General features: G+C 45.4%; 4 protein-coding genes across 4 annotated transcripts; 1 reads left to right on the top strand and 3 right to left on the bottom strand.

Annotated features, from left to right (window-relative positions):
* Nucleotides 1–4404: 4404 nt before the first annotated feature.
* Nucleotides 4405–5447, bottom strand: CALHM2 (calcium homeostasis modulator family member 2). Its single transcript, XM_009954636.2, has 2 exons — nucleotides 4905–5447; nucleotides 4405–4821 (listed from the first exon to the last, which is right to left on the bottom strand). Exons 1-2 carry the CDS (start codon nucleotides 5445–5447, stop codon nucleotides 4405–4407), a joined length of 960 nt encoding a protein of 319 aa, XP_009952938.2.
* A 5679-nt stretch (nucleotides 5448–11126) lies between these two features.
* CALHM1 (calcium homeostasis modulator 1) lies at nucleotides 11127–13583 on the bottom strand. Its single transcript, XM_009954966.2, has 2 exons — nucleotides 13035–13583; nucleotides 11127–11594 (listed from the first exon to the last, which is right to left on the bottom strand). The coding sequence occupies exons 1-2, from the start codon at nucleotides 13581–13583 to the stop codon at nucleotides 11127–11129; spliced, it is 1017 nt and encodes a 338-aa protein (XP_009953268.2).
* Nucleotides 13584–19370: 5787 nt separating this feature from the next.
* CALHM3 (calcium homeostasis modulator 3) lies at nucleotides 19371–22229 on the bottom strand. The gene is made up of 3 exons (XM_009954859.1): nucleotides 21943–22229; nucleotides 20777–21032; nucleotides 19371–19826 (listed from the first exon to the last, which is right to left on the bottom strand). The coding sequence occupies exons 1-3, from the start codon at nucleotides 22227–22229 to the stop codon at nucleotides 19371–19373; spliced, it is 999 nt and encodes a 332-aa protein (XP_009953161.1).
* A 20356-nt stretch (nucleotides 22230–42585) lies between these two features.
* On the top strand, nucleotides 42586–203295 carry NEURL1 (neuralized E3 ubiquitin protein ligase 1). The gene is made up of 6 exons (XM_086466980.1): nucleotides 42586–42670; nucleotides 138086–138327; nucleotides 143315–143636; nucleotides 185905–186585; nucleotides 201562–201708; nucleotides 203054–203295. The coding sequence occupies exons 1-6, from the start codon at nucleotides 42586–42588 to the stop codon at nucleotides 203293–203295; spliced, it is 1719 nt and encodes a 572-aa protein (XP_086323106.1).
* The last annotated feature ends 6537 nt before the right edge of the window (nucleotides 203296–209832 follow it).

The raw sequence follows: 209832 nt of genomic DNA, 5'->3' as shown, positions 1-209832 counted from the left end.
TTAACACTTTGAAAGATTTATCTCAAGTGCCTTTGCGCTCCTAGAAATTGGCAGAGCAACACAGAATTGTGGCATAGTTGAGGTTGGAAGGGACCTCTGGAGATCATCTCATTCAAACCCCTGCTCAAAGCAGGGGTCAGCTAGACTAGGTTGCTCAGGACCACGTCTGGTTTGGTTTTGATTTCTCCAAGGATGGAGACACCACAGCCTCTCTGGATAACCTGTTCCAGTGTTTGATCACGTTCACAGTTAAAATGTTTTCTTGCATTTAAATGGAATTTCTTGTATTTCAATTTGTGCCCGTTTCCTCTTGCCCTGTCACTGAGCACCTCTAGGAAGAGTCTGGTTCCCCTTTTTTTGCAGGTATTTATACATGTGAATAAGATCCACCTTGAGCTTTCTCCTCAGGCTGAGCAGCCACAGTGCTCTCAGCTGCTGCTTGTATAATGGATACTCCAGTCCCATAATCATTTTCCTGTCCCTTTGCTGGACTCGCTCCAGTAAGCCCCTGTATCTCCTGTACTGGGGAGCTCAGTACTTGGCACATCACCCCGGATGTCTGACTGCTGCAGAGCAGAGGGGAAGGGTGACCTCCCTCAACCTGCTGGTAGTGCTCTTCCTATTGCAGCCTAGAATGCTCTTGTCCTCTTCAGCTGAAAGGGCACACGCCTTTAAAGCCCACAGCGTCCATTTGCGATGGATCCCCTGGTCGCAACCATCTGTCGTAACAAGTTGCCAGGGATTGATGACAGAAAAGGTTGTGATTTTTCGGTAGTTGTCTTTTAAGAGAAAACAGTGAAGTTAAAGAAAAAGGTGTTTTTTCTGTGCTGAAAAGTCATCCCAGTCTAATCTGCTTGGAAGAAGCCAGATATCTTGGGTACTTGCCTGGGCTCTGTCCCCGGTGTTGGTGCCTTGTGATCCATATTCTTGTAACTCTCCAGTAAGATGTGGATGTGATCATCGACATGTTTTACGGATGGAGAACTGAAGGCAAGGGGAAAAGCAGGGTATGCAAACAGGGGTGATTATCCAATGTAGACACTAGCAAGTGCCTGCCCAGTTTGAAATGCCAAACTCGAAGAGTCTTACTCATTGTAGGTACTCTGAACACAAAACCGGAGCTCCGCAGGACCCACCTCTTCTGCCCTTGGGAATGCCCAGTGTTGGCAAGGCTGAATGATTCAGTATTTAATTCATTCCCAAATCCGCTGGGATCCAGAAACAAGTCATTTCACTCCTTGCCCCCAGGGAGAGCAGGGTACTGTACTCAGATTTTGCTTGATGGTCTAGAGGAAGAGGCTGCTTGCAACATCCAGTAGCAGCTGCAGCTTTTTTTAAGAACACAACTGCAATCATGGTGGCTTTTTCTTTTGGATTAATTAGTTACATAATAGAATATATAAATAAGCATTGCAATAGAAACCAAGATCCCTCTGAGGTATTGTTTCTTCTTGACTGCTGTGGCTGTTAGTCTCTACAGTAGTCAGCAGGGAGAATGAAGGACCTGTGTGTAATTCTTCCTACTGGAGGAGCCTGGTTTGAACTCATCTTGCTGCTGGGAGGTGTGCCCTAACTGGCAACCTGTAGGCTGTTCTGTGATGATGTTGTTCTTGGCCTCTGGCAGAAAAGCAGAGAAAGCATGAGCTTTCAGCCTACATGATCTGGCATGCCAGGAAGACCGGCAGCTTGATTTCCCTCTTGCCGTTTTGGTGAGAAGCCTAGCCTGGCTGCTTGTGCTGGTGTGTAAAGCCACATGGGTTTACATCCTTCACCTCAGCATCCTCACGGGGAGGATGAGCGACAGGGACAGCAGAGGATATTTATGAGGGTGCTCATGGGCTATGAGGGCCAGAAGCAGGGGCCAGGCTCAGGGCAGCAGAGAGGAGGGGAAGAAAAAAATCCCTACAGTTGTAAACAAGTATTTCTGAGTGGCTTGCTCCACTCCTGTCAGCTGTGCACTCAAACGTGCCTTTCCAACAAGACGGAGGGAAAACGGACAAGGTGGACAAGCTCCTAGCCCATCTCAGCACATGGAAAGTGGCTGGAGTTAATGAAGGAGAGAAGTAAACAGAGCAAAAGCTGGTTTGTGCTCATCATTTATTCCTAGGGTAAACAAATCCATTCCCAAGCATTACGTGTCTTGCCCCTTTCCTTCAAAGGAGGGAAGGGGAGGAGAAGGAACTGGAGTGGAGGTGGTTGAAAGGAACAACTAGGACTATCAAGGGGGAAGGCAAGTGAAGTAAAGGAAGTAAGAGGAACACTGCTTTGTTTCAGCTAGTTACCTTGCATCTGCGTGTTCTCACTCGAGGGCCAATGACAAGAAATGCAAATGAACTCTCTTTCATCTCAGGTTAATGCAGTTTCATTTAACTTGCATCTGATTGTTCCTGCAGATTAGTTGATGGTAAGGCTGGGAGCCAAGCCTTCCCACAAACGCAAGGCAAATCTGTAGAGAAACTGAACAGGGATCCTGGGATGCCTCACCCAATAAGCAGTGTTCCAGCCTCTTTATGTGAAGGAATACCCTCCAGCTCTTCCTTGCAAGGGGACACGTTTGTAAAAAGGTTTCTAAATAAGTTTCCTGTCCTTTGCTGCAATTGTGTATCTTGATGTGCAAGATTTGTGCTACTCATTGCAAGCATAACTGAAAAGCAGTGTTACTAACTTGTGATATGTGGTAATACTTTAAAACTTCACATTCTGGTGCCATCTGGATAGGAGAGGATCTGAGTGTTTAATAGAAAGAAAAAATAAGTTCACAGTCACTGAGTTCAAAGAGAATGTTAAATTATGTCTTTTGAGCCCTCTGGAAAAAAAAAAAAAAACGCAGAAGGCAATGAAAAATAACTCTCATTTAATAATTAATTTCAACTCTCCTTGTGTGTATCCCCTCTTGAGGTCTGTGGATTTGAGTCTTTTCTTGAACAACTTAAGGCTTTTTGGTAAACAGCACAGTGTAGAAGGAACTTACACCTATAAAGAAAGAGTACAAATAGGAAAAACAAATTTCATTGTTCTGCCTGCTCTTGAAACAGTGTTGTGTATGTAGGGCTGACCCTCAGGAGAAACAGGACTGCAAAGTACCAGAAGAACAGCCTTGAAGCCATAGCCAGCACAGCGGCATGGTGAGGGCAGTAATTTTACACCTTTCTGTCTTCGCTTTCTCAGAGTATGGCTAAGTACATTAAGAGACCTTCTGCTGCAGGGACTATTTAAGGCAGTGGAAAGAGTAAGACAATTCAGTGGTAGAAGGGTAGGGAGAGGGCTGCTCCTCCCATCCTGTTCCTACTGTCCCTTGTCACTCCAGGGCTGCCGTCCCAGTGCAGCAGATGCGTGCATGTAATGTCTTTTGGCTGGCAACTTTCTCATCCCCTTTCCCTCCAAGAAAGATGCTCCATTAATACAGCTAACTAACTAAAATTACATAGTAGATACACTATATTTATATAAATATATTTGTATATATGCGTATATGTAAAACTAATTCTGGTTGAGGTCTCGCTGCAACTCGTAACCCAAACGAGCAGGACTCTCATCTGATGGTTGGATGAGAAATGAAATGAGCTGCAGACAGTGGTGTGGCTCACTGTGGGTACTGCTTCCTCTCAGCCTCCACCTTGCCACCTCGCCTGAAAGCTGTTCTGCTGATGGTGCTGTCTTCTGGGTTTATAAACTCATGGTTGTGGCCGTTTGGGCCCATTAGAGGTTGTCAGGCACTTCAGTAAGAACAAAGGGAGTTTGGTGTCCTACCCAAATTCCAACTTGGTGTAATTACAGAGTGTCTTTCTGAATACCAGGAATATTGGTGATTCCTCCTGCCTTAGTCTCTCAGTTGTTCGGTGTGCTGCTGTATTACTGACCCATTTCTTCCCAGTGCTATTGCATCCCCCTCGCCACAGGAATTTACCCATTGTTTCCCTCTTTTCCCTGCCCTGTAAAGTGCTCTGGGACCTGCCTGCTTAACAGGCACCGCACAACTGCGTAAGAAAATACCAATAAAACAAGTAGGTGTGCGGGATGGCTGGGGCTAGCCCTGCCGTGGGGGAAACAAGTGGGACTGCAGGTGTCACCATTAGGAATGTTGTGCCCACTTCTTGCTCCCCAAGGCTTCTGCTGGTGCATTAGATGGCAGGGTGCACTAGCAGCCCAGAGGTAAGGTCTGCATCTGCTCTTTGCTCCCCTTGTGTCTTTGGGAGCAGCAATGAGATAGTTTTTTCTGAGGGAGTGGTTCCCCAGCTCAGTGTATTGCTTATCAGTCTCTACTTTGAGGCTGTTGATTTCTATTTACCCACTGAGAGAAGTATTCCTGCTGGGAGGAATATTCCGAGTGAATCCCTCAGCTGTGTGCTGATACTGATAGGCCTGCCAGGTGGTCTGGGGAAACGCTGCCAGTGCCCATCTGTCTTAGGAAGCCAAAAAGAGCATTTCGTGGCCTTCTGGGCTTGGCCCATTCCCTTCCACCCCTTTGGCCCATTTGTGGAGCCGGCTGTAGAGGGGGAAGCCCTTGTTCTCCCGGTAGATGTAGACGCCCGTGATGGCATTCCACTGGGGGCTTGGCTGTACGCCTTCCACCGGGAACTCCTGCACCAGCTCCTTCTCCTCCTTGTCGAGTGCCACAAAGCCAAAGAAGTGCTTCACATTCTTGGCTGCCAGGATCCTGGAGTGGACCTCGGCCGTGCGTCGGAAGAGCTTGTCCTCGTTGGAGCGGTATTGGGCCCAGTAAGCCTCCTGCCGGTAGCTCAGTGGCGAGCAGCAGTGCTTCAGGCACTTGGTGAGGAAAACCAGGACTGCAACAATGCCGATGAGCAGCCAGCCGAAGAGCTGAGAGAGAAGAGAGAGGCTGCGTTAGGACACGGCAAGGTGGTCTTACCCACTCCGTGTGGCTTTCTCCCTGGTGTGCCTACCTGGGACTCGTATCTCAGCCTCCGCGTCACCTCGTCCCTGAACTTGGTGAGGTTCGCCGGCACGTCTTTACAAGGGAACCTGGCCAGCACCTCGGCCCCATACTCGGCTGGGAACTTGTCCAGGGAGGACGGCCTGACAAACTCGCTGAGGGCGCAGATGTAAGCCTCCCCACGCAGCAGTGAGATGACCGACCAGGTGACGGGCGCCACGGCTGCCCGGCCCATGATGGAGCCAAAGAGGAGGAAGGTGGCGGCGGCAGAGAAGTTCTTGGTGCCACGCTTGTGGCACTCGGCCACGAGGTTCCAGGTGTGGTTGTTCCAGATGACGCCAATGAGGAAGAGGGCCAGGGCCGGGACGCCGATGGCGGCCAGCCCATAGATGTAGTTGCGGGCAGGGGAGCAGGGGCAGTTGAAGGCAACGACTGAGAAGAGCTCCTCGCTCCCCACAGTGCCCAGGGCCACCAGACCATTGAAGATCATCACATCTTTGCTCTTGAAGAACAAGGAGAGGAAGCGGAAGTTCTCTGCGATGAGGGCAGCCATCTCGTCCTGGGGGTGAAAGGAGGCGTGTAGTGCAGTGGGGTGCTGTGCTGGCCCTCCTCCCGGCACCAAGAGACACACCAATGGGAGGTGAAATGGCCTTGGGCTGGGTAATGTGCAAAGGGCTGCTCCAGGAGCACAGTGCCTTCACTGCTGTCCCTTCTTCCCGCCCAGTGTCCCAGCCTCTGGAGCTGGTTGCTGATACCAGGGATACTTCAAAAGGGACCAAAGAGGGATTCAGCCTAAGCAATGTGTGAAACCTTGGGTCATTTTAGTTTTCTGCTAAGCTCTCCAGAAGCATCTCTACGGTGAAGATTACCAACGGGACGGCTGTTTCTGCCCCTGTCGTTTGCACGTTTGTTGTTTTTCCTTCTCTTTGGTTTTAGTCACCTCCTGCAGAGGCTGTTGCTGTCAGCATCGGTGCCAGACGCTTGATGATCTCCCAAGCCTACAACGAAGGAGGACGCTGTGTTACTGGGAAAACTGGACCAGAGCACTGGCACTAGGATGTGGTCCCAGCCTTGCCACTGACTCACGCTAGCCCAGGCACACACAGCACGTGCATGCTGGTGCCATGCGACCTTGAAGGTGCTGTGTGTGGCTTTTACCTCCCTCTTTAGACCTGGTGAGTTAGTATTTAGTAATAGGCAAAGGTATGTCAGGGAGGCAGCAGGAGGTGCTGTGAGATGGGCCAGCAGGTTTTTGGGGCGGAGAGATGCAGCATAGAAGGACCAGGCAGGAGCAGCCTCTGCCAACAGGGGCGAGGGGATGCTCGGGGGCTGTTGCTACCAGCAAGAGAAGTTATTTTCTGGGAAAGCAGATCTTATTTTGATGACCCAAGATACAAATGCCAAATGCTGATAGAGCTGGGTCAGCAATTACGTAGGCGTTTTTGCTAGGATTAGGTGTGGCAGGATGATCTCTCCCACAATCGGTTGACATAACCGTACTCCCTGTCCTGGCCTGCAGTCCTGGCTTGGCCTCTAACTGTTGGCCTGAAATCGAGCCACTCGACCTGCACACCTTAGTGGCAGAGATGCATTTCACTGCCCTTTGCCTGTGAGGCTTCCCCCAGCCCTTCCTCCCAGTACAACACTGGTTACCCTGGGATGCCCACCCCACTGACAAGGCTGGGCTGTGTGGTCTGCAGGCACTTGGGACCAAGCAGGGGAAAGCACGTGCCCTGATTTTTTTGAAGAACAGGGAAATGACTGGGGAGCATATCCATGCCCTCTGCAATAATGCCTATTCCCTATTAAATGGAGGCAAGCTGCATTTAATTAATTTCTTAGTTGACTTTCCAACTGTGCTGCACCCTCACAGGGTTTCATCTCAGGAAGCCTCGAGCACCTTGCTAGCTCTGGTTACCCTCACCCATGTGAAAAAACCCACTGGTGTCAGGGGAACTGCTGTCACTGGGGCTTGCTGGAAACAGGAAGGACCCAGGCACCCAACTAACCATCTCTGGCAGCTTGCACAGCACTAGCAGCATCGGGGCACACCTGGGGCTGCCAGGGAGCCCTGACCCACAGCGGGGCTGCCCTGAAATCTGCTCTGATGCCAGTATCTCCTAGCCATTGTGCACGGAGCAAGGCTTCCCTGGGCCAGCCCCAGCTGCGGGGACATTTGTGCGGAGGAGATAAAGGCACCTTAATCGTTATGGTCTCTTGTACAAGGCTTGCTCATGCACTGTGCTTTAAATCACTACTGTGCTTCAGTTCATCTGCCGCCCCAGCAAATCCTGCTTTACCCTCTTCCTCTGTGGGGCTGCAGAGGGGAAAAGGGGCAGAAATTTGGCCTCAGTTCCCTGCTGCATGTAACCCACGGGAATCCTTTTAAAGTCACGCTGTGGTATCACTGAGTTCAAACACAGGCAGCCCTTACTGTCTTCCTGCTTCTTCCCAGTTTTCCATATGAAAAACTCCCTCTGCAAAGGAGACAGACCGGCCAAAACCCGCAGCCACGTGATGGGGAGCCAGGCCTCCACCTCCGGCCGCTGCGCTTTGTGGTACACCATGTTTGTAGCCAGATGCTAGACCTGCAAACTCGTTCTAGTGCAAGGGGTTCAAAACCCTGTTATTAGAGTTACCAGCAAATAGCCCTGATGAACAAGGCCCTGTGACCTTCCTGCCAGTGCCTGGCAACTGGCAAAGCAAAAATAAAAGGAGCTTGCAAAGGGGAGGATGTCATTTTTGGTGGGGGGTTCCCCTTCCTCTGCTTGGTGGTTATGGTGCCTGTCTGGGAGAGAGAGGGGTGGGTAGGAGCGGAAAAGTTGTTTGCAGCAGCTCATTTTCAGTAGCTCATGTTAAAGTCTTTCCCCAAAACATGCATGAAAACAAGAAAAAAAATGAAGTCACTTACTTGAAAAGTTGTTGAAACCAGGTCTGGATCTTTCTCAGCTGGTCATCTGGTTTTTGCTCAGGCTCTGGCTGCAGGGGGTTCCCGGCAGCGTGCGGGGCTTGCAGAAGTGGGGATGTGGCTGAGGCCGGCCTGATGGACAAAGCGAAAGCTATTGAAAACAGCCGTAAGAGTTTGGCAGCTTCCTTTTTCACTCTGTAACGTGCCCTCGGCTGTCGGCTTTTGGGAGGAGGGAGGAGGTTCTTCTCGGGGCCTGTGCTTGGGTGGGGCAAAGAGCAGGCGCTTGGCTTCTGCTGGGTGCAAGGCTGGGGTTGTGCCTTTAAAAAGAAAAAAAAAAAAAAAAGGAAAGGCTGAGAATGAGTCACTGGAAAAAGCACATCGTCCTTTTTCAGACCAGAGGTGCAGCTGTGCGAAGGCTGGCTGGGATGGCCCGGGGTTTGCCTGGAGAATGGGAGCGATGGGATGCCTTGCTGGGGTGCAAAGGGGAAATGCTGGAGCCCACAGCCTGGAGGGTGGATGCAGCCCCCATATTTCCCAGGGGGTGCAGTCATGCTGGTGGGACCCAGCTCAGCCGAGTGTGGTACTTGAACTGCGTGGGAGCCTGGACCCGCCCTAAGCAAGCGGGGGCAATGTGGGAGAAGCCCTTGGCCCCAGTGAAGGGGCAGAAGCTGCTGCTTTTGTGCATGGGAGCCAGCTGAGGCAGCAGGGAAGATGCCAGCCTGGCTGAGTTTTTGGGAGAAGCGGGAACCCACCATCACGAGCTCTGTGGGGCAACCAGGTTTCTTTTCCCACTGCCTGGGATGGAGTAGCGGGGCTGCTGTGAGAGGTGGTGGGGGCTGAGCGGAGCTCGGGGAGCCATGCATGTGGGGCGGGGTGCAGCCCATGGTTTGGTGAGCGCGGTGCATTCCTGCTCGGCTTGGCTTTTCCGCTTGCTGCTTCCTCTGCGGAGCAATGCCTGCGAGGCAGCCGAGGACGCCTTACTTTCCCCTTGCGTCACTCCCTCCTCTCTGCCATCTGTCCCTCGGCTCCAGCTCCCGCCTGTTGCAGAGGCCGGAGGCCCCCATCCTTCTTCCGCAGCCTCCTTGTCACCATGTCCCCGGGGTTAAACTCAGCCCTCCCCAGAGGATGTCTTCAGCACAGGCAAATCTTCAGCAACATGGACATTCCCCTCTGCCCAGAGCAAAGCTAGGCTCAGCCCAGCGTTGGCAGTTCAGCCAGGATTTTTGGACCGAGTCCTCCTTCTTTACGCCCAGATCTGGGGTCTCTGGGCAGGTTTTTACAGTTCCCAGGTTTTGGGTGCAGTGCACTCCTTGGCACTCCCACACCTCTGTCTGAGGCTGGCTCCCCTCCTGCGCAGAGCCTGCCAGCTTGGCTGGGGGTCCTGGGGCTTGCTCTGTGCGCGGGGCACTGCTGCTAACCGGGCTCAGCACCGGGACCGCAGCCCAGCTGAAATCCCAGGGGCCATGTCAGGTTCCCCAGAGAAGGGTCTTCTCCCCATGGTGATTCCCCAAAATCCAGCACAGAGAGTTCAACCTGGCTGCTCTGTGGGGACTCTGCAACTGCTGAAATTGTCACATGGGGACAGAGCTCTGATCCTAAAAATCTAAATTAAAAGTCCAAAAGCTTTTCTTTGCAAATGCATGCTATTTTTTTTTTTTTGGTATCTTAATAGCTGTGCTGTGGAGCCCACCAGCCCTGCAAGCTGCTTGCCATTGTGTGGACCCTGAGCGCGCCTTTCTTGGTGAGCCATTAACAGTGCTGAACTGCAAATAATAGGAGTGGAAACCGCCTTTATCTTTTAATCTCCTTTGCTTTGTAAATCAGGTTTTGTGCCTATTAATTTCTGGGCAGATGCCTTAATTAAAGTTTGGGGTGTGAAGATTAATGATAAATCTGTGTCACACTCCTTTCTCCTGGGAGTCAGCCAGATTCAGCCAGCCCTTGACTATGGGCTTGCTAAGGCACTCTCACAGCAGCTCGGAGAATTTCCTTGTAATTTTGGTCCTTTGTTCTCCTCTCCCCACAGCCTCTGTGGAGTTGCACATGGATAATTAAGGTTTATGCAAATGACAGTCACCTCAGTTACCAGTGAGCCATAATAAGTTGTTTTGAATATGAACATGGCAGCAGAAATTTCAAGGGGATGAGCATTTCGAAAGTGATGCGGCAGGGTTAAAACTCATCTCTCAAAAAGGGGTTTTTTTCTGCGTATTGGTAATAAAATCAGGGCCACTGGGAACGCTCTTTTCCATAGCCACCTCGAGGGCCTGCATCCCATCATCCTCAGTTTCTATGGAAATGGGCAGCCACCTGGTATTGCGTAGGGTCAGCGGTGCCTCCCCAGCTTCTCCTCCGAGGGCCAGGGCTGGCTCACTGTTGGCCGCTGCGCACTGGCAAAACTCCCCGACTCACGTGGCCTCAGCACCCCAGGCTTGGCCCAAGGGGCCCCTATCGGTCCTTTTCATTGCATTCAAATAAAGAAACACCAACAGCTTTTGTAAATAGCTTTTATAAATCCTTGTGCCTGAGCACAGATCTTGAACAGTCAGCCTGAATTATTTATTTGGCTCCTTAAACAAACAGCCAGGTGGGTTTTTAACATCAGTCGTTGTGTCAGGGAGGAATCCAGGTACAATTGCAAGAACAAAATGTCCTGCAGCAAATTCGTGTCAGGTGGTTGACCTGGCCCCCCGCCCTCCATGCTGCTGAATGATGGCTGCTCTCCTTGTCTAGACACTCCCTTCAAGGAGCATCTCTGTGGGCTCCTTGTTGAATAGTAGCTGTGACACCAACCACACCATTCCTGTCACATGTAATGCAATATGGGATGTCCCTTCACTAGCTCGTTGCTTGGGTCGAATTTATTTTAAAGCTTTTCTTGGCCTGGGAGCTGTGTGTGTCTGTGGGGATGTGGGGAGGGGTAATGGGGAGACTTCAGGTTTCACAGCCTGGTGTGAGAAAGGCGCACCCCCAGCTTGTTTCCCCACCAGGAGATTTTTAATCTGGTGCTTGGTGCTGGATGCAGCATGTCTGTGCAGCTGCCACATCGTGCTCTTCAGCATCTCCAGGTCTCATCCATCACAACCTTGAGCAGCTGTCCTGCTTGGCAAAAAACTCATTGCCTGAATTACTGATGCTATGGGACTGGATGTGAGAGCAGGTGGGATTGCACCAGCATCACCAAATCCTTTGGGTATCTGTCCCCTTGCAGCCCCCTGTGACACTGGCCCTTGCCTCTGCCTGGCTTGGACACCCACCTGTCCACCCTCTCTGCAGCCCCTCTCTCAAAAGCACAGCGGTGCTTCTGCGTAGTCCTGCATCCCCTCACACCCGGCTGTAGTAGGCAGCCATCTCCCTCCGGGGCACAGGGGGGTGCTTGGGGGGCTGCTCTTCGCCTGCCCAGCCGTTGCCAGTGGGGAGGGCAGGTGGGTGGAGGTGCAGAGGGGGCTTGCATCTGTGCCAGCTCTTTAGGGCCGTGTTCATGGTGCCTTGGTCAGTGATGCCCAGGAGCTTCTCAGCAGCTTCCCCCACATCTGCAGGGGCTTTCCTGGGCAGCTGGCATCGAGCGGCCGCCAGGTCCGTGCTCATGCCCTCAAAGAACTGCTGGATGCAGACCTTGGCAAAGCTCCTGGCGTGCTCTGCACACGTCTCATCAAACAGCTTGCGCTCGATGTCGATGTAGTGGGACCAGTACCTGCTCTTCAGGAAGGCAGCTTGAGTGAAGCAGGGCCGGAGAGATCTGACCAAGAAAGCCAGCATGGTCATCAGCAGCACAAAGCACCAGCCCAGAGCCTGCAGGGACAAGGGGGGAAGCGGACCCGTCACAGGCAGGCAGAGCACACACCTGGCACTTCCCATCAGCCAGCAGGAGCCTCCCAGGGCTGTGAAAGAGCCTGGCTCCACTTTGGCCTGTTTGACATTTGGCTGCGTTTACGTTGCAAAGCTGGATGAGGAGACCCTACATAACATGTCAGCGCATCTGTACTGAAATTTTGTTTGATGCATCCGCACAGGCTGCGCCTCTCCACTTCTCACCTTGTATACCATCAGCAGGCAGTGACCATAAATAACACCAGACTGAATCCTGCACCCAGCCCTCAGTCCTGCCTCTGATACAACTGCGCCTCACCTGAGTCTAGGAGAGCCTCTGTCCTCTGACTCACAGCTAACGTCGTTCCAGATGCTCCCTGGGTTTACGCAGCTGTTTAACCTTTTTCCCCAAGCTGTGGGACTGAGTAACATCTATCAGGTGAGCAGCAGTGACAGGCTCCCCCGTTAATGGAGTCTGACAGGAAGGGTGAGGTGAGGGTAGAGCCAGGACCGGTCTGTCTTGTTCCCCGTGTCTTAGCTGAGGCTGCCGCCAGGCTGTGCAGGCAGAGCTCGCGAGGGTGAACCCCACTGTAAGTGCAGCCCCTCAAAAGAGCACCTGGGAGGGCGGTATCTAGGTAGCACCTCTTGTTTTGCAGTTCCCAGTGCTTCCCAGCAGCTGGTAATTGGAGTCTACCCAGGGAAATCTGCTTTGGGTCTTTGGAGAAGTCCCTGAGCCTCCATTTCTCTTAAACTGGGGATAATAATTCCTGTCTGCCCTAAGGAGGTCAGGGAGAGGAGCTGCTTTTAAACAGGAGTAGATGGGTGACCAGAGTGGGTCAGACCATCCTGTCTCCAATGCTGCCACAAGCCGAGGGCTTGAGAGGAATTAAGCGCAGGACAAGTGGTTAATGGCACTTCTTCATTTGTGGTTCACTGGGATGGTTAATAAACACACACTGAGTGTTTCCGTGCAAGCAGCAGAGGCGAGTGGCATAGACAGTTATCAGCCCCTTGCTTGCATATGTTACAATAAGCAGCAAGAGCAACCGTGGGCAACCCAGCGGGTTATGGGAGGGGGTGAGAGCCCACCAGCCACCAAGTAACATCCACATCAGCCCCTTCTGTACTTGCTCTAAATAAATCTCTGCCTACAGCTTGGCTATGTATTGCTGCCCTGCAGCCCCATGCTGCCCAGGCAGGAGAGGGGACCAAATTACCAGGATGACCTACAGCTTCAGTCTCTGCACAACACTGGAGGCGTAACTCCCCAGAGCTGAGTCTGAACACCTTGTACCCCTGCGAAATCACCAGTCTCTCCTTCTGCATCTTGATTTCATCAAGGAGATTCCCACGTGGGAAGAGCTAAGGCCAGCAGTGCCCAACCTAAACCACCAGTGAGGGCACGGCCATGACGCCTCTTACCTGGGAGATGCAGCGCAGGTACCTGATGGCCACTTCATTGGCAATGAGCTCCTGTCCGTCATAGATCTCCTTGCAGGGGATGCGGGCGAGGACCCGCTTCATCTCCCCTTGGGAGAGGCCAGGGTGGCTGGCATTGCCCAGGGTCCCCACAGGCACCGAGGTGCAGAAGGCACAGGTGAAGCACTTGCCATCCAGCAGTGTCACCGAGACCCAGACCACCGGGGCGATCATGGCCCGCTGTGCCATGGAGCAGAACATGTAGCGCAGGACGGCCGGGTCCTTCCCTCGCTGGCCCCGGGGCCGCCTCCACTCCTCTGCCAGCATGGAGACATTGTTGTTCAGTATGAAGCCCAGCAGGAACAAGATGAAGGGGGGCACCAGGAGGATGCCCAGCCCATAGGCCAGGTTGTAGTGTGGCAGGCAGGGGCAGTTGAAATCAAAGGCAGAGTACATCTGGGCACTGGCGAGGGCCATGATCCCACAGATGCCGTTCATGAAGGACTCCTGGTTGGACTGGAGGAACTGGAAGATCATCCGAAACTTGTCCATCTTCCCTTGATACGATTCCTCCCCTCACTGTGGTCCTAGCTGTGGCCTCAGTTTATTCCATTCTTTCAGCCCCTGTCTTCAAAAATGGGCATCAACAAGTCTCTGTGCATTTCACTGATTGATTCACGCACTCTTACAGCCCCAATATTTAAAGCAGAAAATTAAAACATTTTTTTTTCTGCTCATTTTGCTACTTGCAATAGTTCAGTTTGCTTCCTCCTGCTCATCTTTGGGTCTGTGGGATGTGGATTGTTTCTGGTTTGCTAAACCTGGCTTCGTTCTTCTGCACGTCCTCATTTCTGCAGTCTCCCAGCCACTGGTCCCCTTGGCTGGAGGGTGCAGGTGTTACCATGGCAGTCCCCTCCACAGAGCAATCTGTGCCCTATGCAGAAAGCGCAGAAAGCGGAGTTGGCTGGTCGCTTCTGTGAACCTATTTGCAAATGCAGGAGGTGGGTGCTCCTCCCTAGACATGGGATGCCCCACCTCTGCAGTGCCAGCACAAGCAGAAAAGGAGGATGCTAGAGCTTCTCCCTCCCTCCATGTCTGCATTGCCCCAGCAGCACCTAAGGCAAGCACCTTGCAGGCCTGCCAGCCCCCTCCTCTGTACCTGCTTCACTGGGAAATGCCTTTTCTGTTTTATTCTGCAGAGGGAAGGGAAGAGAAAAGGAAAGGAACAGGAGGAGGGGATAAAGCTCTTGGTGCTCTAGGATGTTGTATCTGTATTGCCAAGGTCTGTTAGTGGCTCCACTCCATCCTGGAAATGTCCACATTTCAGCCAGACTTACAAGATGACACTTGTAGCTCCTTGGTTTTCACAGCCCTGTGCCCTCAGGGCTTGCTAAAATATCCTTCAGTCCCTGGCTTACCTAGTCTGGCAACATCCAGAGGCACATAATGCTTTTCCTGGCTTTGGGGATGGAGAAAAGCAGGCATAGAAAGGTGAGAGGGCTGCAGGGACAGAGGTGCAGAGGATGCACAGTGCTCTGTAGGTGGATCTTGCTGAAAGCACCTGAGCTCTGGGTACCTCTGCTTTCTCAGGAGATGCTCCCTGCCCAGCAGAGCTCTGAGATTCAGGTTTTTCCCTGAGATATCTTCTTTTCACCCACTTTTAATGAGCATTTCTGAAGGGCTTGAGTGCTCTTTGCTCTGAATGGCAGTGATGGAGGCTGAATGATTTTCTTGCAGCCACCTGTTGTGGATGTAATCCCAGCCCCTTGATAAATTTGGGATGTGCAGGAATTAGGAATACAAGGAGGATGTGTAAATCCTGCCAGTGACCTCCTTGGCCCAAGGGCAGCCACTATCCACCAAGAGACTGTGTTTCCCAGCAGTACTAGGTCACCTACAGGCATGGACTGTGCAGAACCCTTCCTGCCCACCATGCCAGCGGGTACAAGCAGCCCCAGGGGTTGAGGGTGCAGTGGAGCTGAAGATCACTTGAATCCTGCCAGGAAGGGCAGAGCCAGGACTACCTGAGCCAAGCATCCATGTAGCAGGAGGGGCTGGGGCTGGAATTTGGCCATATGCTTTGTCCTGGGGCTAAGGTGTCTAAGGGCACATTTCCCATGCAACCAGTGGGTGGTGCAGGGAGGACTGAGTTAGCCGGGTGCTGGGCTGGCTAGTCCATACAGCGCAGAATTGCTGACAGTTTAGCTGTGTCACTTTGTCTGGACTTACTAATTCAGTAGCAACACCAGGCAATCTGGACCCAAGTGAACCTGAATACCTGCATTGCCCTCCCTACACTTTGCGCACCAGGAGCAGCCCAGGCAGAGCCAGCTCAGGTCTGTGGTGGACGTGTCCCATGTGTTGATACTGGGGTGCAAAACTTCCCCATTGCTTCCATCACTTTCCCCTTTCACAAAGGCAGGGCTTAGTTCAGCCCATCGCTGTCAGCTCTTCAGACCCGGGGGCTTTCGAGTGCAGAGGTCCTGTGCACATTTGCCAGCACAGACCTGACCAGACAGACTTCCCCCAGCTTGCCAGAACTGAGACAAACACTAATGAAAAGTGATAGCTACGGTTGGGCCAGGCTTAGCTCCTACAGCACAAACCTGAAAGAAGTGGATTGTGTTGCTGTTGTTTTCCTGCATCTCTGTTCCCAGTTCACAAAGCAGCTCTGATGCACTAGGTTGCTCCCTCAAGCTGGCCAAAAGACAGCGGAATATGGGGACTAAAAGTGGTCATGAAACAGATGGTTGCAGTATTGACTAGGTACCTGCAACGTGTTTAGTCCCTCTGGTCCAGGCACTACCTGTGCTGTTGACATGAGTATCAAGATACATCTGCCCGTGTGGGCACCAGCATGGCTGCATTGGTGGCTATAAGACGTGTCACCAAGGCAAGCTGTACGTAGGTGGGTGGCACGTGGGAGAAACTTTTCCCCAAGGTTTTGCAGTGCGTTGGTACAGAGGTAGGAAGCCAAACCAGGTGTTTTGATCATTAGTCAGAGCTTCAGTTTCTGACGTCTCCCCCCACACCAACCGTGGGGCTCAGTTGATAATGCCAAGTTCACCCTGAGATGCTGCCACAGAGGTCAGCACAAAGCATACGGGTAATTTTTGGGCAGTCTTAGCTCTGCCTGCTGTGGAGAGGTTAATTGCATGAGATTTGGCTTCATGAATATAGATGAGGCTTATTGTATTGCTAGCTAATAGCTCAGGCTGGCTTCCCTGTTCACCTGGTGAGTGGCTTTTTGAAGGGCAGTTCACATCAAAGCCTGCATGAATCAACCTTGAAAAAAGCAAAGAGCTTTTTGATCTCCAGGAAAACTCTGCCTTTCATTAAACAGGAATGAGGGGTCTGAGCCTGTTTGGTGTACAGCACTGGCAGTTCCCACTGAAGCCAACGACAAGTCAGTGGGATTCAAAACAGAGCCCATAGAAGCCAACGCCTGTGTCTTTCTTTCCATGCTGCCTTGTTAGGGAGGACCTTGTTTTCATAAGCCTGCCAACAGAAAGTTCACTCCAATCGATTTGCAAGAGAAGTTAGAGCTGGTACTTCTTCCCACAACCCCAACCTGTTTGTGCTTTGGAAACCAGGTCTGGGGCTAGATGGTACATGCCCAAGTCTCTCCCAGCGTGGGGTCCTGCACCTGGAAGCCAAGATAGACATCAAGCCAAGGAATTGGGGAGGGCTTTTTGTGTCTCAGTCAATGTAGGATACAGAGAGGAGGAACATGAAAATTGTCACAATTCCCATCAGGAGAGTTTGAGAAGAGATTGAGGAAGTTGCCTTTGCAGTCAGCCCTGCTGTTTCATGGGCTCTTGGCAGGTGCAGGTCCCTGAGCATGACAAACACATCTGTAGGTCAGGCATCAGACCAGCCCTGAGAGATTGGGAGCTGCTGAAGTTTGTGAACAACTCTCTCTGCTCCCACTTCCACAGGAGGGTACACACTCCTAGCAGAGCTGTTGGGAAGGGACCTCTGGAGACTATCTAGTCCTGCTCAAAGCACACTCAGGGACACATCTAATAGGGTTGTGAATATCTCCGTGGATGGAGGTGTCACAACCTCTCTGGGCAACCTGTTCCATCACCCTCGAAGTAAGTAAATGTTTTCTTCTGTTTAAATGGAATTTCCTGCATTTTGGGTTTGTGCTTGTTGCCTCTCGCCCTGTCATGGGGTGCTGGATACCAGTTTCCACAATCGAGAGTTCTCTGGCTTTAAAGGGGAATATAGCATGGGACTTGGGGAGGCTGAGAGGGATGAACACCTGCAGCCCTGTCCAACCACAGCTACTCTGTGAGTAGACTAACCTTCTCAGCAGTATGTGAGCCTTTGTAGACCTGCAAAAGTCTATGGCAGAAATCCTCTGGGTTTCTCCCTCCTGGTACAGATAACAAAGCTGTTCCTTTTCCCCTTTTTTGCATTTTGTATTTTGTGGCCACTCTGGGATGACTTAAAACCTGAGAACATGGAAAGCAGTATGCAAAGGGGAGCCGTGGAGCTCTGCTCTGAGCTGGTTAGGAAAATAGCCTATTTGGCTAGCGTGGATCGGTGAGTCTGAACTGATTTTCACCCAGAGATGAAATTCAAAGGGCAATGCTGATTTCAAAAGATTGCTCAGAAGCGCCTTGGACCTAAAGAGCTCCTGGAGGGAAGACCACTGTTTTATTCCTAACCACCACGGGCCACAACTGGCTTTGTGCCCTCTCTGAGCACGTCCAGGGGACCTCAGGGATTCAACCAGAGCTGATTGTGCTATGCAAATAAGAAAAGCCCTGCAGCCCATCCCTCTGCACCCTGCAGCCCATCCCTCTGCACCCTGCAGCTCCTGGCTGGGCCTCAGCTGGCAGAGGGGTGCAGCTGCCCACGAGTGGGCCATGGAGTTATTTGGCTTCACTGTGTTTTGCCAAGCATCTCTTCCCTCCCTGACCCTGTGCACACAAACCTGCTGGGGAGGAGGTGGCCCACCTCCCTGCAGCTCGATAAGTTAATTTGGGGTATTAATATGTGTTTTCAATCCAACCCCTTGTTTTGGATTTAGTCACAAGGTGGTGGCAGGTTTCTTTGCCTCTTTCCCACTCTCTTCTCTCCTGCTGGAGGCACTGCTTGCCCCATCTATCCATGTGTGGCCAAGAAGATGTTTCTTCTTCACCCCTCCATCCTCACAGCCCCTCCACCTTGCACTGCTCACTCCCAGGGACAAAGCGGGTACCGGTGTGAGCCTCAGCCTGGAGGAATATATGTGTCTGTACTGGGTTAGTTTGCAGTAAAGAGTTTAATGGATCCAAGCAGCAATGCTGGACAGAAATATCAGTCAAACCATCACCATGGTTGGCACCATCTACAACGGGGGCTGGAAAAAGGCAGGTGAGAAAGTAATTAGCTTTAGAGGCTCAGAGACAGGGTTATATTCAAACAGTTCCAAAACTGTTGTTTGAAATGCCCAACTAGGTGATGCGAAGATGAGCCTCTGGATAGATCGGTTTGTACTAAAATCTGTGTTTAGACTTCTCAGGCAGAGTCAGTGTGTCCTTCCCATGGCCCAATGCCAGTGCTTGGAGCAGCCACCTCAAACCCAGCACAGTCTCGTGGCTCTGGATATGTTAAACAAAGTCTCCATCTCCTTTTACTTCTGCAAATCCAACCCAATCCAGGGACACTTATCCAGAGGTTATCTTCAATTAAATTCACACTGCTCCATGAATTTCAATGTATTGCCATATTTTGTTTTGAGAATGCATGGAAGTATTGATGGGTTGTTAGAGAGAGGCTGAACAGTTTGGCAGCTGGGCTGGGGGTAGCCAGAGCTCTCAGCAGATGGGAAGATGTAGGAGGTGGTTTTGCCTTTTTGAGTAAACATGTTGGTGTGGTACTAAAAGAGTCGCCAATTAAATCATTTCAGTGTCAGCACTGCTAATTCTCTGAACCAGTTCTCACTGAAATGGGCAGGAGCTCCTCACACCTCTGTGAAGCTGCTGCTTCAGCCAGTTTGCATGCACAGCCAGATGTTGCTGTCTTGGTTAAAACCTTCCTTGAGCCAGAAGGGTTTTATCACAGCTGTAAGGAGCTGCAAGGAGCTGTAAACTCTTTAATATGACAAAAGTGCTGTGCAGAGCCCTTGGTTGAGAAATGTCATTAACAGTGACTGAGTCTGAGACCTTTGGACGTTCAGAGCTAGTTTATTTTGGAGGTTTTGCTAGGCGTGCCCTGGGGCAGAGCTTTGAGGTTGGGGTTTTGGAGGAAGATGAGAGCACCACTGGCATCTACCCACAGGTCCTTGTTTTGCAGAGGTGTGGCAATGTCCCACCAGTGTCTGCAGGACAAAGCCCCCTTTTCAAGTCACATGTGCTGGGGGAATTTGGACTGGGTACCAGTGCTGTCTGCCCAGGGTAGAAGGGATCTCTCTTGCCCCAGGGGATGCCTCTGGGTCACCTGGTTGACATCCAGGGGAGGTTTCTCATAATACCACATTTTCAGAAGTTTGTTCACCTGGTCCTGACCTGTGATGCCCCAGAGAAGATCTTCATCTCCTCCAGCCCCTTCTCCCTCCCTAGGCAAACTGAAGCTGTGCAGTCTGATCTCTTGCCGCATGCTTTCGAAGAAGTGGAGGATGCATTTGTGAGCCAAGAGCCGGCTGTGCTCACAGCAGGTTTCCTCAAAAATCCTTTGCTCGATGTCAATGTAGTTGCTCCAGTGACGTGCCTGCAGCAGGGTGGCCTGGTTGAAGCAAGGTCTGAGCCAGCGGGCGAGGAAAGCTGCTATGACAAGGATCAACAAAACACTCCAGCCAAGCGCCTGGGTGATAAGAAATAAGCAGTGGAACAGGCAAAAGACAGGCACAAGGACAGGCACGAGCTGTTTGCCTGTATCACTGAGACAGGGAATTGGTGTGGCTGGAGGGGAGATGTGGCATAGCTGGACTCCCATCCTTGATCTGTCCCTGAAGTCCAGCACCCTCAAACTGCACTCAGAGAGTCAGTGTAATCTCCTCCCAGTGAACATAGAACATTTATTAATAGTTCAGTAGGATAACTGTTTGCAAAGTTAGCCTGGAGAAGCCAGGCATTTGCTTTGAGCACTGGACCACCCCAGGGGAAGGGGACTTCAGTGCTCTCCTTTGGCTCACTTATCTCCAGTGAGATCTTTACCTGCCACCTACACTGGCTCCAGGGCCCAGGAGTCCCCGCAGCAGGGTGAAGACAACCCAGACTACATGCAGCTCCCTTTGGTATGAAGGAAGGGCTTGTTTTCAATGCCCTCCCACTGGTCCTCATCCCTGACCTGGCATTCCTGTGACAAGAGCAGGGGCTGGCCAAGGCTCCACTCCCGTCATGTCCTGTTCTCCTATCATTCCTGAGCAAGCTGCTTTTGTCTGTCTCAGTTTGCATTATCCTTAAAACAGCAGGTCCTATCTGCGCAATTAGCAGTTAGAAAGGTCTTCTGACACTGGACAGGGCCTTAGGAGGCACCTATTTTCCTTGCAACCTGCTTTTTATTATCTGGGCTTAGAAGTTGCTGGTTCTTCTAGAAACAAAGTTCTTTTAATTAAACCATCCTTTTCCCTGCCTGAGTGACTCTGGAGATTATTTCTGAGGGTGACAACATTTGAGGGCATAAAGAAGCAGAGAGCAGTCTTGCTCCCAGCCTGACCATGGTGAAGCTATGACAAAAAGGAAAAGCAGGAGCAGATGACGCGTGCCCTGGGCACCTCACCTACACGGGTTGCTCTGCTTCCCGTGACCTACCTGGGACCAGCAGCGCAGGTACCTGGACACTGCCTTGCGGGATGTGTTGTTCCTCATGAGCTCGTCGTCCTTGCAGGGCACCTTGGCCAGCAGCTGCTGCACCTGCACTGGGCTGGTGTTGGCAAAGCCTGTAAACTTCTCGGGATCCACGGAACCGCTGAAAGCACAGATCAGGCATTTGCCATCCAGGAGGGTGACTATGATCCAGACGACAGGGGCAACCATGGCTCGCTGCATGATGGAGGAACACATGTACCTGGGGCAAGAGAGAGAGAAGTGAGTGGGTAGGTGCTGGGAGCTTTGATGGATGCAGGGTGCCCTATGCCAAGCAGCCCTCCCTGAGCCAGGGAGCTGACTCCCAGGACTGTGCCCAGCAGTGCTCCAGCTAATTATAAATGTCTCTTCTGCTCTGGGATCTCTTTGTTGGTGCTGCCTCCCAGTGAAATCTGTGCCAGTGCGCAGCGGTGCTCTGTGTGCTGCCTTTGTTCAATGCAGTGCATGGTCCTCTCATTACGTGCCTGCCTTGACTGTATACTTATATCTCCCATGCACAAACCCTTGACAGCTTTCCCTTGTCTTCTACATTCACTCTTTCTTTTCTCATCAGCTCAGTTTCTACCCAGAAAATTACTTTTCTCTGCAGCCTTTCTTGCCCCACTCTGTGCCAGCTTGTGCACTGGGTAGAACTTTTAAGTAACAAACTGAATTTGATTCTCCTCTCCCTTCCACCACTGTAAGTCAGTAAAAACTCAACTGAGGGGAGGGAAACCACAAGGCTACAAATAAAGAATGACTGTGATGGAAATGCCACACTTTTTGCACATTTAAGTGGAAATGCCTCATCTTCTTGCATGCGTAAGCCCCAGGAGAAACCCTGTGTGTGCATGACAGGGCAGACAGCAATACGGTTTCCCAGGGTGGCAGCATAAATCCAGCCATTAGTGTTGAAGCGCTTCTGCCCTCCTTTGCTGGGATGGGAGGAGGTTTTGCCTTCATTTCTGCTTTGTAAGTGCATTTACCATGCCCCTGCCCCTCCAGGCTCATGGTGAAAGGTCTCAGGAGCTGAGCTTAGAAGAAAATTAGTTACTAGGAGGATCAAAGCTATGGAGGCAAGACAGCTAAGTGGGACATGAAGGGAGGGACGCCGCTCCTGGTGCAAACCCCACCTGATGACAGCTAGGTCCTTCTTTCTGTGCCCCTGTGGTCGCCTCCACTCCTCCAGCATCACCAGGGACTGTCTGTTGAGGATGAGGCCGCAGAGGAAGAGGGCAATAGGGGGTACAAACATGATCCCCAAGCCATATGCCATGTTGTAGTGGGGCAGGCAGGGGCAGCTGAAGTCAAAGCAGGTATACATCTTTACGCTAGCCAGGGTTAACAGCCCACAGATCCCATTCATTATAGACTCCGAGTTGGACTGGAAGTACTGGAAGATCATCCGGAAACGGTCCATCGTGGTTTTTTAGCCAGGGGTGCTCCTCCTGGGAAGTGCCTGGGCTGCCTGGCACAGCCTGTGTCACTTCGCACCCCCTTCTGCTGCTGTGGGGTGAGGGATGCAGCTCAGCCCGCAGTCAGTCGGGGTGGGAGGATGGGGATGGAAGACAGCCACAGTGGCAGGGGGAAAACCCTGTGCTGGGGCTTCTCCGCTGGCACACGGCTTTCACAGCTCTGTCTCTCACCCAGTACTTATCTTCCAGGGCAGTTGGTAGCTTTTCTAGGTGAGCAGATGGATACAGCCTCCGGCAGCTGTTTTTTCTGCCCCGTTTTTGATTTTCAAGGCTGTCCCATGTGCCAACAAATGACAGTCACCGGTAGTTCTGGATCCCTCCTTCCCTGAGACGCTAACTCGCAACGGAGAGCTGTCGGTGGATGCCTATGAGCTGCCTTCTCTGCTGATTGAGGGCTGTTGAGTGATTCATCGGCAAGGAGAAACCAGGCAAGTCAAATGAGCTCATCTGTGTTACTGCTGCCACCCTGTTTCTTTCTGGTGAAGCAGGGCAGGGGGGTGGCAGGGAGCACACACCTGGCTCCGAGCACGCCCCTTCACCGTAAGCTCAGGTTTCCTTATGAAAATGGGCTGAAAGGACCAACCCTTTAGTCAGGAGGCTGTGAGAATCGATAGCTTTCAAAGCCTGGGACGGCACTTGGGAGCAAAGTTTGCGCTTGGCTACACATCATACACGTGCTGTGACATTTGTACCATACCTACATCCATGTCCAAGGCCCTTGCACTGGGGCTCCTTCTTGCTCCCTGTCAGAGGGCATGCTGCAATCAGAGCAGCTGGCTTATTTGTCCCATGGGACTGGATTATCATCTTCTGTCCGTTTTAAATATCGCAGAGGCAATTTATCTTTTCCTTTCAAAAAATTGTTTTACAGATAAATACAGCTCGTTGCCACACAAGGAAGCTCAGTTTTTTTCTGACGTATTTAACATCATTTTCCTTTTCCTCAGCTTTCATCTGAAAATATTTTCAGATTTCTTCTCAGCTCAGTTTTCCACACACATTCAGGAAAGGCAAAAAAAAGGATGTTACGTTTACCTAGTTTGTTAAAAAAGAGAGGAACCATCTCCACTGAAGTATATTTGCAGCCAGCACTGAGGTTTCTGCCCATTCTGGCTCCCATTGCAGGGCTGGTTGCCTTGATGGGATTGTGCTGGAAAGAAGCAGCAGGGCGGGGTACCTGTGTTTGCTTACAGGCACATACAGCGAGTGTGCAACACAAACAGACTCACAGGGACACAATGTCATCTCCTCTGATCTAAATAGCAACTGGCACAATTACTTTAATGAAATACAGTTGCACCAACCATAATATTTGTGTTCTCCTTTACCTGTGAGTGGAAATGACCGTTAGTGTTCATCCATCAGCAATAAAACCCCACAGCTAATCAGCTAATGTTTCCATTTTGACCTTATAGGACATCAGGACCCCTCCATTTTGCTGTTATAAGGCATCAGGACCCGTGGATGAACTCTACATGTCATTTTTAGCCAGGATGCAGCCTGTCTCGCTTCCCAACTACTTTAATGCTTGTTGGGTTTCTCATTTAATGGCTTTCATTTTTGTGCTAGCTTGGGTTCAGAAAGTGTTGTGCACTCTCTGTAGAACAATTACTTCAGAGAAATCATTCTGCCTTTCCAGGTCTCCTGGGCAAAAACATAGTAAAGGCTAAATAGTTCCTCACAGCTCAGGAAAATAAGATGTAAAAAGAATAGGAAGCATCCTCTGGACAGCACAAGCTACAAGGGAATTTTACTTGTCCCAAATGCAATTGCCTGGCCTCGATGTTAGGGGTCTGTAAAGGATGCCTCAGGGTAATTACTGCGGTCTATTGTGATCTGGGATCTCACCAGTAACTCAGAGCTGAGACATGGAGTTGTTGAATCATAGAAGAAAGGGAATATTCCTTGATTGGTTGCAAAAGACATCAGCAGCTTCTTGGGGAGAGAGAGAGAAAGGACCCTTCAGCCAAGTACATTACTAGATGGGGGCAAATGTTCAAAATGATTCTCAAAACTAAGCACATTTGATTACTCAGTTCTTAAGGTGAAACAAAGAAGAAACAAGGACTGAAATAATCTATCTCCTCTCCTCCAACAAGGGGACCTGCCCCATGTCCTCAGCAGTGTAGTCACCATTCTGAGCCTGCTGTGAGGCTGCCTGTGTCTCTCCAGGGCTCTTGGACAGGGGCACCATCCTCAGAGGACGGCAGTTGCTCCTTGGCAGCAAATCTCCATAGTGGCACTGTTGTTCCTCAGAGCATCTCTTGGATGTCCATGTTGGACAAGCCTTTGCTTTTGCCTCAGCACTGCAGAACATGGGGAGAGGGGGAGGATACTTTTCCCTGCTCCTTTAAGGGAGTAAAATACCAGCTGTAGGCCTTTTGCCTTGGGTGATGGAGATGGTGATGGGTACAGGTGTGGGAAACCCTCATCCTATAGGTGAGAGCCCTTTTGGTGCAGCAGAGCCATCAGTCTCTCTGGCTTTGGGGAAAAGGATGATTGCATCACCAAAATTCCAGTTGGTCATTTAAAATAGAACAAATTCAGCAGAACAGTATGGTCAGTTTTGTACATGAGTCTGCGATGCTGGAGCAACACTGATGCTGTGCACGCAGCATGCATGCCTTTGGGCTGTGTGCATATCCAGAGCAAGCCCTTATACATGTATTTAGGTGGGGAGCAGAGAGCCAGTAGTGCAGGTCCAGTGTGTCTGGGGCTGTGCCCTTGGTCTGTGTCACCAGCTCCACGCTCACTGTTGGGTCGGTCTCCGAAGGACAGAGGCAGGAGCACTGTGGCTGTGCCAGTAACCCTGCTTCCTCCCTGGCCTCCTCCAAACCCCAGCAATGAGTGAGCTGCTGGGGATATGAGTTGCTTTGTCACACTTTGGTCTTCCTTTTCTGTGCTGGGACCGGACCCTCTTTCCCCCAGGAAAGCCGGTGTCCAGGAGCAGACATTTCACCCATCCCGAAGCTTGTTCTGCTGGAAACAGGCCATTGCCATGAGCACTTGTCCTGGCAATGGGGAAGGGCCCCCAGGGCCCTGGCAGGAATGCTCCTGGCTGGTGATGTGGGAGATGACGGGTTACCTCATTAGGAGCTGTTTGCAGTTGTTTATAACTTTGACAAATTATTTAATTACCTCGACTGAATTTTTGTACGTCCTTAATGTCTGCCTCAGGCAAAATATTTTTAGAAAACTGTTACATGGGTTGGTCAGCTGCTCCTGAGATGATGTAAGGGCTTCTTTTCAGACTTGTTAAATAAAAGGGGTTGTGCAATTGATCTGCAAAGGCATGGCAACTCTGACACCCGCCTGGAGGGCACAGTGGTGACTGTCCCACTCCGAGCAGGTGTGGGTCTCCCCACCAGCACTGCAGGAGGCTGAGTTATCACCCTGCTCCTTTTTGTGACTCTGTTGCCAGCTGTGGAGTTACCCAGGGACAAACCAGGATGCAGAACTGTCCCAGCGCATTCCTGGACTGCAGGAGATGCCTATGAAATTAATTTAGCTCTGAATGTCTCTTCCTTGCTAATTTCCTGGCTCATTAATTGTCATGCGGGGATGCCATTTCCACGTGGTGTTTGGTTAAAATGAGCGCTGTATGCCCACAAGGAACATACAGAGGATTTTACCCCTGACTGCCTGGAAATCTTTCAGCATCTTCAATGTATCACAGAAGTCAACTTCCATTTCAGCTGCCCACGAAGAAGGACATAGGCAGTATTTCCTCCCTCCAAACACTACACAAACTCCTGATGGCCACTGGCAGCACAGACAAAGCACTGTTGGCTCCATGGGGCAGGAACCACCTGAATTTGAGTATTTTTGCACAGCCAAGTACACTGCCTGGGCTAAGCAAATAATGATTAATGAGATTGCTAGCAAAAATAATGGCAGCATTGTGAAATGTAGTTTGTCTTCACTAATAATGTTCTCTGGAGATTAGATACTCCTGTGTTCTACCTTGTAACTTCATTAAAGCACCAACATGCAGCTGACTGCCAGTGAGGAAATATATAGCTCAGTTACATGTTCTTCTTATGAGCTCATTATATATTGCTCTCCTGGCCATTAGCACTTAGCTTTTTGGCTTACATGGAAGCCCTGTTTCCTGATGTCTGCATTATCCCAACCTTGACCTAATTCACACTATTTCTGATGGAGAGAGCTTTTTGCAAGGCCATTTATCTACTTGGCTTGGAGCTGATGCTGCAGTGACATCATTTGAGATGGAGTCTCTTCTCATCTCGAGAGTGAATTAGGGAATAAGGTAGAGAATTAGGGAATCAGGCTGATCTCTTAATATCCTGGCTCAGTGGTTTTCAGACTTCTTCTGATTTGCTAATGCTCGCTTATCTTCCAACAGAGGTGCCAGCCCCAGATAGCAGATTTAAGGCTGCTGACATTTAACTAGCTTTTCTTGTTATTTTTCACAGACTCTTAAAATTAAGCTCTGGCCCTGGGGAGTCCACAGTTTTACAGGCTGAAAACCACTGATAACAAACTTTTCTTGAGAGATCAGTTTTTCTTCAGTTTGCAGAGATGTCATAGAAACTATTTAGGTATTTAAAAGGAAATGGAGGTTGGTTGAGGAAACATCCAGTTCTGTGACCCTGGGCCCCTGCAGCTGTTGGAGTTCAAGGCTGACACAGTTCTTGTCCACTGCAGCTACTCCAAGAAGCAGATCAAGTCCTTCAATAGCTGGATTCATGGATTTTAAGCCCAAATTTCTGTGTGTGCTGTGTCGTTAATTCACCAAATACCCTCAGGTAAGTCACAGATAAAAGCTGATTCTGCCACCTGTTTTTTGCCACGGTCCAGAGATGCTCTTGGTTATCAGGTGTAAGAGTGCTTGACTTGCAGATGGTGGCTGCCAGTGCTCAAATCCCATGCACAGGTTGGTTTACTGTCACTCTTCTCTTGGCTGTTATGTCAAAATGACCATAAGGCAATAAAATCTTGTTTGCTATAACCATAGGGAATATGGCTTTATAAAATAACCTCCTGGTTATGTTTCCATATCTCATTACAAGTTGTTCCACGCTGACGGTCAAGAACACGTCATACACAAAGTCAGCTTTTTGTTGACTCTTATCAGCAATTCAGACACTAACTCTTTGGGGTACTAGATAAGGACTCCTGAATTTTCAAGATGTAATCCATAGCACAGATTTCTTAACACTTTTGTGGCTACAGATATGTTGTTATAACATGAATCTACCTGCACTGACTGTGATCATGGTTGAATTTAGTACTTCTGGGATGCACAAACAATGGTGTATGAGTTCCCTAGAGACAAACTGATTAATGTCATAGATCTTTTATAAGGAGTGATCCTATATTTCCCTAATTTACGTGGCAGGAATGGAAGAAGTTTGTAAGGATACAAAGAGAAATTTATTAGGAAATGTCATAATTTTTTCCTCAAGAATTTTGCTGGGTTTTTTTGTTTTGGTTTGGTTTTGGTTTTGGTTTTTTTTACTTGAGGCCTTAAGAAAACTGACTGTGCTTTCGAATCAGGCATAGAGTTATGAAGAAGCATCCCAGTGTCACTGCTGTACACTGGTGCAGTAGAGCAGGGGCTTTAAAAATGGGGAGCGAGGGCTGTCTACTCCCAGAGGGACTAGAGCCGGGGGGAGGGAAGGGAGCAGAGCGGTGTGGAAACACCTTTTCTTGGTGCAACACTACGTGATGCACCGGTCTTAAACAGCGCGTTTCAAAAGAGCAAGCTTGCCTCCTTGCGCTTACCTTGCAGAGGGACCCGCCGCCGCGGAGCGGTGCTGTGGCTCCCGCCCGCGGGCAGCCGCGCCCCGCACCGCCGCGCCCCGCACCGCCGCCCGCTGCCGCGCCTCGGTCCCAGCGTGCTCGGGGCGGGAGGGAGACATTTCGGGAGTGCTGAGCACCCCTGGAAGGGGGGCCGGGCAGACCAGCGCTGCCGGCCCTGCTGTGGTGGACCTCAGCGGTCCGGTTGTCCGAACTTCTGCAGCACCGATGGAGCGCCGGGGGTTGAAGCCCAAGCGCGGCTGTCGTTCAGGACGCTTGGGCTCATGTCGTGTGTGTATCTCAACTACAAATCTTTATGAAGTTTTAAGAGACATCTGGGCTAAAAGTGTGTTAGAGTAACGTTAACTCTTTCTTATGCACTGCAAATAAACTGCAGGGGCTGTACTGGTAACAGAGCAAAGCAATCCCACTGGCAGGGCTGGCTGGTGGTAAGGGTCCACTCCTCTGTGCTGTAAACCATGAAGCAGAGTTTCCCAAGAAAAGTGAGGTATGTGTCAAAACATCATAACCAAAACACTACAGATGTTTTCTTTTTACAAGAAAACCTAGTCTCTCTCTACAGGGGTTAAAATTCACCTTGTTTCCATGTTCCTTGGTGCTGCGAGATGGGAGATTTAGTCTTCCAGTGCCTTGCGTAGTTATTTACTCTCATATATAGTGATGGTTAAAAACCTCTCCCTCTGTCGGTGGAGGTTGTGCATGTAGCGAGGCACAATGTGTGCTTTGCAAAGGTGAAAACCGTCACATACAGCAGTATTTAATCCAGATGGGGTCTGGGTTTGGGTTCTCCCCATGTCTCATTTACCCTTTAGGCACCAGTGCTGACTCCAAACCTGCCTCAGAGTGAGCCACAGACAGAAATTTCAGCTTATTACAACATTTCTCTGCAGAGATTTAAAAAAAAAAAAAAAAAAAAGCGGCTCTTTCTCATCAGAAGCCTTTAGTCACATCCTTTGACAGCCCCCTTTGCCAACCACCCTGGCCCTCGGCGGCTCAGTCACAGGGATGAAGCCTCAGCTGCTCCTCATCGGAGCAGACATGGCCCAGCACAGGCAGCAGCTGCAGCCACGGCAGCCGCTGTCACCCGGGATGGAGCCGGCGTGGGAAGGGCTGAGCAGCTCTGACATCTCCCTACCCCTAGCTGCTGCTGCTTTTCTAAAAGCCTTTTCTTCCAGACAAAAATCTATCTTGTTTTACGGACTCTTCTGGTTCAGAGTAGCTCAGCTGGAGAATGGCTATCCTTTCAGGCAGTTTGTTCAGGAGTAGCAATGATATGATTGTTTAGAAACTGTGAAGAAGACATCTTAATCATCCAGGCAAATATAAAAAGTTTCTCTCCTAGCTCTTCTCCTTATCTGCTGCAAAGAAGGAGATTTTTGAGGTATCTGGGGATCAGGTAACAGCTTAAATATTACGAAAGTTGTGAGAGCTCGCTACCCAGCGTGTGTGTATACACACACACACTGCTGTCTGGTCTTCTTCTGCAGAGTAATAAGTGACTTCTGATCCTAACTAAAATCCATGTTCTGATATAAAAATACTGTTTCATTCACTTACTGATGTTAGGGCCACCTGAACTAAAATACACATCCCTGAAGCATTTAAAACTAGTGCTTCACGGTAGCTGCAATTCATCTTCCAGCAAAATTAGATACCTGTTTCACAAGGTTGTCTTGTCATCTAGCTCTTGTCTTTATCTATGTCTATGACCCACCTTCTCCCATTCTTAATCTTCTTCTTCGTGTATATTTATGATATTTACATGGCGTTGGGTGTCTCCAGAATGCAGTGAACACAAATGCAGTTATCTGATTACGACAATTCTGCCTTTCTCCCAGGAAAAGGACCAGCCTGCCTTATCCTTCTCAGGGGAGCCTCTTCCTTCCACCAGCCTCAGATATTCTCTGTGATGACAAGTGACTTGTGAATGATGTCTGTGGCAGATTTCATCTCTGCTTGGCCATGATAAATGGGAAGCCAACAAATCCTAGAAATCTCAGGATGTTCAGACTTGTAGATACAGTTTTCCTTTCTCTGCCCAACTGTTATTTCTTCTCTCTCCCATGTTCTGACCTTTGGAGCTTGTCTCTGAGCTTAAGAGCTTCAGAGCTTGAGCTCTAACACCTTTTCAGAGGGAGGATGTGAAGAAGAGGTGGCTGCAGCTTGCTGTGGCTTTACTGCTGTGTTGCTGGTCTCTGGCATGTTCCTGCTTGCTGTCCCCAGGTACGTAATCATGAGGAGTAATTAATGCATGTTTTTAAAGAAGGCAATCCAAAGAAAGCAATAAGCTTCATCCAAAGCAACAGGTGATCTTATAGAAACTGTATGGTAAAACTAACCAACCATCCCAGCCTCCCACAAGCTCTTGTAGAAAATTAAGGGCAAAACCATGCCATCATCAGACACAGGTGGCTCTTCACAAAACAGTCCCGGTCCTCACTGCAGAGCACAAAATACCTTTGGAAGACAAGATTATGGACTGCAATTTATAACTTTACTTAATGCTAACAATCATGGACTCAGCAGAAATGGTCTTTTAAGACACGTTGCAATTTTCCAGATTGTCTGTTCCAAGCTAAATCCTTGTGGTCCCACAGGCAGTAATTACCTGCTGTGTCTTGTGTCCTCCAGAGAATAATCATCTCACTCTGCCTTTGGTAACATCCCGTCTCTGTCTAACTGCTCCCGCCTTTCAAAAGCAAATAGCTAGGATCACATTGTGTGGGACGATAGGATCCTGTGGCATTTTAATAGCCACTCCTCCTTTAGGTTTTATCTGCAGTAACAGGCCTTTGGGTATGGGCCTTTTCCAAGAGCTCTGAATGCCCCTGAACTGTTCTGTGTTAAACCTCCTGGGGAACTCAGTGTCTTGACTTTGGTACCACATGCAGCACTAAATATGCTGTTGTGAATTAATCTCTGTCCCTACATCAAAACCTTTCACGGGCAGACCCCCTTGTCCCCCCTGCCGCCTCTTCCCCTCCCTTCTCTATAATGGGAGCATGTCCTTTGAGCCATTTCTTGTCTTTAAACCTTATTAAATTTTCCCTTTTCTTTAGCTGGTGGCAGTCCATCTCTGCAAAATAACTTGCTGTAGTGACTCTGAGGGGCACTACAGAAATTATTTGAGATCCACATCAGAAACAATGATGGAATGACAGCATAGGTGAGCAAGGAGGATCAGGAGAACTGATCCCTCCACAGCTTGGTCTCAGCCAGAGTCCTCAGCAGTTAATGTCTGAGCAGGTTTCTTGCAGCCAGTTTCCCAGCCATGAAGCAGCACCTTAAGCTCAGCTTGGTGCCTCTGCACCGTTTCTGGTATTCACCTCTTCTTTTCACCTGGCCTCTCCAGATTCATTGCCAAGAACCACCCTTGCTCATTAGGAGTAAAGCACCTCTGTGTGATTGAAGCTGATTTTTTGGGGGGAACCAAGCCAGCAAACATGGCCACAAAACAACCACAAACCAGCTTCATTGCTTCTGGTTACAAGCAGTGCCTGGAGCTGACTTCACTCAGACGTTTGCTGGCTTTCAGCCACAGCTTTCCAACCTGAGCAGTGGAGTAGAACGATTAAGCCATATAAGTGCAAGGCAGGGATTGTATTTTGGGTTATTTCAGATTATCAAATTCTCAATCTCTGCATCTGGCATAATTGTTTTATTGGCTATGTCCTCTTTTACCAAGAAGTGCACTCTGGAAGCATTGCAAACCCAGCTCTTGCTATTGAACTCCTTCCAAAATGAGGCTAGATTCCATCCTAAAGGATTTTGACTACCACAAAGATGGAGAGGGTGAAGATAAAAACTGTAAGAAGTATATAAAAGCAAAAACCCTACCTTGGCAAGAGGTCCTAACTACTAGTAAAGCTGTTACTAGGGCCTTGCGTTCAGTTTGTGGAGAAGAAGGTTGAATGATGGAACCACAATTAATAAGTATCTACTTTGCCTGTTGGATCAAACAGAAAAAGATCTAACAAGCTCCACTGGCATGGAACTTGCAACTCAGCGAATTCAGACTGGAAAGGAATTGCAAGTTTTTAACAGACAGTCATTTAAACACTGCAAAAACTAGCCTAATAGTGTGGTAGCTTCTCCTTTACTTGCCATTTTAATATTAAAGGGAAATTTGTTTTCTAAATGTCTCAGAGACACTGAAAACCTCATCATTAATTCACAGGCAGAGAAGCAAAATTTCCTTTTGAATCCAGTAGGCATAACTCACGCAGAAGCTTTTAGAAGAGATAATAATGTCAGGAATATGTTAGTAAATGAGAGCTGAAAATCTGTATCTGTTCGTGAAGTGAGTAATGATGGGTGATGCTCAGTTACTAGGCTCTAATGCTGCCTGCAGGATTTTAGTGACAGCATGAACAATATGAGCGGTGCAGTTCGAATTGGAGTATTTATTCATATGGGAAGGGAGTGTTTAGTCCTTATGTTCACATTTATCAGAGCCCATGACAGTATCTAATTTCATATTGTGAGCTGTTGTGCAGACTGGAAATTCTGAGAAAAGAACAGATCTGTCAGCAAGATTATTCAAATGAGCCCTGTCGGGGACTTGTGCTCTCCTCTGTTCCTCCCTGGTTTAGTTGTGTATTTCAAGATTACAGTTTTGAAGTGCATGCTAGCTGTTCCTGGCTGTCAAGCCAAAATTAAGGCTGGTATTTGCCTGTGGGGTTAGTCCTCACTGCTGGGACTGGAGTGTACCCTTGGAAAAAGAAATAGTTGCACCTGCTTTGTTGAATTCAGTGGTCCCTGATATTCCCCTGGTGAGACTCAGTGCTTCCCACCATGAATGCATTACAAATTGTCTTTGAGAATGAATAGGGCTTTATGATACTAAACTTGACATTTCTGAGTTCCTGGCTGGCTCCCACCATTTGAGTCACAGAGCAAAGAAGAGACATGGTGACTTCAGATGCTACCAGCAGGCTGCGTATCCAGTGCCACCAGCAGGGCTCTGTAGACTGGGAAGAGAAGTTTATTGCTGCTGCTTCCAGGTCATCTTATTGAGATTCAGCCAACTTCAGTGCAATCTCCTTGGGAGTCCTCATGGGGGCCAGGAAGGAATTAATGAGCAGCCTGGTCAGCCCGTCTGGGGACCTCTGAAGGTGGTGCTCAGCTTCAGAAACTATACAGGGGCTGGCCAGCTTGGATGGGAGCTTGCCATGAGGACAAGTACTGGACACATCCTGTTTCTATGAGCAGTCTAAAGTTGAGTCTTACATGGGAGGACTGTCTTGGTTGGCTGGGTGTTTGGTACTGCTTTAGCCGTTCTGCATGGTGGTGTCAGGGGGCAGTTTGCTGTCTGGGGGCTCCGCAAACTGTGGAAGACTGTGAAATCAAAACCTAGACTTCTCTTGTTGCTTTAAATTTATTTGGAGTTTGTAAACATTGGCAGCTGTGAAACTGCACCACTGTCCTGGAACCAAATGGGGAAGGGCTGAGGGGGCTGGATAGGAATACGAGCAGGTCAGTCCTTCACCATGCTAGCAGTGAGGCCAGGGGCTGTCAGTAGCCCTTTCGATGAGGAATGTGTTGAGGGGGAAAAGGAGCCGGACCAAAAAGGTGTTAAAACATCACCGGTCCTCATGTGCAATGTGGTTGGGAAACACTACCTTAAAATAACTGCACCTGTAGGTAAAACAACATGTAGGGTAAAGATATTCTTAATACCTTGACAGTTGACTACTGACTAGTATACCAAAGCTGTTGGGTGCCTTCCCTTTGACAGTCTAAACCACCATTTCAGGTATTGAGGATGTCAAGCACGTTTAGAGGTATAGACTAGCAGCCCTTAACACACTCCTCCTTCCTCTAACTGACCATATTTAGTAAAAGTTTTTTTTTTCCCCAATATTCCTTGAGGATGCTGAATTCTCAGCATGATGTAAAGTTGGCTTGCGATGACCCAGTTAGAAATGGGCACCTCCACTGTTAATTTGGGCAGTAAATTTAATTAAAAAGCAAATATTTGGATGCAGAAATAGGATATGAGGTTGGCACTGGCATCTGTCATCAAAGTCTTTATTTGTCCCTGCTTTAACAGAAACCCATTTAGATCTGCAAAGAATTTAGGATCTTCTTTAGAAGGCAAATATCCCTCAGACTCAATGTTCTGCCACAGCAGTCTGCCTGCCACCTCAGTAGAAATATCCACCATCTTGACAGAGATGTGAAAGTGCGTCCTGGTTTGGCTGGGACAGAATCCCAACCCAGCCCTGCTGGGCAGGCCATTAGCAGTTCCAAGTCAGCCAGGGCAGCTGACCTGGGTTAGTTCCAGGGGTAGCCCATCCCATAATGTCATGGTCATTATAAAGGGGGAAGGTTTGCTGAGGAGAGGGAGCTCCTGTGTGGTTCCTGTTGGGATTCTTCCTGCTCTTTCTCTGGCTTCTGTCGAGGACTGCTCTCTGGTCAGTTGTGATGAATGGATATTCATTTGGCTGAGTGTAGCTCTGTATATCTCTGTTGGTATTGGTGGTGTTTCATTAAATCTGTTTCACTTATATGGGTTTGCTCTCCTCTTTCCTCGATTCCCCTCCCCCTGAGCAACTGTTACAGTTTAGTCCTGGGTACAGGCTAAATATAGACAAAGTGATACTGAAAGGAAGGTCTATTGTCCAAGAAAATGTTTCAAGGGAGAAGTTATCCAAAGTAAAGTGAATGGGAGCAAAAAACCCTGCAACACCCGTCAACCTACGGAGCTGGTAAATTCACTGTAATGTGCTAGGGAGGAATCTTTGGCTCATATTGCTGGAAGCAGGGGTTCAGGCCGACTGACAGACAGTGAAACTCCAAAGGGAAGATCAAAGGCTTGACTATTAGCTGTGCTAAATTCCTGTTAGATTTCTCTTGTAGATCAAAGGACCCTTTAAATAGGGAGGAGCTGATTCCCCTGGAAATATCCTCTTCTCAGTACTGGCCTTTCACGTAAGCCCCAGCTTAGCGGTGAGCCATAATATCCTGTGGGATATGGCACAAATGTGCCCCTTGAAGCTTTCTGCTGTGGAAGAAAGCAGCCTTAGGGTTGCTCTAACATACACTTGGGGCTCAGCAGAACCCACTAAGTTCCCCAGTGTGGGGAGCACAATAGGCTTGAATTAAAAGCGACTTAAACTCTCCTCACCTAAGTATTGCAAGAGTATAACTGACATTTGCGTGCCAGAGCTCAACAAATGTGATTAGTATGTGAAGGAGAAATTCATATTTTCTAACTGCCCTATTTATTAGCCCCTGTTAATAATTGTCTTCATATTATTGACTTTGAGCATGGTTTGTAACGAATACGTAAGTAGCACTTTGCAAAATGGCTGCTAAAAAAATGTAAAAGCTCTCCAGCTCCTGCTTGTCAGTACAGGGGTCAGGCCCTCACTGTGACCCCTGTTGCATAAACAGACCAACTTTGTTCATTGAAATGGCGCTTCCCAAAGGAATCAAATATCCAAGGGAAGCAATTCTCTTACTCTTGCTCTTTTTCTTGCTCTTTCACATAGTGCAGTTATTGGATTTGTATGTATTTCATACAAGCAGCTTTAGTAGGAACCAAGTGAAAGAAGTGGAAAGTCAAAAGGTGCTAACATAGTCATGTCTACAGCTGGATCTAGTTCTGGAAAACCTATGAGATGACAAGACTTCTTCATCTGTCAGGTGAAGACACTACATGATGCAAGGCTTGGACGTTTGGGTTAGCAAACAGTGGGACAGTATGCACACATTTTTAACTGTGAGGTCAATTATTGTTCCATTAAGCTCTCTTCAGTATGAGATCTCTGCTATTGCACAGTGTTTTCAATCTGGGGTGCACCTCTTCCTGAAAATGCTGCTGTGGATGAGCCCCAAATTGTTCCTGCAGCGGCAGGAATCATGAGGTGGAATTTTGTGCCCCCTGTTGCACCAGAGTGAGGTGCTGTTGTGATGTTGGACATCGTGGTCAGCGGTGGTCTCCGCACAGCCACGCTGACTGCTGGGGAAGACTTGCAGGGCACTGTGGCAGAGGAGTTTGTTAATTTTTAAGGCAGATAAATGAAACGGCTTTGCTTGCTTTTATGGGAAGTGTCTTCTAAACAGGAAGGGCAGCAGGGAGGAGCTGCTCTCCATGAAGCTGCTTGATGGAAAATTTAATATGTGGTTGATACAGGGTGAGAGTCCTCAACCTAAGAGCTGCAGAGCATGAGAGGGAGGAATGTAGGAGGACTGGAGGAATAAGAAAACCTAAGAAAAGTCCATGCAGTCTCTCCGTGCCTTTCTCCCTCTTCTGAAAGTTTTCCCTTTCTGCCAAATGTGAAATAAAATGTTGACTTTTTTTCAAAGTTGAGATGAGAGACAAGCAAGCCTAGGACAGACTTTGCCAGAGCTTGTGGGGCAAGGAAAAGTACGAATTGCATAGGGTGGGGTGCAGGGCTGGAAGTAGGCCAGAGGTTCAGGGTATATGAGTGGGCTGGAGTGTGTACATGAGCACGGGCTAATTTCTACAGAAAAGGAGAAGGGGGCCCAATGACAAGCTGACAGATGCTGGCAGTCAGGGTTAACTAAAGACAGGAGTCAACCCTGTTGTCCCGCAAGATGGAGCTGGGGCTCTGAAAAGCTTAGAAAAGTAAGTCTAGTAGCTTGATATCATCAGGAAGAGGAACCTGCTGGGTTGCACAAGCATCAGTCCAGGAGAATGATTTTTCCAGCAGCCTCCAGGATGGATGTCTGTGTATATATGAGGCACCAAAGTGTCATGTAAGTGCTACTGTGGTTCTGCCTTGAAGGTCAGGCAGCAGCTTCTGCTTTCGTGCAGATCTTGTGCTAATGAATGGGAGAATGGCTAATGTAAAGGTCAGAAAACAAACAGAATTCATCTGAAGCATTGAGCTGCCTGTACAAAACATGTTTGCCCAGTTTGTACGCTGTAGAGCCAGTGTGTCGTGAAAGGTGGACTTCTTTCCCATCCCACTCATAGAGAACAAGTATTTATGTTTCTTACAAAAGAGGTGATCTAGGATTTAGCTTTCTCAGAGAAGGAACACCAAATTTGATGATCATGACGACTTTGTTGACTGCTGTCTGAGACTAAGCATTTTATGAATGTTGATGAGGCTTTACACCTACAGATGCCCCATCCCTGGAAGTGTTCAAGGCCAGGTTGGATGGCGCTTTGAGCAACCTGGTCTAGTGGAAGGTGTCCCTGCCCATGGTAGGGGGGTTGGAACTAGGTGGTCTTTAGGGTCCCTTCCAACCCAAACCATTCTGTGATTCTGTGATCTGTTCCACCTCTTCACTTTAAGCTGATATTTCTGGAAGTATCTTTGCAGACTGTGCTGGCTGCTGCTGTGAAATCTGTTGTCCTGTTAGACACAGAAACCCACAGGCAAGAAGTTGTTCATCTGTGACTGACAGCAGACTCTTGTCACCCTGTCCTATTTTAATTCATAATGCTGAATTTGCTTCTGTCCCATTTGAGTCTTACATTCAGCTCTGCCCAGCAGTGGGGACAAACCTTCCTGATGTAACAGCTGCAGGGCATTTCATTTTGGGGTGATGCATGCCACACTGAGAATGCCATTGGCCAACTGTCATTCAGGCAATTAAAAATACATAAATTAGATTAGCCCAACAATTAGGTGCAGTGAATATCTCAAAAATGATCTTTCCTCCATGCAGCATCCATGTCTGTTGAAGTTCTGATGCCAGGCATTTAATTACAGCAACAGCTGATTTCTTTTGATCCTTCTTCAATACATAAGGCAAAGAATTAGATTAACAGGTGTGTGAAATCAGCAGGACCTGATGGATCAAACCTTGCTCTGGAAGGGATGTACGGCATATCCCTATCCTCAGCCCCTTTGCTGGTTTAAGTGCCACAGATGGCAAATCAGCTTCTTGCCTCAGTTTCTCCATCTGGAGATGGAGGAAAACAGGAGGAATGAGGAAAGCATTCATTCCTTTGGATTATTGTTGAGATGAATGTTTCCATTGTGTGTAAAAGGAGGTCAAGCCATCGTATGTCAAATTTCTTATCACCCTCCACTCACATACATGCTGGGAGTGGTCCAGCTGGGCAGCACCACTCGCTTCTCTGTGTTTTATTCTGTGACACTCATTCCCTGGGTCATGCCTCTGACTCTGAGCATCCTCTCAGGGTGTAAATTCTGACATGTTTGCCCAAGTCTCTGGCAATGGTGGCTCAGGCTTTGTGTGTACTCCTGTTCTTGTGATTCTTCATAATTATACCTTGTTTGTGATTGCCTGGTTTCTTGTGCAACCCCTTGAAGGATGATGTGCCTAGAAGGCGCAAATGCAGGCTTTGCAAAGGGAATTTTTAACTACATTTGCTTCGTTGCTGCATAGCACTTCAGAGTTAGAGATCTTTGCAAAATACCCAGAGACATTAGATGCAAATTCACTCATCTGATCTTGCCCCCTTCACAGTCTGAAAGCATCCCTGTGTACCAAATGTAGCAGTTTGTCCGGCCATCCTTCTCCAGTGAGCTCTTTTTGCATGTAGATGCTACCCTCCAGCTGTCTTGAAAATCCTCCTCCACATCCTGTCTCTTCCTCTTTTGCATATGCCTCAGCTGAACAGCTGGAGCTCATCCTTGCACCCGGCTTTTGGGTGGAGAATTCACAGGTCGTGTCGTGACTTAAGGCAGTAGACGTTGTTCCATGAGCAGCTGTGACTGTGCAGTGCCTTTCTCCTTGTGTTTGTTCATAATGATAATTGTGATGTTAGCACCTTTCCTGGAGCTGATGCTCATTTCAGATGAAGTTCATGGACTGACTGCATTGTCTCCATTGTTTTCTAAGCAGAAATTACAAATTGGTGGTCAGCCACCCACACACAAACACAGGAGGTGGAGAGGAATTAGGATTCAGCGCAAACTCATCTTGCTCTATCACACAGCATGCTCTCTCCATCAGACCTCCACTGCCTGTCAGATACCAAGAAATTTCAGGTACCTAATTAGCCAGTTCAATTGATATCACCAATACTAAGAAGCAAGGGATGTCCTGACTTACTGGCATGAAAGCCCTGCAGTTTTGGCAAGCTGTTCCAGTGCTCCCTGTTGCTACAGCACAGGAAAAAGGCAGAAACCCAGAGTCAGTGTGATCCTGTTTTGTCTGTCAAGGGCCCCTGTGATCACAGAGCATATTTCTCACCCTGCTCAACATTTTCTGTGGGAAGAGCTGACATAAGTTGGCAAGGACAGCAAGCAGCCCCTCCTTCTCACTCCTTCTCCAACCAGTGTCAGGAGCAAATTCAAAGACTCTTTGATAAAGTGAACCAAGATACAATCAGAGCAAAACCCTGATGCTGTTTTGCATTCCTCCCCATGGTGTTAACTGCAGGCTGCGGCGTCAGACAAAGTGAAGCCCATCCTTCACAGAAGCTGAGCATGTTGCTAAGGCAGATCTATACAGCTTCCTCCTTTCATTGATGTAGCTATGCTTTACCTCAGTTCTCCGAGGTGAAAAGGGAGCTGGTTGAGCACATAATCTATCAGCCATGTGGGGTATAGCTTAATATTCACACTACAGTACCAACATTAAATTGGTGCCTGGTGTCTAAAACTCAGAGTGGATTTGATAGAAGCAGAAAGCACTTAGTCCTTCTGGGAGCAGGTCTACCATGCGGTGAGCTATCACACAAGGCATAGTTAGCAACGTGCATATTGCATGCGTGAGTGCCTGTAATTTAATGGATGACTGCACAGAAATGTTCCCTGTGCTATTATATGTTTGTCCCCTATGCCTCCAGTCCAAAACTCTCGTACCTTTCCTTTTTCAAGATCTCTTTTATACAACCGAAACATGTCTCTTTCCATCATAATTTGCCTTATGCTGACACCTCTTGCTGCCACATAAAACATGAAGCTTCCCAGAAAAGTGACAGTCCTTGCTCAAAACCTCTTACAATTCAAAGGCCGGCACAGAGAGACATTAGAGAAAAGGAATTGAGAAAGCATAGGGATTCTTTGCAGACAATTAGACTCAGCAGGACGGAAGGTATTGTATGATGAGCTGGAGTTGTCTGTCTAAGGGCCATTCCAGTCCTGTGTTTCTTTGCAGGCTCACTGTAATGACCTGGCTGGGAATACGATGTTCACAAATGATATAAAGAAAGATGTGACTCATTCTCAATCTCTGTCCCACGTCTGCTCATGAGCTTCCTGCCTGAGGAGGCAGCTGGTGGACTTAACCTGGGGCTAAAGCAGGACTTGATATACTGACAGCACCGGACATTGCGAGGCTTGTGTTTGAGCAAGGGTTCAAGCCCTGCGCTGCCATGGCAGCACTCTGGCACGGTCATCCCTTTCTGCTTCTGAGAGCATGAGAAAGGATGCAAAACCACAGTGCATGTCTCACCCATATTGCAACCCAAGGGTGGGCAGGATGGTGATGATTCATCAGCTTGGCCTCATGCATCACACGGACCAAGAGAAATCCTCATCCTGATTTCAGCATCCGATTTTGGTCAAGATTTTCAATGTTTCTTGTCAAGTCTTATTATTTAACCTCAGAAGGCTTCCCCTTCTCCTCTGAAAGTTATGTATGTGAGTCATTTCAGAGAACAGCAGGTCTTTTGGCTCTCTGGGTGGGGAAATCATGGCAGTAATGTTTTCAAGGTGAAAACATTCATGTGTGGTCCCTGACCAGGAAGGGCTTTTCTTACATTTACTAGGAGGAGGGAGAGGAGACTGTGGAGCTGGATGATGGACAAAACCACCTTTTGGAAGAAAGCTGAACATTAAATTTTTGTTCAACAGGTGGAAGGAAAAAGACATTTTACAGCCCTGACATAGCTGAACTGAAGCTGCCCTCAGTCTTCAGCATTCACTGAAACTCCAGATGAAGCCTGCAAATGTGTGTGTCTCCAGAACCCACAGTCATCATTAAAGAAAAACGTAACGTCAATATGCAATAGATCAGTGTCAGCGTGGTACCATCTGAACTCTTCCAGGCCCTGGGTTGTGCTTATCGCAGCAGAAATCCCTGTGTGGCTGAGGTGCTGCTGTGGGAAGGACAAGGGGAACCTCAGCACCCTGTATAGTCCTGGTTGCTTTTGTGGAGAAACTCACTGGCCTGGGTGGCTCCAGAGCAGGCAAGGTGCAGAGCAGTTCCACGTCTGGTGGCAGACAGGTGTGGTATTAACACAGGACACTGCAAGAGAGAGCCATGTCGGCATGGCTTGTGCAGGTATGAGTGAGTTTGTGTCTGCAGCATGGATGGTCATGAACATGCGGCTGTGCAGAGGCTCATCTCTGCACAGAGGGCTCCAACCGTGCAGGGCAGTCCCAGTTCATGTGGGATGTGTTTGTACTGCAGCAGCTTTCAGAAGACCCATGTGCAGGCAGTTGCTGCATGCTAGCTCTTCACCAGTTCAAACTCCTCACCCTTCACAGGAGACCTCAGTAAAGCGTTTCCCTTCACCCCATTTATACCCTATGCCACTTCCCTGAGCTTGGCTGGAGCTCCTTGCTGCTTTGAGCCACCAGGGCGAGTAAAGCGGTGGGCCGAGGCACACACCCACCTTGCTGGGTAGGTTGGGGACCAGTCAGGGGCCTACTCGCCCCTCAGACTGTCTGTCTTCTTGTCCACCTGCCCCAGGACTACAAAAGGAGCTCCTTGCCCATCTGCTTTGCCTTCCCCTGAGTTCTGCTCTGACATATTTGCACCCGTGAGGAACCTAAATGCTTTAGGACGGCTGCATCCTAGCACAGCACGTCTGCTTGGGTGGATGTTCATACATGATGTGGCTTCTTTGAGGGGCCTGGATTCTGGAGTCAGCTGCAAATTTCCTTGCTCGGAGGGCACTGGGCTGGCCCTGGGGAAGCCGGTTTGGGGCCAGAAGGTGTGAAGGAGGTCCAGCCTAGCATCCTCCCGGGGAGCTGGAGGTGCACTGCTCCACGAGGTGCTTTTTCTCGTGGGCTGGGAAGGGCAATAACGGCCCTGGCCCTGCGGCTGCCCCTCGGGGTGTGTCGTCCTGAGCACCCCTGTGGTTTAAGGCGAAGCCTGAGCTGTGGGGTGCTCGGGGGGCGGGGGAAGGCTGGCTGTGTTCACCGCCGCTACCCCGGGAAGCAGGGCCGGGGCCGCGGCTGCCCTCCCCGCGGGGCCCCGGTCCGTGTGCCCGGCACCGAGCTGGGGAGGGGGGTGCGTGTGTGTCGGGAGAGGGCCTCGGGTGTCCCTACCTGTCGCGCCAGCGGTGGCACATCTGGGCGGCGAGCGGTGGCGCTCCCCCCGGGGGCGGAACAACTGTCTCCATGGCGACGGGGCGCGGCGGGGGGGGCCGCGGTGCCGCTGCCCCGCCCCGCCGTACGGAGCCGAGCGGAGCCGGCGCGGCCCCGCGGAGGGCGACGGCAGCGCGGGGCATGGGCCGGGGCGGGCGGCGGGCAGGAGCGGGGCTCTCGGCGTCGGCGTGAGCGCGGGAGACGCCGGCAGAGAGCTGCCCGCCCCCCGCCCCGCCGCCGCCACCGCCACAGCCCCCGGGGAGAGACCTTGCGCGGTGCCGCCCGGCCCGGCTCGGATGCCGCCATGGGGAGCCGCTTCTCCAGCATCCCCGCGCTGCCCCGCGGCGGCCAGGGCCGCCTGCACCGCGCCCGCCACCACCACCTCAAAGGTACGGCTCGGCCGGCACCCCTATCAGGACGGGCACCCTGAGCATCCCCGGCAGGACGAGCAGCCGCGGTACCCTGGGACACCCGGAGCGCCTATGCAGCCAGGAGCGGGGTGGGTGCTCCAGGCACCCCGAGGTGGGATGGGCACCCAGGCGGGACGCAAGCCCTGGGCACTCCAGGGACCCCAAAGCGGGATGAGATCCCTAGGACTCATGGCACCTTGGGACATGGTGGGCTCCCTGGGCCCTCCGGGCGGGTTGGACTCCCTGAGCACCCCAGGCACCTCGAGACAGTTTGGGTTCCCCGGGGCACCCCGGGGTGGGATGGCTCCATGTCTGTCACCCCTGTGGCGGTGTGGGCCCCCCTGCCCTGCTCCCAGCCCTGCCGCTTCTTCCCTGGCAGTGCCCCGTGGGTGGCTGGTGGGTGCACAGGTCTCCCCGGGCAGTGGAACCCTGGCAAAGCAAGGGACAACATGTCGGTGTTGGACCACCAACGAGTCCCCAGGTGTTTCTTGGTGAATGGAAGCTTTGCTTTGGCGTCTTTTCTGGGTGCTCCAGGAACGTGTCTGTGTGCGTGGGACTGTCAGTCCTGTTTGGAAGGCAGGGGGTATTTGGGGTCCTTGTCCAGCTTACGTGGTTATTCTGTTCCTCATAAGGATGAAGTCAATTTTCTGAAATCCTGGGGCACTGTCATGACCAAATTGGATGGGGATGACTTCTGTAAGGCGAGTGGGAGTGACTGCCCCAGGTCTTCTCCGTCCCTGCCCTTTTTTTGCCCCCTTTTGCTGTAAGCTGAGAGGGTGGTAGCAGAAAATAACCTGTCATTCTTGGAAGGCTTTTCCTTGGGCAGCAGTACAGACCGTATGTGTTCAATGCTACCTGGCTACCTCTTCACTAAGCACATTTTCACAGCCAAAGGCTGAATGATGCGGGCAGAGGATGTCAGACATCTCTCTGTAAGCAGGGAATGAGGGAAGGTGCTGCTCCCACAGCCATTTCAGATGATCAAAACTTGTTGCAGCTTCACTAGTGTGTTGCAGAATTTGCAGCCACCAGTGTGGAAAATAGGGATGTTGCTGTTCACGCTCATTTTTGCTGAGCTTTGGGATACTTTTGGGCATGGTCTAGGGGAGTGGAAATGGTTAATGAGCTGGGCAACTGAAGGATTTTCTGATACTTGCATTATCCTTCTGTTAAACCTCTCTGCTCCCTTCCTCTGTACTTGGATGATTTGGAACAGTTGTGTGAACCAAAGATGATTATATCGTGGCTTTTTTAATGGCCATGCAAGGAGATGTTCCGAATGCTCTGTCATGGATAAAGTCAGTCAGAAACTCAGCCCAGATAATGGCTGTGCTTAAAATTAGACTTGCAAGGAACAGGATGCTGAACCCTAAACAGTGAACCATCATCCTCTATCAGTGCAAGCATGAAGGCAGATGCGATGCTGTAGTAGTTGGTATGCAATTGTAAACTGCCAGGGAGCATTTGTCTCTTAAGAATCATGCTGTCAGCTGGAAATCTTTCTGGAGCAACCCTTAAGCAGATAAGAATTTATAAACTGGAGCCAGAAGGGACACTGCCACTTAATCCATTATCAGTGGCTTAAGTGAGGTTTTGAAGATGCTCTGTATGAATCATCTGATTTTGGGGGTGTGTGGGGTGTGTGCTAATAGCACTTTGTTTCTTTCTTTCTTCCTTTAATTTCCATTTTAATTGAATTTCTACCTGTGCTGAGGCAGCAAGCAGAAATGTTCTCAAGACTGTAATGTAGCAGAGCACTGAAATAATTTTGATTTGGAGTACAGAGTTAACAAGGCATTGCCTTTGTTGTAAAAACCAAGCAACTGCCAGGGACAATATGTGCCTTTTCTGTCTTTTTTTGAAACCAGACTGCCTCAGGTCCTACATTTAAATGCAGATAAACAAGTCTGATTGCATCTGACAGGTTCCTGTAAAATGGTCTGGAGGCACAGCAGTGAAAGTATGAATGTCACAGAGTTTTGTTACATATCTGCCATTTAACGTTTTGTAAAGTGTGTTTTAATTGAAGGTCCTCAGTTGTTCTTCCCACAGTGTCTGGCTCAGCATTAGGGATACTGAACTTTGATAGTTTGGACACCATCTAGTACTTTTCTTCTCCGATGACCTCTTCCTAACCTGGTGCCAGGGATGATTTAGGCTTGTTCCTGCTAAAGAAGAAGCTATGATTGCATTAAGGTTCCCAAGGTGGTGTGGGAGCTCTGAAGTCAGTCCCTGAACCTCACAAGTTCATCTCTGCTATATAAGAAACAAGACCTCCGTAACAGTAGAGCTGTTGCCCACATGTACTGAAAATTTTTATACCCGTTAGTCCTGTTAAAAATGGTCACCTTTAGTTAAGGAAATCTACTGAAGACCATGTGATACTTTTGGTGGTGTGGAAGGCAAAATACAGAGATATATCATTGAAGACTGGCGGCAGAATACTTGCTTTGCTTTTGATGGTTGTGCATAAGAAGGAAGGCACCCAACTTGATTCTCAGACTTCAGCTGCATTTTTAAAACCAGGTAGCTGAAGTGGGCAGGTCTTTACTGAAGGTGCCTGCAACAGTAGACCTGGAACCCTGGGCTGATGATTTTAGAGTTGCTTTCAGAGTAGGATGGTACTTTAAAATCTGGTATGTCCAGCCCTTTATAGAAGGACTTCACATTTCTATTCACTAGAAACTGCTAGATGTGAGCACCTTCAAATTACCTATTCCAAAAGCAGTATGTCATGGCTGGATTACTAGTTCAGATTTTGGTATCACAGCTGTACCTGCAGGCTTTGGCTGGTTTGGAGACAGTGAAAACTAAGGTCAGTGGAAAAAGACGTCCTCCAGGACTGCAGCTGATCAGATGCCACAGTCCTGATGTGGCTGTTAAAGTCATGGGCCATGGCTGGAAAGAGGTTGTCACTTGGTAATGTCATGATGGGAAGGCTGAGGTGAGATTATTTTCAGCATTCCTGTGAGTATTTCTCTTCCCCAGACATGGCTATTTCTCTGGGGTGATGGAAGGTGATCCATTGTGTACTTTCTTAATGCTGAGCAAAAGACTATGATTATCTGGTAACAATCTCCTTAACGATGCAGCCAGATAAACTCCTGGAAATTTTTGCTGTCCACCCTCTCTGAAATGTGGTTTATGATAACTGTCAAACAAGGTGTGTATGGCTGTTTGGAGTGGAATTGAGTGAGAAAACTCCAGCCATATCTAATCTCCTGGATTCTGTGATGAAAAAGATCAACCTTTGCATCAGTGGCTCTGTGTACTGTTTATTTACTAGTGCCAGGGCTGTCTGGCTTGAACTGTTCCCACCAAGCAGATTTCTATTATTTCTCAAGAAACACATACCCAGTTCAACCCACCTCCCTGCTCCACGGTTATTCCAAGATAGTCTATCAATCTCCTCTCTTAATTCTTCTTTTTAATCCTGGTGTAACTTGTTAAGGTACCCTCCTTGCCTAGTGTTGCATCTTCCAAATCTCTGTGGCTGTTGCATTCCTTCCTTAGTTACTGCTCGGCCTTGCTGGCTGTGTTTAGCTCTGCCTACTGTGATGTGTGGGCTGTGTACCCTGTTAGGGCTGTTGTGTAGTTCCCAGATTCACTTGTCCAGAGTACTAGTAATGCAGTTTTTGCTAGCCCATGGGCCAGAGGTGAGGCACAGGACCTGAATGCCACCTCCCGTGCTCTGTGGGCAAGCAGCTCACTTGTCTCCATGTCCTCGGCTTCAAGAAGGCTTAGCCATTTCTGTGGACAGCAGATCAATATTGCATTATAAAAGCTAAGAAGTATTACTGTCTCCTCTCTCAAATCCTTTCCTCCAGCCTCCTACTCGAGTTTGCTGCTCTTTCCTGAGCCTCCTCTTGCCTTGAAAGGTAGATTTCCACAGTGAGTGACAGCGAGCAGGATTTCTTCCTGTCAATTTTCTCATGGGTTAATGCACCTGTGATATTTATGCAAAAGAATGCGTGTGCTGTAATACAGAGACAGCCCAAGCTAGTCAGAAATCCTCTTTTCAGCAGTGGCTGATTACTCATGGGTTATTCTTTATTATTTATATTACAGTGGCATCTGGAGGCTCCCGTCAAGATCTGAGTCATGTTGTGCTGGGTGCTTCCATGGTCCCCTGTGCTTACTGCTCATTCATACACATAGCTCTTGCTCATGTGTCTGGGTGATCTTTGTGGGATGATTTGGGGTTTATATCTCCAGAGTATCACATGGAGCAGGCTGGCACCTTGGCAGAACAGTTCATCTTAGTCCCTCCTTTTGCTAGGAAACCTGAAGCAGGGTCAGCAATGGTTTGCTGATGGGCGAGGCTCTGGCTACAAGCCCCCAGACACATAGCCTGCTGTCCAGCACTTTACCAAGGACGCAGGGGCTTTGCTGCTTTTCCTGGCCCATGGGGGATACCAGTCATGATTACACAATCTTTGCCTGCACTTCTGCAGTTGCCATTCCAAACTTTATATCCCACTGACACATAAATATGTCAGACTTTTTTTCTCCTTTCATTGGTATTTTATGAGCTTCTGAAATACATGCAGAAGATAGTAATCTGGCTGGTGTAGGCATTTCAATAATTGTATGTTGTTGATAGGAAAGACTATCCTGCTGCCAGCTCCATCTTGTGCACTGGCTAGGTAAAACTAAGTGGGGAGTAAAACGACATCAGCAGCGGATGATCATGGGGATTAGAAGTTGGGGTGCAAGCAGTGCACCAGGGGGATGCCAATAGTGAGATGATGTCAGCTGCCATTGCTGTCATTGGTTCTTCTTTGAAGTACTATTTAATTTTCTTCCAGCCTTAGAGAGTCAGAAGTTTCATCATTCAAGGCTTTGAAGGATGCCTTCTGCTTCCTGCCCTTCTGCTTTCATTCTGTCCTGGGTTGTGCTTGTTTCCTTCTGACCTGTCAGTGTGTCTGCATTGTAGGTATGAAGATTTTCCTGCCTGAGATTCTCAGGTTTATATGACCTTCTCCCAAGCACTGGATTTTTTCCCAACCAACTGAACTTTGATTCATTGCATTTAAACTGCCTAAATTGCCCAGTGCTCCAAACACAGCAATTTATCCATCTTACTTTTCCTTTCCCATCATCCTTTTCATAAGGTGCTGAAGCCTCTTTGTGGAGCAGGTAATGCTGCAGCTTGTCAGAAATTTCCCAGGAAATCGTGTGGTGCTTTGCCAACAGGTGATGCTCTATTTCTCAAAGGCAAGAAAAGCTACTTCTGAAAACTAGTAGGAATCAAAACATCAGTGGGATGACTGAGCTGAAAATATTAGTCCAAGGCTCAGTAGCAGTTAAAAAAGCAAATTAAATACTAGAAATTGTAAGAGAAGCCAAACAGAAGAAAATAGAGGCTGTATTAGATTGTTGTATAAATCTGAATATTGTGTGTAGTTCTGGTTATTTCCCTTCTACCATCTTATAAAAGGTACAGGAAAACTGGAAAAGGTTCAGAGGAGGGCAACAGGGACAGTCCAAAGTCTGGATTCAATTCATGTCAGTAATGATCAAATAATCCAGGACTCCTACCTCTGGAAAAAGGGACAACAGGGATGGGAAATGATGGACATGTAGAGAAGGGGCAGAGCTCCACTCTTCACTGTGTCTTCCAGTACAAGAATTAGGAAGGCATCAGATGAAATTGATAGATTTCAGCTTCTTTTGAACAAAGGGAGGTTGTAGCCATCTGCAGTGGCTAGTAGCTCTGTAAAACTCCTTAGTAGTGGATGTTACATATGCTAAAATGGGTGCAGTTTTATGGGAGATTGGAGGAGGTCATGAAAGAGGAATTCTTTGAAGTTATATACTGTGCTACGTACAAAGCCCACCCACTCACCCTGCTTGTATGGACTTCTCGAGGGCACCTTCCTAAGGCTACACATGTTCAACAGGTAAGGATAATGCTGAAATGAGAACTTAAAACTTCTCCACACCAGTGACAGGTGGAGCTGGGTTGTTCAGACATTGCAGTGATGGATGGAGGGATAGAGCCTGCTCTGATGTTGGCTGGTCTCTAGCTAGATCCACCCTCTTTTTCATGAACATCCCTGCCTGGGTGTTTACAGAGTGGGTCATTGCCATGGCAGCATCGCAGTCATGCACAGGACATCTAGGCTTTGTCTGGGAGACAGTAGGGATTGTGACGAGGTCCCTGTGCAAGCTCCCATCACGTCTTTCTCGAATGTGGTTGTGTCTCCTGCACCCGGAGGTTTTGATAAATAAAAGTGCTTTTGCATTTGTGGGCTCTTCTGGAGTAAGGGAAAGCCGGTTCTCTTTGCTTACAATTGACCTCCTGAGTGACAGGGGCCTAAGTAGCCCCCACTTCATTTTGTTTCCTAGACTATTGAAATAGCAGCTTTTGTGGATATCCCTGTATCTGGGAAGTTTTCTAATACAGAGGCTTGGAAGATTTCGGATTTGGCAGCTGTTCTTACCTACTGCTGCTAGGATAATTGCAGGAACCAGCTACTTCTGCATCGCTGAAATTGTTGCCCGTGGCAAGTACATAAGTACATGTTGTTTTACTTACGGTGCATACCTTCATGGTGGCTACTTATTTCAAGCTGGGGATCTACGTGTGCTCTGACTTGGTCTGTCTTGAAATTCTGAACTGTCCTGAGGAGTGGGTCTGTGACGCCTGTGTCTCTGTGTTGTCTACCCAGCAATGGTTGATCTAAGATTAACCTTAATCACAGCACTGTGCAGGTGCTCAGTGCTGTGCTGCGAACTGCCAAATCCCAAAGCGGTTTCTTACTTTAATCACAGCACTGTGCAGGTGCTTTGTTCTGTGGCATGAACTGACAAATCCCAAAGTAGTTTTGGGGACAAGAGCTGAATTTTAACTGAAAGTTAGGGTTTGGCAATGGTTAAAGTTTCTGCTGTGACTGTGACATGTATTACATTAACCTGAGCTACCTTTTAACCCAGCTAACTAGGGTATTGCTAACTGTGTAGCTGGGGAGAAAGGCAGATACTTGGATGCTTATCCATACTAATGTCTGGGTAGGTGCAACTTTGTGGTTAGAATTGAGGTGGCATAGGTTTTCATCTCCATTCATTCTTGGGGATCTCTAGCTGATAAAAACATGTTGTATATAAGATTCTACTTCGTGTTTATATTACTGGTTATTTCGCCTTCCAGTTTCAGGATTAAAATAGGATTGTGTTTTAAAATTATAGGGCGCAGGATGCCATGGTGGTATTATGTTTATACAATTCTCCATTAGTCCACCTCGGTTCAATTCTTTGCTGATGCATAGGGAGGGATTCTCAGCTCTCAGAAAACTGTCAGGTTAAACCTCAGGGCTATTTTATGTAAAACTCTGAAAAGTAAATATTAATAATTCTCAGCCAGCCTCACAGATAAAATACCATGCAGTTTTTTTAGTTTTAAAAAACCCACTTAATGTAAACATTTTTTTGAAAAACAGTAATAAAATTTTAGACAAAATAAATCGTGAAGTACTGGCATTGCTTGCAGAGTCTCCTTCTTCTCTTTGTTTCTTTGTATTCAGTATTTGGGTTTCACACTGGTAACACTGACACTTCCAGATGTTCCTGCATGTGTGGGCTTTCACACATGTGCACGGGTATATGCAGGGATTCCATATTGACTGTTGATCTCATAATTTTTATGATATGGCTGGAACACATCCTATGTCTAGCATCAGGACTTGAGAAGATCGATTCAGCAAAGCAATGGCTCAGCATCTCTGTAACTAGCCAGTGCCAGTAAGTAGTCAGTGGGGTAGCAAAGAAGGAGCCTGGCTTCAAGGGACCATGGGACACTGAGCAGAGCTGGAAATCTGGGATCCTTTGTCCCAGTGGAATTAATCAGGGGCACTTTTGGGGTAATGGTTTCTTACTTGGGGAGCTGAATGGGAGTGTGAAAGTCTTTGTGAGCAGCCCCTGTCTGGACATCCCTCTGGCTTCACCCTACTTGAAAACTGTAGCTCGTCCTGACCCAGTGAGAAGAAAAGTAATCATGCTATGCTTGATTCATTCTAATTTACATTGACTTCCCATATGTCAACATACGATTTAAAAACCCCACTGATCATCTTTTATCCTCTGTTAGGCATAAGCTCTGCTTGATTTCCCTTTAACTGCTACTTGGATGGAGACGTGACTGTGTTTTGTGCTCTGCTGCGCTCATCAACACCATCTAATGTAAAGCTTAATGTCAGAGTCTTAACTTGCTACTGGACAGGCTTTTGCCAGATAAGCCAAACAGCTGTAGATCCAGAGCTTATTTACTGTACAGATTCCAAGTCTTCATCAAAAGGTTAGTTCAAATCCCCTCCTTAAGGAATACCTGTTTAATATAGCATTTAATTGTATTGGTATTACTCAGGATTTCTTTGATTTGAGAAACTGGTGCCATTGCATTTTTAAATATTATCTATCTATCTGTCTTGCAGGATCCATTTTGTCCATGATGAATACCTTTTTTTTTATATTTAGTAATTGTTTACTAGGTAGGAAGGAAAGAGATGGTTTCCTGTAGAAATATTGATTCACTGTAGAAGGCAGAATACAAATAACTGTAAATGTTGCAAACAGAATCTGTGTATTACATGAGTCACTTGAATAGACGTGGTAGAAAATGGTAAAGAGAAAATGTGCCTCACTAATGGATTATGTTGCAGCATTTCAGCAAATACAGGAAGAGGAGAAGTAGTTGAAATAATTTACTTCCTTTATTAAAAAATGTAGTGAACACATGAGGGACCTGGGTAACCTCTAATGTTAGTACTAGATTTCTGCATTCCCACTCCCATCTCTGTATGTCATTTAATGTACCTGTTTTAACAGTACAGCCCTTCAACAATGACAGGCATAAAATAAAATAAAGGTGCAAAAAGTTCTTGCTATTTAAATCCACAAACACCTTTTGTTTTTAAAGGTTTAGAGTTGAGATGCCAAGTGATAAGTACTGACAGCTGAGAGCTTTGCTCCTCCACTTGAAATTTGCCTTGCATTAGTTGTGGCAGAAAGTTCTTGCCATCTGCTGGATGCCTCACAGCCTATGGAGATCATCTGGTGTTCAGTGCATTTCGTTTGGATAGTTTTTCTCAGACCCTATTGGCATGTACTGGAGGACTTAGCAGAGAGATTAAAAAGCAGCTTGAGGTTCCAACCAGAGAAGTCCTGCAGGTGGGACCTGTAGCAGTGAATGGAATGCGCTCTGGTTGCTCTTGCCCACCCTCTGTGTGTTTGGTGGCTGAGCACATACTGTGAGTCTCTGGTTGTCAATCCAACATGAAACCCAGGAGGAAAAATTATCAACTGATGGGTGGGAATGGAGACTGAGGGTAAACTCCCAATTCGGAAATGTTAATGCTACATCAATTATTAAGAACCCCACTGTGAAAGCAGAAATGCTTTGCTGCAAACAAAGCTGTGACACTGGGAAGGGGCAGGCAAAATTAAAATTTCATACTTGCTGTGGCCTTACAGTAAAGGTTTGTGATACACACCCAGCAGTGCCGCTATAAATAGTCTCGTTATCTAATCTTCCAACTCGGAATATGACAGAAGATTACAAGTAGGAAAACTGTTCAGTGTAGCTTTTAGCTATTTTCCCACTGCTTCCCTTGCTTCTGCTGGAGCATTATTGCTGTGCCCCTTGTAATTCATATGGAGACAACATTATTCAGAAGTACAGAATGTCGCTAAGAGGGGGAGAGTTCAGATAAAACCCAGAAGATTTATGACATAGTTTAGATAAGGCCATGTAGGAACTGAGATGAGGGAAGTAATGATAATTCGCAGTCCAGCGGCCTTTCTTAGGGTGTGGTGAGAACTTCTTCGTGCCAACTCCGTTGGGTCAGATATGGAGCAGGGCATGTTTTAATAAGGTGCTCTACATGCTTGATTGCAGATGGAACCCTTTTGCTAATAAATTATCCAGACACATCATACAGTATGGGCTCTGTCCACACAGGTCTAGGACCTGATCCAAAACCAACAGAAAGTCCTTAGGAAATTTCACAGAGGCATAGCTAGTACAGAGAAAATCTCTTTTTCCTTTTGATCTTATTTACTGTGGGAGAAGGAGGAGTTGGCTGGTGGCAAGGATGATACGTCCTCTCCTCTCTCTCTGCCTTGCTGGTTTCTGACCCTTCCTTGGAGTCCTCCCCAGCCCGTTTCACGTGGTACACCTGAAGTCAGCGAGGAAGGCTGAGTCCTGGGAAAGCTCCCCTTGAGCAGGGGCAATTAAAAATGACCTTTTGCAGCCTTTGGGCATGGACATGAATAACCCTTTCCCACAGTGGACTGCAGATCACTTTCTAAACTTTATAAAGTTTTCTTGTGGCGGCCATGGGAGGAAGTGTGAGGGAGTATAGCAGATCTGAAGCCCCACGAGTCTTGAACCATTCTCTTTTTGCTATATGAGGGGAGTTAGGAAGACTTTGAGTGTTTGTTCAAACCCTAGCACTGCTCGCCTGCTGCAGGGTGGCTTCCCCACCATGTGGCTTGGAGGAGCCTCCACAAGCACCATGCCAGCACACGTCCAGGCAGTGCAGTGGAGTGTGGTGGTGGGCACACATGTGTTCGCCAGCCATGGTCAACTACAGAAATTGTCTTCTATGCCTCTATCATACCTTATCGTGCAGAAGGTAAAGCAATGACAAAACTTGAGGAATTGAGCCTCACCGCAGCTGTTGCAGGGAAGCAGGAAAGAGCTTGTGCCATCCCTTTGTCCTAAAATAGGCTGATGTCTAGGGAGGTAAAATGTTTTATTTATATTTTGCAGAACAGTTCAGCAGGAAGAAGACTCAATTTATCTATTGAACACAGTCGTCCTACATCCATCAGTTCCTGCAGAGTTCATGTAATCTGGACTTGGGATCCAGTTTTGACTTCTAGGTAGATGCTGGGACTCAAGGGCTTCCCTTTGTATTCCCAGTCCAGCAATGCAACTGAGCAGGCGTTCACCTCCATCTGCCCACATTCCCCACTCCCTGATCAGCAAAGCATCAGCAGCATCCTTCTGAGAGGAGGCAATGGCGTTCAGCTACCACTGACACACTCATTTGGGCACTTCTGTCTCTTGCAGCCATCTGAAAAGCATCCTTAAATATTGTTAAAATCACAAGAGCCAAAGGACATACCTGCCTGGCTGAACTGGGGCCTGATACTGCTAGCAAATTCTTTATCAGCCCAGATTCTGGTATTTCAGCTTAAATTCCCAGGCATAAGCAATTACAAGCACTGGTAGGTGAAATGCTTTCTTGACGTGGGCTTTCTTGTGCTGTGGCCTGTTCAGCAGGAAGGAGAGTTACCTTGTTGTGATTAGATTCTACAGGCAGATCAAATTTGCTGTTGGAACACAGGTTTTATATATAGTAAAATGCTCCCAGGTGTGCTTTTTAGTAGCCCTTCTGAGCTAAAGCAGGTATTTATTAGTAAGAAGCACGCAAACCATATTATTCACTGAAGCGGAGCTGGAATAGGGTGCTTTTGCTCTGATTCAGGGAGCTGATTGAATTTAGTGACAGATGCCAAGTATTTATGTCCTTGCCTGAGTTTATCTGTTAAATTTGAAAGTGTTAAAAGCAGGAGTTATTTTTAGAATAAACATATTAAATAACGATGGAGAGTTCCAGCTAGGTATTGGCAGGATGGTATTTTATTATTATGTGTGGTTGTCCAAAGTGTACTGCTCAGACTGTCAGAATAGAAAGCTGTGGGGATAATACATTGCTCTAGATTTGCACCAGAATACTTGAGTTCGAGCCCAGTGTCTTTGCTTGTGACATTGCTTGGTATCATGAAGAATACAATTAAATTATATTTATTGTATATGTACAACTGCATATAATATGTTGTTATGCAATTGTAATATTTGCTGTAAAGTTCCTGACAGTTGTCCGTATTTCTACATTAACACAGGGGGAGGGGGGTTTATTTTAATTTTAAGTATGTTTTTTACGATATTGACAGATGTCCAAACTCTAGAGAAGCTGTTACTTGCCTTGGAAACCATTGCAAACAAGCCCTCTAGGTTCTTTTTGCTCACTCTCCCTCCTACCAGTAGTCTTTTGTGCTTTTTTGTTTAATTTATTCTGTATCTTCATCTAAAATAGCCCCGGCCTTTATTTTTGTTTATAGTTTATTTTTAGTTCTTAATAGTTTTAAAACCTTTCAGTTTTATTAACACCTCCTTAATGTGTATTTTACCATATTAGTCATTATTTAGCTTTTTAATCTTTCCATGGGCCATCTTGAAGCCCTTGAATGGTGACTCTTTATAGCTGAACCAAGACTCAGGATGAGGATGAACAGCTGACCCATAAACTACAGGCAAGTTGTCGCATTTCCAGTGCCTCTGAGCCATCTTGTGCCTCAAAAATTAATGCTACTTACAAATTGCCTTCTGCTGTGCTCCACCAAATGCTAAGATTCTGTAATTATTTATGACAGTTAAAATCTCCTGATGTATTCAAATAAAAGCCAAACATATAGGAAAAACATCCTGTGGAGGAAGGTTATAGTATGAAAGGAAAGATGTCTTGCTTTGTCTGCAGGTCACATTGACAGGCGGGCTAGAAATACACGTAAGAGATGGAGACCTAGATGTGCTAGATTTAAGGGGGAACTCCGTAGCTGCTGCCATTGGACTATTTTCAGGTGTTTCGATGAGTGAATGACCCAAATATAGTTTAAGCCTGTGACTATTTCATTTGAATAGCAATGCGAATACAGTAGGTGAAGGCTAAGAGCGCTGCATCTAATTTAGTAGTGTTGCTTTAGCAACATCATGCAGGATGCAAATAGTCTCCTTGGTAACACTTCCTAAGTGTCATTAAATAAGCGATGGTTATAAACACAGAAGCAGATCAGAATGAGAGACATGCTCTTGTGCTGTGCCTTTTTATAGCCCCAGACATCATGATTAGCAGGATGGCAAAAGGAGAGAGGAAAGCTGTTTTTGGGGTCATAGCATGATGCATTATGCTTTGGAAAACCACACCACTTGTGATGGGGTTTTCTGACTTAGTTTAAAAGGGTTTTAAATAAAGGGAGAGTGTGTCTCCCTGCCCACGGAGGGTACTTGTCAGAGACATACACTAAGTGTCCTTCTGCCTCTCAGGGCACTGCAGATTGCAGATGTTAACCCTTCCACCCTCTATCCTAACAGCATACTCATGTCTTGGTGAGTTTTGAATCTACAGGTTAGGAAGGGGAGAGGAAAGGAGATCTCAGAGCTCAGCATGAGTGTGACCTTCCCATCTTTACCATGGAGAGGATGTGGAGGTTGAGGCGTGTCTACATTTAGCCTGTACCCATGGCTAAACTATAACAGTTGCTCTGTCACCCAGTGACCCCTCACCAGTCAGGGAGGGGAATCAGGAAAAGGAGATCTGTGGGTTGAAGTGAAAACAGATCTAATGAAACAGCACTAATACCAACCAAATCTACAAAGTTATACTTGGTCAAATGAATATGCAGCAATCACAATCAACAGGAGAGCCGTCCTCTGGAGCAGGAAGGAACAGGAGGAACCCCAGCAGTATCCCCACAGGAGCTTCCCTCTCCTCACCAAACCTTCCCCCTTTATAATGACCATGACATTACGGTGGGGGCTGCACCTGCAGCTAACCCAGGGCAGCTGCCCTGGCTGACTCAAAACTGATAATGGCCTGCCTGTTATGGATGGCCTATGATTCTATCCCAGCCAAATCAGGATAGGGTGGTGGTGGATCTGCTTCTGGGCTGGGATCAAGTGCAGGATCTGCTCCCCTTTTACTGAGCTTCCTCTGCCCCAGTATTGCTGCCAGTAGATTATCTCTCTGGAAGCAGATTTGAATTTCTCTGTTGAATTCTGAAGACTCTTTCCTAGGGATCAGCAACACAGTAGGCATGAAGGTGAGAAATGAGGTTGCTTAGTGCTCAGAAACAGGGGAGTTGTTTCTGCTGTTGGCATTGTCATGTAGAGAAGAGTCATGAACTGAGGCAGCTTTTCTAATTCTCTTGATAACTCGTTTTCTTCCTAAAGCCTTAGCTGCTGGACTGAAGGGATTACATGAGAATCCTAGCTTTTGTTTAAACCCCCCTCAATTTTATATACTTCTCTGTTACAGAAAAAAGCTGCAAGGTATAAAAGGAATGTGACCTAATGGCTCAAAAATCAGCAAGCATACAAGAGAATGACCAATGCTTTTGTTTTCAACTAATCTTTATTTTAATCCCACTGGTCAATGCCTGAGGATCTCATCCATGGAATCTGAATGCCTGATTATGTCAACTGGAGCACATGAAAGACAGTGGAAGGAGCCAAGTCCACAAGAGCATCAAAATACATTTATTCTGATTTGGGATGAAAGTCTGAAAGAGCAGGTGGTTTTATTTTATGATGAGCTTGGCCCTGCTTCAGTAGAGGCAGATAAGTGGTGGACTCTTGCATTTTTTTGGAAATCCTCTGAATCGAAGCTAAGCCAGACCCTTTCAGCAAAACATCTCCTGATCTGTGACCTTCAGGTCCACACACAAGTCCAGTGACTGGAGACTGGTCCAAGGGTCCCTTTTTCATTTCAGCAGTGTGCAGCATCTTGCAATTTAGACACACAGCAGAAGACTGACTGCAATTTTTCCTGTTCTAATGCAAAAGGGAATTCAAATGTTAATAGTCTCCCTTTACAGGGAAAACTCAGAATAAAAAGAAAAAAACCCAACCATCCCCCACAGCCCTTTTTTGCTCCCAAATCCTGTTGGAACCCATCCATCTTCCTATTGCTCATATCTCGTGGCCTCTGTTGTAAATGTCACTGCTAATTAATGAGACCTTGGCCCTCCGTGTAGTTGAGTAACAATCCAATGTTTGTTTGTGAGATGGGTGCCCTTACATCTCCCCTTCCCAGGGGAAGGCACTGGGGCTGTTAGCCTTGTGTGTGACGAGCTGCAACAGGCAAAGTCCAAAACACTCCTCTACCTCTGTAGTGTCAAAAGCATGCAGGTGAAGCTCTCCTGAGCTGGGTGAGAGAAGTGTTTCCTAAACCTTTTAGAAATTAAAATGGAAAGTCTGGGGTCTCCTTACTGAATTGGTCCCATCCCATCCCTGTGCTGGGCTCCTGGGAGACCACTGGTGAGTTTTCTGCTTTGTGAAGGAGACACGGGGGTTGCTGGACAATGGGATGCTATTCCAGCCCTAAGGCAAAATGTTGCTGCTTTCCCTGTGCAGTGTAACAGCCTTCATGCAGTGGGTCTTGGGACTGATTTGAAGGCAAAGTTTGTCTCTGCATGCATACTTGTTCTGCAGTAGAGGGACTGAGCAGCTGTTCCTCACCACTGTGGCCCATGGCTTAGTAGGACATGGGAATTTGGACAAATGACTCTGCTAAATGGGAGCTCAGTCCTCAACCTGCCCTTCCTTCTGCTGTATGTGGAATAGAGCGTTTCTCTCCAGGACAGCCAAGTTGCTGTGTTTCTGCCACGTGTCATTTGGACACCAATTTCTTAAACATTTGTAGGCATCATTTTTTAAAACAGCTTGGGATAGGAAAATGATCTTTCTCCCAGATATTCCTGGCATGGTTTTGCTGCAGAGAGATGGGATGAAGCTCATGCTTCCTGTGGAGAATCAAAGGGCAGGAGGGGTAAGTGAGGTTTTTCTACATGCCCTCGTATGGCATGTTATGGGGTCTCCAAGTAAAAATGTAAAGGCGGCAAGAACCTCTCCTAAATCCTCTCCTTGTCATTGCTTAACACACGTGTCTCTGTGGCTCTTCACTGAGCTCTGATTTTGCAAAACCAAATGTGAAACTATCCAGGATGATTTAGATGTGATTCTAACCTGGTCTAGCTGAAGAGCTGGCTGACATTTTGTTCCCACAAACACAATAAAATGCAAAGCACCGTCATATGTGACATTAGCAGGCTTTCTTGTTGGTCACAGTCCAGGGTGGAGTTGGTCACAGCCCTGAGACTCAGTTTCCATGACAGGTGGGACCATGCCAGCTCATTTGAATGAGGGCAGTCCTTTTTTCACCTGTGGGGATCTCAGAGGGGTACGTTGGCCCTGCCCGCTCCCTTGATGCAGCCTTGACCTGAGCCAGCTCAGGCATTTCTGCACTTGCACCGCAGTCTCATCCCAAATAGCACTTTTGCATGATGCTAGTTCATTGCCCGTTCAGCAGAAAGAGCAATGCATTTGCTTTCCCAGTCCTGCTTCCTGCAGCACCTGGGTTTTCCTTGGAGAGTTCCCGTTCACACATGGAGCCCACTTCTCGGGGCTGACAGGAGCACAGGGCTGCACGGTGAGGCTATGAGCCAGGAATCCCCCAGCCTCACCTCGCACACCTGAGACCAGAGGGCTCTTGCCGTTGTGCAGTTGTAAACTCCCTTTAAATCAGTGTTTCAATACAAGCAAGGCAGCTCTGGCTTTTCTGAGACCTTGTGTTATTTTTTTTGTCCATAGGGGGAATCAAGAGTTTCACACTCCATTGTGGCTTCCTAACCCAAAAGGAAATCCCTTCTTTTCTCTCTTGATCAGTTGATGCTGCAGTTTTGCAGTGCAGCCTCAGTTAGAGGTGGGAGAGCAGCGCAGGATCGCACTGCAGCTCTGACAAGGGGTGCTCCGTCCTGTCTGGGGCAGTGACAGACATTGCTCCCCAGCTCCTGACCTGCCCCACTCCCATCCCCTGTGCACTGGCTGCTCCATATCTGCCACCCAGGGCCAGATGCTGCCCTTCACCCACCTCCCAGCAATCGGGGTGGTCTGTGGATGGGGGCTGAAGGGTGTCCCCCCAGTAGGATGGCATCCCAGTGCTCAATCCAGCAAATGAGACTCCTCTCTCTAACCCCCCCTGTCCTGACCTCCGGTTCTCCCTTTGCTGCCTGTTTCTGTGAATACACTCCTTTTTGCATTTCTTTGCAGAAAAAATAGAAAAGATCACAGCCAAAAATCCTTCCCAAGCAGCTGGGGCAGCTGCAGGGTGACCCTCCCTTTAACACACGAGTCCCTCATTCAGTCTTCATCTCTGACAACAGATGACTTTTGGCCACTCTCTTCTTGCTCAGATACAGGTGTTAGATCTATCACTCTTGGGCGCTTTCTCTGCAGCTGGGAGCCACTTTCACATCGTGCAGTCATCCGCCGTGTCTTGGACTGGCACCCCCCTCTGTTATTTTTATATTTTTGGTGGCCTTCGTTGTGCAATAACATCTTCTTAGCAGAATATTAATGTGTATAATTAAGATAGTATTTTGCTCTTGAATCATACTGTTCATCCCAAAATTTGCTTAATTACACAGCTGCTCCTCTAGAATGAGGCTGTGTTTGTTTAAAAGCTTAAATATGAAGATGGGGCAAAATTTCTTCCTGCAAGGAGAAAACCTCCATTTCAGATTTCTAGCTGTGTTTCAAACAGTGGCTTCTCTGTTTTAAGGAGGAGAAGTCGTCAAGGGAATGGTACTGCTGATTTTTGTTTTAATCCTTTACATAGGGAGTGAGCCATGACCCCCTTTGATTTATTTTGAGGTTTTTTCCCTGCATTATTGAAGGTTAAAAGCTTGAGGATCTTGCATTCCTTGAGTTGGTTCATATGCAATTCCTCTGGTTTTCCTCTCTTTCTGACATCTTGAAACTCAGGCGTCCCTAAAAGCCAGACGAAATCTGTCAGATAAGGCACCTGCTTTTCACCAACTTCCAGTTTGCAAATCACAAACCTAGCTTTAACAGCAGCCTTAACCTCTCGGTGTTACAACAACATGGAAGAAAAATGCCTCCAGACAAGTCTGTGGGATTACTTCAGCTTTCTGTGAGGCAGCTGAGAAGTTATGTTCAATTTTGCTGTGATTTCTTCCGCTTTAAACATTGCTGCTGTAAACTATTGGCCCCTCTTGCGAGTATGTTCGTGTTTGTGACTATGCAGTAAATCAGATTATAGCTGCCCTTTATTAACTCTGATGCACAAGATTTCAGCAGTAGAGGTTTGATTCAGAGAAAATGAATGAGGATAGTTAAAGTCAAATATAAATAGAGCTCATTAAAAAACAAACAAACCAGCCTGTGTTTCATTATGTGACTCTTAACTGCACCATGAGAATCGAAGTAGCTCTCATTAAAGTCCCCTGGCAGCCTTGTTCTCTTCATCTTCTTCTGCAAACTCACTCACAAGCTCCTAGGATCTCTTGGGGACATGAAACCAATCTGCACCTCGGAATGGGAGGGAAAGGGAGAAAGCAAACAGAAGAAGCCTGCATGCATGTGCACGCCATAAAATGAGTGTAGCCCTGCCAGCACATCCGCAACCCACCCGAGCTCCTAATTGCATCTGTGCAGAGTACCACCGCTTCCCTGCACCTGAGACCCCACTCCTATGCTCTCAGCAGTGTAGGAGTCCCTGTCCTCACCTGGCCAGGCTAAGCCAGAGGAACCCCCCGATTTCTCCTCCTCTGCCCAGTGCCTCGGTTGGGGTTTGTGCTGTGGGTGCTGGTGTTGCTGTGGAGCCAACTCTGCTTTTCCCCCCCAATGTATTGCTGCAGCCAGATGGTACCTGGGGATGGGCTGTGTGCTGGGGTCAGGATCACTCCTTGGTTGGGGCAGGGGGAGAGCATCCTCTCTGTGCCCCCCCCACCAGCATTGCCTGTAAAATGAGAATAAGCTCCTTATTCCCGAGCACAGTCTGTGGGGAGCCTCTGCCTTTTCATCACCACAGCCACAAGAAGAGCTCAGAGTCTGATTTACACACCGTCCCCGTGTAGGTGGGTTTGTTCATTTCTGGTAGGTTTTTAAGTACATATGTTTTGGGGGAAGGGAGAAAGTAAAAAAGCCGTGATGTAGTCAGAGCATGGAAAAAATCCAGATATGGTAAGAAAATATAGTGTATAGCAGGCTGTGCTGAAGAAGGAATGGTTGCAGAATGGTACCCAAAGCTTCTAATTCACTAATGTGCAATTGACCATTAACTTTAATGAGGCTTCAGCTATTGCCTTAATGAATAGGACATGCTTACCTTCATAAGGTCGTGATGTGCGGGTACAGTCAATGGGAAAAGAGTCCTGGAAAGGATATTGGACGGTGTTTGAAAGGAAAGTCTGTGGTTCTGGAAAAGGAAGCTACTTTTAAAGCAAAGTTAAACCATATTTTCTTTTAAAAAGGGTCTGTTAAAGAAGAGACTGTGTGAGTCTCATTACTGCTAATGCAATAGCACAAGTGGGAGATTAATATTCTGCTTAGGGGAATAAAACTGCAATATCTCTTGAGCAAATCTATTCCCACATGAACAGGAGAGCTCAAAAGCAAATAGCAGTGTTATGCTATATATGATTGCACTCCTGGAATACATGTGGAGCCTGCAAGGGACCTGGCTGTATCAGTTGCACTTTTCTCATGGTTTCCCCCGTTACAAGCACCAGTTCAATCCCACTGTTATCACCAGTTCAATCCCAGCATTAGTAGCACTGGGAGGTCATGGAGTCCTTGGTATTTTAAGCAATGCATCATCTACTGCTGCTCCCTGCAAGCTTTACTGGCGTGATGCCTGAGTGCCCGCCACAAGGGCTCCCACTGTTCCAACTTTATGTGGAAAACCATTCCAAAGTTTTAATTAATTTTAATTCATGATCACAGAGCAATTTGGTGTGCGCAGATGGAAATCAGTAGAGAAGCGTTAGTTCATTGTGCTTTAGTATTTTTTATGTACACATATGTTTTACAAAAGGAGTTGCAGCTTACTCAGAACCTGGACTGGACTGTACCCGACTGTTTAATTACTGTTCACACAGAAGTAATTTGCAAAGTGTTAATTTCTGAAATCAATGCACTCCAGTCCAATAAATATTTAATGCTTCCATCTGCCATTTTTAGGTTAGTTACCAACCCTGCTAGATGAAGTCTATGAAACAGTTGTCTGCTGTTGACATAAAGAAGGGTTTTAAGATCCAGCTTGCATGGAAACCTAGAAAAAAGCAGATTTCCTGAGACCAGTCATATTCTCTTTTCTAGATTAAATATGGATAGGGAGAACATTGCATATGGAGACAGATTTACAGCAGGCAGGCCCATGTAAAATTACATCTTAATTTTATGAGGGGAAATACATCAAGTTTTCCCTAGTGAGACTACAACTGCAGATCCTAAGTCTGAATTTTGGGAGGAATGTAGCTGAAGCATGCAGCATTTTTTCCAGTGGGAAAAGCCTAATAAAGCAAAGGGCACACTGTGTTTCAAAGGGTAAAGAGGAGGTGAGGAAGCCCCCGGCCTGTGAAGGCAGGAGGGAGCGTGTGGGGCCACGCAGGCAGCCGGGGCTCCCGCAGATCGTGGCGGGACGTCAACCTCACTTTCTGCAAAACTGGGGGCAGCAAAACTTGCCTCCCTCTGGCTGCAAGTCAGACTATTTAATTACTGATATTCATGGAGGATTTGGAGCTCTCCGGGTGGGAATGCCCTGTGCCAATGCAAATGTCACTGCTCGTGGTACAACACGGGGGCCTCGATGATTAGTTCTGTTTTACTGTTTTTCTAGCATAATTATGTTTAATTCATGTGTTGTTTCATCAAAGTGTCTGTCACTCAGGGCTTGGCCTCATATTCTTAAATAGCTGGATGTAAAATTACAATGTGTTCCTCCAGTGAGACCGTATTTCCAGAACATCATGACAGCTTTATTATGACACAGGGCTTTCTGTTTAGCTGAACAGATACACTGAATTATCCTTCTAAAAAAACAAAATCTCTTGCAGTTGGATCATTAGACTTGTGCCATATTCCATACAGGGTTACCCTAAATCAGCATAATAAGGATCTTGTGTGGTGGCCTTTAAGCTTTCTTGTTGGGTCAGGGTGGGCCTGTAGTTACATGGGAGGCAAATTACAAAGCACTAAGCAAAGCAGGGCTGGTTTTCCAACAGAAGATGTACTCTTTTTGAGCCCTTCCCCAGCCTAGTGGGAGCTTCCTGGGATTATTCAGAAAGTATGAACTAGTGGGAATGACCCTCGTGTCCCCGCGCTGCCTAAAGATATTGTAGGAACCTGGAGGAGTGTTGCAGCCAGTACCACCACACTTTAAATATCAGACCCCAAACTGCTGGTGTGGGCTGCTGCGAGACTGGTGGAAGCCCGTGCCTGTAAATATGAATTTGTAGTTTAGATAATGGTTTTAGCAATGCATTCAAATTATTGCCCAGAGCTATTCCCCACTATGCTCTTGCATGTAAAAAGACAAACCTGTCTAAGCCTAATGGGACCCTAATGAAATTGTTTCCTGTAGGTTTATGCTGTCCAGCTGGATGTAATAACTCCAGCTAATGGACTAGGGACATGCAACAGCAAAGTTCTCAATCACTGGGTGAAGTTTCTGCTGCAGTGGAGGGAGGGTTTTTGGGATGAGTAGATGTGTCAATCAATCTATAATAAGACTGCTGGATTAAAAAATTTGCTGGATTATGGAAAAAGCTTTTGAATTGCTACCGTGGTGGACTACCCTTGTGTAACCAGGTACTACAGTCTCTTTTCGGCTTTCATGTGGGTCGTGATGTGCCAGAAAGGGAGAAAGAAAGAGAAGCATGGGAAATTGTGTTGGAAGCATAATTTGCAGTATTGCTTTGATACAAGTCTCTATTTTTTGTTTTAAGATGGCTTTTAAACTTTGTGAGGCAGGTGCTGAATGGCTGCTCTACGGCTTGATTGACCAGCATCTAACCTCAGGAAATCCCCAGTGGCTGGAACCAACATTAAATTAAGCAGTCCTTTTGGGTAATGGCTGTGCCTCTACTACCAGTAAGGTGGTGTCCTGGGCAGTTTTCCTGCTGCTTTTATCTGATTTCCTGAGGGAGCCAGGACCACTGTGGTCAGGTGAAGTGCGGGGGGGCAGGAACTGTCTCACTGTTTCTTACTCTTGATTTGGACATGTGCGTGGGGCAGTCTTAAAGAGCATGAGGCGCTTTCTGTCCCCATTGTCTCCTTTGCAGCAATCTCTGCAGGAGAACAGAATCTGAACACTGCAGAAATCTGTTTGTTAATGTAAGACAGCATGGTCTGCTAGTCACAGCAGGGCTTAGTGGAGATAAATACCTCTACTTGATGTTCCCAGCTCTCCCACGCAGATACTAAGGCATTTCACCTCTCTGCGCCTCACAGTGCCTAGGCATAGGGATAAAGGAAGGAGAGACTTAGAGCTGCATTACTGTTATTATGGTCTAATTCTAACCAGAACTGAGCGGCCAGAAAAAGCCAGCAGGTCTCGATTCCTGCTGCCGTCATTTGGACCCAAATTAGTGACTCAGTGTGAGTTCAAAAGAGGTTTGAGCTGATCAGCATTGGGTCTGCTGCAGGCCCCTGTTTCCTCCCCTGCAACTGGTGGCCACATGAGAGAATACATCTCTTCTGGCCAAAAAGCAATTCCTTTTCCCCCCACCTCTTATGTCGAAAGGTTAGGTTTTGGCTGAGTGCCTGAATGAGCTTGCTGTGCCATGCAATGTGTCCTGAGGCAAGGGATGGGGATGGTCTGGCCAGGGAGAGAAGCCAAGTCATCCCTGTAGAAGGATCATCTCATGGGGCTTTGCTGAAAATTAAACTTCATTGGAGGGATTGTACTGAAGACTGAAAGCGTGTTTGAAGATTTGAATGGGAAAAGGGATAAAATCAGGCTCACTAGAGCTAAGCCTGAGTCAGCATGGGTTTATAAAAGGCAGGTCTTGCTTGACTAACCTGACCCATGACAAGGTGACCCGCTTAGTGGATGAGGGAAAGGCTGTGGATGTTGTCTACCTAGACTTTAGTAAAGCCTTTGACATTGATGCCCACAGCATTCTCCTGGAGAAACTGGCTGCTCATGGCTTGGACTGGCGTACTCTTCAATGGGTAAAAAACTGGCTGGATGGCTGGGCCCAAAGAGCTGTGGTGAATGGAGTTAAATCCAGCTGGTGGCTCATCACAAGTGGTGTTCCCCAGGGCTTGGGCTCAGTATTGGGGCCAGTTCTGTTTAATACCTTTGTCAATGATCTGGATGAGGGGATCAAGTGCATCCTCAGTGAGTTTGTGGATGACACCAAGCTGGGCGGGAATGTTGATCTGCTTGAGGGTAGAAAGGCTCTGCAGAGGAATCTGGACAGGCTGGCTTGATGGGCCAAGACCGATTGTATGAGTTTCAACAAGGCCAAGTGCCAGGTCCTGCACTTAGGTCACAACGACGCCATGCAGTGCTACAGGCACTAGCTTCTTTGGGAAGAGTGGCTGGAAAGCTGCCTGATGGAAAAGGACCTCAGGGTGTTGGTCAATAGCCAGCTGAATATGAGCCAGCAGTGTGCCAAGAAGACTAATGACATCCTGGCTTGTATCAGTGTGGCCAGCAGGACTATGGAAATGATTGCCCCATGGTACTCAGCACTGGTGAGGCCGCATCACGAATACTTCAGTGTTCAGTTTTGGGCCCCTCACTACAAGAAAGACACTGAGGTGCTGGAGCGTGTCCAGAGAAGGGCAGTGAAGATGATGAAGGGTCTAGAGCACAAGTCCTATGAGGAGCGGCTGAGGGAACTGGGGTTGTTTAGCCTGGAGAAAAGGAGGCTGAGGGGAGACCTTATCGCTTTCTACAACTGCCTGAAAGGAGGCGGTAGTGAGGTGGGTGTTGGTCTCCCAAGTAACAAGTGATAGGACAAGAGGAAACCGCCTGAAGTTGCACCAGGAGAAGTTTAGGTTGGATATTAGGAGAAATGTCTTCACCGAAAGGGTTGTCAGGAATTGGAACAGGCTGCCCAGGGAAGTGATGGAGTCACCATCCCTGGAAGTATTTAAAAGATGTGTGGCTGTGGTGCTTAGTGACATGGTTTAGTGGTGGACTTGGCAGTGCTAGGTTAATGGTTGGACTTGAAAATCTTAAAGGTCTTTTCCAGCCTGAATGATTCTATGATTCTATGATTCTATGTTTGAACTCAGGTGTGGGTTGTCATTTGACCAGCTTGTTGCCTTGATTTGATAAGCATTTATGCAATTTAGGGGAGACTCTCCTCCTGCTGACATGTCTTCTACTTTCTGTGACAGCCCTGTGCAAGCAGGACCTTCCTGGAGATGACTGTATGGACACTGATTTGCAAGGCTGTCCCTTGCAACCTCCTGAAGGCCAGTTTCCCAGGGCTCTTGATTTTCACGTTTTTGTGAACTAAGAGTCCAGCTGTGTATCACGAATTCAGCAGAGGCAGCCTTGTTGTGCTGCTTCTGTCCATGTATCTCCATCACAGGAACTGATCCCCTGTCTTGCACAAACGCTGGGCAAGACCACTCTGTTTGTGGAAGAGTGGGCCTCTTGCAAAACATAGTACTTTGTTCTCTTCATCATCTCACTACAGAGGCCTGATTGTACTGCCTCTATAAGCTTCAGTCAAGGAACTTTGAACCATATTAGTATTCTGCAAAGAAAATGTGAGTGCTTTCTTCATTGAGTCAGCTCAAAGGACTAGCGTCTGTCAGCTATTGTAGGAAATAAAATGGTTGCTGGAAAAAAATAAGCATTTTTTAAAAACATGTTCTGCATTGAATTATTTAGGTTCAAAGTTGTAAAGGGATGGGGTGGTTGAGGTGTAAAGGGATGGGGGCTGGTTGAGGAGAGCAGTGCTGTGAGACCAGCAGTCCCCCAAGCCTGCAGGGTGAGACCCCTGGGTACAACTTGTCTTCCGTAGTCTCCTGTAGGGCAGCCAGCACAGAAAGAGCCTTATAAAAGAGATAAGCAAAAGCAAGCTGAGGAATAACAGTACTTCCATAATATTGCATTTTCTGGGTATTAGAGTAATTCTATGATACAGGAATTTAATAGTACAAATCTGGCTGATAACCATTTTGGTAAATAATAATAAAAGAGCTGTGACAGTTCAGCTGTAGCTTGACTAATGTAGTGATAGTATCTATCTTGAAGAGAAAAATGCAATAGCACAGAAAGTTCCTTTCTGCCATTTGTCAGGTGTGCAGATGTTATTGCGTGACATTCAGGCCCACGCAAGGGACCAGCACACATTTAGATACCTTTGGGTCTGTTTTAAGCCTTCTTAAAATACCCTATTTCTATGTCCTGAACCTTTGTGCTTGATGCATTTCACTCACTGTATGTAAAACAGCAGTCTCCTTCCCACGTTTAATGTGTGGATTGCTTTTCTCTAACAGGTGAGAAAGAGTGAGATAGCAACCCAGGCAATCTGTTTCTCCTTTACTACGTTAATAGCATTTGCTAGTGTTAAGAAGCCTCTGCAGCCCTGGGAAGCATTATGGGTTGTGTGCTTTTCTTATTTAATGGCCAAGAGGAGCCAGAGATAGGTGGTAAACTTGGCTAAACATCAAGTCCTGAATGAAAGGGCTTGCATCTGACCAGGTGAGAAATGGCAGGTTCATTGCTGTACCTCCCTGTACTTCCCCAGGCATACCTTAGAGCATTAAAACCTTGGAATTATTTTGCTTTGGGTGGAGTTAATTGGAAATAATTGGAATGGGCTGCTGAGTCATCTCCTCCAATCTGCATATTAATGTTACCTCATACACTCCTTCCCTTTCCCTCCAGTCTGAAAGCAGAGGGATGAGAAGGCTGCTTGACAGTGTCTGTTTGGCAGAGGAGGATGTTGAAGCTCTGGTTCCTCTCAGCTATGTGGTAACTATTGGGAAATGCTGCCTTCCACTAACATGTTTCCTTTGCATTTGCCTCTTCTGATTGTAACCAAGGTACCCTACAGCTTTTTTTCCCAGATAGACACTGATGTTTTTGTGTGGCTAGCTCAAGAGAGGTCTGCTCTTGTTGTCCCCAAAATCAGTGTTCTTCTACCTGGTGTGCAAAGAGCTGACCAACACAGAGCATTGAGATATTTTCTGCCAGGCAGAAAAGAACCTAGGGGTGCTGGTTGACAGCTGGCTGAACATCAGCTGGCAGTGTGCCCAGTGGTCAAGGCGGTGAACAGCATCCTGGCCTGTATAAGAAATAGCATGGCCAGCAGGAGTAGGGAAGTGACCATGCCTCTGTACTCTGCACTGGTGAGGCCGCATCTCAAACACTGTGTGCAGTTTTGGGCCCCTCAGTACAAGAAAGACGTTGAGGTGCTGGAGCGTGTCAGGGAAGGGCAACGAAGCTGGTGAAGGATCTGGAGAACAGGTCTTATGAGGAGCGGCTGAGGGAACTGGGGTTGTTCAGCCTGGAGAAAAGGAGGCTGAGGGGAGACCTTATTGCTCTCTACAACTGCCTGAAAGGAGGTTGTGGTGAGGTGGGTGTCGGTCTCTTCTCCCAAGTAACAAGTGACAGGACAAGAGGAAACAGCCTCAAGTTGCACCAGAGGAGGTTTAGGTTGGATATTAGGAAAATACTCTCTACTGAAAGGGTTGTCAGACATTAGAACAGGCTGCCCAGGGAAGTCGTGGAGTCACCATCCCTGGAGGTGTTAAAAAAATGTGTAGATGTGGCACTTCAGGACATGGTCTAGCGGGCATGGCAGTGTTGGGTTGATGGTTGGACTTGATGATCTTAGAGGTGTTTTCCAACCTAATGATTCTATGATTCTATATTCATTTAATTCCAATTATGTGCAGAAAAGGGTGCTAGGTGGTAACTCCACAAAGCTAGCACCCTTTTTGAGAGACAAGACAGGTCTTTTATACAAAATTACAACCACAGAAGAAACTGCAGCAAAGCAAACGATGTCATTCCCAATATTATGTATGAAAATAGACTTTTAACATTTTCTTATCTTGATACTCCTATTGCGTTTGAGATTAGTCTCGTGCTACCAGGATCGGATGCCCCCACCCTTCCATTCAAGCCCATCTAGTTGTGAAACCTGGAATGGTTGTGTCTGTTAACACTTCTCCGGACAACACTTTGAGCAACAAGGAGATGTTGGGAGCTCTGCATTTAACTGCAAGTGTGCAGTTCCTGATCGATAGCCCAGACAAATTGTCAGCCGTATTTTCATTTCAATAATGCTTCTTAGGACAAACGTGAAGGCTAACTGTGCTTTCAAAGTGGTAATAACCAGTGCTGTTTGAGTTTATTTTACAGTAAGCCAGAAGCCCTGTCTAGGGTTATGGTCCATGTGCTCTGGTGCAGTAAGGAACATGCAGGCTCTGCCTCGTGAATGTGCACCCTTCTTAAAATGGTCTCCTGTAGATCTGTATGACTTGCCAGTCAAGCTTTAGTTAGCTCTGTGTCAAAAGAAAAAGCTTTAAGTGCTTGGAAGCTCAGCTTCATTCTTTGTTCTTTTTGGTTGTTGTTTTTAAAGCAAAATTAAATTAATTAAAATGGTCACTTAGGTAAGATAATGCTATTTCCAGCTTTCTAAGAAAGTGTTGGAAATGGAAAGTGCAAACCTTTGCTAGATTTGGCAGCTTCCTTGGAAACTCTATCACTGTGCGAGAATGCATTAAAAAGAATGCTCTCTGGCAGCTCTTTTGGAGCCTGGAAGCTAAAAGGTAGCAACCAGCTCTGTATCATGGGCTTCTTACATCTTGATTAAATCAGAAATCATTAATATCTCAGACTTACTACTCAAACTCATGGAGAGGAAAGCAGCTGGTCACAGTTAATTTTAGTGACATTTCAGTATTACATTGTTCTACCTCTTTCCCCAAGCCCTGTGATGAGGTTTGTGCTTTCATACAGTAATGCAGGATGAACATCACTAAGTCTCTCTGATGGCCCGTTCCCGTGTGTGAGTTTGTTTGGAGCTTCTCTGCTGGTGCCTGCTGCTATATTGTCTTTTCGGCTGGGACTTCATCCAAGTTTGTAAGCAGAGACGAGGCTCAGACTATGAGTTTGGACGAAGCTCTTGAGTTTTCCTGGAGGGCCAACTGGCCAAATGTTGGGTACCAACTCTGCTAATAAATCACACTGTCACAGGTGATATAAATCAGTTTCTAAATCTAGGATATCAAAGGAAGTGGTAGCTCTATTCAGTGGGGAAATAGATTATTTTCCCTCCACCCCTCTGAGTTGTTACTTATCAGAGATGTATGTTGCTGGAAATAGCATATTTTTGGTTTTTTAATGTCTCTCTGCTTTATTGCATAAAGACTTATCCATTCAACACAGTGCAAGAGTATTAGTAAACATAAGCTTGTTGATATTTGGCATTCTGATGCTTGACTGGAGGGAAGATCTATAACTTAAAAGGGGGTTGGAATAATAAAACCCGAAGTGTAACTGATGCTTGGGAAATAACAATGGTTGACGTTAGCCCTGAGGCTGTTAGGTTTTTCACTTAGCAGTAAAATGAGATCCTTGAATGAGAACTGTGCAATTGTGCTGGAGCTTTGTGTCTGGGGTTGTGGCTCCTGCTGTCTTCGGTGTGATGTGTGACCTCAAGAATTGCTTTGCTAAGGACACTGAGAGGTGGTGATTTTACAGCTGTCTTTAGCTACAAGGTGTCTCTGTGATTCCCTGAAATATAAAAGCTGTTTCTTTACCTCTCTGCTGCAGGTAGGGTAGTTTTTATTTTTATATATTTTTTTAACTCTTTGTTATCTTAACTAACAATGATAAATGTTCAACAGAAGCATCCGTTGAGGGCATGCAGTACCTCAAAAATAGATCCTTTTCTCACTGTGCACAAATGTTTTACATTAAGGAGAGCTGGATGTGTGACTCCACAGAGGAGGATGAAGGCACAAAGGATGGCTTGACAAGGTCATGCATGCAAGGATTTAGTGACATGGACCCTGCTTTCTCATGTACATTATCCAGCAACTGTTTCAGCTCTCTGGCACATGGCTCGGGTCCTCAGCACATCCTTTATTTCTAGCACAATGATTTTATGCTCTTTTGCAATTGACTGCATTTAGTTTCTTGCATTAATTCTAGGCACCTTGTTACTGGAAAGAATAACAAGAAATTCAGGAAAAAATAAGTATATGGTTATCAATTGGACTGAAAAGATTGATTTTTAAGAGCAAGGATCAAAAGAGTTGAATACGAGTAGTTTTGCCGAGTAAAGACTAAATAAGTAGGTATGTGTTTACTGTACTTCATGGGTGCAAACATGAGGAATACTCATTTAAAGTGCTCACTAGATACAGCAAGGATGAAACAAGAGGGAAGACTTGATGTGATTAGCAGGTAAACTTTGAGACATCACTGTGCTATGGAAGCCACAGGCCTTGTAACATCAGACTTACTGATTCAGCTGTTGGGTAATAAATTCAGTCTAGGAACAATCCTTCTCTAGTAGAGAAAATTAATAGATTTGGTGCTGTAGGAGTGCTTCTGATCCTGATCAGATTCTGATCTGGTCCCTGCTACAGTAAGTCTTCTCCACCCTGAGTGATGGTGTGCAGCCAGGGAACCAATGCTAGCCTTGCAGGGAGTTGGGTTTTCCTGGGTGATGGGGAAAAAAAGCTCTGAGCTCTGTGGCAGAAAAACAGTGTGTGGTTATCCAAGGAGGTTGGTGTGTGCTGCCCTGCCTTTAGCACGTTTCCCGTTACTCTGTTACAAACTGCTTTCTTGGCTGTTGTTGATGTGGAATGTGGTGTGGCACCTCCTCTCATGCTCTTGTGTGTTCCCAGCCTCAACAGTTCTTCAGGCCAGGTCTTCAGATGTTGATCCTCTTGGCCTTTTCACAAGAGTTTAATGTTGCTTTCCTTTTCCCCCGAGCTCTTGCCCAGGCATCTTGCTTTGTTTTCGGTGCTTTTAGCTTTAACCCCTTTCTCTGCCCGTTGTGTCTGTGGGGCAATGAAAGTGCTTTGTGCAGCAGAAAGTATCCTAACCTCCTGAGAAATGGCACCATCACCTTTTCCCCACCTTCTCCAGTCTGGCTCCTGTGAATCTGTAACTCGCTGCAGAGCCTCTCAAAATGAAAAAAAAGAACCCAAACACAAAACTAACCTGCAAAATAATCTTTCTTTTCCACCATTTTCTAATTTTATTTGTAGGGCTCTGGCTTTGCTTGCAGGTGGGTTGGGAAGCCCAGGGCCACCCTGCATAGAGCAAAGCTGTCATGTTGCTTTTCCTTCAGCAGCCTCTAGTGGGGAGACTAATACTGTTAAAGCCAGGGCAGGATTCCTCCTGTGCTGTAACTGCTGACTTTGTAGGCCAGCCAGAGTTAGTGTCTGGAGTCTGAGGTGAACTCTCTTTCATGTTGTAAGCAAAGGCTGATGAGTAGAAGAAAAGGTTGTTGTTTTTTTATTTTTTTCAAGAGCCCAATGTGGTTGGGTTTTTTTTAAATTTCAAATGTGGGGGAAATAACATTATCTGGAGGTGAATGAGTCACTTTCATGAGTCACCAATAGTGGGAAGAGGGGATTTAATATTTGTGAATCAGAAGTAAAAAGTACAGTCTGTTCCCTGCTTGGTGTGAGAGAGGAAGTAATGGACAATTTCAAAAACCTGTTTTCTTCCCAGAAGAACAACAAGAATCAGATTTTAGACTCTTCAGCATCTCAGGGTGACTGCCTGCTTCCCCTCCTGGCACTGCGGTCCTGCTGGTCCCTGGGCTGACTGCACCCAAAGGTGCTTGTTGCCTTGTGGATTCTTCCAAACCTTGAGACTTCTGTCCCACATTGCTGGTGGCTTTCTTGGTGTGACCTTGGGCAGGCCTCCTCACCACTTGTCACTCACATTCTCCTCTATAGTATGAGGCCATTGCCAGTAACTTAAAATTTATGACGAGCCAGAATTTGTGCCTTCAGCAGCTCATTTTCTTCCCCACAGAAAGAAGAGGTATAACTGCAGGTGAGTGCTGCAGGCAGTGGGAGAGGGTGGCAAGCAAACTGCGAGGCAGTAAGTCATGCCCTGGCTATGCTAATAACTCTTTCAATTATGTGCTTGGTGCTGCATAAAAGTAACCACCCAAAATCTCATCAGAGGAAGGGTGGACAGCTCTGGTGATAGGAGCACTGGGGCGAGAGGGCTGCCTGTACCAGCTGGGAGGGCTCAGTCCTGGGTGCTTTCTGCTCAAAGAGCACAGGACCCTGTGGATGCAGTGTATGTTCTGTGGCTTCTCTCTCCAAGGCTTGAAGGTTTTGCTTCAGACTAAGCACAGAAGGAAAGGGAGAATGTGTGGGCTTTCCCCCCATCTCCGCCAGCTGTCACTGTTGCTGCACACACCCGGGCCGGCCGGTGCATTTTGTCTGGCTGTGATTTACAGCTGAGCCTTTCAACACCGACACCGCTCTAGGCTGGACAGGAACCCCTCGGGATGGACAGCACGAAATGCGTAAGGTGATGTTTGCTGTCCCAAAAGTCTGAGGATGTTTGGCTCATCCACAGTGTAAGTGAGAGTATTTAGCCTTATCTTAACCTGTTCCTGAAGCCGCAACTTTACTGCTTATTAAAAGTCTCTATAAGAGCTCCATAGATAATTCTAGTGCATACATTTCCCCCCTTTTGGGTGTAACCCTTCTAGAGATTTTTTTTTTTTGAGGGGTTGTTACAGAACTAAAACTCCCTCGAACTGCTTCTCTGATTAAACAGTGGTTTGTAAAACTAAGGGGAAAAAAGTAATAGTAAATTAGGAGTAGTAGTCACAGCAGGATCTTGCAGGCTTTGGCAGCATGCATACACACGCATGAATTTCCACATACCCATCTCTGTGTGCATAGGTACTCAACTTCTTCCACCTTGTATTCTGTGTGAATTTCCGTGGTTTGGTTGAATTAATGAGAACTGCTTGTGCTTGTAAAGTGAAGGAGATGGAGTTTTGCCTCCCCAATGGGAAGCAACTCGGGGATGGAGGTGTTCCTGTGTGTGCTTGCTGAGGGCTGCTCCAAAACTACCTGTAGAAGCAGTTAGCATCTCTTCAAGGTATTGCACTTTTACTGTCTCAGCTGACAAACACAAAATTCAATTGGTACTCATCAACCTAAGACAAGAGTCACCTGAAATTCACCCTACGGTTTCAGAGACAACATACCTATACTGTAATCAAGTTTTGCTCGCGTTCATATATCCCAGAACTTGAGAGGACTGGGTCAGCATGGTGTTACATGAATTAACTATTGCTGTACTTTGTGGAGATTATGCAGCAGCAAAAAACCCACCACATCATGTTTCACATGCAGCCTTGTTTTGGATTTGAAGTCCTGATACTTATTGGACCAGTTTCTGCTGTGAGAGATACAGATGTAAACTGGAAGTCATGCTATCCGATCTCAGCGGTGCTGCTCTAGACTTGCAGCAAAAAGCAGCATCTGACCTTTAAAATTTAATTCTAGTAAAAGCAAGCACCAATCTACACAAAATTATCCATTTAGATTAGATCCTGCCTCATACAAACATAATTTAGAGGGGAAAGTGAGCTCCTGACAGAGACAGATGGATAATCCCAGCCCGTGCCTTGTGCTCATACACTTGCTGTTGTCTCCTTTCAAACCTGTGTTTTCTTGTGGTTCTCTCTCTTGAAGCTAAGCGTCAAAACCAGCAAATTGGTGTTTTTCAATAGTTTTCCCAATTCCTGACTGGATTAGAAGCTCTGACTACAAAGGAGAAGAATTTGTGAAACATGTGGCCGTGCACAGCCAGAGCTGCCTGGGGAGTCTCCAGGGAAGAGCTCAGCTGAGTTTAAAATGGGTTTATTCTTTTGCCTCCATGCTACCGTGTCAGTCGGACCACTTCTGAGCTAGGTGGCTGTGCAGCTAGCGGGGAAAAGGGATCTTTCCCATTTGCATTTCTGCTTTTAATTTGGCAGCGCAGAGGCCTGGTTTGCAGCCAGGTGAGTAGCTGTGCTCGCAGACGTGCCTGCGCCATCCACGTCGCTGTGTGTCTGTACCATGGCTTGGGAATGCAGAAGAGGCAAGTTATAATCAAAAAGGCCGTTTGTTTCTCTAATAAGGTATTTACGTGTGCAGTTCAAATAAACACAACCAGAAATGAGGCATCCTGGTGTGTGCTTTGAGAACATAGCTCCACTTGGGGATGTGGAGGAAGCTGATAAGGAGTTTGGTCCTTTCCGAGCTCTCTTGCTGCCTCTCCTGCCTGCAGCCAGATGCTGCTGCTCAGCGCTCCTCCTGACTATTGCTTTCTACTGATGTGGTGACTTCTGTCTGGATCTCCAGGGAGCTGGCAGTAACACAGGCTAGGCCTTGTGCTTCCTGCACAGCAGAAACAGCGGAGTCCGTCCTTGGCTGGGATGGCTCCTTGCTTTTTTGGCTACAACAGTCCTCTGCCTGCTGCAGCCCCAGTGTTTCCCATGCGGGGTGGGGAGCTGGCAGCCCACCGCACTAGGTTTTGGGAAGAGCAAGGCTTCTCATCTTAATTATGGGTCAATAACATATCCATAGGATTGATGTGACTTAGTCTTGATTTATGCAAGAGAAGCTGGGGACAGATTTCCTCTAAGTGTTGGTGGATGATAGGGTTTGTGCCCTTGTTGGCCCATAGGACCTTCCCTTGTATCTTTTCTGTCTCCCTCCCTCTTGGTGCAACCACAAGAGAAAATCTCTCTCCTCTCTCCTCTTTCTCTCCCTAACCTAAAATCTCTCTTCTCTCTCTCCTTCTTTAACCACAAGCACTGTATTGAAATTCTGTTGCTGAATAAATGTCACATCCTGGGCAGTATTTGTCTTTGTTTCCCATATTTCTTTGCCATGTCAGGGCTTATCTTGCTTGAGTAAACAGCCTGTGGCTGTACAGAAATAGGGAAAAGCAAAGGAAGGGTTAACCAGGTGATACCCAGATACTGCCAGCTGGGATGTGAGCATATGTCCATATGTCAGGCAGAGGTGAATTCTGTTTGCCTAGGCTGAACCTGAGTAAATAAGCTCTGCTGGGAGGTGGTAATATTAGGTTGAGCTCAGCACTGCACAAAGTGGTCATACAGCTTCCACGTGGCCTAGGGGACAACAGATAGAGTAAGGCTGCATCTGTTCGAGGAATGCAGCCTAAAAATACCTAATTCAAGCCTTGCTGCACTAAATAGCAGTCCAGATAGTTAGAGAACCGAAACAGTTTAAATACCAAGAGGGAAATGAAGTGACCTGCTCTTATTTATGTTATGTGGCGTAAGTTTGCTGCAAAGCAGTGAAATTTCCCCTGATCTGACATTTAATAGATAAGCTTAAAAAAAAAAATCTGACTTCCGCACTGGCAAAAATAATGGGGAAATAAGATAGGAAAACTGCCTTGGGGGTACATGTTAAACCTGGTCCACATCAGGAGAAACTGGAGGGAGATGGTGTGGTTGCACCAAAGTGTGACTGGGAGCTTGCACGTGTTTACTCCTCATTGCATTTGTCCCAAAGACTCTTAAGAAAAAGGAGATAACCCAGTGTTGGGTTCACTGTGGTGTGGTTTCCAAAAGAGGCTGCTGGCTGCTGGACTCTCCTTCATCTGCACTCTGGAAACAAACAACCAATTTTTCATTTTTAGTGGTTAATTCTGAAAATATGAAGGTCTGTTTAGTCTTGTCTCCCTAACATAAACCAGCCAGAACAAGGCAGCTTGAGGGGAGTTTGCAACAAGTTCCCTTATTTGGAATAACAGTCGCTGTTGTAACGTGGCAGCTGTGGGACTTTCCCACCCTGGTGGGGCACAGGGGGTCAGGCTGGTCTTGCGATGCATTGCAGGGCTGTGTTGGGGGAACTGTGGCAGTGATGGACATGCCTGAAAAGCATGACAGGCTGGGTTCTGTCCTGACCTCTGCCTGTTGGTTGCACCCAGTTTGTAGGAGCAGGTTGTGGTGTGAACGGGGCCTGGAAAGATGAAATGCAACAGAAAGTAAAATTTGTGTGGAGCCAGACTTTTTCATGTAACTTCCATGGCTGTGATTTTCTGCTTTCCTTCTATAGGGCATAATGCCATTCGACAAGCTTTTCCAGGAAGAGCTGCTGTTCCTTGCTGAGCAGGTGCCACCTTTGCAGGATCCTTGTGTCATGGCTGTGAACAGGCTGCCGCAGTGCCTGGATGGCTGTGGACCTCCCCAGCACCTCCCTGTTGCTGCTCTCCTTCCTCCTCTTCTCCATAGCCGTCCTCATGCTGCTGCTCACAGTAATTTTAATCCTGCATAAAGGAGCATAGAGTGGCTCTTTTGCACATTATATTGCCCTTAATGTACTCTCTTTTCCTCTGCAAGTGTCAGATTTTCAGTAACTTGATAGTGGTGCGAACTTGTAAGCCTTTCAAATATAAGACTTTCTGTGACGACCCTTCATCCTCGGCAAAATGGGGAGTGAGTTCTCTGAGGTCTTGCTGAAGGTGTGCTGGGAATTAGGGTTTGGTGAGCTGGACTCTGCTCAAACGGTGGCATGTTCTCTGTGTTTGAGGTCTGGTTACTATTTACCTCCGACAAAAGCAGAAACAAAATTAAATGTGCATTTTATTTCTTTATATGACTTTTAAGTTAAATTATTGTCCCTTAGGCTGAACTATTTCTTTACACTCTCCTTTAATGCTATCTTTCTCCCTTCACCGATGGTATAAGAGCTGACTTTTTCTCAGCTGCTGCTGGTGGGAGTGCTCTTTCCGTCTTCCTTATCTTCCGCTGTTAAAGTACCTTTATTTGTTCTCTCTTTTGGAACGGCATTGCCTTTTGATATTGTATGGCAGATGCTAAGCACACTTAGAATTTGATGATACTTGGATATGCATTCATCTCTGAAAGAGATTATTTGTTCAGTAAAGCACTAAATGAGTTCGGTTCCCAAACAAATTTTGTGTCCTCCCAAGAGTTTTTTTGCAGTTATTAACAAACTTCTTTTTAATGCAGCTGTCTTTGTTAAATTTGTTCGTATATTTGGAAGGTAAATTTGCTTCTATAGGTAGATATTTATCATTTCATAGTCTTCTAACCAAATTTCCATAAATGGAGTTTTAAGCACTGTCTAAATTATTTCCATGCCATCTCAAATGTTTCACAGACCGTTTTCATGTTCTAATGATGATTCTAAGACAATGGAAATCTGCATTGCCATGAAGAAATATTTCCTTTAACACAGCTTTGTTTTTGAGTCACTATAATAACTCGTATTCCTGTTCAAGGTGCTTCATAAATTCTGGATCTAGTTCAGTAATCCACCCCTATTTAACAAAGCATTTAAGTGCATATTTGAATTATACGTGCTACAAGAGAGTAAGTTCAAGTTCACATGTCAGAAACAGGAGAAAACCAAGAAGAACCTACTCCCTGCCCCTTGAACTAAGTAGAGGCTCTCGAGACATTACTGTGAGTGCTGCAGCTGCCTGTCCAGGGTTTCAGCCACATTGCCACTCCAAGATTTCTTCTTAAGATGGGATGGGGGAGCCAGACACTGTCTGTTCAGCACTTGTCTCAGAATTGCTGCGATTAGCTTGTGTTCTGTGCTTGAGGATGGAGCAATGTAGGAGGTGTCCTGGCTCTGGGGATGAGGGCAGTGGGGTGTTTCTAGGAGGTCCTGTTCAGACTGCATGGTCCCACACGATTTTGGAGCAGCCAGGCTCTTCCCTTTTGTCTGCTTGCTCAGATGGGTGGGATAAGCTTTTGTAAATTTGTTCCTTTTTTAATCTTTCCATTACTAACTCTTGCTCTTAATTGACAGTCAGAACCACAAGAGTTTATTCCCCTTTTCCACCCACCTTTCCCTTTAAAACTCCCACTTCCAAAGTGAGCAATAATTACAGATGCCTTCAAATTTCTTTGCTCTCTCTGTAAACACAGAGCCTGACATCTGGCGTATTTTGAAGTTACTTTATTGAATCTTGATCGTTCCTGTAAATAGGCTGCGCATGTGTCATACCTCAGTGGCAGTAAATAGATATATCTCTTTCGGCATAGACTGAATGGGAGATACTTTTCTAGGCAACCTTATGGTGGCCATAGGCTGAAGAATTTATGTCCCCAGGGCTGAACCTGTGAAACAGGGACTGTTTCTACAGGAGTAGGAGGGCATACACACACTCTTGACTACATTGGTGTTAGGATGCTGGTAGGAATGGATCGTAAGATAGATAAACAATATAGATGGAAGAGACAAGAAACGGTTAGAATTTAGGGTTAAATCAGTTTTGGGGAAAGCCTTATTTTGATAGACTTAGATGTGGAAGGGCATGACATTCAAAGTGTCTTTTCCAGATTTAAAAGCTTTTCTTTCTTTTTTTTTCTTCTGTTCCTTGCTAGTGTAGTATGAAACTCTATAGTTTCCAGTATAAGCCAGGTGTTAAAGCAGGTTTTATTTTCACAAATTGGGAGATACTCTGCAGAGCTCCCCACATTGCTGTGTAGTTGAAAAAACCAAAAGCTTCTAGCATGATGGTGTGGTAATCTGGTATATATAGCATGGAATTCAAAGGCAGTCAATGGCATAGGAATCAGGAAAATGAACCTAGTTTTTAACGCAAAGGTGAAGTCCACTTCTTACTCCACATAGCAATGTGCCTAATTGGTGCTGTTTGGTTTAAGATGGCATTTCCTGCCTCCCTATAGCTAAATGTGGCCCTAGAAACTATTAAGAGAGGCTCTTTTCGCAGCTTTCTGCTGAGGTGAAAGTGTTGTTCCTAATTTACAGGTAGGAGAAGATGCAGAGGGAGGTGAAATGATGTGCCAGGGATCATAGAGGAAGGTTAGTAGGGTCAGGAATTGATCTCAGGTATCCTAAGATCACTTTTTGCCTGTGTTGGGGGAAGCAAATTTTCTGCACTTACTACAGGAACTAAGAGGAAAAAATGTTTTTTTTTAACTAACATTTGGTATAAACACAATTCCTTTTCAATACTTTGTACTTGTGCATGTCTTGTGACAAAGAAAGACTGAAATTTGTTATGAACGGCTATAATTCTTGCACATCGGAGGAGGAGGGATGAAATATTTCACTTAATCTCTATAGCATATTCCATATTTTCCTTGCTTTGGTTACATTTTTGTGAGGCGAACTATGAATTCCCTCGCCTATTATTAATTTATTGTTACTGGAACATAATAGCGCAGAACGCAGTTCGTCCAGGAAAAAGCTTCAACAGGGAGTGAGTCATTGATGGTAATAAACTTCCGTCCCTCTCAGTAGACCATAGGACCGTTTAGAAAAATGTTTTTGCCATGATTCCTGAATTGCTTGTGCTTTGTACAGCAGCTGGTAGAGATAAAACTGAACGGAGCTGGGCAGACTCCCTGTCTCCCCTCTATTACTATAGCATGTTTCTGAATCATACACAAAAAATGTTTTTGGTATGTAAAAAGTGACTTCAGAAAAGCAACTCTGGCTAGAAAACAGCCAGTGCTGCAGTGAGGATACATTCTCGGAGCATGATATTTAGTGTGATATCTACCATATATATATAGTGCTCAGGGAGTTAGCAATGCATCAACGTGCAGAGCTGAGCTCTGTAGCATTACCCTTCCGTGAGACGTGTTATCTCCTAGGAGCCCTGGGGCCTTGCGGAGGTGAATCTGAACTGAATCAGATAGTGTTTTGCAGCTGTTCGGGTTAGGATGCAGATTTGCACATTACTGTCTGGAACCTCCATCTTGTTTGGTGTGCAAGACTTAGTTGCAAAATGCTGGACTCGTGTTTGACGGAGCTGTGTTGCATGTCCCCTTCTCTGCTGGATCCAGGTAGCCAGGAGCAAGTGCCCCTTTCGGGTCCAGGAGAGTAAAATGTATTTCTGGCCATGATCTTTTGCTCTCCCCATGAAGAGGCAGTGTGGTTAGTGACTGGATAGATAATAAAAACCTTCTAAGGATGTTGGATTTATCAAAAATGGCATTGCTGGGGTGCAAAGAGTGTAAGCACTCCCTAGTTTCTGTGGCATGGGTCTTCAATATGTGGTGGGAAGGGTTAAATGCTTTTAGCATAATTTCCAGCCTTCTGCCATCAGAGTCCTTTCAAGGATCCTGGTCCTCCAAGGTACTATGCATCTGCAGGGGAGGGTGCGTTGTGGCGTTGCTTTCCAGAATATTCAGGGAGTTGTGTTGTTATCAAGAACTGAGCATATAACCTTGAGGGCCAGATTCTGTACAGCTCATTAGATGGTGTATTATGTATCTGCGCAGCACGCTGCCCCCATCATGCTAGTGGGCCAAGTCATGTAAACATCATGACCAAAGGTTTTGCAACCCAGTCCTAAGTGAATGGGAAGGAGTCGGTATAGCTGTCGTGTGAACTGTAGAGCTGTGGCTAAACAGCCACTTCTAAAGCGCAGTGCAAATGGGAAGCTACATTGCATAAACAGTAAGTGAATCCAGCTTTGCCTGAAAAATGCTTTTATTTCTAGTTCATCATATGACGGCTTTAGCTGACAGATTTTATGATTCTAGCAAGCGCAATTGCTGTTATACTTCAGGGCATGTTTTCACTGTAAAGTCTGCAATTTGGTGACTTTTCTTGAGTGCTGTAGTTTTATCTGTAACACTGCCTATTGGAGTGCTAATGCAAGCTTTTTGCCTTTTTTTTTCAGTACAGTAACAAGCCATGTTTTTTTGCAGGCAATAATAAGGTATTATGAACTATTTCATCATTTTTATCAGTGTTTAACAGATTTCCATATCTTCATTCATTACAAGGCTCGGTAGATTTCATGTATTTGTGAAATATTTCACTTCGTATCCCTCCCAAGTGTAGAACAGCTTCTGGAGTGGTGCACAGCAGCAGCACCATGGGTGGGGGCATGCAGCATCCCCCAGCACACAGACAGAGGCAGGCTGTGCATGTTCCTGGGCTGTCATCATCGCTCCTACAGGAAAGCTAAAAGACTTATCCTGCTCAAGTATCTTTGGGTTTATATTGTCTCTGCCAAAAGAAAGATGATTTTTTTGAAACACTATGACACTACCATGAGACTGGTGAAGCCTCATGAGAAGAACCACTTCCTTCCCACCTTCAACAAACAAAGGCTTTTCAGTATTATATATATATAAAGCTCCTGGTCTACTGCTAGGACTTTGAACATCCTGCAGATACCCATGTACCTTGCTTCCTGTTATTTACTAGAAGACACAATCTGTATATCAGCATCTCATGCAGGTCAAGGTTGCAGGCAGACCTCTTGCCCCTCAGTCCAGAAGGTACCCTCCTAAATATTTGATGCTGCCCACTTGCTAGGGTTTCAGACTCCCTCATGCCAACTATGTTCTCCATCCTTGTTCTCTCTGTTAGTATATACAGGAAAGCAAATTGCACACACATAAAAATAGGTATTTGTATTCACAAAATGGATGTTTGTATGCATCACTGCTTGTCCTTTCAAGTGCTTCCTCAGTTGTAGAAACGCTTGATATATCTCCACAAAGATGTGCTTGGATGTATCACTATCTGTTGATGAGGTCCTCATAGAAATGCAAATCCCACCTCCAGTGTAGATTTGGGCATCCCAGCATTTTCTTCATGCAAACTCCAACATCTAAAGGCTTGGAGGTGACAAGTTTTGTGCTGTGCTACTGTAAGTGATCTTGTAAACTCATTGGAGCAGATGGGGCTCATGAGGAGGTTGCCGAGGTCAGAGCAGAGCTGGAGCAGATTGGCCCCGAAGCACCCGGCATCAGCCCAGTGCAGTGCTGCCTGCTGCGGGGGCAGGGGGGTGTGTGTGATGCTTCTTCCACTGCTGCTCACTGAAATAGGTATCAACTGGGAGCTGCTCTGCACCTTGCTTGCATATGGCCCATCACACTGCCTGCTTTTCCCTCTTGCTGTGACCTGGAGCATCACTTGCATGATGCTGCCTTGTCGAAGCCAAGCAGTGGGGCAGTGGGATCCTCCTGGGCTGTCTCCATTTCTTGAAACTTCCTTGCTCGGTGGGTGCCTGCCTCTGACGCCTGCCTAAAATGCCATTGACTTCTGTGGACTAATCCTGATTTGGTTTTGCATAAACAAGATTGAAACTGGGCTGCAACACACAGATTTCAAGATTGCAAGTGAAATACGTTGTTCACTCTGTCCAGAAATCTTTAATGTTGTAGGTACTTAAGTTGCACAGCCGAGGGGGTGACTGGAGACTCAGCTGTCAGAGGCTCTGAGCTCTTGGTCCTCTGCTGAAAGAGAATGGGACCTGCACAGTCACAGCACATTTAACAATCAGGGACATGTGTTCTAGGTGCACAAATACTGTGATTTTGACCAGCACCCAGAAGGTCTTTATTCCCTGATAGAACTGGCTTTATTTCATCGTTAATTGTTCAATCTCTGTGCTGGGACAGACCAGCACAGAAGAATAATCTGAGTCACTGCAATTGTATTTAAACTGGTTGGAGTTCATAAAGCAGAAGAAAAATTATTATGTGTACTCCTGTTTTATGTTTACCTAACGAGGTCATTGAGTGCAGGAGAGGAGCACCCAGCGAGATGCAAGATGCACTGTGTGTGCTCTGCAGTGGTGCTGATATACAGTTGTGTGGTTGTTAAGGTATTCTTCAATGCTCACACTTAACAATGAGACCACCAGGCTGAAGGCAAGGGAAGGACAAAAAGTAAAAGAAGACAGAACATACTTTTTTGGGGCATCTGGATAACTGCTGCATTGATGTGCAGAAAATATTGTTCTGTGGGTACAGGGCAAGCAGTGTATAAATGTGAAATGCAAGTGCAGGGATACCCTCTTTCCCCTGGGTACATGCTGCATCCACAGGCAGTCTCGATGCAGGGCATCATCGTGGACATCTGGGCTATAAGCTCTACTGGGCACCTTTCCCAACCAAAAATTAGTGGGGAAGAGCCTTTCTCCGAAATTTAATGTATTGCTAGTTTAAGCCCAGTGTGTTTGCTTCCCTAGAGAAATGGGATGCCTTTGTGATACAGGAGGAGCCCTTCTGATACAGTAATTGCTTCTAGTGATTCCTATCTAATATAGATATTTTGCAGCAGTTTTCTCTCTTCAGTGACTGGTATGGCTTTGCTATAAGCTTCTTTTTCCTCTTTTGTTTCCTACTTCCATGATTATCTGATAGCTACAGCAGGCAGTGGTCTATCTGCAGTTGGTTCCCATTCTTGTATGTATTTTTATCCTTTTGAGCTAACACACAGCAATTGCTCTCATTTTCACTGAAAATGAAGCATACGAGCAGCTATCGTCACTTGTTCTCATTTGCTGACTATTCTTCAGAATAATGGCAGATGCTGAGATATAGTCAGTGCTTAACACTGAACTCCATCGAGACCAAGTGGAGAATGCTCAGTCTGTGAAAGGAGTTGTGTGTTCCCAACAGCTTCCTAGTGCATCTGTCTCTAGAGTTTATCTAGGTGATGTCGAGTTATGTTGTAGGTTCAGGATAGCAGGTGTTCATTAAAAAAGGCAGAGAAGTGATCTTTTATATTTAATCATAGAGCTTTTCTCTTTTCATCAAGGGTTGGTCATAAAGGATAGGTGAATAGTGGGAAGTTTGTATAGATATTGTGGAGAACAGTTTCTTAGTTTGTTCTTTCTTTGCTGTATCTCAGTTTATCTGCATTCAAGGTAAAGGTGTTTTAAGCAGATCTGTGAATAGTAGGTGCTGCTCAGTTAACGTGGCACATTTGGTTGGCACTGTGTTCGTTACATTAAACCTTAAAGAGGAGATAAAGCAAAGTTACTGCCTACTAGCAAAAGCTGGGTTTCTCCCTGTGGCAGGCACCTCTCCAATAGGGCTCTGAATTTTGTCTTTTAATGTGTAATACACTTTAAAATCATTGCTTGCTTGTAAATATTTTACCATTTGAATACACTTTAAAATGCTGTTAATATTTAAATCTCCACCCTGAAATGTTTTCTGCATGGCAATTAGAATGCAGTCAGAGAACTGTGCTTCAGCTTAATGGCTTGTGGATGCAAATTGTAGCAATGCTGTTTTCTAACAAGTGACTCTCTAATTTTCAAGAGCAAAGACCAGTGAAAAAGCAAAATATTCACCATGTTGTAAAATATCCGTCTTTAATTCTGGGACTGTGGAATCTGAAATACGATGCGTCACAAACAGGACTTTATCTCGGGTGGGAGATTGTTATGTGGATGATATAGATTTGGCCTCCCTCAATTGACTTCAGAAATAATTCTCCTTATTAAATATCCTTACAGATCTTCCGCTTGTAAGAAAGGGCTGGAAATTGCTGTATTGAGCATATAGTATTTCAGGTGTAATCATCATATGTCATACCTGTAGAGACTGTAATCACCCAAATCATCATATAATCATCCCAGTCCTCTGCCATGACTCAGTTTTTCATGCTGGCCTCTTTCACACCTGAATCAAATTTACTTTTCATCAGTGCTCATTAATATTCTTCAAATGGGCAGATTCCCTTCCCCATGGAATTTATTTATTAGGGGTATTTTCTTCGGGACCTACCAAGTTTGTATCCTTGGAGTCCGCTCTTCCTCTGCTGTCTTCTGTTAGCCTTCCCAGCGCCTCTTGCTTATTTATTAGTTCTTCCTAGTGATTACATTTCCTAATTAGTGTGTTCTCTCATTTCACTCAATGCGCTGTGGCCCTCTTCAGGTGAGGTGACTGTATATGCATCTGCCCATCAAGTGATCGTATGGATACCCCAGCCAACTTCCTCCCAAACACAGAGGCATCTGTTCTGTAGAGTGTAATTACTGGAAAACATTGTGAATATCCTCGTGGCTGCCGGTTTCTTCCTGTCAGCTCAGCTACTTACATCCATTAATGGACTTGATTGATGGAATATGCACTATTCTTGATCAGCTTTTAAAACAATTCCTGACTATTAAATTATTTACTAATTCTATCAAATTCCTTTCACCAATTTTTCATATAATTTGTGATTTTTAGCTGGCTTATTTTATGAAACAAGTATCTCTTTTTTTTCTGAGCAGACTTTTTTTTTTTTCTATAATTGTCACTTTTCTGACATCTGGTAAAATATCTCCATCATCAGTCATATTTTTCCATTAATTCTCTTTCCCAGCTAATTTTGCTTGTAATTGCTTTCATTTTTGTGAGTTGGGTCTTTTTATCGTATGCATTATTCTGTAATTACTGTTTTGAACTTACTATATTTCACATGCCAAATGCAATCTAGTTGAGGAACTGGAGCACCTGGCTGCTACTATTTTTATTCTTCAACTCCTCTTTCTGTGTGAGGATGAGATCTGATGTGGCATCTCTACCCTTACTGGAGATCTCAGAAGGCGAATGTTCAAACTACAGCTTAGCTTCAGTTAAACGCTTGGGTCTTACGAGACGTGGGTAGGAGCTCATTGCTGATGGCATTGCTGGGTCAGGCACTTGCTGCTATGGTTCTGCGTTCTCAAAGCAGCTGCCAGCTAGGCACCCATCCCCAGTGGGACCCTCCCCGTTGTCCTTACTTGACTTCTCCTGCAAAAGTATTTGCTCTGTCTTCTCCCCAGATGACTTCCCAAGCTGGCAGCATCCGAGATCCTCACTGCGAATTTGAGGAGCCAAGCACTCAGCTTGTGCTGTCCTCACCGCTGCACCAGGAGTGCAAAACATGCAGTGCTGCACCTGACAGCATCAGGGTAGCTCTGAAGTAGCTGGTAAGAAGAAATAGCCAGTGAGCTCCTTTATGTTTTGCCTCTTCTCCTGGAGAGTCTTAAAATATTCCAGTTATTTGGTGAAGTAGCCTGCTTGTCACGATCTCTCTGTATTGATTATCCTTTGTGTGATAATGAAGATGCCACTTAGGGCAGGCCCTTGATGTGGTGATGCTTCTGAAATGAATATTGCTAACAAACCGTCCCTCAGGAATAGATTCACCTCCATGATGAGAAAAGCTATAGCATTTTACTGCACGTTTCAGCAGGCTGAGAGCTTGGATACCACCAATTAGTGTGGCTCACTTGCTGGGGGGTAATTAGTTAAGTAACTGGTTATGTGCCCATGTCTTCAATCCTTTAACTGGATCAATGGCTTAACCTAGCACAGAATTCCTAATTCCTTTAAGAAACTTTGCTGAGCTCCTTGACTAACTCCAGTCCAAGAAGCTGCTGCTTTTTCCTTTGTGGTTATCTAGGAAAGCAGCTAATAGCAGCCATTAGAATTGGTGTCAAGAGTGACGTTAAAGGAATATTTGTTCTTACTTGAGGTACAATAAATCATTTTAAAAGCAATGAATTGGCCCAAGAAAAATCTCTCAATCAATCAAGTGCCTGCAGCACCCCTCTGCCTACAGATCTCGCCCTGAACAGCTAAGCTCTGAAACAAAGATAGGAGGTATGACTGCTGGAGATTTCAATGAGATGATTTTATGGGAAACTGATGTTTTTTAAGTGACCTTAAAAACTAATAATTAATTGATTAGTATCAATAGCTATATTTGGAAAGAAGATTATCTGGAAAATGCCTGCCTGTATGTATTTTTTTTTTAGTGGCTTAGTGGCTGAGGCAGGCTTAAGTTCATACAGTTGTTTCAAGGGAGTCATTTCATTTGAGTGAAATCTGCAGAAAGGTAAGTGCAGTGTCTCATACCAGCACACCAGACCTGGATGTGCATTACTCACTAGAAACTCAAAACAATCTTGATGATGAAGTTCGAGAAGTAATTTGAAATTGGCAGGTGTGACTTTGATAGAGACAACAGCACAATGCTGCTCGTGGGTGCAGATAAATATTAATGCAACAAGGATCTAGGAGACAAACTCAGTGAGAAGTGGTGTAATTCTGCTGCAAAAGAATGAAATTTTATTCTCAGGGGAATTGGCAGAAACCCCAGAGCTGGGCTGGGACAGTTGTTCCCCTCAGTGATGGGGGCTGAGCTGGGATAACATGTCCAGTTTTGGCCAGCATGCTTCGAGAAAGATGTGGAAACACTTAATAGAGCCCAGAGGAGATGAACAAGAACAATGAGGCAGAGGGAGCTGTTTCCAATGAGAAGACTGTAGAAGGAAGTGGATTAATTTCCTTTGAGAGGTGATGGGAGGTGAAATCTTCCTTGGAGGAGGCTGTAGAAAGAGCAGAGCAATTCCCTGTCCTTCAGCAGCAGAGAAGGGGCAACCAACCTCAGTGGAATGTTTTAGTCAAATATTTGGGAAAAAACTTCTAGAGGTAAGGGTAGATAAGCACTAGGACTGGTTTACTGCGGGAGAAACCTGTTTCACAGGAGGTTTTAATAACAAGTCAAACAACATCCACCAGATCCAGCTCCTCACCATGCCTTGTGCCCTATGCATGCTGCAGCTCGCTCTGTCCCCACTTCCTCGCATCCATCCCCACATGCACTGTACATCCAGGCTGGTCCTACTGATGATCACAGGCTGAGTCCTGGCAGAGACAGCCCATCGCTAATCCATGCAACAGGTATACTGCAGTGGCACCAGCAGGACAAGCAAGAGTATGTGGTTTACTACTGACCTGGTGGGACCACCTCAGGGGTGAAAGGGTGCTCAATCCTGTGGAAGAGTATTATATTATAGGATTAGGATTGATTTGCTTAGGGGTCAAATGGGAAATCCTGGATTTCTTTTACAAAGCCGTAGCTGAAATCTAAATTGCAACTCTAGTTATAAAATCTGAAAAGTGAAAAAGCAAGCCCTTAGTAGTAAAATCCATAAAAGCCATTTATAGACACCTTGGTGATCTTACCAACGGAAGGGAGGAAAAATCAAGGTGGCTGGCCTGCATGTATCTTAGTGTTCAAAAAGCTAAGAAAAGCAGGCAGGTTTTAGGTCTTGCCTTAGTGAATCTGCTTTCCTTTCCTCTTCCTTTTAGATGTACCAGTTTGGTACCATTTTATACCACTATGTGTCTGACAAATGAGGATTTTTCTGTCTGTGATATAGGAAATATATTGGGAATATCACTTGAAGGCCGAGCTTTAAGGTTTAACTTATTTAAACTGCTAAATAATTGGTCAAAATTTCACAAATTTTGAGCACGACGCAGTCTTCTTAAATCCTCTCTAAAGCCTTAGGAGTGTGACTGCTCAGTGTTATCCAGCCTCTGAAAATCAGGCCTATTTGTTTATTTGCTCTGAGTGGCGTTGCTTAAAGTATTGTGTGATGGATGAAGCTAATTTCCATGCGCTCCCAGTCTGGTGCTCACCCTCCACCTGTATCACCTGTATCCAACCCCCTTTCTTTGTGAGCATCTGTGTTATGTGGCAGGATCCTGTAATATGAGAAGAAGTCAGGACTGAGCAGAAATGAGCTTTGTGAAAGCAGATAAGAGCGACTTGCGCTGGAGCAGCAGATGTGACTGTTGTTTTCTCCAAGCAGATGATTCCCTAATCCTCTTAAGGACAGCCTGGGTAAAATCCCCTTTGTGACATCAGGCCCAGCTCTGGGCCAGGTGGCCTCAGCTTCTGTCACTGGCTTCGTGAGCTGCTTTGCTCTGAGGAAACTCTCCGTGCTGCTGTTGAAAAGCCACTGTAAAAACAGCCAGGCTGCCAGGTGTGTGGAATAGCCCTGGGTAACAGCAAGTCATTTTGCTGAACACAGCTAAGTGGTCCTGTGTGTTTTTAGGTCCTCGGAGTCTGTGGGTGTTACAGAAATACTGAGTGCCCTTCCTAGTGGTAATAAAATACTGGAGAGAAATAAAAAGGAATGGCAGTGTGAGATGAGGGATGAGCGAGATAGTATGGGAAAAGCTTAATGGTGTGAGCTGCACTGGCACAAGGAACACCTTGCAGCTCCCTCTGCCTTTCTCCAGGGAAACCCGCTTCTTTCGCTAATGTGTCTGGCCTGTGCAGTTGCAGAGGAAGATTCTTCCACGTGGCTGGATTGTGAATAGCATGGTGAAGGAGAGTGGTCAGGAGGTGGGATGATGCTCTGACACCTGCCATCTTGTCCCTGCTATGTCCTAGACTTTCTATGTGACCTTGGACAAAGTATTTCATCCTGGAATATGGAAGGGACCCAAACTCTGTGAACAGTCTGAAACAAGGACTTGGAAACTGGGACATTTCTCCCACTTGCCTTAGTTGATATTCCTTGTATAAGCCAGTAGTGACTCTTTAGAAAGTGTTATAGTCCATTATTTCAAGCTTAATGAAACATAACCTCATCTGAAGTCAAAACTCAAGCGCCATCCCATTGCTTTCCTTCTTCAGTGCCCTTCAGTACCCTCTTCCCTCCCCCATTTCCTAGCACCATACTCAGCCACCAAAATCTGCATCTTGAACATTCTTTCCTCTTACCCAGTGCTACAATGAGTAATGAAGACCCAGTATGAATGCCATATGCTACCTTCATACTTGTAGCATAACACTGAAATTGCTGTAAAGACAAATGGCTTTGAGATTGTTGTTTTCCTTTCAGTTTGGTAGACACCACTATTTTTGTCTTTGCTTTAACTAGCCAAAGAATTTTGGTAAGCCAAAATTCATCTTTGGAATGACATAAAATGCACTGTGGGAGCACATCAAGGCTGTTAAGTGCTCTGGATTTTGGTGAAGATAATTTTGGAGGGTGCAATTCTGAGGTTTTTGTTCGGGCAAGTCTCCCAATGACTCATCCAAGACTACCATGTTAAAGTCATCAAGAGGAGATTATGAAAGGGTCTGAGACTGTATGCGGTATGTTTCTGTAATACATTTTTTTGTGTGGCCAAAGCGACTGGTATTAGCTTTATTTCCATGTTTTTTGGTTTATTTTAAATTCCTTCACCACTTTTGCTCCTCTGTTGTAGAAAGACCCTTCCTGACATGAGAAAGGAGGCAAAAATTTCTGCCCTTGCTTGCTTTGTAAGAGATGGTGATGGCAGGGTCTAGGGTTGCTGGTAGAACAACTTCAAGGGGGAGAAGATAACATTTTAGTCCAACTAAACACAGAAGCTTTTCTGTGATGACATGCACCACCCTCGCTTAATCCTTGTGACTTAAGATTCAGTTGATAAAGCAGCTGGGACACTGGAAGCATTTCTAGACCAGAAGATGTTCAATATCATGGTGTCAGTCAACTGCTGACTCTCTTCTACAGGTTGTATATGAGTAACATGTAAAATGTAAGACGTGTCAGTTCACAAAACAACTTTCAGATACCGATTGTGATTTGCTTGCTCTTTTGTGAGTTCAGAGAAACTTACACATTTCAAAAGAGTTGCCTTCTTAATTGTGCCCTAGCAGTCTGCTGGAAGTTCAGTGTCTTCCATGGAAGTCCAGTTCCATGGTTCAATCATTCAAGCAGGAACAAACTGCCCTCTGAAGGTGTTTTTCTCTTTCAGTATCTTTCCTCGATGAAATACTGTTTATAAAAAGAGACTACATGAAGGAAAGGAGTCTGGGTCTGAGCTTTCAGATGTTGAAACAAGCAGTTGACTTGAAGTCTGGTCATCCCAGGACCTATTCCTGGCTCAGTCTCCGCCTTTGAGTAACTTCAGTCTTCCTGAGCTAGGGTGCATTTCATGAATAGGTAAAAAGATGACTAAGAAAAAAATTAAGTCAGTGTTTGCATCAAATTAGCTTTTTACAAGCTGTAAGGCACAGGACTGTTGCAGCATTACATACGTTTTTGTCTTCAGGGGAGCTACTCTGCATTTCCACTGATGTAGAGAAGATCTGAATCTGTCCTCTTGGCTGCTCCACTTCAGCAATTGATTCTAAATCAGCCTTGCTATCCAAACATGTAGAGTTAAAGATTTGTTACTAATTATGTAGCTGCAATTCCTGACTATTTTTCTTCCTAGTTTAGTCAAAATCTTTGTGACATTTAGCAGATTGACATTCTCATAGCATCTCCACAACAATCTGTCCAGTTTGTTTAAGAAGGCAACATTTTTGGAAGAAACTGCAGTGTCTCTGCTGGAAACTCAAGTACCTGGCAAGAGACACTTGAGATACTTGTTGAGCTGGCCAAGTTCTGCTGCTATGCTTAGTGATTGCAATGGGCAGTTGCGTGACCTCATGTGTCTTTGACTGTCTAGGGCTCACCTTTTGTTTTCTGCTAGAAGGCTTGGGAAAAAGCCATGTGGAGGTACAGACCACAGCAAGAGCCCTGTTGCCCTGGATGGTTCATTCTCTGCAGTGCTGACTGCTATCTCTGGTGAGAGGTGATGGATGCCAGCATGACACATGGTCATATTTCTAGTGTGCTTGCACATTTCCTCATTCCTGTGGTGGGGATAATGACTGCTTGCTGGTCAGATGTTGTCATCAACACTCAGTGAATATTTGACTCACCTCAGGAAAGGTATAAAGTGCTAGATGAAGGTTCCTGTTCCTAGAGTTCTGGAGAAGACTGGGGTGAGAGAAAGGTTTCCATATTAAAGTTGCCACTTTGACTCTATTTTAAGGGTCTACCTAGTTTAGAAGTAAACCTAGTCTAGGCTAAGGACACAGGACCTGTGTCCTCTGAAACCAAATAACTACTGAAATGCAGTCATTGCTCTGAAAATAAACATGATGGTCGAACAATTTACCCTCCACCTGGGGGCTCCCACCTGGGGACTGCATTTCTCCAACCACTCAGGCTGCTCTCTCCACTGATGTCTAACAGTGCTCCAAGAGCCTCCTTGCACTTTTCCTTGTGATACCTGAATAGCTTCGCTTTGCTCTTGATTTTTGTTTCCACCAGTTAGTGGTGAAGTGGTGTGTCAAAGAGCCCTAGCAACTGTAAAAACACTTTGAAGTGTATAAAAACACTTTAAAGAGGCATTCTGTATTGTTTTCTGTTGTGGGCAGCACTCTTCCAGTGTTTACACCTGGTGCATTTCACATTTCAAAGTGATCATGCATACCTCTGCTGATGCCTGTACAGATCAAGATGGAAATGAATATACGATGTGTGCTCAGAGTGAGGTTCAGCTTTTTCTTTTTTTGTTTGTTTGTCCTTTGTTGCAGTAGTTTGGTGGCTGCAGGCATTGTTCCATCTTGTCAGGCAAATTGGTTATCTTGCAGGATCAGCCGTGCTCATCGTAGGCAAAGTGGATTGCATGTCTGTTTTTTACATAATTTACTGCACAGCAACAGTCGTTTTCTGTTGTACATGATGACAGGTATTGAATTCCAGGGTAGCCATGTTGAAGTATGCACTATTTCTGCTACGGTCCTTTTTGGCCATTAGTGAAACAAAGTGATGACTTTGGGTGTTACCAACTCACTCAACAAGGTTACTCAGAGTTCAGCCTTTTAGCAGATACTTAACTTATCTGTACTTGTCTTAGTTGGAAGATCGCTGTTTATTCTCATTTTGAGCTCCATGATTTGGATAGCTTTTTACACATTGCTCGTTATAAATTACACTTAGTGTGTTTCCATTTGGCCTAGATTCCTTTCTCTTTAAAAGTTTATTCCAGGATTTGTTCACTATCTCTGTTTCATATTCATGTAGCCCTTCTATAACCTTGGTGAGAATTTACATCTAATTTAAAGCCTTGTGTCCAGTTTCAGTTTATACACCCCTTTCATTTATGGCACAAGCACAGACTTCATTCTGCTATAGATACAACAGTTAAATCAGTGTTGTTGAAAAGTGGTAAAGACTTGGTTGCAGAGACAACTTACTGGCACGCTGGTCACTGTGTTAATTTCAAAATGACAGCGGAGAAAATACAAGGGCTGTGCTGAGCCAGAGAATCAGTGATAATGCAGTAGCAATCAGTATCTCTCAACAAAATATTTACTGACGGATCCCCACTTGTCAAAACTTTGGGGTAAAAAAGGCTGGAGTAGATAAAGAAGGCCTTTCCCTCTTGCCCAGAGCTCTTTGACTTCATCTAAAAGATAAGTTCTCCTTTCTTCTTGGTTGAAGAGGGCATATGACTTAGGCATTGCTTACTCTGCCTGCTGCTTTGCTGTCTAAGAGGCCATCTATTAAGTAGTATGCTGGCACAAACTTATGCTCTTTTATATAGCACTTGTCATTTGGAGATCTCCAAATCTGTCCAAAGTGGAGGAAATTTGTCATCTCGGTTTTGTAAATTTAGAAACTAGAAACAGACACTCAAGGTCAGAAAACCATTGCCAGTACTGGAAATAGAACCCAGCTCATTTGAGTCATGGTTTCTGATCTTGCTAAAAACTAGATTGCAAGTGGGGAAAGGAAAACAGTTCTTAAAACCACAATTATTGATTTACTTCTGAACCTGTCTTCTGTTGCAGTTAAGTTGCTAGGCTGCTATGGTCTCTTATTTACCCATGCAAGAGAACAATATAAAGTTGTTTGCATAGCGTAACCCAAAGCATTGCTTTACATGCGGTGGCAGTAAGCCATTGCACAGCTTGGGAGTGCCCGTGCATGCTCTGGGAAGGGTCAGGTCCTGTGGGCCAGCGTTGTCCTGTAATGCAGCTTCAGCTATAGAGCTGGATCCAAAGGAATGGGGATTGTCTACCCGTAACTGTGTTCAGAGCCTGGCAAAATGATGCCTTCATCCTGCTTTGATCCAAGATGTTGCTGAAATTAAATAGTATAACAATAATATATTTTTAGATGCCAGGGCAGTGAACTTGTAAGAATCAAATGGAAAACCCTCACGTGTTGCAGCATCCAGTGAACCTGCTATGTTTTCTTGCTTCCTCTCATCATTCACACATAGCTGTTTCATCCACTGTTAGGAAGTAGGGAAGCACTTGTAAACCTAATTTGAAACGAAGTACAAGAGAAAATCAATTATTTGTGCAGAAGAGCTGCTGCAGAGACTTTGTCTTCTGTATCTAAGTGGCTTGGAGAACATCATTGCTGCTTTCGAAAATACCAGATGCTTGCCCTGTGAGGCAGCTTCTCCCTGGGAAAGACACTTTCCTAAATTCTACCAGTCCACTATTGGAAAAAAATGAATTAATTTGTCATCCTTGTCTCTCTGATGGAGTCGTCTCCCTTCTGTGATTCACAGCTCATCTCTGCTGGAGGTGGTTGGAGCCACGACATAATGAAAACATTTCAGTTGTAACTATGTTCTTAAATTGGTCCCCATCACCGCGTTCAAACATCTGCTCCCTGGGGAAGACCATTTGCTTCAGTATTTTGATTTGGAAATTGTACTGATGTAAATAGACAGCAACATCAGATTCAGCATCTTGAATGCACTTTCCAGTCTCTGCATATCTTCAGGCTATCTACTAGGGAAAAAGAATTGAAAGTACTTCCAGTAAATTCACTTAGATTCTAAGTCATTTACATTCTCGGCCTTTTTAGCCATTGTTGTTACCAGACATTTGTATAATGGCACAAAGAAGTAGCGTTCACTGCCTCCCCCTCCATGTTTACCCCAGCATGTAGTCTGGTGGGCTTGGGGACAGCAACTTAATGGGATCCCTTTGTTAAAATGGGCAAGTCATCTCTGAAATGGAGGGTGCCTTGACCTGATTGGACATGGTGGGTTTTGTTTTTATGGAATAATACAACAAAATGCTTCTGTGTTACATTGACATAATAGGCAACTTAAAAATCCTTGGCTTGAAGATACATCAGGGGACTGGTGCATCCAGCTACTCTAAGAGCGGCTGGGAGTCTGAGAGAGTGCCTACCTCTTGCTTTTTTTCTGTGACACCACTGGGAATATATTTTTCTAATTCTGAAATGGGAACTAATTGAATGCTGAAGACCGTTTGCACAAGCTGCTGCTGAAATGAGGTGATAAAAATTCCTGAAAGGTCTGTTATTCTAAAGTGAGTTGAAGGTGTCTGCTGTGCTTTGCTGCAAGATGTCCCAGCAGACTTGTTGTGTTAAAGATAGCTTGCGGAAGGGCTGGCCATCCTATTGTGTTGTCTTTTCTGTTTTATGGTATGTAAGCTAAAAGTCTTTCTTTCAGGTTCTGTTAGTTTGTGGTTTTTTTAAGTTTTGAAGTTTGGGTTGTTTCCTCTCCCTTTCTTTCAGTTTTGCCTGCTCAGTAAAGGTACTGGTACAGGACACAGTAAGAGTAAAAATGAAATCTCAGTGATCTGATGGGATAATGGATTTTTAAGTAGAATGCTTTGAAACTTTCTTTGATTAATACTCACTTAAGTCCAGAATCCAATGGGCAGTTTAGATCCCTGACCTAGAGGTTAAACACTTCTTGAATTCCCTTTGATTATCCTCATTATGAACAGGCCTGGTGATTGTTGAGGTTGTTCCAGCAGCACAACCAGCAATGGCCAGATTTCATACTCCTATCTTAAAGCTCAAAATCAAGCGGAATGTGATTTTTCTTACGTTACATCAGTCCTTCAAAGCCGCCAAGATGCCTGCACATCTATCAGGTGAGCTGAGACCCTGAGTAGGACATAAGCAATGAACTTCTTCAAAGAGATTCTACTGATAAGTTGTAAAATGCTCACTAAAGGTGCGACCATGAACAGCATCCGTTCTTGATCATCCTAAAGGTTTTCAGTAGTCTGGATGACACAGAATGACTTACTTTGGTTTCCAGCTTGATTTTGAGCTTTAAGATAGGAGTATGAAATCTGGTCATTGCTGGTCTCTTGTATATTTGTCTAGTTTTTCTTCTGCAGCCCTGCTTGTCTCAAGGGAGATGCTGCAAGCAATAGTGAACAAATTTAGGATGAAGCTAAACTGAAGCTGTACATTTGGTGCTATAACTGTAGATTTTTTTCTTAATTATTCCAACTGCAGAAGCACATAAGTATTTGTAAGGCACTGAGTACCTTGGTCTCTTAAGCTGTAAAATATTTAGCATCTGTGGGATTTAACAAAACACATGACTGTTTTTCTCTCTGGCACATGTTCTTCTCAGTTGTATGAAAGTGTGAAAAATAGTTGATGGTTCAGAGGATGGCCTAGGTCTATTCTAGTTGTAGAAATAGGGCAGGTGTTTTCCATCAGTGTTGTATCCCTCTGTTCTGCCCCTCTAACTTCCCACTACTCGTGTCCCAAATGAAGCTCCTGGACTAGAGGCTCTGTGGCTATCTATGATAGAGGTACCCGCTGCAGAGCCGTAGGGAGTAATATCCTTGAGATCAGCTGCTAAACTCTCTCACCTTAAAAGCAAAGTAAAAAAGCTCTTTGTGCTATTGGTTTTTCTTCCCCCCTCCCCCTGCAATTTGCTTTTAAATGTCTCACCTAAATGCAATGCTTAGTAGGAGTTGGCACCCGCAGAATTCAATGGTCAAAAAAGCTTGTCTCCTGGGCACACCAGGGCATCACCCTAGAGCCTCTCCTCAACCCCAAGTTTACCCATGCTGTTTTCTGTAGTCACTTAGTTTTCCCCCATATAATCGTTGCTGGCAGCATGAACACCTATACAGGCAACAGAAGGAAGGAAAGGCTGTGCCCAGCTTATGTGTTTCATCACTGCTGGGCAGATCTGTTTATGAATAATATCACTAAACTCCCTGCCCTATTTGCAGGGAGAAAGGACCCAAATTGGGGTGTGTGTCTGGAAGCAGGCTCAGTGTGGTGTGTTGCTGTCTTACAGCATCATTCAGGGGCTGTTCAAAATAAGAATTACTCATTTAGTTTTATGCTAGTGTATATTTAGGAAACCTGAACTAGACCATGTGAGAGGTGTTCAAGCTGGATAGAATATTGCTGGGCTGGGCAGTGCTGAGGGTAGGAGACATCATAGTGCTGGACTTCCTGCATCCTCCACTTAGGCAACTGGATATTTCCTGCAGTCTCTGCTTGCAAGTGCTCCCTTCTGCTTGCTAGTCTGCATGGTGAAATCTTGCTATCTCTCTCAGGCTCCTTCCAAACATCCAAGGTGTCAGATTGCAGCAATGCTAACAGTGAAAGGAACGGTGTTAATCATGCTAATACCTACTTGATCTTTATGTTTACATGCCAGAAAGTTGCATATTTTGCCTCTGTAGACCAAGTGCATTGCATATGCAGCAGTTATTTATGGCCCTATATTCTTCGCACAAAGATTCCACCCTTTCATCCTGTATTTGGGAAGCATCCTGCATCCCTGGCTTAACACAAGGATTATGGGGACTTCTGAACAACATTTCCCTTCCTCTCCTTGCTCAGCATATCCTGTGTGCCATTTCCCACAAGTCAATGGTTTGTGTGGCCCCTTTTCTCTCTCTGTGGGAGAAGTCATGTAACCTGTGATTTTCCTATAAACTTTCTATGGATGGGGGACTGAAATGAGATGAAGAGTTGTCTTGGCCACCACTACATTTCATTTCATCTACATGTAATTACAGAAGCAGCAACCGTAGTGCCTGCAAGTTGGACGCAAACAGGTCTGTGTTCCCTTTTTTTTTTCTTTCTGATTTTTTTTCTTTTCCCTAATGATCCCCACTGAAATTGATAGCTTTCTTCCTTGTGGCACCTGGAAGTCTTCCTTGCATTTTGCAAGGGATCCAGCGGGGTGTTGCAAAGTTGTTGTGCTCAAAGAGAGCAAACCGATTGCTTGTGGTCTGAGAAGAATAACTTGCTCTTCTCACCATTTTGAGCCAGAAAAACTTTTATCTATGTGTTGTCCTTCCAAGCATCTCTGACATGCATGGGCCCTTGGGAGATGCTCTGGTGCAATTTACAGCAGTCTCCCTCTATTGATGGGCAGCTGAGTGAGGGATCTGTTTTGCTATTACTTATTTATTGAGCCGTAGCAGAGTGCTGCCTATGAGCACAGAGCAGACTGTGGCATTGAGCAATGCAACTTACACCCACCCTGGGTAATACAACAATTTAGAGGTGTGTTTAGTTTCCTTGTCTCTCTTTTTTGTTTTTTGTGTGTTTTTTTTTTTTTTAATATGACTTAGCAGACAGTGCCCTGCTCCACAAATGGGAAAAGGCAGTCGACTGGGAGCGAAGAAAGAACGTGTAAGGAACAGCAAGTGCTGTGGCAGACAGTGGTTCTGCCCCACTGCCAAGCATCCTCATGTTTGGAGGAGAAAGCCCTTCTCTCCATGGCTTTTCCTTGGCTTCCATTTGAATGGAGCAGTGGTAGGGATGACCTTGTGCATCCCTGTCCGACCCTCAGAGCCACAGAGGGGTGAGCAAGAGCTGGTTTGGGGACAGGAGGAGGGTGGGCATGTGAGGGAACTGTATTCCAGATGGAGAGAGGGGCGAAGAATGGCTGGTGTGATCCTGGTCTCCATCCACAGCCTTGGGCTGACTCTTGCGGTCACCAGAGCAGGCTCTGTCCCACAAGAGACTGTTCTTAAGCCTCAAAGCAAGAAAGTTCATTAGTCATGTTTTGCCAACAGCTGATGGTGTAAATGCAGTGAAATGAGTGAGCTGCAGTTTAAGAGGGTGCTGTGGACATGTTATCCTCTGTGGACTGTGCGTGGAGGAAACCCTGTAACTTTTACCAAGGGTTACAGCTGTGGGTTTTTTTTTACAATTTCATTGCTGTTGACAGTCAGTCATCCTCCAGAGTCCCTCTGAAGATAGCATGTGCTGACTAAAGTTGCTGTGTGGGTGACCCCTGTAAAAAGAGGTTTTACTTTTGATCCAGTTCCATTTTCACATCACAGGCAAGAAAAATCACCCTTGAAATTGCCGCTTTGCTGAGAACATGAGCAGAGAAGTCCAGGACGGCAGTGGCTGCACAGAAGGTTACCCATAGAAGGTGGCCTGGGAACTACGGGAGGGGGCCCTGTGGGCTGCAGCAGCAGCTCAGACTGGGTGCACTGTGTGCAGTGAACAGTTTGAGTTGTGCCATTCCTTGTTCTTTAATTGCCTTTGGTAAATCTGGGATGTTTGCATGTGTTATCTGAAGTTTGTCTGCTCCTAGTTGAACAATTAGTTGCCTTTGACTTGTTAATAATGAGTTTTCATTCACTGCTCACCTTCCTGGCATGTGATAGATCGTGATGGTGCCTCTACTTGCTAGTTGGGTGATTGTAGCTGTCTGGTTTGGGATGGGAAATATACTTTCTCCAGACATTCCTATTAACACAGTTTTGCTTGTCTGCGCATTTATTGGTGGTGAATGCATTTTTTTTCCACATATGGTGGGTTTATATTTGCTATTAGTGTTTCAGAGCATTGCAAATGTCTAAGGTCTGGTTGAGGGAGAACTCTGATATCGTGGCCATGTTGTAAAGCTTAGGCAACAGGGAGAGATATTCATGCTGTTCGATTTTTTGATTTTTTGCATCTTTTAACTTTAAAGTAGGTTTAAAACATTTTTTTTTTTTTTTAAATTTAATGCTATAAATGCGATTTAAATATGAAGAAATAGCAAAAGAACTTGCTCGAGCAGGGAAGCTTCCTGTACACAAACAGTCATCAGAAAAGATGCTGAACTTAAACCACATGAGAGTTGCAATGGTTGCCATTTCTCTGGGGCTGGTAATGAGGAACATGCCAAATGTCACAGCTGGTCCATCACCAGCAATGGTCCATTAAAATGTTGTTTGCTGCTTGGCTTGTGTCCCTGTGGGAAGAGGGGCAGAGGAGCAGGCAGGTCTCAAGCACTCTGGTCCTGGTTCTGTGCATCTTATGCTGGTTGCCTCTTCCATCTCATCTGGGGTCTGACCCACTGCTGGTCAGGGCTGGCAATCTGAGGTCCTCAAAGAACTTGGGATCTGAACCATCTGTGACATCGCTGTCTCTTGCTGGACATGTTTAGATGTCAGCATTCAGCCAGTATTACTCTTCCTCCTCTACACTTTGCCTGGTGTCAGAGATCTCTGTCTCCATGCTGCCTCTTCATATTACTCTTTGCTTATTTAAAAAGGGCGAAGAAAGCCAGGTGGTGTCAGGCTCCATTGTGCATGCTGCCAATTCCCCCTCTTACAACCCTACTCTTAATTTTTCATATGTGACTAAAGGAGAAGCATTCCACTTACTGCTCCGAATTTTTTTTCGGAAATTTCTAAAAAGGTTTTGCAGGAGTATACAGAATGACTGAAGAACCCCCACATTTTCTTCTTTTGAAGGTGAAACTTCCACATTTTATTCTTTTGACTAAAAACCATGAACACCCGACTTACTAGGTTAAAAACAGATGGCAGAAGCTTGAGGGGTAGTGCGCAGACGCAAAACATCTGCTATGCAGGTAGTATTTAGAAAATTATGATATCGGAGCCTGTTGCATTCCAAGGGCTGTAAATTGTGGAAATGTCTCTAATAAACACAGTTCCCAGAATGGGGCCTAACCCCAGATTTGACTGCCCTGAAACGCTACACCTGGATCTAGTTGTGATGGCTTGATAATGCTCTACTACTTACCCAAAGGTTGATTGTTTGGGGTCAGTGGGAGATGATCTGGCTGAAGAACCTGCAGCCTTGAAAATCTTGTCCGATCTGTATGTTAGGGGCACCTGCAAGGGCAGTGTGTGAGTAGCAGTAGGGATCTGTCAAACAGGACTTTTAATTGTTCAATTGTGGACAAATTAGCAGTGTAATTATGTAATTAATTTTTCATGGTCCATTCAATCTTGATGACTCTGTAGGGACTCTGTTGTGATGGAGCTGTGATGGTGTAACCACCGTGTGCATAAAGGCCCTCCAGTGGCATTTTACTAGCAGCATCTGAACAAATGATTTTTGGGGGAAAGCTGACACATCTTTCCTACTATTCTGATCTGTCAATATTTGTCTTTACTATGAGAATCTTGGAAAATATTTTCTTTGTTTTGAAGCTTGTCTTCCTCCTCCTGGCTAGGGGATCAGTTGTCCCTGCAATCAGGAGAGAGCGATTGGCAGCTGCCTCCCTCCTGAAAATGCCCAGGAGAGGAGCTGCAGGGAAGACCCCATGCTCCTGCCTGAGACTGGAGTTTCATTTACCCATGCTCATTATTGATATGCTGAGTTTGTGCTGGGCACAGGATGATTTCTTCACATTTCAGCAGTGTGGCCTTTTGCCATGAGGTTACCACTGCATGGTAATGTTTGGGTCAGCCTCCATGCTAAGTGCAAGTTGTGCCTCTCTGACCGCTAGTTTCAGCTAAATCCCCTGGTAAGTTAAATATGAGCAAAGATATAGCAGGTAATTTTTAAGGCTGTCAACCAGCCTTGCAGTTCTCAGTTTTGAAATGCTTCTAGATCACACTATGAATATGGAAAAAATAGGTATGTTTAATAACTAACACGCTGCTGAGTATTGTCTTGGCTCTGTCTCTGGGGTGACATTTAGGTGTCACCTAAATGCCTGGTGGTGACAGAGATGAGGATTTCTACAGGTGCTTTCCTTCCACAGTCATTAGGTGTTTCCAATGCATCTCCAAAACTGCAGCCCTTGCAGTGACGCATCTGACACTTTCTGTGTCCTGGAGCTTGGTCTGTGCATGTGCCAGACAGACTGCCATTGCTGCCAGCCACGAGATGTGAAAGGCTGGAAAAACCCACATGCGGTACAGACTAGCTCACACTCAGGTTGTTTAAAAATGTACAAAGCTTTGCTCAGTAGCAATCTGTGTGTCTAAAATACATTGAGGAAAATCTTTGCTTTTTAAAGTGGTGGGAGTGGGACATGGAGGACCACATTTCCAGGCATCTGCCATGCTGTCAAAGGTTTAATATTTGCAAGTCTGTGTGGGAAAAAGATTGGTGCCCCTCTTGCTGAGCTCTTTATAAAATGTGACCTCCTTATTTGCCAACTTGATGGGAGCTGAGGGCTTTCTGAAATGTGTTGTCCCTCCCACCCCCTTTATTTCTTCTTTTATTTCTTGTTCTTCTTCTTGCTTTTGGGCTGCTGTGTTGTTTCCTCTCCAGTTCCTCACACTATTCTTCTGCTGTCTCCCAGTGCAGGTCTGCTGCCTGCACAACTAATCCACTGAGTATCCCTGGGTTTTGATGTGATAGTCCACGTCCTGTTTCTCTGTTCTTCCTTGTTATCTCCATTATATGTTCTATGCCAGAGAGATATTAATTTCTGAATAGCGTGCTTTCCATAGTGACTGCTCAGTGGCCATCTCATTATGATCTTAAAGATACAAGGCCTTATGCTTTCATTTATTACTGGATAAGGTGTTGGCTTCTGAGGCTTATATGATCAGTTCCCAAACATTAATAATTTACAGAGATATTTTTACATTCCAAGAACTTAAGTTTATGAGGGCTACTTCAATGATAAATTATTTACAACAAATTTTATCCAAATTCTTTTCTACGTATCTTAATCTCTATGTTGTATTTTTATCTTTTTACCTCTCATATGTTCTTTTGTTTGGTGTCTTTATAGATTTAGCATGACTATCCAAATGGAGAATCCCTTTCTAAATATGACTCAGCATAAGCAGCCTTTACAAGCTTCAAAACTCTCCAGATCATGACACCCTCATACTATGAAATGGAAGTTTAAAATCATCCGCTGCCTGTGGTGTGTTTTTTATTCATCTCATAGGCTATTAACTACAGGAATTTGAATGAGTCTACATCGCACGTGTCAGATGTTGTTTCCATTTCTGCTCTTGTTTTGCTTCACTGGCAAAATTGTTATTGATTTCAGTGGTGGCAGATTAAGCCCTGCATATGTTTCATTTTCATGAGCCAGCAAAAGTGTCTTTCCTCTTTATTGTGCCCATCTCCTTTAAATATTTCTGGGCATTTTTACACAACTCTCCCACTCAAATTTCAATGTCTTCCAAGTCTCCTTCCTCAGCCTAAGTTATCTAAATCCCAAAGAGTATTGGCTGAGACTGTGGTTTTAGCCAGGTAAGTGTCTCTCCCAGCTATGTGATTGAGACACTGCTTCTGTTTGCAAGAAGGTGAAATAAAGCATTGAATAAAGATGGTTTTCTGTGTCACCTGAGTTTTGCAGTCAGACGGTTAGGTGTTTCACAGACTTGCGAAGCAGAAGGTAGCTAAATGGTATCAGCAATATACAGTAGGTTGTGGGGAAAGAAGTACAACCTACTGATCTTTAGGTTTGCCTGAACAATATCCAGAAGGAATGACCAGCAAGTAAACTGGTCTCTGAGCATCCAGGGACAGATGGCTCCCTGCCCTCCTCAATAAGAGCTGCTGATTTGTAGGAGAGTTGCTAGGGTCACTGTAGTACGGGTTGCCCACATGTTGTACATATTCTCTTAAATATACCTCTGCCTTGACAGGTGGTACTGGGGCTTGTCTTGAAGCAAAAACTTATGTCTGGGAAGATCACAAACTCCTAAGATCTGGATCTTGAACAGACTTCTAACTATTAAAAGTACCATCGTTTGAAATAACATCACATCCATGTAATGTACAGACCTGTTCTGCTAACACTGACCACGCAGAGAGATTAATCTTTTCGTGCCTGTGTCTAATGTTCCTATCTTAATCTAGATGGACAGAAAAAAGATTTATACTCCTAAGCTACTCTATATTAATGAAAAACATTCTTCTCTCCTGTCCTCTAAACACTCTGCAGCTGCAGGGGAAATTGTCTGAAGTGGGAGTGGGACCATGGTCAGAACTTGAATGAGGGCTTGGAAATATCAGTGGACTGAGTACACTGTATGTGAATTGGAAGTGAGTCACAGTGCAACTTGATGAAGATCTGGTTGAAATTGGGGAGCACTGAAAGTCAACTGTCTGTGTTTTCCTCTTGGAGGTGAAGGCTGGATGAGAGTCAAAGTGGGGATTCCCCTGCGAAGAGCAAGTCTCCTATGGACAAGGACATGCTGCTGACACCAAAGCTTTGGTATTGGCTGCTGAAGTTACAAGGCAGGAGGAGATGGGTGAAAATGTCCACTTCTGTCCTGACAGGTCAGAAACATTGACAAAGAGTGTGGTGGCTGATCCACCTCCAGAGAGAAATGTGAAAATTTGCTTTCAACAGAGAATTCTAGCTGGATACTTGTTATAGGCCTGGTTAAAGACCTTACTTGCACTATGAAGTGTCTGTTGCTACAGCTGTGTTAAGCTGTTGAAGATGGGCCTTTTGTCTGCGTGGCTACAAAAAGCTGAAGTGACAAACGTCATTGTAGTTGACACGTAGCTGTACAGGTAAAAATGCTTTTGTGCAGATAAAACATCTCAAGGACATGAGAACAGCTGAGTTAAGATGACCTGATAGGGAGGGAGAGACACTCTGGGCTGTGTTGTAAATTATGTCATTGCTGCTTTTTACCAGCCTGGGGTATGGCTCACAGGTCATCTTAAGAAAGCAAATAGCTGTACAGAATAGCTTAGAGTTTTTGAGTCATCCTGTGGAACATACACTTTGGTCCTAATAAACCATGTTTATACTTCATTGATACTCAACTTCTTTCGTTCTAATTCTGTGTAGGAATCACAAACATTATTTTTAGATCCTCATGCTGAACAGAGTTCAATTGTATTTTATTTGCTCAGTGACCAGTTGAGCTGGGGTCAGATTCTATCTATTAGTAGGCATATGTGAATTTAATGTGGGAAGAAGCAGACATCTAAGTAAAACGTATGTTGAATGGGAAAAATATCAGTCACCCTGGGTTCTGGGCCTGTGATTATTTCCACATGCCTGGACTGTATCGCTGTGCTGTGTGCCATTAATGTCATTAGAAGCTTTATGCTGGAGTGGATTTTTTGCACATGCTGATGAGATTGCAGGATTGGCACCTTGATGGGTAAATGCTGCCAGTGCCGTGTTGGCACCATGGCGACGTGTGCTGCACGTGGAGGTCTGCACCCTTCCAAACCCCTTCTTGGGCTGCCTGTGTGGGTGCGTGCCCTGCCAGCCCAGCAGTCCCTGAAGTGCCGATGACCGCCTGGCTGGCTAACCAGCCTCCTGGCAGCAGAGTTTGTCCTCAGCCCTTTTTAAGGAAAGCAAACAAGAAAACTGACTAATCAAACCCCATCTTGTAAAAATGGATATTTTTAACTAGCACTTGGTGCTGGAAGAAGGCACGGTTAAAAATAAGCTTAATGTTGCTGTTCAAAGGTGTCTGTGTGTCGGGGAGAAATGCCAGCCTTTCCTCCTCATTTTTGTCAGGGCTGATTTGTGAGAATCTGAGACCTTGGGAGCCATCGCCATTCTGTTTGGTTCCTGGTGAAAGGAAAAGAGATTTGATTGCTCCCTCCAGATCAAAATACAGAGGAGTCTTCTAGGCCAGAAAACAACTTCTTTTCTCTTTTTCTTTCCTTTTTTTTTTTTGTTATTATTTGAGCCTGCCAGATTGGTCTGCTCTCCAAGTGTGTGGGCGGCACAGAAGAGGATGCTGAGACAAAGAATGGGGGAGGGAGGAAAGAGAAGTGAAAAAGACCTTTGGATTGGAGACATAGCGTATGGGAGGAAGAGAAGGTAATGGCAGAGACAGCGTTGTTTTGGTTTGTGAAAGTTTGCAGCAGATCAGAAGTAACTGTGGTAGGTCAGAGACACTCAGTCTGGATGCTGTAGTGATGACTATATTAGCATGGTTTAGATCTTGGGCATACAGACATTTCTCTGTGTTTTGTAGTTTTATGAAGCTCATGTCCTGCTGATCTCTGATCCCTCCTGCTGGAAATGGGGATGTCGGATGGAGGGATGGCTGGAACGGAACTCTACTCAGTACAGTGTTTGCATTATATGTTCATGTGTTTTGTACTTTAGGTCCAAAAGATGTGGCATTTGTGAAGGTAAAGATCTGATTTTTGGATGGATTAAATGCTGTTTTCCTGAGCTGAAGAACCAAAATGAGTTTCTCATTCCAATAATAGCTGTCCCCAGTCTACTGCATCTGGCTCATGATCTTTCATGATACTTTTGTGAGACTCAGTTAATGCAAAATGTTTTTTGAGTAATAGGAGAAAGGGCTTGAAAGGTATGACAAGGGAGGAAGGGTAAATTTCAGATAAAACTTCAAAAGCCACAAAGAGTCTAGTATGGTACAAGACAGCAGTATCGGGTAAGGGAGAGCAGGAGACCAGCGAAGGGTGATTAACAGATGAACAGAGGGAGTGGAAAGGGCAACGCACGTAACAGGCATTACATGATTTGTTTTGTATTTACACCTGCAAGATTAAACTTGCCTGGGCTGGAAAATTCACCCTTGCAGTGCATTTTGCCCTTGGAGTACTTGACCTCCAGCTCCTTTGGTTCCTTGAAATCTAACTTAAAAGAGCTTGTGAAAGCAGCCCTGGAAGGGCAAGTTTGGTAAATAAATCCCATTTCCTACAGGATGGCCCTGTAGCAGGAGGCAGAGAAGTTTTGGGGTAAGAAGGGGTGCACTGGGAGCCAGTCGTGGTAAAGGATCAGGGACTTTCCTGTGCAGGAAACTAACCCCAGGAGCCTTTCTCAGCACAGGCTGAAGCTTTGTGCAGGCACACGTGGTGGGGAACATTGTCCTGTGGACATGTGGCATGGTCCTGCCCGCCCATCTTGCCAGCCCAGAAGGTTTCTTTTGGACCCCACTGCCCTTCGCCACCCTCTCTGAAGGACTTTCAACAGGATAATAAAAAGGTGTTTCTCTGCTGGGCTAATATTTACATCACAAACATATGGTGCCTTTGCTTGGTTACAAACAACAGCGCGTGTAAGTGAGAGGCTTTTCTCAGAAAGGGTGGGACGGGAAATGCAGATATTATTCTCTCCTGTCACTGTATTTGCTAAGAAAAATCTTTAGAAATTACAGCTCTACACCGAGGGAACATTTACAAAGTCAAGCTCTCAAAAGCTTGCACGTGCTGGAGTGGAAGTTGTCTTTCTGACCTTCATTTGTACCCCGGTGATCCCTGGTTACCTTATTTACCTCTTTGGTTTTGTATAGCTCCTGCCTGTGCTCTTTCCAGGAGACATTGAATTAAGATTGTTAGAGCGAATTAACTTGTGGCTCGAAAAAGCCTCATTTAAATTTTTGCAAAAAACTCAAAATAAGCTTCTCTAGCTCGGGCAGAGAGGCATCACCTCTTCCTAGAGGAATATTATGAAAACAAATGTGGTGTTTCCTCAACAGTCACATTTTAAAGGGAAAATGCCATAAAAATACAGGTGATTCCAGACAGTAATTTCATTTTTCAGTGCACAGTTTGGATGTTGCCTATGATAAAGTGTGAATGAGCTACTTATATTATATTAAAAGTATACCTGTTGTACCAGTATTCCCTGTAGCTCTGTGTGGAAAAATACTGTGCTTTTATCACTAAAGGCTGTTGTAGTGCCTTATCACATGGGATGATACTGTTCGATGTTTCCAGACATTTAATAGCCACAGAACTGTACTTGAAATAACAGATTTCTTGGTCTTGCCATGCTGTCATTGTGCTGTGCCCCCAGTCAGAGTAAAAATAGAAGATATTCACATGAGACTAAAGAAAATCTTCACTTGAAGATAGAAACTTTATTTTTCTTTCTGGTTCTTATGCTTGTTCTGAAAGCAAAAGTCAGCTTGATTAGGTGAAGCTAATATATATCTGATATGCTGTTATAAGTCAGCATTTCTTTGGTTTTTTTTAAATTACAATGTTTCTTCTAGTGAGATGCTTTTATCTTCATTTTCCATTACATTTGGATAGGCCTAAGATTCTTTTGCATCTTCTTGTACTTGAAGAGTCAGTCTGAAATAGCAGTGAGAGGCTAAGCTATTAATGTTAATGTAGCATATAAATGAAGGTGAGGACTGGAGGCGTTGGAAGGCACAGTCAGTGTCATGCACAGTATGATACTTTCCCTCAGGAATGGGCTTTTGGCAGATTCCAGGGGATATTGCCCCAAAGCAGGCACAGGTTTTTTGTATCATCTGAAAGCTACTTTTCAAAAACACTGCTTAGCCAAATGCAATGCTTTATTGCAAGGCACATCTTACGTTGAATTCTGTCATTTCCAGTCTCTCCTACTTTGTATGTCCCACAGGGTTTTCTCAGTATATTATGCCAAAAGTATTCAAGGAGGAGGGGGCATTCTTGGCTTTTGGGGCATTAATTTCTTTCCTGGCACCTTCATGCACTGAGTCACTGTCTTTGAAGATAAACCCAGCATCCAGTGGGGGCTTGTGAACGTTTGCATGCTGAGGGGAAAACGTTGTGCAACTTAACCTGAGGTCAGTTCAGCTCCTTGCCTTGGAAATCCTTCTTATTGCTCAGCCTCATGCCCCTCTCCAGCATTGCTGTTCCACTCCTGCAGATGGTTGTGCAGGGAGGTTATGATAAAACGCCGAGCACTGGCAGGGTCAGAGTTAAGCCTGGGATGTCTGTGGCAGCTTTGGATTTGCGTGAGCAGGGGTCACAGGCCCTGAGTCGTGACATGAGACCTTGGGCTCTCCTATCACTGCCCAACAATCAACCTACATCCTGGACATCCATTACAACACCTTGCTGATTGCCCTACTGAGAGGCGGCCTTTACCACTGCGCCACTGTGGCTCCTGTGACCAAAGCAAATGCAACTGATGTCTCATTTACGCTGAGTGCAAATGCGAGATGGATATTCAGCCTAAAGATTTTCCCCGTTCTTAAATTCCCCTTCCTGCTGTGTCTGCAGAGAACTGTACCGGGATAATTGAGTGCCTGGGCTAGTGATCATGGTGCCGTAGTTTGTAGGTTTGAGTGGTGATTTTGGTTTTAAGAATTTCAGCCAGAATTTTGAATTTCCTTTGACTTACACATTGAGATTTGGCTTTTATCCAGAGCTGCAGCTTTATAATAATGCTTAATAATGACATAATTCATTATATTCTCAAACGGCTGCATAAATGTCAACTAATCAGCATACCTTTTGCTAGGGCAGTATCTGTATCTTTGCATTACAGATAGAGAATTGAAAGCAGAGACATGTCTTTCGTCTAAGCCCCCTCCATTAGAGGCAATAAATTAATGTTAAAAGGATGCATAGAATGCAAGATTTCCTAGCTCTAGTCCCTGTTTCTTGTGCACTAGCACATGGTGGCAAGACATTTTCTCTTGGATGCTTTCCTGTTGAGAACATTGTTTTTCCTCTGGAGTTATAGTGGCAAAGGTTCCTGGAGGAAATCTGTTTTCTGTACAGGTGAAATTTCCCCACTAATAGCAGTCAGAGACTTGTGCTGAAAAAGACCTGAGAAAGTGTTCCCCTAAATTCTCCCATCTTCCTAGATGATCTCCAGCTGTTCGCTGAGAGCTACTATATTGAGGGAAAAAGGACAGTTTCTAGTCAATCTGTTTGTTACCATAAGGTCAAGTGCAAGTGGTAATAGATAAATTGATGGCACCATTTTAAACATAAAAATTATTAAGGGAAAATTCCCTATCCCTGGCAAATATCAGACATTTCCACAGTTCCCTCCTTTGCCCCATACTGATACTCAAGGAAACTTTTTAGACCATTTCTTGACAGGATGTCTCTACTTGCAGCACCATTAAAGTGGGTGAAACCCCCATCAAGAGAGGTTTTATTGCTTGTTTTGTCTTACTTATGAAGGGTAAATTCCAGTTCTCCATAGAGCCAAATCCAGTCCCAGAAGAGTTTTAGCTGCATGAGACTTGCGTGAACTGGAATTTCTATTTCCTGGCCTGGCCTATGCATCTGTATAATCATATCCTTGAGCTCCATGAGATGGATTTTTCATCCTCTCCTTCTCTGTCTCTTTGTAGCATTTTCCATGTCTGCTCCTGTGCAAGGCAGATCCCTGCAGAGCTGGCTTTCTCCGCTGTGGTTCTCTGCAAGTATCTCTGCTGCTTTCCATCAGTTGGGGTGCAATGGGCTGTTTGGCTATGTTGGGATGTCTTTTTCCAGACCATGGTGGGTCTTGTACATCCTCCTTGCTGACTGCTAGCCTTCTGACCAGGACACTAGGGAAGCAATGCAGATGCTCATGACCCCTCATCTCCCTACCAAAACCTGCTGCCCAATGCCCAGGGCTGGGGGTTTTATTCCAGAAGGGGTGGGAGACATGCCCTGTTGTCTGCTCAAGGCTGCTCAGAAAGATCTAAGTCTTCAGTCTAATACACAACCTGATGACCGTGAATCTACCTACAGAAGTTCACTGCAGCCTCAGCATCCTACTCCTCTGATTAATAAGCGTATTTAATAGCAAGATCAGACAGTGCCTCAAAATACTCCTGCAGCAGATTCCTCCAGGCTTGGACAGCAGCGCTGCTGCTTGGCCTGGGTTTGCTGGACACTGTTCATGAATGGGAATTAATTTAGGGGCTGAGTTTCTGTTGGGTCCAGCCCTAATACCTTCGTCAGTGATTTAGAAGGAAGCACAAATGGTGGTGGTATTGATTTTTATACTTGATGCCAAAATGGGAGGCCTTGTCCATATTGGCAAGGGCAAAGAAATAACCAAGTAGACCTAGAGGATATTGGCAGAGGGAATTGTAAAATAGGAACAGCGTTGTAGATAGGTTTTCTTTATGTCTAGAGAAAAATCAGAAACATGAAAGACTGAAGAAGAATTGCAAAAAGAGCAAGGTCTGAAATGGACTTGGAGGTGGTAAGAACAAATCAGGAGTGAGTTCCAGTGCAACATGGCTGTGAAGGAAAGATTTGCCGTATGGCCAATAATCCTTGAGGAGCTATCATGGAACAGGGCAGACAAGTTGTTTGACTACCATGGGTGGCTCTGTGGGGCTGCCTCCCCAGGAGCTGCTCCACAGCAGTGGGGGAAGTTCAGGGGTGCGTGCACTGGATTTTTTTTTTTAAATGCAATTTTTAAATCAATCTAAATTGTTTATAATTTTCTGTCAAATGGGATGAGTCATTCTGGCAGTCTGCCCTCTCTACCCTCCCCCTCAAACAAACAAACAAAGCCAATAAATTGCAAAAAATAAAATAATCAGAAAAGATAATTCAAAATTTTCCTTTTAGTATATTCAAAACAAAGGACTTAATGGGTTTTTTTTTTGAGACATCATTTCAGAGCTGGATTCAATGACCATAACTTTAAAAAAGGAGGTAAAAATAACTCTGAAAATAAAATGCTTCATTTTGAGTTAAAGAAACATTTTGTTCAGCAAGACGCACAAAGCATTCGTGTTTGGGCCAACATGAAATGATTTTTTTTTCTAGCAATCTCTTGGTTGAGGCAGTGAACCAAGAAGTCAATTACTCAGAGAACTGTAGGAGGATTAAGGTAAGGATAGAAAGCAGAGCTGAAATGAGAAATCGAGGGAGAAAATTTGGGGTTGAATGTCCAAGTCATCTTCATTCCTCTAAGTGAAACATGGTAGTTGATGGTGTAAGCGCTTGGACCCTTTGCTGTCAGCCCGAGTGGGTGGGCTGCCCACCAGGAGATGAAACTAGCAATGTCCTTGTGGCATCTATGGGTCGCCAGCAGCATGGGAGCAGAGCAGAGTGCTGTGATGGGTTGGTGTGACCCAAGAGATGTCCTGTATCCATCAGGGTGTGGGGACAACACCGTGGTGCTCCTGGGGATGTGTCCTGACCCTGCACCACTGCTGCTGTAAATGCAGCATCGTCTGGGAGGGGAGGGGAAAAAAAAAATAGAAGGAAAAGAAAAAAAAAAAAAGGAAGAACCTTCTGCCAAGAAGCTGCCGTAAGCTCTGCAGAGTGTGACTTTGGGCAGGGAGGAGCGGAGCGCTGCCTGCGCGCTGCTCAGCTGGGGAAGAGCTCCTGCTTGGCTCTGGTGTCTGGGCGCGAGTCTCCTTGGCTGGGCAGGCGGGAGCCAGTGGGTGAGCTGGCGGTGGTGCCTGGCTGCTGCTGGGGGGCTTGGGAGTGGTTCCTCTCTCAGGTTGGAAATGCTGGGCACAGCTTTCCTCATGCACACAGCGTTAGTGCAAACACCCTGACTGTGCTTTTTGGCTTGGGCTTTTTTTGCACTGGTGGGGTTTTTTTTTGTTTTTGTTTTTGTTTTTTTTCCAGAAGTGCTGGGACCTTAGCACCCAGCTGTCCTAAGCGATAATCCTTACAGCACAGGCAAGAGAAAATCTTATTTCCCATTTTTCCGGTGGCAGAGTCGAGGCAGTGGGATGGCAGGATTTGCCCAGCACTATGGTAAGAGTTGGGAAGCAGAGCTGTACTCGTGGCTGCATAAGTTTGACTCCCGCTCCTTTGCAGAGTGAAGAGTGACTGCAGCATAGCGTACAGATGCATGAGCTAGTTTTAAACGAGCCAACTGATATACCATGGCCGGCTGTGGCAGCTCGGTGTCTGCTGTGTTAATTTACCCTTAGAGCAGTGGACAGGAGAGATGCAGGGAGACGTGCATGTGGGAAGGGGCATGCGGTGCTGGAGATGGAGAGGAGGGAACGAGCGTGCTCCTGCCCGAAGTGTGGGGTGCAGAGAGCAACCGAGGCACCAACCCTGGCTGTGGTACCCTGCACACCTCCCTGCACCACCTTCGGCATCCCCATGCTTTTAGTAACGCTGGCCATTATCCATCAGCAGAGGTAATGAGCTGGAGAGCAGGAAGCATTGTATCTGGGCTGAGCATGCGAGCCTCGCACAAAAGAGTTTACAGGGGGTAATGTTTTTATTATTGCAGTCCGTGGTGAACCATTCTACATTTCAAGCACTTCTTCTTTGCTATTAAATAATTAATAATTAACCAGCAGAGGCCATTTGAAGACTCTGGTGCAGTGATGTCTGGTAATAATTTTTTTTAACTTTTTTTTTTTCTTTTTTTTTCCCCCTATTCTAATTTATATTCCAGGGCTTTGCGCTAGGGTACCAAACCGCTGGGTAGCCAAAGTTTCAAATGGCCAAAGTCGTCTGATTTTGAGTTCTTAATTTTTATTTTTTTTTTTTTCTGGTGGAGTTGGCAGCGCCTGCTGCTTTGTTCTGAGCGTTGCCAGGAGGCCGGGTACCGCCGGGTTTTCAGGCAGCCCCCGGCGGCGGGAAGCATCGTGCGTGGATGCCTTTGCCCGCCGCGTTCTGCGCCGGGAGCGCCGTGCGTGAGGAGCGGGGGACGGGGCGGGGGGGACCCGCCGCCGCGGTGAAGCGCCGGCGGCTATTTCGGGAAGCCGCGGAGTCTCCTCCTCCTTATGTAAATAAACATGACAGCTCCCGGGGCCGGGGCCGCGGGAGGAGGCGCGGGAGTGGGTGGAGGCTGCCGGCGCGGGGCAGCCGGCTCCCGCCTGGGCCGGGGGCTGCGGGCGCGGAGCGGGGGCCGGCCGTGCCCCCGCCGGGCTGCGCCGCCATGGGGGGGCAGGTGACGAGGAGCCTGCTGTACGGTAAGGACCGACCGGCCCACCGCCGCCCCTGCGCTGCGGGGGGTGCGGGAGCGGGTGCGGGAGGCGGCGGGGGGATGCGGGCTCTGGGTCCTGCCGGAGCATCCCGCTGCTGAGGGGGGGCTGGGGCCGGGGATGTGCTTGTCCGGCTGCCCTGCCGTGGGTAAGGGACTCAGACCTGCCTGTGCAGCGCTGGCGGGCGTGCCGAGAGGTGTCGGGGGCGGAAAGAAGGTGCCGGTGCCTGCGTGCGCTGTCCGACGGCTCCCGCCGGGGAAGAACCAGCTAAGCGCAGGTGAAGGTGCTGCAAGGCGGCTTAGGAGGCTCTCCAAACTGTCACCTTATTTTTCCTTTCCGCCAGCAGTTTCTTCTTAACATAAATTCTGGTTTATTTCCTTTGGAATTGATACGGTTTGGAATGAACGCTGGTTTGAACGGGCTGATTTTAGCCGGAGCTAAAGCCGTTCAGTGCAGCGCGCTGCCTGCGTTTGCTGGGTAACGTACAGCAGGGGAGGGGGGGGGAGCTGGAAAGGGAATGGAATATCCTGCACAGGCCAACATTAAACAAGAATTTGAATCTATAGATGACGTGCGATACTGGCCATGTCTGTGCAAATCTCACGCCACAAATACTTCTGTGAGAATATTGCACTCCTTAATGTTAAACTTGTGTATTGCTCTGAAATGTTCTGTTTAACTTTGGACGTAGTAAATGTGCTACGTGTGCAGTGTGGTATGAATACATTTTCAGAGATGCTTCCTTGTTACAATAGTAAATATGGGTATGAAAGATGCAGGTGAAGCATCGCGTGGGCTTGGAGTATCTCGTTTCCTTTCCTTGAAAAGAGATACATGAGGTATACACGCTTAGGCTGTGAATATTGATGTTGCAGTCATGATTCTTCTCATGTTTTCCACCAAGTCAAACCCTGTAGTTTAAGGAGCAAATGGACAGAGTTAGGAATTAGATGACTTTCTCCACAAAGATATTTAGCAAGCATGTCTCAATAAAGATTTTTATTCGTTCATCGTATGTGTTCTGAAGTGTCCATGGCCTGACCTTATTTCTTCTCTAATCTTGTGATATACATGCAATATGCAGAATAACAGAATACTGCTGGGTCAACATAAAAAAAAAGAGCTCTGTCTGTTGTCTTGTGGTTGTAAGTGTCTTTTCCCCTTTGAAGCATTATTTGAATGAATTAGAAAAAAACTGGCTGGGAGAGAATAATAGCTATGTATGTTTCCTGTGTGTGCCAGGGACTTGGCATTCCTGCTGGGGCTTTCTCCTGCCTGCAGCCGGCAGCGCACTGTACAGTAATCCTGCAACTTCTGCCTTTCAGCGATTCTACTCTAGCGAGTGTGCTTCTCTAATTTTTATTTTGTTGGGAGAGGGAGACTAATGAGGAGATGTGGGTAATTAGCTCAAATTTCCCTCTTCATACAGAAGGTCTACAGGCTGTGTTATATTCAGAGGTGATGCTCTGCTGCGTTTAGCACACCAATGCTTTAAAAAAATGGACGTGCATTATATTTAAAAAAATAAATAAAAAGTCACGCAACAAAGCGCATTTAACAAAAATAGATTGCATCTGCACTTGTGGTTAGTCTGTGGCTACCGTTCCTCCAGTTCCATCTTTCTGTTGAATATTTCTGTTTCACATGTGTCTCAAAATAACTGGGGAAAGAGAACTGAAACTTTATCCATTTCTCTGAAGGATAATTGAAAATGAATGTAACGATACTGGTAATATTTTTTTTTTAACTCCTGTATTGACAGCCCTGGGGGCTGACATCTTTTGTTTTTACAAAGCACAGGTAAAGCATAGATTCATGTCCTCCAGACATTTCTGGTGACCTATCTATGTTGCAAGGATGGGCTGGGATTTTCAGAAGCACCTAAGTAATTTAACCTCACTGAAAATTAGCTCAGATGGGGAGGTACTGCATGGGCTGGCTGCTTGCGGCTCTGCCAAGCTGGACCTGGGGAGGCAGCCGGTTTCCCCAAGACGTGTGCCCAGAGTGGTGCTTCAGGTCCCTGCCTCCTATGGGACCCACCCTGACCTTGGCAGGGTCAGAAAAGTAAATTGAGATTAAAGTTCCTGAAGTGGATCATGAGGGAGGCACCCTTTAAAAAAACCCATAAAATCAGGGTGGTGATGTTTAAAAGTTGTGGGTACCCTGACGTAAGGACAGAGGTTTATAGTAGTCAAGCGCAACCATACACAGGCTGATATGATGAGGAACACCTGGCATCATTTTACCCTCTTTCACCCACAAATCTGCTTTTAAGCAGCCAATTGAAGCCACACAGCATTCCTGCTGGGCTGCGGAATCTCAGCATCCTTTGGCACGAGGAAAGCCATGGGTGGGCAATGCGTCATGCTCGCGGATATGTGGTCGGTGGTGGTGACGCTGGATGTCCCTGGATCTGCACTGGTCTATCATGTGAAGCCCTGCAAGCCAGTGCTCTGCCGATCCTGTTTGAGCCATATGGTGAGGTACATGCACGCTTATATGGGCAAGCATCTCCTTGAATGAAAACGCTGCTTTCCCATTGGTATGGTGACAGTGCAGGAGAGCCAAGCTAGTTTGTCCTAATGGTGGAGTTGGTGGGTGCTGAATGGGTCCTGAGTCACCTGAAGGAAAGTTTCCTACTAGATGGGACTGGGGGGAAAAAATAAGCTTTGAACTAGGTCACTGAAACATCAGTCCTGAGCTTCCCAGGAGAGACCCACCTCTAACTTCATTCCTCACTAGCAAAAAAATCCCAATGGGCTTGTGCTGTTAAAGGCAGCACCTTTGTTTTTGAAAGGAGATATCTGATGGCTTCACATGTTGGGACATGGGAGCTGGTCACTCTTCCTCTCTGAGAAATGATATGCAGTGCTGGAGTGCACTCATGCAGTCTCCATCTGTGTCCCTGTGCTTGGCACTGTAGCAGTCTGCTCCTCTTCCCTGTTCCCTCTCTCTTTGCCACCACCATCCACAGAAGCCCTTGGGGTGCTTTCCAGAGCTCTCTATGCAAAGAGAAGAAAAGTCGAAATAGGAAGTTCAAAGGTAACACAGCCTTGATGGACAGGATGTTTACTTGCTATTTAAAAAGTACTATCTATACATGTGGTGTTTACTTTAACAATATTTTAAACGGGAAATGTTAATATGGTTGCTTATGGCTTATCTGAGGCTGATTTCTTCAAGAATGACTGTATACTATCTTATTTGTATAACATAGGCAGAGCTTACTAAATATTTATATTAAACTACTTGCTACCTAATCATTCTTGAAACATCTTTAATAGATGCATATGTCATAATACGTATATTTTTGTTATGCGTTTGATTCAACTGTCATCTGCTGCAGAGGTTTTTAATTCCTCCTTAAGGCTATGAGTGAGGTGCTATTTGTGGAAGATCCTATTCTTAATTTTAGGGGGTGAAATCCAGAAGTTTCTGTCTGAGAAAAAAACCACCCAAGTATTTTTTATTTCTCTCTCACTCAGAACCAAACTAACACAAAGTGATGGTTTAGCCAAGGAAACTGCTGCCCTGTGCTGGGAGAGGGAGTCAGTGTATGTAGATGTGCAGAGGTTAGTGATTTAACATGCACACATCTCTTTGGAGGGGTTTTGGCTAGCTAGAGTGTACACTGTGGATTAATTCATGTGATGGGGATATATGAATCTGTGCGTACCTGCACATTTCCTCAATAACCTTCCCTCCTACAAGTCGTAATTACTGATAAGTCCCTCATTGCAGGGCTTTGTTTTATTTTTTCTTTAATTACTCACATACAGACATTTATCAGTGTTCTGTGGTGTAACAGCTTTTGCAAGGAGCAGGAAAAAAGGTATCTTGTGCCACATTTTCCAAACTGTAATTGTATGGCAGTGATGTAATTGCGAAGAAGTCCCTAGTGCGAGCACATCGGCTTTTTAGCCTGGGAAGTGGTACTGATTGACAGATGTGATTTTCAGTTTGAACGGCTGAGTTTTTAAGCTGCTTGCAGATGATGCTCTGTAAGTTGTGGATACAATACAAATAATGGCTTGTGTGTCTTTGTGTGCTGTATATAGAGGCCCACGTAAGTATTATGCATGGCCAGTTTTTCCCCTTGCCAGAGGTGTACAGGCCTGGTGAGCAATGCAGCTGCAGTTGTGTGGTTGTGCTGCAAAAAGAGAGAAGGAAGCAGGAGGAGTTATGGTGTAGCGGGACTCTGTCCACACTGCATGGCAATAGGCTGTTGGGTGGCTGGCTGGATTCATTTTGCATTTCATCCGGACTTATTTTCCATAGACTTTCCTGCACCTGGCTGGTCATTTATTCCTGTGCAAAAGAGATGTGAAGCACTGGCATTGTCCTTCCTCTGCGTTTTGTTCTCTTGGAGAACAATTTCTGGGTCTCGCTCACATATATGGGTGGGAGGTACAGGATATTCAGGTGCTGTGTGGAAGCCCTCAGCCCTAGCAAGAGCTGCTGAGCTGCTGCTGTAGGGCTTTGGGGAACAGCAGAGGGTGGAGGCCATTTCCCTAGTGAAAAATAGCTACTGTATACAACTTCGTTTACTCTTACTTTGCACAATGGAGCTCTATTTTTAGCTTTCTCTTAATTCCTTGTCGTGTAGTGAATGCTATATCTATATGCAAGTGCTGAAATAAGCCCCACACTTTGTTTCTCACTCTGTATATTCATTGCTTATACTGCAGTTACCATTCCAAATACCACATTTCACCCTTGCAGATAATATCACTAAACAGCATTGTACTCCAGTGCACACTGTTGTACATACCTTCGATTTTAATGATTTCCATCTTCTTATACATAATTAAAACTGCAAATATCCCAGAAGAAATAAGAAACAACAACAATGAAAAAATGAAGACCTGACAACACCAACCATTAGTGAGATTTATTTGCAAACTAGTATTACTTTGTATTCTTACAGTCTCTAAATTATTGTCTAGATTTTGGGGTAACTTCTCATTTGATGGAATGACTGGTGGGATCAGCCTCGTTAGGGGATTAACATCTCCCATATTCTGCAGACAATTGCATATTGAGAACTAATGTGGGACTGGAGAGAAAAGGCTCTTTCTAAACTCACTCTGCTTTCAGCACGATTGGTATATAGCCCTGAAAGTGAATGAGTGTGTGTCTGTGTGCATATGAGAAATTAATCCTTCTCAGGGTTGGATTAACTGGTGCAGAAGACCCTGGGCAGGGAGCCAAAGCAGTGTTGGCATTTGCTAAAAGTGGGGCTCCCAGAGATTATTTTGGTTCTTCTGACCTGTGGGTCAGCTGCCAATGCCCAAAGGTGGCTGATAGTAAAGCATCTTGACTGCTGACAACACTTCTGAAAAGGAAGTGTATAGTACCTCCATATATAGAGATTTTATGGGTAGCCACATTTATACTTGCAAACTGTTCTATTTATTGTGAAAGCCAAATTGGTTGTGGCAATATTTGACTGTAGGAGTCTTGCTACAAGTAGTGAGAGCAAAGAGCATCCCCATTCTCCTTTTGTCCTTTGCTTTCATGGCATTTTCCAAACTTTTGTGTGTTGACTTGATGTTATGTTCTGGTGGGACCTAGGGACTGGACGTTGTTTGTCAGATTTTGTTGTCTTACTTGTCTCCTCTTTGACTGACCCTCTCCCTCCTCAACATGGAAGCATTCTTACCTCTGATCCTTCTTCCCCTCTTCCTTACTTAACTCTTGTTTTCTTAAGAACTGTGAGTGATAGGTCTAGCTATCATTCAGTTAATTTGGAGGTAGCAGGTGTCTCTTCAGGAAAGTTTGTAGGGTCTCCTGACATGTCCTAGGGAATTATTTGCATGCTTAATCAAAACAAGTACTCTCGCAGCCAGAAAATTCATATTGTTAATAGTATAAAATAAATTTGCTAAACAAATACAGTTACCATTGCTGACATCTAGCAGGAGTTGAGAGGAGGCAGCCTTTGGGCATATAATCTCAAAATTGATAGGGCTGCTTTCTTTTTATTAAAGAATTTTAGATTAGTGGTACCCATAAATGCAGAGGGTTGCATTGAGATCAATCTGAAAAAGGATTAATCCTGAAGGAAAGGGAATTTCCTGGAAAGTGAAGGCAAAGCAAAGAATTGATCCTGATTGATTGCCCTCGGGAATCAGCAGGGATTACTGATGGCACAGTAGGGTACCAAGCTGGAGCTCAGGAAAGATCTTGCCTCCCAGAGGCTAAATCCCTGCCAGCCACAGGCCTAGCGGTACGAGTGCCCACAGTTGGAGCATATGCTGTAGCCCTGCGTATCGCTGCTCTTTGCTGTAGGGTTGATCCCTATTAGGGTTGTTGTCTGGTCATTTTTCTCCCCATCTATCCCCCTCTAAATCAGTGCTTTGTTTTGGAAATGTATTTATCTGAGTGAAGCTGGTCTAAAAGGAGTCAGAGACGCCTTCTCTGTAGCTCTTGTTGGGTTAGTCTCAGTGGTATTTCTGTTCCTTAGCTCTGTACTTGATTGTCTCTTGAATGGACACTGTACTTTGTTGGCATTAAAAAGTAACATTCAAAAGTAACTGGCTGCAGTTGATGAGGGGCTGGGGAGAGGAGTCCTTTGGTTTACCTGAGATTTACTGTGAGTCTGACAGCAAAGGCAGTGGGCTCAGAGAGAGCCGTGATAGTTGATCAGATGCATGAATGTTTTCTTTCCTGTTAGAAACATTGATAGCACTTTTATTTTAAAGAAAAAGGGAAAATTGTAAAAAGGGGATCTAATAAAACCCATATACATTAATGAACATGATACAGAATGTAAACAGTATCCTCCTGGTTGCCTCCCCTCCACCTTCAACAGCAAGCGTCAACAGAAATCGGGAGTTCTTGCCACCTCCATCGAGTTAAAATCACTTTTCTATGAGAAACCTTTGCAATAAACCCAGGCCTTTTGCTATGAAAATCAGCTCCTTTTTGTGATTCATCCTTTTCTGCATATACTAGTAAATGCATTCTTAATACAGAGGGGAAGCATGGGGGAATCAAGTACCATGAAGTACCTGTGGTCTGAACTTGCCCCGCCACCTTGTAGCTAATGCGGCAGTTCTGCACAGGGGCTGCGTGAGACTGGACCACACAAAATGACCTACCCAGGCATGCTTGTTTAGCCCCCAGGACTCAAGAAGTTGCTCACAGCAGGCTTTGTCCATGAAGTCTGGAGAACAGAAAAGGCAGATTGCAGTGGCTGTTCCCATCTTTACCTTTGGAGAGAAATCCTTACAGATCGAAGCACGCAGAGTCCTAACAAGAAAATGCCCACAGCTGACTTGCAGATGGTTCAGTGTGGCTCTGAAAACACTCTTTTAGTTTTGCTTCAGGTGAAGTCTTTGGGTAGCTTGCTGTGATTTCATGAATCTTTCTCTGGCTGACACTGACGTATTTTCTGGGTGACAGACCTTGCTGTACAGCCACGTGGCACTGTGTGGATACAATATTGGAAGTTTTTGGCCAATAGACTTGTCAACGAAAGCAGGACCTGCTGTGAGATACCAGGGCAGGACTGAAAAAGTGTTTTTCAAGGAACTGTGAAGCTTGTGGCCTGGCTTAAGCGCAGCTCAGGCATCAAGGCTGCAACCTCAAAAGCAGTGCCTGTTGAACCAGGAGGCATTTTGAAGGCAGCGTGTGCCTGTGTTTGAGTTGCACCTTGGCAAGTCTGGAGGTTGTTTTTTTTTTGACTTGGGTTCCTGCAAGAGCCTGTTCTTCTTCTGTTCCCTGCCATGCTTCCTAGCAACTGAGCCCTTTGCTTGCTTTACGAAGTTCAAGGGATCCTTAGGCTGCTGCAAGTCCCAGACCTGTGTTACCAGCCAGAGGAAAGCTGCATAGCCTCAAGAAGGGTTTGAGCCTGGGAGAGCTCTCCCACCTGCAGAGAGGAGTTTTCCACCTGCAAAGCAAGGATGAGGAAGGTGCTTCGCAGAGCCCCAGTGTGATGTTACCCTCTGCTTGCAAGTGTAGAGGGATGATTGAGCCATAAACCACGCCATGACACACAAAGAAGCCATTTTAATTTCAGTCTCTGCTGGAAGCACCACGTGGAAAAGAAAATGTGATCAGTATAAAAAGAAATGTTTATGTTTCTAGGAGCAGAGTCCTCCCAAATAATTAACATCACTTGACAAACTGCTGTTTAAAATGCAAGTGGTTTAAGTGCTGCAGCTCAACAGGCATTCGTCACAGCTCTGGCGTAAATGCGATACGCGCTGTGGGTTGGTTGCTGCTTTAAAGTAAAGAAGATTTCTGGTAAATATCTTTTGCTTAAGGGAAATGTCTCCATGATTTTACTTTTTCTTGCTTGGAGAAGCTAAATGTTAGAAAACTGGACAAATGGCAACTAGGTGGCGAGGGTGTTGGAGAATGAAATAAATCCTGGATTTTAGTTTCTGTTGCACAGAGCAGGCTTTCGGTCACAAGAAAGACAGACAGAAAAGTTTCATTGGCTTTAGGTTTTGGGAGGAGGAGAGAGGGGGGAAAGAGCTTTTGGGGGGAGAGTTTTGGAAGCTACAACTTCAGCTCTGATCTGTCTATCTCTGATATTCATTGACTCAACTAAAAGTACTTTAAATAAAATCTTACTTTCCTCCAGGGCTATTGGGAGACTGACTGGAGACATAAGGATTGTTAGGAATTGGTATTTTTCAAAGGTTAAAAAATAGCAGCTTACAAAGAGACTGAGATTAAAAAAAAAAGTTGAAAGAAATAAATCTCTCTGAAAGATAGAAATATATGGGTGCCTATAATGTGCTGAAGCATCTGAGATCAAAATTACTTCTGTCTTTGCACACCAAATAGAATCAAATTATCAAATATAAAATAGAGCCTTAAGAATCTAATTCCTTTTAAAAAGGCATTATTGATGCTGTGAATTTCATGCAACTTGCAAAAGGCAAATTGCTCAATTTATTTTCTGGTTATCCTAGACTAGTTCAATGCCACCCTCTGATTTTTCATCTCCAAAGGGAAAGAGACTGTCACTTGTGCTGCCTTCTTGTTTTCCAATTCTGAGTGAAGTTATGTATTTAGAAGGAATGAAAATTCAGGAGTCCTGATGGGTGCTGTTCCATCTCACATGGAGCTGGAGCTGCAGTGTGGTAGTGTAGGGGTTGCTGTCCTCCTACTCTAAATCCCTCTGTCCATCAGTGGCTTTGCAAAATTGGCTGAAGAGACCTTGATCAAGCAGCATGGCTGTGACAAGGTTCCTGGACAACCTATCTCCTTTCTGTCCAGCCCAAGACACTATTGCTTGAGCAAGGGTGGGTGATTCAATATCCAGATATCATGTTTGTATCTCATTGTTTGGATTTTGGATGCTTACTGACTGTAAAATGATCTTACTCTCCTTGGCCTATGCTATTCTATTCTATGCTATTCTGGCTTCTAGCAGTCGGGCTTAGGTGGGAAAGTGGGCAAGGCTCTCTTTGGGATGCAGTAGAAGATCTTGCATCATGTTAGAAATTAATTCCTGAAATGGAGATGCAGTGATTACAGCTCCCTGTATCCTTCCTAGGCAGATGTGCAATGGCATTTACCATACAAAGGATAAAACATTCAGGCTATCTGTTCCCATGGTAGAACAATAAAATGCAGAGAAATATCCTTCAAATGTTCTACAAATAGATTTGAAAGACCGCTAAAGTCATTCAGCATGTTTGCAAGAGGTCACTGTAGTTCTTACAATGCTCTTCACCAGAGATCTGGTAATCTCAGCCATTTTGCCAGAAGATGTTTCTATCCCATTATCTGTAAAGCGTCACTTTACAGATACTACCTGAGCTCTCTTTACCCACTCATGAGTTACTGCACAGAGACCTTTCTGCTTGGAACCGTCACACAGCAAAGCTGCTCACTGGGGACTCCGGGTCATGCCTCATCCCAAGCTGATTGCAAAGACTGACCAGTGTATAGGCAATCTCTTGAAGGAGATTGGGAAGTTCTTTAGTATATTGATAGCTGGAATCTTTTGAGATTCATTGGCTATATGTACATGACAATACACACTTTCCACCGTCTCTTAATTCTGTGCTTTGGGAAATCTATGCTTGAACCCTCACGGTGGACAGACTTCATCCATTTTGTCTTTTGTGTGGCAGAAGCAGTAGTTTTATGACACATACATGCCTGGTACTGCTGGCTCAGTTGATGCAGGAGGAGGTGTGTAGTATTGTGTGGGCAGCTGTAATACAGTGTAAATGTGGGCAAGTTACCTTAAATAACTTCAGTACTCCAGAGAAGTGATTTTGCAGTGCACCTTCTGGGAAAGAATAAAGATTGATAGCAGTTTTGGATTTGTGCAACTGCAGTTTGATGATGAATATTTTGTACTTTTCCTCTATGTGCTGTATTTACAGCAGTAGGTTCAGATTATGCGTTGAGATCTGCTTTTGGGTGCAGAAAACTAATCAGGGAAATGCTTCATGGCCCAGAGGTCTGGATTTGCAGACTCCAGTTCAACAGCTGCATCTCTCTGTGCTGGCAGGAAGGAGCATCTGTCATGGATGCAATGTGGTCCTTATTAAATTATCATTTAGAGCTGTGGTTTAGAGAAACAGGTGTAATTATACTAAAAAAACCACCGATCCAGCACTCTCTGTTATCAGAAGAAATGGCCCTTAGCAGGACAAAGACTAAAGGATTTTCTACAATTTTTCAGGCTACAAAGAGCAAGGAAAATGGATGAATGAATTAGCCTCCACACTTATTTGCTCCTTGCTCTTCTGAAATAGCATAGGTGTCTTTCCACCAGGAGAATAAAGACCCCCTGAGCCCTTTAGGCTTGTTTCATGAGCTTCAAGGCAGTCATGCCATGAATGTGGCTACATCAGGAACAATGCTCTGAATCGCATGATACCGAATTTCTTTCTCTTTCCGCTCTTATCAATATCCCAATATGCAAAAATGCCCTTTTGCATGAGTTTTAAAACAGTGTGTTGTTCCTATTCCAAGCTGGCTTGCTTTTCTAGCACATCTCTTCCTTCAGCTATTTCGAAATGCAGTCATCTTTTTAACTTCATGGTGTTCCTCCCGAGTCACCTGCTATACGTCACCTGACTTCAGTAAGTGGTAACTGGACAGAGTCAGGAAAGGTCATGTGAATAAATCTGCAGCAGTATTAAATTGCTGAATACTGAATCATTGGGAAGTTTTCTTCTGCACAGCTTGCACACATTGATGTTAACACAATTTCCAAGCTGGGGGTGGCGAAGCTTCCTTGACACCCTCTCACAAGAAACATTGGGGTAGCCTCCTCTACAAAATTACTTGAGGGGTTGACTCTGTTACCCAAGTCATAAGAAAATGATCATGAAAGTTTATGGGAGTTCTGTGGGGGTTTGTGATGAAAGGGCCTTGAGCTTCTAGTTTGAAGTGTATTTTTGCCTATGCAAATGCCAGAGAACTGCAGCTCTTTCATGTGCTGTTGTGGTGACAGAAGAGGTGTGGAGTCACCTCCCGCTGTCCTCTGGTGCAAGGAATCGCGTTGGCCGTGGGTGTTGAACAGCACATGTCCTGACAGATTTATTCAAAATCAGCTGAAATTCAGATAAAACACACTATTACTTATAAAGTTATCTTCCTCTTACTCCCTTTTATTTGCTGTTTCTTTTCTTATATGCAGACTGTAAACAGTTTGGGGCAAGACCCACTTCTTCTTTCTATCTTTGTGAGATTCAGCGTGAGGGGGTGGCTAGCAGGTAGGATCACTCCTAAAGAAATAAAATATCTCTATGTGCTCTTGTCCTTAGGCAATAATGATTCAACAGCCTTGGTCTTTTACTGGCTGACCTGTTGCAGCAGATGCTAAGGAGCACAAGTTCCTGTATGGACTACTCCAGCAGCTGTTTATAGCGAAACGTTAAGTAATAACTTCATGGGTCTGGCATGGGAATTGCTAGGAAGGAAGGTGGAATAGTATTCATGCTTTTTCTTTGGAATTAGCGCCAGGGATGCTGTTTATCTTTGTTAAAATAAACTGTAACTTTATGTCCTGACTGGCTGTTGAAGTTTCATGTTTTAATTCAGTGGTCCAGCTCCAGATGCTGGTCTGCTAAAGAAACAGGGTTAATTACTGGTAGAAGGTGTTTAAACTGGTGCAAGTGATGTGCTGCAGAGCCAGATGAGAGCGGGAAAATCAGTAATTTAGTTTCCACTTGTGACTGTGGTACAGAAAGTGCAGATTAATGAAGGAATGCACGGATAGATGGCCAAATTCTTGCGTAAAGGGAGAAATGTTGGTCTGGAAATTCTTGGTGTCTCCATTGAGGGGTGAAAGATCTCCATCACAGGAGCATCTGTAGCTGGACATTGCCCTTTGGCCATGCTGTCACCTGGAGGTGTCCCCTGGCTGCTCCACAGGAAGGGGAGTGCTGGCTCTTGGGTTTGGAGGCAAGCTGTTTTGCACGCACTTGCGGGCAGACGTCAGCGGAGGAAGTGCACTTAAACCACTGACACGAGGGAATGGGAGCCTTTGGGCAAAACACCACTTGGGCTCCAGAAAAACAATCGCTGCATCTCAGAAGTGCTTGTTGAGTTTCAAATACAGATGGGGTAAGAAGCTGCTTCTGGCAGGCATGCTCTCAAGATACCCTGCAAGGAACAATCACGGGGGACTTCGGGAGGAAGTATGTGAAACAAGTATGACTTGAGCACTGCATATTTTAACAAGACCGCACACAAAATGACCCAACTTTATAGTACCTCAGAGGGACTCTAAAGGGATGGTTCATATTAGGAAAAAAGGTGCGCTCTAAGTGTAAATGTCATGTACGATAGAAGAAAAACTGCTTCCTGAGATTCTTTAGAAATGGTATTATGGCATAAAACTTCATGGTATGTGGTATTGAACGATAAACAGAATCTACGCTGTCCGGCTGGGTAAAGGGAGAAGTAGAACAGGATCTGAGATATATATCCTGACCCATCCAGATGCTAAATTAAAGTGAGGGCACACACATGTGACATTCACAATAAATTCAAGCAGCAAAATGCAGAAGAGGCAATGAAGCCACTGTAGATTTCACAACAGCAGTCCAAAGTTGTCAACAACGTTTCTGAACTGAAAGAAATATTGTACCTTGCTAACATGCTCTGCTATAAGGCAGAAGCACATCAGGGCTGTTCTGGGTGTACCTGTGCTGTGCACAGAGGTAGGTATTTGGGAAGGCACAAAGCATGTGTAGATTCTGAATCCCCAACGTGGCTGGGCCCATGAGCTCTTGAGGAATGTGCTCTTTGCTGTTTGCTGTGATCTAAGCTCACCTAGCATGTTGGTCTCCAAACCTTTTGTGGCTTTGAGGAACTGATGGTATTTGAGGGTTAAATCACTATAATCTCAGGGATATTTCAGTTAGTGCAACTCTAGAGTTTCCTGTGAGATCAATTGTCCTGTTCCTGTCTTGGAGTGTTTTGCAGGCTTGTTCTAGAGGTGTCCCTCCAGCAGTCTTTGTTGTCTGCCCTAGAGCTACAAATATGAGCCCAGCACCTATACCAACTTCTTGCAAATGCTGTCTCTGCAGAGATGTTCCTGCTTTCTGTTCTGTGTTGAGGAGCCTATGTTATTCCAAGGTCTTACTGTTCACTTGCCTTATTCCAGAGACACTTGACAGAGCCAAAATTTTTGGAGAGAGCAAGGTAGGATGGTGTTTCCAGCCTTGGACTTTTGTCTTGCTCAATGAGAGTGGTCTGTAGTTAGAGAGCTGTTCTAAACAAGACGCTTAGGATGTGGGAGGTTGGAAACAACAGGAAATTTTTTGGCCACCATGTTCTGCAGCCCTAATATATAGTCTCATGCACTGGGATGAATGGTAGAGCAGTGAGAAAGCATCCTCCAGTTGATGATCCAGACAAGAAGCATAATTCAGGGATGCTCTTCATTACCCTCTTAAGACCTTATCTCTTGCCACTGGTGATAGATGGAGTATAAAGAACAGCATCCTAATTCAGCTCATTATATTGTAAATATGCAGCATGAGTAGCCTGCTGTGGGCCCAGTTCAGCATCTTGAGTCTAGAGACACATCTTTGATTTTGCACAGGTATAACTTGAAGTTGACTCAAGGGCTTGAGTTCAGAACCACAGCTTCTCTAACTTGCATTGTCTTTGCATGGCTTTGTCAGTAGGCTACACCATTTTCTGCCATCTCTTCAATGTCAGTTCTACAAGTCCATTTGCTTGTCTCTACCACTCTTACATTTGCTTTTTTCCTGCTCTCCGTTGCTCTCACCTTACTTCTCATTCTGACAAATATCTAAAGTTTAACATTGACAGGTTACTTCTGTTTCTGAACTCTCAATATTCAAACTTCCAAGCTATTACACTGTACATGGAAAATATGCCCAGGATAGACTTTCCATTAAATTATATTTAAATTGGAAGAGAATGCTGGCACCTCTGCAAGTATTCCAGAATTAGATCCGAAAATACTGAGGCTAGTTAATCTTTTGGAAGAACAAAAACTCTTACTGATTTATATTTAGCAGAGGGAATGCATTTTAAAAACAAAGTCTATATGAGGCCCCTTGAAGAAAACATCTTTTACATTGATTTGTAGTGCATGGAAATACTACGTGGCCATAAAATATTTTCAGTCAGGCTCTGGTTTTATGTAGCTACTTTTTTGCAGTGTGAACTGTTATGAACCCTCTGAGAGCTGTTGCTCTGCTGACTGCGGGCTGTGCAGTGGGACATGGCTACCTCTGGGGCAGCAGTTTAGCTGGTCATCACAGCTGTGCCCGGTATTGCAGGAGGGGATGGGAAGAAGCAGCGTGCAGTTAGAACTATGGTGGAAACACTAGACTTGTGAGGATAAGGTTTTGGTTCAAAGCTGATGCAAGGTTTGTACTTGTACTGTAGCCTGGGACCTGTCTAGCCCAGGTGCCTGCCTCTGGCAGGGGCAAGGGGCTGTGCTATTTGGGGAGAGTGCCTGCAGAGCCACCGTTTGACTTCCTAGCAGACGTGCAGGAGGACATGGGTGAGAGCAGAAGCTGGGCTTGCCCTCTCTGTGTGCTTGTATGAGGTTAGAGAGAGGGGCGGAGGTGCTGTTGCCCCTGATCTCAGCAGCACTGCTCTTAGTTAAATGTCTACGATAACTAGTTAAGCTTAGTTTACGTGATGATAAATCAAAACAGAGAGGAGCTCTGTGATGTTAGCAGAGGTGTAAAATGTTCTGTGCATAGTTCTAATCTATACTAACAAAATGAGTAACTGGAATTACAGTAGGTGGGAGAGTTCCTGGCTTGTCCCAAGTGGACAGTTTCTGGAAAAGGAGCTATGGCAGGGAACTGGTTCATTAATGCAGTGGGTCAGAGAAGCAAACATAACTTATTTTATGAAGTATACATAATCTTATGGTCAACAGTGTATCTGCTTATCATCGAGAAGATAAGGATTATCAAGAGCAGGTAGCATGGAAAGTTTGGGGGTTTTTTTCTTCCTTCTGTCCCACCATCTGCAGCACAGACAGATCAGCCATCACCCTGAGCAAGTTTTCTGTTCCTCATCCTCCTGAAGCATCAGATATTAGCAAAGGAGAAGATTCCCAAACTGCACATTTGTAAGAGAAGGATAAACATAATTTTTGAAACATCCCTAAATCTTAAACTAGACTGGACTTAATCTTGCTTTCTTTTGTTAGAAGACATAGATATGTTTTTACATTTCTTGTTAGACAGCTGAAAGACCTGACCTGATCACAGCAGAGCAAAACCACTCTAAATCAAGAAAGAGATTTTGGATGCTTCCAGACCATCATTTTTCACTTTGATCTTCTCATCTAACTTACTTACATGCCTTAGTAATAATAATAAAGATGTAAAATCACCAGGATGCAAAGAGAATAAGGTCAGAAGCGCCTTGCTGCTCTCAAAAATAAATTATTATGTGGCACATGCATGTCGCTCCTGCCTGTTGATCAGAGGCGCTGCTAGAAGATAGTGTGGGCAGAAGCGGCTGCTGCTGGTGAAGAGATCTCAGTCTCCTTTCCATGGGCCTGGCTGGACCCTGAGGAATGTGGCTCCTAAGGCAATTCATCCTGCCACTGCCCAGCATCTTCCTGGGGGGCTGCTCACCCCCTCTCTCCTTCCTTGGCAGACAGGAGCATATGGCTGCTTACTTATGCTCTGGTTCTTATGTGCTTAGCAGACTTATGGTCTGCAGGGGCTTGGGGGGATTTGCTCAGGGAGAAGGTGAGGAGGGACCCTGCAAAGGGTGGGCTGCATCCGTGGGAAGTGCAGCAGTGCCGGAGGTCTCATGGCCGTCCTCCATGTCGGTGACTGAATTGCTGCAAATGACTGTGAGAGGTGAAGAGTAAACAGTGCCTAATTAGGGACCAGGAGATTATTGATGATTGCACAGCATCATTACTGAAGATTTGTAGTTTGAAAATTAAATTATAAGGGGAAGGGGTTTCTTCTCAACAGCCTTATGTGCATATAGAAATACTTATATATTCACACACCTCTCTTCTGATACCATCTTTTCTTCACAAAAAAAGGGCATGATCAGCTGCCTTCGTGGTGCTTGGTATTTTTAAGTGCTTGCAGTGCTGTCAGCTGGATTGTTCCTCCTGGAGATGGCGTGTGCTCAGTCCCACTCTGCTGTCCTCTCCTGACTGTCCTGCATTGCAAGGGTCTTCCTCACCTTCCTTCCCACATCTGGCAGAGCCTCCTCTAGGCTCTGTCCAGGAGCGTCTTCTCTTCTCTCTCTGGGTAATTTCAACCACAAACATTAGTTCAGCCATATGCTTACAGTCAATTAACAGCTTCACCTCTCCTCTGTAGGCCAAATCTCCTTTGGCCAACCTAAATTTTTGCTCTGTGGTTTTTTTTTTTGTTTTTTTTTTTCCTTTTAAATAAAATATTACAAACAACTCAGGCTTAATATAATGGAAGCAGTGCTCTTACTCTTGTGTCACTCCTCAGCTCTTTTACCTTCTTTTTTTCAATTTTTATCAAAACTGCCACCCTCCCAACTCTTACTGATACTCATAGCTTCAGCATTGTCTTCAAGCAAGCCTTTGTAAAGCCTCACATCCAAGTTGTAACTAAGAATTTTTAAGTCAATGGATTCAGCTAATGTTTCTAAAAAAGCCCCATGTCCAGGTAATTGCCTGGCACTGCTGCAGAGGTTCTTGTCTCTGCATGAGGAGTGACTGTTGAACAGGACATGTCTCTGCACCTCAACTACTGCACTGCATGTGATGGAGGACAAATGCACAGCCCAGCTGAGCAGAAAGGCAGAGGAAATTACAGTCTCTCTTTCAGCCCATCCTCCCAAATCCACTCAAACACATCAGTGTCCTGAGTCTTGCAGATTCTGCCTGCATCTGTCCCATCTTCAGGACACAGCCTTTCCCCTTTCCTTTCATTTCTGCAAGCCTCGAAGTCTTCTCTCTTCTGCCATTGACAAACAAAGTCTTGCCACACTTATATTTATGCCAAATTTCTGCTGTTGTACGTATTTGCCTGCCCTCTGTCTTTTCTGTCACTTTTTGCGTCTCTTTTACTAATTTTGTTTTTCTCTATGAACTTAAAAATCAGCTTCTTCACTCTGAAGACTCCTCACGAACTAACCACTCTCTACCACACATGAGTCAGGTCTGAAAGATGGATCCATTGTGGATCATCCTGCAGTCAACTCCAGATTCCATTGCTCACTTTTTATACCAGGGGGCTGGTTCTCGTAGGCGTCTGTAAAGCCACCCTTGTTGTCTTTCAGATCTGTTACTTTAAACACAGCTTTGCTTTTGGGTCCAAAAAAAAAAAAAAAAAAGACACAAAAAGCACAACTCCAAGCCCTACCCTGACTGGCATTATCTCCTTTCATGTGCATGTGGTCTGTCTGCACCTGCCTCTTGTCTCATAGTTTGCAATTTAAATGGAAAATCTTACACTATGTGCCAACCTCCTCTCTTGATACATCTTGTCACTGCTAAAATAGCACAGATGAAAATAAGTTACATTTTGGCTTTGACTTGTTTTGGAGTCTTGGATGGGAGTGCTGGATCTGACCTGCTGGCTGAGATCCACCTTGTAGATATGTCCCTAATCACTGAAGTTTAACCCAAGATGCTCCATAATTTCAGGTGTTCTAGATTTAATGGTTCAGAATTAAGCCTTTGCATTTCTATCACTGAATGCCCCAACACCTGCAAAGCTATAGCCTGTCTTTGTGGAAGAGCAAAGCTTTGCATTTTCTTCCTGGTCATCTTGCAATGCCGAGATGAGTAGTTGACTGTAGTGACAGCAGTGTGATTGGGTCATTATCGTCGTAACAGACACAGGGAGTGTTGGATATAGACTGGAGATATATGGTTACTTATTCCTTCAAGAACAGCAAACAAGTTTTTAAAGGCAGTGAAGAAACCCTTGTTTTTAATTTGCATTAATTTATGGTTCTCTTTCTTCTGTGCACATGCTCTGGATCAGGCTGCATGTGAGAAAGCAAGGTTTGCAACCCCTTTTCAGTTTCCACTGGTATTAAGTTAATATTTATTTTTAGTAAACTGTATCTCAAAGTGTGCTTTTAAGAACCCATTTGCAAAAGCCTAGAACAACGAGTTCATTATAGTTTTCTCCTTTTGAACTTTGTTAACAAATGTAAAGGATCAGTGTAACTAGTTACACTGTGTTTCGCTGATAACTCTTAAAAGTATGGACCTACCTCAAAAAGCAGTAAGGCTTACAAGCATTCATCTCATAGCTGATTTTTTTTTTCTCCCTGTGCTGCTAGTAACAAGATTTGGAAAGGCTGTGCAGGTACTCTTTCAGGGCTTGGGCTTTTCTGCTGCACCATGAGTGCATCCCTGGGCAGGGCTTCCCTTGGGTTCCCGCACCTGCACACGGTTTCCTTTTCTTCCTTCTCAACAATCCTTCCTTTTAAATGCTTATACAGTAAGGCCACCTGCCAGATAAAGCACTGTCAGCCTCTTTTGATAATGTAGTAATTTTGAAACTCTTTTCTCCTTTCATAGTGTGGTGTTTTGCCCTGTCCACTCATTTCACTGTCACTAGCCTGCAGGACAGGTACCTCTGTCACTACCCATGGACCTCTTCTGTCCTCCTCCCTAGGTGGGCAGGGGTTTATCATTCCCACTTGCTACTCCATATCAGTCCCTGGACTCTTTTTTGAAGTCGTCTTTTCTGTTTCTTTCAGTTCTGAATGCCACTTATTTCACATGCTCTTAAATACCTTGCAGTTAGTTTTCAGTCTGAAATGAGTTTTGACAGTATTCTGATGGGTGCCTATCGAGATTTTTTCGACTGGAAAAGATGTATGTAAAAAAATTAAATCCAGTCATTTCTTGCAGTATTTAAGAAATCCTAAGCCTTTTAAGATTATGCCTAATGTTTGCAGAGCATGAACGCTTCTGGTGAAAACCTCTAACAGGCTTTGGGATGCATTTTGCTAAGCTAAGAACATCAAGTGCTGCCTTTTATATAGTGTGTGGATATTGCTCAGGCCTTGAGATCCAAACCAGAGACATCCAATGCCCATGAAGAGAGAAGCATGCCACCCTTGGGGCAGTATTCTACTTTCTCAAACAGGGCTCTGAAAAGGATGCACTTAGGATTGAGACACTGAAGGAAGAGTGGTTCAGACTGCTTCACATTGCAGTTCATTTTAATGTCTCCTTGACCTTGGCTTACTAAAGGTTTCAGAAGATCCAGCCCATGTGCTTGTGGCTCAGGGGAGCAAGTGGTACATTACCACTTTTGCTGCTCTCTTGGCGGTGCTCATGTTATTAGGGACAGGTTGTGTTCAGCATTCAAACCTGGTACTGAATGAAATAGTTCAAACTGCATCTATTATTGGGCATGAATTGAAAACAGAAGTCTATCCAATCTTTAAAACCATAAGTGTGAGCAGATGCTGTTCTTTGTGACCCCCAACATGAAACCTGGAAAGCTGTATGGGGGTCCGTGGTGCATCTCTAGATTTGTTGCCCTTTGACACGGAGGGTGTTTTCAGATAGGCATGATTTTGCTCTTGTGACTTTTGTCACAAGATACCACTTTGCGTAGTCCTGGCATGTTGTTACAACTCCTGCTTGTCAGGGGGAAGTTGTGTTATGTTGTGGAATGGGAAACTTGCAGAACATACTTTCATATTTCAGCCTTCTTTCAAATACTTGTTTGCAATTTTTATTTCAAGCAATTACTTCACCCAGTCAGGTTGTGGCTGAGGAGGAGTCTGGGACATACTCTCAGTTGATGAAGCCTTGAATGGTTGCTGTGAAGTCAGAAGGACTTTTGCCTATTTTGCCAGCTGAAACTCTGGGTTTGTGAATTTCACTCAATTCTTTCACATAAAGAAAAAAAAAAAAGAAACCTACTGCAAGGGCACCAGCTGTATTGTACTGGTATTGCTGGTAGCAAAGGCTGAGGTTGTCAAAATGTGTAGTAGCTTAAACAAGGGGAGGGGAGAAGGCTGGAGCCCAGATCCAGCCCAGTGAGAACAAAAACTTTAAGCAGATGATTTATTTTATTTTTAGACAGTTAAGCAAGGACAGCAATGCATCTTACCAGCTTGTGTTGCTAAAGTGTCCCTTTCCTTGTCTAAGTCCAGTCTTAGGTGCTTGTGTTGCCATTTGAGGTCGCATGGTGTCTCCTCCTTTTGGAGTGGACGTGGTGGCCTGAAAAAGTTGAACAAAGGCCTCCGTATTTGACCCATTGCATTGTAACTTCTCCAAGTATTTGTAAGGTGCAAAACACCATTATTAAGTAGTTGCACTTTTTAAAAATTAAGACTTTTTCTGGACCTTACCTGAGCATGTTCATCATGCAGGGGTCATTGCTGTGTAAGAGCATTTGGGAGAAAGAAGGAGGTCTCCTCCCTGTTTGCATTATCTGTCTGTGGAAGCTGATCCTAGGGTGGTTTCTTTCATTCCTGTACAGCATGGTTACCCTGTGTTCCAGCTGTCTGCATGGGGGCCTCTTGTCCTGCAGGCATTAGACTGGCATGGGTTTGACCCATTCTCACGTAGCGGTGCTGGACTGTCACAGCAAATAAACATTCCTCTAACATCCTTCCTGTGGGGTCAGGCAGGACCCTACAGCTTTGTAATGCTTCTCCGGAGGGTGCTCTGGACATAGGAGGTGTTGTTATTGGAGCCTGTTTTGAAAGCTGGGGGCAGTTTTGGTGACTCCATTACTGCATTTTAAAAGGGCACAATGTCCTATGGAGAGGTGCGGCAGCTATTACCATGGCCAAGTTATCTGGTAAAATTAGAGCACTGAGATATGCAAACAGGTTAAAATGTGTGTGACTTTGTGCTGCACAAGTTTGCTTTGGTGAGTCACTGCTAGCAAAAAGTTTGAGCTACAAAATTCAAATCTAGATGCAAAGATGGCGTGAATTCAAAGTATATTCACTGTTAGCTTCTTCTCTTCACATATATGCACCCATAGAAACTATCAAAGAGGTGTTGAAAAAAACAAGACTGGAAATGATCAGAAAAAGAGTTTTTAATATTTTTCTATGGATCCCTTGACTTTAAATCATCTCAAGCAATTGATTATATCCCTCAATATGTGTCTTGTTTCAGAAATGGCTTGTGACTTCCTATATATTTTAAAGAAGCTGAAAAATTTAGGAATGGAAGTTTTTACACTAGGTGTTTATTTTGTCTACCTATAAATAAAGGGATATAGCAGAGGCAGAGGGGCAGCTAAGAGATAGTGAGGAGATCCAGTAGCCTGAAAAATTTCTGCCAAAAGAGAGGCTGGGATGGTTTACTGTGACCATCTGTCAATGGTCTTGTCCCTACAGACCAGCATGACCCGCCTGGGGAGGTGGAGTGGAGCAAGGTTAAGTCGGCCACTTTTGCTGGCTCTGGCTCATAAATATTTGTGATGGTGAACAGCACCATGTTTGCAGTGATAAAAAAACTACTTCTTTGCAAAATAACATTAAGCCTGAGGAACTGATCAGCAAGTTATCACTAAAGCCAAGTGCTTAACAGGGTTCAAGAGGGAACCTGTTCTTTGGGGCATAAGACAGCTTCTAATTAAACAGGCCTTAGGAGGTAACCTCAGAAGGTTCTGTCTGCTGCAGCTTTTGTTGTCTTCTAAGCACCCAGTCTGGGCTGTGGGAAGAGGCAGGGTGCACTGCCCCATGTCAGTAGTGTGCCCAAAGGGAAAAGGTCAGGGTCATGTAAGCTGCTGCATCCTGACCTTTCCCACATCAAGCTACTGCTTCCATGCAGTCTGTTCCTCCTGAAGTTTTCCCTCTCTGACCTGCCTGCTCAGGTGAGTCTCTACTTCTTGGGATCTGCACCTTATTTCTCTTCCTTCGTGTGTGACGAACAGGAGAAGGAAGATGACTTATTTTTAGCATAATTTTTAACATCAAATAACTCCCAGTTGGTTCATCTCTCCCTTAAAGCATTAATGAAAGTGTTTAAAGGTAACAGCCCTGTTTGTCTGGCCTCCCTATTCTGTTCTGAAGGGATAGCACTGTTGCTGAAAATGAGAGAAAAAAATGGCAAGAAGATGAGAGGAGGAGGCTGGAGTGACTGATGCTGAAATTGAATTAAAATGTTCTCATCAGAAACCATGATTTTAAGTTCTGTTGGTAGTTATTCAGGGTTGCTGTGATGATGTGCCATTACAACTTCACATAGCTACCCCAAAGGCTAGGAGGAATAGGGTCCAGGCTTTTTATTACAAAGCCAAGAGTTACATTACAAGCATTATTTTGTAGTAGCTATATAAAGACATAACTGTCAGCAATTAATTTGCTGAAGAATGTATATAATTAATTTCTATAGTTTGCATGTTTGAGGAATGAGTTTTTAACCATACTGTTTAGTCATGCAACTTTACAGCACGAACTGACACATCGCTAAAGTCATATTTCCCTAAGTCTATCACAGAATAATTCTTTATTCTCTTGATACTGTTTCCAAATCTATGAGTATCTCCTCCCAAACATATGTGCATAATATAGCGTGTATGTGCACACAAGGAAAAGGAGGCAGATGACTTGTGTTCAGTATAATGATTGCTTTGTGCTTGAACTGCTTCAGGCTCCACATTGAAAAGAAACACATCTATTTATTCATGAACAAAGCTGCTGTCGTGCCTGTGTTGATCGTGCATTGACTCTTTGTGTAGGGCCTGGGTTAGATAAAGATATAGTCTCCTCCCTTCTTCATAGCCTTTCTCTCTCTTCCCTTTCCTCACCATAATCATAGTGTGCTGATCAATTCCTTCGTGACAAGTGGGATCTCAGCTGAGGTTCCCATTAGTGGACGAGAGAGGAGAATGGTTGGTGGTTGGTGGAGGAATCCAGGTGGGTTATTGGCAAGCGGTGCTTGAGTATAAATTAGCAATGTATGTTTCTGAGCTGGCTCTTAGCATGGGTGGGTAGGACAACATCCAAAAACACATAGAGGCAAGGATAGATGGAGCTGCTGTTGCAAAGGAGGAGTGAGAGAAATGGTCAAGTTGTGTGGGAATGCTCTCAAAATAGAAGATTTTTCCCTAAGTGTGACAGTTTTGATACAGCAACTTCACACATGCTTTGCTCCCATTTTGGAACCAATTCTCGCCTTCTCTTCTGATGTGTGGCCTCAAGATGGCCTGTGATTTCAGTGCTGAGCTGTGGTCTCCATGTCGTGCTCAGTACTATCAGACTGTCCAGGTGGGAGCCTTCAGTATCCTTGTAGCCTTTTCATTGCTCAAGATCTCTAGAAACCCTTAGTGATTTGCAGAGTGGGGATTTGACTAGCTTTTATTTTGATCTGTAGTTCCCCTCTGAAATACCCTTGCTTTGTTTTTTGCATTGGAAGTTTTTTACTTATTACTCACAGCAGATTTGAAACCCTTTTCTCCTCATTCTGCTTACAGATTCCATAGGAGGATCATTTTCAGCGTCCTCGCACCGATGCCACCACAAGCAGAAGCACTGTCTCCCCATCCCACAGTGTGGAGCTCTGTCCATCAGCCCTCTGCTTTTCCATCCTCACACGAAGGGATCTCAGATCATCATGGACACGACGCAGAAGGCAGTGAAGCGCCAGGCTAGCTTCTGCAATGCCATTACCTTCAGCAATAGGCCCATCGTTATTTATGAACAAGTCAGGCTTAAGGTGAGTAAATGATGCCTGCCCTTATTGCCAGGGGAGCTGCCATAAACGAGTGTTGGTGTGTACCAGGCTTTGGTGCTTGCATCAGGTCTTTACCCCTTCCTTGAAAATGACAGTAGTCAGGTCTTGGCCTTAAAGATCTATGATCTTTGTTGGTACTTCTGCTTTTGTCATTGTAGCTGATCATAGAATCACAGAATGGTTTGGGTTGAAAGGGACCTTAAAGACCATCTAGTTCCAACCCGCCTGTGGTGGCAGGGACATCTTCCACTGGACCAGGTTGCTCGAAGCCCCATCCAACCTGGCCTTGAACACTTCCAGGGAGGGGGCAGACACAGCTTCTCTGAGCAACCTGTTCCAGTGTCTCACCTCCCTCAGAGTAAAGAATTTCTTCCTAATATCTAATCTAGATCTCCCTTCTTTCAGTTTGAAAATGTTACCCCTCATCCTATCACTCCACTCCCTGGTAAAGAGTCCCTCCCCAGCTTCTCTGTAGGCCCCCTTGAAGTACTGGAAGGCTGCTATAAGGTCTCCCCAGAGCCTTCTCTTCTCCAAGCTGAATAAGCACAACTCTCTCAGCCTGTCCTCATAGGGGAGATGCTTCAGCCCCCTGATATTAGACGAGGAACAACGGATTAAGTTGAGATTGCTTGGAAAACAGCAAGAGAAAAGGGCTGTATTGGTCAGTCTGAAAGGCAAGAGCCTCAGTATCTCTCTAGCCAATGTGTCCTCTAGGCTTTGCAGGCACTCTGCAAAGGGGTTTTACTGGGCAGGCTGAGGGAGGGTGAGAAGTTAGTTAAAGTGTTCAGTCCGCAATGAGCACTTTTCTTTCTGTAAGCAAGGCAGCAATGAGAGATGGTCTCATGGAGGTGGGAGTCAGCTTCTCCACAGCCAACAGATAAGAGGTGAAAAGAACCTGGAAGTGAAGATGTGCTCGGCAGGGAAGATAAAAGACTTTGGCTGAAAGAATGAAAGGAGCAGTCAGTGCGGTCACAGTAGCCGTATAAGAAAAGGATCTTTCTGGCAGCCTGCTGACTGCTTTGTTGAATCAGTCACCTGATAGCATTAAGGTCAGAGGAGAGAACATTGCAGGCATCACATTTTTCTCGCTGTCAGAGGCTGATTTCACTTCCTTTGTGTCTGTGGTAGCCAGGAGGATGGAGTTGGTACCCCTCGTGCTGCAGCTGGTGTGGGAAGTTCAGCTCCTCTAAGACAGCATGCCTCCATGTGCACTGGGAGCTGCTTCCTGATGAAGAAATTCATCAGTCCTTAGGAACTGAAGCACTTTTTAGGCTCTCAGCAGCTTGGAGGAGCTTGTGGCCCTTTCAACTTCATCCACAAATACTTTCCCAATCTTTATGCCCTTTGGTTTGTGGGACTGCCTTAGCTGATTTCCTGCCTTTCATTGGCACAAAGTAGGTCATCTTCTTTGACAACTTCAGTTCATGGCACACGTGAAAGATCTGCCTGGAAATCCTTCATTTATGCACAAGGAGTTTTCCAGAAGGTTTATCTGTATATAGCTACTGATTCTGAATGATGCTGCTGTTGCACATTGCTAGAGGTCCCAGAGTGCTGGAATCTACAGCAGCGTATTATCCTTCCCTCCCTTTTCCCTTGCAGCCAGCAAAGGAGCAAGAAATGAGGAAGGTGCCTCCTTTTGAAAATATAGAGATAGTTCAGTGATTTCAGGCTCAGTCCCATAGGTAGAAAAATCCCTTCTGCAGGTTTGTTATGTTTCCTGTGGAGCTCTTACTGCTTCCATTCAGGCTTGAAACCCAGCAGGATTCAGTCAGCGTTGCCTAATGGGATTTTTTTTCCACGTTGGCCAGTAGTTTGGACAAACAACTGAGAAAGATTATTTGGGAGGAGATGAAAGAAGCGTTTCGTTTTTGAAAACACCAGCAAAGATTTGAGTGAGTTTAGTGGTTTAGGCAAAGGTTCTGGGTTATTTCTTCCTCATTCTGAAACAATGTAGCTATCTCTGGAAATTCACACTTGTTTATCACTGTATATTTTAGGATTTTAGCTTGCATAACGTATGTGAAGAATATGCATGCAAATCTGCACAAGGGATTTGTGAGCAGAGCTCCTGCTGAGTCCAATGGGAAGATCTCATGGGAGTAATCAACAGGCTTCCGCAGAACTTGTACTCTAGGGATGGATGGAAATGTGAAAACATCTTTGCTTTTCTGATAAGTCCATCCTGCAATTGCCTTGTTATTGTGTGTGCTTGTGGAAAATGGTGTCTTAAACCTTCTTACCAGCTAAAGACTAACCATTGAGGTCCTATAAAGTCTAAACTCTCTTCGGAAAACTAGAGGAAAGAAGTCATATTTCATCTGTATATTAGATATTGTATTTCTGGTTTTATTCCGAGATTTCTTTGTGGCTTTGGGAATGCCACCAAAGAAACCACTTTCTTTGCCTCCAAGATGTATGTCCCAGTATGGTTTCTTCCATGTAATTCAGGGTGCTGCTAGGGAGTGGGTGACAGAAGACACAAGGCAGTAAAGAGCAGGAGCCTGAATCTGTGGAAGCACCCATGACTTAGCAGTTTGGATGTAGATTGTATCTTTTTCTCCCTTTCTGGTACCCTGTGGACCTCCCAGGCTTTTCTGCTAGCAGTGGCTGCTGAAGAGAGAATTTGGTCTATCATTAACCATTGCCTTTTTTAGCAAAACTGCGTACCCTTTGTCCAGCTGTGTCTAATTCTTGGCAGGCTTTATACTAGATTTTAATTTGGATATTAGTTTGCTTGTGGTCAGACTGTATTGAGAACTGTTTATAGGTGCTGATTAATACATGGATCATGTGCAGTCTTGATTACCATATGAGTATTTGCTTCATGTGGCCTGTGATTGCTACAAAGTATTGGCAAGAGACTGTGAAAGAGTAAATTGTACAAATAACAATGAGGCCATATTTATCTCAGACCCAAAGGCGTTTAGGGCTTGCATTAAATTTGCTGCAAGAAATAAGTCTTCTTGGAGTGTGCATATATTCCCCATTTTGTCACGTGCATGCCCCATCCACCCCCCCTTCCACTGGGGACATGCACGGTCCCATCCCATCCTGGCCAGGCATATAAAATAGCAAATCTGCTTCAGTCCTTTTTAGTGCCACCCCAGCGTCCATCCCGCAAGCAGGAGCTTCCTATGGTTCCTGGGACTGAGGTCAATGCTCAAGTGTTTCATGTAAACAGTTTAGGTGCTTGGCTGGGCTGAGTAGGGATAAAGAGCAGCACTCGCTTAACTGAGGAACTGTTTGTAATTTTTTTCCTGAAGCTCTGAGTTATTTTTTCTGATACTTCAATTATAAAACAGAAATCTCTAGACTTTGAACAATGGCTTTGCGTGACATTGTTGTGCCCCCAATGGAACATGTTCCAGATTTGCCTTGGAGAGGAACGTGTAAAAAAAAAAGCAATATTTACAAATGTAATTAGGAGAGAATTCTGAAGACCAACGAAAATATCTTGGAGGATCCCTTGGTGAAAAGCCTGTGCTTCTAAGCTGGGACTTGAGGGACTGATGCCAGGCTTTTGAGGACAAAGTGCTGCAGTCCTGGACAGTTCAGTCTCTGGCCTTGCCCCACTTGTCTGAGCCATTAGCACTTTGGCAGAGCAAGAAATTACAGTAATGCAGCAAGTTTTGTGTGACATCTGGTAGGTGGTACCTATCCATGTTTCTGCTCTTCTCCTGCAGCCAAGAATGAAATTGCCTCAGGCTGCTGAGGCTTTGATGGAAGAAGGCTATCTTAAGTACTCTCACGTTTGCTGCAGGTTCTGTACATGAACAGAAACGCCAATTATGTGTCAACTGGCATGCAGGAACTGTCCTGGCCCCACATTAGGATTGGATCCAGCATCCTTAGGTCTTTCATTTCAAAGTCTGGATGCTGACAGTCTGAATCCCTTTGAGAGGAACAATTCCCAGCAGGTTCACACTCAAACAACAAAATGAGAGAAAAAAATCTCCAAGGGCATCATCTCCATCTGGGGACTATACTAACACTGGAAGACTCCTTGCTTCCATGGGAAGAAAGAAACCTTAACTGGGTTACAAGGTATTTTGGATGTGCTGCACATGTTTAGGACCCACTGCCTTCTCCCGTCAGATACCCTGCAGTCCAGGGCTCTGTTTCTGTGAGTTGAAGCTGATGACTCTGGAGGCACATGTGATCCTTTGTCCTGCTGTCTCTAGATGCAGAAAGGTGGATATGACACATGCACCATCCCAAAATCTATAGCAGATGTTCCTGAGCCCAGACACACTGAGTAACCGCATACTGACAGGTGGGGTTTAGATGCGCATAACATATCTTGAAAAACACCACTCAAGCTGAAATAAATAGGTTTTCCCCAATCATAGACAAGATCTGTCATTGCCTCCTAATTGTGTATTTAGTATAGTTAAATACTTTAAATTGTGCTTTCCCACGTGCAAGTTCTCTGCTGCAAGGCTGTGATTTCATCCAATCTGACAAACTAAACAAGGGTAAGACTGTCTTTTACTTGGCTAGAAAACCCAGAAAACCCTATGGTGGTGACTGTGATTCTGGAGCCGGTGCTTTTCCCTCAGGTCAGGAGAGACCCCACCATCTGAGCACCACAGGGGAAGAGCTCTGCTGCTGCGGGTTGATGCAGCTCTTATGGCCATTTTTGGCACATTTTGTGAGAGGATGATTCTTAGGCCAAAAGGAATTACCCTAGAAATAGAAGTGAGTCATCATGCAGCTGTAATTACATTTCAGCTCTCTGCATAGATTTAATTTGAATTTTTTTTTTTAATATGTCCATTGTATATTAAATGTGCAGCATTGCTGCTTGCAGCTGAAAAAGCTACAGCAGTGTTTAGTGGGTAAAATTTTTCCTAAATCTACTGGGCTCATCTGCACGGTGGCTGTCGGTGTTGGTGCCATAGAGCCTGTAGTGTGTAAGTGAATGTTCAAGGGCCAAACGCTGTTATTGCTGCTGTTATCTTTGCAGATCACTAAAAAGCAGTGTTGCTGGAGTGGGGCTCTTCGACTCGGATTTACTTCCAAGGATCCATCGAGGATTAACCCTGACACTCTGCCGAAGTATGCATGCCCTGACTTGGTTTCCCAAAGCGGTTTTTGGGCCAAGGCTCTGCCGGAAGAGTTTGCGAACGAGGGAAACATCATAGCCTTCTGGGTAGACAAGAAGGGACGAGTTTTCTATCGAGTGAACGACTCTGCTGCGATGCTCTTCTTCAGTGGGGTGAGGACAACAGAGCCCCTCTGGGCTTTGATCGATGTCTACGGACTCACCCGCGGAGTACAGCTCTTAGGTGAGTACTTGGGTCCAAACGTGCAGGGATTATGCTGAGCCAACCCCAGCAAAGGGCCAGCCTGATGCTGCCTGTCCTCCTCGCTGTGCTGAGGCAGGCACAGGGCAACAGCTGTTGTTCCTTCTCAGAGCATCTCACGACCTCAGTTTGGATCAGTGAGTGTTTGAAACTTAGAATGTAAATATAACATGAGTAGGAGGTGGGAAACAACCACTACAGTATAGCACTAGAAGCAGTCTGTAAATAAGTGGATTTCAGCTCAGAGGTGTTGCTCTATGAGAGCATAGTCTGGAGTGTGGCATATACCTTGTAAAACTTTCTTTTTATCTCATCTGTTGCTTTCCCCATGCCAAACTGGAGTGATGCATTTTATGTGTTATGGACAAATCCTTCCTGGATGGCACTATTATGTTTTTCTGGCTGGTTTAGTGGGCAAATTTGAAACATGTGTGTCTTCCAAATTACCTGGGAGAAGCTGCAGCTGTTTTTGCCAGGATGTTGCTTTCATAGAGGAGTTTGATTCATCATTTGGAGCCTGAAGGTTGGATATACACTTGGGGTTGGAGGATGAGGAGTGCTGAGTGCCTGTGCCTTCTGCCATCCTCAGCTGAAATTGAGATAGTTTGGCATTCATGAGGACTCAATATAGCCTCAAGTGTGCAGGCTGTCAAAGTTTGGGCAATTTGAGTTTATACATCTTAGAAGAACTGAAAAGAATCTCCAAGGACCCAACTTAAGGGGCAGCTAGGTTGCTGGGGAACTGGGGGTGTCAGCATGCAGCCTTGGATTTGGCTTTGCTTTATCACTGGGGGGCAAATCACAGCACTTCTCCATGTAACAGTAGTTTCATGGGTCTTGTTTTTGCTATGGAAAAGGTTAAATGGTACCTGCTGACCTTCATGAGCTGAAGTTCCTTCTGAAGATGAGATGATCTTGTTTGTCTGAGAGCGATCTGTTTTTTTCTAGTTGTGCAGTTTGATAATCTCTGTTAAAATGACATCTTCATGATATATATAAAAATCTTCAATGAAATCTGTTTCTGAGAGTTCTGCCTCCTTTCTGCACTGCCTGCTGTACTAAAAAATATGGTGGCAGGACTGTCGGTAGCAACCTACATGGCAGAGAAGAGGGATGTGGATTCAGGAGGTGAAGAAATGGGACTGACCTCTTCTTGCTGCAAAAACCACCAGCACAAGATTGCACAAGGCAGAGGAATTAAAAAATTTCTCGGCAGCTTTTTGCTTTCTTTTAGGAGCAGGAAGATTTATCTTTTGTTGTGAATCAGCTTGAATCGGAGCCACTAAGCAACTGTTTGTAGGGCAAGGTGGTGGTATTTGAATTGGGATCTAGAATTTGGGCAAATGTCACGCCAAGGGTTCAGTTAGGAAGAGCTTACAAGTGTCTCCAAGTCCTCTGGCTGTTCTTGTGAGATCTGGCATCTCGGGACTCCTTCACCTGATTAATGAGGGCCCGTAACTCTGGATTATATGTTTCCTTTCAAAACACCCAAGAAATCGTTTCCTATCAGTCATCCACCCCCGCGTTGTCCTAGCATCTTTCACATCCCCTTTCACAAGGAAAATGTGACTCTTGCCAGCCACTGACTTGCCTCTAGTCTAACAGGCTCCAGACTCTCTGGTGGGTATAAAGTCCCTGAATGAAGGAGGCAGCTTCTGAGTTTACACAGTTGGCGTGGAGCTCAGATATGTATTTATAGCTCGTTCCAGCAGCCGTCAGCAGGCTTTAAGCCTAGCAACTGTGCCGAAACATCTTTGACTTGAGTCCTCTCTATCTCCATTCATTATGACACAGCACTAAAAGTTAGAGCAGGGAAGTCATCGGCTGTGTTGCCTCTGGATCCTATAGACATACCCACTGCAAAGCTCTGCATGCCTGTTTTAGTGTAGCAGACCACACATATAGTACAGGACAACTTGCCAAAAACTCCCAGGACTTGACAAATGAATTTCATAGCTTAGCTACAAACATATGGTTGAGTTCAGCCTGGTATGGCATGCAGGGCATCTGATGGAGGCTGGGGATGCTGGAGCGATGTGTTGAACAGAAGAGCTTAGCATTTCAGATTCCAGTTCAGTGATTTATTCCATCTCCAGCCCCAAACTTGTTCCTTGTTCTTGAGCCTCACTATTTTCCCAATGACTGTAGGGCTGCAGGGCCATACTGTCCCTCTGTACTGCCTCCATTTGCTTTTATGTTTATTTCACCCAAGAATTTGACCAAAAGCTTTACCATTTCTGGTGGCTCTCTTTCTCTTTATCACAGAATTATTCTCTCCCCACTCCCAATAATGTAACTTCACTTCCAAAATAAGACTTGCCTGAAGGAAAGACATGCAGCAGTAAGTCTTGTGTCACTGCAAGATCCCAGGTCTGTAGGGGATCCAAAACTTCACATTTTTGTTTCGCTTATCTGCACTACAGTAGCAGTTACAGTCAAAATAAGGGATGCAGTAAAGCAGAGTGATGACCACGTCAAGTGACACTGTTCCTGTCTTACAGATTTAATAGAGACATGAACAAAAGGGGGCTCAATGCCCGAGAGAGTTAAATGATTTACCAGAACCTTGTTGCCCAGCTCAGTCCTGCCTCCCTCTCTGCCAGCATCGCAGGCATTGCACAACACTCTGGCATCACTAAGTTGCACCTGTGGATGAAAGAGCTTTACCCATAGCATCAGCCTTACTGGTAATTACCCACATATCATTACTGCTGTCAATGGACAGGTTTATGTTCCTGGGTCTGACTGCTGCTGCTGTATGTTCAGAAGCAGAACCTTTTAAGCAGCTTCTTTGCCTGCTTGATTTGGTTCTGAAATAGGTAAAAAGGGCCACTGTGTCTCGGCCGAGGGAAGGTCAGGAACTGAGTGGGGATCATACCTTGCCTGTCACTGCTGGAGTGAGTCAAATGGAAGGCTGACTTAAATCCACCTTGAAGGCAGCTTCAGCGATGAGGTTCACAGTGCTCACATGCTCGGTCACAGGTGAGGGGCTACTCCTTGCTCTCCTGGCTTCTACCCATGTTATAGAGGTGAAAAGGCTTAAATTCACCCAGGAATCTGGTCTCCACTGCCCAAAGGTCTTAGCTGGTTTCCTGCCTGTGTAGGGGAGGTTGTTGCAATTGAGTGCATTATGTTCTGTGTTTTAGGGTATGAGTTTCAGCATAGATGCAGGCTTGTGTGACCTGTAAACATGCCCCTGTACGGCGGCTCTCATGCTGACATGCTCAACATGCAGGCAGGATGGTTTACAGCTCTGCTTCCCTTTTTGGGCAGCTTGGTTTGCACAAGTGCATTTTTACATTCCAGAATAATTTAAAGTAATATTTACTAGAAATGTGGCTTAGCCTTATGTTATCACTTCAACATACACACATGCTCATTCACACTTCAGAAAGAGTCCGAGAAAAATGGAATACAAGCAATCTGCTGCCTTGCTGCTATAATAAGCATCAAAAAAGAAAAGGAAAGGACCAGCTGTTTAAATCCTGGGGTCTTCAGAGCCTAGGGCAGCTCATGGGAACCAAATGGTGTTGTCTCACATTAGTGTGCTTCTTTCAAGCACTTGGCTAGTGAGCCTGGCATAGAGATAGAAATGTTTATGCACACTTTCTATGGACTCACTGCAGGACACCAAGGGTGGCAACTTTCCTCAGTGATGTGTAACTTAAAGCATAATGTGTGTTTTTAGCGTTTTTCTGTACCTTTTGGTGGGGAATTCCACGTTTACCTGTTGAAAATTGCCCCATTTTTTTTGGCAACGACTTTGTAGCACAGGATTGCAGAATGGTTAAGATTGGAGAGGACCTGTGAAGATCATAGACTTGTACCATCTAGTGTCTTTTCTTTCAAAGGACAACATGTGTTCTAAAACTATGGAAAAATGGGACTGCAAAGAAATTATGATTCCAGCATACCCCTCTACCCGCCGCATATGTCCAGTGGGGTAACATGAGGAACAGTTTTTTCATTTTCCTTAGCTCCATCCATTACTAGTATGGTCAGCAATCAAACCACTTTACTGTTTATTACTCTGTTACACTCTTCTCCCATCCATTTGTATGTTCACTCATGCAGTATTTCAAAGTAGTCTTGCTCTTTTGCTAGCACAAACTTGGAAAACCGAGGATAATTTTATTTAGATTGGCATACTGAGAGGCACCTGTGGAAAGCAAAACTTCACCACCCTTTGTAAATATAAAATATGTGGAAAACTAGTAAGACCTTGCAAACTGGGAAAATTTTAAATGCGTATGCATTAAATGTGCATGTATTAAATTCTCTGAAGTAGAAACACTATAAATGTATACTTCAGCCATAAATACATATACAGATCCTAGTAGAATTAACTTTCTCCAGATCCACTTCTTAGCTTCTTATTGCTTCATGTTTGTAAAGTATTGAAAGTCAAAATGCAAACTGATGGAAATGTATCCCTTTCGGGACTCAAGCTACTGTATATTTGACAAAGTTGCACACTTTGTAGGGAAAGAAGAAAACATGTTTTTCTTTCTTCAACCTTGTCAGTCCTTAGGTAAATTGAATCCATAACTCCAGGGCAACTTTAGAAGAAACATTAAATAAGCCTCAAGTGAGATGGATTTATGGGCAAATTTCAGGTGTGAATGGTATAAGATTGATGATAAATTTAATTTATCGCATGCATCTGCAGTTTTACCATGTCGTTGTTACTATTTTATTTTCCAAGTGCAAAACTTATTTTCCATTGCCCATGGGAATTCATTTCAGACTGATCTGCTGAGAGTGCTTTGCACTAAACAAAATTGGATAATCAAATATGACTGCAGTGTATTTTTATAGTCTATTGTCGAAAGTGGAAGCTATAAACTATTTACCCTCTCTGTGGAAGTCTGTGACTATCTGAGGGAGAAGAATAATATGTATTTAAACAGAGCCATACTTAATGAAGGCAAGATATACACGACCTGCAAACAGTCAGTTGTCATTGTTTTTCCGCATCTCCTAAGGGGAGAGGGAATTTAAATTGCTCATAAAATTTTATTGTGTGTAGCTGTTGTCTCTATGGCAGCTGCAGGAAGCTCTCTAACATGGCTTAAAATGTGAAAACAGTTTAACAAATAACTCATCTCTTCCCATTTTAATTAATCCCTGCTTTGCCTTAGCACCTCTGGAAGGACGTATTTTTCCAGATGTGATAGGTACCCAAAAGTTAGCCCACAGCCCAAAGGCAGCTCCTTGTGCTTGAATGTCTGTCCATCCCTAGGTTGGTCTGTCTTGCTTACAATGATAAGGCTACCGGCCACATCACTTCCAAGCAAGCCAGAATTCATCTTGGCCGCATGAACACAGTGGCTTTTTTTTTTTTTCCTTCTCTTTGTGTTTGATTGTAAACAGCGGAGAATTCATGCCCATGAGCCTGGGTTGGCTGACGGGGGAAGGCAGCATCTCGCCAGCCCTCCCTGGCCCTCCTGCTCTCTGCGCAGTGCAGGCTGTGCAGTTGAATGGCAGACACCAAGTAAGTTAGAACAGCCAGATGCCAAGTAAAATAAGGTCTCTGAGGGATCAGCATTTCAGGCTTCACTGATCTCGATGAGGTGTTGAGTTATGAAATTGCACAGAGGCTGTGTGCATTACATATATTTTATCGGGGTTGCTCGTCAGTGTAGTTGTTGCTTTCAACTGAACCACCTTTGCCTTAGCAGGACTGCTCATGGAGCTGAGGCGTTGCTGCAGGTGAACAGAAAGGACAAAAGCTGGCATATAATGTGCTATTGGGTGCATTATATCCACAGCCTGCAAATGAATCTGGGTAGGAATAAATTTAAGATAGATTAGTCTGGCTATTATGGCCCAGACTGAGAAAAATTAAGACTGTAGCAAGACAGAATGACCAGTGGAAAAATAAATTCTGTGCTTTATAAAGTTCCTTTACTTCTGGTAAGCTGAAATATTGTTCCTAACACAAGCAAGAAGGGCTATATAATAATGTTTTCCATGTTACCCAAGGAAATATGAAAATTCTGACAATTGTAAGTGTTGTTTACATTGTGGGTAGGTGTATGCTGTAGTTCAGATGCTGAAACTGCAAAGATAGGCCTCTGTGTTAAAAAAAGTTATGTCTTCACATTAAATATCTCTTGTGATGATTGATTTGGCCTTCCTTTAAGGAGGTAAATATTGCTGGCTTACACTAAGAAGTTTATCTTGCCTTTGCTAAGTGTTGTTATTTTTTAGCAGAATTGTGGAACCTATTGTCTGGAAACAGTGATTCCAATTAAGAAGGCTTTGACCTTCTTTTACTTCTACTAAAGGTATAAATGACTGGAATAATTGAATATATACTGAATTTATTACACAGCTATATTTAGTTACAGAAGTTTCTAGCATAGACAGGGCCTTAGAGAATAACACAGCACTAATGGAGCAGTGTATTATTTTGAGAAACATTTCAAATAGTTCCTTGTATTAGCAAAGATTTTGGTGTTTTTAATTAAACCATTAGAATAAGATATCTATGCTGTTTTTTTAAAAAATGCATTCCTTAGCTGATACTTAATGCAGCATATAATTGTATTTTCCTTAGTTTGTCTAGTGTGGTTCCTATTGTAATTCTGTAAGTAATAAGTGTCTTTAAAAAGAAAGGTGGCAAGAATATGTTGGTACAGGGGATTAATCTTTGCAGCTTTCTTAATATCTTTATCCAAAATGTTCAGAAAAATAGTTTAAAATGTACAAACCTTGGGCTGTAATGCTGAAAGCTAATTCCTCTTCATTCATAAAACTATAACTTGACAAAAATGGTGCATTTACACTGCTGTAAGACAGTTGGAGCTGGAGGTAAGTTTTGGATGGGAATTGAGTAGATGATCTGGTAAAAGTATAACAATTTATTGTCCTAATCTTGCAATTCCAGCTGTTCCAGCTGTGGAGGCCCTTTCCTCTAAGCCTGTATGACAGATGATGGCTAAATATTGCTTATATGATAAAACTAAACACTGGCTCTTGTACAGTATGTCTCTGCCGGCGTGAGATAGCACTTTGTCATTTCAGCGTCTAATTGGCATCACAGCTGCTGAATATGCAATTTACCGTACAGAGGATATGATTTTGTTATCCCTGTAGGTGTCTGGATTATTAAAAAAGTTTGACACCTTTAATAAAATTAAATTGTCTTTTCCATCCATGTCAGCAACAGAGCTAAAAATGAGATTGCTTTGTACTCTAGTCTCAATTTTCTTCCCAAGCTGTATAAGCAGAACTGTTGCTGTTGGGGCTCAATCTGGAAACCCTTACCTATAGCCCAACTCTACTCTGTTTTACGAGTCTAAACTTGCAGCCACGTGTGGAGTTGCTCTGGTTTTACGCTCTGAGCAGAATCTAGCCCCAGGTTTTTCTTTATTCGTCACTTCTCTTTGGCCAAACATTGAGCAGCAGAAGCTCCTACAGGCCTTGCCTGGCTTGTCCTGGAGAAAACAAAATATTTTGACTCAGGGAACCTGTGCTGATTCAAGCCAGAACCTCTCCTTCCATGTACCCTTGTCCAGACCAGGAGAAACGAGCCTCCCGGGATCTGTGTAACTGTGACTGTTCACAAGTGGCTGAAAGATGGCAAAAATGCAGGTGGTATCATCTACTTGTGCAGATTCAGAAGATCTTTTGTTAGTGACTTGGGCCTGTACTCACCGAAAGCTGCTCTCCCAGCATGGATGGGCTGGTGCAGCAACGCCCAGCCCAGGTATGCAGTGCCACCTGCCACAGTGTTAAACTCTCACCAAACCGTGCTATCAGTATAGCTGTTGCTAAATTATGGTGCATTCTTGCATCAAGAAGTTATTGTCTATGTGTGATGCATAAGAGTGTACCTGCTACCTGCTACCAGTAACTGGCCTTAGACACCGTTTCACACTAAATCATCATGCTAATACATGGGCTAGGATGGCCTGTTTGTTCATTTATGCCAAAGATATTAATTAGTTGGGATTTCATAGGGAGAAAGAGCCTCTCTGTTCATCAGCTGTACGTGACTGTTTTCTGATGCGTGTGAAATGCAATTCATATGACTGCGTCTGTACAAACAATATAGTGCAACTTCGGTGTTGTCTAGATAGAGGATGTATTGACTCAATGAAAGAATTTCTTAAAAAGTAAAATTTTCAGTGGCTCTTCCAGGGCAGGTAAACGCAAAGGCATCACTGGTGCTCTGAGGCAGGGCTTGGGGAGAATGGGAGCGTGCACGGAGGAGGGATCCCTGTGCTGCCCCACATGTGTGTGCGCTCTTCCCTGCAAATCTGCTTCACCCCATGCTGAAGGCAGAGCCTGAGGCTGAGCGGGCCCTTGGTCTTGCACCACTCTTCTATGCTCAGTTTGCTGCAGTCTTGTTCCTTGTCCTGGCCTTAGCTTGAGAGACACACACTGGGTCAACTGAAGATCCACTAAATCCAGTGTCCTATCTCTGACAATGACCAGCATCCCTAAGTCCTTCTTGGAAAAAAATTCTGGAAGTGCAAGTGTTATTTTCTCCTGCCTTTCATCTTTAGTCATGCTGAGCTACTACTTCTGTTCTCCAGGATATACTACCTGTGTTGAATCAACTCCCGATTTTGATGTAGAGGTGACATCAGCTTTGCTTATGATGCATCTGCATCCTGCAAGGTGCTGTGCTCAGTGAGATGCCTGGCTCCTCTCTCCTGCTCAGGAATTTAGGAAAATCTGGATCTTGCATTCTTGTGTCACACTCTCTTAATCACATTTTCATAATATGTTCTTCTGACAGTGTTACACGTTTCCCCTATGTTGTGGCATTTGGTGAAAATATCATTCCTTGTACTGACACGTGCTAGCTAAGTGCTTCTTCCAACTGTCATGGGAATTATAGCAGAGTACTTTTGGCAGAACTTTGTGAAATGTATAAAAAGCATTTCCATGTATATAGGCTAGAACAGTATGTCCAGTCATTTACAATTTTGATTCTCGTGCATTAGCATCATTTTGATGTTAAAAGCCTCTACAGAAATATTTTAAAAGAAATTTCCATTCCATCTTCTCCTATTAGATTTTGAAATTAAACTTACTTGGGATTGGTAAATCTTTAGTCTGTAGCTAGGGATAAAAGATTGATAAATCAAATTGCTGGCCACTGAATCAAATCTTGTGACACTGGCTATAGCTGGTGTGTTTAAGATGATGAAAATCTCTTGTGATGCATCTGGCCACCGGTGTGACCCTTCACAGACAATTAATTATCTTCAGGAAAAAAAAAAAAAAAAAAAGTTTAATTGCTGTATCTTCTTTTAAGAGGATAAAGACCACTCCAGGGAAAAAGCCTTTAGAATCCAATAATCCTATTCCTGTGCTGGTACCATGCCAATAAATACTACGCCACTTGCATGGAAGGATCTGAAGCCTCCAAAATCTTTAATGTAGAGTGTTCCCTCTTTCTCTACACACCCGAACCTGAAGGCCCCTGGCACCTCAGAGCCATGTAGTGTCTACTTAAACTGCGAGACTGATGACGATTTGTTCAATGTGTTTCCATAGACATTTGCATTTACTTCTCATTCTGCAGTGGTGTTTCCCTGGTTGATCTTCTTTGCCCTCTTTGTTGTCTGTAGGCAGCAGCCATCACCCTCCTGAGCCTTTCACAGACATCAGCAGACCACTCTGCTTTCCTAGCATGGCTTGTGTGAAAGCACCTTTTTGACAAAAAAACCTGGTCCTGTTGGTTTCTGCCCCTGCTTCTAGGCCTGGTTGATTCTAGCTGGATCTGATTCTGAACACTGGAGTATGCTCATATCTAGGTGAGCCTTGATGTTGCCTGCATTTGTCAAAACACTTTTTTATTGCTCCATTTTAATGTGGTAGAGTCTGCAGATCTTGACTGTAACACTGCTCGGCCAGGTGGAAGGAAATTGGCCTCATGCTGAAGGTCAGTGCTAGAAACAGTTGGAAAGAAAACTGAACTGATGGAGAATTTCACTGTGGAGCTTCAGGGACTGGCAATTTCAACTCAACCTAATTGGCTCACTCAAGAGAAACACAGAAATGATTTGTTCTTAGGCCATAATCACTATTATGACTATTTGTATGATAATTTCTAATGCTTCAGTTTTAGATGTGAGACCTAAAAGACTGATGCTCCATAAAAAACAGATAAGCTCCAAAGAGTCAAAGTAATAATCTAATGGGGAGGCAGAGGGTCCTCTATGTTGGCAAGCTAAGAGGTGAAAGCTGATGGAGGAAAAAAATCACGTGGGAAGTAAAATACTACTTTTTAAAGGTGTGTGGTTTCCACCCAGACAGATTACCCATTCTCAGTTGCTTAAAGAAGAAGACTTCATAGGCTGCAGGGCCTGAATTCAATAGGGTGGTTAACTACTTACCCACCTCTTATGCATATGTAGTTGTATCTGATATGCCAGAAATCGGGTATATGCTTGAGTAAGTATGTTAATTCACATTCCTAAAGATAGCCGTGTGCTTAAGTGCTTTGCTGTATCTTTTTTCTTTGCCATCTGCTTGTTACTGGGTTCTGTGCAGGGCTTGCTAGGTCAAAACCAATGGTCTGTGGTTAATCAGTAATCAATGATTGTGCAGGGATTAGGCTCTGTGCTTAATGGTTTTTCTGAGAAGCAAAGACTCTTTTAGGAAGAGGAGAGAGATGAGCATGAGCAGGAGAGGCTGGAATGCACTGCTGAAGTTGGAGGGGAGGTAGAGAGGTTGCCTCCCAGCAGTGCTTGCTTTTCTTGGAAAACATGGCTAGTTTCTGTGCAGGAAGGTTTAAGAAGAGGTCCAGAAGCATGAGGGGAGCAGGAAGATGAAAGCATGGAAACAGGGTGAACCACTGTCTGAAAGCAATGGAAGGAGGACAGGTTTGGCAAAGAGGGAGCAGGTTATAATGATGGGAAGGCAAGAACAACACAGTGATCAAGATACTACCCCTTTCTTGCCTGGTTTCTTCACTCACAAAAGGTTCAATTTACACTTGTAAATCACTGGCTTACTTTGACTTTGTATTGATAATTCATAAGCCAAAGGCTTTTGTTTCCTTTTATTTTCCCTTTATCTGGACAGCACAGTGTGTTAGGTGTGTTTGAACTATTTTGCATGGGTTACTGTGGATGCCTGGCATGTTCCTTGAAGATAAGTGAGCCCTTTCATCAGGTCAAGTACATACTACTGACTCTCTATCAAAGGGATCGTGAAGATACAGGAGAAAAATGACACATGGGGAAGTATCTGAGTCAGATGTGTTTCTTACATCCCAAAGTAGATTGGTGGCTTTTTGTTCTGCTCTTGATAACACCTATTCATCTTTGTACAATTGCTCTTTTCATCATATAGCTAATTTATTGTAGAAGTCTTCTGCTAATAACAAACGTTGACAGATTTATCAAAGGGGGTGTTTTGGATGAAGGTGAGTAGGCTGTGTGAGGAGAGAGGAGATACTCTTTGTCAGTGCTTTGCAGTGGGGATCTCACACTCTGTGTCTGGAATTTGCTTCCAGAGAAACTTCTGTCTATTCAGTTGCACTTTAGAGTCTGATCTTCCACCTAGTAGCATCTTGAGCTTGCTGGGCTGAGAAAAAAACAAAACCTCTTGAAAATATGTGCTGAGTGCAGAGGGTTTAGTTACAATGAACAACCTAGAAAATTAATGCAAATTAATTGCAAACATGGCTTCAAAAAGGACTAGGTAAGCTAACCTGAGTAATTTCTATGGGCAAGCATTTAGAATTGAAATAGCCTGACTTTTCAGCTAGATCAGCTAGATTCAGCTAGATTCAGAGTGAACTCAACTGACATTTGATTCACTTGAGAGTTTTACTGACAACCACAGAAGTGAGAAAAAAAAAATCTTAGCCCTTTTCTGAGACAGGCAAAGAGGTAAATGGTGGCCACTGGAGAAACCCAGGCAGCCATCTCTTCCTGGCTTTAGCAGAAGGGAGAAAAACAGCAGTGAATGATAGGAGCGTCTCAAACTGTTCTGGGTAGACCTGAAGATAACTTCACCATCACTCCTGGAGATGTGTCACTGTTGGTTATTCTGGCATGTGTCGTCCAGGGCATATTCGCAGCCAGCAGTCCCAGGTGCTTACAACTGCTGTCCCCTCCTCAGGATGTTCCTATTGGCAGCTATTTGACCAAGCTATTATTTTATGATATATTTAGTTCTTTTTTATCTTTCCTCACTGTCAGTCTCTCCAGTCCAATAATCATGTTTTCTTCTTTACCACAACCTCCATATCCTGCTGTCATTCTAAAAATGCTTGTGATGTTAAATTTTTTCCAGTTATATGATGAAAATTAATTCATTCTGACACAGCCATGAAAATCTGATTCAATTCCTTTTTTTGGTATCTCAGTCACAGTCCTTGATCACAAATCAGAATGAGTCAGAATTTCCCAGGTTATTATTTCCTCAGAAAAGCTGATTGCAACCCTGTCTCCATACTTAATATCCTTTTTCTGACTGTGGTGGAGCCGAGCAGTCAAGGCTGCATTGATTGTGTTTGGAGACCTGTCTCTTGTTCTGGCATTCAGTGCCACAGGTGGAAAAGGTCAGAAAAAAAAAAAAAGGCCAAGAAGTATCCCAGACCAGTTTTAGTGTTGCAGTTTCCCATCATTAGGTAGTTGAGTTCACACTGGCTCTGTGACATAAAGATTAGTACAGAAACTAGCAGGATTTATTTCTCTGGAAACTAAGAAATCTTGGGTCACAGGTGGGGAGGGAACACAGTGACTTTATCAGCATGTGCCAGGACATGAGAATTTAGTAACAACAGGTGTTCAAACTGGCCATATTGTGCTGAGATCTTCTGCCAAAACAGACTGTCCTGAAATGTTTCAGATAGGTTTTGAATACTTTGGGGTTCAACTGGTTAAATGAGTAGCTTATCTGAGGTTACTAAAAGTAGAACAGAATGAAAAATAAGTGGGAAATACTTTCTTTGGGGCCCTTATAATTCATTTATTCTCTCCAATACATGTTAGTCTATCCAATTTTATGTCTGGAGGCCAGGACCGTGTTGGCTGCCCATTGAAAGAGTAGAGTGCCATCAGTCTGTTCTTTTGTGTTGGGCTGAGCTGTGGCCAGGAGGGGTTTGGAGGCACAAGGAGGCTTCTATTTCCTTACACAGAGCCTCTGGCTCTGGAAGCAAACACAGGAGGAAATCCTGCTTCTCCTCACCATTGTACCTCTCCTTATTCTGAAGGATGTGCTGTCAGCTGAGCAGCAGGTGAAGGGGCTGCAGGAAGGAGCAGGCATTGCTTCTTGCAGGGCACAGGAGGCAGGTGAGATCCCTGAGCCTGCCCCAGGGGGTTTGTCGTGCACAAATTCAATGTCCAGCTTGAAGACTAAGGAACTGTTTCCATGTTTTCTATTGATTGCTGCAATTCCCTTTTGTGGTTCTCTTGGGATCTTCAAATAGGGCAGTAGTAGCTTTAAAATCCACTTGGTTTGTTGTTTTGTTTGGTTTTGTTTTTTTCACATGAAAATAGAAAAAAAATGCCCAGACAGACATTGGTCCATTATTTTTATGAGGGAAGAATATTTATTAGGAGTTAATTGTGCAGGAAAAGCAACCAAGCACTGCCTGCAGGGGAAAGCCTTTACACGCTGGTGTGAGTACATCAGATCAATAACTAATGGTTAACAGGAAGGGACAAAAGGCCATCCTTAATTTTAGTGGTAAAGGATTCAGCTCCCAATTCAGACTCAGATTTCTCATCTTCCTGAGACAAATCGCACAAGGGCCTGCTTTCTGCAGGATGGAGGTACAGCTTTTCTTCCTGACAGGGAACTGTGGGTTTCAACTCCTCATGTGCTAAAGTGGGCAAGCCAAGCTACTGGTCCCACAGAAGTGTCTTATCTTTGTTTGACTTGTGTGCCTTGCGAATGAGTTTCTGGCAGAGACATGAGTTACTGTTTCATGATTCTATTTTATGTTGTGTTGCGTATGCCAAAGGCTGTGCTGTGTTGCTCCTACCCTGCTAGACACAACAGTTATTAAAGCTTAGGTGAGTGAACTCAATTTCCCCTAAATTTCCTAACAATTCTAGACATTATTGGTGAGGATAATTAGGATAAGATGCTGGTACGCTGAGCAGAATGAGTGGCCTTTGTGAGGCTCATCCATTATTAATCACCCGTGTAATTTTCCTTAAGTGACAAGGTACGATTGCTTTTTTTTCAGGCCCAATTGCATCTTCATGCTTTGAGCAGAGATGAGACCCTCTTGCCTGCATTATTGTGAATTACCCCTTTGGGAAATGAGGATGCTGTAGGTTGGAGATACTGCCTGGGAGCTTGCTCGTGACACAGAGAGACAACCAGATGCTGAATAAGCAAGAAACTAATTCTTCCTTCCCTTTCTTCTTTCCACATAAGAGACCGGTTTGTTTTTGCTGGAGCTTTGCCTGTGTAAAGGTTGCAGTATGGAGCCAGTGTGTGCCGTAACACTTAACCTTTGGCATGTCAGAAAGCAGCTTATGGTGGGGGCAAAAAGCCTTCTCTGATGGCGGTATCTGCTGAGCGTGCCTGCAGTGTGGAGGGGGCATGGGGGTAGGCGAGTGCAGGGATACCAGCTGTACGTTAAAACCTTAGAAAACAAACTCCTCACAGATGAAAGAAATGTAGTACTCTGATTTAATACAACCTAATAGTTTTGCTTCAAATAACTTAGAATGAAGAACAAGTCAGTATACCCTTTGTTAAAAGCAGAGTGACAGCGTAATAAACATAACCTTATTGAACTCAAAGAAGCATAAATCACTTGTAATTCAAAAGCATTATAAAAAATAATTATGATTCACTGCTGAACTCAGTTTTACAGTCTGTGAAAACTTTTTATGTTTTGCTTTCAAAACGGCATTTCTCTTAATCAAAGTTGTTGCAATTAGAGGGAGTGGTAATGATCCAGCAGATGGCTGAGTGGTGTTGCCTTTTGAGGATCTCTACAGCTGCCATTTTCATAGCATGAATAGTGATGCTTGGTGTTGGCAGAGAAGGTCCTGTGGATCAGAGCTCCAGCAATTGGAAATGTGTTTTGCAATACACCCCCATTCCCCAAAACCTACCATGATGTTGAATTCCATCCACTTAAAACAGAGCCTATGTTTAACAATAAATTAAATCATTATCCTGCCTGTCAGCTCGGAGTTAAGGGGCTATGCAACTGTGATTCTCTGTTTAGAAACTGCCTGGAATAATAACTTTCAGATGTCTCAAATATGCACCACTTATCTGTAACATCTAAATACAAATGTCTCCCCGCTGAGCAAGCCCGACACTGTTTACCTATTGTGTCCAAACCATTCCAGAGGGTTTGCTTGGCGTGGAGCGGAAGGCCCTATATCCGCAGCTCCGACAGCGCTGTCAGTGTAATGTTTTTCAACTCCTCCTCACCTTTAGGTGATTGCAAAGAAAGAAACAGCCTAAGCCTGGGGGTGACAAGTGAAGAATGTCCCTGCGTGTGCATCCCCCTTTCCTGCCCCCAAGCCAAGGGTAAAAGTGCATTGCGAGCCAGCTCCACGCTCTTGCAGACGGGATGATGTTCGCGCCGTTGGGTCCCTGCCAGCCTGCTGTGAGATGATCCAAATGCTGAATCCCGCATGCCCCGGGCGTGCTGGGGCTGGGTAGAGTCGAGGTGCTGTCGCCGGCTTGGGGGCCCCGGGCTCTTTCTCTGCATGCAGACCTCAGTGGGACCTGTCAAGTCTCATTGAACGTCAGGCTCTGCAATTGGCTTGCACCGTATGCTCCCCCCAGCTACGGCATGCTGAAGCCGTGTGCCGTGCAGCCGGATGGCTCCGCTGCTGCCCGAGGAGGTGCACTGCTGGATGCGGGCACTCGGCACATTCCTCAAGGGGCTGCAAGGGCGATGGGCTGTGGTGTGGGTTTGCCCCTTCAGCTCATCCATGAGTAATAGGACCAGGGAGAGCTGAAAAAAACTTCCTTGCCTTGCTACAGCTGAACTGCGGCTTATGGGGAAGCCCCTGTGACTTTTGGGAGCTCTCCCAAAGGCATGGAGTGTCTCATACCACCCACACCTGGAAAGACAGGAGCTCTATCCCCATAGCTGGCATTGCGTAGCAAGGACTTCTGCACAATGCTCTGCAACCTAATGGGATACTCTATATGGCCTCCAAATTTCCTAATGCGTCCCAGGGAGCCCCACAGTGCTTGGACTTTGCTTCCCCTGGGCACACAGAAACCCTTAGCTGGCATCCACTGTCCTGATGCAGCAACTGAAGGTTAAATAAGGAGAAATGAGAAGGATTTAACGCATCTTTGCATCATCTATGGTCCCTAGGTGAAGTCTGAGTCACAGCTCTTATTTGGTATATCAGATCTACGCAAATGTTATTGACAGTCTTCCTGCGGCTCTTATCCCTTTGCTGTCAGTTAACTCTTGGATTACCTGTTGTTCAGCTTTGAAGCACTGCCACTCTCCTTATATTACATTACATAGCAGCAGGTTGTCTGAAATGTATGCGTTCTGGGCTTTGAACATTGCTGTTACTAGTTTTTATAGAAAGCATGAAAGTTAGACTGTTAGCAGAGAGCAGACTTGGTACCAAATTGTTTTGCATGGCTACAGTTATGGAAGCAAGCCTTCCCCCCCTGTCCAGTTTGGACAGCAGTTAGCATGCGTGTCCCCTCCGCAGCCACCCAGCGCTGCCACGAAAGAGCACTGCTGATCTGCCTCTGTGGGCAGGTTGAGCCCACAATGGTGTTTTTCAGAATAGCTGCAATTAGTGAAGTGTGCATAGCATTGGCTGAGCTCAGAACATGGTTTCTTCTTCCTTTTTCTTTTTTAAATGTAGGCTTCCTTGTAGGGATGTGGCTTGGAGAGGAGTCCTTTGTAGCTTTCTCTCAGACTGCTCAGGAAACCAAATCAGTGAGGCTCAGTATCTGATGGCTTTATTCATGCAGCGTACCTGCCTCTGTTTACATGAATATACAGTCCAGTTTACTTGCTTGAAATTCCCAATTTGTGTTCCTGTTCTTCACGAAATACTCATCTGCTCGGATGTAGTAAAACAGGTTACTCTGGTGGTGATGTTTCTGGACAGAAGCATGCACAGGCATGTGGCTCCGGTGCCCACTCAGCTTGCTGGAGCTGCCTGTCCCACCTACCAGTCCAACACGGTGGTGCTCGGGGAAAAGCTCTGGCTGGGGACCTGCAGGGCACTTCCATGCTCAAGAAATGAGCTGCTCTGAGGCCACCTTCCCTCCATTCGTCCTCCCACTTTGTATGGTTGGGGACTCCATCTTTATGGGCCTGTCCTCACGTATGCCAGTATCAGTGGTTGGGGATGGGAACGAGAGCAGCATGCAGGACCCACGGGCTCTCCATCCTCAAGCTGGCTTCTCCTGCATGCTGACTCTTACACCAATTACTTTATCAGCATCTTGTCAAATCCTCAGCAGCTCTTCAGTGACTTTCCCACCATCAGCCATGCCAAAGGGCCTGGAGCAAGTTAACATAGCAGAAAAATTTCATACATTTAACCTGTTTATCCATCGCTCTGCTGTGTATCTGTGCTGCTTGTGTGTGACAGTTAAAAGCTACCTGTATCACTTATACACAATGTTTCTTGTATTTACCAGGCACTTTCTGATAATGGCTTGCAGCTTGGCCATGTATGCAGGAAAATAATTTGCATGTACTGGAGTTGCCTTCATGCTGTTTGTTGCTTTAAATTTATACTGGGTGTTTGCTGCCTGGACAGAGAGATGGCTGCAATCTTGGCTGCTGGCATCACAGATGCCTTCAGCGAGAGATGACCAGTGACGTGTTTCTTCCCAAGTGGCATCCCGAGGTGACATGACAGAATGACAGACAGATGGTGTTAGGTTGCACAAGAAGCACTGCTGGCCAAAAAGGTATAAGCAGTTCTTGTGAACCCATGTGATCAGGTCCAGCCAGTCTCTGTAAGGAGCCAAGGCTAGTTTCATTTGTTGAGGGTGGGAATTGTTTGCTATAATAAACTAAAGGTTCAAAGCTGAATTGAATCTCAGCTCCTCCAAAACCCCCAGCACTCTCTGATCTGGTGTTTTGATTACCTGAGCCCATTTTAAATGCTAGCTCAAGCGTCAAGCCCTCACATTTCCATTTAGCTGTTCAAGGAAAACAATTTTAATAGCTACCCAGCTATTCATCAGGATTAGGCCCTGCTGGACTAGTTTGGATAACATGCAAGCTAAGTGCAGTGCAGTCCAAGCTTGTCTTGGAATATCCAGAGGAACCAAAAAACATTTGCTTCAGTAATGCAAGCACGTTCCTCGGCCCCCATTCTTCATGCTGCTGGCCATGTCTAATACCAGGAGAAGAGGGGCTGGGGGAGAGCCCACTCTCCTGTTATTCCTGGCCCTGATGGAAACAGGGAGAAGCAGAAATTATCATCAGGAAGCATGTACTTTTGGAGCTCCCACCCCCAAGTTGATGTGGATGCAGAGGAGAAAAGCATCTGCACGCCTGGGCACACACCCAGCTGCCCGCCATGGCAGCAGCGCCTCTGCCCATTGCTCACTGTGTGCATCCCTGCATGCCCCAGTATTGCAGCATGGAGCACAGCAGCCTTCCAAAAGCACCTCTGGGATTCCAGTGGAGCAGGAGAACTTAACTTGTTCTGTATTTATTGTCTAAGTTTAGATAGCTAGTATACTGCTCTGCCAAGTGTTGAGGGAAGAAGTCCTTGTTCCACCTTATGTGTTTCTTGGAGTAATGGCCCATGCTGGACTGAAAGTCCCCAGCCAGCCAGCACTGAGCAAGGTCGCACATTGGCACTGAATTTGCTAGTTTACTGGTGGCTTCAAGACTTGGTGATGCACCTGGGTTTCCTCTCCTGTCCATGTATCTTCGCACAGACAACAAGAAGTTTTGCTTACTTAATTTCCAGTATTTAGTGGGAAAATGGTAGAAAATGTTCTTTTTAAAAAAAGAAGAATTAATAGAAGTTGAACAGATTACAGTTGTTTTCGTACTGTTGCTGATGGCTGGCTTTTCCTTATCCAGACTTCACTGGAAAACATTGGAGGGATTCCTGCAGGAGGCTCAGGCACCCAAAAAAATTTGGACATTTAATTGCTGCAGTGGTGGGGACCTGTCAAGGGTGATGCTGGCTGCCTTCTGTGTAATCACTGAGATCTGGAAGTGGGAGCTGGAAATCCCATAAGAATCTGGTTTCTTTAAGTACTTTGACCCCTTGGATTGTCTGTGGAAGTTCCTGGGACAGCAAAATTTATGTAAGACATTATGCAGTGTCATCTTTTTTTTTTTTCAGTTTTAGGAAATGTTGAGGCTGGATGAAGTTCAGCAGGGTGAAAGGGATGGTTCTCTTGCATTTAATAATGGCTGCTGCTTGTTTCTGAGGCATGCTGGTTGTATTACAAGGGGAGGCAGGATAGTATCTGCTTTCTATCTGGTAGGACAGCGACTATTTTATTCACAGAATGATCTGGATAGATAAATTGCTGAATCTTGTAGAAGTCTTGATGGTGAGACAACACCTTCTCACTAACTGAAAATAATAATGGCTTTTTCAAGCTCTCTATACAAATATTTACAGCTGTCTCAGTCTATATGTATGTGTATATAAAAACAACCAATCAAAAAACCCCTCAAACAAACCCTGCACAAAGACCAGAAATCTTCCAGACTCTGACCATTTTCATGAAAAGCAAGGGAAAAGTAATACGTTAAATTGTTCACACTTTTTTCAGTTGTCTAGACAGTGCTATAGTGAAATAACACAGTGTGTCTAGCCGAAAAGGGAATTCACTTAGGACTGCGGATCCCATGCAGACAGCAAAGAGGAATTGTTGAGAAGCTTTGGAGAACAGCGAGGGCAAGCTGTCCACTGTCCACCTGGGCGTTAACATCTCAGAAGAAGTGCTGCATCTGAGAGTGGCTGTCAGCTGTCCCTACCGCTTGGTGCCATCTGTGGCACCATGTCCGTGGGAGGGAGGAGAAGTTCAACTGGGACCTTCAGCACATCCAGAAAATATAAATGGTGCAGGAGAATGGGCCTTATCTCTGCTTCTCTGAAAAACAGAGAGTTACCCACATTGAAAGTAAAGTAAAACTGTGAAGCAAGGAGTTTAGCTCTTGTAAGTTATGTATTCGCAATACTTTAAGGATCTGAAAAAAAGGAGAAGAGTGAATTTGTTGTGTCTTCTGTTGTCATGGGACTGTTCTCCTGGCCCTGCGCTTCCCTGTGTTGCACAACAAGCACAAGATGCAACTTCTGTGTAGGAAGAAGTGTGGCAATTCCCTCGAACTCTTACACACCTCTTGATTCCTCCTGTTGGACATGCAGCGCCTTGCTGCTTTTGTTCTTTCCATTCTCCCCTGCTGCCACCCCAGGCAGGGTGACACCCAACACTGCCAGGTGAGCCTGGGCAGAGCAAGAGCCATGGGGAAATATTCAGGCTTTCCCACCTGGGTGGCTCTTACAGCAGGAGAAAGTGTGAAGACAAACGTCTTCATACAGACTATGTCCTCTCTTCACTCTGCTCACCTTCAGGTATGGGATGAAAGCTTTTCAGCTGAACACATGCAGTGCAGGGAGTAAAAATCAGAGCAGGATGTGATGTGTGATGTGTTTGAATTTTAGGCATCCTGGAGTATTGTATATCATAGCTACTCTGCTTATTTTTAGATTCAGCACCATAACTGCCTACCAGCACAAAATCCATCACCTATTGCAAAGTGATCTAGCAGGAGAATATTCAAGTATGACCAGGGCAGACCCTCATGTTGGGACGCGCATTTGCAGCATTGCAGTACAGGATGGTAGATGCTCTCACTGAAGAAGCACATAAAAGCTATGCCAAGTGTCTCCTCTCTATCTGTCTGCCAGCATCATCTTAACTGGGCAGCAATGTCTTTAAGCCAGGGCTTTGTGTTTCCCTTTGGGAAGCCAGGATATACCTCTGTGTTTACCTTCTAAAAACAGAGACTCAGGTCTGAGCATTTGAATCATCAGACATGAAGTCTCTGATGATTTTACTTAGATACTGGATGGCGACGACAAATTTGGGCGTTGTGGAAACTTCAAAGCATAGAAGTGGCTGGGGAGGGAGAGCTGATTCCAGGACGGGGTGGATTGTAAGTCCCTGTCACTGGTTACTACGCAGTCTACAATAGATTTATTTAAAGTTTTATAGGGCCATGTTTCCCACTTAAAACTGCACAGATTTCCAGGAGAAGGTTCAGCTGCTGGCCATCTGCTCCCCAGAGAAGTTCTTAAAAGGGCCCTTTTTCCCTTTTAACACCTAAAATCTTTCAACATTTAACAAGGCGAGCGTGAGCTCTGTTACTGAGGCCTCTGGGACCTTGCTCCCCGGAGACACACAGGGGGTATTCAGATCATCGAGAGCTGCTTGCATGAGGAGGACTTGAGTCACAGATCATGGAGATGAAATGACCTCCTGAAGGCTCTGCAGGGAGGATAAGGGATGGGAATAGAAACTGGGGAGCCTGACTTTCTGCCTCTTATTCTCAAGCACAGTTAAAGCACAGCCCGTTCACATGGGCTGGTGACTATAGATGTGGTGGGAGAGCATGAGAGGGAAGCTTTGGCTAGGGGTGGGATCAGGAGGAGTAAAAGACAGGAGAATGGGATGAGATGGAGGCAGGTGGTTGTGGGTATGGAGAGGAAGGAACCTTAACAGTGAAAGCAGAGGTAGAAACCCCACCAAAAGGGTCATTAGGGAAAATACTCATATTTCTCAGTTTGGACACTCCATAAATTATTTTAGAGCACGCTCACAGGACAACCCACCCAGTGTTTCTAATCTGAAATCCTGTCGTCTAACACGTTTTTGGCTGTTAACGTTTTCCAATCTATTGTGTAAAGAGATTCTATTTTAACATTTTAGCAAATGGCTTCCTGGGAAAAGCCCCATTCCTCCACCACTCCTCCGGGGTCCCATTGTCCAGGGTCTTATTTTACCTTCCTGTTTCACATGAATGTGCAGAGCTTTGACAATTGCACTTTGTAGTCTTGAAATGTGAGTGCCTTCCAAGGCTGGAAGGAGTCTCTCAGTTTCTGAAATTGACCTTTGATTTCCAGCGACAGCCAGGATGGATTTCTGCAATTTTTCATGTTGCCCAGGGCCTGACATTGACTAATAGGACTGGATATTCAGCAGGAGTGGCAGGAAACCCTCGGTGATGGGATTTATTCATCCTGTCCATGCATAGTTCCAAAACTGTAGGGCTAAGTTCCTGTTTGGGTTGAGTGGAGCAGTGTTACAACAGGGGTAAACTTAGACCATTGCTCCCGAGGCTCTTTCATTCAACCTCCCCCCCAGATCTGTCTGATCAACAGCCAGCAGACTGTGCTGCTTCAAGTATTGCAATAATGACGTGCAAAATCACATGGTTTTCTGTTGAAAACCAGCAGCGATCCCATTGCATTTGCCTTTGTTAAGAAAACAGCGGATTCTGCCTAGTTTTACTGGAATAGTCCCTTGCTGGCTGGAAATTACTAGCTCTACAAAAAAAAAAAAAAAACCCAAAACATAGCAAGATGTAGCTCACTGTGTTTGGGAAAGGTTTCTGCAGAGCTTCTGCACCGACTGAACAAGGGGACACACCGGGGGAGGCAACTCAGAGGAACTGAGAGACTTCTGGAGAAGCTATTTTGCATTCTGGTTATGTTTTTGTGGCCAACTGGGGTTGCTACCAGCATCCTCACGACCCACTCCCTTCTCTCCTGGATGCCTGGGAAGACATCAGAGACCATCGTGGCTGTGCTACAGGGACAGCTTCTTCAGGGCAACCAGGAGGACTGTCTGTGCCACCAAAAAAGGAAGGGTGCCAAGTGCCCATGCCATGCATGCTGGGAGTTTCTGCATGGTCCAGCTTCATCTTGAGCTGCAGCTGTATTGTTCCCAATGGAGCAGATGGGGCTGCAGGGGAGAGGATTCTTTTTTACTCTGCAGTTAGTCAGAGATCTCTGAAGCCATTTGCAATTGTAGATAACTGGGGTAAATAGACCCTCGTATGGAGCTTTTCTATAGAGCACTGGTGATATAGCAGGACCTGGTTACATTTGGCCTCCTATTTTAAAATTCTTCATTCAGATCTCTAGCTGTCTGTGAGTATAACTTCACATGATTAAAACAAAACTGATTTTTATTAATTGATTCATTCTTCCCTCTCTTCCTTGTCTAGGGCAGGGAGAGTGAATGAATTTTTTTTTCTCTTTTTTGCTAGTTAACCTTTTCATTTAACCAGCACTGGTTGAAATTAAGGGAGAGTTTGATTTTTATTTTTGTATAAGTGATGCAGTATGTAAAAACAGTCCTTATTTACCTTAGATTTTGTAAAAGGCTATTGCTTTTTTTTTTTACAAAACACAAATTTTAGGTCAAGTTTGATCTGACATTGTTTTCAATCCAGGATTGCTTTGAAGCAGCCACTCATCCTCATCCTGCCCTCAAGGGCACCGTGGTGGATTTCACAGAAGTTGAAAATCATGTTTCCATCAGTTTAAATACTCTCAGCATCCATTAGGGGCCCTAACATGGCTCATTCCTTGCACAGCAGCTGGGATGCATGGGATGTTTTCCCATCTCCCTGCTCTGTACCACCTGACAGGCAGTGGCTGGGCTGTGGATACTGAGCCAGGAGGAAGGATGTCCTGACTGCCCCTCTACAGTAAAACCCAAAGGCAGTGCTACTGCAGCATGGCATTTTGCACCTCTTTGCAATGCTGCACAGCATTCTCCTTTCTGCAGGGGCTCTGGCACTGGGCATCCTCCTGGCCTGAAAAGCATCCCCACCCGGGGGAGGCAGCCTGGAGGCTCAGCAGTCCCTCCCAGGAAGGTCACTACTAAAGGATCAGCAAGCATTTACTTGGCTTTTTAAGTGCCCCTCTCTGACCCTTAGATCAGAATTTGACCCAGGTGCAGGCAAAACAAGAAACAAGCAGCCGCTTCTCCAGCATTCAAAGCAATGTGAGAATTCTAAAACGGATTTCAAGATAAAACTGACAATTGGGCATAAAAATACACTGACCAAAGAAAGATCCTCAGAGAAATTCAGCTGTGGAATTCTTGACCTCCAAAGGACCCCTAAATATAGTGTTGTACGCAATGTGCCTCTTTTTGTGGGTGAGATATTAAGAGCTTATTTATTTATTAGAAAGTGGTTTACAATGTAAGTAAATGAGTGAGTTCCAAGGCGCTCTCCAGCTGCCAGATGCTGGGAGGATGTTTATGGCCATCGTAAATAATTTCATAGCTTAATACAAACACATTTTTAGAAATCAAGTGCTGATGGCTGCATGTTGATGGTGCAGTTGAGGATTTATCAATTCCTCCAGAATATGAGAAAGAAAACAAACGGTATTTCAGATATTTTTAAAATTCATAGGAAAGAAAAACCCCAGAGGTGTTCTTCATTCATGGTGCTGTGAGCTCAAGTCTGCGTTGCTTTGGCTGAGCTCTCCCAAGTCTCATCAAGTCAGTGAGATCAGAAAATGCTCAGCATCCTTCAGGTCCCAGCCCATGCATTTTGGAGATGGCAAAGGCTTGGGCTTTAATGGTACAGGCAGGTTTCCTCTGCACTGAATATGTAGTTGCAGATCACTTTGCTGCTACTGAATGACCTTTGCCAAGGTCAGCTTTAAATGACAGAAATCAGATCCTTCACAGTCAGCCGGGCAGCAGGGTGGAGCAGCACAAGGGATTTGCTTTATGTTGTGGCTAAAAGGTAAAAAGGACAGAGCAGCACCTGTGCGTACCCTCAGATAGGTGGCTCTGGAGGGAAACCTGCTTCCCAGACAAAAGCAGGACACAGAATGAAAATGGGGCTGGAAGGAATTTCCTTTTTGAGGCATGTGTGCAGCGAGGAATTAGAAATTGGTGAGGTGACGTCAGAGCCTATGTGGGCTGCTTGGTATGATTTTTGTGAAAAGTCTCAGTGCCTTGGGGAGGGATGGGCAGAAATGAATTATTACAGATGCTTCATTTGAGCTTTAAGTCTGTTTTCAGCCTTTGTGTGGATGGTAGCGGAGGGCCTGCAAATATCAGCAGAAGCTGTGGGCTGCTTCTGCTGTGGTGCGTTGTGGTGGCTGCACGTTCCTGTGCTGCGCTTTCCATAGCAACGTATTTTCAATGTAAAACCACGGAACAAGCTGAATAGTTATGAGCATTTACACTCCCATGTGCACGGGGGAAAACTGATGATGCCGCTGAGCTGCTGTGAGGCAGAAATGGTCCTTGCTTTAAACTGCAGCCCAAGCTGAGCTTTCGGTGTGGAGTTGAGATACAATTTGATGATGGGTGGTGCTCAGATGCATGCACTCACAGGTGCCTTGTTCTTTTTTGGAAAAAAGTGCCCCTTTTATTTTATTACCCAAGAAGTCCACAAAGAAGCGTCTTGTTTTGGGGGCAGGACACTACTCTGGGTCTCCAGCAGGCCAGAGGTAGATGGCTTGACACAAACAGGTTTGCCCAGGCTAATGGTGCCAGTGAGAACTACAATTAATTTAAGGCAAAATAACTTTTTTGCAGTTTTGAGGCAGCAGTGAATCCCAGTGTAACCCTTCCACAGATCTGCCAGGCTGAGATTTGGGTACTGTCATTGCAGCAGTGTCATTTTTTGCAGCGAGTGTTGTCTGGCACCATCCTGATCCTTTTTCTTGACAGTGCTGGATTGCCCAGCCTTGAATTCAGCTGCAGAGGCTGCAAGTTCCAGCAAAGCCGAGGCAGCTGTGCAGTGCCTACAGGCAGGCAATGCACAGCCACAGGCATGGCACTGAGGTGGCCAGGGAGGTAAAGGGAAGGAGCCTGCAGGGCTTAGTGGCTAATGCTGGCTGTGCCTGGCTTGTTTGTGCCTGTCACTTGAATCATTCCCCTCCTGCCATTTTCTGGGACTGGTGATATGTGTGCTGGTGATGGCTTTGAGGTGGTTTGGCAGGTACCACAGTGGCAGAGCATCCTCTGAGGGAGGGCATAGCTGCCATCAGAGCCAGCTCCCGTGGCTCTGCCTCCAGTAGCCTGTGGAGCAGGCACACTCGGCAGGATGGCAAAGGCACAGAGAGAGTGGCAGCGTTCAGCATGCCTTTGCTGAATGACTGGGAGTGCTGGGGAAGAAGACTGCTGACCTGGAAAACAAGCCAAGATTAAGAAATGTCAAATTTCTGGGTAGAAGAGGGTTTTCTGGAGGGCTGAGAGGTGGAGAAAGTAGACTTTGGAGGTTACTTGGGATCGCTGATTTCAAAAGAACCATAAACACTGTTGTAGCACTGGTGCCTCTGGGAAGGGCCACCCTGACACCCTGAGCTGGGACTGACCTCTCAAAACTGGGTGCTGGAGCATGGGCGGTAATTGGCAGGAGGACGTGAGTGTAGAGGTGATTGTGTCCTCCAGGGGACAGAGGATGATGCCTTCTAATCAGCAGCTTTTGGGGAGCTTCTTGCAACGTTAATATAGCAGTGGACAGCCTGAAGCGGGCACATGAGCCAAAATGTCCCTTCTGACTTGCACCCATAGGTGCTGCAGTCGGCTGGGCCTCAGGCAAAGCTGCCATGTAGCAACGAACTGGCAACCTCAGCTCTGCAGCAGATTCACCTGCTAACCCCATAGATGTTTTGATTGCAGTAGATGTAAAAGTGAACCCAGCAGCCATCCTGTTGTTTGTTTCCTTATTAAATTCTGTTTGCTTCATGTTGCCCATAAATATGAATTTTTGAAGTGCTACAAACCTCGCTTGGGAAGAAATTTGCGTCGCCTGAGCCTGGGAGAGCATGGGCAGCCATGGTGGCTTTAATAGACCTGAGTGAAATGCTTCTGGCAGGACAAAATAGTGGAATGCGGTGGAAAGCAAAGTTGTCATTTATCACCATTCCTGCAGACTCGTGCTGCAGTGGCAATCTCTGTTCATTTCTCTGTAGACAGGGCAGTTTTTCTGCTGGCAGCGTGGGTTGGGTGAACCTCACCTCTCCCTGGTGGGACACAGGAGCTCGGCATGCACCGTGCTGGCTGTCAACAAGCCAGCAGACGGAGACAAGTTCTGTTCTCAGTGCTGTCAGTCTGGCCCCCTGCTAGTAAAGTTTGTGTGCTGTGTTGGGTGTAGGGACAAGGCTGTAGTAACTTGGGAGCCTACATAACTCGGGTTTCTCTTCGCTGTTAAGTCCTTTTGCTCTCAGGACAAGTTCATGCCTACTCCAGCAGTTCTTATGAGCCCCATGATTTCTCCATGCCAATTCAGGGTCTAAATGCTCACCCCATTTCCCCCTAGATGCTAGGTGCTGTTGGAAATGGTAGGCCTGCTGACAGCAGCCCATTGTCCTTGCCTGCAGTATGGCGGGCAGGAGCGGGACAGTGCCTGTGCACCACTGCGACATAGCAGAGGGAGCGACGCTGGGCCAGGTGGGTTGCATGGGCCTGGCAGCTCCTCAAAAGGGTTGTTTAGCTCCATCATTGAGGGCTCAGGTTTGCTTGGAGAGGCCATGGAGCCCATCCCAGCTGAGGCTACGTCACCACCGAGTGGCTGCAGCGTAACAGACCAGCAGGACACTTGCAAAAATGCGCAGGAATGCAGAGTCCTTATGGTGTTTACTATGAAGAATAAAAGAGCTGTCAGGGCATATACACAGCATCTCATCCTGACCCTCTCTTCCCTGTGTTTATTGTACCCTCTTGCTGTGTTATGTCTAATTTGGACTGTAAGCTCCCCTGGGATGGGACTTGCCATTATTAACTGCCAGGCGCAAGGCACACCTAAGCCACCTTATAAATAATATTTCTGTGCGGAGGGAGACGTGACCCTGGGACGTAAAGGCGTGGCTATGGCAACAGCTTTGTGCTTTGTGTCTCCTATGGACACAGAGCAAAAGGGGCTGGTAACATGGCTTCAGCCTGGGCTGGAGCAGGGTGCGTATAGCTTCATGGGGCCCATTCTGCACATATCCACCGGCTTCCTCCTAAACATAAGTCATCTACACTCCTCTTTTGGACTTTTTCTTTTTCTTTTTTTTTTCACTTGCTTACTTTGATATGAAAAAGATTTACAGAACAGAAATGCAACCAGCAGTAACCCTTTCTTCTCTGGTTTAGATATTAGGATAATTTGAGCACATCTGCTTTTTCTTCTCATCTAGTTTTCAGAAATGCATGATTTTCTAGCCGTGCACCTTCCCAGTACCATCCTGTGGCAGGCAAGAATGGATGCTAATATGAATTATCCAGCTTTTGCTCTGATGGCTGGACTACATCTGTGCTTGGAAACAAAGAATATTTTCCCAGTTGTAAATGAAAAAATAAAACACATATTTTTAAAGTCAAAGCTGTTACAGTACCAGGAACAGTGGGACTGTACTGAGCACAGTGGAGAGAGGGACCATTTTTCTCTGATAATCAGGTCCCAGACAGACCTGGGATCAGTCCCAGATTCCTTAGACTGAGCAAGACATCTCTGGTGCTGGTGATGACATTTCAGTTGATGTAAGCCTGGCAATTTTTATTATTATGCAGCAAGAGTTTCCCTACAGAAAGGTTCACAATAACATCTCACCAAATATTGCTTTAAACCTTGATGCTGAAGGAGGCAGATGCTGAAAAGAAATGAGTCTATTAATGGGATAAGAAATCCTTGAGTTTGGAAGAGTCATCCCTATATTGGTTACTATCTTTCTAGCCCATATAGATCTCAGCAAGGTTCTTGCCTGTAATGTTGCTATATTGGCTCTTTTTGTTGCTGATTATACCTAGTTCAGTCTCATCTCCAAAACTGAGCTTGTTCATGACATTCTGGAGCTAAACTTTACCTGTTACAAACCATCAAAGAGTAGAGGGTGGATTAGCTGTTTCCCAAACCAGAGAAGTATAGCATCAAGGGCTCAGGGAAATAGAGGGTAAAAATAAAGGCATGGGAGTTTAACAGGTTGAAACTGGGCAAGTGGATGAATGAACACTGGTACTGATTCCTAGCCAAACTGGTGCAAAACCAAGATGTTGCCAGCAGGTAAGGAAGAGGTTTGGAGCATGTGTCAGTCAGAGAGAGTGACGTTCAGCATAAGCTGAAATGTTAAATTCTAGTAAAAATGCGTTGACAGTAGAACAGGGCATCGTGTGGCAAAAGGAAGCTGCTGAGAAATGGCAGACATCTGCCATGGGAGTTTAATGAGAGGTCAAAACTCACTGCATTTTTAGGTGCCTGTGTCTTAACCACCTCCCAGCTGCTCCTCAAAAGGACTCAGGGACCAGTAGCAGCACAAACCAGTTGTAAAGTCAGGCATCTCTCCAGTGCCATGCTTATAGCTGATGCCTCACTGGTGCAGTGTTTTTGCTGGGGAAGCTGTCTGGGATGGTCAATGTCTAGGTCAGTGCCTGGCTCCTGTCAGACAATCCAGCTTTGTCCACCAAAGGGGCTTTGTCTCAGTTTTACTATCCAGTTTCCCTGAAAGACCATCCTCCATCTCGTCTCCAGGATGCCAGCTGGATCAAGCTTGTTTGTGCTTACGGTGTGAGGTGAGGAAGGGAGAAAGAAGAGGAGGAAGAAGAAGAAAAGCAGTCCTGTGGGAAGATATGATGTGGGGAAAGCAGGAACCTTCGGGAACCGAATCCTCGAGTCCCCTTCCCTGAGAGGCTGATGATGGTTTGGCTCCTGGGTCTGCAGCTGCATTTAGCATCCAGCACCATATTCTGGACCTTGTTCTCTGTGTGAACCCCATGGCTTCAGCAAGGTTACACTGCCCTGACTGGCAGCTAAACTGTGGCCCTCTGGCTAATTCTTGTTTATACTTTCAATTTGCAGCTTCAGAAAAACCTCCTGCCTTTCTGTCTAAACCTTTTGGGGATGCATCCTATGATCAGCGCATTTAAATTAGCTTCACTGATAGCTAAGGTGTTGAAGCTTTCCCTTGGGCTAAGTGAGAGTGGAATATGTCTTTTTGCTTGTTAAGGAGTTAGCTGAATCCCTGGTAACAAGATTCTGCTCTTTAGTTCCTTTAGTTCAGGGTTTCAAAATAAATCATAAAGAAATCACAAGCCTAATGGGCATTCTGATAGCCTTCTATGATGGCATGACTGGCTGGGTGGATGAGGGGAGAGCAGTGGATGTTGTCTACCTTGACTTCAGCAAGACTTTTGGCACTGTCTCCTATCACATCCTCATAGAGAAGCTTAGGAAGTGTGCATTAGATGAATGGACAGTGAGGTGGATTGAGAACTGGCTGAAGGACAGAACTCAGAGGATTGTGATCAGTGATACTGAGTCCAACTGGAGGCCTGTAGCTAGCAGTGTTCCACAGGGGTCAGTACTGGGTCCAGTCTTATTCAAAATATTCATCAAGGACATGGATGAAGGGACAGAGTGCACCCTCAGCAAGCTTGCTGATGATACAAAACTGGGAGGAGTGGCTGACACAGCAGAAGGCTGTGCTGCCATTCAGTGAGACCTGGATAGGTTGGAGAGCTGGGCAGGGAGAAATGTAATGAAGTTCAACAAGGGCAAGTGTAGGGTCCTGCACCTGGGGGGGAATAACCCCATACACCAGTACAGGCTGGGGGTCAACCTGCTGGAGAGCAGCTCTGCGGAGAAGGACCTGGGAGCCCTGGTGGACAGCAAGTGGACCATGAGCCAGCAATGTGCCCTTGTGGCCAAGAAGGTCAATGGTATCCTGGGGTGCATTAAGAAGGGTGTGGCCAGCAGGTCAAGGCAGGTTCTCCTCCCCCTCTAGTCTGCCTTGATGAGGCCACATGTGGAGGACTGTGTCCAGTTCTGGGCCCCCCAGTTCAAGAGGGACAGGGAACTACTGGAAAGAGTCCCACAGAGGGCTACAAAGATGATGAGGGGACTGGAGCATCTCTCTTATGAGGAAGGGCTGAGAGAGCTGGGGCTCTTTAGCCTGGAGAAGAGAAGACTGAGAGGGGACCTTATCAACACTTATTGATATCTAAAGGGTGGGTGTCAAGAGGATGGGGCCAGGCTCTTTTCAGTGGTGCCCAGTGACAGGACAAGGGGCAACGGGCACAAACTGGAGCACAGGAAGTTCTGCCTCAACATGAGGAAAAACTTTACTCTGAGGGTGGCAGAGCACTGGAACAGACTGCCCAGGTAGGTTGTGGATTCTCCTTCTCTGGAGATATCCAAAACCCACCTGGATGCAGTCCTGTGTAACCTGCTGTAGGTGAACCTGCTTTAGTGGGGGGGGTGGGGTGTGGACTAGATGATCTCCAGAGGTCCATTCCAACCACTACCATTCTGTGATTCTGTGATTTACTGTGACAGAATATATGAAGAATTTATTGAAGAGATGAACTTTTCAATTATGCACCTTGGCAGAAGTGGGCATTGACGCTCTCTTTGATTCTCCCCTAGTTTTGTCCAGCTGTGAAGCTACAGTGACAGATTTAGGGTTACTGTTTCAGGAAATCTCTTTTCCTGTTCACTCCACTGGTATGATGCAGTGAGACAGCAATGGAAAGTGGAGTTTAGCATAAGAACTTTTTTTTTTTTTCACGTGGAATTTAGTTTTTACACTTTACCATGTGCCTCTGATTTGGGACTGCGGATATGCTTGTGTGTGTGTCTGATTGTCTTCAGTGGAATATAAATACTTGTATAGATGAAGTGGATGTTTAAGTGATGTCATGAAATGGAACAGACCTAAATGTGTGCTGAACTTTTCTGAATTGGTGCTGACTGCAATATTTGTGCTATTTTAAAACAAGCTCATCAGACGAAACCTTGATTTACTGTTTCCTTGCATAACTGGGAGAGCACATCTTGCAGACTGCATCAGCTCTGCAATAGGAGTGGGGTGGATGGGGTGTAACAGCTGCATTGTCATTTCGTACGTGTGGAAAATAAGTCAGAAATTTTTTGAGAGCTTCCTCATGCTGGATTCTGGGGTGGAAATTCTCCAAGAAAGAGATATTGAAAGGAATTAAAACAAAGAAAATATTCTGGACAAATAGCATTATGTGCATTCTTTTAGAAATATAGTTGTTGGATCTTTAGGTGAGGAACCAGCTTGAAGAAGGAGAGATGATCTCTAAACTTAATTAGTCATGGCTGAAAAATTTAAATACTCTTGGCAAACTCCAGCTGTTTTCTTTTGCTATTTTCAAAATGACATATTTCAATTTTGAGTCTTGAAATAACATTTTAATCTTGAAAATAGCAACAGTGATTTCCAAACAAGCCCTAGAAATCAACTGGAGAAGCTCCCAGTCCAGTATACAGTTGCTTTTATAAAAGCAAGTAAAATAAACTGAGCACTTTGTTTCAGGTTAACCTGAAATACAGTATCTCTCCAATTTATTTTATCTTTCTTCAGGCAGTTGACTGAAATACTACGTATTATCACTGCCCTTCACAGGTTGCATCTTCACTAGAAAATGTGCTCTTAGCTCTGGTTAGAGAGGCAGCTTTGGGCCAGCAAAATCCTTGTGATGTCCAGGCAATTTATCATTTAGAAGTGTCTTTGGGCAGCTCTGCCAAACCAAACAGGACTGCAGTGAGCCCAGGAAGGTGATTGCCAGGAAGGTGATTGCCAGCAGTGTTTCTGGTTTTCCTAAGGAAAAGGGGGAAGACCCAGTGGTGTTAGTTCAGTTGTATTAGCAATGGTGCTGGACCTTGGGGAGACCTTGGCAGGGACGAGGTAGTTGTTGGTGGGTTGAATGCTCCCTGAGCAGCTGGCTGTAAAATGGTCAGCGATGGCAGGAGCCTTTCACTGTGAAATGTGGGGAGAAGTTAGAGGAGTCATCATTGCCACCTCTGCATGAAGACACAGGGGTAAATCAAAGCAAATGAAAAAGGACAAGTGCAGGATACATAAATACCATGGGAGGGAGAGCGATGGATGGGAAGAAGATCTGAAGAAAATTGCTGTCAGATGATTCAGGGGATGAAGGCATGTGTCTGATATAGCTTGGGAATTGGCTGTGAGCACTGAGATGCTATGGAAACATTTGCACAGTAATGTAAAGAAGACTGGAAATAGAGTTGTTGGAGGGCCCATAGCAATCTGCAACACAGTACCTGAAGGTAAAGTTGTGGGGTTAGCACTGCATGCAATGGTGAACTACTGTCTTACCTGAATAGGTGAGATAAGAGGGTCAAAATTCCTGGGAGAAAAGGAGGGTAAAAGGGATGATAGTGCCAGGAGTAAGCAATGGAGTCACTGGAGAAAAGGGCTCTGTAAAGTTATTAGTCAACCAGGAATTGCAATTACTGCCTTAATTTCCCATGAAGAATTAAAAAATAAGAACTTTTCTACAGAGAAATTTACATCTTAAACATCAGGAAGCATCAGATAAAGTGACAACTGACAGTCTCCAGGGAGAACTAGGTCTTGCATAGATAATTAAAACAAGTAATAAAATACTTGCTAGCTGTAGAAAGAATAAGAGGAAATGGAAAGAAAAGGTGGGGCACTCTACAGAGAGAGGTAGGACTGACATTAAAATAATGTCAGTATGGTCCTAAAAGTGATGATTGTTTTGCTGTGGTTTTCAAGAGGGATAATAATAGCTGATCATGGAGTCTAGCAGGCCTGGGGCAATGGAGGTGGAAATCATTGCGTGAGGATGGGAGTAAAGTTCAGAGACCTCATGTGTGTGAGTGGGAGATAGATTAAGGAGTGAATAATGAGGAGTAGGTGGTCTCCACAAAACCCAAGGCACATGATTTTTGCTCAAACCCTATTTCTCTGACTTTGTGGGGAGCTGGAAAACATCAAATGGAAAACCAATGAACACTATCAAGGGAATCGAACAAGGAGGTGTCGACATCCAGAGGTGGCTGTGGCAGTGGTTAAGCACATCTTCAACCTGAAGAACGTTTGTCAGTCTTCAGGACCGCTGGCTAGGGAGGATGGGTTTACCCCAAATGAAAAGCCTTCCTGAACAAAACCCAAGGTGTGTCGTTTGTAACACAGATGTTGCCAGCACCCTGCACGCTCTCTCTGAGCATCAGCTTTTGTGGAAAAGAAAACAAATTCACCACTGTAACACACATATGGAAGTTTGTTCTTCATAATCTACTGTCAGACTCTTTCAGAACATTCATATTTGCTAAGGAAAACAGTAATTTATTTCAATTTTATGAGGCCAGTTATGCTTTTTGTGCCATTTCATATGTGCAAATCAATTTGACGTGCTTACAGATGTTAGGCAGAATTGTATGAATGTTTGTTATGAACCAGACTGGTTCAGAGCACTTTATTAGATAGCACATGCCCCAAAACTACAATTTATCAGTCAGTACTCAACCTTTGTACCTTCAACTATAGTCTTATTCATGTATGAGGTGGTATGCTTTCATTCCTTAGATTTTATTGAAGAATATGCAAATGATCAATTCAATTACTAAGCTGGCCTGGAAACCGCAATTGTTCACTCTGGCTTAAAAACAGCTGCAATTCCCTAAAGCTCAGGGGTTTGTGTTTTTGCTTTCTGAATATTTCAACTTGGAGACTGGCAGTACATGAGCTCACATTCTTTTATAATCTGGATTTTTTTGATTGTTGTTTGTTTCTGATTTGTTTTGCTGTGATATTTTATCTGTACTATTGGCACAGCATTGACAATCCATGCCAAGAAATCCGTGATAATCCTGGTAAGCCAAGGGAGGATATTTTTATCCTTAGAAAAGTATTCTGAACAGATCCCAAGGGTTTCCCAAGATTCACCTGGCAGGACACCAGCTGCTCTAATGGTACAAAGGCACCCTTGCCTTGAAGCAGAACATGGTGCTAAATGGCTACAGGAAGCCTCTGGATTTGCACAATGAATTTATCAAACATCTAGCAGTTGATAACAACTGAAAGGCTAACTTTATTCTCTTCCATCCCATTTTTTACCACCTCTCCAAAACTGAATCGTGCAAACCAAATAGCTTTAGTGCTCGATCTCTCCCAAAATGCCTGGAAAGAAACACTGATTTTTATCCAAGCAAATGCAAACACAAAGCAAAGACAAAAGTACTCGTTAAGCTCTGTTATTTCCACTCATTTCTGTTAAAGTGGCAGATGTTTGTAGCCTTGCAATTGGTTCCACAGAGTCAATGGTCTGACTTCTTTTGTAAACCAGCTTTAAAATCTGGTGACAATTTTTACGGTAAATGTGAATTATTTCTCCCACAGATGAATTCCAGCTTTGGGCTCTTTGTAACGCTTGGCTTGGACTTTGACTTCTGCCCCTTGGTCATAGCAGAAGTTCTCTCAAATGCTTTCAGCAATATTGGAAAAACACCTTGTCTTGTCAGAAAGCTAGTTTGGAGTGTGTTGGTCACAGGCAAACAGATGCACTCCGTTGATCTAAGTGTCTGCCATTCCTGCAATGGTAGTGGCTGTTATGAAATACCAGTTAGCTTGCCTTCCAGATTGCAATGAGCAGGAAGCCAAAATTTGTACGTAGCCGTTAACTGATGCTTTGGCAATGTGCATGCACATGAATCGTATGTTTGCCCTCCATTGACTGTATCAAGGTGTGCTGGTGAAGGAGGAATTCTTGAACAGTGGTTTCCATACTGACCGTTGGGATCCCATAGTGGATGAGGAGGCCCAAGTAGGTTGAGTTTTGAGGTGAGAAGAACAATCTGCACACGGAAGCAGAAGAGCAGAATAAGGCATTGAATGGAGAGTTAGAAAATAAGAGAATGCACCGTGGAAAATAGGATGGTTTTGTTGTGCACTGGACTAAACCCCAAGACATTTTACTTAAGAGCTCTGCCAGGAGTAATCTATCCCCTTGGACAGCTTACTCCATCCCATGGTTTCCAGTCTATAAAATAAGAACATTACTTCTTTCTGTCTCCCACTCACCATTTATATATCCTCTCTGATTACGTGATAAGGAGCGTCTTCTGCTACAGAGCCCAGCAGCTGAGTCCTGATCTAAGATGCTGTTTGCCCCAGAGCAGATTTTACTGTCTCTTAAAGAGCAGCCTGGGCATCTTACATATATAGCTGGTACAAGTGACATAGTCTGTTTGCTGTAGTTCTGCATATATTCCTGTAAGCATGTGCAAAAAGAGAGGAGCCAGAGCAGCAAGAGCAGAAGGAAGCAGCTTTATTTGAAATGGGATATTTATACTGTCAATGAAATAAAGACATGCACATATGGACGTATGTATAAGTAGGTATTTGCTTAACTGATGTCCTTGATTTGATGTGGGTGTTTTCAAGGAGAAGGAATGGTTGATCTGAGGCAATAACTCAGGCAGTTTGACTTCTCGGTGGTTCATAAAGGGAGATGTGCTTTGTAGAAGTGAATTCCTAAGTATATGGCAAAGGAGATTTTTAGTCTCAATCATTCCTTTGAGGGATTTTAAACATTTGCCTCCCACATGCTACAATAATGCTCTGAAAGTGGCTTCGTTGTATGATCCAAGAAGCTGCGTTCTGGCGCCTGATGGTTTATGAGAAATAAACGCAATGGAGTGGTCTCAGATCATATAAATTCAAGATTTAACAGTAACAAGCAGGGAGGGGAGGGGGAAACCTGTGTGCAGCATCAGAGCAGAAGGATCCGCCTGGGAGCATAGGTCTCTGCAGTGTTATGCTGAGCACAGCAGAGCCCAGCCTCCTCTCCAGACCTCACATGGAGAGTACAAGTTTGCAGAAAAACAGTTTTACGAGTGTCTGCTCAGACACATCGCCAGCGGGCCAGAGCACTTTGGACATGCTCTGTGAGTGGAGCTTTGCCTCTTAATGATTGTGAGCGTGGCCTCGGCTTTCCTCACTTCTCAATTTTTCTCCTGTGTTTATTTTAAGTAAGGGTGATTTTCACTCTCCTGTTTACTTAGCTCCTCCTGGTACAATAAAACAGTTAAGATACACGTGGCAGAGACCGAGAGAGCCTAGAGCAGTAGAGCAGAGCATCACACGGTGGTGAGGACATCTTTAACACCATGAGTATAGCAGGCTGCATGAAGATATGCTTCCAGTCACCCTTTAATTTGGGTGTATTTTGAACCCAGGGCCACACAGCAGTTCTTCTCTTCGCAGACCTAGTCACAGCTGCTCTTCTTTCCAGTGGAGGTGATCCTGTGGACTGGAATGGCACATATTGGGCAAGCTAGTAATCAAAGGGGTTTGGGAATGGGTATTGTGCCTCAGTCACAGTCATCTTCATCCTTTTTTGGAGGGAAAAATGAGAATTTAAGTTATTTTCATTTTACCAAATTTTCAGTCCTCAGTCACCTTAAAGTACATAATAAATTGAGCTGTAAACAACATACAGAAATTGTTCTGGCTACTTCTGTGCTGAGGTGTGGGAGTTCCCCAGCAGTATACATCAGCTCGCTAGGACTGAGTCAGCAAGGGAGCAAAGATTGCCACAGCGTGACATGGGCAGAGTTCTCAAGGCAGGCAGCTGAGCTGGGATTAATACCTGCGCTCCCGCGACGGGGAGTATGCGGCTGTGAGTGACAGAAGGTTTCCAGAAGCACAGGTTTATTTCTTGTCTTATGACTGGTTGCTTTTCCCAATTGCCTTTGAGTGTGATGTTATTTTACGGCATGGTATATCTGCCTTATATTTCAAACACATCTCCCTGCAATGTCAAAGTCTTGCCAAAGGGACTGTTAGCTGCCTAAGTCTGCTGTAGGCCACGGAGGAGACAGTGCAAGATTCCAGGTGTTGGAAGGCCAGCTGTCCTCCCTGCATAACCCCTTGTGACAGGTAGTGCTGATGGTGGGAAAAGGAGCCTTCAACTGCATTCCTGAGAAGGAATGGAGCGCTTCCAGCATGGTGGGAATAATACAGTGTACATCCTTTTGCAGTTGTATGTTTACACAGAATATTCTTGTAGGGACCGCTTCAATATGTCTTTTGGTAGCTTAGCACCACTGAGGTTCCTTGGTCCTTGGAAATTATACAATGATCACTCGTACTCACTAAAAATACTATCACCCAGTGAAGTGAGGGATTAAGAGACGAAAAATGCACTTGTGAAGAAGTAAAGCAAAGAACAGAAGGAAGGAAAAACATGAGGCTTTGTACGAGAAGGGAGGGAGAGTGCCAGCAAAGCTCTGACCTTACTAATTTTTTACTCTTTGCTTAGTAGCTGAGGACAGAAATGTTCTCCAGATGCAAGGAATCACTAGGTTGTTCCTTGACTGCATAGAATCATAGAATACCAGGTTGGAAGGGATCTCAAGGATCATCTAGTCCAACCTTTCTCAGCATTTCTCTCTCCTGGGAGGAAAGATCATTAGAAATGGGATAGGTTATCTTAGGTTATCAGTCTGCTTCCCCAAATTTTAAGTTATTTTTTGTAGTAGTAAGTCTCAAGATTGGTTTATTTGTACTAGGTCTTCCAGAGCTCATTCTGGAGAGTAGCTGCATCCCTCACTCTCTGAAGAAACACAGTTCATGTGAGGCCATAGGATTGCACCAATCTCAGAAAACTCATCAAGGGGAGATCTGTGTCCCTGGAGCTTGCAGCTAAATACTGGACTCTGCAAGTTTCCAGTGTTTGTGTGCATGAGTGCTGTTTGCTCTGCTTTCTCAGATCCTTTACAGGTGTGTGAATACTGGCTGCTCATAACCTTGGAAAGTCAAGCCTTCAGGCAGTAACAGACAGTAGTGAAAAAGAGGAAGGAAATAATGATTTGACAGTCTGACAGCAACACATCCCCTTCGGGTTTGTGTGGGGCTGAGATGATCTGTGCGTGCTTGCGGTTAGAAATGTGTTTGGATGTGTATGTAGCTATATTAAATGTGCATGTGTGTGTTATGTATAATAAATATGTATTATACATATTATACATGTTTAAGGAAATAGATTATTTTAAGATGACAACATTTGGCAGTGGTTCAAAAAAAAAGGTGGTAGTGAAATACTTCTGATCTGGATGCAGTGATTACAGCTGTATCTGGCTGCTCACCAGCTCCTTGTAAGTGCTGTTTTAAAGTGTCACTGCAGTTGCAGCTTTGTGAAGTTAGGCATCCTTTAAAAAAGCTCAGTGTCTCAGATTCTCCAACTGAGGAGTAGAAAATTTGTATTTAGTAGAAATCCTTTCTGCTTTGGCTATATCTATGTTGCTACCAGAAACTTTAAGTCTCTAAATCCAGCGTTAACTTCATAACTGCAGCGATGCAGAGCTCAGCAAAACCTCCCTGGAAAGCTACATGAGCAGCCAGCTTGCATCAAGCTGCTGTGGTCACGGCCAGCTTGCTGGTGGTACCCCAGCCAGCTGGGTTTAAACTGGCTCTGGTGACTCAGTGAGACCTGCGGTCTTCACTCAAAGGTCCATGCATTCTCACCCAGGGAGGTCTCTCACCAGCTGACTTTCCCCAAAGAAACACTGCTAACTGCCTTATACAGGAAATTTTATAACCTTGAATATCTAATAAGAAGGGGTGATTTCTAAATTCTTCAGGCTGCAGCCTGGTGATCTCCTCAGTAATGGGCAGTTGGACCCGTTTTGTGTTTTACAGTCTTGTCACATAAAGTCATTCCATCTTTTTGTTGTGTGCTCCAGGTTTGTTTCTGCAAATATAAATGTGCCTGAACACTCCTACATGGAGAGACCTTCCTTTGTCGGTGGTAAAGGTCAGTTGTTCTGCAAGAGTAAGGCTGCATTATGGGCCACTTCAGCATGAACATCTTGGTCTATCTTTAAAAAGTAACAACTGAACCTTTATTGGAAGAAAACAACTCGTTCCTGGGCAACTTCTGATGAAAGAAACTGCTCAAGTCACCTCATTTGTTTCACGTTTCACCATAATTGTTCTTTCATAGCCCTTGGCTGTTATCAGTTATTCTGGGTAAATTGCATTCCACATCTCCTCCAACTTATGTACCACTCAAAAGATGAATCCCACTTTTGTTTTACTTTATATTCCATGGGATTTTTTTTTTTTTCTTCTTGAGCTGGGTGTTTTGTGATTCATGAAAACATAGAGCCCCAGAGCAGGCCAGCATCTCTTAGAGACTCATCTCTTAATTTTTCACAAAACCACTTCAAATACCAGTAAACTGCAATCCTTTCTTCCATGAGTGTTTGCAAACATTAATGAACTAAGTCTCACAGTCAATCCCATATGGTTGAGACATCTTATCCCTTAAGTGGCTAGGCATCTGAGCTACTGATGGATTTAAGTAAAACAGTTGGATGTGTAACCCTGGTTTGCTATCACTGCCACGTGTCTTGTCTGCAGAAAAACTCCATCTCTCTTTAACCTCTTTTCAGACAGAAAAATATATTTTGTCCAGCAGCCAAAGGGAAATGCAAGCATCCTGGTGAAAAACAAGCTGTTTCAAAACCCTGGCTGCAAGCTACCCACACATCACAGTTGTCAGCCAGGCTGCACATGCATAGTTACAGGGAATAAAATAGAGAGGACCTTCTGTTCCTATTCAGAAAGGTCTCTACCCATTCACCTACACTAAAGGATCGTCGTCAGCTGCCAGTATTAATTTGTTCTCCTATGTAGGTTTCCAGCCAAAGGAGGGTAAATGTCTAATGCTATCCAGCAGGAGCACTTGCAATGCAAATGCTGGCCCATATATTGCAGAGCATTAATGCGACCCACTTCTAGATTACTTGCGGTAATTTCTGATTTTATTTATTCCTCTTTTTCTTTAATTAACTTCTGGGAAGAGAAGCTGAAATATCAGTATGGGGAAAATCAAATATGAGAAACAAAGCCCATTTTTATTTTCAGACTGTGCTTTCCTTGTAATAGCAATTTATTTAAAAAGAAGCCTGGAATAATCCAGTTTAAGCAAAGCAAAGAGCTCTACTGAAGCCAAACTGTGTGTGGGTGTGCGCTTGTCAGGGCTCCCAGAAGAGGAGGGCAGGAAAGGCTGTTAGTCAGACCTCAGACATCGCAGGAGATTCAGTTATTCAGTAGCCGGCATTTTTCCTTGGCATACCAATACAGAGCCACTACTCTGGTGTACTGGGAGAGGATGCATCCCACTGGGAAAATTGTCAGGTGACCTGAAGTCCTGCTCTTTTGTTGTCATAAAAGAAAATCCCAAGGATACGTGGCTGGAAGAGGTGCCCACTGCAAGGGCTTAGCAGGTGGGTTAGGAACGAGTCTCTGCTCCTCTGCCTCTTCTTGTTGGTCCATCTTGCGCTGTGTTTGCAGCAGGTCCCAGGCCGGGGTCTGGTGGTGTTGCCTTGTGCCACCGGTGGGGGTTTGTGGTGTATGTGGTGGTCCCACCTCATACCGTTTGGAACAGGGCTTGAAGCCACAACAGTCTTCAGGCATAGTTCCCGCAGAGGAACAGTCAGTATGGGTCACAGCTTCTTACAATGTTTGCAGAGAATTACCCCCATGCTCGATTTTTCTCACTGTGAATAGTCTCATCGTGCTACAGGCTTCTAAGAGTTCAGAAAGTCAGGCATAAGTGTGAATCTTTTATTATCTCATCTTACTTTTATAATCTGTTTAAATAATATTTTTTCCCTTAGCATATTGCTCTTTAAAATTTCTATGGCAACAGGGTAGCTAAGGATATGTTAAATAAAAGAAATTTAGGTATTACAGGCAGGTGATTATGTTCCTTAGAAAAAGAGTCAAATAAATTGATGATTAGCTCTTGAAACAGCAGGTGAGATGAACAAAGAGGATAAGGTGCAATTGTGTTTCCAGTGGTGGATTTGAATGTGTAAGCATCACCTTTGTTATTTATCAGTGGATTTGATTTTTAATTATTTGTCTTGCAGATAATAAATGATTGTATGTTGTTTATAGAAAACTACGTATTCCGAAGTTCTGCACTGTGAAAGCCATATCTGTACTGGTTTGCAGTGAGCACCAGAACACTACTGATTAATTATATACAGGAATATTAATTAAATTTCATATGATGATAAATAAATTAGAACTGAACATAGCATTTGGTTTAAAATAAAAAAAAATATGTAGCTAGGTGTTTATTTCCTAGATCTATAAGAATTACTGTAGACAATAAAGAGGGCATGAAAACTTGGAGCCTGTGTAGATATTGATTGGCATGTTCAGGGTATATTTCAGATATTTATCCTCTGCTTCCCCTTTCCAAGGAGAGCCTCCCCTCATCAATTCTTTCCATTGATTTTGAGTCTGCCTGCTTTAGAAGCTGAAAATGTTGATGCCAGTGGGCAAAGTACAAGAATAGCAATTGATTGCAAATACATTTTATGATACTCTGCTTCCATATTTTAAAAGGGAAAATTTATTAATGGCAATAGGTCTCTGATTTTGCCTTTTAACCACATCAGTCAAACCGATAGTGATTCGCAAACCCCTGGATATTTTCATCTTCTCTGAAGTGACCCCTTTTTTTGTTTTCTCTGTCCCCGCAGACAGTGAAATCATTCCTCCCGACTGCCTCCGGCCCCGCTCCTTCACCGCCATCCGCCGGCCCTCGCTGCGGCGGGAGACGGAGGACACGCGTCTCTCGGTCAGCCTGTGCGACCTCAACCTGCAGGAGGAGACCTTCCATGTGACGGCCACTACGTGTCCCATCCCACAGAACTCCCTCAACTCCCAGCACTCCCACCTTCTCCCCTCCCAGCTGGAGAGCGACCTCCGCTTCCACCATCTCCGGGGACCCCACGTCAAAATCCTTGATGACCAAACCGTGGCCCGTCTGGAGCATGCCCGGGAGGAGAGGACTTTGGTTTTCACCAGCAGACCCCTTCGGATCAACGAAACCATTTTCGTCAAAATCAACAAGTCCAATGCCGTGCGCACGGGGACGCTGTCCTATGGGGTGACGTCCTGTGACCCCAGCACCTTGCGCCCCAGTGACCTCCCCTATAACCCAGAGTCCTTGGTCGACCGAAAGGAGTTCTGGGCCATCTGCCGAGTCGTGGTGCCCCTCCAGAGTGGAGACATCCTGGGGTTTATGGTGAATTCGGATGGTGAGCTGCACTTGAGTCACAACGGTGCCAGCACTGGCATGCAGGTCTGCGTGGACTGTTCCCAGCCCCTCTGGATGTTCTTCGTTTTACATGGCGCTGTCATGCAAATTCGATTGTTGGGTATGTTGGACCCTGTTTTTCCAAACCTAATGCACAAGAAAGCAAGGGGGGGGATACATCACAGGGGAAGGGTGGAGGGAATGAATGGCTCCCTCCCTGCTCTAGGATCAGGTACAAGTTTTGGTTTTATAAAAGGAAAACAAATATACAAAGGCACATATGTAGCATGTGTATGAGTTACAAGATTCTTTGCACTTCTGTAGCATCCTTCACTTGACGGTCTTAAAGCTCTTTTCAGATGAGTCACCACTGACCTAGGAGAATCAAGGAAGTGGGAGGAGAGGTGCTTTGGGCTGAGCTAATGTAGGGCATAGCCAGCAGAAAAAATGAGATCTGATGCCCTTTTCTGCATGTTAGCTATCTGCATGACCGGTTCCCCAAAAGAATGGTCCTCTTGCTTTCCCCAGGCTCGTATGCAAGAGGCAGGCTAACCAAGCAGAGAGGAAGACCTGTGCCTCATGATCCTGGCAGTGCACAGAGTGTGGCATTGACCAGCTCAGGAGGAGAGGGGTTTCCTTGACCCTGTTTAAGGCAGTGTAGCTCACACAGGTTGATGGACCTCTCAAGAGCTGGCCTCTTTCTCTTGATATTTTTGCTCTCTTTTTAAGCTCTACTAACTGAAATACTTCATTGAAATGCTGAAAGTCATGTTTTGAAGGTGTGGAGGGAAAAACCTTGAAATAGCGTTTGCTCAGGATCAAATTTACTTTTTTCTGCATGTGTGTGTATTGGACACAACGTAGGATGTGTTTAGCCATGAATTTGGACCGTATCATGGTTCTGCTGGTGTCAGTGTCAGAAAGTAAATGATGGATTCTGAGAACATGGTGTAATTCCTGGTACTCCTCTAACTGGAGATGATTTTAAAATGCTGCTTCCTTGTTTATACTGTTATATTTGTATAACTTTAAATATAGTCCTTTTTGCTTCAAATCCTCTCTATTAAAATGCCCCTCTTACCCAACAGGAAAAAAAACACAAATCCAAAAGCCAACCACCACCTCCTTTCTTAGGATTTATAGACAGTCTTTGAAGATAAATTGTGATGAATACACACGTCTGTTTACAGGGTCCAGTTCACCTTAATCACAGTATGAAATGCCCTATATAATTTGCTTAAAGTTGACCATGGGCCTATGCTGTGAGTGGTTTGTGGCTGTTAAAGGCTCGCAGATGACAAATGTAATACTGCAATTTATTTCCAGGAGACCAAGACTCAATCCCTGATAATTCAGCCTGATTACATTTGTTGTGGGTACTGTACATAATCCGTGGCTAGCTCTGCTCTCCACCAACATGTCATTGTGATAATGGTAGGTGAAGTCAAACAGATCCGAGTAAAATAGGAGATTAAATGCTCCTGTATACGTTAGAAGGAAAACATCCTCAGGTCATTGAGCTGCTGATGGAACTAAGTCATCGACCAGTGCTTCCTTTCATATGAGATCACTATTTCTGGCAGTTTTGCACAGAGCAAACAGCCTGCTTGCAATGGGTCCTGAAACAGGGCAGCAGGGCTGTGTCTCACCAGAGGGACAGAATCATGTCCTCATACAGAATTCAAAAGAGCATGGACTTGGACACAGGCCTCCTGCTTCTTGGGCAAGCCTCCTGCTGTGCATACCCTGCGTATGTCCTCCCCACCTGCTCACAAGTTCAGCCCAAACCAGTACACTCCCAGTCCATGTTTTAGATAAATCTGCATTTGGATCCATGAAGTGAAACCTGCTGAATTGGAAAGCTCCTCACTACCTGTGTTTGTGACCATGTAACAGATTTCTCTGGTCTTGATCACTGGAAGAGAAGCTGAAAATGGGCTATTGTTCTTAAGTGAGATATAAGTGAAAAGAACCGGACTTGCTGACCTTGGCTCTCTCAAGGAAATGTCAGGACCCTGCTGAGTGTACAGCTTTATCCATGTCAGCTTGGGCAGCAAGCTGCTATCCCCCAGTTAAAAGCTATGAAATTGGAGTTTGCCTATAATCTTTAACAGGTATTAGAATACAAATAAAGCTTTTCAGGCCTATACTTGCAGTGTAACAGTGCTGGGTGCAGTACAATCTCAGTATCAGTACAGTGCAAGTGCCCAGAGAAGAGCACTGACTGTCCCAACACTGCACATCTCTGCGCCTGCGGTAATTATATGGTTCAGCAATATCCCAACAGAAGGCAAAGAAAATTATGAACTCCCATCCCTAGCTTTTGCAATGTTATTAGGGAGGTGACATGCACTGTTTGCACTGCAGTGGAACAGATTATGGTGCTTGCCATAATATCTGTCATTATAATATTAGAAAATGTAAGAAGAACATAAAATGTTCATCTTTCTAATGACAAGCTCCATCTTCAGAATGCAAACACAGGTAATTTTGTGTGATCTGTCTTTTGTAGTTTGAGCTTTATATCACAGGAGAAGACATGTTTATAGTCATCTTTTTCTAGTTTTAATGGAAAAAGTGAAGTTCCATATCCTTGAAAGAAATGAGACACAAATACTACAAGAGGCATAATTGTACCAAACCTATCTTAAATAGCAGATGTCATTCTATTTCTGGGAGCATACCATTATTACATTAATCAAAGCAATGTTCTGCAGTGTTAAGGGAACATCAGCACTACAGCCGACTATGAAATGAAATTAAAGTTGCTAGTTTTCCTTCTTCTCCAGCTTTTCTATTTCATTTGGAGGACTAAGAAGGTGGAGAGCAGCAATGCCACTCTTGCACCTAGAGGAGATTTATTTTTGACTCACAGAACAAGGTGTCTTAGGGTATTGATCACTGGATACTACATTTCATGCCTTGAGATTAGTTGTTTGGTCCTGACCCAGAGCAGGACCAAGCTCAGGTCTCTCCTGGCTTGTGGCTTTACCATAGAAGCTAACATTTGCTGACTGCAGTTATTCCACAGTGTTGGGGATACAACATTTATTTTCTAATCTTAGTATCGGGGGAGACCGTCTCTACCCAGGCTGATGGTCTTACAGAACGCTGTAAGAGTGGAGGCCAGTGTAGGATTGATTTGATTGTAAAGAATTCTGACTTCTGTTTCCATCTTATCAATCTGGCATCATATACTGGCAATATATTTGCTGTAAGAGGAACAAAAAAGCAGAAAATAAAGATGAGGTTGGGAACACTATTTTTCTTTGTCACCCTCAGCAGAGGGAAAAGAAATTAAACCCAAGCACCACTGCAGGAGGGTGAGAGGTGACAGTCTTCTGTAGTGGGAGGTGGAAGGATGTCAATTTGTTGCAAAGAAAAGGTTAAAAGGCAACTTGACCAACATGGAGGGAAGGCAAATGAAAGAGGAGGGCACTTCAATGTAGCGGATTATAGAATAAAAAATATCAAGCTGCTGGAAAATGAAGGGACACAAATTTAAATTAAATATGAGGGTAATTAACTACAGGAACCAGCTGTTGAGGGAGGCAATAGATCTTTTTGTCAGGATTGGAAGCCCTTCTAAATGTTTTATATGTAAAGCGCTGGTCTTAATTCAGAAATTCTGTGGGTTATGCACATAAAGACAACAAACAGAAACCCAGATCATTAGGCATGTAGAAATGAAACAGTCTTTGCATATCCTTTAGGAATTCCATTAGTTCAGGCTTGGGTTGTTTTTTTTTTCCAAGCATCATTCCTGTACAGTCGACAAAACCAGCCTATTAAATTTGATTTACTGCTTTCAGCTTTTGCTGGTAAGCATTTCAGCTCATACACAATTTTATCAACAGCTCTGAAAGGTTGAAATGAGCCAGTCTGGACACATTGGTCTGGGTTTGGTCTGGGTTTGGTGGTGTAATTCGTTTATGAAGTTAAATTGATTGACCCCATAAAGTTTTAAAATGTATGACTCATGTCTGGAGGAGCTATCACAGCACTAAGTTTATATATTTAGTATTTGGGGATCCAAATGGTTGGGGATCCAAATGGTTGGGGATATTCTTTCATTTTCTTTTGTCTCAGAATGAATCACGAGCATGTAAAACATCTTCCTTCTTTATTTTGTTTTAGTTTGGTGTGGTTTCCCTTGTGAATTTCATTCTTTCCAGTAACATTGGAGTTTTCTTTTGAGCAACGAAATAACATGTTCCATCAACAGTCATACTAATGAAGCTGAGTTGCCAACTTATCTGTGTCCTTTCTATCCATGCACTTCAATAACTCCAGCCTCACCAGAACAGCTGCACAATATTGCTGCCTTCTGGATGTCTCCTAGTGCTGGCCAAGAGCCAGCATTAGGCCTAAAAAAACCCACCTGAGAGCCAGCATTTGGTGTGGGTAAGTCTGTACTCACATCCATGCTGGACAAATGCAGAGTGTGTAGGCAAAGCCCTCCTGCCTTCTTTACTGTGGGCATGTGAGTTGGGACGCCTACTTAGCTGCCCATTGCAAAATATTTAGAAATCAATTGTTGCTGAGATTTCCATTCTTCTTTCAGACTTTCTCGAAATTGGTCAATGGGCTCAAAACTGGGGGAGCCTGGTGGGAAGGAAGAGTGGGCTGATTGAGGACTTGCAGGCAGAACAACTATGAGTCCTTGGTTCCTTGCAATGTCTGACAACAGCAGTCAGCAAAGGACCAAATTGGGAGTTGGGTCAGCAGAGTACTGTGGGACGAAAGGTGCTGGCAAAGGGCTCTTTAAGGCGACAGTGGAATTTGATCTGAAGTGGCCTCAGTGCCCGTGTGTAGAGGCAAACTGCAATCCCATTAGGAGGGAGGCTTACTCAAAGCTGTGCCCATTAGGACTCTTACTGGTGGTCAAGCTTAGCAGCCCTGATAGTACTTTGTACTAGACCCTTATCCTGAGGAACCAAGTGGAAAGAGTTACGGCTTCATGGATGAACAGAGTAAGGTCTGGCTTAGGTGACACAAAGCAATGGTTTACCAGGGGAAATTACTTTCCTTCCTTCTGTGATGTTCATCACACTGCCCTGTCCCTGTTTGGTTTTCTTTGATTTTAGCTCCATCCCAGGTGAGTAAGCAGACGGACCACTAGTGATTCACAGGCCGTATCTGAGCTTTGAAGACCTCCCTCTCCTTTCTTACCAGGATTATTCCTCTGTGTTCCAGGATTCCTCACGTACCTTGCTAATAGAATTCCTGCAACTACTCTCTCCAGATTATCTCCAAGGTAGACTTTCTTCTCTTTTCTCTGGTCTCTGCTGCGGCACTTTGCCCTCATCCATCTAAGAATCTGTAGGTGTTTTTGTGAGCTGATCCCACCTTACCCCCTCTCTTCCCAGGCTTTTGTCCATTCCTATGTAAACATGTTTCTTAGCCTGTGGTTGCTCCTTGACTGTCCAGGACACTCGCATCCCATGGCAGAGTATCTGTCCCTTCCAAAAAACTCCTCACTTTGGGTGCAGTTATATACTTACTTCACACACGCAATTGCAGTAAGCGTACAAAATATTTAAATGATAATTGGTGTGTACTGGCACAGACAGTAGGTACAGTAGAAAAGTATCTCTCACGGGCAAGGAGAATTCGGGATCTTGGTTCTCCAGCTCTGAATTTATAAGTTTCTTATGTTTGAGAGAAGATAGTTCTTTGCAGTAGTAAATCACATACCTTCATCTCTCATCTCAGAGGTGGCCAGTGTATTACCCATCTGGGAATTTGATCCTTCTTCACCTTGGTTCATTCCAGTGGTATGGAAATTGCTGAGTTAAACACAGCACAAGAGAAACCTGATAAATGCACAGAAATGCGTGTGATTAATCTCTTCCTTTAACACGGGTTCAACTAAAGTGCCCCAGAGTTTTGTCATCCATGTTGGGTTTTTTTATTTGTTTTGGAAATGTTTCCCGCTTGTATGGAAAATGGTCTCATTAAGCTGATTGGGACCTAACAGGCCTGTGTTGTGTGGCACTCAACTGCCTGGAGTTCCTATGCACTGCAGGGTATGTGTATTTTTATGGTGTTAGAGACTAGGGGGAAAGGAAGAGAGTTAATATTCAGTGCCTCTTAGAAAGAAATACACTTGTATTAATTGCTGCCTCTTCATAAACCCTCCTATAGTGCATGGTTTTATCTTTCATTGCAACTGAAGTATACATTGCTGGTGTTAAGTTGTAAGAGCTGCACAAGAGCATTACAGTGTCCATAACTTCTGGGCTTGATTCTAGCACTGCACAGGGCTCTTCATTCATGTCCTGTTTTATATTCATTGTTTTAACAGAGAATTAGCACAAGGGGAAGCTGTCGTGTTAGAGGAGACAAGTTGCCTTATAAATTGTGCCTTAGAAAACTGCTCAATCCTGAAAGGTTGGGTGCAGTCAAATGCTTGTCCCTTGTGGTCAGTGTCAGCAATGTCAGAGCTGATACCTGCTCATGGCACCTTTGTACTGTCCCACTATAGATCTCATCATACATGACAGAATTAACCCACACTTGCCATGGCTGAGTCAATGAGCATTAATTAGCCTGTGTACTGAGATATCAACCAGCATCTGGGTAAAGGCTGGGCAAAGCAAGTGGACCTCCTCTAAGTGATGGCCACAGGGCTTGCAAATGGCTTGTCCTCTCCTCCACAAGAGCAGAAATTATTATCATCACTAGGTTAATCACTGGCTGCAGTGAGATGTTCATAGTAAGTGATGTATAGATCTCCCTTTCATAACGCCTTTGCCTGCCTGCAGTGAATATACAGGATATGGGATCATATACCAGCCTCTTTGAATTGCAACTTGTCTGTCAGGACAGATAAAATTTGCCTATTCTTTGCACTAACACTGGCATGAGTTAGTTATTCTGGCTACTGTGAGAGTGACATAGCAGACTAAACTCTTTCTTTTCCTTCTTTGTCAGATGCCTTTTCATCCAGCAGAGTGTCCCGTAGAAATTCAGAGCAGTGCTGGCCAAGAAAAGTGGAAGTATTTGTTTCCTGTATGCATCTAGCACCCTATTTATACATGTCCTTCCTGGAGAAGCGCAGAGCTTGGAGGTGCTGGATTAGACAGTGATTTTCCTTTTGGCTGTGGTGTCCTGTGGGCCAAATGGCCTTTTTGAGATGGATCTGGAAAAGGTGCTGTTTATGAACAGCAACATTTTTGGTGAGGGTAATTAATACCTGTGATCTGGAAAAGGTGCTGTTTATGAACAGCAACATTTTTGGTGAGTGTAATTAATACCTGTGATCTTTTAGAGGGCTTTTTGTTTTGTTTTTCTTAAGATGAATGCTCCAACTCTCATTTTTTATGTGGTTCAACTACTTAATCCAGGCTTGGTTTTTTTTTACCTCTTTTGATCTAAGCATCTGTTTGGGTGCTTTGTTGGTCTAATATTTCTCAGGTTGAGAGGTGGAGCCCCGTTAGAGGCTTTTTCACTTCAGTTCAGCTAGATGTTCATTGCGTGGTGTCCATGCCCTCAGAGTTTTGCAGGATGAAGTGCTGAGTAACCGCTGAACTTCACCTGTCAGGTCAGGAAAGATACCTGTAAGTTTGCTGTGTGCTCTTTGCTTTCAGACAGCACATTGGGTTTGGGCTGTGAGAGCTGCTGAATCTGTGGTGTCTGGAGCTTTCATGTGCTTAGCTGGAGTGTGCATATAACTGCAGGAGGGTAATAGATGTGCTGGTGCCCTGCTGCCCTTCTGGACACAGCAGACAGCAATGCTACAGTGAAGCCTTTTCTGATCCACATGAAAGTCTGCACTGTCGTACTCCATGTGGTTTGGATCTAACTTTTACTTCCCTGAACAGTGGTAGTCTGACACCCATCTGCAAACACAGGCTTTATGGTTTTGCATGCAAAATCTGCCAGGCTGCTTTTTGACTTATTTCTGGACATTTCTTTAGCATAATGCAAAATCTCTTATGTTTTCATGGGCTTGTAAAGAAAAAAAATGTAATATTGTTCTATTCAGAACAGTTTTAAAATCCTCTGGGAAATACTTGAATGCAAAAAAACCCATGGATCATCAACTGATGTCAGTCACCTGAGAGGCAGAGATGAGCTGCAGCACTGAGGCTGGGCTCTGAGACCATGGCTGGCCAAAAAACATTGAGCCCAGGGGAAGGAAGCTCTGGTTTCTGGTCAATGCAGTATTGTTCCCATCACCGTGGGAACATAACAAATGGCTGTGCAAATACATGTGTTTTATAGCATTCCAAAGTGATGGATATGCTTACATCCTTCCCTAACATTATTGTTGATCTTTAACTACCATGTGCCCAGGCAGCAACAGGTGCTTTGTTCTTTTGTTTTAGCATACTGGATTCAAAAGTCTCTGTTGGGCAAGACCTGAGTGGCCCTGGGGGACAGACTAACTCTCCTGAAGCCTTGGCTGGAGGCAAGAAAATCTGATAATGTGCAGAAATGTATATGGCTGCTCTTTGGAGCAGAGAGCATGCTGTGGGGAGGGCTGTCATTTTAGTATTGAGAAAATCTTGCTAAAACCATGTTTGGTATTTGCAGCTCTCTCTACGTCTCTTGGAACATTTGCATTAGTGAAAACCAATTACTGAAATAAAATGTGGAAGGATTTAGCTCTTGCAAAGCTTGTCTTGATAAGACCCACCTTTTAGTGGATGTGCCACTAATTGGAATACCAGGGTTTGTAGTATCAGTGTCAAGGGAGAGGTTTGACATCTGCCTGGGGAATATCTGAAGAGAGAAACTTTGTCTTTCTGAGAAAAGACAGAGGAAAGAACCCAGGACATCTCAGTATACTGTGTTGCCACTAGACTGCAAGGTCAAAAGAATGCACATTTAGTGTACTGTTCCAGGTTCCCCACTGCATCTTCGATACAGGCTTTTGCTCGTGTAATATGTGAAAGAGCTGTGTAATTCCACCAGTCTGCATTCTCTGATAGTTAAAAGTGTATCTCTACCTTTTTCTGAAATGGGTGGATGAATAGAGGAAAAAAGAAAGTGGGAAAGTTCTACAGAAGCTACAACCATGAGCAGACATACACCCCACCCCCCACCCCCCTCCCCAATTTATATAGAAATTTTTTCAGTAAAGAAACAGTAAGGACCAAAATTGAGGTCCCAGTCCTACCAGTCTTGCACATGGTTATTTATCAAGGGTGTTCACATACTAGTGATCACTATAAAGCCAAGAATCTGTAGTAGATTAGATGATTAAGCAAAGATATGACTCTTACAGGGTTAAGTTGCTCCAGTATCCAGTCTCAGCAACACCACGGCCCACTCACACGGCAGGAGCTCATGTGTTATGGGACAGACCTCCTTAGGCGGATGTTCATATGAGCTCAGTACCCACAATTGTGCCAGATTTTTGAAAGAACCTTAATCCTATTTAGATAACAAAATCAATGGCCCTGATACATTGAGAGTGTTAAATGTGAGAATGCATATTGAGCAGTTTCTGAGATAGGGCAATTGTTTTAGCTGACAGGCTGAAAAATCTGTATCCTAACAAAGGGAAATCAGGTTGAGAGTTTTGAAAGGCATCTAAATGACTATGACTGTCAGGTGCCCAGTATTCATGGGACTAAAATGTGTGAGAAGTGCACAGCTCTCTTGAGCACCCTTAAATATACCAGTTGAAGGCTGCAGCCAGATTTCAGCAGCTGTTCTAATCTTTTCCACTGTATGCTGGAAGCTCTGGGACATGTGGATGGATGGAACAACATTGAAAATGTGTGATTACTATTAGTAATTACCTGATCTTTATTAGCTGTCCTCTTTATGCAGCAAATGTGTTATAAAAAGGGAAGGGTCTGTCAATGTGCTCCACATGATAGTCAGCATATGGGCAAGTCAGTATGTTACATAAGACTTCATCTTCTTTAGACACTATGGCAGGAGGCTCCCATATTTTGTCTGTTAGGTACAATGTTTAGTTAAGATCCTGGCATAGTCCTTAAGAAGGGTATGGGTAAGGGAAGCCCATTAAAAAGGTGAAGAAGGTCAAACTGTGTGAACTGTGAGTTGGACAGTAGTGGTCTTTTACTGACAGCATCCTGTAAGCCAGAGAAAACAAAGTTTTAAGTTGGATGGGTTCAAAGGGGGGGAAAAAAAAAAAGAGTGCAGACCAAGTGGTTATGCATTATTTTTATAATGCTTGTATAATACTCATTAAGAGCCTAGACAGGTAATGCAAATAGCAGAAGGGGAGCGAAACACCTGAGACAGATGGTGTTCAGCATTGCCAGAAAGCATTCTGGGGGCAGCAGTCATGATATTCATTCCTGTTTGCAGCCAGCAAACACTGAGTATTGCTCATTTGTTTCTTTTCTACCTTGAACACAAAGTCTCCAGACTATGCAATACAGCATTTCCACTTCAAAGCAGCAGACATTTTCAGCTTGTGGAGCCTGGTTTCTGCAAGATTTCCACAAGCACAGTCCCAGTGCTCTGATGGAAACATTGTGCTTGCAGGCCTTTGGGGTTAAGATCTGAAAAGTGCAATGGGACTATATAATGCTGAATTTAATTATGAGGGGGAAAGGGATAAGGGAGGGAGACAGAGATTCAGTAAAATGCATTGAGTCTTGCTTTTGTCTCCTTGTTAACATGGACACTCCTCCGCACACTGGGACAGTATGAGGAATGCCCTGGTCAAATCCCAAGAAGTTACTGGGTACCTTTCACTGGCTGATGGATGCTTTTCATATCTGATGGCATTCAGCCTGCTGTCGTTATTTGGAATGGCCCTGCCCCTCTATCACCACTCTCAGGAATAGATACCAGATTAAGAAATGTGTTATGAACACCTTAAAGTGGCAGTTTCCCAACCTTCAGAGATCCAAAGTCACCAGTAATAAGGAAACAACATGCTCTTTGGCATTACAACACTTTTCTATCTCTGCTGTAGTTTGAATCTGGGAGTATTAATATACTACTTGCTAGCAGTGGGTTGGGATTTGTGGCAGCTAGTCCCTGCTCTAGGGCACAGAGATGCCCTGGGGATTTACTTGCATCACAGCAAATGCCCCTAAGCATATTCAGAAGGACAAAGCAAACAGCACATTGCTCTTCCCACCTGGTTTTGTTGTTGTGGTTGGTTTCAAATTCTCTCTGTCAGGACTATGCAGTAACATGCATAATCACTTTGTTTTGAGAAACAAATGTAGAAATAAAATTTTTATAAATTAATTAAAGGGGAGAGTTAATTGAAAAATTTCTGTATTTTTAGGGAGTATTGACTTTGCATCTGGTCTTCTTAACAACATAAATCCTTCAGGAGTACAGCTTTCACCAGACAGCTGCTGTTAATATAAATGCTTGAAAGTTGGGACAGCCTCAGGAGATACCCCCTGAGAGTGGATTGCAATGTTTTGGGAAACCACCCTGTTCACCACAATAGACACAGAGAGCCAAAAGCATCTCCGACAGCCACAGCTGCTGTATTTTGGTCACAGTTAGGACGTTCTATAAAAGGGCAATTATGGATACAGATAATTACTCTCATAAAAATCATAAATGCTGGATGGGATCCCAAGAGACTACCTACTTCACCTTACTGTTCTGAAAGAGCTATAATGATGGAGATGCCGGAGTCTCTCTAGGAAGTCTGATCACTTTGCAGTGCTTCACTATCTACATAATGTCTAACCTGAATACCTTAGGAGTCTGAATCCATGATTTCCGGTCTTATCCAGAACTTTCACAAAGAACAGATTGTTTCTTCTCTCATGTGAAAAATGTTGCCATCTAAAAACCATAGAATCATACAACTTTTTAGGTCAGAAGGGACCTCTGGGAATTACCTAATTCAACCTTCTGCTCAAAGCAGGGCTAACTTCCAAGTCAGCACAAGACCATGTCCAGTCTAGCTTTGAGTATTTCCAGAGAGAGATACCACAGTGCCTCCAGGCTCCAGTCCTTAACCAGCCTCACATGACTCTGGATTGGTGCAAGCTTTTCATAACAGGATGGCATTGTTGGTTTATGATCATCTGGTGACCTCCAGCAACCCCCAGGCCTTTTTCTGTAGGACAGCTGTATTTCTGATTGAATGGACTAATTCCCTGTCCTGCATTTGGGTAGCTGATTACCTCTGCTTAAGTGCTGCATTTTGCATTTGATCGTATTGAATACCATCCCATTTGTTTCTCATCCTATTTCCAGTCTGGCAAGACCATTCTGAATTACAAACCTTTAGTATACTAGCAGCCTTTCCTGGCATGGTGGTGTCTGTACATTCCATGGTAATGCTGTCTTCTACTGAAAATATAGCACTCTCTTTTCTTTTTTGGGTGGACATATAGGTTCATTTATTTGCACCTCTCCCAGAGCGATGACAGAAGTGCAGAGAAAGAGTCAGTTTGCATTGGATTTTGCTAATAATCGGACTTTGCAAAGATAAAACAGCAAATGGAATTGATTCAAAATCCATTTAAAGGTGATTCCAGTGTGTTCAGCGTGTTTGAGATCAAACATGAGACAAGTTAGCAGCAGAGACAATTTATCCGGGGGCTTTAGAGAGAGGAAGAATGTTTGAATTTATTTATTTAGAATTATTTAACTTTTTAAAATCATGGTTTGAAAGCTAGGTCTTGGAGCTCTGTGCACACAATGAGTGTGTTTGGACTTGAGCAAATGTATCTGGTTTTAGTTAAGCCAAGCTGGCCACACTCATTCCACCCTGCACATGATCTCATTCCATGCTCCTTGTCATGGTATCTGCAGACTATCCAGCAATATATTAACGGCATGAGTAACGTGTCTTATGTTCATTATTCTGTCACCAAGGGAGAAGTGTGTCTTGTCTGGTAGGGAACTCAGATTGTTTGAAACAAAGCTCTATACTTATGCTGGAGAAAAGTCAAGAGCTGCACCTTTTGTTAGGAGAAAGAATTGGGAAGGTGTGTGCTAGCCCTTGGGCCATGTTGAGACTCAGACCAGTTACAGCCAGAGACGATTGTGGTTCCTGCCCTGATGAGCTGTCCTTGCACTGTGGAAAGGCACTGCTACCAGCATGCTCCATCAGTTCATACTCTGAGACACTTGGGGAGCCTCCAAATTCTCCTATTAGTCCAGGAAGAAAAATGCTCCTAATAGTCTTTATTTTGCATTTAATGAAATGACCAGGTTGGTGTTAGAAATGCAAGCGTGCTGTGAGTCAGCCGAATGGAAGAAATGTCTCCAGGCTGCAGCGAGGAGAGGGAAGGCTTGAAAAACTTGTTCAGCTGCTCAGTGTTCATATTTGTTCTGTGTGCAGTGAAAGAGCTGAAATCTGTGCCCCTGCTGGGCCTGTTTACAGTGTGTGTTACCCACAGGGCAAGTTTTCTGCTACGGTCATCTGTCAGATTGGAGGGGAAGGGCCATTGCTAGTGGCTGTCATTAGAGGCTGCATCATTCTCTTTGCATATTTACTGAGCTAAACTCCAGCCTCAGCTCCCGTCTGTGTGATAAAGGAGATGCCTCTTTGCAGCATTTCAAGTGTGAGAGCCCCAAAGCCCTTTACGGAGGCTAATTCTACTTCAGACTGTTCTGGGGAGCAAAGCACTCCTGATTTGAAGAGGAGTAAAACTGAGGGACTGAAGGCTGAAGCTAATTGCTTCTTCTCCTGTATGCAGTTCTTAGAACAAATTTTGACCCAAACATGCCCCCCCGCCTCAGTCCCTGTGCCCTGCCTCAGTCCCTGTGCTACACTTAAACTGTTCAGTCTTGTTCTGCTAAAAAGGGCAGGAAAATCTGGCATCAGCTGCTGCTGCGCCTTTGCTTTTTTTACACAATCTGCAGTTGGCACTTGGAGTCCCTTCTTCCCAGGTTTGGTCCTCCTTGGCTGAAAGGGGACCTTTCTGGTGCACAGGGTTTTCCTGGCCTCCTGCTGCTGCTTTTTCTCTGGAGAGTAGCCTCCGACTCATCAGGGACACTGTGGATCCAAACCCTCTGTGTCTCTCGGCTCCTTATATGGTAACATGAAGAAGTCTTAGCATTTAGTTCTGATTTGGAGTTACCCTGGTTGTCTTCTCAGCTGAGGAATTAGAAACTTTTAAACCATACCACGAAGACGCCATACCTTGGTTCATGCACATGTATGCCACTGTCTCACCACTGTCTTACTGAAGACTAGGCTGCATCATTAACAGTTAAATTCCCCTGCAAAGCCTTTGCAGCAGCTAGTGTTTTAAGCATTCCCTTTTTTTTTTTTCCCCTTCTGGAAGGGCCTTTAAGATACTTGTTGTTGTAACTGCAGAAGAAAGAGGCTGAGACAGAGGGAGGGTGCCAAGCAGGCTGTGGGGCAGAGCTAGCTTTTCTGGCAGACAGCACACTTAACACAGAGGTGATGGCGGGCAGTGAGAGCAGAAGGTAATGAGCTGGGACACCTAGAAGGGACTTGAAGGGTCTCTGCATTCTTGAGCCATCACATCCAGACATGCAGGGAATGGAGGAAATGTTTCTGAATGGGGGGATAGGTGTCCTTGTTCATCTCAGAGCCAAATGCATTTTGATAACTTATCCCCGCCTCTGACAGAAGCCACCCTACAAAAGAGGCAGAGCAGTGAGCAAAGCTAAGTTTTCCTGATTGCCAGACCCTTGTATTTGACTCTGGGAAGTCCTTGAGTGACTTTGCATGAATTTGTTGGAGCCTGCCATGATGCAGTTTTGCGCTGGGTTAGCAGAGTGCTTTGACAAGGTGATATGTTCTTGTACTGGAGTCCAGCCCACCCTAATGCAGACTCTGTCCTCTACTGGCTACAAGCGCGTCACTGGATATAGTGCTGAGTGCGCATATAAGCATGAAACCATAAGGAAAGTAACTGCACTTAATGATTTGAGACACATTTAAGGGCAGAAATAAAGGGTTATGATGGCTAAAGGAGCTCCAGCAAATTTCGGGGGCTGTGGGAGCTCGATGTCTCTTCAGGGTCAGCTGCTAACATTTAAAAAGGCATATGAGGTGCTTTTATTTCCTTTGTCTCTTCCCTAGATTTCATGCTGATGAGACACAAATCCTGACAAGCGCTGAGCTATTTGCCCTACCATGTATCCCCAGTGCCTCGTCAGTCACGATTTTTAAAAGTAACTGTAGGTTTCTTTTCTCGTGGTGCAGGTTCCACCATATTAGCCGAGCGGCTGGGACTGTCCACACCAAGCTCACCCACATCGACACCCAATTCCCCCACCATCCTCTGCGGTGGCGTCTCTGACCCCATATTGTCTACATGTGGCTCTGGCCCCCTCTGCAGCTCTATCAGTGGTAAGTGTGGTGGGAGTCCCCTGCTGCTTTTCCTTTGCCTCTCCCTGCCCGCTCCTGCACTGCGTCCCTTCATGTCTCACGCTTGTCTCCCAGAAGCACTCTAAAACCACAGTGATCAACACAGTCTCCTGTCTTCTCCCTCAGGGAGGAAGGGAGAGCCTCTGCAAAGGCCATTTTCAGTCTGTTTTACATTGAAGCTGCTTAGATGCCTAGACAGCAATATTTCTCCAACCCTTTTCATCATAAAGGTCCCAAGGGAGGCAGCAGAGTTTCTGTTACGTGCGTGGCCCTGTGACGCACAGCTCCTTCTGCAGAGCTATGTGGCTGTGACATGCTGCATACTAGCCTAGACTGGAGCTACAGGTATGCCTGCAGCCCCCATCCCTCTCCACACACCTTCAGTACCCTCTTCAGAAAAAGGCAGTATTGATATTTCTAATATGCCAATGAATTCCAGTGAGATTAAGATAAATGTACATGCAGTAGAAAATTATAAGCTGTTCTGCAGCATTTTTAAAACCCCAGGCACCTGCATGATCCCAAGGCATTGATGGTGGGATATATAACTTACCACATTCTTGTCATTGTTGTCCAACCAAGAGTGTTTTTCACTGAAGATACATACCAGTCTGAAGTCTACTAACTGGTGACAACAAACATTCGGATTTTTAATGGGTTTTTGGGGGAAAAAAATAGAAATTTTCTCATTATCTTGCTACCTCTTCTGGCTTCATTGGTGAGGCCTCATTGTGGGTGTGCCGCAAGCATAATTACTGCAGCCCCTCATAGCTCTCAAAGCCGTGACCCACTATGAGCTAGATGCTGTCCGTGCAGGTACCACCCCACCCCTGTCCTGAAGGATCCATGCAGGTTGATTTGTAGCCAGGCATTGTGGTCGCATATCCCTGGATCTGCCTTAGAGCTGAAGCACTGCTTGTTTTGGGAGGTGCTGCCACCACGTGCCACCCGGCCTCTCCCTTTTCAAAGCAGATGGCTTGATCCGCTCCTCCTGATTTTGCCTCCTTTGTTAATGTTTAGACAGCGGTTTGAAAACGTGAAACTGCTCTTTGTCCCTGCTGTGTGAGAGCAGCTGTCTCTTGGTTTGCTCTGCATGGGCAGCAGATCCCAGCAGATGCTGCCTTTCTGCTGCCCTGAGCTTTGGCATGTGAACCAAGGCTCAGCAAGTGGGACAGTAGGTCACAGGAAGGACCCCCTGATCCTGGAGCATCCATTTCTGCTCCAGAGCATGGGTCCTCCCTCTGTAGCTAGCTTCAGGGCAGAAATTACCCTGGGATGTCAGGAAGACTTTCAAGCAGCATGAGTGACCCTGTTCTTTGTGTTTCAGGCACAGCTCCCAACTCTCCAATCAGCCTGCCTGAGTCACCCATCTCCCCGTCGGTCTCAGGACCCTGGGGAGATGAATGCACCATCTGCTACGAGAACATGGTAGACACGGTCATTTACTCCTGTGGACACATGTGTCTCTGCTATTCGTGTGGGCTGAAGCTCAAGAAGATGGCCAACGCTTGCTGCCCTATTTGCAGACGGGCCATCAAAGATATCATCAAAACATACCGCAGCACTTAGAGCAGCAGCAGATGCTGTGGTGGGGACTGGGCAGGTGGGGAAGAGGCTGTGAAACAACACAGGTCTTGGTCTCTATTAATCATCCAGGAGATTCAAAAACCATCACCCACCACCACCTGATCCCCTCTTCCATGGACAACAGACGAGACAAGCTTAAACGCTGCTCTTCTACCCTCCAAGCAAGCCCTGGGGCTGAACTCCAGTGTGTCAGGGACTAATTTTCCTTGTGGATTTTAAAATTTATCTCAAAAAATACCAGCTGGTGCAATCATCCCTTTTCTACACCATGCACAGCGGAGGGGAGTCTCCAATGTTTAGCAGGGACAGCAAACAGTAAAAGGTTCAGTGCTACACATCTCCTTCCAGAGACACCCCGCGTGCAGAGGACAGCTTATCAGAAGAGGAGAGACAAACATGTTTTCATGTACAGCCAGCCTGACCATAGGAAGCCCCTTAGAAAGGAGGGAGCGAGGCAAGCTTTGACCCAGCGAGGGAGGTGCAGTGAGTGCATTCACAGTGGAAAGGCTGGGGCCAGGGCAGAAAAGGACACAGGATTTGTGAAGCAAAACCCACTCCACGTCTGCAGGCAGTAGAGCAGCCCCATGGCAGCCCCTTGAGGGCTGTCCCCCGCTGCTCCTCCCTCCCTGGTCCCTGGCAGAGTCATTCATGGCTGATTTGGCAGCCAACACTGGCACTGGCCTTGCTTCCTGTGAGCGGTGTCCAGCCACCTCCTGTCACCATCCCATTGCATGACAAGCGGCTCTCAACACTCCCCCCCCCCCCCCCGATTTGCGTGTGGTCTCCACACAGCACAAGGGATTCAGCAGCATCTCTGCCTCCGTGGGCCTGCGGGAGAGGAAGATGTGTCTCCTGCACCTTTCTTCCCCCTACCATCCAGACAGCACTTGTGAGGGAGAAAATAAAAGGAAAAAAAAAAAGAAACAAAAACCCCAGCCCCACTGGGGAAGAATGTATAAACCCACATGTCTGTGGGTTTCATTTACTTGTAACTTTATCACTGTGCTTTAAGACAAAACCAGCCAGGTAGTACTCAGCCCTTCACAGCCAGCCCACCGGCAGGACATGGCTGTCCTTATGTGTAGGAAGAAAGGAAAGAAAAGAAAAGAGCTTGAGGGGTTTGGTTTGCTTTCTTTTATTTAAATAAATCCCCTTCCCTCCTGCCCCAGTTGGGAACCCTGCTGCCCACATGGTGGGCACCTGCAGTGGTGGCCCTCATGGTTGCTGTGACAACTGCCACTCTGCCATGGCCACTGGCCTGGCCCGGGGCTGCCAGCCCTTGGGCCCTCGCAGGGAGGTTCCGCAGCAGCAGGAGCTGCCTACTCCCCTCCAGCCCCATCCTGCTGTTTTCCAGGGTCATTCAGGAGGTAAAGATGGTGTCTGGACCCTGAGGGTTGATCAGGGCTGGGGTACAGCAGCAGTGGCGTTTGTTCTGCCATGTTGCTCACCAGGCCAGGCCAGGGAAAGCTATGGAGTTGCACCCCTCCTGCCGAGCCTTTTCCTGCACCCCAACATACAGCTGCTGACAGGACACGGGGGAACAGTGTGGCATAGGGATAAAAGCATTTAATACACACACAGCCACTCACTGTAGGGGCATTGTGCCCCCCCCCAGGCAGCAGATGGGTGAAGGAGCACTCACAGAGGCTGCTCCCAAGAGTGCCTGGAAAACATGTCCTCACCCTGTCCTCTCGAGGAAACGAAAATATAGGCTACTAGCTAGAAAGCGCATTGTAGAGCCTTTCTCTAAAGGCACCGTCATCACTGCAGCCTGCCATGGGGGGTCTGCAGCTACCCCCAGCCTCCCTGGTGGGCAGTACTAACTTGAATGCTGATATTCTGGTTACAGGGATTTATGTTGTTTCTTTGCATACCTCTCATGTATACCCCTAACCCAGCCCTGCCCTGCCCTGCCCTCCAGGCCAGCTGTTGAAAGCCCCAGAGCATCACGGCTCCTGTGCCCAGACACCCTCACTGAGGGGTGGGAAAAGGCCAGGTTGGCACAAGTCTGGGGGAAGTCACAGCAGCCACGACAGAAGCACGGCCAGTCCGCAGGCATGCAGCCAGCCTCCAGCTTGCCCAAGGACAGAGCCATGACCGGCAGACACAGGGAGCCTGTTTCAGTAGTTATGCAAACTCCAGTGCAAAGATTTCAGAAAGGAGGAACCCAAGGGGTAAGGAAGGTGTCGATGAAATGGTGGATGTGGGGAAATGTGCAATAAGCAGCCTCCCGAGCCTTCACCACATCAGTGGGACCGGTTCCCCTCTACGCAGGGCAAGCCAAGGGGTATATTTTATTTTTCAAGAAACTCCATCCATGGGTACCAGTGCAGTGGTGTGAATTCCCTTTTGACCTTTCGAATTCAGAGTGTTTTAATATATAACTGTGTTTGTTTTTCTGTGGACCAAACTCTAGGAGTTAGCAGAAGCTGAAAGCTCCCCCTAGCATCTGAGCTCAAAAATTGGGGTTAAGTCCTGCTCCCGGCATCACCTGGCCTCTGGTTGTGAGCAGGGAGGAGGAGAGCAAGGCTCTCTCCAGGGAGAAGAAAAAAAATGAAAAACCAAACAGCAAAAGCAGTAACAGTAACAACAATCCTAACCTTTTGTTTTGTTTGACTGGTGTAGGTTCCCACGTACCTTCGTGTTCTTGTGTCATTTGCATTTCATTGCTTTATTTTAAGATGTTTTGTGTTCTGTTTAAAGAGAAGAATAACTCATTGTGAAAAATTGGATAACTGTGATTGTGAATAAAGTTGATTTAGGTATCCTGCAGCAGCATGGGCAACTGAGTATTTACCGCTTCCACAAGCATGGCAAAACATGATGGGTAGTGCAGTGGTGAGAGGCTGAGGTAAGAGCAATGGTGGCACAAGAGCCTCTTCCTTGGGGCAAGCTGGGTGGGCAGAGCTCAGGCTTTCCTTCAGTGCTTAAGGATGGGGGGGGGGCGGGGAGAGCTGGATACTGAATAGTCCCCTGCTGGACCCCATACACACATAAGCAATAAAGGAAGCCACAAAAGTAAAAGGGAGGGCTAACTGCATTCCTGCAAGCTTAAGCCCCACGCTCCTGAGCCTCTTCACATCCTCCCCGGAGATAAGCCACAGCTTCTTTACTCTCATTGCCTTGTTTGCACAGTCTCTCTTAAGTGCCTGTAACCACAAAAAAAGCCCTCCACCAGCACAAGAAAGAGAAAGTGTGCTGTGAGGAAACCCAGGACCATGCTGCTCAGCCTGGTGGGGGCCAGGTAAGGTGGCTGAAGATGAGGCAGAGCAGTAGCAAAATAGCCCAGTGTCCCCATTCCAGCTCTGCAGAGATGTGACAGTCCAACACCCAACAGGAGGATCCCAGCCCTGAACTGAGAAACACGTTTTAAAGGCCCATTGACAAGCCGTGGGCTGGCCAAGGGAGACACTGAGGCAAGATGCAGATGCTCCCTCAGCATTTGCCAAGGGACAGAGGGACCCAATGAGGATTTGGATTCTTCAGAGTGATGCCAGTTCCCCCAAACCCAATAGCTCCTCTGCTGCAGGGATCTGCTCAGGAGCACACCTACAACAGAGCTGTGTGAGATTTCCTCCTCATCCGTTTGTTTAACTGTGCAGCAGACAAGAGGCTGGCTGGATCAGTCTCTCTTGTCACAGGACATTATTTGAGTTGGCATCTTCTTCCTCAGATGGGTGCTCCATCTGCCAAGGGACAAGATCACCCCAGGAGAGGTGTCCTCAGCCTCTCCAGCTGAACCTGTTCCACTCTAACAGCTCCCTGGTGGTCTAAAACTTTCCAGGCTGGGTAAAGCAAAACCACTTCTACAACCCAGCTTTCTCCAACACCACCCTGAGGAGCTCTGAGCTGTTGGAACAAGGCATGTCTGCACACACCTGTGCTGCACTCCAAAAGCTGTGCCCACTAGAGGTCTGGAAAGCCCTCTCTGACCCCATCCCAGCCATGGGAAGCCTCATCCCCTCAGGAGCAAGGGCTAGGAGCTGCACAACACAGGCTGCCCCTAGGAACCAGGGACACTGACCTGCCAGATGTGCTGAGCCCAAACATTGCCACATATTAGGACAAGGGAAGTGCTAACTGTCTGGTCCAAACTCAGATCCTCCCCTCCTCTGGCACCAGTGAGAGGGACCAGGGCAGGCACCCCTGTGTTTCCCTCCGACAGCCCCAGCTGTTCATTCCCTCCTGCAGCTGCCCTCTGCAATAGCCCCAGTTGCATCCTCATCTGCCGAGCGCGGCTGGAATCACCCTGCCCGGCCTTTCCTCCCCAGGCCATCACCATCAGCTCACCAAATCCAAACCAGACCTGCAATTTCACCGTCGCTGTTCTCCACCAAGACCAACCACGGTGCAGCACAGACCTTCCCCAGCGACAAGGCACCCCCTGCCGCAGCCCTCCCGCTGCCTCAGGCAGGGCCGCCCCCAAGGGCTCCCCGGCCGGCGGCGGCACAGCCCGCGGGGCGAGGATTTCGAGGCAGGAGGGAGGAAGGATGCTCCGAAAGTGGTCCAGGAGCGCCAGAGCTGGTCCAGCATCGCCACCTGGTGCTCCGTCCCCGTCACGGCACACAGCCTCTTGGGTTTTTTTAGTGGTGGTTGTTCCTCCACGCCCCCCGCCCCGCCCCTTCTCCTAAGGTTGATTTTTTTCTCCTTATTCACAAATACTACAAATACACATAAGTAGAACCAGAAAATTTTAGTCTAAGTGCAGCACAGCATCTGGTGGAGGCTCTCGGAGAAAAATGGGGAACGAAGGGAGCAATTAACAAAGGGTTACAATATACAAGGGGATCAGTATGTGGTGATTGCAGCAGTCCAGAAAAACCCTTTCAGCCCTAAGCTGCCTGGCTCACAGGGGAAGAGGGGACACAGGTCCCAGGCACACTTGTCATTAAGTTTGTGCCTTAAAATGCCCAGGACTGTGTGCTGCCTCAGATCTAATTCCTGGCATCCTTCAGAGAGCTGGGGTGTCCAAACAGGACTCCTCATGCACCATCCACCTACGTGTCAGCATGGAGGAACATCTCATGGGCACTGTTAGCAAATGCTGTGACTCTGATGTAGGGCTGGCTCATCTTAGGGCCTGGGTGAGAATAATTTCTCCACAGGAAGTTTGTGAAGTGCTACAAGCACATGGTGAATAGTCCCGTGCTAAAATGAAGGATGCATTCACACAAGGTCATTCTCTGCTGCAGGAACAGAAAGTTGGGGAGGGCCACCACCCCTCTGCAGTCCTGCTTTCCAAGGTGGCAGCCAGGCACGAGGCATGACCCCTTTTACCTACGGATCTGTGAACTGCTAACAGACAATGAGGAAGTGGACAACACTTCACAGAGAGCTCATATAGCCAAGCTGTGAACTGAAGTGCTAGAAAACAACCTTGTTTCCTTTCTACTATTACATCTCCTATTGCAACCCGCTCTCCCATTATATCCCCTAATCTGCTGCCTTCTGCATCCCCAAGAGATGTCCCGCATTAAGGAATGGGGATCCATTAAGAGAAACTCTTCAGTTTTACCTGTCTGCTGCTTCACACAGGAAAGAACTTCTACTTGTTGAGCTATCTGGGGCCTCCAACCTCCAAAGCTGAATAAGGGGAATCAGCAGGGCCCAGCAACGTTGCAGGATCAGACCTTAATATCCCATGTTCAAGCACCATCTGCTCTGCAGACTGCATGCAGCGGTGTTAAGAGCTGCAGGGCAACCTTTTTACCACAGAACCAAAGGGCCACTCACGTAAAAGGATGCTTTTCTTTTTATTTTGGACCTGATGACACCTCTCTCCCCAAAAAACATCCTGACAGTATTTTAAACCTTAAGACCCTCCTCAACATAGACAAAAGTTCTCCATGTTTGAGGGCAGAGGTGAGCAGTCCACAAAACTTTGTGAATTAGAAAAGATATGAAAATACAGCATACAATAACAACTCTGGGCCAGGGAATGAGAGAAGCTCCTTTATCCATTTAAGCCTAAGCTGAAATTTGCAATTGCATGTACATGTAAGTTGGAAGTTATTCTGGAAAAGCTAAATTCAACGGTTTGATAAACACAAGTGGAATTAAAACAGTACTGAAAAAATGGGACACCGCCATGCCCCCCCCCCCCCCCAAATAAACCAACTGGATCACAATTAAAAAGATCAAAAATTTATTTTTCCTTAGGGCATAAGAGGCAATGTAAACAAAATACCAACAAACAACAACAAAAAAAATCACAAGTCAATTCTTACAGTCTGCAAGCATTTGAAGATAGAGTACCCTTTTCCCACCTCCCCCCCAGAACACTGCAAGCCTGCTCAAATGTTAACAAGCAACAATTCTGGACCCTGAAGGTCCACTGAGTTTTGCCATGTCCCAGGTTGGGACTATATTTCTCATGTAAGAAGGACACTGCATCTGTTTTATCAAACAACTAAAAAAAAAAAAGTCCAACAAAATATAAATATTAACAAACAAAGATCAGATTTAGCACCACCTTTGGTCCAAGCAATCAGTGAACTGGGAGATGACAGGTACAGTCTG

This window comes from Leptosomus discolor, chromosome 6, assembly GCF_034619465.1.
Source record: "Leptosomus discolor isolate bLepDis1 chromosome 6, bLepDis1.hap2, whole genome shotgun sequence".
Lineage (NCBI taxonomy): Eukaryota > Metazoa > Chordata > Aves > Leptosomiformes > Leptosomidae > Leptosomus > Leptosomus discolor.
The sequence above is the reverse complement of the archived record's forward strand: the minus strand, read 5'-3'. Positions and strand labels throughout refer to the sequence as shown.

Bases quoted from the DNA above. Each gene is read 5' to 3' on its own strand.
- CALHM1 (XM_009954966.2), bottom strand. From the start codon at position 13,583: ATGGACAAGTTTCGGATGATCTTCCAGTTCCTCCAGTCCAACCAGGAG. The intron at 11,595-13,034 runs GTAAGAGGCGTC...TTGTCCCTGCAG, and splicing joins ACCTGCGCTGCATCTCCCAG to GCTCTGGGCTGGTGCTTTGT.
- CALHM3 (XM_009954859.1), bottom strand. From the start codon at position 22,229: ATGGACCGTTTCCGGATGATCTTCCAGTACTTCCAGTCCAACTCGGAG. The intron at 21,033-21,942 runs GTGGGGTTTGCA...CTCTTGCCCCAG, and splicing joins AAGGACCTAGCTGTCATCAG to GTACATGTGTTCCTCCATCA. The intron at 19,827-20,776 runs GTAGGTCACGGG...CTTATCACCCAG, and splicing joins ACCTGCGCTGCTGGTCCCAG to GCGCTTGGCTGGAGTGTTTT.
- NEURL1 (XM_086466980.1), top strand. From the start codon at position 42,586: ATGGGGAGCCGCTTCTCCAGCATCCCCGCGCTGCCCCGCGGCGGCCAG. The intron at 42,671-138,085 runs GTACGGCTCGGC...TTCTGCTTACAG, and splicing joins CCGCCACCACCACCTCAAAG to ATTCCATAGGAGGATCATTT. The intron at 138,328-143,314 runs GTGAGTAAATGA...TTATCTTTGCAG, and splicing joins ATGAACAAGTCAGGCTTAAG to ATCACTAAAAAGCAGTGTTG.
- CALHM2 (XM_009954636.2), bottom strand. From the start codon at position 5,447: ATGGCTGCCCTCATCGCAGAGAACTTCCGCTTCCTCTCCTTGTTCTTC. The intron at 4,822-4,904 runs GTAGGCACACCA...CTTCTCTCTCAG, and splicing joins GGCTGAGATACGAGTCCCAG to CTCTTCGGCTGGCTGCTCAT.